This window comes from Bubalus bubalis, chromosome 6 (assembly GCF_019923935.1).
Source record: "Bubalus bubalis isolate 160015118507 breed Murrah chromosome 6, NDDB_SH_1, whole genome shotgun sequence".
Taxonomy (NCBI): domain Eukaryota; kingdom Metazoa; phylum Chordata; class Mammalia; order Artiodactyla; family Bovidae; genus Bubalus; species Bubalus bubalis.
The window spans coordinates 34,089,713-34,333,798 of NC_059162.1; the positions used below are offsets into that span (position 1 = coordinate 34,089,713).

At 46.7% G+C, this 244,086-nt stretch overlaps 9 protein-coding genes, 1 long non-coding RNA gene and 1 pseudogene across 35 annotated transcripts; 6 read left to right on the top strand and 5 right to left on the bottom strand.

Annotated features, from left to right (window-relative positions):
• Nucleotides 1-23,577: 23,577 nt before the first annotated feature.
• Nucleotides 23,578-31,965, top strand: AMIGO1 (adhesion molecule with Ig like domain 1). 3 transcript variants are annotated; one of them, XM_044944597.2, is made up of 3 exons: nt 23,578-23,717; nt 24,195-25,779; nt 30,697-31,965. In XM_044944597.2, the coding sequence occupies exon 2, from the start codon at nt 24,260-24,262 to the stop codon at nt 25,739-25,741; it is 1,482 nt and encodes a 493-aa protein (XP_044800532.1). In that variant the 5' UTR covers nt 23,578-23,717; nt 24,195-24,259; the 3' UTR covers nt 25,742-25,779; nt 30,697-31,965. The 3 variants fall into 3 exon arrangements, with proteins under 3 accessions (XP_044800532.1, XP_006052251.1, XP_025143931.1); XM_006052189.4 differs by lacking the exon at nt 30,697-31,965 and adding an exon at nt 26,923-28,928; XM_025288146.3 differs by lacking the exon at nt 30,697-31,965 and having other exon boundaries at nt 24,195-28,928.
• On the bottom strand, nt 29,213-39,442 carry LOC102405586 (probable transmembrane reductase CYB561D1). Of its 6 annotated transcripts, XR_003110078.3 has the most exons (5): nt 37,993-39,442; nt 37,417-37,454; nt 36,338-36,837; nt 31,108-31,317; nt 29,213-30,574 (listed from the first exon to the last, which is right to left on the bottom strand). XR_003110078.3 is itself a non-coding variant. In XM_006052178.4 (4 exons), exons 1-4 carry the CDS (start codon nt 38,138-38,140, stop codon nt 30,565-30,567), a joined length of 696 nt encoding a protein of 231 aa, XP_006052240.1. In that variant the 5' UTR covers nt 38,141-39,442; the 3' UTR covers nt 29,213-30,564. The 6 variants fall into 6 exon arrangements, 3 of the variants coding, with proteins under 3 accessions (XP_006052240.1, XP_006052238.1, XP_025143932.1); XM_006052178.4 differs by lacking the exon at nt 31,108-31,317; XM_006052176.4 differs by having other exon boundaries at nt 29,213-31,317.
• Nucleotides 39,443-39,586: 144 nt separating this feature from the next.
• Nucleotides 39,587-50,268, bottom strand: ATXN7L2 (ataxin 7 like 2). 9 transcript variants are annotated; one of them, XM_044944593.2, is made up of 13 exons: nt 48,174-48,307; nt 47,198-47,480; nt 46,211-46,276; nt 45,724-45,828; nt 45,097-45,307; nt 44,516-44,802; nt 43,801-43,883; nt 43,265-43,518; nt 42,245-42,443; nt 41,988-42,109; nt 40,716-41,511; nt 40,337-40,437; nt 39,587-39,707 (listed from the first exon to the last, which is right to left on the bottom strand). In XM_044944593.2, the coding sequence occupies exons 3-12, from the start codon at nt 46,227-46,229 to the stop codon at nt 40,345-40,347; spliced, it is 2,169 nt and encodes a 722-aa protein (XP_044800528.1). In that variant the 5' UTR covers nt 46,230-46,276; nt 47,198-47,480; nt 48,174-48,307; the 3' UTR covers nt 39,587-39,707; nt 40,337-40,344. The 9 variants fall into 9 exon arrangements, with proteins under 9 accessions (XP_044800528.1, XP_044800525.1, XP_044800523.1 ...); XM_044944590.2 differs by lacking the exon at nt 47,198-47,480 and having other exon boundaries at nt 44,516-44,706; nt 48,174-50,268; XM_044944588.2 differs by lacking the exon at nt 47,198-47,480 and having other exon boundaries at nt 40,337-40,401; nt 48,174-50,268.
• A 1,946-nt stretch (nt 50,269-52,214) lies between these two features.
• SYPL2 (synaptophysin like 2) lies at nt 52,215-64,827 on the bottom strand. Its single transcript, XM_006052175.4, has 6 exons — nt 64,512-64,827; nt 64,272-64,346; nt 56,978-57,102; nt 55,440-55,641; nt 54,317-54,508; nt 52,215-52,777 (listed from the first exon to the last, which is right to left on the bottom strand). Exons 1-6 carry the CDS (start codon nt 64,563-64,565, stop codon nt 52,631-52,633), a joined length of 795 nt encoding a protein of 264 aa, XP_006052237.1. The 5' UTR covers nt 64,566-64,827; the 3' UTR covers nt 52,215-52,630.
• Nucleotides 64,828-84,559: 19,732 nt separating this feature from the next.
• On the top strand, nt 84,560-85,026 carry LOC112585605 (annotated as a pseudogene).
• Nucleotides 85,027-85,240: 214 nt separating this feature from the next.
• Nucleotides 85,241-95,781, bottom strand: LOC123334032. Its single transcript, XR_006551770.2, has 2 exons — nt 95,414-95,781; nt 85,241-86,475 (listed from the first exon to the last, which is right to left on the bottom strand). It is a non-coding gene; the product is annotated as an uncharacterized LOC123334032 (long non-coding RNA).
• Nucleotides 95,782-95,918: 137 nt separating this feature from the next.
• On the top strand, nt 95,919-117,487 carry PSMA5 (proteasome 20S subunit alpha 5). Its single transcript, XM_006052174.3, has 9 exons — nt 95,919-96,075; nt 101,297-101,363; nt 105,613-105,739; nt 107,951-108,018; nt 108,917-109,024; nt 109,166-109,224; nt 109,816-109,918; nt 110,928-111,014; nt 117,247-117,487. Exons 1-9 carry the CDS (start codon nt 96,047-96,049, stop codon nt 117,322-117,324), a joined length of 726 nt encoding a protein of 241 aa, XP_006052236.1. The 5' UTR covers nt 95,919-96,046; the 3' UTR covers nt 117,325-117,487.
• A 3,634-nt stretch (nt 117,488-121,121) lies between these two features.
• Nucleotides 121,122-188,974, top strand: SORT1 (sortilin 1). 5 transcript variants are annotated; one of them, XM_025288149.3, is made up of 21 exons: nt 121,122-121,494; nt 143,581-143,640; nt 145,052-145,125; nt 154,960-155,062; nt 155,599-155,763; nt 158,780-158,853; nt 162,021-162,070; nt 162,949-163,079; nt 166,083-166,227; nt 167,289-167,444; nt 168,993-169,099; nt 172,569-172,671; nt 173,018-173,186; nt 173,778-173,968; nt 177,316-177,505; nt 181,552-181,668; nt 182,242-182,350; nt 183,145-183,243; nt 183,773-183,879; nt 184,138-184,261; nt 184,490-188,974. In XM_025288149.3, exons 1-21 carry the CDS (start codon nt 121,186-121,188, stop codon nt 184,502-184,504), a joined length of 2,598 nt encoding a protein of 865 aa, XP_025143934.1. In that variant the 5' UTR covers nt 121,122-121,185; the 3' UTR covers nt 184,505-188,974. The 5 variants fall into 5 exon arrangements, with proteins under 5 accessions (XP_025143934.1, XP_044800533.1, XP_025143936.1 ...); XM_044944598.2 differs by having other exon boundaries at nt 162,952-163,079; XM_025288151.3 differs by having other exon boundaries at nt 121,123-121,353.
• Nucleotides 188,975-190,742: 1,768 nt separating this feature from the next.
• Nucleotides 190,743-209,910, top strand: MYBPHL (myosin binding protein H like). Of its 4 annotated transcripts, XM_006052172.4 has the most exons (9): nt 190,743-191,985; nt 200,504-200,592; nt 201,366-201,561; nt 201,763-201,902; nt 202,043-202,202; nt 202,294-202,430; nt 202,881-203,067; nt 204,133-204,178; nt 206,564-209,910. In XM_006052172.4, the coding sequence occupies exons 1-8, from the start codon at nt 191,841-191,843 to the stop codon at nt 204,141-204,143; spliced, it is 1,065 nt and encodes a 354-aa protein (XP_006052234.3). In that variant the 5' UTR covers nt 190,743-191,840; the 3' UTR covers nt 204,144-204,178; nt 206,564-209,910. The 4 variants fall into 4 exon arrangements, 3 of the variants coding, with proteins under 3 accessions (XP_006052234.3, XP_044800537.2, XP_025143942.3); XM_044944602.2 differs by lacking the exons at nt 204,133-204,178; nt 206,564-209,910 and adding an exon at nt 203,118-203,637 and having other exon boundaries at nt 202,881-202,974; XR_003110081.3 differs by lacking the exons at nt 204,133-204,178; nt 206,564-209,910 and adding an exon at nt 203,118-203,219 and having other exon boundaries at nt 202,307-202,430; nt 202,881-202,974.
• Nucleotides 209,911-210,066: 156 nt separating this feature from the next.
• PSRC1 (proline and serine rich coiled-coil 1) lies at nt 210,067-213,189 on the top strand. Of its 2 annotated transcripts, XM_006052164.3 has the most exons (8): nt 210,067-210,148; nt 210,532-210,589; nt 210,681-210,738; nt 211,166-211,607; nt 211,952-212,066; nt 212,163-212,411; nt 212,730-212,823; nt 213,047-213,189. In XM_006052164.3, the coding sequence occupies exons 2-8, from the start codon at nt 210,571-210,573 to the stop codon at nt 213,048-213,050; spliced, it is 981 nt and encodes a 326-aa protein (XP_006052226.1). In that variant the 5' UTR covers nt 210,067-210,148; nt 210,532-210,570; the 3' UTR covers nt 213,051-213,189. The 2 variants fall into 2 exon arrangements, with proteins under 2 accessions (XP_006052226.1, XP_025143949.1); XM_025288164.2 differs by lacking the exon at nt 213,047-213,189 and having other exon boundaries at nt 212,730-212,827.
• A 2,766-nt stretch (nt 213,190-215,955) lies between these two features.
• On the bottom strand, nt 215,956-241,958 carry CELSR2 (cadherin EGF LAG seven-pass G-type receptor 2). Of its 3 annotated transcripts, none has more exons than XM_044944600.2 (34): nt 238,147-241,958; nt 232,128-232,775; nt 229,992-230,214; nt 229,461-229,576; nt 229,206-229,294; nt 228,651-228,808; nt 228,144-228,307; nt 227,869-227,994; nt 227,334-227,500; nt 226,780-227,067; nt 226,520-226,694; nt 226,132-226,273; nt 225,861-225,981; nt 225,297-225,480; nt 225,019-225,120; nt 224,245-224,339; nt 223,792-224,001; nt 223,129-223,312; nt 222,907-223,035; nt 222,640-222,820; nt 222,088-222,255; nt 221,861-221,987; nt 221,559-221,759; nt 221,067-221,241; nt 220,625-220,737; nt 220,394-220,473; nt 220,181-220,307; nt 219,948-220,070; nt 219,234-219,361; nt 218,918-218,991; nt 218,611-218,805; nt 218,306-218,476; nt 217,957-218,191; nt 215,956-217,272 (listed from the first exon to the last, which is right to left on the bottom strand). In XM_044944600.2, the coding sequence occupies exons 1-34, from the start codon at nt 241,445-241,447 to the stop codon at nt 216,951-216,953; spliced, it is 9,042 nt and encodes a 3,013-aa protein (XP_044800535.2). In that variant the 5' UTR covers nt 241,448-241,958; the 3' UTR covers nt 215,956-216,950. The 3 variants fall into 3 exon arrangements, with proteins under 3 accessions (XP_044800535.2, XP_044800536.2, XP_006052222.3); XM_044944601.2 differs by having other exon boundaries at nt 217,162-217,538; XM_006052160.4 differs by having other exon boundaries at nt 217,162-217,681.
• Between the last annotated feature and the right edge of the window lie 2,128 nt (nt 241,959-244,086).

Sequence of the window (244,086 nt, forward strand, 5' to 3'; positions counted from 1 at the left end):
TCCTACTCCTAGGAGGTGGGTAGGAAGAAGTAGGCAGGCTAGCATCCTGGAAGGAGCACTGATTTCAGAGTTCACAGGCTGCACCCGCGTGAGTGAACAGTGCACTCGTGGCTACTCTCCCCACTTCTCTGAGCCCCAGCTCCAAATGAGGGTTGGACTAGACCTGTAGGTGCTCTCTAAGGTCCTTTGCAGCTCTAGATTTTGAGTCTGAGTCTTAGCTGCTGTCGTCAAGTGGCTTCTCTCTCCAGGGCCCTGGCAGCTTGAGAGAATCAGGGCCTGGAGGTAAGGGAGTGGATGCAGGAAATAGCAGTGGGCACTTCTACTCTCCACCAACCAGGTCATTCCTCTGGGAATTACAGCTGGAAAGAGATTCAGTCCTAAGACTGAGAAGGGACCCAGGAAGGGATGAATGGCATCAGCCAGGCCCCAGAAAGACTCCTCTAAAGGATTCGATTGGATTGGTTTTTATATGATGGTGTGAATGGTAGGAGGGCTGGAGGCTGGCTGAGCAGTGTCTCCTCCCAGGCCCAGGCTACCCAGAAAGCCACAGGGCCAGATTCGACAGACCCAAAATGGAGGCTACAGGAAGCCTACACCCCTTCCCTTGGCCTTTGCTCTCCAAATCCCCTAACAGTCACCTTGTCCCCTTCTCCCCACATTGCTCTGACCCCTGCCCTGCTTCCAGCCCACACCCTCATCCCCAGAAAGCTAAGTTCACAGCCTCGATTCTAGGGGAGGGTCCCTGCCTGACCAACCCATCTCTGTGAGCAGGGACTCCCTGCCCACCCGGCATCCCTCCAGACCAGCTCTGTTCCCTGTGCCGCTTTGTCGGCACAAAACAGTGTCTCCTGACTCCAGCCATTCCACACCAGGCCCCTGGACACACTCTGCCCAGCACCTCAGCTTCCCTGGTGGCCATCTGATCCGACACCTGGGGCCTGACCTTACCCAGTACAGGGTGTGTTCTGCTTCTTGCATCCTGTCTTCTCTTTCTTCCCTGCTGGCCTCATTTCTCACTGTTTTGTCTCTTATTTGGCTTCCCTCCTTCAATCTCTCTCCTGTGCCCTCCCTAGCCTGTTCTCAGAACTCTCTAAGTCTCAGAGCCTCTTTGCCCTGGGCCTTTGCTCCCCCGTCTCTGTTTCTTTGCCTCAGCGTACACCTTTCCTTTCTATCTCTCTCCTCCCTCACTTCCTCCTCTGCAGTGAATACATTGAGAATTCGATCCATTCCTCCCTGGACTGAAGGTATAAATAGCAGAGGGAGGCTGGGCTAGGAGCCAGACTTGCTACCAGCCTCTTCCTTGCAGCCCCAGGCTTGGGCATTCGGGACCAGTGGTGGGAAGGGTCCAGGGCAGAGAGTTAGAGGATTGGGATTGAAAGCCCCTGTACAGGGTGGCAGACCCGGGCAGAGAGAGGATGTGACAGGAATCTGGGGGGGTGGATCTTCGGGTCCTCCCCACCAGCCTATCCACCTGCACTAACATGGTTGCAGAGTTCCTTCTTTGCTGCTGGAGAAGGAGCTCTGGGTCAGAAGACTCCCCAGGGCCACTCAAAGGCCTTGCTACCTCCTGGCCACAGATGCATGGGCCCAGGTGGCAGCCAGCAGACAGCAGCTGGGGACTAGAGTGGAAGTGGTGGCCTCAGGAAACAGGCCACAGTCTCACCCCAGCCAGCTCCCCGGCCTAATTAGAGACCGGAACAGGCATTGATCGTCCCTGAGCTCATTATGTCACAGCTGGGGAACAGCTGGCCAGTTTTTTCCAGGCCATTAGCTGCGCCATGAAGTGGAGAGAGGGAGGGGGCGTGCGAGCAGGATCAATACCCTGTCTGTCTGTGGGGGAAGCGCCTCGTGGCTGCCTCCTTCTGCACTCAGGGCCAGCCTTCTCCTCTCTGGAGCGGCCTGCCTGTGTGCTGAGCTCCTTGGAATTCACACACCAGGCTCAGCTCCTTCCAGCCTGGAGGCAGGAGAGACAAACTCTGACCTGATCCGATCCACGGGGACCCCCTGAGTATTCTCTCTCTGGGGATGAGAAGGGCAGGAAAGAGTTTCAGGTTACCCACGCTGGGCTCAGAGGGGACCTTTAAAGTCCAGCTTCTCTCCACCCCCTAGGCAAGATGACACCTATGGCAGCTGTTTCTGCTGGCCCACGCCCACCTCTCTGTGCCCCCGGCCTGAGCCAGGCTTGGTTTCCAGGGAACGGGGGCGGGGGGAGATGGGTGAGGACGCTCCAAACCTTGGGGAATGGCAGGTGGTAGAGGAGGGAGGCAAGCAGGTCAGCTGAGCGGGACCCAAGACAGGAGCAAACTGCCCACATGGCCTCACCCCCAGGAGGCCCGCTGTCAGAGGGGAGTTCAGCTTTATTCAATGAACTGGCTTTTTACTTACAGAGTTAGAAGGTGTCAAGACCTCTAAAATCCCCCAAACGATACTTCTCAGTTTACAGAGAGAAAAAGCAAACTCTGCTGCTGCTAAGTCGCCTCAGTCATGTCTGACTCTTTGTGACCCTATGGGCCGGAACCCCCCAGGCTCCTCTGTCTATGCAATTCTCCAGGCAAGAATACTGGAGTGGGTTGCCATGCCCTCCTTCAGGGGATTGAACCCTCATCTCATGTCTCCTGCATTGGCAGGCAGGTTCTTTACCACTAGCGCTACTCGGGAAGCCCAAGCAACCACTAACATGCCTTAGGCTCTCTATGCTTGGCCAAATACTCTCAGCATTTTGCTTTAGTTCTCTCTGTCCTTTCCTACTGCTTCTATATGAGTTCTAATGGAGCCCTGGGGACTTTCAGTCACATGTCCTTAGGCTACCAGTAGAGTTGTGGGAACCACCGGGTTCCCCTCCATCCTGCCTCCACCCCACCCCACCCTGAGCACCACCCTGGGTCCAGCTGCTGCTTACTGGGCAGTTCCCCTATCCCATGAACAGAGGCCAGGATGAGCCACGCCCTCTGCTCCCCAGACGTCCCACCCTCGCCTCTGTTTCCAGAATCAGCAATGAATTGAGCCTGGGAGTCAGAAGGCCTGAACTCCAGACTTGAGTTCCTGCTAGGCTCGGCTCCAGTCATGCAGAGATGGTGGACTGGTTTGACTAGATGAGCACAGAGGACAGAGGACCCTTAGAATGCATTCCTTGTGTTATGGATGAGGAACCTGTGTCCCAGTGAGCAGAAGCTGTTTGCCCAGCTGGTTAGAGCAGATCTGAGACTGAGTTTGCCAGCTCCCAGCTGGTCAGCGTTGGTTCTATTCCACCACAAAGCCTTGGCTCTAAGTTCCCAAAGCCACAGATCAAAGTCTAGTGGATCCCCCTTGACCCATCCACTGTGCCTGTGTGTTCAGTTGTTAAGTCATGTCCAACTTTTTGTGACCCCATGGGCTGTAACTCTGTCCATGGGTCCAGGCTCCTCTCTCCATGGAATTCTCCAGGCAAGAATACTGGAGTAGTTGCCATTTCCTCCGCCAAGGGATCTTCCTGACACAGGGATCGAACTCATGTTTCCTACGTATCTTACATTGCAGGTGGATTCTTTACTGCTTGAGCCATCGGGGAAGCCCCTGACTGATCCAGCACATCCTGACAAATCCAACAAATTGATTCCTAACAAGCCCAGAGTGCACCCTCTTCCTCAGGCCTCTGAGAACCAAGCAGAATGCAGGTTGGTTGCCGCTGCTGACAGAAACAGCTTCTCCTCCTGGAGTCTCTATCCAGTCAGGAGCAGCTGCTACCAAGGGAGCTGATGGAGCAGAGACCAGCTGGGCACGGCAGTGTCTGATGTTCATCCATCTGTCTGTCTGGGTGCAGGAGGTGCCGAGAGCAGAGGGAGTCGGGTGGTAACCTGGCCTTGCTGAACTTCCTCCTGCCTGATTCACAGAGATAGAGCGAATTGGAAGAAATTAAGTATTGCTCCTTCTGCTGGCGTCGTGAGGAAAGAAATGTCTATGTGGACTTGAAGATGACACAGCAACTGGCCTCAGAATCAGGAAGAACACAGGAATGAGCTCTAGAGGCCAGCTTCCCGGGGCCATCAGCAGGATGGCCTCATCCTCGTTGTCTTCTCCTTTGACTCCAGAAGAAAGACTGACAGCCTTAAGCAGGAGGGGCTAAGATGCTGAACCCCATGGTTCTAGTCAGAACGTAGGGGGGCAGGGGTGGTCGGACAGCCTAGTGAGGGAACCCTAGCATAGGGTGCCTCAGATGGGGATCTTGTGGCACAAGAGCTCTGAGAAGCCAGGGGCACAGGAATCAAACCCCCTGAGCCTGGAAAGGGACAGAAAGGCACCAGCGCTAAACCCTCTCCCATCAGAGTGTCCGTCAGAATGTCCATGATGAGGAGAGCCCTTGTCCTGGCTGGGCATCCCGCAAGGGCCATTTATTAGCCCTGTGGGCTGGGGCAAGGCCTGGTCTCTCTGACCGTCAGACTTTCCTGATCTGTGACAAGATGCAGAGAGCAATGTTTGCCTCACAGGTTGCTGCAGCTTTAAGGCTCACGGCGGGAATGTCTGTGAGAGGCTTCAGAAAACAGGAATGATGATTTTCATTACCCTAGTGCCTGTGTGGTGTGTGGTGCTAGGACTCCGGTGCCCAAGTTGCCAGCAGTGGTTTGTATCACAACATTGTGTACACAAGGACTCGGTCAGGAGGGACAGAAGCAAAGGGCCTTTCCTCCAGGAAGGGACTACCCCGGCCCCACCAGCAGATGTTTATGAATCTATAACAGCACTCATCAGTCCCCCCAGGGTCCATCTGCTCACAGAGAAGAGGCCTAAGATTGAAGCAGCCAGGATGTGAGTGCGTACACACACAGGCACACACAGGAACACAGGCACACTCATCACAGCAATCCATGGCTCTGCCATCAATTGTCCTTCCTCCCTAGGTGCTGGGCCTTCTCAGCTCACAGTCCATTAAAGGATCAGTCTCTCTGGGTATAACATGTTGTGATGGTAACTGGTTGAAGAATTAAGAGAAATGTCAGGACTGAAGGGACAATTTTGCATTTATTAGTTTTAGTTTTCCGGGAAAAAGGTACTATTAATGATTTATATTTGGTATCATATTTAATGACTTAAAAAAGAGTGTCACATACATTTCTATTTAAGCCACATGGCACTCTTAGGAGATGCATACTATTATCCGAGGCTCGGAGAGTTGAAGGGCTTTTCCTTGTCTTCACAGTTCATGACCTTGATATTTTCAAACACTACTGTCCAATTATTTTGTAGAATGTCCCTCAGTTTGGGTTTGGCTGATGTTCCTAATGAGCAGAGATTCAGGTTAAGCATTTTTATCAGGAATGCTACAGCAATGATGCTGTATTGTCAATTCATCTCCAAAAAGACACAAATGTTGACTTGTTCTGTTTCCGTCATGCTAACTTTTTTTTATTTTTTATTTTTGGCTGCACACTAGCTTTTCTCTAGTTGAGGCACCTATGGGCTTCTCTTGTTGAGACCCACGGGATTCTCACTGCTATTCACGCGCTTCTCCAGTTGCAGTGTGCACGGGCTTAGTTGCCCCATGGCATTTGGAGTCTTAGTTCCCCAACCAGGGATCAAACCCATGTCCCCTGCATTGGAAGGCAGATTCCTAACCACTGGACCACGGTTCCCATGGCCAGGGAAGTCCCCAGGCATGCTAACTTCTATCAGTTGGTTAGGATCATGTCAGCCAAATTTCTCTACTGTAAATACAGTTATAAGTACTCTGGTTATAGATTAATAAGCATTTGTGGGGAGGTATGCTGAAATTGTGTAAATATCAGGTTCCTCATCAAATTTTCACCCACAGGTTTTAGCAGCCATGTTCTTACCTAAGTAAGTCCTTTATTATGATGATGGTGACCAAATGGTGATTTTCTAATTTCCTCTCTTTTCTGTCTTTATCATTGGCATTCCAGTGTAAGTCAGTGCCTTCCCTTCTCACCATGTATTTATTTGTATCTGTGTTAACTCATCCTTTCCTATTTTAATCAGTGGGTTACTATACTGCATACTAATACTAACATTAGTTACTTTGATGCCTAAATTGTCCCAGACTTGGCCTGCATGTATCCTTTCAATCTGGATTATGTATCCTTTTGTTTCCATCATTCTTTGAGCACTTCCATACTTTCTTAGCACAAGGAGATGCTCTAGGTTCAACTATAAATTTTTAGGCTGATCAGTCTTGGTTCTTTTTAGTGGAAAATGGTCTTTGGAAATAAAGACCTGAGTGATTGGTGTGTTCACTGCTATTTGGGTATCATTGCTTATAGGACCTCTCAGCAGACAGAAACAGAAATATGTATGTACACACGCATACACCCCTACATCTATGTATCTATGTTTAAAACATGGGTTCAAACTAATTATGCCCATTCTGATGGCTTATTTCCTTTTTATAAATGTAACTCCTTTCACTAAGAAGCCATGAGAAATATGGCTCCCATTATCCTCAACATATTTTCTCAGGTCCTCTACTTGCAATCAATCTCCTAACTATACGGGCCATATTCTCTGCCCCAGCCTCACCAAACATTCTGGTTGCACTGGCCAAATTTTGACCCTCGTCTCACTGACCACATCAGCTATGCTGGCTGAATCCTCCATCTATATCGAAGGGAAATAGGAGAGGAAGGGCACATTTTGTCATTTTTTTTAAGGATTGGACTTATTGAAGTTCGTCCTCATCACATAGTGAAATCAGTTACAGTCATTCAGACACATCACATAACCTAAAGATATTTGTTCCAGTAACAGAGCACTTTTAATGTTTCTAATAGAGCCAGTATTTATGAAATTATTTCTAGATGAATCTGAAAAACAGACTATAATATGTATGTATTCTTCATTCTATATTTTTAAAACTCTCATAATCTGTTTTCTTATTTTATATCGATTCTAACTTTGTAAAGATGACAAAGAAGAGAATCTTTGTTCTACTGGTAAGTTCAGGAACAAACTTTTTAAAAAGGTATGTCAGAGACTAGTTGTTTACCAAACCATTTCTTTTGCCTCCTGGGTGCAAGCTGGACTACATTTCTGTCTCCCTTGCAATCAGGTGTGGTCATATGACTAAGTTCTAGCCAGTGGAATGTGGGCAGAAGTAATGAAAGCCACTTCTAGACTCATAAAACCTTCCACACAGTTCTGCAAGCTCTCAGCCTCTACTCCATCGGCTGACTGAATACAGAGGATTCAGTAGAGGATTCCAACGCCTAAAACAGTTAGCAGAGCCACAAGACGGATAATTCTAGGTTCTTGAATCACCCTGTGGGAGGCCATCAACTGAACATCTGCATTCAACCCTTATGTGAATGTGATGTCCATTTGTATTGTGATAAGCCGCTGAGACTTCAGGGTTATTAGTCAGGTCAGTTAGCTCACCCTAAGTAATACAGAAAGTAAACAAATTGCCCATGTTTACCCTTTAGAAGTGGTAAAGTATCATGTGGAACGTGACCTTCTGATCCCTACTTGAGGGTTCTTTCTATCAGATTGTGCATGTGTGTGTGTGTGTCTGTGGGTGTGTGTGCTCACATGCTCTTTGCGACCCCATGGACTGTAGCCCACCAGGCTTCTCTGGAGTTTTCCAGGCAAGAATACTGGAGTGGGTTGCCATTTCTTCCTCCAGGGAATCTTTCTGACCTAAGGATCAGACACAAGTTTCCTGCATCTCCTGCATTGGCAGGTGGATTCTTTACCACTGAGCCACCTGGAAAGCCCCTTCCTATCCATCAGACCAAGTCAAAAGTAACATTTTCCTTTTGGCCCAAGCATGACACTAGCCCCCCTTTTAGCCCTTCCCCTTTCCCAAGGGAACCATGGCCCACATTTGCTGTTTCATGGATTCATCTTCACCAAATGAAGGCACCTCACTTGCCTAACACCTGACCTCTGACAGGAGACTTACTCACCCTGTAGAGGTCTCTGATGAAAGGTGACTGCCCTTTCCTGCAAGCAGACTCTGTGGTTGGTGTGGCAGTGGTAACACAGCCCAAAGTTTGGATGGTCCAAAGGGCTTGGGGGACAAGCTGATTCCCTCCTCTGACACAGGAGGTCAGCAGGGGTTCCTGGTCAGTCCTACACCCTGGCTTATTCATAGGCTGATAGCTACTGGTTCAGCGTGTCGGCACAGTCCAGGCTGCTAAAACATATATCTTCTTGAACAGGATGTTCCTCACCTTCCTCTCTCCAGACAAGACAAGTTTTAGAGACTAAGAGAGCTAAAGAGATCAGGTCAAGTGGGTGGGGAGGGTGGGAAACAATGCAATAATACAGGGGAAAGGAAACCTCTGACTGGAGATGTGGCCATGAAAGGCCTTGGGAGTTTTCTCAGTATCACAGTCTAAATTTTATAGTAATTCACAAACTCATATTTCCAGAGTTGGGCAAAACTCCAAGGTTTGCCTAGCCTTCATTTCATAGAGAAAAGCCTAACTGTCACTTCATAGAGAGGGAATTGATGACCTGAGTGATTAAGGAGCATGTTTAACGTCACAGAGATAGTCAAGGCTAGGACTAGACCCCAGAACAGTGCTCTTAGCGCTTTTCTGCTTTGCTTGCAGGTCTGATGGGAGCCACTCAGTTCAAGCAGTTGTAGCAGCAGATGTAATTAGGATACTAAGTGCTGGAGAGTGTGGTCCCTGAGGACACATCTGTCCATGACCTTGGCCAACCTCCAAGCCTCCCTGAAAGCCTTTCCCTGCTTATATGAGAAGCCAGCACCCATCACCCACCAGGGTCTGACACAAACATGTCTGGGGTGAGTCGCTCAATTCCAAGGTGAAGCAAGAGTGGGAACATCTCCAAGCTAAAACTCCAGAGCATCTGGGAGGGGAAAGAGTCTCCAGACTGGAAAGGCATGGAAATTTCCCTGAACCCAGAAGCATGTTTGGAATAGTACCGCTGCATCACCACTCCAGCCCGGCCTTGTTAGTGAGGCAAGCCGCAATCAGGAGATAATTAGCTTGCTGTTATTTATTCCCTGCTCTAATCAGCAGCCCACTGCTTGCACAGTAGAGAGGGCTCCCACCCCCAGAGCAGTGGGGGTTCTCAGGGACCTTTAGTTACCAGCCAGGAAACAAGTGGCAAAAGACAAAAGGCTGGGGAGACAAAAAGAGGGAGGGAGAGCCTTGACCACAGGACCCAGGCGCTGCTGGGCTCTGCACAGCAAACAAATCCCTGGGCAGAGGCAGCTGGGAATCACCAGGAGCCCCGGGCAGCTTTACACTCTGCTTCATTTTGTTCCTGGAGTTGGGCTTTGGTCGATAAAGGGCGGCTGGCGTTCAGCTCCCTGTTCTGCCTCACTGCAGTCAAATTGCCTTTTTCCAAGGCGACTTTCAGAAAAAAAAGATGACATTTATCAAAGTCTGCTGAGTGGTGACCTTGGTGGGAGGGAGAGAGGGCGGGTGTACTGTCTGTGGAAGCAGGCAAAGAAAATGAGGAAAACCTAGAGGGAAGGAAATGCTTTCAAGCCTCAAAGTTGTTGGAACAAACACAGAGAGATGACTCAGGGTTGGAGGATGTGCTCAACCACGCTCCCTCCTGGCCCCTTCCTCATCCTCAGTAGCTCGTTCTCACCGGCAATACCTGCCTTTCCAGCCCAATAGTAGACTGAGGATGCTCCATCAAACAACAACCTCTGGAAAGGGATCAGGCTTATGACTTGATAACTGCAAGATACACAACCTTAGAATCAGTAGCAGTTTCAGAATTTCTGCATAGGGCAGGCTATGAGGCTGCTTTTTGATTGGAGCGGCAGGAAGTGAGGGAACCAGAAAACTTGTACTTTGCGTAGCAAAGACATTGGTGGTTTTTTTTTTTCTTTTCCTACATAGGTCATACATCTGTAGGGCATGGAGGGCATGCATAAAGCCCACCCAAACCACTTATTGGCCCCACTGCTACATTTGTTGTTGTTTGTCAGTTGCTCAGTCATGTCCGACTCTTTGTGACCCCACGGACTGCAGCATGCCAGGCTTCCCTGTCCTTCAACCAACTCCTGGAGCTTGCTCAATCTCATGTCCTTTGAACTGGTGATGCCATCCAACCATCTCATCCTCTGTCATCCCCTTCTCCTCCTGCCTTCGATCTTTCCCAGCATCAGGATCTTTTCCAATAAGTCAGTTCTTCACATCAGGTGGCCAAAGTATTGGAGCTTCAGCTTCAGCGTCGGTCCTTCCAATGAATATTCAGGACTGATCTCCTTGCAGTCCAAGGGACTCTCTAGTCCCAAATACTACATAGGATCCCAGAACTGGAAGAGAACTTAGGAGTCATCTGTAGGAGCTTGGGTCCTACACAGGATTCCGCTGTAAGTCTTCTCCCTTCTCCTCTCTGGCCTCGTAAGCCCTTTACACACAGGCTTTTATAGCACCTGCCACCATGCATTGTGAACATCGATATCTCAGTTTCCTTAGCCAGTGATCCTTGAGAACAGACAAGGCTTCTTGTGCCTTCACCTTTGTATTTCACTTTTCCATTCCTGAACACTCACAGGAGTTCTTGCTATATGTGAATCGGGGTATGTGTGATAGAATGAATGAAAAAACAAATGAAGGGACATCTGAGCAAAACAGTCATCCAGCCCCTGCTTTAACACTTCCTGTGAGGAGGAGTTCATTACCTCAAGATGGGAAAGATCCATTACGGGACAGGTGAAATGTTAGAAGATGTTTCTGCATGTGGAATGTAAATCTGCTCTTATGACACTTCTATAGAACAGTTCTTCCCTTTAGAGGCCCAGAAGCACAGAGGTCCTCAATCTAGGATACCACATATAAGTCTTATGAGATCACTCCCCCCAAGAAATATGTGTAAAATTCTGTGTGTCTGCCCATGTACTTAGGGGTAGGGGATCCATGGCTCCACAAAGGAGTCCTATTGCCACATTTTATTTATTTAAGTATTTATTTATTTATTTGGCTGCACCTGGTCTTTGTTGTAGCATGCAGGAATCTTTAGTTGTGACATGTGGGATCTAGTTCCCTCACCAGGGATCCAACCCAGGCCCCCTGCATTGGGAACACGAAGTCTTAAGCCACTGGATCACCAGGGAAATCCCTGTATTTCCAAATTTTAGAGCCACACTTCATTTGTTTACTCCCCCATGAAATGTATACTAGACAAATCAAGAGTCCTCAAAAATGCTTACTGTTTTATATTTTTTCCCTCCTACTTTTCCAAAGAAAGCAGCCTCCCAGGTTGTTATGTATCTTGAGCAAAACTAGCTCTGCTACTCTAACCACGGATGATTAGACAGGGATTAACTCACATACTGAAGTTAACCATGAGTGGGTGGGGCACACAGGAAGCTGAAGGAAAGAGTTTGATAGGAATTGTGATCAAAAGGGCGCACCATGTTGGATGGCAGCAATTTGACTCATTCAGAGGCTCTTCATGGGGAAATAAATATCTTTGGTGATACTCACAGAAAGTGGGTGACTTTGGAGTTGCAAGCCTCTTTTTGCCAATTCAAATCACTTTTTCAATTCTCCAAATCTTGGAAGCACTGGGCTCATAGTGACTACAGCTAATAAGGCAACTCCCCAGTTACAATAAACCTCTGCTGGGTCCTGCAATAAACCTGTCTTCCTGAAGCCTATTAGGTGTGACTCTTCTTTGCAGTTTCAAAGATTCTGACTAATACACAACCCTCCAACTTTCACAAGTGGTTATTATGACTTCCTTCTAAAGTATAAGATCCTCATTGCTAAGCTATCCTTCATATATGAGCTACCAAAATAAGTATTCACACACATTCTCATTAAATCCTTATAAAATCCTACAGTAGTCATTCTCAACTTGGGTAGGGTACAAAGAACCACCTGACTCCACCTTAAATATAGATTCCCAAGCCCCCATCTCCACCACTTCTAAGTAAGTCTGGGGTGGGCCTTGATATTCATTTTTTAAACAAGTTACTTGGAGATTCTGATGTTGGTAGTCTAAATCCCTCACAAGAAGAACACTGCCCTGGGAGTTTTTCCCAACTGCCTTGATGATCAAAATGCCTCTCAGGCTCTGCCCATAGAAGTTCTGATTTAGTGGATAAGGGGCTCTGGAATTTTAATAGGGTAGGCATCTTGATGTTCAAGACTTCCCAGGTGGCATAGTGGTAAAGAATCCTCCTGCCAATGCAGGAGACCCAAGAGGCACGGGTTCGATCCCTGGGTCAGGAGGATCCCCTAGAGGAGGAAATGACAACCCACTCCAGTATCCTTGCCTGGAAAATTCCATGGACAGAGGACTCTGGTGGGCCACAGTCCATGGGATTGCAAAGAATTGGACACAACTGAACATGCACCAAGCATAATGTCCATTTTATCTGTGAGAAAACTGAGCCCCAGAGTAACTTATCCACAGTCATATAGATAGTTGACAACAGGGGTGAGATTAGAATCCAGCTCTCTTGACACTCAGTCCCACACTCTTTCTGCTGGGTTACAAAGGCCACACCACCTGTATAGAGGCCTGGACATAATAAGCAATGGATAGAGGTTTGTTAAATAGAATCCACGCAGGTTCTAGAGGGAAGAAACTATTTCTATAAAGCATATTTGCATCTTGTTCCACCCAGCCTCACCCCAAGGCACGTAATACAGTGGTCTGCCCTAGGGGCTCAACAGATGTTTGTGAGAGAACGCATTATTGTATGATTACTGGACTCTGTGCTGCTCTATCTCCTTCCTCTGGCTGTGCTCCAGATTGTAAATGAGCTGCCCAGAACTGAGCTTGATACACGAGTGGTGGTCTGACCCAAACTGAGGATGGCAGGGTCTCCTTTGCCCATGTTTTTATAGGAACTCCTGTCTGTTCTGGGGAACAGGACCTTGTCCTTCCTGCCAGTCTGGGGTGTGCCCTCATGAAACCAAGAGGAGCTGGCAGCTCTATTACTGGTCCTGGGCCTCCTCCCTCCTTCAGCCTCCACTGTGGCTTCCTAATTCTAGCTTCCCATTCATCGACACTTAGAACTCTGCTATACCCATAACCTTGACAGCTTTCCCCCAGTAGTTCTTTGCACTACTCCTAGAAAAGAACCCTAAACAAGGATGATGGGCACCAGACCATTCTTACCTCCCCACATTTACAGAATGCATATCACACGTTACATACTCCATAGGAGCATGCATGCTAAATTACTTTAGTTGTATCCGACTCTGTGTGACCCCTATGGACTGTAGCCTGCCAGGCTCCTCTGTTCATGGGATTCTCCAGGCAAGAATCCTGGAGTGGGTTGCCAGGCCCTTCTCCAGGGAATCTTCCCAACCCAGGGATCAAACACCCCCGTCTCTTATGTCTCCTGCATTGGCAGGCGTGTTCTTTACCACTAACACCACCTAGGAAGCCCTCTATTAGGCACATGAGCCTATTAAATACACAACATCATTAGGTAGATACTTTATGCCCTTTTTACAGGTTAAGTAATTGGTTCAGGTCATCCAGTGAGTGGCAGAGCCAAGATTTGATCCTGAGGAGCCTCACTCCAAACATTGTGGTCTTAACCACAAAGTTATACTCTCTTTCAAGGTTAACTCAGTTCTGCCTTGACCCAGCTTGTGAACTTGACTGCTAAGGCATCTTCCAGCACTGGTAGTCTAAACTTCTCTCATCTCATAAATTAGTACCAGCCCAGGTGCAGTGGGATTAGCCTGAGAACAGGCTAAGAACAGTAGAATGTAAGTGGTCAAAGAGTATAAATTTCAGGCACAAATGAATAGGTAAAGACTCAAAAAGTATGATTACAGGGAAACACTTTATTAATTCAAAGAGTTAGCCCAATGGCCTTAGACAAGAGGAAAAAAAAAATCCTTAACTGCAAGTTTATCATTTAGTTTAACTATAATCCTTTACCAAATCATAAAAATACCAGCTTCCTACACTGGAATACTAACTCCACATATAATAAAAACGAATCAAAGATTCATACAATGTGAACTAGCTTAGAAGTCTCGTGTTAGTTAAATTTTAATTTTAAATGTAAAGCCTTTCAAAATCAAAAGAGAGTGTTGCATGTGCAGGAAGAGAAAATATTTTCAGACTAACAAAACTTCTTTTAACTTCTTAAAACTTGTTAAAAAAAAAAAAAAAAAAAGAAAACCCAAATTCCTTTCGGAGGACCTCCTGGTTATCCAGACTTCCAGGGAGGAGCTCCAGAGTAGTCTTATTTGTCACAATGCCTTGGAACAAAAGTCTTTCATTTCTGAGATATATGGTCAGCTGCAGGCTGACTGAGGTAGGCGAACCCCACTGCTAAAGGCTAAAATATTATTCTGAACCATGAATTTATCTGTCAGCAATATTTCAAAGACACATCTATCTGATGACCTGTTGCAGAACTACTTTGAGAGGTCCATATGTGGATGTCAAAAGTCAAGAAAGTGTGTATGATTTAGCCATCAGGAATGATCATCTCTATAGAAGCAGAACAACCCTGACCATGAGCAAGTGCTACAGACTGAACAAGATGACTTTAGAATTATTAGACAATACATATGTGCAATGGAATATTACTCAGTCATCATAAAAAATGGAATAATGCAATTTACATGGATGGACCTGCTGCTGCTGCTAAGTCGCTTCAGTCGTGTCCAACTCTGTGCGACCCCATAGACGGCAGCCCACCAGGCCTAGAGATTATCATACTGAGTGAAGTAAGCCAGACAGAGATGCTGAAACATCATATGACATCCCTTATATACGGAATCTAAAAAGACATGATACAAATGAACTTATTTACATAACAGAAACAGACTCACAGACTTAAAGAATGAACTTATGGTTGCAGGGAATTGGTGGGAGAATGCAGGGGAAGGGATAGTTAGGGAGTTTGGGATGGACATGTACCCACTGCTATATTTAAAATGGATAACCAACAAGGTCCTACTGTATAGCACAGGGAACTCTGTTCAATGTTATGTGGCAGCCAGGATGGAAGGGGAGTTTGGGGGAGAATAGATACATGTATATGGATGGCTGAGTCCCTTTATCTCCACCTGAAACTATCACAACATTACTAACTGGCTACAGATCAGATCAGTCGCTCAGTCGTGTCCAACTCTTTGCGACCCCATGAATTGAAGCACGCCAGGCCTCCCTGTCCATCACCAACTCCCGGAGTTCACTCAGATTCACGTCCATCGAGTCAGTGATGCCATCCAGCCATCTCATCCTCTGTCATCCCCTTCTCCTCCTGCCCCCAATCCCTCCCAGCATCAGAGTCTTTTCCAATGAGTCAACTCTTTGCATGAGGTGGCCAAAGTACCGGAGTTTCAGCTTTAGCATCATTCCTTCCAAAGAAATCCCAGGGCTGATCTCCTTCAGAATGGACTGGTTGGATCTCCTTGCAGTCCAAGGGACTCTCAAGAGTCTTCTCCAACACCACAGTTCAAAAGCATCAATTCTTCGGCGCTCAGCCTTCTTCACAGTCCAACTCTCACATCCATACATGACCACTGGAAAAACCATAGCCTTGACTAGCCGGACCTTTGTTGGCAAAGTAATGTCTCTGCTTTTGAATATGCTATCTAGGTTGGTCATAACTTTCCTTCCAAGGAGTAAGCGCCTTTTAATTTCATGGTTGCAGTCACCATCTGTAGTGATTTTGGAGCCCAGAAAAATAAAGTGTGACACTGTTTCCACTGTTTCCCCATCTATTTCCCATGAAGTGGTGGGACCGGATGCCATGATCTTCTTTTCTGAATGTTGAGCTTTAAGCCAACTTTTTCACTCTCCACTTTCACTTTCATCAAGAGGCTTTTGAGTTCCTCTTCACTTTCTGCCATAAGGGTGGTGTCATCTGCATATCTGAGGTTATTGATATTTCTCCTGGCAATCTTGATTCCAGCTTGTGTTTCTTCCAGTCCAGCATTTCTCATAATGTACTCTGCATATAAGTTAAATAAGCAGGGTGACAATATACAGCCTTGACAAACTCCTTTTCCTATTTGGAACCAGTCTGTTGTTCCATGTCCACTTCTAACTGTTGCTTCCTGACCTGCATACAAATTTCTCAAGAGACAGATCAGGTGGTCTGGTATTCCCATCTCTTTCAGAATTTTCCACAGTTTATTGTGATCCACACAGTCAAAGGCTTTGGCATAGTCAATAAAGCAGAAATAGATGTTTTTCTGGAACTCTCTTGCTTTTTCCATGATCCAGCGGATGTTGGCAATTTCATCTCTGGTTCCTCTGCCTTTTCTAAAATCAGCTTGAACATCAGGAAGTTCATGGTTCACATATTGCTGAAGCCTGGCTTGGAGAATTTTGAGCATTACTTTACTAGCGTGTGAGATGAGTGCAATTGTGTGGTAGTTTGAGCATTCTTTGGCATTGCCTTTCTTTGGGACTGGAATGAAAACTGACCTTTTCCAGTCCTGTGGCCACTGCTGAATTTTCCAAATTTGCTGGCATATTGAGTGCAGCACTTTCACAGCATCATCTTTCAGGATTTGGAATAGCTCAACTGGAATTCCATCACCTCCACTAGCTTTGTTCGTAGTGATGCTTTCTAAGGCCCACTTGACTTCACATTCCAGGATGTCTGGCTCTAGGTCAGTGATCACACCATCATGATTATCTTGGTCGTGAAGATCTTTTTTGTACAGTTCTTCTGTGTATTCTCAGAGAAGGCAATGGCAACCCACTCCAGTACTCTTGCCTGGAAAATCCCATGGACAGAGGAGCCTGATAGGCTACAGTCCGTGGGGTCGCTAAGAGTCGGACATGACTGAGCAACTTCACTTTCACTTTTCACTTTCATGCATTGGAGAAGGAAATGGCAACCCACTCCAGTGTTCTTGCCTGGAGAATCCCAGGGACGGGGAAGCCTGGTGGGCTGCCGTCTATGGGGTCGCACAGAGTCAGACACGACTGAAGCGACTTAGCAGCAGCAGCAGCAGCTGTGTATTCTTGCCATCTCTTCTTAATATCTTCTGCTTCTGTTAGGTCCATACCATTTCTGTCCTTTATCGAGCCCATCTTTGCATGAAATGTTCCTTTGGTATCTCTGATTTTCTTGAAGAGATCCCTAGTCTTTCCCATTCTGTTGTTTTCCTCTATTTCTTTGCATCGCTGAAGAAGGCTTTCTTATCTCTTCTTGCTATTCTTTGGAACTCTGCATTCAGATGTTTATATCTTTCCTTTTCTCCTTTGCTTTTCGCTTCTCTTCTTTTCATAGCTATTTGTAAGGCCTCCCCAGACAGCCATTTTGGTTTTTTGCATTTCTTTTCTATGGGAATGGTCTTGATCCCTGTCTCCTGTACAATGTCACGAACCTCATTCCATAGTTCATCAGGCACTCTATCTATCAGATCTAGGCCCTTAAATCTATTTCTCACTTCCACTGTATAATCATAAGGGATTTGATTTAGGTCATACCTGAGTGGTCTAGTGGTTTTCCCTACTTTCTTCAATTTAAGTCTGAATTTGGCAATAAGGGGTTCACTTCAATACAAAATAAAAAGTTTAATAAAAAAAGAATTATTTGACAAAACTGAAGATATCAAGACACTGAAAGATGTCTATGGCACCCTTCTACCCACACCAATGATTCCTCTTCTGCCCCTGGTCAGTATTCACATCCTTGCAGAGTTTCCAGAAAGTGTGCAGGGTGGAGGCGGAAAAGAGTAAGGAGTAGCAAAAAGAAAAGAATAAGGAGTAGCAAAAAGGGAGTTGGATGTCAGATGTCCAAAAAGACATTAAACAAAAAGACAGTAAACAATGGGTGAGCATGCTAAAAGGCAAGTTAAAAGAATCAGAGAAATGAATGGCAGTTTAGGACTGAAGATGGGAGGAACAGGAATCCTCCAGATTGAGTGCCTTCGGGGACAAACTAGAAACGGAAACATTGGTCAATTGCTAGATATGAAATGGCTCAACTCAAATGGGAAAGGCTTAAATTTCAACCCTTTAAGCAATACTTAGCCAAGCACTCACCTTTATTGCTAACCCTCCCAGAAATGGCTTCATCCCGGTGCCCCAGCTTTTTGGAGATAACTCTAAGAATGACAAAACTCATCTTGACAGCAGCAATACCACTGAGGTTCTCCACAAAATGAATATTTTTAAAACTAAATTTTCAAGTTTAAATTTATAAATATTTTTAAATTGAAAAGATAGCCCAGAGAGTGAGAGCTTAAAAATATGAGTGAATGCTCTAAACAGGCAAAACCCTAGAACGTGGGAACAAGGCAGACAGATGTGCAAGGTGATCTGTACATTTTGGGGGGAGGGGGTTGGGTTTTTTACTTTTGTTTATTTATTTATCTTTGATGTTTTGATATGTATATATGTTTACATCAAGACCAGGGGATCTCCTAACTTTCATGGAGAGAATTAGGTTTTTAAAAAGATAATACTTATAAATAATAAAACACATTCACAACTATTAGCTCATTTGATCTCCCAAACAATCCTATGAAATAAGCTCAGGTGCTATTATTGTTCCCAAGTTATAGATAATGGAATGAGATTCAGTAAAAATAAACTGAAATACCGAAGGTCACAGAGCCAGTATACAGCTGACTTCTCCAAGACCAAATATTATGCTTCACCCTTACCTATTGTATGGTCAGGCCATTCAACATGAGTGTGGGGTTCCTCTTTCCTTTCTTTCTGGCTGTGCTGGGTCTTCATTGCCCTACGAATTGTGGGATCTTAGTTCCCTGACCAAGGATTGAACCCAAGTTCCCGGTATTGAGAAAGTGAATTTTTAGCCACTGGACCATGGGGAAGTTCCCCAAAGTGGCTGTTCTCTTGCTCTCTTTATATAAACCAGTCCCTGCTTCACTCACATGACTATCCAATCTTAATTATAGCACTTAAACGGTAAATGCCTATGTGTTTGCCCCTGACCCAGCCTCGAGTTTCCTTAGTAACTGATGAGCCAAACTGATGTCAATTCCCCCTATAAATGGTAGCCTCCTGAGCAGCCTACCCTGAGTAGCGAAGATAGATGCCATGTCCTGCCTGCCGCCTGCCATACACAGTGGGGGTGTAGCTCCAAGATATTTTGTTTCAGGTGTGTAAGACTCCCCTATCTAATAAACCATTGATGTCTCTGTCTCTGGGTTGTTTCTTCAGTCTCAAGGCTGGGCAATTACAAGGCTTGAAGCCCAACAGCCCTACACTAGGCATTGAGATTAACATATAATGAATGTGCTAATTTAATGCAATTATTAATTAATGAATTAATTCAACAAACATGTTTTAATGCCTATTAGGAGCCAGACCAAGGGTAAATCCCTGCTCCCAAGGAGCTTACAGTCTAATGGGAAAGCAGATATGTAAATAGAATTGTAAGTGAAAAGTTTTATAAGAATATATGTATGTGTGCTCACTAAGTGGCTTAAGTCATGTTCGAGTCTGTGACCCTATGGATTGTAGCCTGCCAGGCTATTCTGTCCATGGGATTCTCCAGGCAAGAATCCTGGAGTGGGTTGCCATGCCCTCCTCCAGGGGATCTTCCCGACCCAGGGATCAAACCCATGTCTCTTACATCTCCTGCACTGGCATGTGGGTTCTTTACCACTACACCTGGGAATCCCATAAGGACATATATATAAGAAAAAAACAACTAAGTGTGCCCAGCAAATTAGACTATGTTGTCCTAAAACAAGAGTGGCCAGCTGCCTGGAGTCTTTAGAAAGAAGTCAAAAGGTAACTTCCTAACAAGGTGTCTTTCACCACCTCTGACTGAAGTGCCCAGTGCTGGTTATTGAAAAAGAAAAAAGAAAAAAAAAAACACTTCTAGTACAGAGAAAAGCAATTCATCCAGTTTCATAACCTGGTAGACATATCCAACCTTTTTTGCTCAAATGCTGAGCTGACCAAACAACCTTTCAAATTTTACTTAGGAACACTGGGTTGACGCACTCCAGCAAGAGGAAATAAACACCCACTATAAATAACCTGTTGCTATTTATCCTGCCAAAGTCCTCTTTTTGTTGTGAATTAATAGACGGTTGTTCTGGTCTAAAAAGCACCTGTGGCAGACCTATCATGAGTTAATTTTTATACCAGTGCCATCCAGTGGAACTTTCCATGATTATGTTCAAAAGGGTAGCTAGTCAAATGTAGCCATTAAGTGCTTAATAAGGGGCAACTAAGGAAATTATTTATCATGTTATTTAATTTTAATTAATTTAAATAGCCACGTGTAGCTAGTGGCTACTGTCTTGGACGTCATAGCTCCAGATCCTTGGTACTCAAAATGTGCCCTGTGGATCAGCAGTGTCTGCATCACAAAAATTATTAGCTTCTTAGAAACACAGAATCTCAGGCCCCACCCCCTACCTAGGATTCAGAATCTACATGTTAACAATATCCCCAGGTGATCTGTATGCACATTAAAATTTGAAAATGGTAAGGTTACTTCTGAATGATCTAAAAAAAATTTTTTTAAGGGATTGACCACCATATCTGTGGTGACCTCTTCAAATTGCAGACACCCACCTCTGAGGCCAGTGTCCAGCATAAAAGACCTTCTTTGTATCTGTCTCTCATCCATCCATAAACGTAGTGAACAGGAAAAGGAGAAAGCCTGGTACACTGGGTTTTAGGAAAGTTAATACAGGATATGGGAATGGGATGGAAAGAACAAGAGTTTCTCAGGGATACCTCTGCAAAATAAAATGATGAAATTTCCTTGATGATTATTAAATATGGATGATGGGTATATGGGCATTCACAGGACTCTTTTCTTTGGTGTATGTTTGAAATTTTTCAAAATTGAAAAATAGACGTGATTTTTAGAGATGATGAATGTGATATTCAGCCTTCAAGAATGGCCTCCAAAATCATCTCCTCCTGTATTCATACCTTTGTGTAGTCTCCTGCAAAAATGAATTAGGACTGATCCTTGTGACCAAAGTGGAGGTGACAGGTGTGACCTCAGGAAGCTAAGTCATGGTGACTTCTGCCTTGTTCTCCCTTGGATCTCTTGCTCTGAGGGAAATTAGCTACTGTGCTGTGAGGAAACTCAGTCTCATAGAGAAGCCTTTATGGACAGGACTCAAGCCCTCTGGCCAAGAGCCAGCCCATCCTACAAGTGAGCCATAGAACTGAGCCTCTGCAGAAGTTGATTCTCCAGCCCCAGTCAAGCCTTCCATTGACTGTAGCTCCATTTGACTGCAACGACCAAGTCAGAACTGCCTTTCAAGCCGCTCCTGAATCTCTGACCGACAGAAACTGTGAAAGGCAATAAATGTATATTCTTATATTAAAACAGTGAGTTTGGGGGTAATTTTTATGCTGCAATAAAGAACTAATACAATGTGACTTCAAAATTTCCCACCCCCTCAATACCTTCCCTATCTTATCACTGATGCCTGAAATAAATAGGAAAGACCTTTTCATACTGTGCATAGGGTTAACATGCTAATACCCCTTGAAGGCTGGGAGCCGAGAAATTGATGCTTTCAAATCGTGGCACTGGAGAAGACTCTCGAGAGTCCCTTGGATTGTAAGGAAATCAAACCAGTCAACACTAAAGGAAATCAGCCCGGAATATCCATTGGAAGGACTGATGCTGAAACTGAAGCTCCAATACTTTGACACAAAAAGCCCAGTCACTGGAAAAGACCCTGATACTGGGAAAGATTGAAAGCAAAAGGAGAAGGGAGCAGCAGAGGATTAGAGGGTTAGATAGCATCACCAACTCAATGGACATGAATTTGAGCAAACTCTGGGAGGTAGTGGAGGACAGAGGAACCTCGTGTGCTGCAGTCCATGTGATCACAAAGTTGGACACGACTTAGCAACTTAACAACATAACCCCTTGAAGAGATAATACATTCCCTTAAATTTATGGTAAAATTTGTGACAGATATATATTCTTTCCTTTTAAAACTCTTAGCAGGCTAATGTATTGAGACATTAATTTCAGTCTTGCTCTTGCTGTTGTAAGAGACTAGAAAGAATAGAAAGGTAAATTCTCCCTTAGGTTCTAGCATCTGAAGAACAGCTAAAGTTTTAATTATAAGATCTAGACTGTGCTTATATGCCCTTCTTCCCATGCCCAACCCTAAAACCCACACTGGTTAACAGCTTCTTGGTGTTTCAGGGATTACCCTAAAGATGACAAGCCTCCCACCCCCTTCATTTTGAGGATTAGGTAACAGAGAAACTATGCTGGAATTGCCCCATGAAGGAAGTGGAAAGAAATTATACTGGTTTAGGAAGACAGCAAGTGGCCAGGCCTAAGGGAGGAATGAGTTCCCCCAGGCTGGGGAAAGATTTTTGAGCTTCCAGAAATGGAAACTTGTCCCTGGCTTGCATGAAATCGGGTTGTGTGTGTGTGTGTACGTGTGTGTGTGTGTGTGTTTGACAGAGAACGAGAGATTGCTTCACAGGGTGTACCCCTACTCCTGCCCATCCAGCTTGTAGGTTGTAGAGCTGTACCCTTTAAGTGGTACCCCATAGATCGTGGCATCGAGTCTTAAGAAAAAGGCCCTTCTCCAAATCTTTCCCCAAAATGTTGGTGAAGAAGGAATTCATAGGGCCTGGATTCCATCTTAGGCCTGTTCATGCTGATCATGCTCAGCCACCTTTCCAATGGACTCTGAACTCTGTGTTTAGTGCCTATGAAAACAACAAAAGGATAAGACCCTCTCCAGACAGGAGAACCTTGAAGATCGTACCTAGGTTACTCATCACCTAAGAAAAAACATACAATAATCACCCCTTTCTCCAGACAGGCCATAAATTTTTCTGTATCTATTGGAGTGTAACCTTGGGTTTATTGATTATTGGCTAATTGTTTGACTGTTTGAGCACATAGCACGTGAATGATGGGGTTATTGGGATTGTATTTTCCTTGGTTTATGTAAGTCTCAAGGAATTTGGGGTGGTGGGTTCGGACACGTACACATGGGGTATAAAAGATTTTCACATATGCTGGTCGGGGGCCTTGGCTAAGAGGAGACTACCTTGGGCCCGCAGGTGTAATAAACTGCACTCCACTATCTGCATTGTCCTTCTGAGTGAGTTTGTTTCCCAGACCGCGTGGCTACAACATTGGAACTTCACAACCCTAGCGAGAGGGGAGGGAGGACCTCGGAAGGTGACTAATGAATTTCCCACCAACATTGACAGCTGGGAGCTGAGCCAGATTTTTCTAATTTGTAAAATTAGAAGACATGTGACGCCTCTTGGCCTGGAGTCAACCGCAGCGAATTCACTTCAGTTAGACCTACTTTTCCTGAGAGCGGTTTTGGTAAGTAGAAGGGTGGGGAGTTGGGGGATGAAGGGAATGGAAAAAAGTGGAAGAAGTAATAGGAAAACTAAGGGGCCAGTTTCCTTCTCCAGGTCAGGACCTGTTCTAACACAGAATGAGCAGCGCGCGGCCGCCCATCCACCTCCGACACAAACACACGCACGTGCGCCCCGCCCCCGCCGCGCGCACGCGCCCCGAGCCTCGGCGGCGGCGACGGGCGCGCGCGCGCGGTGCTCGCTGCCCCCACGCCGCTCCCTGCGTTCTGATCGCTGCGTCTCCAGCTCCCCGCACCGCTGCGCGCCTGCCCCGCGGATCCGGAGACTGCGGCCGTGATCTGGGGGCTCCGACCCTGCGGCGCTGGGGGAGCGGAGCGGAGCCCGGCGCGTCCCGGGGAGGCGATGTGATCGGTAGCGGGCCCCTGCGTAAGGCGGGCGCCGCGGCAGACCAGCCGGTGAGGCGCTGCTGGGGGAGGCCGCGACGGAGCTCCCGGACCCGCCATGGGCTGAGACACGTCCTCGCCGAGCAGGTGCAGTGATCAGAGGTCCCGGGTGGGGGGGCGGGGGAGGCCCGCCTCAACAGGCCCCTTCAGCCAGGTTAGGACTCGCCCTGCCCAGCCTGTGCGGTGTCGACCTTCCCTCAGCTCCTCCCCAAAGGCTCTGCTGACCCCGCCTCCAGATTTGGGCCCTGCAACCCCTGTGACCCCAACAGCCCCTGACATTCTGGGAGATCCCGGCCCTCCACTCCTGTTAACCCAGCCTGGTAGGCCCTTGTGCTCACCTCCTCCTCGGTCCCAGTATTTTGAGCCCACCGCCCGCACGGTACCTGGGAACAACTCAATATCGCTTCCTTTCTCTTCTAGCCCTACGAGGGGTGGTGCGGGGTTGGTTGGGGGAGGAGAGTGGAAGGAGGGAGACTGGGTCCTTCCCTCCAGAGACCCTGATGACCACAAACCTATACTCTCTCTTAAGCCTGTAGTGAAAGTGACCCTTCCTTACCCCACCAGAACATGCCCGGGTGATTTCCTCCCAGATCTTCCTTGTGGCCTTCCTCGTCCTCCGCAGTGACACTATGCAACCCCAAGGAGACCTGCGAGGCCTCTGGCTCCTGCTGCTGTCCCTGTTCCTGCTCCTCTTTGAGGTGGCCAGAGCTGGCCGGCCAGTGGTGAGCTGTCCTGCCTCCTGCCTGTGCGCCAGCAACATCCTCAGCTGCTCCAAGCAGCAGCTGCCCAACGTGCCCCACTCCCTGCCCAGCTACACCGCCCTCCTGGACCTCAGCCACAACAACCTGAGCCGCCTGAGGGCCGAGTGGACCCCCACGCGCCTGACCCACCTGCACTCCCTGCTGCTGAGCCACAACCACCTGAATTTCATATCCTCTGAGGCCTTTTCCCCAGTTCCCAACCTGCGCTACCTGGACCTCTCCTCCAACCAGCTGCGGACGCTGGATGAGTTCCTGTTCAGTGAACTGCAGGTCCTGGAGGTGCTGCTGCTCTACAATAACCACATTATGGCAGTGGACCGCTGCGCCTTCGATGACATGACCCAGCTGCAGAAACTCTACTTGAGTCAGAACCAGATCTCCCGCTTCCCTCTGGAACTGGTCAAGGAAGGAGCCAAGCTCCCCAAACTAACGCTCCTGGACCTTTCCTCCAACAAGCTGAAGAACTTACCATTGCCTGACCTGCAGAAGCTGCCCGCCTGGATCAAGAATGGGCTGTACCTACACAACAACCCCCTGCACTGCGACTGTGAGCTCTACCAGCTCTTTTCCCACTGGCAGTACCGGCAGCTGAGCTCCGTCATGGACTTTCAGGAGGACCTGTACTGCATGAGCTCCAAGAAACTGCACAATGTCTTCAACCTGAGTTTCCTCAATTGCAGCGAGTACAAGGAGCGTGCCTGGGAGGCCCACCTGGGTGACTCCTTGACCATCAAGTGTGACACCAAGCAGCAGGGGATGACCAAGGTGTGGGTGACACCCAGCAATGAACGGGTGCTGGATGAGGTGGCCAACAGCACGGTGACCGTGTCCAAGGATGGCAGTCTTCATTTCCAGCAGGTGCAGATTGAGCATGGGGGTGTGTATACCTGCTATGCCATGGGGGAGGCTTTCAATGAGACCCTGTCTGTGGAGTTGAAAGTGTACAATTTCACCTTGCACGGACACCACGACACCCTCAACACAGCCTATACCACCCTTGTGGGCTGTATCCTCAGTGTAGTCCTGGTCCTCATATACCTGTACCTCACCCCATGCCGCTGCTGGTGCCGGGGTGTCGAGAAACCTTCCAGCCATCAGGCAGACAGCCTCAGTTCTTCCATGCTTAGTACCACACCCAACCACGACCCTATGGCTGGTGGGGACAAGGATGATGGTTTTGACAGGCGGGTGGCCTTTCTGGAACCTGCTGGACCTGCACAGGGTCAAAACGGCAAGCTCAAGCCGGGCAACACCCTGCCAGTGCCAGAGGCGACAGGCAAGGGCCAGCGGAGGATGTCGGATCCGGAATCGGTCAGCTCGGTCTTCTCTGATACGCCCATTGTGGTGTGAGCAGAATGGGTTGGTGGGGAGATTCTGCCCCAGGAGAGGTAATGCGCCCTTGAAGGATGTGAGGGGGTGGAAGAGAGGGCTAGCTGCCCAAGGGAGTGGGTTCCCCTCGAACTCAAGGGAATTGGCCACAGGTACAACAGCAGGCAAGACCCCAAGCAGGGTGTGGCTGCCATGATTTTCAAATGTGGATATACTAATCCTCAGGCAAATACGACACCCCTTCCCAGAGCCCTGACAGTTCTCAAGGTGGTGGAAGAAGAGGGTGTCTGCTGGTGGGAATGAGGAAAGGGGTGAAAGAGCAGATCCCCTAAACCTTTTTGAGGTCATCTCTAGCTCCTTCAGAGAAAATCATTCAGGAAAAAGAGTCACTTTTTTCCTTTCTCGGCCCACCCACACCTGTGATGTTGTGTGTACTGGGGGGAGCTTCCACAGGAGCCACGTTGGGGAAGAGCTAGATTGTCTTCCTTGGCCAGGAAGTCACATCACGCGTCACAGCTGAGGAAATGGGAAACCTCTGGGAAAAGAAGTCAGGAAAAGGCTGGGACCTCAATAACATTCCCCATAGCTGTTGTAAGACTTCCCAGGAACACCTTCCTCTTTCCAGAGGAGCCCTGGGTGCATGGGTCTTTTGCAGGAGCTTGGCCTGTTGCCTGTCAGATATGGCAACAATATGAGATGCGGTATCTGTGTCTTGTCATGGGACCAGTGGCACAGAGGGGTACAGCATGAACCAAGGGGTCCCTGTGACAGTATAGATGCCAGCACAAAACCTGTAGATGGGGGATAAACTCCAGATTGGAACCAGTTGGTGAAACCCTTGGTTAGCATCTGATTCCCAGCACCCGTGTGTCGGGTCAAGGTGTGGGGTGCTGGAAGCAGAGTGTCTGTGGATGCCTGCCACAGACGTGGGATGAGGGCCTCTTTGCATGAGGAGGTGGACGGTAAACCAGCCACTGCTACGTAGCATCCAGCGGGATCTACCTGATTTTCTGTGTATGCCATCTCTTCATTTGTTCTCCTGATAGGCTCAGGTAGAATTCTGAGTGTTCCCTAATATGCTGCTCTGCAAAAGAAGGAATCCAAGAAGTCTGGCCCCAGCTGGGTTAGCTTGGGCTCAGGGGTGGAGGGGACCAGGCAGACATCTCCATTGTGCTGACAAAGCCGCCTTGCTCCTCTCTTAGAGATCTCACCCCTGCTGCAGAGCTGGAGCATGGGATTCATCATCTGCGGAGCTGGAATCAAGTGGTCCCTGCCACAGAGGAATGGCGGTTCGGAGGGTGGCTTAGAGTTCTGCCCTCTCCGCAAGGTTCCAGGCAGTCTTGTAACAGAGACAGTCAGTGGCACTAAACTTTCAGGAGGAGACCCTCTCAGCCAGAGGTGTGCACAGTTGTCAGGCCAGAGGAACTTAAGGACAGGCCCAACATTGCATTCCATCAAAGTGGCAGAATACTTTGGGCATAGAGGTGGCCACTTCCTTTGACTCTACTGCAGGCCCTGGGGGTTGGTGACTCTGAGCTTTGGCAAGGGGACATGAAGGGCAAAGGTGAAAATGTTCTCTGACAGTCTTTTCAGTCTGTCCCCTCTCTCCCACCAAGTCCCCTGTCCTTGGAAGTTCTCCAACTCTTCCAGTTTTCCAATCTGCTGTTTAGGTTCCAAGAAGTGCCATTTACCTGTGGGTGAAGGCTGCTTGCTAGGAGGTCCTAACTCCCACTGCCTGTTAAGATCCGAGGTGGAGACTAGAACTCAACATCTTCCCCTTGTCTGTTGCTGGGATGTCAAGACCGCTGTCCATCCTTTATTAGTAACCTAGCTTTGTCGAGAGAGGTGCAGCGTTTCCCTCAAGTACTTGCATGCTCATAGGGATGCATGCTTATAGGTCTGCATGCACCCCAGCACCTTGACTTCCATCAGGATGATTCTTCAGTCCCCACTAATGTCCACTTCCAGAGTGGTTTCTACTTACGTGCACAACTTCATGCACACAATTTTCTTGCCCTGTAGGAGACTGTGACCATGCCAGGCTCTGCAGATACAAACTTTTGTACTTTTGATTTCTGAACTGCCTAAATCTTCACCCACATCTCTGTGGCACTCCGTAAAGCCCAGAGTTAGGACAGCTGCAGGTTGAAGACCTTGAGAGAAGGGTTGATGAGGAGCAAGCTGGCTCTTCAGACTCCTCAGAAACCTTCCTTAGAGTAATGGTATGTCAGAAATAAATGTAAAACTAGGTCAGTGACAGATCCAGAAGAACACTGGCAAGGGACCAAGCAGCTGTAAGTTGCTCTTCCTATGTTAACTGCCCTAGTAAGCCAGAGGCAGGAGGGAAAAATTGTGTGGTCATATTCCAGAGACTTTTAAAGATTCTGACACTGAAGCTATAGGAACCAAGATCCCTTCCTCAGACTTATCAGAGAAAATCTCACCTCCAGGCAGCAGCTTCCCCTCTAGGCATCATCTAGGGCTGTGAAAATCTTTCAAGTGGATATCAGATGAAGTAGGTCCTCTGGACATCCTGAGTTCCCAAGGACTAGGAAGGCCATCTTCCTCCTAACTCCTACCCAGTTCAGGGCATGAGGCTCTTAGTCTCCCCACTGTATCCACTAGGTTAGCCAGGACCTACCAGTTTGAGAGCCTGGTAGGTGTGCCTGGCTTCCCCACCAAGAGACTGAACTGATTGGCCTCTTCCCATGGTTTCAGTGACTAGAACCCAAAGGTAGCTTTCTACTTGAGGGATTGGGTACTCAGCAGATGTAAGCTCACTGGAACCCTGTGTAGGAAACTGCCAGGAAACTGGTTATAAGAAAAGGTCAAGTGATCACCCCCACCCCCATCAGTCAACCAGACATGTCTCCCAGGAAGCAGGTGTCCCTGGAGACAGAGTATGTCAGGGCTGTACAATCTGTCTGTGTGATTGTTTGTGATCTTTCTTTCCCTGTATTTATGAGGCTCCTAAGAAGGAGCTGGGAGTGGGGAGACCCCAGCTGGGGAGAGTGAAGGCGACTGATTCCAGTTTTCCGTGTGTCCTTACCTCTGTACTTCCTTTTAGCCCTGCTGGCGAAGTGAGCAGGCCTCCCCACATCCAGGATCCTAGTACTTCCACTTGTGTGCTCCCAGGCTGGCAAACCTTGGAGCCTCTGGGCTCTGAAAACTAGACAATGATCATTAAAACCTGGCTTGAGTCTCTGTTCTGGCGTAGTCTGTGACTGGTTTATCTTTTCAGCCAGTGGGGAGGGTTCACAGCACCTCAGAAGGGTGCAACCTGTCTAGGGGGAGAATAGTTAAATGCTGTTGCGAGGGCATGGGTAGAGTCCACATCCAGGCGTGAAGACAGACAAGGGGTCAGCCAGCCTTTTCTGTGAGGAGCCAGACAGGAAACATGTTAGACTTTGCAGCCCGTATAGTCTCTGTTACAGCTCCTCAGTGGTGCCTTTGTGGCCGGAAGGTGTAGAAAGTACACAGACAGACAGTGGCTCTGTTCCAGTCAACTTTATTTATGGACATTGAAATGTGATTTTCACATCATTGTAACATGTATTTGAGGGTTTTTTTCCAACCATATATAAATGCAAAAACTTACTGGCTCACAGACCACAAAAAACCAGGCAGCAAGTTGGTTTTGGCCAGCGGACAAATTTGCCAACCCAATGTTCTCAAAAGAAATGTCATTGACACTTTAGCAGGAGAGGGTCTAGAAATTCCATGACTTGGGGCTAGAGCAGATAATGAAGACTTTCTGGATCCCTGGGGAAGAGGGTTGTCTCCCTGAAGAGCCCTCTTGAAAGTCTGGATCAAGCCTACAAACTGTACTGTGGTAAATGTTTGAATTGGGTTAAAAGAAATGGCGGTGAGCAGCTTGGGTCCACAGTCTTTTGATTATTACCAATATATGTTCATGTGAGTGGTAACCACCTTAGTTTGGCTTAAAGTATATTAGTCTAATGGACAGGTGGTATTCATTGACAATGTAGTGTGTCCTAGCATGGCATTGAACAGAGAAATGCAGTCCCCGCTTTCTTGGTACAGAAGACAGCCTATCAGAAATTGGCCCAGATTTTACTGAACTCTGAGTAGGCAGTTTCTTTGGCTACTCTCTTGGTATTTCTGGAAGGGGATTGTCATGGTAGATTCCCAAAAGGGAGGGGAAATGGTATAACAAAAAAAGAAATGAAAAGAATCGAAATTGGGGGAATTCCTAGGCTGTCCAGTGGTTAGGACTTGGCATTTTCACTGCCCAGGGCCTGCCTGCGTTCAATCCCTGGGTGGGAAACTAAGATCCCGCAAGCCACGCAGTGCAGCTGAAAAAAATAAAGAATCAGAATTTGAATAATTACCTCATTTATTACACTGCTAAAATCTTGACTGAAGGGCGGTCCTCTTCTGTCTGGAAAGTTGTCTTTTTCTTTTCATGAGGGAACAACTAAAGAGTGAGGGATGGAGACACCTCACAACCAGTCACACCAGACATATCAACCTTGGCAGTCAGTGAAATGACAGATGTTGATGCCAGGGCGCCCCCAGAGTCTACATGTATTTGGTATTTTTTAATTTTTTCAAAGCAGTTTTTGCTATGGCTGAGTTTAGCCAAGAGGACGAGCTGGTAAAGAGAACAGGTCTGGGGAGGAAGACTACTGAAAATCCTCCCTTCTGTTTTGGCCTGTGTCAAGCCCTGTCTCTGCGCCTAGGAAGTTTTGATACTCCTTTTTCCATCATCCCAAGGCTACATCTCTTCAACCCTCCCCATCCCCCTGCCAGTCCCCCAAGAAGTTCCATAAATTCTGGCCAAGATGGTCTGCCATGTCTTGCGGCTCTTCCCCTAGCTCCTCTTAGGTGGCACTGCGGGAGAATAGAAAAGGTTAATATGATGGTTATCTTTTAGAACAGAAAATGAGAGTTCAGTGGATTGGCCAGCCTGGTCTCTCTCCCATCTGATCTCTCAACTCCTTCCCTTTCTGCAGTTGTAACTCTTGGACCCCTTATCTTGTGTCTGAAGCAACCACTGGAGAAGCTTCACTTGCCCCACCCACACTGCAGAAAAGACTCAGGACCACTCAATGGTATGGTCAGCTTGTTTGGTCTGGCTACAGGGAGCCTACGCTGGATGCTTTCTCTCCCCAGGGTTGAGAGAAGAAAGCTAAAGCAGCTGCCACATCAGCCCCCATCATCAGGCGTATAGCCTGTTGTGTGGAAAAGATCAAGTGGTGAAGATACTTAGACCTGCCCTGAGGCCTTCCAGTTGACATCAGCCTGGTTACAGTCCCAGAATCACAGTGGGTGTGGAGAGAACCAACCTTTAGGACATAGATAGGACCCTGCAAGGACTTCTAGGTGCCCTACAGCACTAGCATAGTAAAGTAAGAGTCACTGACCCCAGAGCTGGAGGCTTGTATGCATATGTGTCTGCAAACACACACAGATTAGGGAGCGCCGCAGCTGGATAGAACTTCATGCTGCTTTTCCTTCACCTCCCACTGCTCCTTCCCTTGGCCGTAGTTTGCTTTAGGTGTGGACCTCAGTAGAAAGGTCTAGCCCAGTACTGGGAATCCTTAGAAAGCACTGGGAGAGAACGAGGGATCTGCCTGAAAGACAAGGGTGCCAGGGGGCCTCATGAATACTCAGACAGAGTTGAATCCTCTGGTACCAGAGGATAGAATCACCTGAAGTAGCTACTTAAAATGCTTTCACAAGAGGTTTTACAAAATCTAGGAAATTCTGATAGAAGCAGGTAGATTTAAAACTGGGACTTATTCCCTGCACACTGGCGAGTTAGTCAAGGCTTCTGGGTGAGTGGGTGGGTAGGGAGAAGGTCGTCTTACTGGAGGGAATCTGCCTGCTTTAAGCTGAGCTGGAGACCATCTACGTTAAATCACCCTCCAGAGCAGTCCTGGGGCACTGTCCTGCCTTTCAGCTGTGTCTTCCCTGTGTCTACACTGGTGACCGTTGTTGAGGCCATGACCACAGTGACTAATCAGTGTTTCATTCCTGGATCCCAGGATAGGGGAGGAAAAAACACCCAAGATTAAAAAATAGTGAAGCCTCCATGCTACTATGGTGCCTGCCTCTCTGTGTCCACTCTAGGAAGACTGCTGACTGTTCTCAAACCAATGGAATGGAAAATATCCTCAAGTTAAACATAACTGCTTTCATGGTACATGTGCATGTGTGTGTAATTCCAATAATGTCCTTTGAGGAGGAAAGGACAGTGATCCTACTCCAAGAGCCTGAAACAAGGAGAAACAAATCTGTAAACAAGCCAGGGGCTGTGCCTCACAGCTTCCCACCTCCACCCTGGGTGAGGACCTGAGGCAGCCCGTGGCTCCGGGGGCAACCAGAGAGCTGGTGTGGCAGTGTGGGTCCACTGCTGCTCCTCCCTTCCCTGTCTGTGGCCTGTCTGCTCCACCTTTCCCTTGGAAGAGCAGGATCAGCCAGGAGAAACTTAGACTTGCAACCAGGAGCTCCAGGCTGGACCTGGGGCATAATTGGACTGACTCCAGATCTGCAATCAGCCCCATGACTTGAACACATCAGCTGGCAGCAACTTAGGACAAGCTTCACTAGAGTCATAGCTTCCATAGCACTCCTGGCCTTGCATCTAGGAGGAAATGTCTGTGTTCTCTGACGGTGGCCAGCAACACAACCTCTCTGAGACTTGGATCCCCTAAGCATCATTATCCATAACTATTTATTGCCTCCCTAAAAGAAGCAGAAAACCCAGAGCCAGGCTGAGAAAGAGATAAGGACAGGAACATTAATAAGCCGCCTGTTTACATGTGTTTACTACTTTGAACGTCCCAATGCATGTTACCATGCATTCTGTCATCTAGTGCTCACAACATCCCTGTGAGACAGGTCATGTAGTCAGTGATTTGCCTGTGGCCACACCAGTGTCAGGGGCTGGGTAAACCCAGACTGCAAGTTTCCGAGCTCCCGGATCGATGTTTCACTTCATGATACATAGGGTCTTTATGCCAACCAAACGCAGGGGCAGCGGGAGCACTAAACCAGGAGCCTCCCTGCTCCCTAAGCCTGCAGAGAGTCATCAGAAATGCTGGGGGAGTCAGGGGTGTCCCCTGGAGGCCAAGACAGGTCAACAGACGGCTAGGCAGGAGTGCTCGAGATTCAAGGTCAACAGCCTCCAATGCCACTAGCAGTGTCAGCGAAGCATCCACTGTGCCCTTTGGTCAGGTGAAAAGGTCTGACTGGTCTACTCAGAGGACGCTCAGGGATGCTTCCAGGAGGAAGGCAGGCTCAAAGCATGGCTGGGAGGTAAGACTTCTGACCCCTCCTCCCTCTGCAGCCCAGGAAGAGGGGGACGGTGAGAGCTGGCTGACTCAGTCTGCAAGTGCTTGGAGATCTGGAGCTGAAAGGCCTCAGCCCTGTTCAGCTAATGATTATTATTAACTCTGAGCAGGCCTTGGCATAGCAGCCAGCTGGCTCTGGGAGAATGCCTGGATCTCCGACAGTGAGGTTTTAAAAAAACAAGACCCATGGCAGCCATGCCTGGTGTGGTGGGGGTCGGGGGGAGGACAGGCTAGTGTCAGAGAGTGGGGAGGGGTAGTCTGCCCTGTGAGAGGGTGGGGCCAGGAGGCGGCACAGGCTGGCAAGAGATACCTTTAATGCAGCTGAAAAGTCCAGAAGGTGAGGCTGGGAGACTTCCCCACACAGAGCTCCTGACATTCAACACCACCCCCAGTGGGGGGTGGGCGAGTGGAGTATGGAGGGGAAAGGGTGGCCAAGGGAAAGATGGGGGCTTGGGTGTGGTATCTGAATCCAGAATGGTAATCCTATTACCATCCTGGATTTGGATACAAAAACCATCTATATTTCTAATGTCCTAAAGATTGAGTTTGAATGTAATCGTATTTGGAATCAGGACTCAGTGAGCCTGATATGCAAATTTGTGCAAACGACACGGAAATTTAAAAAGGTCTCGAGCACCCTGGCTTTTATTTTTAAAGGCTAAAGAGGCTGGCTACTAGCTGCCTCTAGTCAGACAAGGGCAAAAGGGCAGCCATTTGTTTCTCCTTCAAGACCTCTGCCTCATTTCTGAGGAGCCCAGATAATACCCCAGATGGGGAGACACTGGATGGTGGTGGGGGGAAAGAGGGTGCAGGGGGAGGAAACAAGCAGGAGGCATATGCAGCCACCAGCCACCAAGATCCCAGCTGGAGGAAGAGTGCCCTGGCACTGTGGTCTAATGGCTGTCCAGCTGCTGCCCTGGGATGGGAGGGCAGGTGGTGATGGAAGGAGCAAGGAGAGGAGGGGAGGGAAGTCCCTCCACAATCTGGCCAGCTGGGAAGAAGGGCTCCTCCTGGTGACCTCCTCCCAATACTGCAATCAGACTGGCTAAGCAAGCAGAGACCACCTGTGCCCCCCTCTCTGCCCTGTGTCCCTGCCCACCACCAGCCAGGGCCTACTGGTCAGAGAAGTGACAGCTGGGACCCCTTCCTCCTGCAGAATATAAATGACTTCCCCCTTCCTCCCAGGGCTGGGAATAGACATCAGCTGGCACTGCCCACGCAAACTGCCGGCTGTCAGCCCGCCTGCCCGCCCACCATCCCCCGCACCACCTGGGAGGAGGCAACACCTCAGGCAGGCTCGGGCTCTCTGGTGTTGCCTGCTTGGCTCCCCGAGCAAGCTCACCCGGCCTTCCTACCCTGCTGGAGACAGAGTGAGACTCCCAGCACTGACTGTACAGGCCATCAGAGAGGGACTCCCTGGCCAGAATGACCCGAGGTGACAATCTCCTCCATGCAGCCCCAGTAGCCATCTCTCCCAAGGTCAGACCACAGTGGAGAACTGGAAAGCGGGAAAAGGGCAATGAAAGAGACAGGAATAACCAGCAGGGGCCCCCTTGAGATGCTCAGGGTCTGGGGCGCTCCTAGGAGATGCCATCTGACCAGCACAGTCTGCTCTGAGGACCCTTCTGCCCCTGCCATTCTCATGCCTGTCCTGTTGAATCATACTGACCTCCCTGCTGTTGAGTCACCCAGGGAGGAGGTCTGGAATCTTCTAAAGGCCTGGGATAGACAGACTATTGCTATCTGGGAACACCTCTCCCTGCTCCTGGGACCTCAAATCCTAGGTCCTACTCCACAGGTCTCCCAGAGTCCCCACTGAGCTCTCTCTACCTGCCTCAACGCTGCTTTCCAGGCTCGGCCATTCTCAGTTTTCGCCATGATCTATGGAGGTCCCAATCCAATGGACAGAGGAGTCTGGCAGCATACAGTCCATGGGGTCACAAGAGTCAGACACGACTTAGCAACTAAACCACCATCAACCACCACAATGGAGGTCCCAACTCCTCGATGAGCCAGACCACAGTTAACCAATGTAACATCCAGCTCTCACCAACGAGGGATGAGGGCAGTCTGTGGAACTACTTTCAGTCTGGAACGAGGATGGGTCTTTGCAGGGAACAGAGCCCAGCCCTCATTTGCCAGCTGGCACCAAATTCAGCCCACTCCTGGGCCAAAGAGCTGGCAAGAGATGACACTGAAGGGAAGCTAAGCTGATGAGGAGAGAAGGAGAACCAGGGAGACTGTTTTCTCTAGATCAGAAGTGCCCTGCCTCGTTTCCTTGGTTCTTACTTTGTTCTAAAAGCTTTGGAATAGCTCCAGGAAGCTATGTGCTAAGGCAAGGACCCAAGCCCTAAGAAGGGCAAAACACGAGATGATCAGGATTGCTCTGCCACTGAGAATGGACGTCTTGCGGCCCCAAGCCCAGATGCCAAGATTAGCTGAAGGAAGTTCTTAGCTGGGCTAAGACACCCAGCCAGGAGCCAAGGCCTGGTTAAGCCAATGCCTTTCTGCTCCTCCAAAAGTTTAAGGTGTCTTTAGTGCCCTTAATGTCTTGGCAAGTAGGAGCTGGAAACCTTCACCTGGGCCCCTTCTCTCCACAGCCCCTGATGCTTTGTTCCCTGGTGCAGGGGCCAAATCAGCACAGGTTCTTGGAAAGCCAGGAGACCATATTGGTCCCTCTAGAGGGATAAGGAGACAATGAATGTAAGAATTACACCCTGAGTCTGATGAGTGGTCCAGCCATAGTTCAGAGCTGGGAAGATGCTCTGTGACATCAACTTGACAGACACTGAATGGTAGGAGAGATTGTTTAGAAACAATCACCCATTACACAGATGAGGAAACTGAGTCCCTGAGACACTGGACTCACATAAGGTTGCACAACAGAGCCTATAAGGACCATACCCATTAAAAAAATGTACATTGGCTCTCTCCACTACACTGCTTTCTCAAAGTGACCCAAAGAGCTGCTGCCACTGATAAGTTACAGGAATCCAATTTTTCATTAGGCATGCAAGAAGAGATGACTGCCAGTACCACCCAACACTTCTCCCCCATCAAGAGTGGAGGCTTCAGGATCAAGCTCCCCAGCACCTGTCACTTATGCCCCATCCACTTCCCCGTTTTGGCCCACTGAGTCATCTGTCGGCAACGGCAGCTTGGGTTTCTGCAGCCTCCACCCCAGCTAAGACATACAAAAACCCTACCCCTTCTGAAGTGGATCCCTGAAGGTCACTAAAGGAGCCAGTGAAGTCCAAGTCAAGTGTCCCATTTCGATTCCAAGTTTGGAGGAACTCACATTTCCATTTTCTTCCTTGGCAAGTAGGAGCTGGAGATCTGGTGCATTATCACCAGGGCTGGATAGAGGGGCAGCACCAGGCACAGGTACCAGGCTGCACCTTTGATCTGAGCCTGGAACCACACTGAGTGCATGCCCAGAAGCACTGTTACTGTAGCCATCAGGTAGACCACCAGTCCACATGTCAGATGGTAGAGCTTGAGACGAGCCACCCTTGAGACCCTGGCTGCCCGGGGACACAGGAGGCAAAGTCCACACAGTGCCTGGCCGATAGTGGCCAGCAACGTCAGAGCCCCTACCCAGCTGTGCCAGGACGCCAGGTGGGGCAGCTCACTGCGGGTCCTGCTGGAGATGATGAAGCCCAGGCCCAGGGCTGCACAGAGGATGGCTAGGGTCTGCCCTGCCCAGTGGAGTCGGATCCGGGCCTTTCGGGAGCAGAAGAAGAACAGGGAGTGCTCGGGTGAGAAGAGCAGGATGGCCTCAGCCATGCAGAGGCAGAACTGTGAACACAGGAGAGGGCCAGTGAACCTCAGGCCCGGCTCAGAGGCCTGCAAAAGGGGAGGTGCCCTCATACATCCAAACAAGGAAGACAAAGGGTAGGGGCTAAAGGACTCCCACCAGGACCACCTGCCTCACAGGTAGGCATTTGTGGGTAGAATTAGGAACCCACGCTTGAGTGGGAGTGTCATCATTCAGGCTGACATCCATGCCCTACTACCCCCCACCCCCCCGCCCCACATCCTCAATAGCAAGGACTCTCATTTCTTGACCAATGGAAACAGCAAAAGTTAAACTTTCTCCTGAACTCTGGGGGTGGGGAGCAACTGGATAACGCCCCTTCCACTTCCTCTTTTCAGGCCCAGAGTGGAGAAAATGATGGTATCTTCCATGCCCTCCCACCGCGTTATACCACCTGATTACCTATAGCCCAGCCCTCCATGTTTCCTGATCTCAGTGGTTGCAAGGAAAGATGGGGCCCTGGGTATTTCCCCCCACCTCTCTGAGCCAAAGAAAGGTTAAGCCTTCTAAAGGCTAGATGCTTCCTTAGGGGCATATCCAAACCAATCACCCAAACTCACCGCCAAGGCCATGAATACAGGGTGCCAGGAGAAAAGACCTAAGAATCAAAGAGAACAGACTGATGGCGGGGCACCATTGGTTCTGCCCCTGTGGCTGGCTGGAGCCCAAAGAATCTGGCTGGAGGGGAAAGGTCAGTGTAGTGTCTTCAACCCTAATCAGTATCAGGACCTCCAGGCAAAGTGGTGCAGCCAAAGGGCCTTAGGCTGAGCAACCAAGAGGGCAAACATACCAGTTTGGCCTGGACTCCCCATTCAACACTTTGCAGCTACTAGCCCAGTCCTAAAATAGACCTTGGCCTCTCTCCTTTATTTGTTGCATCCGTGAGGGGCTCTGCTGGTGACGAACTAGCGAGTTCAGTTAGTTCGCTTCAGGCTTCTCCTCTCCTCCCAGCACCCAAAGCCCCACCCTTCCAGGACCCACCCCCAGGACCACGCCCCACCACGCCCTTACTACACCTCGGCAGTCGCCCATCTACTGCGAGTCCCCACTCCACGCCTCTATGCGCTCCAAGCGCAGCCCCTCAAACACCTCGGCTCCGCCCCCTTGCCTGGCCCCGCCCCTCCCGGCACACTCACTGGTTCCTGGCCGGGACAGCACAGTCAGGAAGATGGTGAAGCCCACAGCGACCAGATGCGCCAAGATCCCACTGCCTCTCCGCAGCCAGCGGGTCAGTCTCGGCTCCCTCGGCGGAGCGAGAACCAGACCTACCTCCAGAGACTGCATGGCGGCACCCGGCAGCCGCACACTCCCAGCTGCCAGGGCAAGTCTTCCGGGTTTGCGATCGCGGAGGCGGCCGCGGAGGCGGGAGAGGCTCCTCCCCGGGACGCCGCCGACAATGCGGCGGCTCGCCCACAGCGCCCTCTGCAGACTGGGGGAAAGAGCCTAGGTCCTGGAGAGCCCCGAGGGCAGAAAGTGAGTGGACAGCTGCGGGCCCACCTTGTTTCTTCAGCCAACCTCATTGGTATCTTTATGTCTACACGGGCTTATGAGGCTTACGTCTCAAATAGCCTGTGAAAATTACTTTCATGACAACTGATTTTACCCAAGTCACAAATCTGATATACAGAACCAAGAGTGTGAAACCAGTTTTGAGCAGTTTTCCAAAAATACTGGATTTCCCTAGTTGCCCACTCTCTCCCGCCACCCCTCCTTCCGTCTTGTTAAGGGAGTTAGAGTCCCCTCTGCCTAAAAGCAAGGAGATTGAAAAGGAACGGATAAAGCTAAAAACTAGTGCCCCGTGCCTGGTGAATTAGGGTTTGAGGACCAAAGGAGAGACACGCAACAGTCATGTCCCCTATCTGAACAGTAGCTCTTGTCCCCAGTGAGACAAATGGAAAATCTAGGGCACTCCCAGCCCTTGCCGCCTGCACACCATCTGCTCAGCCCTGGGGAGCCAGGTGATCCTGAGGGACTAGGACCTCCCACATGCTGGCTGCCTCCCACACCAAGGGGAGTTCTGTAAGTGGTCTTACCTTTTCCCTTTCTGCCTCCAGAAAAGGTGTGCTTCCGCTTAAGGAGGCCTACCTGGGAGAGGCTGCACCCCTTCCTTAAGGGTAAACCCACAGGCCATGGGGGGAGAGACCAAAACAGGCAGTCCCACAGGAATCAGGGACATCCTGAGAGCAATTACAAACTCCACTTCAGCTCCAGTGGTTGAGAAAATGAGGCTACTAGTACGAGGCAGGGGGAGCTGAAGAAACTGAGGCAGTAATTCAGAGACAGGATGCAGGTGCCGGGTTGCTGGAAGACCAGAAGAGGGCCACAGGCTGATTCTCCTAGACCTTCAAGGCGAAGATCCAAGAGTAGACCCGGAGGTGTGGCTCCCCTCCCCCATCAAGTTTCCTTCCCCAAAAGGACTGTAGTCCCCTTGCTCACTAGGAGCCACATGCCTCCTCATCCCAAGACTCCCCCAGTGACACAACCCCTAGCCATTTCAGGAGACTAAAAGTACAAAAACATATGAGCATAATAGATTCTTTTGCAGGCAAGTGATAGGAGCTGGAGGCTGGCTGCCTATCAGGTCAGCCTCCTGGGGTGTAGCTGGGGACAGTAAGGACACTCATTTTATTACACTTCTTTCCTTCCTATGTTTCTGTTTTTATATTTTCTTAGCAGCAACAGAACAGGAAGACAGTCTTGAGGTATTTTAAAGAGGTTTTTTTTTTTTTCTTAAAAAAAATAATATAAAGTTATAAAAAGCGGCAGCAGCCTGGGGCCCGGATCTGGAGGGGAGGAGGTGCTGGCGGCTCCATTGCAGTGGGCAGGCACTTTCTCGTTAATGGGCTTTTGACTGCAGGAAGACAAGAGGCAAGAGACAGGGTCAGGCTAGGGGGTCTACCTGTCCTCCTATCCAGTGAACTATGTGGGCCATAAAAGCTAAGGTTCCACTTCCTCCTGCTGGTCTGTTGAGTAAAGCTAGGCACGGGGGAGGATAAATGCCTGCCCAGCAGAGGCAGTCTGGAGATCACCCATGCAAGCGGGGGACACAAACACACTCAAACCCTGGGCAACTGTCAACTTATTATTACTCTCATATGGGTGCCAAATGTGTTGGGATGCATCTGGTCAGTGCCTAAACCAGGAGGGCATCCCCTCTTCCCACCCAATTCATCCCTCCTGGCTAAGATCATATGTAAAGCTCAGAGCATGCTACTTCAGGGCTCCCATCAGAAGAGGCAAATAAATCTGGCTGCTGGCTTTACTGGAAACCCTGGAGAGTTTGCCTGACACCTGAAAACCTGGCAGTGGATACATGTGCAAGGTGGGCAGTCATGCATATGGGGACCTTGGGTGGTGTCCCTGTCCTTTCAGGCCCTAATGCCCGAACACAAAACCAACGAACAAGACCAGCCCACCCACCCTGTGCCCAGTGTGTTAGGCCACAGCTCTGGGACCCCAGCTCAACCCCACTGCCCAAACCTTTCTTATCAGAGCTCATGGAGTCCAACTTCCTTTCCTTCAGGGAACAGAGGTAGCTCCAGTTCCTGGAGTGAGGGCCACAGCCAATTCAGAAAGTGGCCCTTTAATTAAAGCAAAAGTTGGGGAAGGGGGAGAGGCAGAGGCAACATCTCCTTAGCCCAAGAGACAGGGCTGGGGAAGGGGAAGGCCCATCAAGCAAGAGCTGGGGTCACCTCTCCCTAGAGAAGATGGCCCAGGAGCTCTCAACTTCCCCAGTCTTCCCCTCCCTGCACAAATTTTTTACCTAGGCACCTCTTTCTGTCAGGTTCCTGCTGGGCACGCCAACCTCATCCATCCTGACCCTTCCCCGCCCCCGATCTTCAGGGAGCCGGGCTGGTACCTGCAGTGTAGAACACTTCTCCTCAAAGGCCAGGGCCGGACCCGGCTTCTTGCGGCGCACAGAGCAGGCCGCGTCAGCAGGGGCACCGGCCTGGCAGTGCTTGGCCTTCACTGGCCGGCAGTAAGTGGCCAGGTTTTTCCGCTTCTTGGCTACCTCCTCCTCAGAGAGGCAGTTGGTCGGCAGGGCCTTGGCCGCGTGTCCAGCCACCCCCTGGCTGTCCAGCTGAGAGGCCTTGACTGGCGTGGGGGGCTGATGAGGGGAACCCCGACAGTCTAGAGGCCCTGCCCTCTTCACTCTTGGCCCCACAGTCCCATTAAGCCCCAGGCCCAGAGCAGGTTTAGTCTTGGCTGCGAGGCCCCGGCATCCAGAGGGCTTGCCTTTTCCAGTGGGCTCCAGGATGCAAGTCCGTTTGAAAGTGGTGGGGCCGGGCGATAACTTTCGCTTTCGAGAAGGAGCCTCTACCTCAAGCCTGTCCTTGCCTTTGGATGACTTGCTGGCCTTGGAAGGTGGGAGCTTGCTGAACGACGGGGACGGCGTGTTGGCAGGCAGTGGTGAGGTGATGGCCTGGCTCCCGCCCATGCACTCCGCCTGACTACAGGCGGCTGCCACATTGGGGGAGCCTGCAGGGTAGCTGGGGACAAGGCTGTCCTTGGTGGGGGGCGTGGAGGCAGGGCAGGTGGGTCTTGGGGGTGGGCCTGGAAGGCGAGGGCTGCTGCCCGTAGGGGAGGGACTTAGGGGAGCAGATGGGAGGGAGCTGACAAGGTGGGATGGAGGCTCAGCCGCCGGTGGGATCTTCCTGTGGCAAAAAGAGAGCCCCACTGTGATGCCAAACAAGCCAGAGGGCATCCCTACCAATATACAACAGCCTTTCCGCCCCATGGAGAAATGACCCTGGTGGTGCTGCCATCTTCTGGGAGATGCTGGAACTGAGGAACACGGAGAAGGCCCAGGGACAGACAGAGATGGAACTAATATATAGATGCTTTAAGAATCGCACTGTAAATCTCAGGTTAGCCATCCCCTATCCCTACTTACCTAAAAGGTACTGGAAGTGACAGGTAAGAGTTGAGATCCACCCCCAGACGACCCATTCATGCCCGACCTTAGCCTAGCTCCAGGCCGCCAAGTTTCCCCACTTCCTCTTCATCCTACTTGGGGGTTTCCTGGCCAATAGCCAAGCCACGTCTCTAGGTATGTGTGAAGAATTAGGGCTTCTGAAGCCCATGAGTGCCTGGGACCCAGGGAGGGAAGTTCTGGGGCCGAGAGACTCACTTCCACATGTGGGAGCTGAGGTGCCGTTCCAGCATGGAGCTCAGGGCCGAGCAGAACCGGTCCAGCCGGCGGCTAAACACATAGCATCCTGGACTCACCAGCCGGCTCCCAAAGGTGCAGAACTGGAGGCAGAAGGAAGGTACATGGTTACCAGTGCCTGAAATACAGGGAGGGTATCTTCACACAGAATCGGACCTCCTTCCCACACTCTGGGCCAGGAGGGCTGCCCCCTCACCCCCACCCCCCTGGGTCCTTACCGCCTGTGGCCGAGGAGGCCGGTTTGCATAATGGCAGTCAGTGGGGAGGTGGAGTTCATCAGATGTCCCCTCCTCCTCACTCTCCTCACTGGAGGCCTGGGCCCCACCCCGGGGCAGGGGGAAGGGGAACAGGCCTGGATCCCCATCACCACCACAAGGGCCTTCATCATCCAACTCACTCTCAGAGGAAGCCCGGGACCTGGAAGGGCCAAAGGGGATGTGAGAGCAATGTGATAGACGTGGGTCAGGGGCAGGGGTGGGTTGTCTCTGAACCCGCCAAGCTCAAAAAGCCAGGGCAGACACCCTGTGGGCCATCAGACAAAGAGGAAGGGGGCCAGGGAGGGAGGGGACAGCAGAGCTCACGGAGTCATGAGCCGGAAAGATCAGGGGCCACAACTCCCAAGGGATTCTCTCCCCAGCCCCTTCACTTCCCAGGCCCTGCCTCCTCAGGGGGAAAATCTGCTCCAGATTCGCCTCCTCCAGAAAATCTTCTGAGTGTAACTGCACTCAGCTCGGGTCAACCCAGTCAATTTTCTCAACCCCCTTCTTGCATCACATATTCCTGTGAGCCTCTCTGTGAGCTGAGCCTGTGTTTCGTGTCTGCCCCTCGTGTTACAGGCAGAGATGGGTGTGTGTCTCCTTCGGCAAGGCAGGCTCTCCCCCGGGTCCAGCGCAGCCTCTGCACACGAAGGGGCCAGTGAATAAATACACGGAAGGACTGCCTCACCCAGGACCCTGACCCTTCTGGCTCCCCGATGATGACTTTTCGCCTGGTGGGAGCAGCTGGGAGAGTGTTTTTATCCTGGGTGTTGGATCGCTACAGAGAGGCAGGGGTATTGCAGTATGCCAGGTTAGCAGTGGGGGAATCACCTGCTTCCACACCACTGCCAGGTCTCCTCCCCCACATCAGGGTGGAGTGAGCAGCATCTTCCAGGACACCCCCGGGCCTATCTCCAGGGGTCCCTGACGGTGTGGGGCCAAGCGTCCCCAGGTCAGATGGGTGCTGGCTCCTGGACCTACCTGGGCAGTGCACAGTAGGGGTAGGTCGGCTTGGCACGAGCAGAGAAGGTGCCGCTGGGAGCAGCTGCTGCTGCCACAAGTTGGACTGAGGCGGGGGGCTCCTGGGAGGGGCGCTCGAGAGCTGCCTCCTTGCGCCCTGGGCTCTTCTCCTTGGGAGACTCCCCTTTGCGGGAATTGGCCTTCAGCTCTGCCACCAGCACGTCAAAGTCCTTGGCTCGGCCCTGGACCTCCCGGCGCTGGTGCACCGAGTGGATCTAGAATACAGCAGGGTGGAGGGTGGGGAGGGGGTGTGAGCTGAGCAGGGGAAGGGGAAGCAGTGTGTTCTGGCTTAGGCAAGCAGAGAGATTAGGCGGGGATCTGGGAGCCACCCCCCTGCCTGCTGTCCCTACCTTGGGCCCACTGGGGCAGCCCCTTCTCCCCATCCCTGGTCTGGGCTTAATCCCCATCCCTTGAGTTGGACCTTGGATAAGATCGCACTTCCTCTCCCTTCCCAGGGTCCATGTTCTCCCTCACCAAGCAGAGGGAGTAGAGCTTACCTTGCAGGTGAGAAGGCGGGTACAGATCTTTTTGGTCTCTGGATTTATTACCCCACACTGCCTGTTGAGGTCGCACTCCTTCCCTGTGGGGAAAGCAGGTCCCATGAACCCCACAGCCACTTAGAGGAGACCCAGGGGAAGGTCTGGCATCTTCATGCCAAAGGCCTGGGAAGAGCTGGGCCTAAGGCAGGAAAGCCTCTGGCTCTCAAGTCTGTGGCTGTAGCCTTCCAGACAAACTCCTCTGGGCATCAGCAGCATTCTGCTGGGCGTAAGAACCATCCCGTCCCCATTACCAGCCCAAGAATCCTTTGAAGGGCTCCAAGCCCCCAAAAGAGCAACATATACCAAGAAACAGGAGCAGCCACAGGCATCTGGAATGCCAGGGAAACCAGCTATGGGAGGTTTCTGGTGCCCTGGATCTAGGTGAGAAAAAAGACAAAGGTCCATAGCCCAGGGTGAGGAACAGTACCTTCACCCTTGGGCACAGGCTCCCATAGCCTTAATCAGGACAGCTGGACTGAAGAGAATCTTCCAAGAAAGCAAGCAGGTCGAGTGAGTGCCCACATCAAGGGATGACCAGGGGTCCCTGTACCCCAGCAATCTGTGATGGCCAAGCCCCCTCTTCACTGACCCCCTCTCCATCAGACCCAAGGACAAAGTTGTCCAAAGGAGTCCCCACTCTACCTTCCTGACCCCCAAGACCATGACTACTCACGAGCCATCTTGCGGTGGGCTTTAGGGGGCAGCTTGGCCCCACCAGGCTCCTTTTCAGAAGGGCTGCTTTCAGTCCGGTGACTGGGACCCTCGCTGGGGGATATCTCGATGCTCTCTCTGCCAGGAAGTTCTTTAGAAGGGGATGCCATGGGATTTTTTCCAGGGGAGTCCTTGGTGAGGCCACCTGGCTGGCTGAGGAAAGCAGAGGGCGGTGCCACCCTGATTCCATGTCCATCGGGCTTCGGAAGACTGGACATCTTCTCCAGATTCACCACAGGCACGAAAAGGCTATACGTGGAGAGATGGTGTAGGCTGGGAGGTAGGGAGGTTGGGTCTGGGCCCCAGATTCTAGCCCAGGACCATCTCCTTTCCCAGAATTTGGGTGGGCTCCTGCAGGGGTGCAGAACTCGGGACAAGGGAATCCCATATTCCCTGGAGCAAGCGGAAGGGAGCTGCAGAGAGAGCTGGCTCCCTCCCACCATGAGCAGTGCCCATCGCCCCATGGCTGCTTCCATTTGTGTCAACCCCTCCTTGGGCTGTGTGGTCAGGGCTTGTTTCAGGGAGTCTCCAGCCTTTCCTTACCAGAGGTTGTCCTTCTGGGTCTTCTCAGGAGGCTGGTGGCCACGGCTGCGAGACCCCTGGCCCTTCTCCCTGGAGGAGGTTTTGGTAGAACCTGGGCCCCTACAAGCAGGGCCCTGCCCATTCACTACATGGCATTTCTGAGAGCTGGCAGGGGCTGGAGGTGGAGGTGGGGCCCGGGTGTAGAGCTTGCTGAGGGGCCCATGTCTTCTTTCTGTCGCAGGAGGAGGAGAGAGCAATCGAGGTGAGTGCTATTAACTGCCTCCTGCCTCATCCTCCTAACCCTGCTCACAGATTTATGATAGAGAATCTGCAGTTTCCAAATGTTAGGTTTTAGATTTGCTTCCTTCCCCTTTGAATCTGCACCTTCAAGACTGAAAATTCTAGGACTCTGCTTCCTGAACCTCTTAGCTCTTCCCAGATGCTAGAACTTTACTCCACCAGATGCTAGAAGTTTGCTTCAACAATAATCCCAACCAACCACAATGTCTGAAGCTCCACCCCACCCCACCTTCCTATTCACAAAGCCTCCCTCCATTACCCACGTGACCTCCCAACTGGCCCTGTCCTCAGAGTTCCAAGTTCCACCTTCCCCTGTTCCCTCTATCTCCTCCCTAGGGCTCCCCTCACCGCAGTGCTTCTGGAAAGCTTGAGGCTTCACCACTTGGCTGCAATGGTTACATACAACCAAATAGAAGTCGTCATGGGCAGGGCAGTGCCCGAAGATGGACATGTCTGCAACGACAGAAGCCCTTATCACTGGGGCTGGGGATGCCAGTGTTTCCCTGTAAGATCAGAGAAGAGACCCACCCACCACTCAGATGACACTTCCCCTCCCAGCTGATATAACAGGCTTTATGATGGATACTTCCAGAGTTCAATCTAACCAATCCCTAAGAATGCAAGCTTTCAGGTGAGAGAGCACCAAACACCAATGATTAGGATCTCCCTCAGTAAGTCACAGGAGCCAGAGGAAGAGGCTGACTCAGACCTATCAAAATGAGAATACCCAGACTGGCTGCTTCACCAGCTGCAGCCACCTCCTGGGTGGTGGTGGAAAAAGGAAAGGTGGTCCTGTCTGCCCTGAGCCCCAGCCCTAATGTGTGCCGACTCCCACCTTCTTTAATGAGGGTCATGGCATCCAACTTCTTCGGGTTTTTGTTACTCTCCTCCAACTCAGCCCCTGAAGGAGAAACACAGCTCAGAAGGACCACTCCCATCCCAGACGCCCACCTCCAACCCGACTAGGTGCTGTGGCCAAGCAGGAGGAAGCCCCTGCCTCTTGACAAGCACCCGGTGCTCAGGACCACCCAGAGAACCATTCAGTGGATCTTTCTCAAGTGGTCATTCTTCCTTCACCTGCTGCCTCTGGAATAAGCTGGCTCCACCTCGAGGATCCTTTCGTGTGGCTCCTTCACTCCAAGGTGCAGTTCAGGATCCCATCGCTGACTAGTTGGGTGACTGTGGGTACTTATCTCTTTTCTGGGCCTGCTTCCCCATGTAAAGGGGGAACAGTCCTTCACTTATTTTACTACAGATCCCTGAGGCCCTTCTTGACATTTCTCAGATGTGTTCTTTCTGCTTTTTTGTGGCATCCCAAACAGATACTCTCCCAGGTCCCCAACCTCAATTTTGTTTCACTTGGGTTGCCATGCCATTGTGAAAGTTACACCCAGTTGCTCAGGTCCTGCACTGACACGATAGCCATACAGCAAAGAAACTGCTATCTTGGGGCCCTTCAGCATCTTCAAAGTCCCCTTGGTCAGCTACACAAACCCTCTTCCTCTTAAGGGGGTTTGGGCAAGGGTTGCCCTTGTACCTCAGTTTCTGGGTTGATGACAAAAACATCTTAGCTATGCAAAGCAGCTCTTTCCCCATCCCCCTACCTTACTGCTCTCCCCTCCCTCCTCTACGCCCCCTCCCTGTCCCTTGGAAAAAAAAAAAATCAATTCTGAGTCACCAAACCCGTCTGATTCCATTTCCGGTTCTCAATGCACCCAGACCCTGACAATGGCCCCATCCTTGCCCACCCAGCATGGGGCAGTTCTAGGGTGGCCTCAGGCTCCCACTTAGGTCTGCTTCTGACACCTACTAACAGACTTACCCCTTTCTAGAATGAGAATACTGAGAGTCTTATATAATCTCCAGCTGTGAGGGTGGGGGGGGGGGGGGTTAGGTATGCAAGAGACAAGGGGCAGCCCCCACTCTGAAGTCGGTTAAAATGCAGTAATGGACAGAACTGAGCTGGGAGTTGGATGTCTCAGAGGAGAACGAGTGTCATCAGAGACGGCTCCATGTGGTCTCCTCCTCCACCTCTTCTCACTTGCAAACTTCTTCAGGGGCGTGATGCCTGCTGTCACCCCAAAGGCCACGAGGCCAGATGCCCCCTGGGGCCCAGGAGACAAAGATCAGGAAAGGGGCTGTCAGCCTGCTCCACCAAAAGCACTCAGGGGCCTAGAGAAGGTGGGTGTCAGGGGAGAGAGCCCGGGAGGTAGGGCAAGAGGCCCGGGAAAGGACGAGGGGTTGGAGGCATGGATGGATGGACAGAAGGAGGGAGGAAGGGAGGATGGATAGATGGATGGACCGATGAACTAATGCGGAGGAGGCGGGGGTCCAGTGGCACTGCAGTCGACAGGCAAACGCCGAAAAGGAGCAGAAGGTGTGGGGCAGAAGGCGACGGAACAAGGGGGGTTGGGAGGGGGGCACAGAAGTGGGGTGCGTGGGAAACACGTGGAGGGGACTGTTGCGGATGGGGAAAGCCCGAGGCAGGTGCAGGAGGGGCGGAAGCTGGAGGACAGCAGGCAAGAAGAAACATAAAGGAAAGCAGATGTAGGGGCAGGTATTGGGCGACGGCAGACAGAGGTGGGCAGGGTGGGCTGCTGGCGGGGAGCCGGCGCTAGGACCCGGAGGCGCGAAGGTGGCGGAGAAGGCGGGCACTAGGACCCGGCGGGTCCTTTGTTTGGGGGGCCGGGGAGCCGGACGGCGGCTCCCGTCGGCAGCTCCCCTCTGCTGGCGGGGGCCCGGAGCGGGGGAGGGGAGACAGGGATGGGGTCTTCAGACTCTAGGGGAGCTTCACTCACCATCGGCCGCGGGCAGATCGGCCCGCTCCACCCACGAGCTCCAGCTCTGTCCCGCGAAGTCATCGAGACTCGGCACCCGCCGCTCCAGAGCGGCCATTGCTGCCGCCGCGCGTTCACGCACCGCCATCACCGCCGCGGACGCGCGCCCGCCCAGGCGCCGCCGCCGCGCGGCCCCCTCCCCTCATCCCCGCCGCGGGCACGCCTCCCCTCTCCCTCCCACCTTTCCAGCTCAGTTGCGCAAGTGCAGCACTGTTCGTCTGGCTCTCAGTCTCTCGCCCACATAGCTTTCTGGGAAATGTAGTCGGCTAGGTGGTGCTGTTGCCTACTGAACTTGCCGCGAGAGCCCCTCCAAAATGCATGATTGCGGGGGGAGAAAGAGACCAAAGCCTCAGGACCTCCTCTCTTAACCCTTGTGAACACATTCTTTCTGCTACCAGCCCCTCTCTTAAACTCACTGCACACAGACCCCAGTCCCAAACCTCTCTGCCCAAGATGCCCCTTTAAGCCGTGCCTCCGCCAGCTGGCTGGCTCCCTTTCTCGGCTGGCGGCCACGATCGACTTCGCTTCCCTGTAGATCGAATAGGGTAGGTGCAGGGAGGTGGGCGCTATGAATCAGAAGGGCAAAGGGAGGGGGTCTGTAGGATGTGCTGAAGGACACAGGGGTTGGAGTGGGGGAGAATCCTCAACTCTGGTGTTGTGTCTTTGTGGGAAACCCACGCTGCCCTGATGTAGAGCAGAGGGTTGGAATAGCGTTTTCTGGATTTGGTAGGACCTAGCTGAGCTGACCACGATCACCTGTCAGGATGACAGAAGGCTATCTGTGAGCCAGAGCCAGCCCCGGAACTGGGGTAGCCTCGAGGCTGCTGGTGTTTGCAGCATCTCTGGTGATGCGTCTCTCCCCTTCTGATAACTGCAATCGATGATCGATACCCTGTATTGCCTCTTCCCAAATCCTGGTTGGACCCTGACTCCATCCATCACTTTGGCTTCTTTTTCTAACGAATATTTTCTGTGCTGGCAGGGCTGCTACCAGAGCTTCATCATAAGGTGATTTCTCATCAGATATGTTATTTTCCTTGCTAAGGCCTAGAAAATATTGATACCTTAATCATCCACATCTTTCTCCTCAGCTGATAACGTTCTTTCTCACCTTCATACACTCAAGACACAAAAGCCTGTCCCCTACCCCATCACATCGGAAAAGAGATCCTAATTCTCTTTTCCCTTACACCTCACCCCGTATTCATTCTTTCATCTCAGGGGAAACCAAACTGGAGGCAAAGAAGTCAAGGTCTGTGACTTCAAGACCTCTGAGCGTCTTCTCATTTTCACCCAAGGAATGTTAAAGTACTTCAAGGATGATCTCTGATGGTAGAGCTTCTTAACCTGAAAGCCATAGATGATTCCTAGGAGACTGGCAAATCTGGTGACATTGAGCATAATTTTGTGCCCAAGTGTATTTTTCAAGGGAATATAAATGAAGCCTATGACTGTCTGTCAGAAGGGGCATAGAGGTGCAAGTTTGTAAGGTTAAGAGGGCAATGCATAAGGCCCTCAACTCCTGACAGGAAGCTAGATTAGGTCTCAAATGGTAGGAGAGCACAAATGGAAACAGCATTGTGGAAGCCACTATCTCCTGCCTTTTGAGTTTGCTCTAAATTTATTAATGAATTTCAGTTACTTTGGATTGAGGAGATGTCACCAGGCTGGGGTCTGCCAGGAACAACTCAGCCTTCAGACTCTTATCGCTGGGAGTGCAGAGTGGAGAGGAGTAGAATGATGTTTTGGTTGAAAATGCTGATATTTGTCCAAGAACTTAAAGCAAGGGGAGGAGGAAAAAAAATCCCCATAAGGGCTACATTCTTGGCTCCTTCATGGCAAATGCTTGAAGCACTGTTTATTCATATGTATAATGACAAGCACCAGAAAACAACATGCAACATTCTCCCCCCACCCCTGATCTGCAATCCCAGAAGAAGGACATCTATGACCATAATAGTGGAGGGAACTCGTGTTCAGAAAAGGTCCAAGGTGGGCATCCTGGCAGGGTCAGAATTTACTAGGGCAAAGGCAAGTGCCCCGCCAGCTGGCTTCCTCCCGGCAGCTGGAGAAACCAGACACCATGTCCTATCTCAGGCCCCACTAGGCAAAGTGGTGATGCCAGCCCTGGTTGGAGGGAACATGAGTCCTCTGAGGACAGTCCAGCCCTCTAAAAGTAATGAGGTGAAGCAGCCTTTCCTTTTAGGATGGCCATGAAGAGAGAGGCCATAGCCTAGATCAAGGCTCTTCTGGCTGAGAACAAGCCAGCCACTTGAAGAGGATAAAAGAGCCTTCTTGGCCCAAGGGAGAGTTCTGGGCTAGGAGTCCTTGGTAGGAGTGTATACCTACCCACCCCCTTTCCCTAGCTGAAGGGCCAATTAGTAACTTAGGCCCCCCAAATGAGAACACTTTATCCATCACATTTCAGATGAATTATAAATACGTACACAGAATGAAACATAGTTCCAGTAGAAGCTGCGCACAGACCCTCACAGGGGCCAACCTGAAGAACCATGAAGGAACCCCTTTGTTCTCTGAGGCTCTGGAGCTGCAGGCAAAGCTGTCCCACCTTGTCCTTGAGTAATCACAGGGACAGCTCAGGACAGAGAGAGGTTCAGACTTAGAAACACCCTCATCCCCATCTCCCAGCTTCCCCCTCAAATCCTCTCCCCGAAAGCTAAAAAAACAAAATACCTAATTTTTCACTGAAGGACTCTGGGGCATTTGAAGATATAAATCTCACACTCCCCCATCAAGCGGGGAAACTCTGACCCAAAAGATTGGCCCAAAGTCAAAGGTCCTGCCACCCGGGTTCCCCGGTAATGCACATGCACTCTGGAGGGTGCTGAGGAAGGTGAGGAGGTTGGAGGGGTTGACTCAGTCCTGAGGAGAAACTGGCACAGGACACACCCACCTTTGGGATGACAAATGGGCTAACTGGCACTGGTTTGGAAAATGGCTGGATTCTGCCTTTGTCATTCTTCCCTGGGCAGCTCTATGGCCAGGGCAGACTGAAATGTTTTGAGTGGCATGGGAGGCAGGTGGCCCTTATCCAGTCAGCAGTGACTCCTGGGCCCTGGGGTCCAGAGAGGGACTGAAGGAGGTGTCAGGAAGAGGAGACACACCAAGGACAAATATGGAACTGGGTCCCGAAGTGAAGAAGCACCAATAGCATCGGCCTGCTCTGGACTGAGGTGGGGGTGAGGGGTGGGGGGATAGAGCCTGGAAAAAAATGAGGAGACAGAGGAGGAATGGAGGACAAAATGAGAGGGCATATTCTTTCATAAAGGTGAGAAGGAGAAATGTGAACCAGCATCCAGAGAAGGAGCAGGGAGGAGAAAAAAAAGAAGAGAGTGAAGGGGAAGTGGGCCCATCCATCCATGTCCCGGGGCTCTGGGGCAGCTTAGACTCGTGATGGTCCTTTTCCCTCCTTCTAGAGCCCCTAGCTGGCCCCACAGGAATGAAAGGAAGGCCTGAACAGACTCAGAAAGGGATCTTGAATGCTTCAGATCCAAGAGGCTGGGGAAAGGAGCTGGACAGAGAGGCAGGAGGTGGGGAGGGCTGAAACAGAGCCTCCTCACCCCCTCATCTTGTATCCCAAGTGTAAGACAAGCCCAAGAAGGAGGACTGGGAGAAAGGTAGAGTTTCTAGGGCAAGTAGGAGTTGAGAGTATTGGTGGAAAGTGCCCCAGCAGGGAGGGGTGGGAGAACTAAAGGAATAGAAAAAACTGATTTCCCAGCAAGTTTCCTGGCTACTGTTTGTTAAAGTTGCAACTCAGTTGCAATTGGGACCCTCTGGAAGGCTGTTTTCTAGGCAAGTCAGCCTCCTGGGTTCAAACATGATGGACTCTGTGGGCAAACAGGGGCCAGAGGAGCGAGTGGGGAACATACTGAGCTCAGACTGATGTCAGGTCAGTGCAGACATGGGGCCTTGATGACAGCCACTGAAGAGAGGTCACTAAACCACTGGTGGGCACTCCATGCAAGAGAGCAGGGAGAAGGCTGCCAACCAATTTCCCCTCCCCCCACATTTATTGAAGCTGGACAGATCGACAGAAGTGGCAGCAAGGAACCAGTCTCAGGTCTCCTGACCCCAGCCCTTGCCTGCAGCAGAGGCTGGTTCTCAGAGGCTGTGAGGGTACATGTAAGACCCCAAGGAAGATGCCTGGGTCCAGGCAGTAGACAAGAAGCACTGAGCTCCTGCCATCTGGGACTCCAGGAAGAGGAGGGATAGGAAGGCACTGGGAGGGCTGCCCAGGTTTCCGACAGCTGGTGCCTGCCCATCAGTGAAGACGTCTCAAAGCCCAGAATGATGGGGGAGGGAAGTTGGAGGAGAAGGAAGAGGGAGGTCCTGGAAGCCGGAGGTGGTTGAAGAGGTGCTGTTCTGTGCTGTTCTGTTCGGGAGTAGCTGGGGGCTGCTTACTGCTTCTCCACCGCTCCCTGCTCAGCTGCGCTCTCCGGGCTGGTGCCCTGACCCTGGTCCTGGCCCTGCCCATGCCACGGGGTCTCCTTGAACACAAACCAACAGTTCCCGGCCCACAGGAAGAAGTTGATAAAGCCGAAGAGCTGCAAAGACATGGTAGGGGGAGGAGGGAGGTCATGAGAATAGGAAGGAAGGCATTGTGGGAACAGGGAGGAGGGATGCCTGCATGAGGTTGAGGGAGGGAAGCACAGAGGGTTAGAAAGACTGAAAGACAGAGGACTGGGTGTAGGAGCACGGTTTAGGGCCATCACCCATTAAGGAGCTCTCTGATGAAGGTATCTAACTCTGTCTGCAGCATGCACCCAAATTGTGGCTTGGTCGCTGGGAGAATGTGATTCCTGGAGTGGAGCATCATGCAAAGCAGAGCAAAGAGCAAGGGCTCTCATGGTGCCTCGCCCAGCATCCTTGGGGCCTCCTGGGGTGGGCGGGGCCAGAGCTGTCCAAGGTGCTTCTTTCCTAGGGCAGCCACCCAGCTGGCTCTATCCAAATATTTACTCAAAATACTTAAAAAACTATCAGCAGGAAGTATTTAGGGGAGGTGTACAGATGTCTGCAATTAACTTTGAAATGCATTAACAATAAGATGGATTGATAGATGAACAGAGGCAGATAGATATGTGATAAAGCAAGTCTAGTAAAATGTTAATGGTACAGTCTAGTTGATTAGTGTGTGGGTGTTCATTGTAAAAATTCTTTCAACTTCACTGTACGTGAACATTTTTACAGTACAGTCTTGGGGGGGGGGGGGCAGGGAGGTGGAACCTATCATCAAAATTCCAGCAAGGTCTAGAAAGCTCCCTGGTGTACCAGCCATTAAACCTTTCAGTTACTGGGCTTTGGGGATGTTTTGACCATTTTCAGGGAGAGATTTCCCTAAGTAAAAGTCTCTCAGTCGTGTCCAACTCTGCGACCCCATAGATATACAGTCCATGGAATTCTCCAGGCCAGAATACTGGAGTAGGTAGCCTTTCCCTTCTCCAGGGGATCTTCCCAACCCAGGGATCGAACCCAGGTCTCTATCTGGGGATGTTTAAGCCAAAGCTTTCCAGGGAAGGGCTGAGGTGGCTGGGATGACAGGGGTACATTTGCAAAACTCAAGGCCTTAGCTATTTACTAACTGATATAGAGATATTTTGATGTTCTAGCTAAGGTGGCCAATACATGCATATCAGCTGGACCCACCACTGCCCAAAACTCTTGTCCAGCCTGGAGCTCCTTCTCATGCACTCTGGGTCAGCTCCCAGCTTTGAGCCCCACCACAGCCCTAGGCGCCCTCTTCATGTGCTCGTCTGTGTATACACACATACACATAAAGAGACAGGAGGAGTGGGAGGTGGTCTCAACAAGCATGCCAGGAGGTGGGGAGAACGGAGGGAAATGGGAGGCAGAGGGCAGAAGAGGGAAGAAACGGGCGGTTGAGTGGCCCTTCCCAAATGTCCCTTGGGGTCAGCCAGAGGCCAGCAGCCAGCGTGAAGCAGAGGGGATGTGCTGGCTGCAGGTGCTGGGGATACCAGCTGTGAGGACACCCTCCCTGTTCTTCTCAGCCCCTACTGCTGTGACTGGCCTGGGCATCAGGGACAGTGCTGCCTCCCCCAGACCCCATCAGTGGCCACAACTCTCACCACGGAGATGTTGGCCAGTCCCATGGAGGGTGTGGCCCCGGCACTGCACACCGCTTCCTCTCCATGGCACACAGACATGGCGGCAGTCAGGCTGGATGGCCGTGTGGCCCCCTTGACATCAGTCAGGCCCTTGCCCCAGGCAGCTGCAGCTACCAGCCAAAAAAAGGTGAAGGAGACAGTCACACAGAAGTCCTGGGAGGAGCAGAGGGACAGGAAATACAGTCAGAAAGGAATCCATGATTCTGCACTTCTTTTCCTTTTGCCCTAATGCACTGTGATCCTGGGGTCCCAGGACAGCTGCCTCTTTTCATCCTACCCGACACCTGGAGGCTCAGGGAGCCTAGATCATTCTGGGGAATCTGCCATCAAGAGAATCCTGCCAGCCAGGGCTACCCTTGCCCATGCCCTCAGAACTGAGGTCAGGGAACAAGTCATCTATTGGTCAGTGTCATCCCCAAGCCCAAGCAGCCTAAACGCACCACGTTCCCCTGCCCCAGCCTTTGCTTTGATCACCATTGCTCAGTTACACCTGGTGGTAGAGTTAGGGCAGACTACAGGAGATAAGTTGGGATCCCCTAAGGCACCCTTTCCACCTTGCATGCCTAGGATAAGGAGAAAGCAAAGGGGAAATAGTATTAATAATAGCTAGCACTTATGGAGGCTAACTATATACTAGATGTTTTTATACCAGATATTTTATCCTTCCAAAACAGTGAGATAGTTATTGTTTTCTTTCCATTTTCTAGTCAAGGAAACTGACATTTAGAGAGGTTAAATAACTTGTCAAGAGCATATGGCTAGTAAGGGACAGTGCTGGGGTTTGAACCCAAGCAAATCTGACTCCAGAGCCTGCTTCCTGAAGCTGTTGTGCCTCCTGTGAGCAGAGCAAGTGATGGGAAGTCGGTAGACACAGAGCCCTGAGACATGGGCCTTCTACAGGCCCAAGGACCTGGCAGCCCCAGCACCCAAAGGGACCAACAGCAAAGAGCTGGCAGGGAGATCGAGGAGGTTCACCTGCGAGGGTCAGGGACCCAGGAAAGCTGCCATGCTTGTCCTCAGCCCAGGATGTACACTTCCTCAGTATCCCCTCCCCACCCCATCCCTCCTGGCTGTGCCCACTCACCACCAGTGGGAAGCGCCTATTTTCTGTATAGAGTTTGTGGAAACGCAGGTAGATGACGAGCGCAGCGATGGTGTAGAAGAAGGAAAAGATGCCCAGGGTCACGAAGAACTCAGCGGGGGCAGAGAAGTCTCCCATGAGGTGCATGGTCTTGGAGGTGGATTCATCGTCACAGAGGGGCATCTCATACTGGACCCGGTTCAACCTGCAGGTGGCATGAAGCCAACCCTGAGCTCAGGGTGATCCTCTCCCTGTGCAAGCAGCAGGCCCTCCCTGGCCCAGGGGTAGTCCTGCTCCAGTTCTCGCCCAAGGACTCTTGCAGAGCCGAGAAAGGGGCATGTAGGGAGGAAAGTTTGTGGAGGGAAACTTGGAGTCAAGACAGGAATTTCCCTGGAATTCTGGCCAAACTCTACCTCCCGCTCGGCCACCACCCCACATTCATCTACCCTGCCCAGACACGGTGACCCTGTATTCCCAAGTATCTCCAGGACCCTTTAAGTCATAACCACAATATATATAGTTCATCTATTTCTGTCAGCCAAACCATCAGGGGAATCAGCTTCATTCTGCCCCTGGGAAAGCACTGTGCCCAAGTTAAGATTGGAATTACCCGTTCTCAGACTTTAAGTCCCCCAGTGAGACTACATTAGACCAAAAACAAACACACTATTATGTGCAAGAGACAGCTGATCTAACTTGGATGCTGCTACTAGAAATTTCTGAAGAGGTGAGCCCTGTCCCTATTCTCCTCTGAACACTTGGGCTCCCCCCTCTCTAAGCTCCTAGATACCCAGGAAAGAGTATTCCCTTCTACCTCCTGGTCAAGGTGTGCCTCCTTGTATTCTGGTGGTACAGGTGAGTGTCCCCCTTCAGCTCTTTAGGATCTGAGTACTGAAAGGCTTCCTTACCTTCAAGGCAGGGAGGAGGCTATGGAGGGTAGAAGAGACTTGCCCAACTAGCCCAGACTCCTATAAGTCTCCACCCCACACAGTGGGGTTCTTTCTGTAGGAGCTGTCATTACCTGCTATTGGTTATTCATAGACTGGAACATTATTAAAACAAGGGTTTATCTGAGTTTCCCTTATATTTTTCTCTGGCTGCTGCTGCTGCTGCTAAGTCGCTTCAGTCGTGTCCAACTCTGTGTGACCCAGAGATGGCAGCCCACCAGGCTCCCTCGTCCCTGGGATTCTCCAGGCAAGAACATTGGAGTGGGTTGCCATTTCCTTCTCCAATGCATGAAAGAGAAAAGTGAAAGTGAAGTCGCTCAGTGGTGTCCGACTCATAGCAACCCCATGGACTGCAGCCCACCAGGATTCTCCGTCCGTGGGATTTTCCAGGCAAGAGTGCTGGAGTAGGGTGCCATTGCCTTCTCCTGTCTGAAATTCCTAAAGGGCAGGAAGGGCCTGTGCCTTGTAATTCTATTTGAAACTGGAGTGGCACACAACAAAAGGTCTTTAGGTTTCTGGAGGAGGAAAAGACCATGCAGGTCCTACCAATCCAATGAGAGAGGATGTGCTGGGTCAGAATCAGCTCATGCTCACCTGAAGGGATAGCCGAATGAAACAATGATGGCGCTCACATCCTTGGCTTCGTTGTTGCAGCGAACCGTTGCTCCTGTCTCCCCGCTGTAGGAGCCGCAGGACCCGAAGGCGAAAATAGCAAAGAGCTGAGAGAGAGTGAAGCCCGATTGAGAGTCAGAAGGTCTCAACTGGCCAAGATCTATCCCTCTGAACCACCCTCTCACTCCTAGCAGGTGCAGATATGGGATGGGGCCAAGTGAAAGTGAAAATGAAAGTCACTCAGTCATGTCTGACTCTTTGCGACCCCACAGACTATAGTCCACTAGGGTCCTCTGTCCATGGAATCTCCAGGCAAGAATACTGGAGTGGGTAGCCATTCCCAGGAGTCCCTTTAATCAAGTCCCTTCTGGCCAGGGACCCATGGCTTCTGCTGGTCTCCCAGCCTCAGGGTGCTCTGTTCACTGCACAGGATGCTGGACCAAATCACCAAATGCATAGGGTTGACTTTGACTGGTACCTGGGAGGGAAATGAAGAGGGAGAAATGGGCAGTTTCTAGGTCTCCCCACTGGATGTGACATTGGAGACCACAGATAGCCTCCTTAAGATGATGACTAACACAAAGCAATTTAGGCTTTGGAAACTTCTATCTCAAAGGTGCACTTGAATTTCCTCCCCAAGGGAGAGGCATTCTAGAAATTCCCCTGTGCCAACTGAGATCAGGCATGCATGGAATTCTTTCCATTTCTCCTTTGAAGGCATCATTCAATCTTGTCATTACCTTCTTGCTAACTTACAGTGACTTCCTGCCTCAGTGGAGATATAGCTGGAGGGGACCACTTCTGCCAAGCCTTCAGAGGGACCAAGGGGGCAGGGGCTGGGCTGCTGTCCCACGGTACCACCAGCTAACTTCTCTTCCCCTAAAGGCACCTTTCCTTCAGCAACAGTCCTGGCTGGGTTGCCGGCAGTCCTGGCTCAAACCCAGAGAAAAGTATCCTCCACTTGCCTTATCAGCCTTTGCTATTTCCCCAGTGGTGTTTCACTTTATAATCTGTTGATGCTGCCATTTCTCGGTGTTGAGAACCAAAGGCATTTCAGATTACTTGAATTGTTTTCCTCTTCACCTTTCATCACATGTTACTAAACCTCCTATCTTGAATGAAATGGAATTTCCTCATCCTACAATTTTCTAATTTCTTCCTGGGGACACACACTTTGGTTAGAAAAGAAGGTGAGAAATTGGAATTTCTTATTCTCCCACATCATCTGTTGAGGCCCCATTTCCTGTGTTCTTACCACTGGCTTGTGCATGATATAATCCTTTGTGTTAAGCAGTGAGCTTACTCTGTTAATTGTTCACTTTTTGTATGTTTCTTTGTGATTCAGTATCTCAGACATGAATTACCTAGAAGACAGCTAATTCACATCCCAACCCTGCATCCAGAGTTGATAGAATAGTGTTGTGTGCATGGTATCTTGCTAATGCTCGATAGTGTTGTGGAAGGAAAAGAGAACTGGGTTAGGAGTCTGGAAATCTGGGTCCTAGTCCTGGTCCTGTCACTAATGAGCCAGTAACCTCTAACAAGCCATTCTGGTCTCTGCATCTCAGTTTCCTCATCTGTAAAACGAGAGGTTTGGAGCAGGCCATCCCAAGGCCTTTCCAGCTCTGTGGTTCTCTCACCCTGAGGGTAGCTCTCTCCATGTGTTCTTGGCTGGGTTTGCCAGCAGCTGCGCTCTGGCCCTGGGTGGTGTCCGGTGCCACTGCCCCATCTTGCATCGCCTGGCCTGGCAGATCTTCTCCAGGCTGGAGCCACTGACCCCTCTCTAAAGGTCATAATGGGTACCTCTCTGTTTCTAGGAGGTTTAATTCGAACAAACAAGAATTGTCTCCATCTTAACACTCCTCCAGGAAAGGAGATAGTATAATCTCTCTCCAGTGCCTGAATAACCTCCTGATCTGACTTAAACTACAGAGGCCACAGTAGAACCCTGTTTGCTCATCTTCTTGACAGAACTGAAGAGAAGTCACTCAAAACCTCTGCATCATTACCTTTACATACTCCAAGTTGCCTCCCTGGCATAACCGTGGCACTCTTCTAGCTCATCCTCATAAGGATTCTCTAATCTTTTGTCAGCTCTGTGGTTCTGAGTCCTCATGGAAGTTTCTTTGTTCCTCTTAGCTTCTGGTGTCCAGAACTGGACACAATTAGGATGTACCATTCTAGGAAGGGCAGACAGTTGGATATATTTTTACTGTTGGCAGTTAGTGAGTGGCTCTGTATAGGTCCCCCCTAAAAGTTGGCACTTCTCACCTAGGGCAATGAACAGTTAGTTATAGAGCTTCTGTTTTACCAGCACTCTCTTGACTGGCACTCCTGACCAGCTACAGAAAGATGTCATTTATTGAGCATCTATTATGTCCCAGGCATTGTTCTAGGCAATATGACTTATTAGTAAACAAAAAAGAAAAACAAAATCTGTCTTCATGGAGCTTGTACCCTAGAGCTTCACTATCCACTATGGTAGCAATTAGCCAAATGTGGCTATTTACATTTAAATTAATTAAAATTAAATAACATTTAAGATTCAGTGGCTCGGTCACACTATCCACATTTCAAGTGCTCACTAGCCACATGTGACTAGCAGGTTCCATACTGAACCACACAGATTATAGAACTTTTCCATCATTGCAGAAAGTTCTGCTATGTCCAGAAGACAGGCTTGAGGTTCTAAAAATCCTGAACCCTGCTTTATGATTCCTCCATGGGCAAAATACACCCATAGTAACATTAGTATTAACTGTATTCTCTTCTATTCTGATTCTTTGAAAGTCAGGAGTCTCTAAACAACTTATATAATTTTATTAACCAGAATATATGGTTAAATCAGAACAACACAGTCAGAAGGTGTCAGATAACAGATGACAGTTTGCTATTAAGTGAACGGACAGTGGAATCTCAGGAAAATCTCTCAGGTTCACAGAACAGCAGAGCAAAAAGGATCTCAGAGATTATCAAGCGCAACAGTCTCATTTCATAGAGGTGGAAACTGAAGTCCCAAAAGATTAAGTGACTTTCCCAAGGTCACATTTAGCCAATGTGAGAGCCAAGCTTAGAATTCACAACTCCTGACTGCCAGTTCACTGCTCTTTCTATGTCATCCATTCATTAATCAACAAAGAGTTATCGAGTATCTACTTTGTGCCAGACGCTGCAGAATCCAAGATGAATAAGACCAGTACCTGCTCTCAAGAGTTTGCATCCAGAAAGGAGTCATGCTCAAATAACAGCCAAAACATAACCCAGGATCACAGAATTATGAAGGCTGAAAAAAGAGATCTCCACTCTGTGCAGGGAGGATTGCAAAGAGGGAGGAAGTAGCTGTGCACCTTGGGATGCAGGAGCAGAGAAAGATGCTTTCCCAGCTCCTTCCACCTTTCTGCACCAGATATGCTTTTTTCCTGAACTGTGTCAGGGGACTGAGCCACAGGGAAGAGTGCAGAAGACCAGTAATCACCCCTGTTACTAGGCACCAAGCTGGTCATGAAGAACAGAAGCCAAGGAAAGATGGAGACCCTGAGACAAGGGGCATCTCCGGGGCTCTGATACCAACTAGCCTTCTTCCTCATGGACCTGCATTGCTGGGAACAGCAGTGGCCATACTCTCCTCCTCCTCCTCTTCCTCTTTCTCCTGCCTCTGCATCTCTTTTGGAAAGATGTAAGAATAACCTTGCTAGTTTAAGGATGAGGCTCCACTTTGGTGCTGACTTGCTTTTTGGTGATAACCTTTGTCAGTCCTGAGAACACTAACATTTCCACTTAGCGCAGAGCACAAGGAAGACAAGTTCTCCCCCAAAGCCTATTCCCACAGTCATCTCATTGGTTGTTACAGACTCTGATGGTGTGCTTTTGAATTCTCCATATTTATTGAAATACCTTATTTTCACTACCGAGACCCCAGAGCCAAATAAGTGACTTTGGTACCTCAAAGGTGAGTTACTGATCAAGGGCATGCCCAGTTAAAAATAATACGACATTATCGGAACAGTGGGCTTCCCTTGTAAGAATCCGCTTGCAAAGCAGGAGACCTGGGTTCGATCCCTGGGTGGGAAGATCCCCTGGAGAAGGGAAAGGTTACCAACTCCAGTATTCTGGCCTAGAGAATTCCATGGACTATACCCATGGGGTTGCAAAGAGTTGGACATGACTGAGCAACTTTCACTTTCATTTTCATTGGAACACTGACTGAATAATCCAAGCGATTCATACCTTACCCTCAGAGGGGGCTAAAGAGGAGAAGGAGGATAAGGAGAAAAAGGGGGCAACAGAGGTAGAGATGGTTGGATTGCATCACTGATTCAATGGACATGAGTTTGAGCAAACTCCAGGAGATGGTGAAGGACAGGGAAGCCTGGCTTGATACAGTCCATGGGATCACAAAGAGTTGGACACAACTTAGCTAATGAACAAGAACAGAGTAGGGATTTGGCAGTAACATCTAAATGATCTTACCAAAGGACAAGTCTAGCTGACAGTCTGTATAAGGGGGAAAGTCAGGGAGAATGAGAGGTCTGGGAACCAATACTTATTGAATACCTCTTGGATTGCCAGGCTCACCATGGTCTTCTCAGATGCTCCAATGCTTTACAGATATTGCTTTCTGTAATCTTTCCAGAGAGCTCATGAGATGTATCTTACCCTCATTTACAGATAAGAAACTTAGACCCACGAAGATTTCATCACTTACCCCAGCTTCCATAGCTAGAAAGCTGAGAAAAACTAGTTCTCTAATAATTGGTATATGCCCATGTTCTTTGCCTAGCTTACTGTAGACTCAGTGAGACCCCAGAACTGAAATTGAGGTGAGATTAGTTCATGTTAAAAATTTTTAAATATACGCTAATAGAAGAATAACATTACTTTATCTCACCAGGATTCCAGTAAAAGCTTTGCTTTTTTGGTAATAGTGACAACAGAGTTTTCAGTTATCATTACAATAACTGCAAGCTTTGTCTGTGGTGTTTTTTTCCCTTTGTCGAGACAGGACTATTTGATCCCTCCAAGCAGGAAATATGCAAAAAGTCCCAAATGATATTTTCACTGTCATTTTGGTGCTGGTTCCTGGGGCCAGTTCCTGTGTTCACCTGGAGAGACTCAGGGCAAGTGAAACTCACTTTGAATTCAGGTTACCAGGTTGGCAGTAAAAGAAAAGCATATCTCTTTATGAGGCTACCCTTTGAATGAAAGCTGAGTTCAGAGCCTAGCCATGGACTCCTGGATTGAGTATTATGAGAGAAAAGCATAACTTCCTCTCTAAGAAACTGAGGATCTTAAAAGTCAAACAGGTTTTAACTCTTAGGGATCAGAGCTGACTGTGGACGAGACCAGGCATTGCTTTGTGCAGCCTTAAAGAAATGTTATGGGTGTTGGCTGGGGGAGGTTTGGGAAAAGGATAGAAAGGTTGAAGAAAGAAGCCTTTCAGAATCCGCCCCCCATGGAGGATGATTCCGTGGTCTAATAACCTCATTGTTTTCCTCATCCCTTGACAGTCTTTCTCAAATTTCCCTTAGATCCAATTGTCTAGTTTAATGATAAAACCATACTGTTTTATTTCCGGTTCTGCTCCTCTGGATTGCTCATAATGGCTTCCCAGCTCTGGATAGCAGACACATAGAGCCTTAAGATCACTCTTCCATGGCCCCCTCAGATACTCAAGGGGTGCGTCAGAGCAGGGAAGTGAGGAGAGGTGAAAGAGCTCAGTCAGCAGTCATTCCAAATGCTCTTGAGGCAGTAGGGAGAGTGGAAAGTCCCCACTAGGTCCCAGAGTTTGCACTTGGGAGCTCCCCAGGCTGGCCTGTAGCCCCAGTCAGGGTCTCAGATATGGGAAGATAACCCCAAATGCACTATTGCTTACAAATTCCAGATCTGATGATTCTCATCCAAAGGACGATTTACGAATCAGTGACACAGTGTTAACTCCTGTCTCCAGCGAGTTAAAAGCCCTTTAGAACTCAATCCTCCTCAGTATTAATGGTAACTTATTCCCCAGCTGAATTTTGTGCTGAAAGCATATTAATTAAGTTATTCACACACCATTTGGTGTGCGGATTGTCTAACAAATCTCTTCTGTGATAGTGCGCTAAATGCTCCCGACAGGTCTTTATAATTTGAAAGAGTGACTGCACCTGTCCAGGATCCTAATTTATACACTGGGACAGACAGAGAACATGCTAAGGTCTCAAAGTACCAGTCAGGCAGGAGAAGATGGTGTTTCCCCTATACCACTACAGGGAAACTGAGGCCCTGGGCAAATGATTTCTTCAAGGCCACAGAATAAGTCTAATCAGGGTAATGTTCTGGCATGCCAACCCATTTAGAGCAGAAAGGGACTCTAGGGACGGTCTGATCAACATTTGATTAATACTGGAAACTGAAGCCCAAAGAAGAGATTTTTGCCAAGGTCAAGTAGATAGAAAAAGCAGGTCCAGGTCTGTATCCTAAGGCCCCAGCTTTCCAGCTCAATGTTCTATCTTAGTCTGTTGCTGCTACTGCTGCTATGTCACTTCAGTCGTGTCTGACTCTGTGAGACCCCATAGACGGCAGCCCACCAGGCTCCACCGTCCCTGGGATTCTCCAGGCAAGAGTACTGGAGTGGGTTGCCATTGCCTTCTTCATATCTTAGTCTACAAGGCACGTTTTGGCTGACTTTTATTGTCTTATTTTTCTTTTCTTTATTTCATCCTAGGGTCATGAAATCCATTCATTCATTCACGCACTTGCTCCCGCAGTTACAGCAACGCAGATTACTCGTGATATCAACAGAGCAGGCCTGCCAGCCAGGACCCTGTCCCTTGAGTCCACCTCCAGGATCAGTAAGGCCCTGGCAGGTCTGGGGACAGGATGGTACCCGTCGCCTGCCTCCTTCCCTCCTCTGCCCTCCGCAGCTTTCCTCGTCCCCCTTGTCCTCTTCCCCCCTCCCGCCACCCAGGAGTGGTATGTGCAGGATCAGAGTTCTGGAAAGGTTACACCCGGGTCCTCTCGCCCGGGTGAAATGTGAGCGCCCTGGGCAAAAGCTCCTTGCACATAGAAGGACTGAATCCGGGACTCCGCATGCCTCATTCCTCACCCTCCTGCCACCAAGTGCTGGAGAAGCAACCCCAGCCCACCCCTCCCCCGCCCACCTGTCGCCGCCCCCCACCCTTCCGCCCGGCCAGCCGCAGCACCTCCCCACCCTACCCCCCAACTCCGGCCACATTGCTTAGGGTCAGCGTCACAGCCCAGGCTCCCGAAATAGCCCTCGGCTGGGGCTGCAACTCACCCACTGGAGAACTTTGATGAAGCCCAGCGGCTCCTCCAGCCGCCGCCAGCGCAGCCCCACGAGCAGGCGGTCCACCTGCAGAGACACAGCCCGCCCGGGGTCAGGGCGGTGGAGGACCAGCGAGGGCGCTGCCCTCTTTCTCCCACTCACATGCAGGAGAAGGGGCGGAATAAGGGTCGGCCCGACACCCGGGTAGAGGACGAGAGGCGAGAGGGAGCCTCAGGGGCGTGAGGGGAGTACCTGCTGGCGCGGCGACTTGTCCGCGGTGCGGCTGGAGCTCTCCGTCGAGGACATGCTGGCGCAGCGGGGCCGGGGCGCGGCGCGGGGGCTGCGGGGGCTGCGGGGACTGTGGTGGGGCTGAGGGCTGCTGACCCGCGGCGCGGGAAGCGGGCGGTACCGGAGCTGGAGCGGCCGTCGGCCGCCCGGGATCCAGGCTGGCTGGGTGAGTCGCGGGGGGCGCTGCTGCTCGCGCTCTCCGAGGCCGCGGCCGCCGCTGTGCCCGGCCGGCTGCAGAAAGCCCCCGAGTCCAATTCAAACTTCTGTCAAACTCGCGAACCAACTTGGCAGCCGAGTCACGTGGCGCCCGCTCGCGAGCCGTCCTCCCGCCCCCTTAACTCCCGGGTCCCTGCCCGCGGGACGCCTTAAAGGGACCTGTGGCCTCTGCGGGCAGTTCGGCCGCGAGGGGGCTCCGGTTCTTTGCCAGAACCTCCAGGGGTCAGCGAGACACCGCGGCCACCCCGACCCACAACCCAAGTGGGGAACTGGCCCGGGGCGCTGGCAGTCACCGGCTCCCAAGTTTATCTTTCCCAGCTTTCCTGGATTTGGAGCTTCTCAGTGCCTTTCTTCTTCCTCAACATGTAGAACCTAAAGCATTCTCATCAAAGCATTATTATCAGTGCTGAAATAAAGTTCTAAAACTTCTGGTTAGCAAACTGCTTTCTCCCAAAATCTTCAAAGCCAGAACAGACGAAAAGGGCAATAGAAGATACCCAGTTTTTGCTGTCTAGTTAGGCGTTGCTTTAATTTTTTCACAGCAAAAACCATTTTTACCTTAGTGATTTAAAAGTTATGGATCATTGAAAAGTATAAACTCAGCCTCCTTTAAAATAGCCACTGCCATTTAAATGAGAGTGAAAAATAGTCTTTGAGGAATGGAGAGGGCTCAGAAGATGTACTTTGTGTTGAAAATTTGACGTTATTACTTAGGATCCACCATAAATCGGTCCCTAATTTTCAAATTGGGTTCTGCACGAGCCGGAATAAGTAATGATGCATATTACACGTTTGGTTTACAGGAGTGTAAATGTTAAGTACTGAGAGGTTAAGTGATTTGTCCAAAGTCACTGAGCGAGCCAGTGGGGATGGGGGTGGGGCATAGTCAAAGAAACTGCCTTCACTGTCTAAAAATTGGCTGTAAATGTGTATCCATCGCCTGAGTATCATTCCTGGAAGTCCCTTCTGGTACTTCAGAATGACTTCTGAGGGAACATTTAGCTATTATTAATGCGATTTGTCCCCTAAGTAAGTGCCTTCCAAGCTTGGAGGTGGTCAATGAGGGGGGTCAAGTCACCTGGGCTTGAAGGGAATTTCTCCAGTGGATTTGCATGCAAATCTAGGCTAAGCAAGGAACTGCTGAGTCCCCAATCCATGAGTGCCTACATGCTCAGTTGTGACCAACTCTGTGGCCCTATGGACTGTAGCCTGCCAGGCTCTTGTGTCCATGGGGTATCTCAGGCAAGAATACTGTAGTAGGTTGCCATTTCCTTCTCCAGGGGGTCTTGCAGACCCAGGGATTGAACCTGTATCTCTTGCATCTCCTGCACTGGCAAGTAGATTCTTCACTACAGTGCCCCCTGGGAAGCCCCCCTCCTCAATCCAGCTGTTAATAAATTATCCTGCAGTCTCAGAGATTCCTTTTCTATGGAATAGAGATAATAATTTCTGTCGTTATTTCATAAGGTGATCAGCAGCTTAAGTGGTATAAGGTATGTAAATACCCACACTACACACATGAAATAATACACTCATTAGCAATGTCAACAACAATATGCATGTGGAATACAATGCAATCAGAGAAGAATCAGAATAACACAGCAAAATTCCATATACCCACCAATCAGCCTTGTGAAATTTTAACACTCTTCCTCATTTGTCTCAAATCTATTCTTTAAAAACAAAATTAAAATTGCATGTAAAATTGAACCCCTGGGTGTACCCTCATATCATTCTCTCCCTTTTTCCTTGCTGTAAGTAACAACTATCCCATCCTGCATTTGTTTTTACTTAGCCTCATGTACATTTTAGTGCTTTTTCTCTCTCTATATATAACTATATACATGACTGTATGACTGTATCTAGAAATAATACACATTCACCATAGTATTGTTTTTCGGATTGTTTTAAACTTTATATAAACAATATCATACGTTAGGTATCCTTCCTCTGTTTTTTTTTTCTTTTTAAACATAATGTTGTAAGAGTCATCTAGCCTGATGCACGTACATTTAGTTCATTCCTTTTAGCTATAAGGAATTCCACTACATACATATACCATATGTACTCACTTATTCTCATATTGATGGACATTGAGGTTATTTTCAAACATCTATTCTCACAAACATTCCTGCATCACATGTGTACATATGTCCTTCTCCATCTGTGCCTAGGTTGCTTCACAGCAAAACATTTCCAAACTTTTCTTTAATACAAATGCTGGTAAGAAATACATTTTTATGTCATGATCCATGATATAAATGGAAACAAAAGTTTCACAAAAAGCTTTCATATTTTCTATTCCATTTCATTTTTTTAAAAAGTTTGATCCAGAAGCAGATCCAGGTTTTGTGGGGACTAAAGTTTATACAATTTGGGCACTCTCTTTAGAAAAAGAATAGAAAATTATGAATAAAAATATATCAGCCAGGTATTGGAAGAAGCTTTGCAAGTGAGAGGTCCTGAAGCTGAAGCTTCATTAGTTTTAGGGTCCCTCTGAGTAGACATACTAAATTAATTTAATGATTCACTCATAATGATGGATCTCTACCAGCAGTTTGAGAAACATCACTCTATACCTAAAAGTGAGCTAGCTGGGTCATGAGATGTGAACACTGCAACTCTGAGTTTTGATAAATGTTTATACCCATGTAACCACCACCACGATCAAGATAACAAAAGCTTCCATCATTCCCAAGTGCTTCTTCCTGCATTTTGCTGTCAATCCCCAGTCAGCCACTGATCCGCTTTGTCATTATAAATCTGCTTTGCTTTTTCTAGAATTTCAGATTGGTGGAATTATACAGTATGTATTCTTTTGTGTTTGGCTTCTTTCATGCTGCATAATGTTTTTGAGATTTATCCATATTATTGCTGTATTTATCAATAGTTTGCTCCTTTTTTGTTCCTGAGTTCCATCCCATCATTGTTTATTCACCTGCCAAAATTCATTTGGGTTATTTCCACTTTATTTTTTAATATTATGAGTAGAGCTGCTAAAAAACATTTTTGTGCAGGTTTTTGAATGAACGTAAGTCTTTATTTCTAGGGTAAATACCCAGGAATGGGATTTCTAGATTATATAACTTTATATAAAACTACCAAACTGTTTTCTAGAGTGGGCTTACCATTTTGCTTTCTCACCAACAATGTATTCCAGATGCTCTGCATCTTCTCCAGAACTTGGTATTGTTAGAGGTTTTTTTCTTAGCCATTGTTTTTTTCTTAATCAGTGGTACCTTATTGCTGTTTTAATTTGCATTTCCCCAATAGTTAATGATGTTGAATATGATTTATGTGCTTATTTGCCATCTGTGTATCTTTGGCAAAGTGTCTGTTCAAGTTCCTTGCCCGTTTTTTAGTTGGGTTGTTTGTTTCTTACAATTAAGTTCTGAGAATTCTTTATATATTCTAAATGCAAGTCCTTTGTTGGATATGTGATTTGGTAATATTTTCTCCCAGTCTGTAGTTTGTCTTTTCATTCCCTTAACAGTGTCTTTTCCAGAGCAAAAGTTTTACATTTTGGTGAAGTCTAATTTATCTTTTTTAAAAAATGGATCATGATTTTGGCATCCTATCTGAAAACTCTTTGCCTAACCCTAGGTCACATATATTTTCTCCTATGTTTTATCTTAATGTTTATAGTTATATACTTTCCATTTGGATTTTTTTGAGCTTTTTTTTTTCTTTTGTATAAAGTATGTAATTTAGATCAAGGTTCTTTCTTCCTTCCTTCTTTCCTTCCTCCTTCTCCTCTCCATCCACCCTTTCTAGGCATGTAGATATTCAGTCGTTCTAACATCATTTTTTGAAAAGACTATTCTTTCTCCATTTAATTGCTTCTGTGCTTTTGTGAAAAAAAATCAGTTGGTCATATTTGTGTGAGTCTATTTCTGGACTGTCTGTCTAATCTGCGTCTCTATGCCCTTGCCAACACCACACTGTGTTGGATACTGTAGCTTTAAAGTAAATCTTAAAATAGAGTGATACAATTCCTCCAACTTTAGTGGTCTTCTTCAAAATTGTTTTAGCTATTCTAGTTCCTTTGCCTTTCAAAATAAATGTGAAGATCAGCTTGTCCATATCTTAAAAAAATCCTGCTAGAATTTTTATTAGAATCACGTTAAATCTACCTGCCTAGATCAATTTAGGCAAAATTGACATGAATTTTATGTTGCATTTTTCAATCTATAAACATGACATGCTTCTCCATTTATTTAGGGCTTCAATTTCTTTCATCAGCATTTGCAGTTTTCAACATACAGATCATGTATATGTTTTGGTAGATTTATTCTCAACTATTTGATTTGTGAGAAAACCCATTATAAATTATATTATTTTATTTTTTTAAATATAATTTTAAGTTTCCTTTTGACAATTGTTAGTATATAGAAACATGATTGATTTTGTTTCTGTTGACGTATCCTGTGACTTTTCTAAACTCACGTTTTAGTTCCACGAGTTCTTTGTAGGTTCCTTGGGATTTTCTATGTAAACAATTATATCGTCTGCAAATAGAGAAAGTTTTATTTCTTCCTTTATGAATTGTATGCCTTTTATTTATTTTCCTTGTCCTACTGTACTGGCTAGGACTTTCAGTATGATGTTAAATAGGACTGGTGACAATGGACATCATTGCCTTGTTCCTAACCATAGGACAAAGTATCCAGCTTTTCACGATTTCGTGTGATGTTAACTCTATGTTTTTTATAAATGCCCTTATCAGCTTGTGTCAGTTTTTTTCTATTTCGAGTTTGCTGAGAGTTTTTAATCATGGATGGATGTTGAATTTTGTCACATGCTTTTTCTGTATCAATTGATAATGATCATATATTTTTCCTTCTTTGGACAATTATGACAAGTAGGTAGATTACACTGATAAATTTTTTAGAATTTTTTTTGGCTACACTGGGTCTTTGTTGCTGCACACAGCCTTTCTCTAGTTGTGACAAACCAGGGCTAGTCTCTAGTTTTGGTGCATGGGCTTCTCACTGTGGTGGCTTCTCTTGCTGCAGAGCACAGGCTCTAGGGTGTGCAGGCTTCAGTAGTGGCATGTGGGCTTGGTAGTTGCGGCTCATGGGCTCTAAAGCATGGGCTCAGTAGTTGCAGCATGGAGGCTTAGTTGCCCTGTGGCATGTGGAATCTTCCCAGACCAGGGATCAAACCTGTGTCTCCCGCATTACAAAGCAGATTTTAAATCACTGGACCACCAGGGAAGTCCTACTTTTTAGAATTTTAAAAGGATATGTAAATATATGTCTATATAAAATTATATAGAAATATATATATCATTTTAAAATAAAGTATTAATACAATACATGTATACACACGTACATATGTGTGTGTGTGTATATATATATGCATACATACATTTTATTTTTAGAGCAGTTTTAGGTGTACTGTAAAATTTGGCAAAATGTGCACAGAATTCCCACCTCCCTACCCCGTCCTTGCACACAGCCTCTCCAATCATCAACAACCCGAATCAGTATGGTACATTTATTTGTAACAATCAATGAGCCAACATTGACACATCATTATCAACCAAAGTCCATAGTTTACATTAGGGTTTACTCTTTGTATATTATATAGTCTATGGATTTTGACAAATGCATAATGACATGTATTCACTCTTATAATGTTATGCAGAATAATTTCACTACCCTAAAAATATCTCAAGCTTTACCTGTTCATCCCTGCCTTCCCACCACCCCATATCAACCAACTACTTATCTTCCTGCCTCCCTACTTTTGTTTTATCCAGAATATCACACAGTTGGAATCATTAAATATGTAGCCTTTACAGATTGACTTCTTTCACTGAGTAATATAAGTTTTTGTTTCAGTTCAGTTGCTCAGTCGTGTCTGAATCTTTGCGACCCCATGGACTGCAGCACGCCAGGCTTCCCTGTCCATCACCAACTCCCAGAGCTTGCTTAATGTCCATGTCCATTGAGTCGGTGATGCCATCCAACCATCTCATCCTCTGTCGTCCCCTTCTCCTCCTGCCTTCAATCTTTCCCAGCATCAGGGTCTTTTCCAATGAGTCAGTTCTTCCCATCAGGTGGCCAAGGTATTGGAGCTTCAGCTTCAGCATCAGTTCTTCCAATGAATATTCAGGACTGATTTCCTTTAGGATGGACTGATTGGATCTCCTTGTAGTCCAAGTGACTCTCAAGAGTCTTCTCCAACACCACAGTTCAAAAGCTGTGGTCCTCAGCTTTTTTTATAGTCCAACTGTCACATCCATACATGACTACTGAAAAAACCATAGTTTTGACTAGACGGACCTTTGTTGGCAAAGTAATGTCTCTGCTTTTGAATATGCTATCTAGGTTGGTCATAGCTTTTCTTCCAAGGAGCAAGTGTCTTTTAATTTCATGGCTGCAGTCACCATCTGCGGTGATTTTGGAGCCCAAGAAAATAAAGTCTGTCACTGTTTCCATTGTTTCCCCATCTATTTGCCAGGAAGTGATGGGACCGGATGCCATGATCTTAGTTTTCTGAATGTTGAGTTTTAAGACAGCATTTTCACTCTCCTCTTTCACTTTCATCAAGAGGCTCTTTAGTTCCTCTTCATTTTCTGCCATAAGGGTGGTGTCATCTGCATATCTGAGGTTATTGATATTTCTCACAGCAATCATGATTCCAGCTTGCACTTCCTCCAGCCCAGCATTTCACGTGATGCACTCTGCATATAAGTTAAAAAAGCAAGGTGACAATATACAGCCTTGATGTACCCCTTTCCCAATTTGGAACCAGTCCATTGTTTCATGTCTGGTTCTAACTATTGCTTCTTGACCTGCATACAGGTTTCTCAGGAGGCAGGTAAAGTGGTCTGGTATTCCCATCTCTTTCAGAATTTTCCACAGTTTGCTGTGATGCACACAGTCAAAGGCTTTAGCGTAGTCAATGAAGCAGAAATTTTTCTGGCATTCTCTTGCTCTTTTTTTAATCATGATGTGTTATTCTTTATATGTTGTCTATTATATATGCATATAATATATATATATATATTCAGTAATATATAATATATATTACTGAATTCAATTTTTAAATATTTGTTGAGGTTTTTTTTTTTTTTTTGGTTGTGCTACTGCTTGGCAGGCAAAATCCTAGTTCCCTGACCAGGGATCAATCCCTATGCAGCAGAAGTGTGGAGTCCTAACCACCGGACCACCAGGAATTCCCCAGCTGGGGATTTTCTTCACCTATGTTCATGAGGAGTGTTGGTTTGTAGTTTTCTTTTTTGGACTCCCTTTCTTTGGTTTTGTTATCAAGGTAATGGTAGCCTCCTAAAATGAGTTAGAAAATGTTACTTTCTCTTTATGTTTTCTGGAGAGCTTTTTAAAAAGCTGAAGCTGTATTGTAGCCAAATCAACTGACCATTCAACGTAACATAACTCAGCATTTTTTAATCCATTAAATTATTCCACAGCAGATATTTTATTTTTTAAAAAATTATGCCTGTTGGAAGGAGAGGCACCCTACAAAAGGAGACTGATTACTGCCAAATTTCTGTCCTGAATAGTTTTTTGTTTTGTAATTTTAGACAATCTTGGATTATCTAAATTTTAGATAATCTTTAGGGGAGACCCTAAAGACTTGTTGGACTTTTGGTAAAATGACTTCTACTATTTGGAATCCTAATTCTGTTTGATTTGGATTTTTAAACAATTTATAAAGGCCGAATATGTTTCAAAACCACTTAATATTTGTACATTCTTCAGAACAGTTCATTTTAAGGGAAGAAATATACATGTGTGTATATATTTGTATACATGTAAAAATCAATTTTTATATATATAAAAATAAAAACCATGACAATTATTGTGTGAAACAATGATTTAAATATTTCTATTTTTTTCTGGAACCAGTGACACATTGAAAACATTCTTACATAAACAAAGGCATGGAAGTGTGAATTGCTGAGGGATATTGGTGTTCAGCAAATGCTTTTATTTGCCCTGAAAATCAGATGTATGAAGGGGCATAGTAGGAAATAAAATTGGAATGGCAGTTGAAAGTAAGGGTCTTAAGTGATAAGCCCTTAGACTTTACCGACTGCTCACTCAGATTCTGAACAGAAGAAGTGATAAAGAATAGTGGTTAAGGACCAAAGTCAAGTGAGAGAGATCTGAGTTCCAAACCTAGTTCTGCCATTTAGTAGCTATATTTCCTTTCCGAGAGACTTATTTTTCCTAAGCTTCCATTTTCCTATCTACAGAATGGGGTTAATGATGTTACCTACTTTGAGGGGTTGTTATGAAGACTAAATAAGATAATATAGAGAGAGCGTGGTGCCTGCCACATAGCAAATATTCAGTAAATATTAGTGACTACCTGATAAGAGCTGTGCTTCAGGAATATTAATCTGGCAGCAATGTGTATAAATTATGTAAGTACACGGCTTTCCTTCTTAAAACAGAACCAGAGCCTTCCAAGGTTTGTGCCAAGAATATTTCAGAAAGTTGAATCTCCAGGTGGAATGGCATGTCTCTGCAATTGAATTACCAAGATTTAGAGGCTACTCTGAAGGTCAGAGAAGAGGGAGTCACGACTGCATTACTGTTTTATATATTTCAGTGTTCCCATACACTGTGCTATTTTTAAGCACTGAAATTCAAATATTTTTGTTGGTGTAATACCATTATCCTAGACATTTGTTGACAACTTTATTTACTCTCTTTAGGTCCTCTTCAAACCCTCTTTCCTTCTGCTCTAACCCCCGCCTGATCACTACCACCATAAACTCTCCCATCCCCTCCTTACCACCCAGTTCCAGTAACTCCCTACCTCTGCTAACTTCTTCATCCTCCACTATGCTCTCTCAGCCAAAATACTTAGTGAGGATTAGATAGAAGGAGCCTCTGAAGTAGGAAATCTCCCCACAGGAGATGAAGAAAAGTCAGATTCAGCTAGAGCTCACAGGAGAGAAATCATTTTCAATCAGAGGAAGTAGCCCTGAAAACTCTATGGGTTGCTAAATTGAGCAGGAAAGTTTAGAAGCTCTTCCATACCAGCAACAACAGAGATGATGTATGTGTGTGGATGTGTGGGGAGGTATAGATGGAAGAGCAGTAAAGCTGCAAAAAGCAGCAGAGCCAGTAGTGGCTAGAAGGGTATTTTGTCATTTAAAAAATATATTAAATAATACTTAGTTACATTAATCGGAGAAGGCAATGGCACCCTACTCCAGTACTCTTGCCTGGAAAATCCCATGGACAGAGGAGCCGGGTAGGCTGCAGTCCATGGGGTCGCTAAGAGTCGGACACGACTGAGCAACTTCACTTTCACTTTTCACTTTCATGCATTGGAGAGGGAAATGGCAACGCACTCCAGTGTTCTTGCCTGGAGAATCCCAGGGACGGGGGTGCCTGGTGGGATGCCGTCTATGGGGTCTCACAGAGTCGGACATGACTGAAGTGACTTAGCAGCAGCAGCAGCAGCAGTTACATTAATATTTTTTAAACTTTGTAAATTCTGCTGCTGCTGCTGCTAAGTCGCTTCAGTCATGTCCGACTCTGTGAGACCCCATAGACGGCAGCCCACCAGGCTTCCCCATCCCTGGGATTCTCCAGGCAAGAACACTGGAGTGGGTTGCCATTTTCTTCTCCAATGCATGAAAGTGAAAAGTCCACACCAAGTACCAAAATATTGGATTTTATTTCATCACGTGTTCAGAATTCATAACATTTTTTTTTGAAAATTAGTGAAACTGCTGCTAATTCACATTGTTGTTGTTTAGTTGCTGAGTTGTGTCTGATTCTTTGAGACCCCATAGACTGTAGCCCACCAGTCTCCTCTGTCAATGGGATTTCCCAGGCAAGAATACTGGAGTGGGTTGTCATTTCCTTCTCCAGGGGATCTTCCGGACCCCAGGGATAGAACCCACGTTTCCGGTATTGGCAGGTGATTCTTTACCACTGAGCCACCTGGGAAGCCCTTCTCAGCTCAATAAACTTGTCTAAAAAAATAATAATAGATAGTGAAGAAGCAAAAGCAAAAGGTGATCGCTATATCCACATAACAAATCTGTTAGAACTGCACCTAGAATCAAGGCCAGTTGGCTCTCAGTGAGAATCGAACATTTCCAATAAATGAAGTCCATGAACGCAGGTATATAAACTTCGTGCCCTCTACTTTGGTAGCTCCAGGTGGTTTTTCAGAGCTGAGGGCATAGAGATATTCTTCTGCAGAATCATCTTCTTCGGTAAGCTCTTTAAGTGTGGGCACCTCTTAGGGTTTTATTCTCTGAATAATTGAGTTGTCACATAAATTATCTCTAGAAGATGAGTTGTACCATAATCTAACAAGGGGTATTTCTCTCTTCCAGGATTGCACCAGCAAATCATTAGGTTGCAAAGAGAACCTCACAGGATATTTAAGCCACCTGGAGTACAGACAATAACCGTTAAGTGTAGAATTTAAGAGCTAAAGGAATCTGGGACTGCTTTGCAGAATGCAGCTAATTCTCAAAATGAGGAGTCAATTAAATAAATATCAATTGAACACTATCCTGTGATTGCTTCCAACATATTCATTTCCCCATTTTTCCAACAGTGGTACCCAGATTTTGCTTAAGGCACACCATTTATGGCCACATGGTTTAAGTAAAATAAATGATACTTCTGGTTTTAGAAGTAGGTTCTGATTGACCTATGGCAATGTTTCTGGGCATAATAATTCATTCAAGGATGGGAATATAACCCAGTTTAGGCCAATTACACTCAATTCTTAAACATCTATTTGAATGAATAAGAATCCCTCTCTTAATTGCATACAAATCCATATACACCTAGATTCAGGCAGCTATCCTGAACCAGGAAGGGAGAGCTTGCTGAGGATGAAGCCAGTCTCAAGAAAAACTGGAAGAGAAAAACCAGGTCCTGGTCACATTTTTTTAGTTGTTGGATCAAGCCACACCTGAAGCCATATACTTGTGGACATTTTGGTAATGTGCACTAATAAATTCCCTTTACTTTTCAAAGTCAGTGTGAGTAGGATTCTGTTTGTTACTTGTTGGTCTAACACAAACCCCAGCTGAATACAATTCTGATGCTAACCACCTGCAGTTGGTGCAAGACTACACAAATTTAAGGGCACAGTTCTCAGCAAGACTGCCCTTACATCAGATGCCAGCCACACTCTGAGGGTCCCCAGGTCACCCACACTTCCGACCAACTGGCAAAAATTCAGGGATTCCTATGATCCCCTCAGGTTCAGTAAGTCTCAAGAATAACTCACAGAACTTAATGACTCAGGAATGCACAGTTTAGTCAGTTCAGTTGTGCCTGACTCTTTGCGATCCCGTAGACTGCAGCATGCCAGGCTTCCCTGTCCTTCACCAGCTCCTGGAGTTTACTCAAACTCATGTCCATTGAGTCCGTGATGCCATCCAACCATCTCATACTCTATTGTCCCCTTTTCCTCCCACCTTCAATCTTTCCCAACATGAGGGTCTTTTCAAATGAGTCAGTTCTTCCCATCAGGTGGCCAAAGTATTGGAGTTTCATCAGTCCTTCTGATGAATATTCAGGACTGATTTCCTTTAGGATAGACTGGTTGGATCTCCTTGCTGTCCAAGGGACCCTCGAGAGTCTTCTCCAACACCACAGTTCAAACGCATCAATTCTTCAGCACTCAGCTTTCTTTATAGTTCAACTGTCACATCCACACATGATTACTGGAAAAACCATAGCTTTGACTAGACAGACCTTTGTTGGCAAAGTAATGTTTCTGCTTTTGAATATGCTGTCTAGGTTGGACATAGCTTTTCTTTCAAGGAGCAAGCATCTTTTAATTTCATGGTTGCAATCACCATCTGCAGTGATTTTGGATTCCCGAAATATAGTCTCTCACTGTTTTCATTGTTTCCCTATCTATTTGCCATGAAGTGATGGGACGGGATGCCATGATCTTTGGTTTTTGAATGGTGAGTTTTAAGCCAGCTTTTTTACTCTCTTTTTTCACTTTCGTCAAGAGGCTCTTTAGTTCCTCTTCATTTTCTGCCTTAAGGGTGATGTCATCTGCATATCTGAGGTTATTGATATTTCTCCTGGAAATCTTGATTCCAGCTTGTGCTTCCTCCAGCCCAGTGTTTCTCATGATGTACTCTGAATAAAAGTTAAATAAGCAAGGTGACAATATACAGCCTTGACGTACTCCTTTTCCGATTTGGAACCATCTGTTGTTCCACGTCCAGTTCTAACTGTTGCTTCTTGACCTGCATACAGATTTCTAAGGGGGCAGGTCAGGTGGTCTGGTATACCCATCTCTTGAAGAATTCCCATCTCTTGAAGAATTAAGTGCAGGAATGCACTGCACTTAGCAATTTATTTTATTTAAAGGATACAACCAGGGCCAGCCAAATGAAGGGCAGGGTGAGACCTGGGAGGGTTATGAACACGAAGCTTCCATATCTTCTGCCTGGGGAGCCAAGACGTGTCACCTTCCCAGCACACCTGTATTTACCAACCAGGAATTCCTCTGAGCCTCAGCATCCAGAAACATTATTGGGATTTCATTAGGGAGGCCTGATGCATTGGGTCATTACCCACATGATTGGACTCAATCTTCAGCTGTGTTAGAGATGTTTGTTCAGGTTCCCCTCCTTGTTGTCCCCCCTGCCTCTGCATGAATTCAATCCCTCACCACTTCTCACCTGAACCCTTAGTATAGCTTCTTGGTTCCCATTCTTATTCCATGTCAGTTTCTCACTGGTTGGGCCTCCTTATTCTAGCAGTTTCTCTGCCTTGATGAAGCCCCAGGAGATAGGCTTAGTCTGGAATAGTACAGGTGGGAGTTCTTCATCCCTAGTTAACCTGCAAAGTCCAAAGACAATCTTGAAGATCCTTGTTACCTGAAACAGAGAATATAATTAACGGGAAATTTAGGATGTTTCTCACGATTCTCTCATCTTCTTGTCAAATCTGTCTCTTTGAGGTCCATGTCATCCATCCATTCATCTTTTATCCCTTCTGAATGCAATGATCTGCCAGATGCTTGGCCATTTTCCTCACCTGACTCATGGCTTTCCTGTTCCTTTCCTGGGCAATTATAAAGTCCATGTGGCCTCTCTTATCTCCAATCCAATGAATTTCTTCTTAACTCCATGTCATCCACAATCCTCTTTAATTCTTATGGCTTTAGACACAGTCTGTGTACTCATGACTCCTAGTTACTCTTCCAGTTCAGGCTTCTCTTCTGAAATTCATACCTCCATATTCAGTTGCCTGTTTAGCCTATCCCTTACATGACTCACACTCAGGCATCTCAAACTCAACTTCTCAAAATTTATATATTGCTTCTTTGAACTTCCTTTGGCAAATCTGCTACATTTCAGCAAATGATACCATCAGCCATTCAAGTGTGCAATCTACCTTTCTCATCCCTTCATTTATTCTATCAAGTCCTATTCATTTTACCTCCAAGATATATCCTGAATCTGTTTACTCCTCAACATCCCCAGTGCTGCCAACCCAAGCCAATGTATCATCCCTTTTAGCCTGGGTGATTGTAGGAGTGTCCATCAGGCCTCTCTTTGTTCTTGTATTCTTTCAACCCATTCTATACATAGAGAACATGTATGTAAGTTGTTGGGGTTTTATGTACACATTTTATCTTTATTCTCCTCCTTAAAATATTTTAGAGGCTTTCTGTTTTCTCGGAGGATGTTGTTCAAGATCTTTTGCATGTTCAACAAGGGCCTTGCATGATCTGGTTCCCTCAGTCTTCCTGGCTTGCCTCCTGCCACTCTCCCCTTTGTTCACTGGGCCTGTCACACAGGCCTTGCTCTTTTCTGAAGATACCAAGCTCCCTCATGCCTCAGAGTTTATACATACAGTCCCATCTACTTTGAACATTCTCAACACCCTTCTCCCATCTCCATCTACCCCTTAGAATGTGACAGAAGACACAACAAAATAAAATACAACTCTCTTTCCTTAAGAGCTCATGGTTTAATAAGAGACTTGTGCTGTGCTGTGCTTAGTTGCTGTCATGTCCAACTCTTTGTGACTCCATGGACTGTAGCCTGTCAGGCTCCTCTGTCCATGGGGATTCTCCAGGCAAGAATACTGGAATGGGTTGCCATCCCCTCTTCCAAGGGATCATCATCCCAAACCAGGGATCGAACCCAGGTCTCCCACATTGCAGGCTGATTCTTTACCATCTGAGCCACCAGGGTAGCCTAAGAATACTGGAGTGCATAGCCTATCCCTTCCTCAGGGGATCTTCCTGACCCAGGAATTGAACCAGAGTCTTCTGCATTGCAGGTGGATTCTTTACCAGCTGAGCTATCAGGGAAGTCCAATAAGAGACCTACATGTAAGCAAAATAATTAAATAAACAAAAATTCCACTGCAGTATATAAATGCAACAGAAGTATGGCTAAAGGAAGAAATATTTATCTATCTCTAAAAGTCAGGAAAGGACATTTAAGTAGAAGAACCATACGTCCCCAAGGACAAGGCAAGGACTCGAGGTGATATAAGCAGTTTGGCGTTGTTGGAGAGTAAAGGCAAGGGGGTTGTGGAAGATGACTTGGATGCTGTGTTGATGGTTTTATCCAGTACGCAAAGAGGGTGTCCTCTATAAAGGATTCTATGTAGGAAGAATATGAATACATATCAACTACAGTGCTATCAAATTGGTAGTGATGAGAGAGAAGGGCCTCAATAGAAGAAGGTGAAGGCAGGAAGTCAAGTAGGAGAATGCTATGATAGTCTTGGCAAGTGGGGATGGCAACTGAATTAAGGCAAAGGTAGTGAAAATGGAAAAGGAGATGGGCAGAAGATATTTTAAGGGGGAGAATTTGATAGGACTTGAGGACTGAACAAAACATGAATTCTTGCCTTTATGGAGTTTGCATTCTACTGTAGAGGGCAGATAATATATCCAATAAACAAACACATACATGACACAATCCTTGTCATGCTACAAGCTATGAAAGAAAATAGAGCAGAGTAAAATCCCAGCAAATGAAGGAGAGAGTTATTTTAGATGAAGTGGTCCCTGTGAGGGGGTGACACCTGAACAGAGAAATGAGCCATGTGAATATCTGGGGAAAGAGTATTTTAGGTAAAGTGAACAGCAAGTACAAAGGTCCAGAGATGAGAATGTTCTTGTCATATGTCTGAGGAAAAACAATGAAACTAGTGTGATTGAAGCACAAAAAAAAAGGAAGGGGAGAATCGAAGAAGATAAGGTCAGAATATAGCAAGAAGCACGTAGATCATGGAAAAACCTTGGGTTTTAAGTGTGATGTGAATCACTGGAGGGTTTTGGAATAGGGAGTGGCATATCCTAACTTATACTGTAAAAAAAATCACACCCAGAAGACTACAGTGGGACAAGTGTGGAAGCTGGGTAGCCAGTTAGAAGGAAGGGATCTGGGTGAGAGATGATGGCAGTTTGGACTAGAAAAATAGTGATCAAGTTGGTGATAACTAATCAGTTTGGTTTATATTTTGAAGGCAGAGCTGATGCAATGTGTTGATGGATTAAATGAGGTTAGCAGGAAAAGAAAGGAGTCAACAGCGACCCCAATGTTTCTGACATGAACAACAGGCTGAATCACTGAGCCATTTACTGAGATGGAAAAGATTGATAGACAGGAAGTCAAGAATTTGATTTTTAGACATGTTTAGTTTGGAATACTATTAGACTCCCAAGTAGAGTAGCTATTGGAGATATGATTAAGATATATAGTTTTGGATACATTGGCATATAAATGATATTTAAGATGATAGAATTGGTTAAAATGAGTATAAGCAAAAGCTGAGAAGAAGTCCAAGGATGGAACAATAGAATACTCTAGGGCTTAAAGGTTGAGAAAAGAAGGAAGATCTAAAAAAGAGACCAAGAAGGAGTGTCCAGTCAGGTGAGAAGAAAATCAGTAAAGAATAGAAGCCAGGTAAAGGTAGTCTTTCAAGAAAGAGGAAATAATCAACTGCTTAAATGCTTCTATTAGGTCAAGTAGTTTGAGAATTGGATTTGGCAACATGAAGGTTATTGGTGACCTTGATAAGAGAAGTCTCAGAGAAGTAACAGGGATAAAAGGTTTTAAGTATCATAAAAGGTTAATATACAGTAGATAAAAAGAAAGTGAGAGGATTCTCTACATCAAGAGGAGCAGAAAAGTAGTGCAGTAGCTGAAGAGACATATGCCGTCTGAGGAGGGTTTCTTCAAGAAGAGAGGAAAGACTGGTGATGCAGGAGAAAGAGGAGCATAGGTGAAGAAGTAAAGTTCTCGAGTAGGTGAGTTCTCTGGATATTTGAATATATAGGCCTGGAGCTCAAGAGAGAGGTAAAGGCTAGAGATACAGATTTTGGAATGATTAAACTATATATGAAAGGGGCAGATGTGAGACTGAAAGAAATTGGGACGAATGAAAAGCAGAAGCCAGGGAATAGCCACAGGTATCAAAAATTAGAGGAAATAAGGGGAGTAGATCCAGTAAGGAAGATTGAGAAAGAATATCCCCTATTTTTCAGCTATTTTTATGCTCACAGCACATGGCATATTGTTTCACTTCTCATGCCTGTAAAGCATTTCCTTCCCTGGATTCATACCCATCTTTCATAGTACTTTATAAAAATCTTCATTAGCACTTATTTCACTGCATTTACATTATATGTCTGCTTCTTCCACCAACCTGAAAGCTCCCTCTGCCAAAAACTTTATTCATCTTCTTATCTACAACTCTTAACATAATGCATAGAAGGTGCTAAATGAATGAGGCATGGAGCAGGGGGAAGTTAATCCACAAATAGAGTGTGTGATATATAAGCATAAGAAAGTGTGAATATGCCTTTTATGCCTTTCTGAAAGAAATAGACATGTTGGAAAGAATTCACCAGAGAAGCCATCTGGCATATTTTTTGTAGAAAGGTTTTGAATTATGAATTCAATTCCCTTAATATAGAAAATATAGAATTTTCTCTTCATTATTGTTTCAGTTTTATAAGTTTTATTTTTCAATACAAATTTCCACTTCATATGAATTGCCAAATTTATTGGTATAAAGTTGTATTTTCTTACATTTTTAATGTCTATAGGACCTGTGGTAATGCCCCTTTTTTATTGTTGATATTGGTAATGTATTCTCTTAAATTCTTCTTTGATTAGTCTTTCTAGAGTTGATTAACTTTTTTAGTCTTTTTGAAGCTTAGTAAGTTTTGCCTTGTTGATTTTCTCTCGTTTTTTTGCTTTCTATTTCTGATTTTATCTTTATTTCCTTTTTAAACTGTCTTTGCATAAATTGCCTTTTTCTAAATTTCCATCCGTGCTCTAAATTCTGACAGTAGTTCTCTAGCTAAAGTGGCCTACTGGAGAAGTCTCAAGTCTGGAAGGAGTGGGCTTGCATTATTACTCCACCATGCTCAGTCATTAGCTAGGAGGAGGTTGTGGGAAGTGTGGCCTCAGTTGTGAACACACTGGCGGATCTACATCAATATCTGAGGTCATCAATTAACTGTGTACCACAGCAGGAAATCCAGTGGCCCATTTTCAGAAACACCACAATCCACTCCTTTCCCCACAGATCTACTTCTTGCTGGTTTGGGGGAAAGCTCTTCCATGGACCTCTCTTTCTGAAGAGAAACTTGGAAGATGGTTAGTGGAATGAACTACAGAAACTGGTCTGGAGGCCATGATTGATACTCATTCTCTCCCTTTTCCACTACCTACTCTAAATTCTTCTCACCTTCAGTTACCAACTTAGCAGGTCTTGGTGGCTTATGTGGTGGTGTGGTTCAAACTTCTATTTCTGTGGAGACTGAGCTCCTAGTAACCACATCCTTCTGAGGCCAGAGTTGCTGCATGTGTTCACAGTTACAGTGAGGCAAGGGAGCATCAGGAGATGCCCAAGTGGATCACATGGAATCTGTAAAAAGCAGTGATACCTTCTACTGATCAGGGTCAGTTTTACCTGTCATGATGGTGACTTCTCTTTTCATCTACTGGTCCCTTGAATAATGAATTCAAAGTGCCCTGGTGCAGTCATAGCTCATAGTTCAACAGAACCTTTGTTATGACCCTTGACAGGAGTGTAATCCCTTTGGGGACCAGTACCTCCAACCCTACATATTCCAGATTTGTGGGTATAGGAACAAAAAATCCTCTAGTGGGTCACTGGTAGTAAAGGTAAGCGGAGCTATTTCTGCATCCACTCTTTGGTTAGTGGACCCATGTATTTTTCCTACCAGGTTCATAAAGGCCAGGATTTAATGTGTATAACATATCCTAGATGATGGCATCTTGCTTTTTCAGAGTTGCCAGTGACTGGCATTTCACTTGAACCTTTAGAAATGTCATTCTAACTCTTTATCAGGTCAGTTTGTTCTGATTGGTGTGGTACTGATGAGGTCATAGGTCCACTCTTGAACTTTTTTTTATCATGAAACAGTTGCCCTGTTTGGATGCTACATTATGCAGGATTCTGTGCCTGTGGATTGGACATTCCACAAACCCCAATACAGTTATCATGAAAATGAACTACTGGCCCCTCCAGAATGGAAGGAACCCAATGTAGTCAACTTGTCACCAAATAGCTAAGTGTCTCCCTGAGTAACAGATCCAAACTGGGTGCTCAGTATTGGTCTCTATTGCTGATATGTTGGGCATTTAGGCATCAGCAGCTAGACTGGCCTTAAAAACTTGGAGTCCAAGCTTCATGGGCCCACAGCTAGCTTCTGTCTTCCATGGTGGCTCACTTGGTAAAGAGTCTGCCTGTAATGTGGGTGACCCAGGTTCAATACCTGGGTGGGGAAGATCCCCTGGAGAAGGAAATGGCAACCCACTTCAGGAGCTAGCTTCTGTCTCTACGTGGGCACACCATTTGTGTGCCTGCATTAGCTTCTTAGGGCCGTGTTACCAAAGAGATTTAAACAACAGAAATGTATTTTTAAACAATTTTTAAAATTATCTATTCATTTATTTATTTTTGGCTGCACTGGGTCTTCAGCAGTTGTAGTGCATGCGCTTAGTTGCTCCAGGGCACGTGGACTCTTCCTGGATCAGGGATTAAATCCGTGTTCCCTGCATTGACAGGTGGATTCTTACCCACTGTACCACCAAGGAAGTCCTAAACAATAGAAATATATTGTCTCACATTCTGGAGGCTACAAGTCTGAGATCAAGGTGTCAGAAGGCTTGAGTCCTTCTAAGAGTTGTGAGGGAAAACCTGTTCCATGTTCTCTTCCCTAGCTTCTAGTGGTTTGCTGGCAATCTTTGGCATTCCTTGGTTTCTACTGCATCACCCTCATCTCTTTTTATCTTCATGTGGCATTTCCTCTCTGTGTCTGTCTTCATATGGCCTTCTGCTTATAAGGATACTGATGCTGCTGCTGCTAAATCACTTCAGTCGTGTCCAACTCTGTGTGACCCCTTAGACGGCAGCCCACCAGGCTCCCCCATCCCTGGGATTCTCCAGGCAAGAACACTGGAGTGGGTTGCCATTTCCTTCTCCAATGCATGAAGGTGAAAAGTGAAAATGAAGTGACTCAGTTGTGTCTGACTCTTAGAGACCCCATGGACTGCAGCCCACCAGTCTCCTCCGTCCATGGGATTTTCCAGGCAAGAGTACTGGAGTGGGGTGCCATTGCCTTCTCCTTATAAGGATACTAGTCACATTGAATTAGGGCCCATCCTACTGCAGTTATGATGTCATTTTAACTAATTACATCTGTAAGAACCCTATTTCCAGATGTCACATTTTGAGGTATGGGGGATTAGAACTTAACGTATAAATTGGAGGGAGGAGGCAGGCGCGGAGCGTGTCCCAGAAGAAACCATGGCGTTGCTCAGCTGTGGTACCGCCGTCTGCGTTATTTGGAGAAGCCCAAATACGGCTGCCCCGCCGGCTTTGTGCCCTACTGCTCCTTGCCCTGCTTCTGGAAGCACAAAGAGCAGTGCAAGCCTGCAACTGGTCTTGTTGAGAAAAAAATAAGACCAGCTCTTACTGCAAAAACTAAAAAGTCTGTGGAAAATGAAGATGATGATGATGACTCTGTGGCTGATTTTCTCAATAGTGATGAGGAAGAGGATAGAGTGTCTTTGCAGAATTTAAAGAATTTAGGGGAGTCTGCAGCGCTGAGGAGCTTACTGCTCAAGCCACACCTCAGACAGTTGATGGTTGGCCTCAATCAGGCGGACGACAAGGCCAAGCTTATGCGGGCCTGCATGCAGGAACCCTTGTTTGTGGAGTTTGAGGACTGCTGCTTGAGTATCGTGGAGCCGTCTTAGAACAAGGATCCTTAAGGTGGATGACTGTGCTGTCTGCTCCTCCTGGGAGGCCATCATGTGTGGGCCCTGCCCAGGGCGGCGCTTCCAGGACTCAGCGGCCGAGGTCAGGTGGGCCGCCCCCGCCCCCTCTCCAGCACTGCAGGCTGGGGCACAGGCAGGTGGAGGTACTCAGGGTGGCAGACCCATGTGGAGAGAGAACTTGACATTCAAATGGTTGTTTTTAAGTGTTTTATTTTTGGTATAATTAAGACAAATATTCACTGAGTTTCCACACCCATTTGAGTAAAAACTTGCTAAGTGTTTCTAAATAAAATTATGGTGTGATGGTTCAAAAAAAAAAAAAATGGGGGGGAGGATACAATATAACCCACAATAGTTCCCATCAGACTGGTTCCAAGGTAGCCAATGATTAAGGTTGGTAATGACAATTGGATGAGTTATTCTACTTCATTGTTTAGTACCTTTTCCCTGGCAAGTGCAAAATGTGTTACAAAAGTCTTCACAATTCATGCCCTCTCCTGTATATCCACCCACAAGACTCTACCCTAGACATTCTTGTCTTTGATTTTTCAGGCCTTTTTCTTCCCAGCCCCCCACCAGCGAGCCAGGCCACTGACATATGCCCAAGCATCTCTATATATTTACTTCAGTCTGCTTCTCCTAATATACAAACCAAATGACCAGGGACAATGCTTTAACTCTACCCATTAGGAAGATTTTTCCTCTTCTCTATTTTTCAAAGCCTATCAAGTATGTGGCTATAAAGGAGCCACTATCTAATTTTGGTTTACACCCCCATACTAAGCTGACTCATCCATTAAACCAAATTTAGCCTTTATCCCTCCTCCTTCAGCCGATCAGCTGTTGGTGCAGCTATGGTGGGTGACATGGGAGTCTGGATTACTTGGTCCTGCAGCTTACAAGTATCTCAATTGTGCTTGAGCTCCATTTCAGATGTACTATTTCCATCTTATAATAAATGCTACTGGGTCCATCTGAACACCAAAAGAACCCAGACCATAACGGGCAGTTCTGGGCACAGGGTCACTTGGAGTCCCATGGTTAAGTGTTTGGTTTCTACCAAGGTGCAGTATCACACTAGGAGCTGTTTCTTAAAACTTAGGTAATTTTCTGCTACAGATAGAATGGCCCCGCTCAAGTCCCAGGGACTACACTTTGATTTTTCCACTGAGGCTTACCTAAGTTCTGTCTTAATTCAGTTTGGGCTGTTATAATGGAATACCCTAGACTGGGTGGTTTAAACAGCAGAAATTTGTTTTTTGACAGTTTTGGAGGCTGGAAGTCTGAGATCATGGTGCCAGCATCTTCAGGTTCTGATGTGATTCCCTCTTCCTGCTTTGGAGACAGTCACCTTCTCATTCTCACTCTGCCCTCATGGGGGGTGGGGGCAGCCAGGGAGAGCTATCTGGTGTCTCTTCTTCACCATCACGTTGGGAGTTAAGGCTTCAACATATGAATGGGGATGGGAACAAATTCAGTCCATAACATTCCACCCCTGGCCCCCTAAAATTCATGTCATTCTTGCATGCAAAACACATTCACTCCATCCCAACAGCCCCCAAAGTCTTAACTCATTCTAGCATCAACCGAAAAGCCTCCTCTAAATATTATCTAAATCAGATATAGTGAAACTCAAGGTATGATTCATCCTGCGGCAAAACTCCTCTCCAGCTGTGAATCCGTAAAATCAGACAAGTTATGTGCTTCCAAAATACAATGTGGGGGAGGGGGCAGGCATATAGGATAGACATTCCCATTCTAAAAGAAACAGGAAAGAAGGAAGGAGTGATGGGTCCTAAGAAAGTTCAGAATTTAGTGAGAAAAATCCCATTAGAGCTTAAGGTTTGAGAGTAATTCTCTGGCTCAGTGCTCTGCTGTCCAGGTCCTACGGGGTGGCAGCATCACTCCCAAGGCTTTGCTGTCTAGCCCCACTCCCAAGGCTTCAGGTAGAAGCCACCTGCCTGTCAAAACTGAGGCAGCGGCCCTGACGACCATCTCTTATTCTGTCCTGTCCAATGCAATAAATCCAACAGCCGTCCCTTATTTTTTCCCATCTCTGTCCTCTTCAGTTCAAATTGGCAGTGTTTCTGCTCATGTAATCCCATATACTCCTTTTCAAGTAATAATCTAGTAACGCTGTTGGTTTTTTCATTCAAACACGTTTTCTCATTTTTTGCAACATGGGTAGGCTGAGAGTCTTCTAAGTCATCAAGTTCTAGTTTCTCTTTGCTTTTTAATTCACCTCTCTCCTTTCATGTTTTACTCTAAGTAATAAGGTGAGACCAAGCCCTTCCTTCAGTACTTGGCTTAGAAATCTCCTCAGCTGAATATTCAGTTTTATCACTCAAATTCTACCTCCACAAAACACTAAGACACAATTCAGCCAAGTTCTTTACCATTTTATAACAGGAATCACCTGTCCTTCAGGTTCCAGTAACATGTTCCTCATTTCCATCTGAGATCTCACTAGATTTTCCCTTAATGTCCATATTTCTAGCATGTAACTTAAAATTATTCCAGCCTTTACCCCTTATCCAGTTCCAAAGCTGCTTCTGCATTTTAGTTACTTATTACAGCTGTACTCCACTGCTCATATCTGTATTAGTCAGGGTCCTTCAGAGAAACAGAACAGGAGTTAGATAGAGATGTAAATTTATTATAAGGAACTGGCTCATGTGATTACAGAGGCTGAGAAGTCCCAAGATTTGCAATCAGCAAGCTGATGACCTAAGAGAGCCAATGTGCATGTCCAGTCTGAGTTCAAAGGCTTGAGAACCAGAACACCTCTGGTGTAAGTTCCAGTCTGAAAGTTGGCAAGCTCAAGATCCAAGAAGAGACAAGGTTTCTGTCCAAGTCTGAAGGCTAGAAAAGACCAGTGTCCTAGCTATACAGTCGGGCAGTTGTAATTCCCTTTTACTCAGTTTTGTTGGGTTCTATTCAGGTCTTAAATTGATAGGCTGTGGCCCACCCACATTAGACAGGGCAATCTGCTTTACTCATTCTACCAATCCTATGTTAATCTCATCCAGAAACAAACCCCCACTCCACCTCAGACACACCCAGATGTTTGACCAAATTATTTGGGTACTCAATGGCCCAGTCAAGTTGACACAAAATTAACCACCACAAGCTCCAAACTGCATCTTTTCCCACTCTTGACCCCTCTAATACAAGAGTCTACTGGAATAGTGACAGAGATACTTGTATAGGAGACCGGACCATCTGAAGAGCCCTTCTGTTCTGGGTCTCAAAGCTGGAAATCTTCTGTTACCTAGTATATAAGCTGGAGAAGTATTCCTAGATACGGAATATGCCCCAGAAGATGAACAGAGATACCAAGCCCTGTTACCAAGATACCAGAGATACCAAGCATTCTTTGTGGCAGGGGATGCAAGATGCAACATTTTTTACGTGTAAGGATGGACCCTTAAAAACTTCACTGAAGTGACAAATCCTTGAATCTTTGCAGCATTTTTCTACTTTCTGGAGCATGGTCTTACCAATGCCTCCAGCATACTAGCCACCTCTTGCTTGCACTTGTCTGCCCAGCATAATATCATCTATGTAATGGGTCAATGTGATATTCTATGAATTGTCCAGGTGGTCCAGATGTCTTTTGACTATGACAGAGGACAGAGTTAACTTATCCTTGAGGCAAAACTGTACGTAAATATTATTATTTATCCCACATGTATGTGAACCTTTTCTGATATCTTCTCTAATTAGAATGGAAAATAATTCATTCAACAAATCACTGGCCATACACCATATCTTGATGCCTTATTAATCTGCTCTTGCTAAGTTGCTTCAGTCATGTCCGACTCTGTGCGACCCCATAGATGGCAGCCCACCAGGCTCCCCCGTCCCTGGGATTCTCCAGGCAAGAACTCTAGCAACAATATTATGCCCAGCACAGCAGGTGTGATTAGAGCTGTTACTTGCTAAAGCCTGCAATAGTCTACAGTCATTCTTCAGGATCCATCCAGTTAGTTTCTGCAGGGGCCAGACTGGCTAATTAAATGGAGACATGACAGGGACTGGGTTTCCCAGGTGGTGCTAGTGGTAAAGAATCTGCCTGCCCATGCAGGAGACACAAGAGATGCAGGTTTGATCCCTGGGTCAGGAAGATCCCCTTGAGGAGGAAATGATAACCCACTCCAGTATTCTTGGAGAATTCCATGGACAGAGGAGCCTGGCAGACTACAGTCCATGCGTTCATGAAGAAGTTGGACATGACTTAGAGACTAAACAACAACAGCAGCAACAAATTACAAGGTTGGTGCCAAAGTAATTGTGGTTTTGGACTGTTGACATCTGCCATTCGATACTGGAATATATTCTTAAATGTGGTTACGTTATTCATCATTTTAATACACATTTCTTGCTATATGTTTTTTGCTAATGAATTATTACTTGCTATGTATTTTATATATATTTTAAACTATGGAAATCATGTTAGACAAAAAAAGCAAATTCAAGCGATTTTCTTATGCAAGTTCAAAATGGGTCATAAAGCAGCACAATTTGCAAGGTCAACAACACATTTCTCCCAGGAACTGCTAATATACAATGCAGTGGTGGTTGAAAAAGTTTTGCAAAGCAGACAGGAGCCTCGAATATGAGGGGTGTGGTGACCTGCCATCTAAAGTTGACAATGACCAATTGAATCATCAAAGCTGATCCTCTTACAACTACATGGGAAGTTGCCCAAGAACTCAACACTGACCATTCTATGGTTATTAGGCATTTGAAGCAGACTGGAAAAGTGAAAAAGTTCAATAAGTGGGTGCCTTATGAGCTGATCGCAAATCAAAAAGAACTGTCATTTTGAAGTGTCATCTTCTCTTATTCTGTGCAACAACAATGAGCCATTTCTCAGATTGTAACATGCAATGAAAAGTGGATTTTATATGACAACTAGTGATGATCAGCTTAGGGGTTGGACCAAGAAGCTCCAAAGCACTTTCCAAAGCCAAACTTGTACCAAAAAAAAAAGGGTCATGGTCATTGTTTGATGGTCTGCTGCTGGTCTGACCCACTACAGCTTTCTGAATCCCAGCAAAACCATTACACCTGGGAAGCATGCTCAGCCAACTGATGAGATGCACTGAAAACTGCAGCCAGCACTGGTCAACAGAAAGGGTCCATGACAATGCCCGACCACACATCACATAACCAATGCTTCAAAAGTTGGATGAATTGGGCTACAAAGTTTTGCCTCATCCACCATATTCACCTGACCTCTTGCCAACCGACTACCACTTCTTCAAGCATCCTGACAACTTTTTGCAGGAAAAATGCTCCCACAAGCAGCAGGATGCAGAAAATGCTTTCCAAGGGTTTGCCTAATCCTGAAGCACAGATTTTTACATGACAGGGATAAATAAATTTATTTCTTGTTGGCAAAAATGTGTTGACTGTAATGGTTCCTATTTTGATTAATAAAGATGTTTGAGCCTAGTTACAAAGATTTAAGATTCAGGGTCCAAAACTGTAATTGCTTTTGCACCTAACTGTCAAATAGATCAATTCCAATTACATACACAGGAACTGAAGAAATGATCATTGGGTGGGCCCACAGACACCATGGACCCGCTGTTACTGACTTTAGCAAGGACCTCATTTACTACAAGGCCCTCATAAGTGTCCAGTCTAACAGGGGGCCATGACAATGCTTGGGTCTCAGGGTACTGATTTCCATTTTTTGAGTCAATTTTCTGGTTATCCCTCTTCCACATTGTATACAGTCACTATAGTAAATGGCCACAGGTCTCTTTGGGGAAGGACTGGAGAATCATTACATGTATAACTTGCTGAAGTGCTGCAGGATCTGCCATCTCTTAGTCAATGGATTTTGGATCTGAAAAGTGGCCCAAATCCAGACATTGAACAAGGGATAATGAGTTTTTGGCTAGGGTTGGGGGTGAGGGGGACCATCTTCAGTCTCCTATTTTTCCATCTTGGCCTATTTTTGGTTGTAGATGTTAACTTTACCTCTAGAGATGCTAGGCTCTATATCCATCTTCATAATTCCCTGTCAAGGCCCTTGGCTGCCAATCTTGTCAGAAGTGGCTCATCTTTTTAATATTTGTGGCCTCCTGGTGATTAAGTGCCACCATCTGGCCTGTATTACTTGGGGAAGGGGGATATCATTTCCATAGTTATTAATCAATCCCAGCTCTGTTCCAACCCCAGACTGTTCCTATGTCAGCCCAGACTTCTTGGTGATGCTCTTGCCCCTCACCAGAGGATTTCTGACGGCCTCAGTGAATGGTGTGTTTCCTGAGCCTTCCTGTGGAACATAATCCTCTGATGGGTCCTCTGGCCTCACATCTATTCCTGCATGCCCACTTCCTTGTCTTTTTATTCATTCTTCTACCACATGCCAGGGTAACTGAGACATTTCTACTTTACTCAGCATTGGCCATCCCTTTCTCTAGGTTCCTAAAAGCCCCCCTGCAGTTTGTTTCATCCCCAAGGGTTTTTGCTACGGTGCTAAATCCTGTACCTCCAGAAAGTGCTCCTAATTCAATGAATTCCTGATTATACAGTCTTATATTCCAGCCCCTTTGATCAAGCAACCTCAAAATTCAACTGCAGGATACTCTCCTGGCTTCTGTCTGTATATGCTAGCTAGTTCTTACAGCTCTTTGTATATAATCTCTTTCCTTCTGTATCAGGCCAAGTATGTTCTCAGCTGGGCTTCCCTAGGATTTAACTCTAGTTACTGCCCTGGCAGCCAGTAGAAGAGGTAGGGACAACTTCTATGTTGCCTTATGGGGCAGTGGCTCTGCAGTGTCTTTCAGCATGAAGGGAGTAAGAAGAAGAGGTAAACCACCTCTGCAAATTTTGAGAGTTCATGTGGGGCTTGCAGAACTAACATCCTTACAGATGTCCATTCAGATGCACTATCTCTTGTTTCAGGTTTTCTCAACCAGGGCCCTGACCTGTTGCCTCTTTGAAGTCCTGAGTCAGTGGCTTAACTGTCAGCTCTTCCACTATAGGAGATAAAAGCCTCTTTGAAAGCTACTAAAGAGGCCCACTGTCTCTCATACTTAACCATTAACCAGGGGAGAACCCTTGCTTTCTCCTTATTCCTTTCCAGAGTGTCACTACAACTTGGCAGTAACCAGTAAACTCCACTGCCCTTACAGGCATGTTTCTCCCCCAACCACCATGTATTTCACATGCCTGAAATTGTACCTGCAAGGGCTTTCTCCTCCACTGGGATGTTTTCCCAAATTGTTCTTAGTCGCTCAGTCGTGTCCAACTCTTTGCGACCCCATGGACTGTAGCTCACCAAGCTCCTCTGTCCATGGGGATTCTCCAGACAAGAATACTAGAGTGGGTTGCCATGTCCTCTGTCTGGGGATCTTCCCAACCCAGGGATCGAATCCTGGTCTCCCGCATTGCAGGCAGATTCTTTACCATCTGAGTTACCAGGGTAGCCAGGTTACTAATGATCAAACCTTTAGCAGCTAGATCACCAACTGTGTTAGTAACTACCCATGCCCCTACACTACTCGGGAAAGCATCATCTTTGTTTACAAGGTAGTGAGTGAGCCATCACACTTTCTCAACTTTCTATGTTTTCTTGGACCTCTCCTGGTACCACCTGTGCTAGTTTGGGCCCTCTAAGAGGCAGTTGCCAAAGTGTGATTTGACATGTACATTAGCTAGGGCTAGGTGGCTTAAACAATAGAAATTTATTTCTCACTCTTTTGGAGGCTAGAGGTCCAAGATCAAGATGTCAACAGGTTTGGTTTCTTTTGGGGCCTCCATCCTTGGCTTGCAGATGGCCACTTTTGCAGCATGGCCCTTCCTCTGTACACATACCCCAAGTGTCTCCTTACGCGTCCAAATTTCCTCTGCTTTTAAGAAATCAGCCAAACTGGGTTAGGGTTCACCTTAACAGGTTCATTTTAACTTAATTGTGTCTTTCAAAGACTCACCTCCAAATACAGTCACATTCTGAGGTACTGTGGGTTTAGAGTTTCAACATATGGATCCTTCAACATATGGATCCTTCAACATATGGATCTTGGGGAAATCACAATTCAACCCATAACAACATGCAAGATATTTATTAGGGGAGCTATCTGTCAAAGATAAAAGGGAAAGGAGAAGGGCAGGTGTGAGAGTCTGCAAACTGTGACTATCAAGTCACATACCTGACATCTATGCAGAGAAAAAAGAAATGATTGAGTAGGCAGGTCTTAGACTGCAGCACAAATTAAAGAAACTCTATGTTAGGCTGATGGGTCCTCCAGTCAAAGCTGCCCAGCAGAGGAGTCCCAAACGTTACAGCAATGAAGCACATTAGCAGCCTTGTGCAGTCACTTATAAGTTAGAAAACTACAGGCACATAAAGAATTCCATTTAGGGACCAGTTCTTACTGGTTTCTTTGCGTAGTGTTTCCAGTACACTCTGGCTATTATTCTGCCACACTTTATTTTGCTCCAGGACCCATGTGCCTAGCTCTCCAAGATGTTTTTATATCTTTCTTATTTTTTGAGTCCAGCTCATTCTCTCATGTTTACTTCATTCCTTTCCTTTCTGTCTTCTATGGCTTCCTTATTATTTTTTTTCAGAGGATATCCAGTCCAACTTTCAATGAAACATTTATTGAACAGGATTGATTATGGGCAATAAATACAGTAGGTGCTGGATTTTTATGCCCTAATGGTCCACTTTCTTGGGAGAAAACAAGATTTCCCTTCTTATCCACAATCAGTGCTACCTGCAGCTTCCTTTCACTTATGATATCTAGGGCACAAGCACATTTACCCTGAGAATTCTACATTCAAGTAATTTTTTGACACATTCACCATACTATCTGATAGTAATAAGGGCTGCAGAGCACCCTGCATCCCTGGGTGTTCAGGACATATTATTACGCCTGAAGTGAGCTTCCCTGGTGGCTCAGCGGTAAAGAACCCGCCTGCAATGCAGTTTGATCCCTGGGTCTGGAAGATCCCCTGGAGAAGGAAATGGCAAACCACTGCAGTATCCTTGCCTGGGAAATCCCATGGACAGAGGAGCTTAGTGGGCTGTAGCTGTAGTTCATGGCATCACAAGAGTCAGACAGGACTTAGTGACTGAAAAACAACAACAACCTATTTAGGTACATAGGTAATATTTATGTAGATATGTATAAATAGTTACTATATATTAATTTCAAAAGAACTTCAGAAGAGAAAGCATAATGAACTTAACTAAGCATAATGAAGCTTACCTATGGCCTTTGTAATAGAAAGGCCATATTAAGCTGACCAGAAACCTGAGGGATAAATCTAAAAGATGTCTGAGGACTGCTCTTGGAATTTCTCCTCAGTTTTATCAGTGTCAAACTTCTTATTGGCTAGGGGCCACAAAAACAAAATTCCAGTTGAACTCATGAGGGAAGGACATAAAGGACGGGGAAAACAGATATCAATACTCAGAAGGCTTGTTTCTACATTTCCTTAACACTGAATTGCCTTGGTCATTTACAAACCTAATCTGAGGCCAGGTCAGGAACTTGAGAGAAACAGGTCTGGAGAGGTTGAGGCCTTGACCAGTGGTGTATGATTAACCAAAAATGGAACACTGGCATTTCTCTTTCAGTCATACACCACCCACTAAATGACTTCCTAACTGGCTATCTTTCTTGAACATATCATTTACAGTCTTTCTATGAAGCCGTGAGTGTGCTCTCCTACCCTTAAGGGAAGGTAAGTTAGAAAAACAAACAAGACACTGCTGTCCGTTAATTCATGGATAATAGAAAAAACAGTGAACAATTTGAATCCCAGATCCAGAGCTCTGGGTCACTAGGTTGAAAGCCTGTGGTACTAGTGGCTGGGGGGTAAGAATGGAAGTCCCCTACACATGAATGAGTTCCCTTCCAAGAGCCTGTTAGTAAGTCCAATAAAGTTAGCCTAAGTACCCAACTAACACAATCAGCTATATAGTACTGTACTGTAATAGGTTTATAATACTCTTCACAGTAATATATAAAAAACAAACAAACACAAAAAAATAAAGAAAACACTTTTAATCTTATGGTACAGTACCTTGAAAAGTACAGTAGTAACCAGCTACATCACCACTGCTTTAGCTCACTTCAGGATATCTTGGGCTTGAAATAAAGATACTATACTACTGTACTCTATATAGTACTGTAAAGTACACAAAAGCAAAACCACTTGTAAAGGACGCACACATATGACAGTGTATGCCAGACATGTGAACTAACTTAGGTAACTGGACATGCGAAGGTACTTCCCACCTTTGAAAGTTTGCAACTTTCAACTTTGAAATTTCCTATGTAGGAGACTTACTGTAAAATTACCCTGGCCATGGGGAAACTTCAAGACTTTCCTACCAACTAAAACTCACCAACTTTTCTCAACAAACGAGCCATGGGAGGGGTGGACTGAAGTGAATGGACTCGCTCACAGCACCGGTACAGACGCATCCCATTATTTCCCAAGTTCAGTCCTGGAGGCAGTCACAGCACCTGGAGGAAGTCTGCGCCGGAGCCGGAAGAGCTGGGTATACAGCCAACAGCCGGGCGGGTGGAAAGCGAGGACAGCCTGGGACAAACGCTCTCTGATAGGGGCCCATCAAACCAGGGTTCAAACAGTCTGGCTCGCCATAAAATTACCCAGTTGACAATCTTGGGACAGGTTCACAACAACTCTAAAAAAGTGAACTATGACCACACACCTTCAGTTCCGAGCGCCCCTGGCAACCACTAGCGATTTAAAACGGAAGAGCGACCTTTGTCCCGCCCACCCTGGGCCGCCGGAGGCCCGGCGGGTTAGCTCGTTGGCCCAATCACCTCGGCGGGAACTCCGATCAACCAATAAGAGACAGGTACGGGAAGGCGGGCTGAAGGAGTGGCGAGCGCACGCGCAGCTGGGAGAGTGGCCCTGGTAGTGTGGCGGTGTGGGTGAGTTAGTTGCAGGTGGACTCGTGTTGGCTCTAAGAATCCCGGAGTAGCCACTGCCGCTTTCTCCTGCCCTTACCATGTTTCTCACCCGGTCTGAGTACGACAGGTCTGTATGGCTGGGGGGAGGATGGGGTCAGGTAACGGGTGGGCGGACTCGGGGCCCGGTCTGGGCCTGGGTTCTGCCGTGTCATCGGGGCACCCCACGAACCCGAATTCTGGCCCAGCCGGGGGGTCTCCTCCCTTCCCCAGGCGTCCGCTGTGTTCTCCAAGGCTAGATTTGCGCCCATCGGCCTCAGTTGTCCTACCGCTGAGTCACTGCTGGGTCCCAAGTCGGTGCGGAAGCGTGAAGCTCTGCTTTGTGCTTCGTAAAAGAAGGCTGATGGGGCCGGAACTCTGACCTTTAACCCGGGGAAGGCCAGGAGTCACCCTCTCTCCCCTTCTTTTTGTGCTGAGTGTGACTGCCTTTTAAAAGATTTAAACGCGCTACCTGGAAGGAAAAGCAATTAAGGATCACTTAATGGGTTTGGTCGGAGAAGGCAATGGCACCCCACTCCAGTACTCTTGCCTGGAAAATCCCATGGATGGAGGAGCCTGGTAGGCTGCAGTCCATGGAGTCGCTAAGAGTCGGATACGACTGAGCAACTTCACTTTAACTTTTCACTTTCATGCATTGGAGAAGGAAATGGCAACCCACTCCATTGTTCTTGCCTGGAGAATCCCAGGGACGGGGGAGCCTGGTGGGCTGCCGTCTGTGGGGTCGCACAGAGTCGGACACGACTGAGCGACTGAACTGACTGACTGACTAATGGGTTTGATGATTTCAGCTCCTTTTTCTTTCTAGGAGGACAGCCTCGTTTTCCTTTTCTTAGTTGTAGGAATAAAGCTGCTATTCCTTTGATTGAGTTGTAGTAGGGCGTCCTGGGATGTTTAGTTTCTGCAGAGGAGCGAAGGAAATCTCAGCTTTGCAAAGATACAGTGTCTGGAGTCAGATTTTGTGGGAACTGGAATTTAGAGTGATTCTCAAGAGTGTTGTCATCATGCTGATTCAAATAGCCTTTTTGACTTTTTAAAAAGTTTAAGGGAAGTTGCTTTAAGTGTGTCGAAAACCAAACCTGTTTTTGAAATCAAAGCTGTGAGTTTGTTGTATCTATTTAAAAGAAAAAACTTTCAGAGCTTGGGAATGTTAATATTAAATTGTATCTACTTATGCTGCAGACATTTTTGCTTTCAGTTTCTGTTTTGATCAGTTATGATTCACTTAGCTATTAAGTTGCTTAAATATTTGAGGCCAGGAAAAGCAGATGTTTTTTCTTTATTAGATGGGTTTGAGAAGCTCCATTTCTTCTCAAGTATATGTTGATCGTGTTGAAAGTTTTATCACTTAGAACTGCTACTTCTAAAAAAAACTGTTTACTGACTCAGAAGATGTATGCTGCTGCTGCTAAGTCACTTCAGTCGTGTCCGACTCTGTGCGACCCCATAGACGGCAGCCCACCAGGCTCCCCAGTCCCTGGGATTCTCCAGGCAAGAACAATGGAGTGGGTTGCCATTTCCTTCTCCAATGCATGAAAGTGAAAAGTGAAAGTGAAGTTGCTCAGTCGTGTCCAACTCTTAGCAACCCCATGAACTGCAGCCTACTAGGCTCCTCCATCCATGGGATTTTCCAGGCAAGAGTACTGGAGTGGGGTGCCATTGCCTTCTCCATGTGAGGCTTTAAAACTGACTTTTTTCTACCGTCCTATAAAATATCTTTGTTGGTCGATATTTATTTCTAGAACATTGAAGAGAATCGTCTTTGTGTGATACAATTTTGAGTAAGGGTGTGTATGATGGAAATTGTTGTCCTTATCAGAAAACCTTTATTAAGGTTTTTGTGATCATTTACTTAACAGCTTTATTAACTGCTTTGTGTTACTCATTTTTGTATCTTCCTGCGTTTGTGCTGAGTCGCTTCACTCATGTCTGACTCTTTGCGACCTCATGGACTGTAGCCCACCAGGCTCTTCTGTCCAGGGGATTCTCCAGGCAAGAATACTGGAGTGGGTTGCCATTTCCTTCTTCATTGTATCTTCATAAGAATGCCTAAAATATAGTCTGCTTAGCTAATATACTTAAATGCTTGCTGTGTACAAGGCACTGTTATAGTTGCTGATCATACAGCAGTGAACAAAAATCAAGATCCATGTTCTCATATGGGAGACTGTCCTTTAAAAACTACTTAACAGGAAAATTATCTGGTGGTCCAGTGGTTAGAATTCTGGGCTTTCACTGTTGAGGGCACAGGTTGGATCCCTGGTTGGGGAACAGATCCTGCAGGCTATGAGGTATGGCCAAAAAAAAAAAAAATACACCACTATTTACAAAAGTAACTACAGTATAAGTCAGAAATGTATTCGTGTCATTAGAGAAGCTGAAATCAACACGATGGGAGTTTTAATGACAGAGGTTGCATTTGATATTATAAGGGGATTATGGAAAACTTTAGAAGGAGTTGATATTTAAACTGAGTTCAGGAGTAAGAATTTAATAAATATGCACAGTAAGAGTCAATAGTTTTGAGGCAGAGAATATAAGATGAACAGAGGAGGGGCCATGGGAAAGCCACAGTTCATGTTTGGGAAAACTCTAGGCTTCTGGCACATATGATACATATATGGGAATAGGGGGAGTTCAGAGAAAAACACTGGTGCTAGGTATTGGGTAGTTTTTAATTTGAAGTTGAAGGGTTTGGGTCTTATTTTGTGCCATTAATTATCATTTTAAGTTACATAGTCATAATTTTATTTTATAGAAATTAATTGACTGGATTAGAGGAAAGAGTCAATACCGGTTAGATGGCTGTTACAGTTAGGTGAAAGGTAATGAGGGTATTGAGCAATGGAGGGGAGAGTTGAGTTACTGTGGGGGAGGAACTGATTTAAATTAATATGACTTGGCATATGGTTAATATGGGCAAGGGCTTCCCAGGTGGCTCAGCGGTAAAGAATTTGCCTGCCCATGCAGGAGCTGGAGGTTCATCCCTTGGTCGGGAAGATCCCCTGGAGGAGGAAATGGCAACCCACTCCAGTATTATTGCCTGGAAAATCCTGCAGACAGAGAGGAGCCTGTTGGGCTACAGTCTGTGGGGTCGCAGAGTCCAACACGACTGAAGAGACTGAGCAATCATGCACTATATGGGAAAAGGGAAGGATTAAGTCAGACCATTCAGAACTTTCTAGCTTGGGAAACTGGGAGGTGGGAGGTGTTTTAAAGTAAAAAATGAAGTAGGAATGGCAGCAGGTGGAGCTGATTTCGAAAGGATGACTGGATTTAAGATATATCAGATTGGAAAGTGTTAAGTGTTTGGTATTAATGGGATATCCATGTGGAAACACTCATAAGACATTCAGATTAACAAGGAAAGAGGTCAAACTGGCAATAGAGATTTGGAAGTACTTTTGCCTGGAAAATCCCATGGACGGAGGAGCCTGGTTGGCTGCAGTCCATGGGGTCGCTAAGAGTCGGACACAACTGAGCGACTTCACTTTCACTTTTCACTTTCATGCATTGGAGAAGGAAATGGCAACCCACTCCAGTGTTCTTGCCTGGAGAATCCCAGGGACGGGGAACCTGGTGGGCTGCTGTCATTGGGGTTGCAGAGTTGGACACGACTGAAGCGACTTAGCAGCAGCAGCGGCAGTGCTTAGCATAGATGAAATAACCCAGGGAAAGTTTGAAAAGAGGGCCAAGAGCAGAGCCCATATTAGAGAAGATATGGGAATACTTCACCAGGATGAAGTTCCTGAATTAGAGCGAAAATACTGTATTCATATTCACAGAGTAATTTGGTGGCTCAGACTGCAAAGCATTTGCCTATGATGTGGGAGATCCCTGGGTCAAGAAGATCCTCTGGAGAAGGAAATGGCAACCCACTCCAGTACTCTTGCCTGGAAAATCCCGTGGACGAAGGAGCCTGATAGGCTACAGTCCATGGGGTCGCAAAGAGTCGGACACGACTGAGCTACTAAACTTTCACTTTCATAATCTGTGCCATTCAATACCAATTGTATTGTGACAGAGCAGGATGGGTTTTTTTTTTTGCATTTGAGAGAAGAAAAGTTAGTAGGTGACACAACTAGAATTTAATCCCAGATCTTCTGCCCTGACTTCCCTCTCAGTGATTTTTAAAAAACTGTTCTTTAGTGTCATAAATGTTGTTTTAAATGACCTTAAGGAAAGCACCTCTGGGGAAAATGAGAGGCTAGAATGGTGAGATTCTCCTTTGAGTCCTGATAGAAGCTTGTCTCTGTAGTCAGATTGCCTAAATTCTCATTCCAGCTCTGGTTCTTATATGCTGAGTGACTTTGAGCAAATTACTCAATCTCTTTGTATCTCAGTTTCCCCTTCTCTAAAATAGTATCTGCTTTAGTTTACTTCATGGGATTGTTTGAAGATTAAGTGTGTTGTCATTTCTAGGATTATAACAGTGCTAGGCATATAGTAGACGTGCAGTAAACATCAACCTTTATTATCTGTTTTATGTTTGGGAGTTATACACACACACATATTTCTTTGGGGGAAAAAAAGTTTTTGATAAAACAAATTTGAAAACACTGCTCTTTATCATGATAGTTACATGTTATAAACTCCAGATTCCATAAACCAAGGAACACAACTATTTGCTTTTATTTGTTCAAATATTCTTCATGTCCATCACGTGCTGGAAGCTTGTATAGCCAATACTATGCTGCCTCGTCTCCAAAGGAATTTCTAACAGACTGGAGCAAGGAAAGGTTGGTAATTGTTTAAGGGAGAAGAGCATTCTGGCATGTAATTAGTATAATATACTGAGTGAATTAATCAGGTTAGGTTTTAGGAACCACACAGATCTGTCTGTTGTTCCGATAACAATACTAATTCATACTTATAAACAGAGAAGTGTCCCAGTGGCTGATTTCTACTAAAAAGAAATGTCAAATGCACATAATGGAAAGAGGATAAGAATAAATGCACATTTTATTAAGAATTACCTGATAGTTTGGGGGCATGAATTTACTAAAGGGATTCCAAATTGATTCAGGCTTGAGGCAGAAAGTCACCTACTCTCATTTGATCAGTTTGAAGATACTCTGGGAGTGGGACAGAGGTGTTCTGTGTATAGGTTCCATTCTCTTGAAAAACTGTTAATGTACCTAAAAAACAGAAGATTGTTGTGGTTAAAAGAGAATAATGACAATATGCACATCTGAGCTAGATGTCAGGGAACTTGAGTTTAATGTCTCTACGTTTTTGTTTTTGTTTTTTCTTTTCTCTGAAAATTTTAATACCTTTTTTTTTTTTAATTATAGGGGTGTGAATACTTTTTCTCCTGAAGGAAGATTATTTCAAGTTGAATATGCCATTGAGGCTATCAAGGTATAGTATCAAGTGGGATGGGTTTTGAAAGTTCATGTTTAATGCTTTGCTGGCAGAGCATTTGGAGTAAATGTATTTAAATAATTTCTTTTGAAAATGTTCTTTATCTCCCTTTGATCAATCACAGTTAACCATAAAAATATTTTAACTGAAGTATAGTTGATTTACAGTGTTGGGCACAATTAACCATTTTTATATAACAGATTCAGTCCCAACTATTTGAAAGCTTTTTAAACAAATAACTGCTTCACAGTTATGTAAGTAGCTTTTTCTTAGTGGGGTTGGAAGGACATATTTGTGTTTGTAATGTTCTTAACTATAAAAAGCTGCTGCTGCTGCTAAGTTGCTTTAGTCGTGTCTGACTCTGTGTGACTCCATAGACGGCAGCCCACCAGGCTCCCCCGTCCCTGGGATTCTCCAGGTAAGAACACTGGAGTGGGTTGCCATTTCCTTCTCCAATGCATGAAAGTGAAGAGTGAAAGTGAAGTCACTCAGTCGTGTCCGACTCTTAGCAGCCCCGTGAACTGCAGCCTACCCGGCTCCTCTGTCCATGGGATTTTCCAGGCAAGAGTACTGGAGTGGGATGAGGGGTATAGAATTCCCGAGTTAGCACCTGCGAGATATTTTGTAATCTTGAACAAATTATTTAACTGATCACCTGTATTCTTGTTGGTAAATTTGTCAATTTGTACTAGATACTTTTGGGACTGAATAAGAGATGTATTCTGTAATCTAACAACAAAATTGAATAGTTCAAACCAGTTTTCAAAAAATTAGTTAGAAAGTAAACTGTATACTGAAATTTAGTTTTGTGGAATCTTCTTTTTGTTGGATTGTGGATAGTCTAAATTCTGATTTAAATCTAAATTAGGTCTAGGAGAATTAGGCCCAGGCATCAGTATTTTAAGGACTCCCTCAGTGATTCTAGTGCCTAGCAAGGGTTGAGAATTACTGATCTAGTCCAGCTCTTCACTGTTTCAATCACCTCTATATACCCAAACAGGTTCTGTTTTTGTAGTTCTAGTGACAGGATATTTTCTCACTAGATAGCTCATTCTGTTTGAAAATAGGTCATAATGGTTTAGAAATGTATCCTGTATTGAATCAAGAGTCTAGCTTCATGAAATTTTTTTCAGTTGGCGCTAGTTTTACCCTTGAACCATACAGGATGTTTAAACCTCTTCCATAAGACAATTGCTCACGTATTTGAAGAGGACTGTTGTGTTTCCCTCTAAATTACCTCTTCTAAAAAGTGTATATTGGGGGAAATGGTTGTATGATAGTCTGGAAAAGGGCAAAGCAGATTCTTAGTTGAAGATGTAGAAGTGAAGTTGGAAGCATTGTAATAGATAGTGAGCAGAAAATGATGGACCAGCTACCTGAGCTGTTTTTCTGTTTCCTCACAGTATTGTTTTCCTGGGAGTTAATAATTCTTTTTCAAAAATTTGCCTGATTTAGTATGTAAATATCAATAATTCATCCCCAAGGTCTCCAAGTTATGTATATCCTTTCAAAACACCCAGGCATATTAAGTATCCCGTTAAAGATTCTTAAAGAAATCTTTGAGCCTCTGACCTGCTCCAACCTGACTGATTCTCTGGGCCTGCGGCATAGCTATACATTTAGGATCTTCTGTTGGTATCTTCCTTTAACTCTCTCTTGCATTGTTTTATTATTTTATCCTTAAAATGATATGATATAAATCAGGTTGCTTCTGGACTTTCTTTACTTAGCTTAGGATTTGGATTTCTCATGTCTGCTTTATTAAAGAATTAAGAACCCTTTAATTCTTCAAGGATTAAAAAAATTTTTTTTCTTTAGATTTTTTTTTTCCCCCATTTTTTTGAACTGCAGATCTTGAATTAGTGAGCATTGGGTCAGTTTAGCAGGTAGTAGGAGCATCTCTCTTTTTAAGTGGAATGGAGCAATGGATTTCAGGCCCATAGTGTTGTTGATTTCTTCTCTTTTTTTCATGAAACTTTGTTTCTATTATATTTGTTTCTTTGTATCTATTTGTACATTTTGGTCATGTTGTAGAATATATTTCTTAATGTAGATTTGGATCAGAAAATTTGAAAACTCTGTAGAGAAAACCCCCTCTTCTCATATCATGCCCGAAGGGTATTTTTGGCTACTCACTTCTGAGAGCAGTGTAGGGGAAAAAGGCTGGGATTTGTAACATTAAGCTTGTCAATTTTTACTTAATCCCTTTGTTTTGACAGTAGTACTCCTGCCTTTGAATGTGCTTGGTGTCCTCCAATGTAGACACCCTCATTTTATGCTTTCCAGAGTCGTCTGCGAGAGTGGGAGTAGGGAGCACACTCTAGCTTTAAGTGTGGAGTAAGGGATCTGGAAATCTGTTTCTTAAGCACACACTGTACTAATCTTGTAATTTTTAGCTGTTCCACTTCTATTCCCAGAGGTCCTTGTTGCCATCATTCCCTTTTTGAGCACCTGTAGTGGGGTGGTCCTGTGATATAAATCAGGTTGCTTTTGTACTTTGTTTACTTAGCTGAGGATTTGGGTTTCTTGTGTCTGCTAAGTAAATTATCACTTCCTCACCTTCTTTCTTGAAAATTGTGTTGTTTCTGTGGCTTTGCCTTTCTCTTTGTCCTAGTATATTTATCCTACTCATGCTTAAGCCCTTTAATCTCCTATCCTCAGGCTTGGGGAAGGAGTGGAGCTAATGTACATATTCAGTCTACACCTTTACTCAGAAGTAAGAGCATTCATTTTTTATATAAAATTCTTTAGCAGTTCATTTCCTGCAGTTATGCATGTACCATGGATTAAGAAAATGTACAATGAAAAGCAGGTATATACATTTAGTAACGCTTCTAAATAATGTAATGGCAACCCACTCTAGTATTCTTGCCTGGACAACCCCATGGAGCCTGGCATGCTACCATCCACAGGGTCACAAAAAGTTGGACACGACTTAGTGACTCAACAACAACAAAAAATAAGGTCATAACTTTGTGCGTTTGAAAAATATTACAGATATGTATGAGCTATGATTATTCAGTCTGCATATGTGTTGAAAGCATGTTATGCACAATGATTCATGAAATTCGTTCAAATACTTTGCGATAACAGACTCCAGGAATCTGATGCTCACACTGACAGTCATTGCTTTGTAGAACTAAGTGAAAAAAAATGATTATTTAGAGGAGCAAGCACATATAGTCCTGGGAGACATTTTGAATGATGGGGTGGGATTTGGATTGGAAAAGGGAAGAGTATATTCCAGGGGTGACGGCATGGCAGAGGTGCAGATGCGGGGGATGACATGGCATGAGAAAATGGATTTGGCTGCAAATGGGGGGATCTGGTTAGAGGATAATGCGTAATAAAGTTGGAAGAGAAAAGTATGATTAGGTTTTGAGAACTCTGGAGGCTTGCTTGGATTTTATGTGTAGGCAGTATAGGGAGACATTGGTTCTTCACAGAAGAAGTATAATGAGAAGAGCATATTATTGTATCAGTTAGGCTATCCCATGAACAATGCATTGGGAGAGAGATTAAAGATGGGGAGACTAAGTAGGAGGATGTTGAAGTCATCTTGGCACATAAAGCAGCTAACATCTGTTACTCGTTTATTATGTGCAAGTTGCCATTTTAAGTATTTTATGTATTAGTGTGTTTACCCTTCTTGATGTATAGATATTGTTATTATTATCCCCATTTTGCAGATGTGAGATAAAGGGTGGGTGACCAGGATGGTGTTGTGCAGCTGGAGGGATGAAATCAAGCTATATTGTAGACTGCTAGTGACCTTGAGAGAGATTTTTATGTTGTTGGTGATTTTTCTTTCGTTCCTTTTTTAAAAATTTTTTTAAGTAAAATTTTTTTTCTGGAGGTCACATAGATTTGAGGGATATCACCTTTTGGGATAATTCAAGGTAGCAGAGGTAAAAAGATACCAAGTCCAAAAGAAACATTAGTTGTATTATTTCTCATCCACTATGTTTAGGACTTTAGAACCTGCCCCTCTCCAAAAAATTGGCACTAGAGTTGATTGTTTTCCAGACATTTTGAAGACCTATTGAACTTCCCCTTTACAAGCACAGAATTCTGTAAATCAATGGTCTTGCCACTGACAGGAATATTAGGGGACTCCTGTTCTCTCCGTGTACTAGATATGGCTGATTGAAGCTTCTATCCTGTGAAGATATACAGAGAGATTTCTGGTGAGTAGATGAGACTATTCTTTGACTTCTCCATGATAACATAACCTGTTTTTCTTTAGCTTGGTTCCACAGCCATCGGGATCCAGACATCAGAGGGTGTATGCCTAGCTGTGGAGAAGAGAATTACCTCTCCACTCATGGAGCCCAGCAGCATTGAGAAAATTGTAGAGATTGATGCTCACATAGGTAAGAAGTAGGGGAAGATTGTTCTGTAGGATGTTGCTGAGTTCATCAGTCTTCTTTGATGTTCCAAGGGAGGTTCATTAGGTGAACATCTTATTCCCTTGTTAGCTGTTGCTTTCCAGGCCATTGTGCATAACATCGGTAGCAGGAAGCAGTTGTAGGATTCACCTACTCCCAGAAGTTCTTCTCCCTCAAATTTAGACTTTGCAAATGTGATGGTTATTGAAATATGTAAAAGTTGAATCATAGGCCAGTTCCCTATGATGGCTGGGTCTTCATGGATGTATAACATTAGGAGGCCACCTGGAGCAGAATTATCGTGTGGGAAGCTAGGGGTGTCCACTGAGAAAAGAGAAATTCTTAAAGATCTTCAGAGTGACTAAGGTGCAGAGAGTATAAAGATAATAGACTGACCCAGATCGCTACTCTTCCTTCGTTTTCAGATTTATCATTTTATTCTATCTCCCCCTGCCTTCCCTTCCCCCCCTTTTGGGTCTCTGATAAATTCCCGTCCTGTAGCTTCTGGCATCATTGTAACATAAGGAGTAGTTCTACTTATTTATAGCATGGCATTTTAGTTGACTGCCCATATTTTCTTAACCTATCTATTCATCTAATTAATGAAACATTGATAAAATAATTGCGTGAAGACATCAGAACCAAATGCCATGGTGACGAAGGAAGCTTGACACTATCTCTTTCGTAGATACAGAAACTGAGATTTAGTCTTTAAGGATTAGAACATTGTGTCTATCTCAAGCCATCTCGTATACCTTTTGGAGGTAGGTCAGGGTCACTTCATTCAACAAACTGACAATCTACTATGTGTCAGACTTTGTGCTAAACACCCGGGACACAGAAAAGAGACATAGACATAGTCCTTTGTGTTCTAGGAGCATGCAGTTTAATCACAGAGATAAACATGTAAATAAGTCAATGTAATTAAGTGATGTAGATATTAAGAAAGACTGTGGCATATGCTTAGTCTTTCTGAGGGGAAATACTTAGTTTTGCCTGGGGCCTGTGGTAGTGAGGCTTTCAGAACATAATTCCATAAAGGTGAGGCTTGAGCCGAGCTGAATTCTAAAGGATAAGGAGATGTTTACCAAGCAAGTAAGTGTCTGGGTGTAGCAGGGGAGAGCTTTGTGATCAGAGGGTATAGAAAAGAGCAAACCTGTGATGGTGTAAAATATAAAATACCCTGGCACCGGCAATTTGGGATGACTGGGAGGTATAACATGGTAAGAAATGAGTCTGGGATCAAAGAGTGTCCTTTTTACCATATGAAAGAGCTTAAACTTGATCCTTTTGCATTGACATCAAAGATTGTATGCACTGAGGTGATATGATCAGATTAGGATTTTAGAAAAACCATTCTGACAGTAGTGTTGAAGGTAGAGTGAACGGGACTGAAACTGAAGGCGGGGAGACCAGGTCAAAAAATTTTTTCACAGTCTGAATAAAGAGATGAGGAAGGCTTTAGCCAAGGAAGTGGCCGGACATCGGCGAGGTAAGGATTAATACCAGACAGGCTAATCAGATAGTGATCGATAGAATTTGGGATTTTTGATTGGTTATGAGGGCCAGGGAAGAAGATGGAGTCAAGTAGGGGAATGAGTTGAATCTGTGGTCTCTCCATGCAGATATATTAAGGGAGTCATTTGGCTTTATAGGTCTGAACTGTGGGAGTGAGACCTAGGCTGGAAATTTGGATTTGAGTCATGACATGTTAAGTAATAGCCATAATCTTGGCTTCCTGGGCCATCTCTACTGTAACTAGTTGGTGTTTGGCCAGGAAATGAGATTTTTTATTTTACTTTAGGGTGTTCCACTGTAGCTCATAGTGAGATAGTTATTTAACATTTTTTTTCCCTTATTTTTCCTATTGGAGTGTTAGTGCTTGCATGGGCTACCAAGAGTGCTAAAGGAATGTTTGAGTATGTAAATATGACAATTCATGTTTGATTAGCTGTCCTTCTCTGTCTCCTCTCTTAATAGCTGGACTTCTGTGTCACTGTGGATGGTTTTTGTTAGTGATATAACTATACTTGTGTTCAGTGCAGATACTTGCTCATTTAATCTTGTGGGTATAGTGCTGTGGGATTGCTGCCTGGCTGCCGTGGTTTCACTCCAAAATTTCAGTTATTTCCTGAGTGGATGAAAGAGTTCTACAAGGATTTGGCTTACTGGGTCACTGTTGCTTTTACATTGCAGGTTGTGCCATGAGTGGGCTAATTGCTGATGCTAAGACTTTAATTGATAAAGCCAGAGTGGAGACACAGGTAAAATCAGCATCAACTCTCCTTTTTACCATGATGCTTGGGTTCCTTGTTTAGTGATGATACAACTGCCTGGGCTGTACTGCCGCTATCTGTGTTAAAATCTGATGTCGCTCTTGGGAGTGATTTTGAGCAGAACCGCTGGTTGTAACTTTCTGAGGCCTGCGGCTCTAAGGAAGCCCTGGTAAATAGTGCTGACAGTCTCTTGCTTTTTCTTGATTTGCCTTATGTAAAGTAGGCGCTGCACTGCTTTCTGTTCCCTAATTGACTTTCTGTGGGAGCACCATAGCAGGAGTAGAGGTAGCTAAAGGAGTTTTGCCCCACCTGCCCTTTGCTGCTAGGCTTGCAAATGACAGCTCTCCTGTGGTGAGTAATGATATGTGCCAGGTGATAATAGGAATACTAATTTTTTTTTTTTGTTAACTGAGCTCTTGCTGCCTGCAGAGTAGACTGGTCAAAAAAAAAAAAAAAAAAACCTGATTGGTAAAAATTCTTTGTGCTTATTTGCAAGTTTGCTGTCGGTACTTACGTAAGAATAAGTCATTCAGTTTAAAATCCAGCAGAATAATAAAATAGAATCTTTGAGGGAAAGTGGCACTCAGCTATTAACTTTTACTTTGTGAAGAGACTAAATTTGGTTCTTTGAGGGGTTAGCGGTTTTTCAAGGGAGCTATCCTCTAGCCATCATTGCCCAGAGTCCTTTTGGTATAACTTTATTTCCAGAGCTATTCCTCTTTCTCTCATGCAGTCCCAAACATTTGAGTTTAGTGTTAAGGAAAACACACCCGAGCTTGAGCCTTCAGTTTTTAACCACAGTTCAAAGGGATGTGTGTAGTGAGATGGTGGGCTACTTTTAATGCCCTTCTTGTGAAAGGCAGACCATGCATTGCTCTTCTTTTAGAACCATTGGTTCACCTACAATGAGACCATGACTGTGGAGAGTGTGACTCAGGCTGTGTCGAATCTGGCGCTCCAGTTTGGAGAAGAAGACGCAGACCCAGGTGCCATGGTGAGTGTGGTGATTGTGCCAAGCTGTCTTGCTGTCCTGTGGGACTTAGGGTGTCTGTCCTCGGAGCATGTCTTTCCCTGGTCTTCTTGCCCTCTTACTTCACTGCTGTTCACCTTAGTATCTTCTGATTTGTGGTTCTAGTCCCGTCCCTTTGGAGTAGCACTGTTATTTGGAGGAGTTGATGAAAAAGGACCCCAACTGTAAGTACCGTTTTGCCATTTTTCTCCTGATTCCTTTTCGGGAGACTTTTTTATCATTTGGGATGGGATTGGTTGTTTATCAACTGAGAAAGATTATTATAGAGTTGTAAAAATGAAGGCCTTCTAATTCTATAAAGTCAAGTGATTCTGGGCTGCTTACACAAAGACAAATTTGGGGATTTTATGAAGAGCACCCCTATTGGAACCAGTGCTACTTCTGGAAAGAAAGGAGAAGTAACTTTGTTACTGTAGTCAAGATATGTTTTAGAGCCTTGCTTTCGAATATTGATTTGATCCTTATCCTCAAATGGTATTTGGATAGTCATACATAAGTGTCATATTTATATATACTGTATGTATAGAGTATATTTATATGTACTTCTCTAAATCCCAGAGGAAATTATTATTTGTTTTCTTAAACACTTTTTAAAAGATCTGATTTCTCCAGCCATGGAACGTCTTTTGGACGTATGCCTTGGTATTTCCTGGCTGCAGGGCCAAGCATTTATATTTTTTTAGAGAGATGTTTGTAATGGGAAATATCACCATTTCTTAAGCATTTTTATCCTCTTCTTTTTGGTGGTGTTGCAGGTTTCACATGGACCCATCTGGAACCTTTGTACAGTGTGATGCTCGAGCAATTGGCTCTGCTTCAGAGGGTGCCCAGAGCTCCTTGCAAGAAGTTTACCACAAGGTAATTAAGCATTCTCATGCCTTCATTATTATTTTTAAAATCAGGGTAGAATTTACATACAATAAAATGTACAGACCTGAGAGTTCATATCTGTGAATTTTGATGATTGTATATACCCTGGTAATCACCACTTAAAATATAGAACACTTCCATCATCCCATCCCCAAATGCTTGCCTCCTCTCCGGTCAGTCTCTCCCTCCCTTTCAGCCGCATTTGCCATTGTAGATTAGTTTTGTCTGGCCTTTTTATAAATACAGCCGTACAGTTTGTATTTTTGTGTCTGCATTTTGTTCAACATACTGTTTTTGAGATATGTTCATGTTCTTGAACATTTCAATAGTTTCTTTTTATTGATGAGTGATACACCACGGTATAGATATACCACAATTTGCTTATCCTTTATTTTTATAGCTTTACTTAGCATTTTATATTGACTAGTCTGGCTCTTCAAGCAAGTGGGCTTTTTACCTTTGTGGGATGGGAAGGTTTGGTTTTGGGTGACTCATTGTAGTGGCTGAAGACTGCTATGCTTGTCATTCAGGTGGTTCACACAGGGATGTCTGCTTGTAACAACCCTTCATAGCATTGCTTTTACATGTGCAGGAAATTAAGTATAAAATGGGGTAAGAGCAGATTTTGTAAACCATTGGGCTACCTTCTAGATCATTTGGGAATTATTCATAGGATATCACCATTATTTTCTTGTTTTTAAATTAAAAGACAAGGACTGGAGAAGTTTAACTCTGTCCTTCAAAGATCACTTACTGTATTAAAGTTGGGGACTTTATTCTGGTTCAAAATAAGGCTTTTTTTCTCTGAATAAATGTACTCTACTTATATACCACTTACTTGAATTCTACAGATAATGCACTGTACTTACTAAGATGTTTGATTTATTAATATTTGCTGAATTATTTTTTCAGAAAGATGAGGGTTACAAGGGGGATCTGTGTAGGAAAGAAGTTATGTACGATTAACAGCCACTCTTCTTACCCTCTTTGTTTCAAGTCTATGACACTGAAAGAAGCCATCAAGTCTTCACTCATAATCCTCAAACAAGTAATGGAGGAGAAGCTGAATGCAACTAACATAGAGGTACTTTTCTGTTTTATTGATTTTTATTCAGATGTCATAGCTCTCATTGCTAAAGATTAAATAGGTCAAGACAGTCACATTTTTATATGCTCAGTTCTTAAGAAATTATTGGTTTCCTTTGAGTAAGCAATTCTAGTAAAGTAGTAATGGCAGCAGCCAAAGTGTGATGAGTTAAAGAAGAAAAGGGAGTGATGGAGTGGACGAAAGAAGAATATGCTGCCTTCTCAAGAAGACATTAATGTCAGCAGCAGCAGGCAGCATTAAAGAAAAGGATTTTTGTCTTTTTAAGGATACGGAAAGACAAAAAGTACTTTTATAGTCTGAAAAGAAGCAAGAGAATAGGAAAAATGTTAAAAGAATTTAAAGCAGAAGTTAGTGATGGGAAATTTCTCGAGAGAGAAGACATGGTACAAATGAAGGAGTTCATTTTGGAAAGTAGAATTGATTCAGCATTATATAGAATACCAGATGCCAGGGATACAGACACAAAGTCCAGTTCCAATTTAAGTGTTACTAGTATACTGTGTGGTATAGAGGACATACAGATAATTACAGCTTGGGTTGATACTTGGGTAATAGCAATAAGAATGGATTGACACGGGAACATATAACTTACACTGGGACATTAGGAAAGGCTACTGGAAGAAGTGATGTTTGGAAAAGGGAGAAGAGAATGGTATTCTGGAAGAGGAGATAGCACATGTAAACCATCATCGGGCATCAAAGGGAACCTTGAGGATTTTGTCTTATTGTTGGAATGTGAGATGTATGTAAGATGGGGAGATGATAAGAGATGACACTGGAGAGACATGGACTGGATTCGGAATGCCCTAATTTAACATCCCAAGAAGTAGACAGGAAGAAAGGAAGTAATGATAAGATAAGGTAAGTTCGGAAATGAATTGGGAGAGAGGGATTATATTTCCCTGGTGATTGTTGGATCACCTTCTGAGGGTGGGTCAATGCAACAGTGAAATTAAGAAGAATGGGAAATATTTGGAAAAGTGTTTTCAATAGGGAAGAGAGAAGACAGGGATGAGTAAAATGATTGCTGAATCACATTAAAATACTGGCTAAGGCTGGAATCACAAATTGTTGTAAAAAGTCAGGATAGTGGTTACCCTTGGAGGCATGGTGTGTACGTATGTTTTAATTCAGAAAAACTTTTAAAAGACCAACTGAGGCTGGAATCACAAATAAGTAATTAAACTAGTCAGCACTTAACCAGGATACTTCTCAGCTGTACTTTTTATGGACTGAGAAAATGTATATTTGAATTAAACCTCTGAAGGAGGACTGACGGGTTGTGGGCAGAGGAATGGAGAGTATTGTTATCAATCTGTCACCAGTAGAGCCAGCTTCTGTGGCTGCAGGGAAAGGGGCAAAATTGGATGCCAGGACAAGGGGCTGGCTTAAAGGTGGGACGATCTGAGAAGAGTTGGGATGTGGGTGTTGGGGGGCATTTGGCTTGCTTGGATTCTTTACCATTGAGCCACCTGGGAAGCCCCTTATTTTCTCTAGAGAAATGTCTGTTCAAGTCCTTTGCCCATTTTTAATGTGGGTCATTTGGCTTTTTATTGTTGAGTTATAGGCTCAGTGGGACATTCTTGATTCTGAAATGCATAATGCAGTTAATAATAATTTATAAAAGTTCCTCCCAGCTTAAATTTGGATTGACATTCCCTTGAAAACGTTATCTTGGTTATTCCATTGTCTTTCTCTTCCCATCACCAATTTTCAACCAAACCTATTAGAACAGGTATTTGTCCTCAGTTTCTCAATTATGTTTATAACTTGTTGTTGAGTCATTAAGCCATGTCTAACTCTTTGTGGACTGTAGCATGCCAGGCTTCCCTGTCCATTACTACCTCCAGAGTTTGCTCAGACTCATGTTCATTGAGACGGTGATGCTATCCAACCATCTCATCCTCTGTTACTCCCTTCTTCTCCTGCCCTCAATCTTTCCCAGCATCAGGGTCTTTTCCAATGAATCTTTCTCTAGAAAAATAAAAAAATTAAACTTAGCTTTGTCAGCCTCTCTCTCTACCTAGTATCCTTTTTGAAAGATCAACTTTGTTGAGGTATAATGTACATGCTATAATGGACACTTATTTTAAGTTTACAGTTCAGTGAATTTTGACAAGTGAATTACCCTTGTGTCTACCACCACAATCAAAATACAGAACATTTCTGTCATCCCCAAAAGTTCCCTTAATGCCCCTTTTTAGTTACTGACCTGCTTTTTGTCACTATCGGTTTGCTGTGCATCTTCTAGAATTTCTTATAAGTGGATCTACAGTGTGTTTTCTTTTTGTGTCTCACTGCTTTCACTTAGCTTCATAATTTTGAGATTCAAGAGCCTGTTACATTTTATTGCTATTAATTGTCTTTTTTAACCTTTAATTGCTAGACGATGAATCTGTATTCATCGTCCTCACTGCCTCACCTCTCATTTATTCCTCAATCCCTGCCATTGGTTTCTGTTATTTTCGAGACTGTCTCTTGCTAACATACTCCTCTTATCAGATTCATGGTCATTTTTAAGACTTACTATATGACTTTTTCTGAAGCAGACACCTCAAATTTTCGACACTTCTAAAACTTGTCGTTTTTCCTGAAAACCATTTCCTCTTCTCATATTTCTAATCCTGAAAAATGACAAGATGACACCTTTAGTGTACCTGTCATTCACAGCAGAAACCTTGAAGACATTGACCTCCCTTTGTCTTCACTGATTTGTGCCTTTGCCTCCTTAAATAACTCTCACATCAGTGCCTCTTCTTCATCCCTTCTCCCAGGGCCTTCTCTTGTTCAGTCTCTCGTTTTTCTGCTGCCTTGTATATTCTCAGAGATTTCCTAACTGGTCTTCCTGCTTCTAGCCTTGCCCTCCTCGTTTTCATTCCATTTCCCCTGCTACTTCATTGTGCTACTGAAGTGGATTTTCTGAATTGTGTAGCTAATCTTGATTGTTCTTCACTTTAAAAAAGTCTTTTCTAGGGGGATTCCCAGGTGGCTTAGTGGTAAAGAATCCATCTGCCAATATGGGAGATGCAGAAGACACTGGTTCAATCCCTCGCTTGGGAAGATACCCTGGAGGAGAAAATGGCAACTCAATCCAATATTCTTGCCTGAAAAATCTCATGGAGCCTGAGGGCTACAGTCCATAGGGTCACAAAAGAGTTGGATATGACTGAGTACAGCACACACATATGGGCAGCCAGCTGCTAAAAAAGTCTTTTTGTGACTCTTATTGTCTGCAAGATAAATTCCAAACTTCTTTTCCTGTCACAATAATTCACTACCTCTTAAGGTATATGTTTAACCTGTTAGGTTAATTTTACCTGAAATTATCATTACATCAATTAAAAATTGCTAATCTTACAAGCAAGAGATGCAAGAGGCACAGGTTCAATCCTTGGGTCAGGAAGATCCCCTGGAAAAGGGAATGGCAACCCTCTCCAGTATGCTTGCCTGGAAGTTTCCATGGATAGAGGAGCCTGGCAGGTGGGAGTCCATGGGGTCACAAAGAATGGGATGCAACTGAGCATACGTCGGAAGGTTAAATAGCAAGTGTGCTGGTTCCAGGGCTTCCTCGGTGGTAAAGAATCTGCATGCCAATACAGGAGATGCAGTTCAATCCCTGGGTCAGGAAGATCCTCTGGAGGAGGAAATGGATACCCACTCTGTTATTCATGCTGCGATAATCCCATGGACAGAGGAGCCTGGTGGGCTAAGCCCATGGGATTGCAAAGAGTCAGACATGACTGAGTACCCATGCACAAGCAAAGAAAAAAAAAAAAACAATTTTACATGCAATTATCTTTAAATCCTCACAGTAGCCCTATGGGATAGGTGTTCCTATTTCCATTTTACAGAGGAAGAAACTTAGTCTTTGAGAAGGTAGGACCTTGCCCAGAGTAATAGCATTGGTAAATGGTGGGATCAGGGTTTGAACTGCCTCATCTCTCATTTATTCCTCAATCACTGCTGTTGGTTTCTGTTATTTTCGAGACTGTCCCTTGTTAACATACTCCTCTTATCAGATTTCATGGTCATTTTTAGGACTTACTATATGACTTTTTCTGAAGCAGACACTTCAAATTTTCAACACTTCTAAAACTTGTCATTTTGGGGCCTTATTTGGGGATGTGTGCTTTTAACCACTTTAATATACTGTGTCTCTGAGCTCTCATTCCTAGTACTCTCCATTTTGTCTCATCTCATATGCAACCTCTGCTCTAGCCATTCAGAATTATTTTCAATAATTCTGTTTTTTTTGCAAATACATCATCTTGTTTCATGCTTTTATGTATTTGCATATTCAGCCTGCCCTCTGCTACTTAAGATTGCTGTCCTTGAAGCCTTCCTGGACTCTCTAGATTACTCCTTTGTCCCTTTCTCTGTGTGCCAGGCTCTGTTACAACCCTTATCTGACATTAAAAGCATTTGGCCTCTATAACCCTTAGTGACAGACTTTATCTTTGGATCTGTAGTGCCTTGTACAACCATAACTTGTACACAGGTGCTTAGCAGTTAATTATTGATCACATCAGGAAAAGAAAATAACTCTTTTATCTACCTCACAGAGGTTTTTTGAAAGTGAGGTGAATAGAAAAGTAGCTTTCATATTCATTATGCAAATAAATGTATCATTATGTAAATGCAAGGGATTATTTTTGCTCATCTACTGATGAGTACCTTTCTGAAAGCAGTATTTGGTTTAAGTCCTATTAGTATTGATTTGCAGCCTGGTTTTACGAGACTATTCTAATTCAGGATTACCCAGTTTCTGGTTTTTAGCCCTTGTAATGGTTTAGGAGGACTAGCTTGTGAGCCATTGGTGACTTGACAAAAACTCTAGCCCCTCACTCTTCCTCTGGTTTATTGACTTTGTATCTCTCTGTCCTCATGTCCTTAAGGGAAGTGTTTATATATTTTAATTTCCTTGAAATAGAACTTATGGTCTATATGGACATCAATAAATTATTTGACATATATTTTACAAATGTGTTTGGGACTCTTCTGACATTTCAGGTACTTGGATAGATCTTTTAGGAGAATCTAGTGGAGACTGCAGGGTTTTTTTAGTTTGTCCCTAGATTAGATCTTCAGGTGTTTTGAGATGTGCAGTCATAGTCTTTTTCTAAATTTTACCTGTAGTTGAGGCAGAGTTTCATGTTCATATCATGGAACTGGATGGGCTGATTTTGGCAGTTTTCAAATTATACTAAATACTAGTAGAGAATATTACTCAAAAAATGCCCTACTATGTTTAATTTTAAAGTTAAAAAATAAAATATAAGGAAATGACATCTCAAACAAACACAAAAGCTGAAGGCAAAAATGAAGTTGCCCCTACTCCTCGGTATTGCCCTAAAACATGGGACTGTGTTGTCAGTAGAGATGATGGGAAACCTGGGGATTTGGTTAAATTTGAAACTAACCATCTTCTGCCCCTAGTCTTATATTGCTTAAATATGTTGTAACCTTGACTGCTGGATTTTACAAATACCTTGAGTCACAGCTGATTTCCTATTGTCAGTGTTAATGGGATCTTTTCATAGCCAGTCCTTTCAAAGAACAAAACAAACCTTTTTCTTACTAAGTTAGCATATAGACAATTTTATAGAAAATAGTACCCAACAATAATAGTTAGGTGTTGCTTATTATAATGTTTTAAGCACTGTTCTAAGCATTTTACATGGATTGACACATAGTCGGACACGACTTGGCAACTGAACAACAGCAGCAATCATATCAGTTAGGTGCTATTCTTATTATTATCTCCATTATCCCAATATAAATTGAGGCACAGGGTGTCCAAGTATCCCAGGGTCATACACAAGCTCAACTTGCAAGTGTGTGAATATGCTTGTCTATTTCAGAATCTAACCTGTCCAAAGAAATCTTCAACAGAAAAACTTTCTGACCCCAATTTACTGCTGCTTTTGTGATCCTTGTTGAAGTAATCTCAAGAAGTGACAATGACACCAGGCATTTGGTTAACTGTTATATGGTTGGTTAACCTCAAAATAGAAAATTTAGTCAATAAGAGTTTTTATTTTGGAGTCAGAGAGCTATTTTAGGGACCTGCTGCTGGAAAGGCTATCCCTGGGACAGCAGATCCCTTAGTTCCTAATGGACAGCTGCATCACCAACAACTCCTGACCATGCGAGGACTAAAGCAGGTAATCGAGCCCAGTTTATTAACCCTTCTCTGTTTTCTTTCCAGCTAGCCACAGTGCAGCCTGGCCAGAATTTCCACATGTTCACAAAGGAAGAACTTGAAGAGGTTATCAAGGACATTTAAGGAAGTGTGATCCATAGAATTTCTTGGGGACAATTTCAGTTCTTCTAGTTGCCCTTGACTTTTATTTCCAGCTCCAGTTCCTTGGGAAATCTCCAGTGTATGTGCATTTTTTTATGATGTCTGTACATAAAGGCAGTTCTGAAATAAAGAAGAATTTAAAATATTTGTTAATAGACTATTCTCTTCTAATGCAGTCTTGTGTATAAAATGCTTATATTAGGGGCAAAGAGGATGGTGGTATTAACAGCCCTATCCTACCAGAATATTCTAAAATTGTTTTAGTGGCTCTCTACAACAGAATCAACTTATTATCAATTCCTTGGTGTTGACAGATGAACTTCCAACTGGTCCAACTCCTTCTCATGTGTAATAGATATTAATACTACTGTGAACCCATTTCACTTCTGTAGTTTTTCTTGAGTAAATGGGTATTTTTGCTGCTTTCCTTATATGAAGAAGATGCTACTAACTGACCATAAAAAAGAACATGTTTTGAGCTCCTCCCCCAAACACTGATGGCTTGGAATAAGCCAGCTACAATGTTGTACTAGTTCTTGTGCCTTAATAGATAATTTGGAATGAGATTTTTTTTTATGAAGTCAATCACTATAAAAGAAATGAATTCATGATCTTGGTTTCGCTGGCAATCAAAAGTGGATTAAATTCATAAGTAGTTTTCATTAGACTTTGAAATATACTATGAATTTCCCCCATTAGAGCTGCCATTATATGACTGGTTGAGATTATTTAAAATATCAATCTGTTGGAGCCTAAAAAATGGCCATATGAAGTAGGTATCTTTACTTATAACATCATACTTAACAGATGAAGAATCTAAGGAGATGTGACCATAGACACAAAAAATTAAGCTCTTAGGACTTGAACACAGATTTTTCTGGTTTTAAATTATCAGCTCTTAATTTTTAAAGTGTCAGGTATGAGAGGCCTAGATACCTACTGAGTAAGAGGGAAACCTCAATGAGATTTGAGAATATACTATCCACAACATGACTAATCCATATGTGAATAATGCATAATTGATTGTGTATTATTTTCATTAATATTTCTAGGAAATTTTACTCTATTAAAATTCTGATTTGAATACGCTGAATTCATATTAAATTCATACCTTTTCCCAGCAAAAAATGTGTCCTTATATACATTTGGAAACTGCAATGATGGGAAACATGTGGGAAAAAAGCTTTGCTTGAGACACACACACATAAAGAAAATAGGGAACTAAAGGTATATTGTCACCAGTGTTCTGGAGACAGTTCTAGTGATATATTAAATATAGCATAATCATGAGATTAGTTTCTCTCACATTCACTTCTTAAATCCTAATAGGAAATGCCATTGAAAAATCATCTCAACTAATATTTATTCAGATTTAGCAAATTTGAATACTAAAAATATAGTAAGGTTTTAGGCATTGGAGATAGAGCTGTGGTGTAGGTATGGTCTGTGCTCCAGTGAAGCTTCTAGTAGGGAGAACTAGACAATAAATACCTATTTTAACTCAGTGTAGATGAATGCAGCAATGGACTAAACATGCTTTAAGGAGAGGTGAAGTTGTGTCTTGGAATCATGTATATTATGTAGGGAAGAAAAAAATACTAAGGAATAAAGTAGCTCTCAGCCTCAGCTTACACTGTACAGGTGAAACAAAATTAATTCCCTTTGTAATCCCAATTACAGAATTATTGGAAGAGATCGACTGCAGTTTTCTGCAGAATTTTAAAATTTCCTTTAAGGTTTTTTTGTGTCTGTTTAAATAGAAGAGACATAATCTTACTGACAAAAACAATGGTTGTGTGATGTGTACCTGCTTTCAATTCATCTTTCTGCTTTAGGATTTATCTTGGAGAATAGTATGGTTTTAGTAATAGGATAAATTTACATATTTTAGTCTTGCAAGTAAGGTAAGATCTTAGCTGTGGTATTTCACAAAGGAGGTCTGACAGTGCAACTTTTATATTTAGTGCCTGTGTCATTAGACGAAAGTGAAATACTGAAATAATTCATTCACTTGAACACTGAGTGCCATATGCCAGGTACTGTGTCCTCAGCAGCTAGTACAGTTCAAAGAAGGCAACATATTCTGTAAGCATATAATGAAAACTGAAAGCAATATATTAAATAACTGCAATGATATAATGAGTTTAAATAGTGGGGTATTTAGTAATTTCTCCAGGAGATGGCACTGTTGAGTTGGCTTTTTTCTTTTCAGGCAGTGAGACAATAGACCATTCACGTATTGGCCCAAACAAAGAAATATTCCTGTATAGCCTGTCTTCTCTCTCCAGCTAATCACATGCTAGTGGAACTGACTGTCTTGTGATCTACTCCCCAGTTGGCATAGATTAAAAAATAATCTGTATTTTAAAAATCTGACACATTGTAGTTAATGGAAAAGAACAAATTGTTCACCAGTTTTCATGGAGCTTTATCTTGTCAGTTCAGTAGCTGAGAACTTGGAAGACTATTCCAGTGATTTTACCTTTCAAAATTATGTTTTCACTTGTCACACCTTACTATGGTTGTTCTGGCAAAATGTAAATTTGTAAACATTAAAGTAGTAAATTTTTGTTTGCAAATTAACATGACTAGAGGATTTTAATGTAACACTTGGGTTGGGGGCACTGCACCATTCATTTTGCTCTACAATAAATATCATTTGGGTTTACCTGCAGTAATTGTTAAAAGTAATTTTTAATGACTTTATTTGGGTGTAATGTTTTGTATATTTTGTGTCTGTTCCCTATTTTACAGAATAACTTCTGGCATTCTGAAGGGCTGGAGTCAGTAAGGAGAAAATCCAGAACTGGTTTTACCTGCATTACATGTTCCAGAATAGTTATGTGTGCAGTTTCTGCGATAAAGGCAACAGCTTAGGGATTTTGTTTTATTTATTGGAGGCAGGATGCTAAATTAGGGGATATCATATATTGAAAATCAAACTTGTGCCGTGCACTCACTGCAGGGTTAAAGTACTTTGATAAAGATAAATGTGCATTTACGCAATAATGTCTAAAGTAGGCACTGGGCAATTATATTGCACCCTTTTACCTGCATTGCACCCTTTTACCTGCCCCTAACATCTACTTCTAACTCCAGGAAAACCAATAAGCAATTCCTGTTTTGGCCTAACTCCCTGCCTAAATGGAAGATGAGTGAGAAGAGATTTCACCAGGCTTGCGTGAGTCACGGATGTCCTGATGTCTATGTGCCTCACAAGACTCAGCCCACACAGTTCGCATTCACTTTTGTCAGCAAGGCGGCTGCTGCAGTAGACAATGGGCGCTCCAAAGTGCGGGGGTTAAAAACCAGAAGCACCGGTTCATGAAGGAGCCCCCTTTTCCAGATAAGCGAGGTCAGGGATTCCCTGAGAAAATTTTCCAGGCGCTGCCGCAACCCAGAGGGATTTTAGGGGTGTCTCTGGGGGAGAAGAGGGGACCAACCCAGCCCCAACTTGAGGGTGCCAGAGAGAGTAGTGGGGGGTCGGGACGCCACGGAGCGGGGGGGATTCTTGCGAAGGAAGGAAGCTCCTCTTAACTCTGGAAGCCCGGCCTTGGAGACGCGGGGCGAGCGGGGGATGACCTCAACCGTCTCTGCCACGTTCCAGCCAATCAGTCCCGCATCTTGGCATCCGAATCCAGGACCCCCGAAGCCGGAGGCGACGCGAGCCAATGAGCAGTGGGCCGGGGAAGAAGGACAAGCGGCCAGCCTATGGGGGCGGAGAGGCCCGGCTCCGCGTATCCAAGGAGCGCCGGGCTCGGGCTCGGGGGTGTGGCGCGGCGCCTGCGGGGGTGGGCGGGAGCGCCCGGCTGCAGGTGTCCGCGGCGTAGGCATTCGGCGGCGATGGAGCGGCCCGGGGGAGCAGCGGACAGCCTCTCGCACTGGCCCCACGGCCTCGGCCTTCTCCTCTTCCTCCTCCAGCTGCTGCCGCCGGCGACACTCGGCCAGGACCGGCTGGACGCGCCGCCGCCGCCCGCTGCGCCGCTGTCGCGCTGGTCCGGCCCCGTCGGGGTAAGCTGGGGGCTGCGCGCGGCCGCGCCCGGGGGCCCGGCTCCCCGCGGCGGCCGTTGGCGCCGCAGCGCGCCCGGCGAGGACGAAGACTGCGGCGGGGTCCAGGACTTCGTTAGCAGGCTGGCTAACAACACACACCAGGTGAGCGGGCGCCAGGTCCGGCCACCTCCCGGACTGCGAGGTACCGACCCTCGTACCCCGAGAGGCCCGCCCGCCAGGCCCGCGCAACCGGCGCTCTTTCTCCGTCCGCGCGCCTCGCGTCCCCGATGAAGAGACCCCGGCCGCGCGGCGCCCGCGCTCACCCGGCCGCGGCCCCGAAACTGCGGCTGCAGGAGGGCCGAGTCGGGCAGAGGGAGCGACCCCTCGGTTGTGGCGGCCCAGGAGGCGGCTGTGTTTCGTCACAGGGGAGGCCGGCTTAGACTTTCACAGCATTCTTTTTTTTTTTTTTTTTCTAAGTTGTCAAAATCTATCGAGTGTTGTTGTTTTCCGTCTGTATGAATAATTAGGATCGAGTAACGCTATCCCCCACGAGGAAGCTGCAGGAGTTAATTACCTCTTAAGTGGTTGGAGAAGTTGGGGCTGCGCAGAAGCAAAGGTGTGCCTTCATGGGGTCAGTACTTCCAGGGTCGGTCACTGGTGTTCAGAAGTACCAAAGCAGTTATTAGGTTCCTATGTGTGTTTTAATAGCTAAAGGAACAAGGTTGTCTGTGGGATTACAGTGTGTGATCTGTTTTAGGCCTTCAATTTGGTCTTCTGTCTTGGTATTGGACTCTAACCAGGATGTCTTGACACTGTTTTAACAATGGTTTTCGACGGTGAAGAAACACTGCAGAGATTCTCCTTTGAGCCAGGTCTTAGACGAAAACTTTAGAAATTGTGGCAGTTCTGTCTCTGGGGATAAGCATCTCAACCTTTGCACACTACTGGATTGACAGTAGTCAGTGTCCTGGCTACTTGCTCTAGTGCAACCTGGGCATCTTCCTCGTATTTTTTCTAGAACTAACAATTTATTTGTTGCATAATGTCTTTTCAGTTCAGTGCATTTTCTCCGTTATATCTCTTCCTCTTTCAGAGAGAGTTGCAGTGAGGGGACAGAGGTGAGTGGCTGACTGCACTTGTCTTTGTAGAACCACATTCTGTACCAGCCCAACTTCAGTCTCCCCTTGATCTTTCTTCCTCTGCCTGGACTAGTAATCTGTGCAGAATTCTTTGTTCTGGGGACCCAGGGCAATTGCAGCCAAAGCACAAGCAGTCAGGGAAAACTCTTGCTAAATGCAGTCCAAACAACAGCTGTAAAAAGGTGGCCAAGCTAATGCTGACCTGTGGGACAGGTTGGATGCACATAGGGCAGGATGAGAACTGGGAAGTCTTCCTGTTTGACAAGGAAAAGAAAAATGTTATAGACTTCCATCTCACAGTGGGGAGTGGAGAAAGGCTTTACAACACCAGTGCCTAATTTATAACGGGACCACTTCCTTCCTTGAGCCAGCCAGACACAACATTCTTACTCCAGACACAGCATTCTTACTCCATATTTGGCTTCTTCTCTTGCTGATTGACCTACCTTTAGGACCTGCTGCTGCTCCTGGATTTATTCCTTTCGTCAGAGTCTTCCCTGGTTGGTTTGAATTGATATGTCATTTGTAATATATTGGTTTCTAAAGCAAGAGGTTGAAAAAAAAAAACTGGCTCAGGAGGTGCTTAGGCCAGATCTATCAAGAGCAGATCTGAAATCTCATTCTTTGAGGTCTCTGTCTCTGTCTCTGTCTCTCTCTCTCTATATATATATATATTTTTTATTCCCCCTTTCTTTCATTTTATTTAGTTACTCTTTCCAGTGATGTTTTTAAAAAATTTGCTTTTTAAGTCTTCTTTCAGTGACCTTCTTTAAGAGAACTATTTGTGCATTTCTTAATTGTCTAGTTTCTTCAGAGATCCCATCTTTTTTATAGCATGTATATATAAGTGGAGCCACTGTTAATAATAATCACCTTAGAAACAGTTGAATAAAGCAGTTCTTAGCAGTGCACCCACCTTAACCAAGAGTTGTTATGTAGTGGTTTCTTCTGCTTTGCAATTCTGTATTTTTAAAAGTCATAATGAATCATCTTGAAACTCTGTTGAAGAGCTCGTGTTGTGAGAGCCTTTATAGACAGTGTGAAATAAATGTATCAGCATGACTGAACAACTTTCTAACTTTCTATTAGAAATATTGTATACTTTGTACAACTGGGAAAGTGCCATTTAGAGTAGTTTTTCGTAAGATAACAGGGTTCAGTTCCTAAGAAGAATCAAAAGTTCCTGGTTCTCTTCTTACTTGTTATAGGGATAACCTGCTGTTCATGTCAAGCCTCCTTCATGTAATCAATGTAGGTGAATATCTTCCACTGTCCAGGATGTGTTAGATATTGGAGGTGCCAAGATACAAAGAGAGAGAATTCCAACTGGAGAACGAAAAGCCTCAAAGCTTTTAGCATATCTCCTAGACCTGTTCCTGTGGCCTATTTAGCTTTGTGAGACTATGCTGGGGTTTAATCTTTAGAAAGCAAGGCAGAACTAAAGCATGAGAGTGCTTTTATATTCTTCAAGTTTTAGAAGACCTTGTGCTGTAATGACCTATATAGACTTGGTCTCTTCAGTCATGAAATCCAGCAACTAAGTGTGTGTGTGTATTTATAAATGCTTTTCTTCTTAGACTCAATAAATAACCTTCCTTTTGCCTTTAACCCCAAACTCTTTTCATGACACACTTTTAACTGATTCTTTCCTTTAAATGCTTAGAGTGTTCATGACATGTATAACCTTTGTGCAAGAGAGAAGTTGAGCAAGCCTAGATGATTTTATTAATGTTGGTTGCTAAGTTGGATTGCTTCAAAACATTCCTTCTATAAGCACCCCTTTGAGGTTAGGCCTGAAACTGTGTCTTAAAGAAATAGATGAAATGCCTTGGCCAGAGTTATGGCGGTGGCTGACATAATTTCCTTACTTCTCGTTCCTGAGTTCAGACCATTTGACAATTTCCTTAAAACTTTTAACACTTAGGGTTAATAAAGCCAGGAACTGTGGTTCATTCTCTGTCCTTCTGTTTCTGTCATTAACTGTTTCTTTACATGTAACTTCACAACTTCTACCCCAACATCAAAGCGTCTGGTTTCTTAAATAAAACAGGCCCTGTGGTGAGGCCCTGTTGTATGGGGTGTCAGTTCTGAGAAGAATGTGTGTGTTTGTTTGCTGGTGCTGGCAGGACTCAGTCCAGGCTGACAGGACTGAATGTGCCTGTTGGAGGCTTTACGGAGCGACTGCTCGTAGCCTGTTGCGGATCTTTGTCACACCCAGAAATCTGAAGGTCAGTGCCTTTAACTGCCCTGAAACTTTCTAACTGCCTCTTTTATTGCAGTACCCAGCCTCTCTTTATACTGCCTTCCCCAGCACTCCCACCTTCAGCCTCTAGTTAATCTTCTCTTGAGCCCTGTTTCATCCATTCGTTTTGAGGTCAAGGAATAGGAATTCTCTAGGCTCTCCTCCTTCCTGGTCCTGATTGAGCAGAATGAGCAAAATCCTGTTGAGGACTCTGCACCCATACAGTGTATCCATCAGACCTGTAACCCCTAGGAGATGTTCAAATGACTTCTGTGTCTGGGATTTCAGTTAGCAGTGTCAGCCAAGTTGATGAAGTATACTTATCTGGGGAAGGGTTAGTTATCATCTGAGGTTTGGTTAAGGTGAGGGTAGAGAGCTAGCCACGTAGAATAAATGGCTCAAAGGGGATACAGGGTAACAATTAGGTAAGTTCTCTGCTGACTCAAATATTTGGCTCTGCTCATAGTGATTTTTAATTAGAAAATTAAAAACACTGGTCAGTTTCTACTGGCAATTTTCTTTTTGTAATGGTGATAATAATAGGCTCCTCATCCTGCTGTTTTGATCAGATATTTTGTGTTAGGTTCACAGAAGCAGTTAACAGCCTCTTTTGCACTCTGTTGATTTCAAATCAACTCTTGCCAGTAAACGCTGGGTTCTCAGTGAGTGACTACAGAGACCGTGCCCCACAACTTTGCCCTAGTTGGCCTGTTACTCTCTTGTGATCCTCAAAGAAAGGGCAGTGCTTAATACTGAGTTGTAGAGATCAGATCAGGAGAGTCACATTTCTTCTTCCTCCTCCCTTCCTACTCCTCAAAGTTCTCTCCTCAGAAAGTGGACTGTGCCTTGAGACTGGAGAAATGAAGTACAGATGCTTTATACAATTAGAAGCTAAGTTAGACCAGAAGTTAAGGTAGACCAGATATCAAATTTGACATGTAACTAAAAATACAGCCTTTTTAGCAAAAGGCTGTGTGTCAGTGGCTCAAAAAATATTATAAAACAGATACCGCATTTGTAAATTTCTAAAAAAAAAAAAAAAATTTTTTTTAAAATTATCTCTGTTTTTTTCTAACCAGTGTTTCTATTGTATCTTATACTCTTTTTTAAACACTTAGTGAAAAACTTGTTCTTCCCACTGTCTTTCTGGCTTCACTGATCTGTATGTAGGTGGTTCTGAGGAGTAATGGGGCTTGGGGAACAAATTGGTCAATTTCAGTCTGTTCTGGGCAGGTGTTTTTTCATTCTGACACTGTAATGGTGACTATAGTCAAGGCTGGGTTAATAGTATGTGGCTTTGAGCTAGCTGGCTTGGATGAGTCTTCATGATAGACTCTTCATACTTGTAGAGGCTGTTAGGTGAATGCTGGACATATGGGGGCGTTTTGGTTGTTTTTTCTTTCTTTTTTTTAAGATTGGAGCTATTTTTCCTTCTCTGTTCTCAACCCCAGTCTCAGGAAACCATAGCAAAGACAGAATCTTCCATTCAGAGCCTGTGGTGTTTTGCTGAGAAAGTTTTCTATGAATGTAATTTATTTTCTGTTTGGCATTTCAATATCTGGCCCTCAACTTCTCATCTACAACATGAGAAGTTTTGGACTAGATTGAAAATGTCTAATAAATTCTGTGATTCATATAGAAGAAGAGGAGGCCAGAGGTTGTGATCACAAATGTTTATTGGTTGATTCCAAGTTTAGAAGCAAATTGTGGCTGTTCTGCTTCCCAGTTGAACTTGAACATGGCCTGGATTTCACATCTAGGGTAATTTGTTACCACTTCCAGAGCTTGCTTCAGTGAAATACGAGTGTTCTTAAAGATAATGGGTGTATTTTTGTCCATATATTTATGAGAAATTTAACTCTTATTTGGGCAAAAATATTTTATTGTTCCTTGTTGATTGGAAAAAATCTAATGTTAATCAAAGCTGCTAGCTTGGATAGTCCAAAAGAAAACCAAATAGATACCTAACAGTAAATTTGTTTTCCTTTTCCTTCCCTATAATACTCTACCAAAAATGAGGCTTTTTTTTTCTTTTTGTCATGGCTGCTTGTGTGTTTGAAAATAGATGGTCAGCCTCCCATAAATATACTCAGCCCTGTGCTAGTTAGAAACTTAATGTGTGATTAATTGACTTGATTTAGATTTCTTCTTCATTAGAAGAAAATGTATGTTTTTTTCATTCTAGGGCTTATGTATCTCTCATGGTTGCTTTTGTTAAGAGTTTTGCTCTTTTTACCTGAATGTTCTAAAAAACTAAGTTCTAATGTTGTAGTTGAGCCTATTTGCAAATCTAGTTCAACAGTAAGATCACCCTGAAGTACCAAGAGAAATTGAACTGGGAAGGAAATTTTTAACTGACTTTAGTACTTCTCAGCGGAGAAGGCAATGGCACCCCACTCCAGTACTCTTGCCTGGAAAATCCCATGGACAGAGGAGCCTGGTGGGCTGCACTCCATCGGGTCGCTAAGAGTCGGACACAACTGTGCGACTTCACTTTCACTTTTCACTTTCACACATTGGAGAAGGAAATGGCAACGCACTCCAGTGTTCTTGCCTTGAGAATCCCAGGGACGGGGGAGCCTGGTGGGCGGCCGTCTATGGGGTCGCACAGAGTCGGACACGACTGAAGCGACTTAGCAGCAGCAGCAGCAGTACTTCTCAGATAATTCAGATCAAATGTTTATCTGGTACCTGCTGTTTGTCAAAGGTATTCCCGTCATAAGCCTGTTATATACAAAAATCAAAAAAGAAATCTTAATACCCAGACTTCCCTCGTGGCTCAGACAGTAAAGAATCTGCCTGCAATGTGGGAGACCTGGGTTCAGTCCCTGAGTCGGGAAGATCCCCTGGAGGAGGGCATGGCAACCCATTCCAGTATTCTTGCCTGGAGAATGAATCCCCATGGACAGAGGAGCCTGGAAGGCTACAGTCCATGGGGTCACAGACAGTCAGACATGACTAAGTGACTAAGTACAATACTGGATTTGAATCCTGACTCTGCTGTTTCATAGCTGTATTGTACGATTTTAGATAATCACTTAACTTCTCTGACCTTTATAGTTTTGTTGTTGTTTGTTCGTTTTACTAGAGAGTCAGCTTTACGATTATTTGGAGAGTCAAATGAGAAGTTTTATCAAAATGTTTGTTAAAAGTAAAGTATTGTGTAGGTATCCTTCACTTAAACACTTTTGGAGTTCTGGCCTGTGCAGAAGAAAAGTTAAACATTAAAAAAATCTGTATTGTTGTCATCTTAAGGATTTAGCTGTTCAGTGATGGTTTGCTGAGAGTCTGAAAGAATTTTAGAAGAAGTCATAATGACTGCAATGCAATAGTCTGGAAAGGCCTCATGGATGAAGAGAGAATCAAGGTGTGGAGGAAATTCTTAGGGAGACCTGTAAAGGCTTGGAGATAGGGAAGTCCACGATACGCTCAAGGGATGATCAGCAGAGACTTTCTTCTGGGAAGAAGTAGTTGATGAGTATGAATAAGGTTTCCAGAAAAACCTAGTTAAAAAGATAGCTCATTGTAGGGGAAAGAAAGAAACCGCAAGTACAGGGAGGGAGTCTGCTAATGGTACTTACTGGGGAAAGTGTTTTAACAGTTAGTGGTTGACAGGAGGCTGCTGCTGCTGCTGTGTCGCTTCAGTCGTGTCCGACTCTGTGCGACCCCATAGACGGCAGCCCACCAGGCTTCCCGTCCCTGGGATTCTCCAGGCAAGAACACTGGAGTGGGTTGCCATTTCCTTCTCCAATGCAGGAAAGTGAAAATGAAGTCGCTCTTTCGTGTCCCATTCTAGTGACCCCATGGACTGCAGCCTACCAGGCTCCTCCGTCCATGGGATTTTCTAGGCAAAAGTACTGGAGTCGGGTGCCATTGCCTTCTCTGTGACAGGAGGCTAGAGCTAGATAAACCAGAGGTGGAAGTGGAGAGCCAAGAAGAGTTATACTTTTCGAGGTCGACCATCCTCTGTGGTCTTGGAAGAGTATGTCCAGCCTGGAGCAGGACAGAGGGCAAGGCAGACCGTCTTTTGTCCATGAAGTGCTCAAGGTTTCAAGGAACACTTCAGAACTCCTGGACCTTATTGAAGGGGGAAGTGAGCCCAGGGATGAGAAGTTCAGGAGCTAGAAGACAATGAAGCCTGTGAACAGATTTTTCTGAACATCTGTCAACAAGGATAAAATTGAACTCTTGCTGATAATGTGCTTAACAGTTTGAATCATAGATTGTTAGGCTGATTAGCCGGTCAGCTCTCTTACCAACGAGGCTAAATAACTTGCTTACAGGCCAAGAGCTGGGTGTAGAACATGTATGTCCTGTGGCGCTGCATTTGGAAGGTTGCATAGAGATATTTTAAGTCAATTCATTTGCTTTAGAGGTAAGGCAAGATTATAGACTCTGGCTGTAAGTCATGTAGTTATGAATTCCTCTCTGCTCCTTAAGGTCATAGTTCCCTTAACAGAGCTCAATTAGCCTTTCTAAGCCTCAACTCCCCATCATGTAAAATGGGAGTATTATCATAAGACTTTGAAGAGAAAACATTTTGAAAACCTTGAATCCTACCATGTATGTAGGATTTATATCATTTCTTAGTAATCTGTTGATCTGTTTTCTGTGTCCATAGAGCCCAATCGTCAGCCAAATGATGCTGGTAAATACCAGCTCCCGAGGAACATGTGCATAAAAGGAGACAGATGCGGCATAAATGTATTTGATTTCATCACTTGGCAGGGTTGAGTGACAGCCTTGGGCGGGGGTGGCAAGAATGAGAGTGAGTCAAGATTGGCAGAAGTGTAAGAAGCATATGTGTTCTTTTTTTTTTTAACCTTCATGATTACAGCAAAATTTAACTTGTTAATATGAGTGATACTAACAAGTAATATTAATTTGAGTCCACTCCAGTGTTCTTGCCTGGAGAATCATAGGGACGGGAGAGCCTGGTGGGCCGCCGTCTATGGGGTCACACAGAGTTGGACACGACTGAAGTGACTTAGCAGCAGCAGCAGCAGGTGGTGATTAGGAAGGAATGTGACCTCAGGTTAGACCTGGATTCAAAGTTTAGTGGTGACCAGGGAGAGATGAATCTTAATGAACCTTAGATTTTTCATCTATAAAATGGATATACTAATACCTACCTCCTTAAGGTCCTCGTGAAGATTAAATACCTACCTCTTAAGATTCTTGTGAAGATTAATTAGGATTTGGTGTGTATTCATCCTTTATTAAAGGTATTTTATGATGATTATCTTCACACAGCTTCTAATGGATTACTAGTTAGATGCTCAAATATTTGTGTATGCACTTAAAATTTTTTTTCATAGCTGAAATATTCCAGGAGAATGAGTATGGTTACTCACAAGAACCAAATCTGGATTAAGGAGTACATTCTACTTATGTTCTTGGACTTGGAGTTTAAAAAAAAACTGGGTCTGATAAGGGAAAGACTGTCTATCCAAAGTGTCTGTTTTTTAAATTTTATTTATTTTTAATTGGAGGATAATTGCTTTACAGTGTTGTGTTGGCTTCTGCCATACACCAGCATGAATCAGCCATAGGTGTAAAACTGCATAATAAACCTAAAGCTTGGGGCTTCCCTGGTGGCTCAGTGGTGAAAAATCTGCCTGCCTGCCAATGCAGGAAACATGGGTTCAATCTCTGGTCCAGAAGGAGCCCACATGCCTCAGAGCAGCTAAGTCCGTGTGCCTCAACCATTGAACCTGTCCCCTAGAGCCTGGGAGCCACCGCTGCTGAGCCCAGGTGTCACAGGTACTGAAGCCCGCGTGCCCTAGAGCCTGTGCCCTGCAATAAGAGAAGCCACACGTTGAAAAGCCCATGCACCACAACCAGGGTAGTCCCTGCTCGCCAAGACTAGAGAAAGCCCATACAGCAACGAAGACCCAGCACAGCAAAAATAAATGTTTTTAAAAACCTAAAGCGTAGTGAAGGAGAAGAGAAATATTACTGAATGATTTTTTATTACGTGCATATCTCTTTAAAGTAGCATTGCCCCACTTCCTGGCCTACATTAACTCTCCGCTCTGGTTGAAGTTGCCTTCTCACCAGTCGCTGTAGCTTGCCCTGTGCTCCGTTGCTTCTCGTCTTTGTTCTCATGGCATTCCTCCTGTCTGCCTTTCTAGCTCTGCTTGGTGTTTTCTGTTCTCTCCTATGGCACTTAACAACGCTATGTAATCGAGCACTTTACTATAGCATTCAATTTTGTTTTTACTTTCATTTATCCCATTGGTATTCTCCAGATTATAGACTTCTTAAAGATAGTACAAGCATGCCCCTTAACTTCACCCTTTGCCTCACACAGTGCTAGAGAAAGAGTAGTCAGCAAATGCTTAGTCTGGACTCAGACAGACACTTGCATTCTTGCTCTGCCCCTTGTCAGGTGTGTAGCTTTGAGCAAATTACTTAGCCTCTCTGATCTTCCTTCATCTATAAAGTAGCAGTGATGCTTTATGTATCATGAGTGCTCAATAAGGGTCAATATTACTATTATTCTTTAATTCAGCCATTTTTTATTGAGCACCTACCACATGTTAGGCCTTGTACTGGGTCCTGGGAACTGATATAGAGCACAACAGACAAGATCCCTGCCTTTATGGACCAGGAGACAAAATAGACATTAAACAAATACGTAGTTATAAATACAGTAAGTACCAAGAAGGAAAAAAGCAAATGATAGAGCTCCTGAGAAATTATTTAAGCTGGTGCTTAAAGATGAATAGAATTTTTCCTGTAGGAGTGTCCCAGGCAGAGAGAACAACATGCTCATAGATGTGGGGCTAAAAAGAGCATAATGCCTCCAAAAATCTGGAGGAAGGCCTGTGTGGTTGTTGCAGAGAGAGTCAGGGGCTGGCCTCCACACCCTGTCGGGAGCCATGAGCTTTTATGGTTCAGTTAGCTGGCAACTGGTGCAGACCCTTTCATCACTTTCTTTTCTTTGAAATGAGACTAAGATGTAAAAATTAAATCCTAAGAGTTTTGAAATTTAACTGATTTATTAGGCATGAATAGAAATAAATTATCCCATGAAAATGAATTTTTCAATAACTGTGCCTACCCTTTTAAGTGCCAAAGTTTTTGTTGTTTGTTTTTTAATGGATATCTTTCTAAAATAATTCTCTGCTTCCTTAGTTAACAGTATGATCTTGGATCATTAAGGAGATTAAATTATGCTGTACCACGACTCACATTATTTTAAGGTGGTGTGGCATTAATACCCTCAAGGTCTGTTGAGATTTGCGGGGCTATTTTCACCCATTTCAAATGGCCCAGATTTATAAGCTTAGTGAAATGGTCTGCCTTGCTGAAGTTTACTCTTTTTTTTCCTATAAAAATGATGGTCCCCTTTCAAGATCCTGTTCCTTCTCACTGTTGTTCCTATCTCTAGAAACACTGTCCCCCAAATTTAACTTCTATAAACTAAAAAATTTTACTTAGCTTAATTTTACTTCTGTAAGATGCTTCTGTAAACTAAGAAAACAGATTACTAATTTTAGACAGTCTAAGAGGTTTAGCAAGCTGATTTAGCATGATGGTCTGCAGGCTTCTCTTAGTGGTCAAGTCTGCAGGTTTTTACTGCATGGACAGTGGCGTCAGAGATCTCTCTCCCTTGGTTCCTTTCAGTGGGTGCCCAGGTTGTTGAGTTTTCTAGATATGGGATTATTGTTGCCCTTTCTTGTTGACACTAGACTATTGTGGAACAAGGAGCTGATTTTTTTTTTTCCCAAACGAAGACAGAGCAGTGGAAAAGCAGACTGAGTTGTGAAATTATCGATGAGTCATAGAATATTAAAGCTTACAAGAACTAGAAATGTTGTTGGTCCAGCTTCGTCACCTTGGTGGTGAAGTGAGGTTGCACTGCTCAGATTCACAGAGCTATTGGCAGAGGCAGAAATCAAATTCCAGTTGACCAGGTATTAAGCCAGTGCTCTCTCTGTATCATCCAGCCTCACAGGAAACTGAATAATTGAATAGATTTGCAAGCTTGTATGCTGTTTTATGTTCAGCTCTTTTATTTCTAAGGATAGTCTCCAGGAGAACTGGAACATTTGTGATCTTATTTTTGGCTCATGTTGTGTGATCCTAGCAGTGCCTTATTTAATAGAGCTGTATTCTGTTAAGGTTTTCTTCCTGCCCGCAGGAGCTTTGCCCAGTTTGTCCCAGACCTCTCTTACACATCACTATGTCCTGTCTGTCCCTGTGTTTCCTGGTTGGGTTTGGAAGCCTGAACCTTCAACTCTCAGCCTTTATGGAGTCACCGGTGCCTTGTTACTTCATTTGACTCTCATTATTCCAGTGAGTGAAGGAGCATAATACAGTTTTATTCCTGAGGAAATATAATAGATTCCCAAGAGAGAAAAGGATCTGTGCCTGCCTTCCCAACCAGCTAGTTACTAGACCAGGTTTTAACACTCTTTTGCAGTTTTATTTTCAGTGACAGGTTGTCTTCTGTAGGTTGAATGTCTTGCATGTGCAGTCTTCATTTTTAGACTTCTGTTAAGTGTGTTCACAGAGTACAAACTTTACGAGCACAGAGTGTGTGTTATCACTTCTGTGTCCCCAGTGCCTGAAAAAGGGTCTGGCACATGGTAGGCAAGCAGATTTTTTGTGGAAAGAAGGCATGTGAAGGGTGACATCATTCACTCCCTGTTTATTTGCCAGAGAGGCTGTTCCTGATGGCCCGTCGGGTCATCTGCAAGTGGCTTTTAAACTGGGTCCCCCCATGTGAAACTGACCCAGGCTCAGTTGTGTTGGTGTGAGTTCTTTGAGTATTTTACTTTCGATTGGGTGTATAACTAAAGATAGACAGAGATTTCTCATTACCAAGTTTTTTTTTCCCAAACTACAGTGACTCTTGGGACCAACTGTGAGTTCTCCTAGCCATAGCAACAGTAATTTAATTAGGCTTCTAGTTTAATTAGATGTGAAGACAAAGTTATTTCTGTGAAGAATGTTGTGTTTTGTGGCCTTTATTTTTTTCCAGATGAAACTGAAAAAAAATTTTTTTTAAATTTTAGTCACTCAGTCCTGTCCGACTCTTTGCGACCCCATGGACTGTAGCCCGCCAGGCTCCTCTGTCCATGGGGATTCTCCAGGCAAGAATACTGGAGTGGGTTGCTGTGCCCTCCTCCAGGAGATCTTCCCAACCCAGGGATTGAACCCAGGTCTCCTGCATTGCAGGCAGATTCTTTACCACTGAGCCACCAGGGAAGACCAAGATGGAACTAGGGATGAGCCAGATGAGCGTAGAAATGGACATTTGTGTTCATTCATGGTCTCTTAAATGTGTGAACCTCAAGCTTTTAAATGGTGGGCATTAAATGTGTGTATGAGTCTTGCATTAGCCAATGTCAAGGTGAATGTATTTCAGAAAGCTGTCACCAACTTTCTGACATAATGAGTCCCTGGAAGCCCACTTGGTTGTAAACGCCCATCAGTGACTCCCTGTACCCAGAGCTCCCCTGCTGGGGTCAGTATGTGGCTGTCAGTACCACCCGGGACACTATCCATGACAGTCCCCTCAACAGATGATGTGGTGGGGAGCCATCCAGTCACTCCGCAAAAACTTTAAGGAAGAAACATCACCATAAATTCTACCAACAAAAGGTGCTTTCTGTTAGTATTTAGAAGAAGCTGCTTTTAACCATAAACATAAACACACAGTTTTACCTGCTATTCTGTAAATCTGCTTTTTACTCAACATGTTTTGAACCTTTCAAAGTCGGTAAACACCTGAACATTTTCAGTGACACCTGGTATATACTGTTTTATTGCCTGAGATAACTTACTTAACAGAGCGTCAGTTCTTCATCTAGAATATACAGATATAGTAATACGGGGTTGTTACGTGGATTAAATGATACTGTGTGTAAGGCTTGAACACAGTAGATGGCCTGCAGGATGTACTGAACATGTAGGTGTGTAACGTCCTCTCTGAAGATGTGTAATTATCCCCTGGTGGTAAATTCCTGAGTGGGATTGCTTGAGTCATGTGGTTGGGACATTTTCAGTTGATTCATATCACCAAATAGCTCTCCAGAAAAGTTAACAGCAGTTTATATACTCCACTCCCACCCACGGCGCACACAGGCGCACTCTGGTCTCCACCTCTCCCTGGATGCCTGTTGTCAAGCTTTTCCAAAAGGTGGAAAATGTTATCACATTCTTTTTCTCTGATTACTAGTGAGATTGAATAACTTTTCAAACGTTATTGGTCATTTCTGTGTCCATTTGTGAATTGCTTGTTTGTGTCTTTTACCTATTTTCTTTTGAGGCCTTTGTCTTTCTCTTATTGACCTGAATACTTTGTATATTAACCCTTTGTCGTGTTGCAGATAGTTTTTCCAGTTTTGTTCCAACTTTATGTTCAATATTTTGCTATTAATTTTTTATATAGTCAAAGTAATTGATATATTAAGGGTTCTGGCTTTTGTATCATTTTTGAAATGGCCTTCTCGTTCTAAGTTTGTAAAAATATTCACTCATACTTCTAGGATTTTTGTGGCTTAACTTTTTGTGTTTCAATCTTTGGTCTATGTGGAATTTAGTTTGGAGTGGGGAGCGGTGGTAGGAAGGAAGTTAGGAATCCAGCTTTTTTTTTTTCCAAATAGCTAGCTTTACCAACTCTCTTTTACCAGTGATTTGAAATGCCTGCTTTATCATACATTAAAAGAAACTTTGTCTAGTCCTGACCTTTGTTTTGTTCTATTGATCTGTCTTGTCTATTCCTGTGCCAGTAACTGTGCTATGAGATTAATAAATCTCTCACTGGATGTGGCCAAGTTTCATGCTCATCTGCTCCTGATTGGATCAAGCTGACATTTTACATAACTAGTCTTAAATTTCTTGGTTTCTGAGCTTTCTTATGATAGGGTGTGATTATGTAATCTGAACTACTGTATTTACTCTGTGGTCCCTCTGGATGCTGGTTTTGGATCGCTAATCACACAAACAGCATGTTTACGTGGTTTCCCTTAACTCTGACTTGCTTCTAGAGCCTACATTTGGCTGGCTGTTTAGTAATATGTAGTGGCCAGATCGTGTTGTCTTTCTGCTAAATAAGCTACCTCTTAGGCATACTACACTGGGGCAACACAGCTATTGTTTATCAGAAACGAAACAGGCCTCAACTCTGCTACCTTTTCCATTTCAGTTGTCATGTATGCAGCTAATACATAACATCTTTTTTTGTAACAGCGCTTGAGGTAGATTCTCTCCCTGCTGTTGGCTGGACTCCTCAACTCCTGAATGTTGTTGTGTATTTATTATTTTCATATTGTAGGATGTTCATTGGAAATACTGTGTCGGAGGTTTGGGGTTTTCTGTTCCTAAAGGGCTTATTCTGCCTTGTGGTTCTTTCTATCCACAGAACTTTGTCCTCTGCTCTTATTTCTCTTATTCATCTTACTTTGCCTTGATTAGAGCAGTTGAACCATAACTTATTAGCTGGTTATGTTCTGCTGTATATACCGCTGGAAACCTTCCTTGTGTGAGTAGGTGATCCTGTGGTGGCGTGTCAGTTTTCTTTGGGTGTTTCAAGAAGTGATTTTCTTTTCACACACATTTCCTTTTCTCTGTTTTCATTATCCTTTCATTCCCACCATAACTGTGTTTATCCTGATCTTGAAGTTCTTATTTAACAAGTACTTGATATACTGTATACTCAGCACTTTACTAGTTGGTGAAATCAGTATGTTTTATAATATGTTTTATCAGTGTTACCCTTTGAATTTTTTCAAAATACTTGCCTATATCTTCGTGTTTGTTCTGCCTGCACAACCCCCTCTGCCATATACACTATTATTTATATCTGTTCCCACCTCCGTAAGCTCTGTTTAAATCTCAGTGGACAGACTGTTATTTCTTCATAGTCAAATATTTGAATTTCTCTTCTGTATAGTCTGAGCCACCAGACTATACAGAGGTGGCTTAGATAGTAAAGCGTCTGTCTGCAATGCGGGAGACCCGGGTTCGATCCCTGGGTCGGGAAGATCCCCTGGAGAAGGAAATGGCACCCCACTCCAGTACTCTTGCCTAGAAAAATCCATGGATGGAGGAGCCTGGTGGGCTACAGTCCATGGGGTCGCAAAGAGTCGGACACGACTAAGCGACTTCACTCACTCTGTATAATCTACTCCTGGCCATTGCCTCTAAACACTTTGATGTGTTTGGGGGAACTTCACCAATTTTTGACTATATGGAGTTGATGGTAACTACAGTGGAAGGAGAGGAATAAGATCACTATTGTACATGTGAACACTCAAGAATACACACTAGTGTTTAATAATGTTTTGGCTGGCAGTAAGGGCATGGGAAGAAACCCTATTTAGCCATTATTTACCGTAATGGTGGAAACCACATTAGAGGGGGGGTTACACACAGGTCTATTTTGGTAGCAGGGGTTTGTGAATAGACTTTTATGGAGTTATTCATGGGATACTTAATATCTTGTAAGATCTTGTGCTAGGCCTGACAGGTAATACCAAATCATACTATTTACCATCTAAGAAGTCCCAGCATAATTTGAGAGTACAAGCAACAGTACTTGGAGAGTTCTGTACAATTTACAGTACAAGCAGCATCCATAAGCACTGTGCAAAGTAATGCCTAAGAAGAGATCATTCAAGCTCTGATAACTAGGAACTAGAATGGTTGGTTTTACATGGAAAAATGGGATTTCAGCTGTCTTTCAGATCTTTTGCACTGGTGTAGTCCCTCTCTTGTGGCTGTCAAAAAGAAACACCTACAATATGGGGTGCAGCCGCTATGAAAACAGTATGGAGGTTCCTTAGAAAACTAAAAATGGAATTGTCATATGATCCAGCATTCTCACTCCTGGGTATATACCAGACAGAACTATGATTTGAAAAGATTCATGCACCCCTGTGTTCATAAGCAGCACTATTTACAATAGCCAAGACATGAAAACAGCCTAAATGTCCATCAGCAGATGCATGGATAAAGAAAATGTATGTGTGCAATGGAATATTGTGTATATGTGTGTGCTTAGTCACTCAGTTGTGTCTGACTCTTTGCAACCCATGGACTGTAGCCTGCCAGACTCCTCTGTCCATGGGATATTCCAGGCAAGAATACTGGAGCATGTTGCCATTTCCTCTTCCACAGGCTCTTCCTGACCAAGGGATTGAACCTGTGTCTCCTGCATTGGCAGGCAGATGCTTTACCACTGTGCCACCTAGGAAGCCCTAATGAAATATTACTCAGCCATTAAAAATAATAAAATAATGTCATTTGCAACAACATGGATGGATCTAGAGATTATCATACTAAGAGAAGTAAGTCAGAAAGAGAAAGACAAATACCATGATATCAATTACATGTGAAATCTAAAATGGGACACAAACGAATATGTCTACAAAACAAAAACACACTCACAGATATGGAAAACTGACATGTGGTTGCCCAGGGACTGCAGGGGAGGGAGGTTGGGAGTTTGAGATTAGCAAATGCAAACTATTGTAGAAGAATGGATAAACAACAAGATTCTACTTTGTATAACGCAGGGAACTGTATTCAATATCCTGTGGATAAACCCTTATGAAAAAGAATATATACATGTTTAACTGAGTCACTTTGATGTACAGCAGAAATTAAACTCAACATTGTAAATCAACTATACTTCAATAAAATAAACTTAAAAAAAAAATCCTGCCATATAATGGTGAGGACCAATGGAAAAGTTCAGAACAGAACCCTTCTTTAAAACCTGACCTTTTAAAAGGTATTCTCCCTGGGTATAGATTTCTGTCTTTACAGTTTTTCCCCAGTTCTTTAAAGACTTTGATACACTGATTTGCATTGTTTCTGAAGAGAGATCTTCTATGATTCTTTATTCCTCTGTATGTAATATCATTTTTTCTTCTGGATACTTGTAAGATTTTTATCTATCACCAATTTTAAACAATTGGAACATGATTTGCCCTGGTATAGTTTTCACTGTGCTTCTTAAGCTTGGGGTTTGTGAGGTTCTTGGATCTCTGGGTTTATATTTTTCATTAAATTTGGGGAATCTTTTGTTACAATTTCTTCAATTTTTTCTATTCACACCCTCCACATCTTCCAGACTTCAATTATATATATATATATATATATGTGTGTGTGTGTGTGTGTGTGTGTGTGTGTGTGCATTTATTGGTTTATATATAGTTGCTTGAAGTTCTTTAGCTCAGTGATTCTTTGTTAATATTTATATTTTTGGCCTTTTTTTTGCTGTGTTACTCTTTGGATAGTTTCCACTAGGTATGGCTTCCAGTTTATTAATCTTCTCTTCTGCAATGTCTGATTTCCTGTTAATCCTATTCATTGTAATTTTCATCTAGGGTATATATTTCTCATCTCTAGAAGTCCAATTTGAGTTTTTTAAAATACTCTTCCATATCTTTAATGCTCATCTTTGCTCGGTCTATTCTCTAGCTTCTTGAGTGAACATCTGGAGTATTATTATAACTTTTAATGTCCTTAATGTTATTATTTGTGTTATTTCTGGGTCAGTTTGATTGATTTTCTCCTCATTATAGGTCCTGTTTTCTTCTTTGCATGTCTGGATTTTTGTTGTTGTTGTTAACTGTTGGACATGGTGAATTTTATCTGCTTGAGTGCTATATATTTTAATATTCCTATAAGTATCCTTGAACTTTGTTCTGGGTCATGGTTAGGTTACTTGACAATAGTTTGATCCTTTTTGGTCTTGTTTTTAAGTTTTTTAGGCAAAACTAGAATAGCGTTTGGGTTAACTTTTCTTCATTACCAAGGTAAAACTTTTCTGAGTATTCTATCCAGTTCCTTGTGAAATACGAGGTTTTCTGTATGGTTGTTGGAAACAGGAATTGTTTCTGGGCCTGAGTAAGGCCCTGATATTGTTTCTTTCCATTTTTGCCCTGGCCTCTAGTAGATTCCTAGCATTCATGTGATGATTAGTACTCAGATGAAAACTTGGCAGGGTGGTTAGGGAGCCCACATCTGTAGATGTCCACTGTTCTCATTCTGTATAGCTCTCTCCTCTGTCACATACTTCACTATGAACTCCAGCCTCTTTGGCCTCCCCAGACTGTCAGCTCATCTCTTCAAGGGAGAAAGACCTCTGGACTCTGCCTTGTCTCCCCTTCCCTGTACCATGGCCTGAAAATTATTTCAGGACAGTACACTAGGGCAGATGTAGGCCATCATTTGCTGCTTCTCTTTCAGGGATCATTGTCCTTCATTGCCAAAGGCCATCATTTGCTGCTTCTCTTTCAGGGATCATTGTCCTTCATTGCCAAAAGTCCAGTGTCTTGAAAACTACTGTTTGATGTATTCTGTGTTGGTTTTTATTTTATTTTATTTTTAGTTGTTTCATGTGGAAGGTAAATCTGATCCATGTTACTCCATCTTGGCTGGAAACAGAAGTCCTCTCAGAATAGAACTTTGACATTGCATACTCATTTCTGTCTTGAGGAAATTAAGTGGATCTGGCCATATCTTTTCACTCCATATCCTCCCTTTCAGAGCTCTGAAAGTAGTTCTTCTAAGAAATGAATTTAATCTTCATTGTCTTCCATGTGCTATGCTGTTTGTGCTGCACTCAGTCGCTCCATTATGTCCAACTCTTTTTAGCCCACCAGACTCCTCTGTCCATGGAATTCTCCAGGCAGGAATACTGGAGTGGGTTGCCATGCTCTCCTCCAGGGCATCTTCCCAACTCAGGGATCGAACCCACGTCTCCTGTGTCTCCTGCATTAGCAGATGGATTCTTTACCACTGTGCCAGCAATAAGGAATCTGCCTGCCAATGCAGGAGACGTGGGTTCAATCCCTGGATCAAGAAGATTCCCTGGAGGAAGAAATGGCAACCCATTCCAGTATTCTTGCCTGGAAAATCCCATGAACAGAGGAGTCTGTAGGCTACAGTCCATGGGGTCGCAAACAGTCAGATACGACTTAGCAGCTGAGCACACTATGCTGTGTATTAGTTGCTAAAATGAACAGGCCTGGTCCCTGTTCATCTGGTCCCTGAATCAGATGGGCTTCAGATCTAATGAGGCAGTCAGGCATGATTCTTGTTGCTATAATTAGAAGTAATACATGTTTTGAAATGTCTATGATGCTACCACAGTGTAGAATGACATGTACATTTTGTTAAACATGATAAATAAGCAGTAGAATTAATGGCCTTTTGCTGACATTTGTAAATTCTGTCTCCTAACCATGACCAGATTGTCCACACTTCTCCTGGACATCTGTAGTCTTCCTGTTAAAGGGCTAGGATTGAATCTGTGGTCTTGGTTCCCCGATTCTCCTGGATTTGTTTCCTTTCCATATGACCTTTTCTTTCTATCTGAGCTTTGGTCTGTTGATAGATCTGATTTCATTATTTTCTTTTATTTACAGCACTATAAGAGTGGTAAAGACTGAAATATAAAAAATTAATTGCATTTTCTCTAGGTGGATGAGTTTTCTCAGTAAGTTTATGCATTTTCAAAAGTAAAATGTAATTGGTTGCTGGGAAGGGAAGACTAAGGGTAGCAGAAGGCCACTATTACAGTTAATGAATTTCACTTCCATTTTCCCAAAGGAACTCTGGATGGTGAATGAGGTCAACTATACTTTGATTTGTTTGGGTTAAGTTGAGGGTTGCTGGTGTCATCTAATAGTCCTCCTCTTTCTGTGACTGAGCAATAGAAGATATGAGTAATGCCAGTGTGTCTGCTGACTGCGTCAGGTGTGTAGAACATTGCCTGAAAAGTGAAAGCTTGATCAAGCTAGCAAGAGCTCCAGTGATGGAATTTTTCTTTTATCCTAATCAGCTTTTGTGCCCAGAGCCTGTCTTGGAAAGATAGCCTTTGTTTAGATAACTGTTAGCCCATGCAGTCTGTCTGGTATTTGTGAAAACTCTGGATATCCCTGTTTCTCCTCAAGGAGCTCATTGATGTCATTTCAGACACTGTATCCTCACTCAAGAGAACATGCTGTCTTGCCCTGTGTGGTATCTTAGAAGACGCGCTGCTGTGTCAGTTTTTAAGCTTCTGGTTCCAGATGTCTCTAGCAGCAGACCTACTTTTTCCAGATGCTTGGCCAGCTTACATGTATGAATAGCCTTTCTGTCCTGCAGTGGCTATGAGAAGCTCTGAGCATTTGAGAGTTAACTAGCGTTTACTGAGCAAGCCATCTGTGTGGCACTGAGTGTACTATTTACAGAGATTGTACAAGAGATTCCATCGACCTCAAAGCTACTTACAGTACAGGGGAAAGTAGCATAAGTGAATTTAGCGACCCATCTAGTAGGACCACCAAAGAAAATTAGAAGATAAGCCAAACAGTTAATGTGTGAGTTCTGTTTCTTCAGACATCTCTGTTGCGATTGGTGGCTTGAGTGACCATGCAGCTGGAATCCCACCATTTATAGACATGCTGTATTTTGAATCAACTTTGTGGTTTGGGAAGGATGTATAATTCAACAGATGCTTATTGAGCATGCAAAGTATCATGGTAGGCACAGGGCATACTATAAAAATGACTATAGAAATTATATCCTCGGCTCCTAAGGAACTGCTCATATTTGGAAAGGCAAGGCATATTTAAGACTCTTAAAATCTTTGTAATATTTTTAAGTCTTCATAAAAGAAAAGCATAGTCATCAACAAACTACTAACTCCTCTGGGTGGTGGGGCTGTGGTGAGGTTGTGGTGGGGAAGAGGAAGGATCTTCACTTCTTACTGTATACATTTCTAATATTAATATATGTAGTAAGAAGTTTTTACCAAGTGCCAGTGTGGCCTTTTTGGTATTATTTCTTTATCGGTTAAAAAAGTGATAGAGACTAGTAGATTATACACATAATGTTAACTTTGAGTATCTCTGTGTGATAAGATTTATATTTTCTTTGTTGTCTCTCTCTATTATTGTCTGGGCTTCCCAGGTGGCTCAGTGGTAAAGAATCCACCTGCCAAGCAGGAGACATGGGTTCGATCCCTGGCTTGGGAAGATCCCCTGGAGAAGGAAACGGCAATCCATTCCAGTATTCTTGCCTGGAGAATCCCATGAACAGAGGAGCCTGACAGGCTCCAGTCCATGGGGTCGCAAGAGTCAAACAGGACTTAGCAACTAAACAACATTATCATCTACTTTTTTCTATAATGGATATATATTATTTTATGAATAGAGAAGAAAGTATTGGAAAACCAAAACTCAAAAGAACCTACAATAATTATTATAATGAATTTTAATATGATTACCATATTTTGGATACAGTATACCAGCTTTCCCTTTTCTGTCTCCTCACTTTCACCACAACTTTATTAAGGTGGTTCTATTATTAATATTATTACTTTTGTAGTTGTTATTATTAAATAAAAAGGTGAAACAAGGGCATTTACTCTTGCTTCTTTCCCTTGTCATTTGGGTATATTAGCCTAGAAACAAAAAGAATCCAGCTATTAGCTATTTGGCTGTACTGTGAAGGCTCCTTAGAAAAATTTAAATTATGCTGATTGCATTACAATTATATCTGTCATTGTGGGCTGTGATCTCTTGTTTTAAAATATCCTAAGAATACTTTCTGTATCTTTATATTTAGTTCTGTTGGAGAAAGCAAATAGATTATCCCATCTCCCCATCTGGTACAGTGAAGAGAACTCATCTGCTTGGCTTACTTTGTGTGAGAGAGAATTAAAATTTCCAAGTTATTTGTGATTCAGGTTAAGTAGTTAAATGTTGTCTCTTCCAAATTTTGTTCCAGAAATCCATATCCCCTTTTAATTGTAAAGATAATTACTTTGAAAGTAATAGTGGTCTGTGTTATTTAAAGAAGTCAAACATTGAAGAGGAAATGTCATTTCTAAATGTTTTTTTTTCCCCCTTATAGCATGTATTCGATGATCTCAGTGGCTCAGTATCCTTGTCCTGGGTTGGAGACAGCACTGGGGTAAGTAATGTTTTGACTTTGTTGATTCAGCCTAGCAAGAAGATGGTGTAGATTTGGAGGAGTTTAAGTGCTAAATGTTTTACCCTCTGAAATTGTCTCCAACTTCAGCTGTAGGAAATGCGTTTGTAGGACAGACTTCCAGAAGGCTGTGGTTGGTTTGGTTTTGCTTTTAGAACTAGGAACATCTTGTGACCACCTTCTTCCATAATAGAAAGCTAGACACCTTTTTGGTCTTTGGTGGCTGCTTGATATCAAGATGAGCAAGAAGAAGAAAAGAGAAGAGTGCTGTGTGAAAAGGGAGTCTTACAATTCTTGGGAAAACTTCTGTGTGGAAGTAGAAAATGGCACATTACACATGTTGGCATTTTTCCTCCAAATCGTATTGTTCCTGTATCCTTTCTCATAGTTAGTGTTAAAGGACTGTGGCAGCCATGGGCTTATCACTGTTCAGCTCCATCTGTTGTCCTTCCCCCAACCACAAAGGAGGTAGGTACTGCCAGGATTGGGGGAATGAGACAGTCAGTAAGCTTCTCCTTAATCCTCCTAGCATGTAACCTGACTCCCAGTAGGAGGTTTGCTGAGGATTCATTGGCCTCAGGTCTTGAACAGGGCTTGACATTACCTGCTCTGTTATTATCCTGCCTGAGCAAGGGCAGGGACCACAGCTCATGCACTCCAGTATTCTAGTAATGTATGTATCAGAGCATTGAGGCACGGGAGGCTATATCAGAAGCCGAAAGAAATACAATTTTTATACTAAAGAGCAAGTTATTAATTTTTAAATTGCTGGTAGAATTTCTTTAAGCCTGTCTCATTTGCTTCTAAAATTTGAGTTGTTCACTATTTCCCATGATTTATCACTTTATCTAAGATAGTTGGTATCTCCAAGATTTCTTGTTAAATGGCTGTATGAGACTCCCTAGCCTCTTATTCCAATCTATCACAATCATATCTTCATGCATGTTTTCTCTAGAAAAATACTTATTTAAAAAATTGATTTCATGGAGAACTAATAGCAGGGAGAAGAAAAAAAGGACAGATGTGACATAGCAACCTCTATTAGAGCATTTACCCTATTCTAGCCTTGTAATCGGAAAGAGATGATTCTTGACTGAGAATATCTTAGAATAATGTGGATACAAAACAGTTAAATTTTTCCTTTACTGTTATTTGGAGTTGATTAGCTCTGTTTCACACTGCATCAGGTGTAGGCATTGGGACCATCTCAACAAAATAAGCTGATAATTTGAATCATTGTAAGCCATAATCACTTGGTCCTTCCTGGTTTTCAGATGTATTACAATATAGGCTACTGTGAAGTAGAATTATTGGCAATCTTTCTGATACTCAGATGTTGCAAACATATAATTGGATTATGTTTCTTATTGACCACATGCTTTTGTCTCTCCAGATCATTCTAGTCTTAACCACCTTCCATGTACCACTGGTAATTATGACTTTTGGACAGTCCAAGCTATATCGAAGGTGAGATGCCTAGCATATGATTGGGGAATTTGATTGAGTAACATATTGTGACTATAAGTTCTCTGCTTTTCTAGGCATGATGGGATCTAACAGTTGATTTAAAAAATCTTCTGGCCATCTTAAATTTTGACCAGATTGTCGCCCTCAGCACATTTTGTAATATCTAATTAGCAACTTAAAGCAGCATAAAAAGGAATCTAATTCCAAGGAAATAAGGTTGACCTGACTGAGTGGCAGAACAGTAAAAGAAGATAAAGGAAGAGTGTATAGGAGTGTGTGTATGTTAATTTAAATGGATGTTTATTTGTGGGGAGGTAGCATAGAATAGAAATGGCAACCCACTCCAGTGTTCTTGCCTGGAGAATCCCAGGGACGGGGGAGCATGGTGGGCTGCTGTCTCTGGGGTCGCACAGAGTCAGACACGACTGAAGCGACGCAGCAGCAGCAGCATAGAGTTTAACCATCTTTCTACTTATTATGAGGACAAAATGGTTTTATACTCCTGAAGTAACAATCCTTACTGTACCTTCCAAGTGATTTTTCTTTTTTGGCCCCACCATGTGGCTTGAGAAATCTTAGTTTCCTGATAAGATATTGAACCCAAGCCCTGGCAGTGAAAGTGTGGAGTCCTAACCACTAGACTGCCATGGAAGTTAGATACCTAATATCTAAAATATTAGACAATATTTTTCATCTAACGTTATGAGCCCCAAACATTGTTTTTAGGTCCGAAGGAGGTTCTCAGGTCAGGCCTACCAAAGTGCCTGGTAATGATGATGGTAATATATGTTCTGGGACTATAGTCTATACTGTGACATTCACAAAGTTTGAGAGTTGTCTTTTCAAAGGTCCAGCTTGGTTAAAGGGTAGGATTCTTTTCCTTACCTGTAAGATTCAAAGCCAGCTAACTCCCAGAAGTTGCTGATTGTCTTCTCAATCATGTGTGTCTATCCCATTTTCTGCCTAGGGACCTAAAGAAATTTGACATTTCAGCAGATAATATAGAAATCACCCTCTGGGCCAAAGGATCTCCCAGGAGACACCATACTTTCTCAGGGTTCTTTGCTTGATTGTTGACGTTGGCCAAGGTGGGAGCGAACCCATGTTGAAACTCTAATATATATCAGTCCAGCCTCCTTTTCCCAATAGGTGACCCTTGACTGCTGCTCCTGAGTCTGGAGCCAGTGCTTTCTGCCCTTCAACACAAAGACTTTAATTTAAAAAGAGGTCAAGAAAGAATTGCCATCTTGAAATTGTTGTACACTGCATGAAGGCAGGTTCTTGACTAACTTGGGGTTCTCCAGCAACTAGCTAAATGACTGACACATAACAGACAGGCAGTACATATTAATTGAATGAAGGAATGTCTTGCCTTCTTTAATAATTCTTAGGCTAATAGTATTTTTATTTGTTTGATAAGGATTGACAAGGTATTACAGAATCCTAATTCTAGAAGGGACTGTAATTTATAGGTGATTTTGTTTATTAAGTTAGAAAACTAGTTGAACCATTTCAGGTAGATGTAAAGTATCCTGTTTGGAAAGGAAAAAAATGCATTAAAATTTTTGTAACTTTAGTAAACTCTTTCCATTTTTTAAGAAACTTTGCTGTTGTAAAAGTCTTTATGATACAGTTTTCCTTACCAACTCACCTTCCATTAAAAAAGCAATGCAACCATATTATAAAACATTGGAAATTTTAAATGAAAAAAAATTCACCTTAAAGTCAAGTAATCTTATTTACAGTTTATTATCTTGACGTTTCCCCTTTAATGTTATACCATATAATTCTATAGTCTTAGGAAGCAACATGGTACAGTGTAAAGTTACCTCTTGGCATATAGGCCTGGGGTTGAATCTCAGCATTATTTGTGAGCAGAATGAACTTGGGTAAGTCATTTAACCTCCCTGAGTCTTTTTGTCATCTGTAAAAGAAATATGATAACAACAGCCACCTTAGAGCCATTGAGAGTTGTGCTTTGCAGCACCTATCATGGAATAAGAACTTGGTACCGTTAGCTGTTGCCTTGCCAGTGGCCAGATACGGCATGTAACCAGCATGTACTGGCACTGTGGTACTATTAGTAGTTTTTTTAATGAATTGAAAGCCTTCCATACCAGTTAATAAAAGGTGATTTCCTGCCTGCCCCCAGATGCCTCCATAGCTTCTACAAGTACACCCCCTCCCCAGCCAACATGGAAGTGTTACCAACACCTGATGTTATGAACTATAACCATTCTGATTAGTCACTGCTCATACCATATTTGTCAAATTCTTATCATTTTTGTTAGATTGAAAGAATTTACTTAATCATTATTCTCTTGGACACTTAAGTTGTAGTTTTTTCACTATTGTTAATGCTACTATGATAAATATCACACATGTATGTCATCAGTTCAGTTCAGTCGTGTCCGACTCTTTGCGACCCCATGAATCGCAGCATGCCAGGCCTCCCTGTCCATCACCAACTCCCGGAGTTCACGCAAACTCATGTCCATCAGGTCGGTGATGCCATCCAGCCATCTCATCCTCTGTCGTCCCCTTCTCCTCCTGCCTCCAATCCCTCCCAGCATCAGAGTCTTTTCCAATGAGTCAACTCTTTGTATGAGGTGGCCAAAGTATTGGAGTTTCAGTTTTAGCATCAGTCCTTCCAGTGAACACCCAGGACTGATCTCCATTGGACCTTGCTTCTATCACCAGTCACATCCACAACTGGCTATTGTTTTTGCTTTGGCTCCATCCCTTCATTCTTTCTGGAGTTATTTCTCCACTGATCTCCAGTAGTATATTGGGCACCTACCAACTTGGGGAGTTCCCCTTTCAGTATCCTATCATTTCGCCTTTTCATACTATTCATGGGGTTCTCAAGGCAAGAATACTGAAGTGGTTTGCCATTCCCTTCTCCAGTGGACCACATTCTGTCAGACCTTTCCACCATGACCCGCCCGTCTTGGGTGGCCCCACACAGCATGGCTTAGTTTCATTGAGTTAGACAAGGCTGTGATCCGTGTGATCAGATTGACTAGTTTTCTGTAATTATGGTTTCAGTGTGTCTGCCCTCTGATGCCCTATCGCAACACCTACCGTCTTACTTGGGGTTCTCTTAAGAAGATGCCTATTTCCAGTTTATATTATGGTAGCAAATGAAAACCTCGTCTCTGATCTCTGCACGTTTTGAATCCTTTACTAAATTCCTTCTCTTGGTTGAATTATGTTCTAAACCTGTTGCTTCAGCCGCTTTTTTGTTTGCTTTCTGAATTCACATGTTAGCCTCTATAGTGCTCTTCAATCACGTGGCTAGAACTGGACCAACCTGACAGACCAGAGTCATACCCACGGGGAGTGAAGTGTTTTCACGACTGCTTTTCCTGTCCTTTTGCTTTTCAGCGTTGTGCTTACTTTGAGACAACCCCAAACAAAACAAAACAGTATCGCTGTGTTCTGCTTAAATACCTACCACCCTCTGACTCAGCCTTTTTCCATCCTATATTTGTCTAGTCTTGTGAGAAACCACTAATATACACTTTACTAGAGAGTAAAGCGAGTTGTTTCTGGTATAGTATGTTACTAAGGTTCTTTTTCTTCATTTTGCACACCAGCTTTGTTTGTTGGGTTTGTTTGGTTTTTCCAAGGTCATTTTGAATATTAATTACTTCCTCCCTGCTGTGAAATGAAAACTCTTCCAAAATTTGGGTGGAGACTGTAAATATGCCTTGTTGCCTCCCCAGCTAGGCTGGCCTGGCCTAGTCTGAAGTGACTCATGTTGTTGGACACACCAGCCAAGAGGCACGTGTTGCTTCAGAAATGGGAAAGGGAGGGAGCAATTTGAGCAAAACGAGTCCTGAATATGCTGAGCTTGTGCAACTGAGAAATCAAATAAAAGCCTGTTGAATCTGCTCTGAAGACTCTTCTGTTTTTCGCAGCTTTAATGATTGTATTATTTATTGGATTGTCTTTCTCTCTCAAATCTTATGTGGTCAAAGGTTCATTTGGGATTCAAGTAGGAGGCAGCTAATCAGATGCCACCTGCCATAAGCAGTGCCGCATGGAGGTATGCGTGAGGAGAAGGAAGTTAGTTGTTTCTGTTACCTGTGTCGAGTTAGAGGGAGCACACTTCAGAAAGAGGTTTGTTAACAGATTTGGGAAATAAAATCCCTGGGCATTAATGATTGGATAGAATTGAATAACATACTAATATCTTCAATTAAAAGGAATCATATTTGAATAGTATAAATTTTGATTCCCTCTTCAGGAATGTTACCTCTCAGTTACAAATATGAAATTAAAAAGGAAATAACTAGCTATAGTTACGGAGAAGGCAGTGGCACCCCACTCCAGTACTCTTGCCTGGAAAATCCCATGGACGGAGGAGCCTGGTAGGCTGCAGTCCGTGGGGTCGCTGAGGGTCGGACTCAACTGAGCGACTTCACTTTCACTTTTCACTTTCATGCATTGGAGAAGGAAATGGCAACCCACTCCAGTGTTCTTGCCTGGAGAATCCCAGGGACAGGGGAGCCTGGTGGGCTGCCATCTATGGGGTCGCACAGAGTCGGACACAACTGAAGCGACTTAGCAGCAGCAGCTGTAGTTAAGATGACAATTTGATTTTCAGCAACAAATGTTGTGTGCCTTTTTGTTTTATGGCCCTTTGAGTCTAACCTTTCATTGTAAGATTAACTTAGTGAAGCACATTATGTACAGCAAAATTCTATACCAAGTTAACAGAAAACTGCTGGACTGTTTTACTTGTGATTTCTATTTCCTATTGAAAGTTGTTCAAATTCTGGAAATTGGTAAGGGAATCTCTAAGAGATTTCACATTAAAGTTTATACTGTAGTCAATGTAAGTTTTTCAGGATGTTACCTGAGGTTTAATAAAAAGGATAATTTAAATATATGCAACAGAAACTTCTCTGACAGTTTAGTGGCTAAGACTCCATGCTTCTACCACAGGAAATGCAAGTTTGATCCCTGGTCAGGGTACTAAGAACCCACATGGTCAATAAATAAATAAACAATAAAGATATGCAGCAGATACTAAAGCAGAGTTCAGTAAACCAGGTTCTCCAAGGCATCTCATTATGACAACCTTTTTAATGATATGCTTGGCTCAGTTTTCACCTTAGTAGATTATTAGCAATGACTGCATATTTCTAATTACAAGGTTAGCATAAATTCTGTTTGCAGAATATATTTTTCTGCTTTTTGTTTCTTAAAGTTTATTGAAATGTATGATGATGGCATTTTACTGCACCTTCATTTTTACAAACTTAGGGCATATAAAAATCATGAAGCTAGGTGGTTTTTGTCACTTAAATATTCCCATGATTTTCATGGGAATGAAAATCCTGTTCTTAGGATTGTCTTATTGTCAATCAGAGCAAAATAAGGACCTCAGATACATACTCATGTTCCTTCTGATAAAAAATTGTGTGATTTTATTTATAATATTTCACCCTCTTTATTTTCCTACTTGTATTTTCAAAACTTCTGTAGAAAACATGTATCCTTTTCAAATAAGGATAAAACACAATGAAAATTAAATTTAAAACACATAAGGTAGCATCAGAGACAGTTGGGGTTAAAACAAAGAAACTGAAGTATTGGGAATTCAGTTTAATGTAGATTCAGATTCTGCCCATCTCACCCGGCAGTGGTTTCAGGTCTGTAAGTCTTGGAACATTTTAATAAGCTACAGTCTCCTTATTGATCTTTTAACTGGAAATCTCAATCCAGTTAGTTCTCATTCACAATAATTATGTTCTCCAGTCTCCATGAATACTGAATTAGTGAATACTGAGCCATTGCTTCTAGGGGAAATACAGAATTAGGTTCCTGCAAACTTCTGGCCACAGCATTCATTTTCATCAGTTGATCAGTCTATTAACCTTGTTTTATGTGTGTTTCTGTTTAAAGATACCTTGTGTGTATTATTGATTCATTGAGCTCACAACCAACTGTTGCAGAAAGAAGTTTATCTAACTCACATATTTTCTCCAGAAACACCAAACAGCACTTCATAACTGTGCTTGGGGACTATTTAAATAGCAAAGCACCAACAGAAGGCACAAAAATGCAAAATGCAGAGCAGTAAACAGACTGTAAGGAAGATACTCATGCACAGTATAAGAGCTGAAACAAGAAGGCAGGCCAGCCGCTTGTTGGACTGCAGAAGGGAACGTGAGCCCCAAGTGACACATTTTTCGCTGCTCTATGCGTATCTGCCAGTGACTAGAAAAGTGTCATGAGTATTGATTTGGGGTTACAAATCTGAGTAGGCAAATTTATAAATATGGAATCTGTAAATAATGAGGATTAACTGTATAAGCTTTCTCAATTAGTGAAAACTAGAAAACTAATTTTTTTGGAGTTTGTTGTCTTTCTTTTTGCTTTTATTGTAATAATTTATAGTGACTTAATCATGGCAAAAATGAATTAAAGGAGTAAAGAAGTGGTTAGGCCTGAAAATCAACCAAACAAAGATATTTATGCTTGTTTGATTGTTGAAAAAAGTAAAATGTAAGATTCTGTGAGATATTTATTGTAGGATTCTTTTATTGTTACTTTTCATTGAATATCTGCAGGTCAAATGCCCATTGTCACAGTTCCTCTGTATTATAAATGAAAAGTGGTCAAAACCGGAGGTGTGATTCTTCGTTATTGGCATTTGGGTTGAATGTCAGTCAACATGTTAGTCTTCTGGAAAAATACCCTCCTGAGTCCTTCATCTTAGGAGGAATTTTAATGCTATGTCTTATCAGAACTCCATGTGATGATTACTTTTTTTAAATAATGTCTAGATTTTTCATGTTCTTTGGTGGTATTAGGCTCTATCCTCCCAAAAACGTTTGTACTCCAGTACTATTTTTTATTGTTACAAATGTACATATTCTTATACATGTTTACACCACAGATATAGCAAAAGTGATCATTTGTTTTTGCTAACCAGAAAGAGCTTTGTTAGGTTTGATGTATAGAATTGTTATTAAAAAGACTTACTTCTAAAGCAGATGGTTTCACAGGGCTTTGTTAATGTTTCCTGTTCATAACTCTTAATTATCATATGGAATTTGAAAAGTGATTTCTTTTTCAATGTGTTTCATTGATTTCCTCTCCATGATATATGATGTATGCCAATATATATGCTGATAAAAGATAAAGCCACTTTAAAGCAAAGTGCCATATTAAAATATATTCTGATCTTCTGGACTTCCTGACTGGCAATATGAGTCGGGAAAGTACCTTGCTTGAAGCAAACGAGAACCTGAGATGGGCAGAAGAGATGCTTTTAAGAATCCTTTCAGGAATGAAAGAGAAAAGATGTCCATTTCTGCTACTAAAGAATTTTTTTTCTGAACTTTAAAAATAATACCAGTTCATTGTTAAAAAGTCTGTAAAAGGTAATAGAAACTTACTATGAAAATAAAAATAACAGGTTATCCTAAAAAAAAAAAATATATATATATATATATATATATATATATATATATATTTTCCTGGGCCCTACATGGCCTTGACAAAACACTACTTAAATCCCAGCAGGTTGACACTGGTCTCTCATGCTCCATTTGTTTATCTGGCAAAAGTGCCAGAGTGTTGTAGCAGATGATTTTTTGTTTCCCTCGTGTTGCTTTCTTTTTCTGAAGGGCAGGGATGTGTTTGTTGTGCCAAGTTCTTGAAAAGCAAGTGCACTTGCCAGCAGGTTTGTGGAGGTTCCCTGGGATGTCACGAAGGAGGGGTGATTTGTGAACTGGTGATAATCTAGCTGCTGCAGACTCTTTAGGACATGGTCTGAGCTATTGATGATGTATGCACTGTAGAACTAGGACTTGAAGATGCATATCTCTTGGCCTGCTGTCTAGAAGATAAGAACTTTTCTTGTACTCAGAAGTCAAAGGAAGGGTAACAGGAATCTGTTGGGTGGTTTCTAATCCCTATTTTATTTAGTTTTTTCTGTGTGTGTTCTAAGAGATGGAAAGACAACTTAAAAGTCCCATGTAGTTTGCTTTAGCATAGTGAAGGGACCTCTACCTTCTCTCAGAGATACTTCCCTCCTGTCTCTCTTCAGTTTCCTCTAAGCGGACCTTTCCTGACAGGCCACAAGCCCTGGCAAGAAAGAGCAGGACCACTGGTTGCAAAGGAAGAATTCCTTACACATAATTAAAAGTTGTCTCAAGTTTGGGGCTGAGCGTTAAGAGAATTAGATTGTAGTTTCAGTTTTGCCCTTAATTGACTGGTTGACTTTTGATTAATTGCTTCCCCTTGAACCTCCTCCTCTGTGAAATAAGGGAGTTGGACAAGATGTTCTCTTCAGTTCCTTGCCTGTCTCATGGTCTGTGGTTCTGTGATTCTTTTTCTGTTGAGGCTAATAGCAAAACTGTACCACCCCTTAAGTCATATCAGTGAAGACCACTGTACATTGCATTTATCATGGGCAACTGACTTGCAGTGCTCTGTGGTCATCACTTATGATACTGAAATTTAATTAATATTAAGATCTAGCATTATATATCATGTTAGAGCTGTGCATAGTATTAAATACTCCTGACTTTTTTTTGTCTTACTTTTTGAAATCTAAAAATTGACTTTAATACTTCTCAAAGATATTGTTGAAATGAACTTTTGGGAAAAGCTCTAAACAACCTGGGAGTTGCGATTAAGTTTATCTGTCTTCTTTAGCTGTGTGCTGCATGCATTAAGAGATTTGTGCCTAAGGATGGTAACTTTGGGGGAGGAGGTACTCAAGATCCTGCTACTTAACTTACAAGCTTTATCACGAGTACAATACAATGCATTGATAAATTAATTAGAAGGCCTTTGGCTACATTTAGCAGAGAGCCCAACTCAAACTTTTAATATAATAGCTTAAGTAATAAGGGAATTGGGACTTCTCTGGCAGTCCAGTGGTTAAGACTTCACCTTCCAATGCTAGGGGTGTGGTTTCGATCCCTGCTAGGGGAACTAAGATCCCACATGCCTCAGGACTGAAAAACCAAAATAAAAAACAGAAGCATATTGTGACAATTCAATAAAGACTTTAAAAATGGTCCACATCAAAAAATCTTTAAAAAATAATAATAAGGGAATTCACAGAGGAAGGATGGGTCGATTCAGTGCAGCGTCACAGGCTACCTCTCCGGAATCCCAGAACTATTTCAGCAGTACTGGTCACTTATGTTGGCTTCTACTTCAAGTTTGGCTCTCACTGTATCAGAATGCCTGTAGCATTTTTTTATTCTGTTTTGTATTCACATAGTACAACATGGGAGTTTCTCAACGTTGATGCTATTGGCATTTGGGGCCAGATGCCCCTTTGATGCCAGATGCTTGTGGCCCTCTCTTTTTTTGGGAGACTGTCCCATGTATTGTAGGATGTTTGGCCGCACCCCTGACTTCTACCTACTATGATGCCAATACAATGCCAGTAGCACCCAACCCTGAGTTGTGATAATGAACAATGCCTCCAGACATTACCAAATGTTTGCTTGGTGGGGTGGGGGCATGGGGCAAAAATACCCTGGTTAAGAACCACTGATCCTTAAGGAAGACAGATCATTTCATTAAGTGATTGTCTTAAGTGTGTTTCCTAATTGATCCCAGTTCTCCCACTTTTTTCTTACTGGCTCAGTCTAGGTCCTTGCCTCATTCCTGACTCTGTCACCCATGAGGGATTGGAACTTCCTTCCACTAATTAGGCCCACCACCGCGGGTAGGGGTAGAATCAGGAGGGTGAGTGCCTCGATAAAGTTGCCGGAGAGTGAGGGAAGCTAGGTACAAACCCAACAGTGCCCATGACCTCTGCATTCTAAATTTGTCCTTTTTTTTCCCTCTCAGTGAGGACTATGGAAAGAACTTTAAGGATATCACAAATCTCATCAATAACACATTCATTCGGACTGAATTTGGCATGGCTATTGGTCCTGAGAACTCTGGGAAGGTGAGACTATATCATACGTGTACAAAACTGTGCATAGTACCATATACAAGGCTGTCAGATGTTGATATTTGAATGGTCTAGTGATACACAGCAATATATTTAGTTTACTATTACAATATTTACAATATAATAAAATGAAACAATTTAATACTGATTACGAAAGAATGGCGTTTTGCACACAAGTTGTTTTTTTTGGACCTTGTCTAAGATGCATCAAAACTCTTCATAATTATGTGGTGGTTGTTTAGCGTTACAAGGTATACGTCTAAAGACAACATTCTAGTCTTTGGGGAAACTGGCTAATCTCAGACTGATCAAGCTTATCTTCATAGATACAATGCAGTGTCTCAGGACAGTATTTTTTTTTTGTAAGACTAATACTTCAGGAAGAGAGTGTATCAACTAATCTGTTTTTATAACTCTTCTTACTTTTGGAACTAAAATTTTTGAACAAATGTCTGGTGAAAATGGTGGAGGAACTTCATGTACTTTTATAGTATTATACCCTGGTTCTGAACTTCCTTCTCCCTGACCAGGTGATTTTAACAGCAGAGGTATCTGGAGGAAGTCATGGAGGAAGAATATTCAGATCATCAGATTTTGCAAAGAACTTTGTCCAGACCAATCTCCCTTTTCATCCTCTGACTCAGATGATGTATAGCCCGCAAAATTCTGATTATCTTTTAGCTCTCAGCACTGAAGTAAGTCTAGTTGAAGAACTTGTCTTGCCTTTGGGGTTTTTATAGTCTCAAAATGCACTGTCTTAAGAGGGCCGTGTAGGTGACGCTTTTTATGTTGGACTGTCTTCTAGTGACTGCTTATGGTGTGAAGTGTGGGTTTGTGGTTTGTGTGTGTGTGTTTTCCTATATGGTAAAGGACACAATTTTCATATGCTGTCTATACCAGATAGGTATGTGTCTAGTTATCATTACAATTTTTTTTAAGTGAACAGATACTTACTACTAGAGTAATGAACTAGGAAACAGTTTAATCATTCATGTTCTGCAAGAGACAGGCCATAAATTGTTAAACTTTTAAGATTGTTATTGTGTCTTTCCTATGGCCAAACTACACCTTTATAATTTTTTCTTGTTCACAGTCCTTAGTATAAAAACCTGTTGATGTCTGTCTTTGACGCCCATGTGTTAAATATCCAGAGTCCTAATTCCCTGCACCCCCATCCCATTCCTGTACTCTTCCCAGAAACCACGGGTGGCCCTCCCACCTTTGTTCGGAAAGTTTCCTGAGGAGCAGCTCAGCTTTACCATTCCTGGAGGACCAGTCTGTTTTATCATGGATGTTAAGGGCCCAGAGTGGCTGAGTTGCCAGACTATGATAGTAGTCATAATTAACACTCTGTGTTTATATGGCTCTCTCGCATCATTTGCTTAGAGTGTGGTCTGCTGACCTGCAGGATCAGATAAAAATCCCTGGGAGCTGGTTTAAGATGCAGATTTCTTGGCCCCGATCCGGATATAGTGTGTCAGTGAGGTGGCTAGTGTTTTTAACAAGCTTGCCAGCCAAGCCTGCACACTAAAATCTGAGAGCCATTGCTGTGATGGCCATTCTGGGAATAGAAATAGGATTATCAAATATAGACAAGTTGGGCTGAGCAACAGGATGGCATAGGGAGGATGAGAAGGACACTTGGAAGAGAGGTCTGGGTTCTGGGTCTTCTGGGGGCAGAACTTTCAGCTGAGGTCAGGCTGGGAGGCTCAAGGAAGGTCAGAGTTAAACTCAGCCAGAGGAGGAAAACTAGCCTACAGGATAGGCTTCACGTCTGAAAGCAACAATTCCTGGGAATTGGCCTTCAGCAGCTTGAGTCAGACACGACTGAAGTGACTTAGCAGCAGCAGCTTGAGCTGAAGGCCCTTCAAGGGAACAAAGAGACCCCTGTTGGAATGGACAGAACCATTGATATGCCTTTGAAAACCCCATCACCCTTACCAAGTATCTTAAGTTTATTAAAACAGCTATCCTAGGGAGAGGCAAGCACAATATGCTTTTAGACCTGAAATTTCTTCCCATTAAGGGTGAGTTTGAAGTACAAATAATCAGGGTGGAGAGATGGACCAATTTGTACTAAAGTGTAAATAGGTGATATCAGACCCTCCCCTATTTCTAAGTAGGATTAGGTTAATTAGAAATGCTGGGAGGTGAATGTTACTAGAGGAGGAAGAGTTAAAGAAGAATGATGGGTGAAAGTGGAGGACCGCTGAAGTTATTTCTGCCTAAACCATCACCATTTCATTTGAGCTGCTCCAGGACATTTCAGTCCCACCTCCAGTGGGTCTGAGCTCACTAGACTCCTATTGCCAATGTCACTGAAATTGTCAGTTTTTATCTTATGAAGTCTCTGCTGCACTTGAAAGCATTGACCTCCTTTTGGGAATTCTACTTGCTTGGCTTCTGTGGCAGTCCCTTTGGTTCTTTCCCACCTTCTAACCATTGCTTCTTAGTCTCTTTTTTAAACTCCTTTCAACCTCCCCTTAAATCCCCATTGCTCATTTTACTCTGAGTAGTCTCTTCCACTCTTTACCATGTTGCTACCACTGTGAAATATAAGATTCTCAAATGCCTACCTCTGGTCCTGGCTTCTTCCTGGGGCTTCAGATGCCTTTCTTGCTGTCTGCTGGGTATCTGTAGCTAGATGTCCCACAGGTCCCTCAAACTTAACCTTTCTCAGCAACATTGTTCTTCCATTCATCCTTATGCTGGCTAAAGATTCCACAACACTGCTTTCCCCTCACCGAGAATCTCAGAGTGTTCAACTTTCACACACACACACACACACACAGACATGCACTCCATCCTGCCCTACAGGAAAATGTCCAGTTCTACTGAATCTAGAGTCTATATTATTTCTGAGCCTTTTCCTCACAGCTGTGGCTTCAGGTCTTACTAACTCTTAATGCAACAATTAGTCACTCCTTTCCCTGCTTCTATTAATAGTTTGAACCCTCTGAAATCCATCTTTCCCACTGTCATCCAAGTATTCCTCTTAAAAAAAGTAAAACTGGTCATGTCATTCCCCTACTTCAAGTATCCCATATAAAATAAGGACCGGATTCCTCAGTCTGGCACAGAAGGAGGGCTCTGCACGAGCTGCCGCCCCCTCCCCAGCACTGGCTCCTCTCTTCACCTTGGAATGTTGCTCCATCTGTGTCTGAAGGCTTCAGCTCCCTGCACACACTGAGATGTTTCATCACCTCTCTGTCTCTGCTTGTACTAATCTCTTTGTGCATTGACATCTCATCTCCCATTTGCCTTCTTTTGGTTACACTGCTCATCATTTAAGACTCAGTTTGGCTGTCTTCTTCACAAGTCAGCTCTGATGCTTTGTCTCTCCTTTCCCTGCTCTTACCCCAGAGACCATGTTTCCATAACACTTACCGTGTGTATTGAACTTTCTTATGTGTACCCTTGTTAAACTATGAGCTCCTTGAGAGCAGGGAGTGTGTCTTATTCATCTTTGTATCACCAGTGCAGCGTCTGGTACACTTGGCACATAGTAGGCACTTCATAAGCATTTGTTATTCTGATCCAAGACCCTAGGGGGGCCCCATAATCTGTGTGTCTGTGAGCTCGGCAGCTTGGCTGGAATTTCAGTGTGTGTTTTTACTGCCCTGAATGATTGGATATGAATTATTAAAAGGTCATACAAGCAGCTGCACATGATAAAACTGGAATTTTGATAAGTCATTTATAATCTTTCAGAATGGCCTGTGGGTGTCCAAGAATTTTGGGGGAAAGTGGGAAGAAATCCACAAAGCAGTCTGTTTGGCCAAATGGTGAGTAACAGAAGATTCCATCCGTGCAGAGCCCTAAACCTTTCCTGATGATGCTGCCAGAAGTCACACGAATCAGTGTTAAGCACTTAATAGGTGCCAAGTGCTCTTCAGGGTGCCATAAGGGATGTGAGAGAGGGGTGCAGCATAGACCTTGACCTGGAGGAACTTCTAATTCTGCTGGGAAAGAAGACTTGTCTCACTAAATGTTAAAATATAAAACAAGGCACGTCACCGAGTAGGTACTGCCTGCAAAAGGTTTATTCTGTGTACACGGTGACATCAATTGCAATAGCATAAAATACTGCTTTGACTGGGGGGCTTACATGCTTCTCTGCGTGCACATTTATGCTCCCTCATCTAGAGATCCATGTCAGTTAGGTGGAATGTAGTGAGGAATCAGGAAGAAAGCTCAGAGAGCTTCCAGGCTGCCAGAGTCACGCTACCCATGCACCACAATTCGTTCACTTCTCTTGATTGCCCACCCCGTCTGCTTACAGAGGATTCAGTGGAGGAGGCTCTTACTCAGGAGTCAGGTCACCTTTGTTCTAACCTTTGTTCCTCTTAAAAAAAGGCTGCTAGTCAGTGGCTTGACTTCTCTGGGATTTAGCTTGTTCCTTCTATGAAAGGAGATTTATTTGGGGAGTTTGGGGGATGATTGAGCAAGAATTAAGAGCCATGATACCTCCAAACTCTGATTAGGCTCAGATTCTTGTTTAGAGCCTCTTTCTTCTTTCTCTTTGACTAATTTTAGCAAGTTCATTGATCTAGTTTCCCAGTTGATAGCAGGTTGCTGCCAGAAGTGGGGTATGTGAGTGTAAACAGCAAGCACAGACCAGCCTGAGAGTCTGCTGCCTGGGAGCCGCACGGAAGCAGGAAGAGCTCTAAGAACAGGCAGAGACAGAGAACAAGACAGAGAAACAGACAGGATGGAGGGATTTAGTGCTGTGTCAGGAGCTCAGATGGTAAAGCGTCTGCTTACAATTCGGGATACCTGGCTTCAATCCCTGGGCTGGGAAGATCCCCTGGAGAAGGAAATGGCAACCCACTCCAGTATTCTTGCCTGGAAAATCTCATGGACAAGGAGCCTAGTAGGCTACAGTCCATGGGGTAGCAAAGAGGCGGACACGACTGAGCGACTTCACTTTCACTTTCAGGAGAACACAAAGCCTCAGTAAGTTCTAATGGGAACATTGCATTACAGTTTCATACAGTTGGTGTTCATGACAGTGATCCATAATCCCAAGGAAGAGTTTGCTACTTATTGTTCTTTGCTTGGAGAGGTAGGAAAATATAGATATAGACATTGATATAGACAAGGTGTGATATAGACATTGCCAAATATGTCCATTGAAATTAACTAAAACATTTAAAAAATGATGCTTAAGCAAGCATCCTTTTTTAGGAAATGCTAGTTAAATGAGGTTTTTATAGCACTACTGTGGTACACATCGCGTGTCTGCTTTCGTTTTATGTATTTTAATTAATTGTGTTTATATCTTATATGATCTTATCAGGAAGGAATTTTTAAAGTAACAAAGTTAACAAATTATTTTGCTCCTGATAGACCTAAAATATGTAGTGTGTGTTCAAATAAGACTATAATAATTTTGGTCATTAAAGCTCACCTTTACATCCATATATCAGATCACCACAATGTACATTTTAGATGTCTTACAATTTTAGTTGTCAGTTATACCTCAGTAAAGCTAAAGGAAACAACAGAAAACTCATCTTTAAAACTAAAGAGTTATTTTAAAATGGTATTTTGTTTTGTATCTTATACAAGAATTTTTACTTTTGTTAACTTGCTTCATTGAATAGTGTCTAAATATACGATTTGGGCTCCTGCTAACTGTTTACTCACCTTTTAGATCTTTGGTTTCTAGAAATTTACAGTCTAAAGCTCTGAAAGAACATGCTCAGACCCAGCACTTTTTTGTTTTATTGAGGAACAGTTGATTTGTAATATTATAATCATTTTAGGTGTATAACATAGTGATTCAAAAATTTTATAGGTTATACTCCATTTATAGTTATAAAACATTGGCTTTGTTCTTTGCACTGTACAATGTATCCTTGTAGCTTATTTACTTTATACATAGTAGTCTCCACCTCTTAATCTCCCACCCCTTTCTCACCTCTCCCCTACTTCCTCTCCCCAGTGGAAACCCCTAGTTTGTTCTCTATATCTGATAGCCAGCACCTTTTGCTGGTGCTAATCTATCAGTCCTATCAAGGTCTGAATCTAGTTCCTTGGAACTCCCTTTCCAAGTTAGAGTTTAAATAATTCAACTTCTGACCTAGTTGTCTATTTCAGATGAAAGAACTAAATTATTTAGTTCATGCAAAGCACTGAACTAGGTTCTAAGGGGAAACAACAAAACTTAGTACCTGCTGTGAAGAACTCAGTGGTGGAGTAGGAGAGGTAAGGCACACAGAATGCAATTGAAATAGCCAAATAGGAGACAAAGGAATGGCCAGGCGGCTGACACAGAGCTGCACGGGAGAGCTGCACGGGAGAGCTGCACGGGCTCTCGAGCAGCACTCCTCAACCTAAGCACTAATGGCGTTTGGACTGGATAGTTCTTTGTTGTGGGGGACAAGCCTGTGCATTGCAGGATATTTAGCAGCATCCTTGGTCTCTCCCCACGTAAGAGTTGTAACATCTCCCCTCCCCCACTGGTGACAGCCAAGACTGTCCCCTGGGGAGCGATATTGGCCCTGGTCGAGAACCACTGCTCTAGAAGTTTGCAGCAAAGGAGTCTTCAAGTTAGAGTGACAGGAAACTTCATGGGAGAGCTAGATTTTAACCTGGAGCCTAAAGATTGTGAGGGTAAGATTTAGTCACGTAAGAAAAAAACATTTTAAGAAGGAAACAATCTGAACCAACACAGGAGGCAGGCTTGGAGAGTGTAACGAGACCAGTTTGACTGGCTGGAAGAGTTCACATAAAGAAGTAGTGGAGTGTGGAGAATGCCTGGGAGCAGACTGGGGGGACCTAGATATGCTGCTGCAGAAGAATCAGGTGTACAGCATCCGAGAAAGCTGTTTTGGCTAGTACCCATGGGTGACGCTTATTAGACCTGCCTGGAGCTGAGTGATTAAGGTTAATGCAGTCTGTTAGCAGTCTTGAACCGTGTCTTTTCCCTGTCTTTGCCTCATTGTAGGGGATCAGAAAACATCATCTTCTTTACCACCTATGTGAATGGCTCCTGCAGTAAGTATATTTTAGTCCCAGAAAAGAGTGTCCTGGTGTCCATTCATGGTAGAATATTCTGAGTTGTAATAGGTAGAAGCATCAAAGATCCTTCCATTCTCTCGTAATTTTAATAGCTAAAGATAACTAGCTGTTAGTGATTTTTAAAATCTTGGACGCACAAACAACCAAGTACTATACTGTGCCTTGATCAAATAAAAAATGCAGGCTATACACAGAGACACTATAACTTAATTTTAGCAATGTACATCAAGTAAATATTAGGCTACAACCAATAACAAAATGAAATGTATAGAGATTTCTGCCAAAGAGCATGGGCTGTGTTTGTGTTGGTGGAAGCCACTGGCTTTCCAGTCAGTGGCACAAAGCTGAAAGCATAATCTTTCATTTATTCATTCAGCAGATTCATTTCATTTATTCATTCATTCGAACACCTGCAGTAGTATGTTAAACACTCTTCTCAGGATGGTGAGAACAAAACACCTAAGGCCAGCTCTCATGGAGCTTAAATTCGTGTAGACATGTTGGATGATCAGCCAGAAAATCAAAACTCAAATGATACAACTTAAAATACAATAAGATAGTTTCAAACTGTGTCATGAAGAAAGTAAAACAGGATGCTGTGGTGTTCTAATGCAACACTGTACTGAAATTAATCCTCTCTTCCTGTCCAATATAAAACTTCACATGTATAAAGATAAAACCAAAGTGTGAATTTCCTGTGTCAATTCCTATATCATTTTATATTGTTATCTGATTAACATGCATAGCATTGAAAATTCTGTTGCTATAAAACTAAGAGTAGTTCTAAAACAATTGTTTTGAACTAGAGGCTCACCAGTAAGTGAAATTTTAATTAATATTTTGTCTTGTTTAAGAAGCTGACCTTGGGGCACTGGAATTACGGAGAACTTCAGACTTGGGGAAAAGCTTCAAAACCATTGGTGTGAAAATCTACTCATTTGGTCTTGGGGGACGTTTCCTTTTTGCCTCTGTGATGGCTGATAAGGTGGGTGTTTGCCTCTTTTCTTTGGGTTCTGATATTTCTGAACCTCAAAATATGCCTCAAACAGATAGCTTCAGTAGATGTACTGATGGAGTTTCTTGCCTTTTGTAGTATTTAGTGTCACTGTTAGATTTGGAAGTGTTTCTTTTTATCGGGGCTGATTGATTCTTCTGGACTTCTCTCCACTTTGGCCTGTGTCACCAACTGAATTCTGGTGTCTGCTTAGGATATATCAACCCAGTGTTTGGGCTTTTCTCACACATGGATTCTGAAAAAAGCAATCTCCTTGCTCATTATCCAATGAAAATAATGGAAACGTAACATTTTTTGAGTACCTACTGTATACTAGGTACTGTTCTGGGTTCTGGGAATATAGCAGTGAACAAATGAGATAAATGTCTTGCTCTCAGAGTTTCTATTCAAGTAGGGAGCTAGATACTAAACTAACAAATATGATATAATATCAGGTAATGATTAAAACTATGAAGAAACCTAAAACAGAGTAAATACATAAAAAGTGGCAGGAATTGGAGCAGCGCTGTTCCAGATAGGGTGGCTTGGAAGGGCTCTCTGAGACCCAACTGAAGTGAGAGGATAGCTGCGTGGATATCTAGGCTGAGTGAGCGCAAAGAGCCGCGGGCTGGCGCGTGCTTGGAATGCTGAAGGTAAGTGAGAAGGGCAGCGTGGCTGCAGCACGGGAAAGGGCGGTCCAAAGAGGGCAGCCGGTGGCCAGATCACACAGGGCCTCTGCAGGTTGTGAGGAAGACCTTGGCTTCCATTCTTCATGTGTTGGGAAGCTGTGAAAAGGGTGCAGGCAGGGGAGTGGTTTAACTGGCTGTTTCTTTTGATGGAATAGGTGTGCATAGTGTCACCTGAGGGTCAGGAATGGAAGTAGCAGCAGCAGCAGCGAGAGAGACAGTAGGTTGGACCAGGCTGCTAACAGTGGATGAGGGGAGACGTAGTAAGATCACGGACGTATTTTTAAATGCATCACCAGTAGTGTTTGCTGGTAGATTAGACGCAGATTGTGAGAGAATAAGATGAACCAAGGATAATTTTAGTCTTTGGCCTGAGCAACTGCGTGAATGGTGGTGCCATTTACTGAGATGGAAAGGACTACAGGAGAAGCAAGTTTGTGGGAAGAAAATCAAGAATTCAGTTTTGGATATGAGATGTGTATAAGATATATAGGTGAAAATGTCAGGTAAGCATTTAGGTATATGAATCCCCCAAAATTATATAGTATAATTATATGGAATGGTCTCGTCTAGCTGTGTGACTAGATAGTATCTTGTGGGGGAATGAGTAGGTCGAGAAGAGGTGGGAGGGCTGAGCACTGGGTGCCCTGGTGCCCCTCACGGAATGGTGGGAAGAGACTGAACAAGCTAGCAGAGGACTGAGAGGGAGGGACTAGTGAGGTGGGAGAAGACGAGCTTTCATAACAGTTACCCAGTGAGGAAATGGATAATGAGATGTGTAATTATTAATAAGAGTGTGTCTGTTAATGTCACTGCACATGGTGATATCTTGAAAGCCAAGTGAAAAAAAGGTTTCAGTGAGGAGGAAATGGTCAGCTGCATCAAATTCAGCTGAGATGTGGAGTTAGATGAGTTCTGAGAATTATCCACTGGAATTGGCAAAGTATAGGTTGTTGGTGACCTTGATGAAAGCAGTTTCTTTGGAGTACTGTGGTTAAGAGACTGATTGGAGTGGGTTCAGAGAGAATTAGAGATAAGAAAAGTAGACAAGGTAACTATACATCACGCCCTTGAGCAGTTTTGTAATAATCCTCCCAACAGCCCTATAGTTCATACTGTTATCTCAGTTTAGGAAATTGAGTAACTTGTCTAGGTGGAACTCTGGTGGAAATCAGACTGTGTAATTCCAGAGATAGCTGCCTATACACTGCTGCTGTCCACAAAATTAAAATTCCACTATGTGCTTTTGAACTCCAGTTTTTACCTGTTAATATAACAGCGAGTATAAGATTCAAGGTAAACATCTAAGATGTAAGTTAGAAAAGTAAGTTAAATGGACTCATCACTGAACTTTAAAAAGACTAATTCTCGTGCCCTGGCTGAACTGTGTCTAGAAGCTATTTTAAACTATTTATCAGATAGTACATGTTAACGGCCTCAACCTGTGCATACATGCTAAGTTGCTTCAGTAGTGTCCAACTCTTTTCGACCCTATGGACTGTTGCCTCCACGCTCCTCTGTCCATAGGATTCTCCAGGCAAGAATACTGGAGTAGGTTGCCATTGCCTTCTCCAGGGGATCTTTCTGACCCAGGAATCAAACCTAAGTCTCCTGCACTACAAGCAGATTCTTTACCATTGAGCCATGAGGGAGACCCCTTTTAACAGCTAAATATTCCCTGATCAGCTTCCTTATGTTAATTTCTGACTCTCCTTGCCCTCTTTCCAGCCTGGCCTGTTCCCTCCATAATGGCTGTTCTGAGAGCCTTCCTTAAAGAGGAGACGTGTCACGTTTTTATTTACTTCATGATCTTCCAAACCTGGGTTTCATCTCCATTTTTCAGACCCATTATCTAATTCTTTTGATGATGCCAGAGCTGTCTAAATGGAACCAAACTTCTATGCAGCAGCCATCATTTTAAGAATTATCTGAGCAAACATGGCAAATGGCTGCAGAGCCAAGCTCATAATGGTCCCAACAAACGCTTATCTCTGTTGAAGGAAATTGGCATGTCAGAGGTTAGGAGGAAATATTGGTATCTTAGAGGGCCACACAAGAATGAAGAAGCCAAAGAGAAAGCCAGGATAACCTTACTTAAAATAGAATGGATTGTTCTAGTGCCTGGATCTTTGCAAAAGGTTAGAAAAAGCTTGGATAATTGGTACTAGGACCTTTCATTTATAATAGATGTACCTAGTGAGGAAATAGGTAATGAGTATAATTATTAAATAATAATGTGCCTATTAATGTTACTGCATATGGCATCTTGGTGGAATATTTAAAAGATAAGTATCGGCATTTGTTCCAGGATACAACAAGAAGGATTCATGTGTCAACAGATCAAGGAGACACATGGAGCATGGCCCAGCTCCCATCTGTGGGGCAGGAACAGTTCTACTCTATTCTAGCTGCTAATGACGACATGGTGTTCATGCACGTAGATGAACCTGGAGGTAAGAGCTTTGCAAATGGTTCACCCTTGACTGCATAGAGACTTCAACTCCGAACCCTATTTTAGTAGCTTTCCTTCTCAGTGTGCATGCTGCATCATTTTTGACTCTTTGCGACCCTGTGGACTATAGCCTGCCAGGCTCCTCTGTTCATGGGATTCTCTAGACAAGAATGCTGAAATGGGTTGCCATGCCCTCCTCCAGGGAATCTTCCCAACCCAGGGATCGAACCCACATCTCTTATGTCTCCTGCATTGGCAGGAGGGTTCTTTGGTTTTTCTTTTCACCCCCGGGAATTTATTAGTGGCCTACTTGTTATAGAGATGATATGTAGCCTCTGTTAAAAAGGCCACTTTCTTTGACTCTCTAACATGGTTTGTAGGTACGTCCAGGTGTTCTGGAGCAGTGCTGCTCAAAGAATGGTCAGAACGAGTACTGATTTGCAAGTTCTTTATTACCAAATAAGTGCAGAAAGCAGCATCAAGCATTTAGAAACTCTTACAGCTCTTTGACAAAGAAATTTTGTATCTGTTGACTCTAATAATACAAAAATTTGAAGATTGTAATTTTTTCTTTCTTTTGTATTTCATTTTTCTAGTGATAAATTTTTTGTTATATTTACAAAAGCATCAGTTTGTGACATAATTAAAATTTTAAAATTGATCCTTCATCACAGAGAGTTTGAGAAGCATTCGTTTAGAGTAAAAAGATTTAAAAATGTGTAAGATATGAAGCTAAATGCAATGCCTCTGCTACCAAAATATAACTGATTATACCAAAATATAAGAGCTTTTCTGTAACATCTGAGTAATTTATTAAACAAATTCATCATCTGCTATATTCAGGCACTAAGCTGGGTACTGGAATTAAAGATGGCCACGAAGTTCTTAACTATCAATCCTTGATTAGCTCTCAGGTCTGCATCCGCATCATGAAGAGAGACAGTTGGCTGATGCGTGCATATGTATGTGTCATGTGTATGATTAGACTGTTGTTTTTTCTCTGTTCCCTCCCAAGACTTGGTGGGTTTTTTGTTTGTTTGTGTGTTTGTTTGCCTGTTTCAGACACTGGATTTGGTACCATATTTACCTCGGACGATCGAGGCATTGTCTATTCCAAATCCTTGGACCGACATCTCTATACCACTACGGGTGGCGAGACGGACTTCACCAATGTGACCTCCCTTCGTGGGGTCTATATGACAAGTGTGCTCTCAGAAGGTGGGTCCTTCAGCTGAATCTGTTCAGAGCGGAGGCTTTGGGGGACATGGTCCTGTCCCCTCAGTAATGGTGCTTGCCTGGCCAACAAGCCTGTCTGTGAATTCTGGCTCTCTGTTTTAAGTACGTTATGGTGATTAGAACTAAGAAAGAACAAAGCAACAGCAGGCATAAAGAAAGATTTGAGGTTATTTTGTTTATGAAAAAAGTCTTATGTATTGGGAAGTTCAGGCCTGTGGGAAGGAGTTTGAACCACTTTGCTTTTCTGATTGTCAAGGATGGAGCAATAGCCAGCTCAGATTTTTCCTGTGTTCTCTTCACTGGCTCTGCAGAGCCCAGTTGAACAAATAAACACGTTACTCTGAAGTACAAAGGTTTTTAAGGTTTTATTTATTTATGTATTTACTTTTTAGGTAGGAGGTGGGGGGTGTTTGTTTTAATTTTGTAAACACCTTGCAGTTTTCTACAGGATCTAAGTGATTCTGGCCTCTAGTTCCTCCCAGACATCACTTCCAGCTCCTCGCTCCTTTGCTTACTCTTGCAGTCACTCCAGTCCTCTGCCAGTCCTTAAACACATCAGGTTCACACACTCTTGGGTGAGAGATTTGCAGTGACCTCTTTCCCCAGATGTCTACGTGGCCCACACTTTCGTCCTCCCAGCCATTGGTCATGTTACTTTCTGATGAGACCTGCCCTGACTATCCTGTTTTAAATGTCAGTCTGCCTCCCTGCTACACATGCAGTCTCTCATTCCCAGTTATCTGTACAAGATTTTTCCAAAGCATGCATTTTCTAACACGCTATGTAATTTACCTATTTACAGTGTCTAGTGTTTGTCTGTCTCACCCTACTAGAATATATATTCCACAGAGTTTTTTTTTTTTTTTCTAATTTGTTCACAGGTATATTCCCAAAGCCTTACAGCAATTTTCATATAGTGGATAGGCAATAAAACATTTATTGGGTAAATGAAATTTATTAGCTTTCATTTTTAAATTTTCCTTAAGAAAACTCAAAGCGCTTCTTTTAATTTAAATATGCAACAGTTTATGTATCATTAGCAATAGAGAATAGGGAAGACACATGAAGAAAAAAAAATGTGTAAGAGAAGTAGGATATGGCGTGGTAAAGAGACAAAAGCTAGGAATTATTCATTGAGACTTAATGCAGATAATTCAAATCTTGAGATTTCCTAAAATAAGCCTGGTATCATGGCCTTAGTCCAAATTAGAGTGCCTTCCCATTGTAGATTTTCCTCCAGGGCAAGCAAGCAAGGAAGAATAGAATTGTGTTGATAAGGAGATAAATGGTATCTTTTTTCAAGAGTATCAGTCTAGATGATTTCTGGAATTAGTAGAATCCTGTTCAGGTGGGAAGCCTCTTTCAAGTATTGTACTCACCAGTATTGACCCATTTCACTGGATGTCAACATCTTGTGGGACTCTTGATATTACATAATCTCTGTTAGAGAGTTATGCAATGATAAACTGAATTGATTAGGGTGCTTCCTAATCAATATATCAAGATTAATGTCATCCTTTTCCTATTCAGATAATTCTATCCAGACTATGATCACTTTTGACCAAGGAGGAAGGTGGAAGCACCTGAGGAAGCCTGAGAACAGTGAATGCGATGCTACTGCAAAAAATAAGAACGAGGTTTGTTTTATTCCTACTGTCATATGTATTTGGAGCAAAGCAACCATTCTGTTCTGCTCTTATTAGTGCCAGGCTTTTGAATAATGAAGTTTTGTACTTGCTGAGGGTCCACAGCTAACAGTGGAAAATTGGGAAATGAGAGGTTGAAATTAACTAGGATGTAAGAAATTTGAACTGTGAAGAAAGACCAAAATATTACACTTTATTTGTCTTTAAAGAAAACCAAAACTGAAGGCTAACAATTTCAGTCGGTTTAGTTCAGTTGTTCAGTCGTGTCCGACTCTTTGTGACCCCATGGACTGCAGCACACCAGGTTTCCCTGTCCATCAACAGCTCCCAGAGCTTACTCAAACTCATGTCCATCGAGTCAGTGATGCCATCCAACCATCTCATCCTCTGTCATCCCCTTCTCCTGCCTTCAATCTTTCCCAGCATCAGGGTCTTTTCCAGTGAGTCAGTTCTTTGCATCAGGTGGCTAAATTATTGGAGTTTGAGCTTCACCATCAGTCCTTCCAATGTATATTCAGGACTGATTTCCTTTAGGATTGACTGGTTGGATCTCCTTGCAATCCAAAGGACTCTCAAGAGTCTTCTCCAACACCACAGTTCAGAAGCATCAGTTCTTTGGCACTCAGCTTTCTTTACAATCCAACTCTTACATCCATAATCACATCCATACATGACTACTGGAAAAACCATAGCTTTGACTAGACAGACCTTTGTTGGCAAAGTAATGTTTCTGCTTTTTAATATGCTGTCCAGGTTGGTCATAGCTTTTCTTCCAAGGAGCAAGCGTCTTCATGGTTGCAGTCACCATCTGCAGTGATTTTGGAGCCCCCCAAAATAAAGTCTCTCACCGTTTCCATTGTTTCCCCACCTATTTGCCATGAAGTGATGGGACTGGATGCCATGATCTTCGTTTTCTGAATGTTGAGTTTTAAGCCAGCTTTTTCACTCTCTTCTTTCACCTTCATCAAGAGGCTCTTTAGTTCTTCTTCCCTTTCTGCCGTAAGGGTGGTATCATCTGCATATCTGAGGTTATTGATAGTTCTCCCAGCAATCTGGATTTCAGCTTGTGTTTCATCCAGCCCAGCATTTTGCATGATGTACTCTGCATTTAAGTTAAATAAGCAGGGTGACAATATACAGTTTTGACATACTCCTTTCCTGATTTGGAACCAGTCTGTTGTTCCATGTCCAGTTCTAACTGTTGCCTCTTGACCTGCAATTTGTGCTAACAGTTTGTGTTATGCTAAATTGCTGAATGAAAACAGAGTGGTCAGATGGGCCAGTGATTAGCTAGGAGTCGCGAGGGCAGCTATGACACTCCAGCAACTCTACAGAAAGCTGTCGGCCAGCCACGCATGCGCAGTGCAGAGCCGTATTGGCCAGAAACAAATGGAGGAGAACTTGGCCTCTCTTCCCATCTGCCAGGGTTCCACGTGGCCTGTGGATGTAGGTGGTGACCTGGTCTAACATGTGGATTCAAGAGCTGAGCCCTCTGAGGAAAGGCCACAAACTAGAGATTCAAAAGCATTGCTGCAGGAGAGCCAGGTTCCATGAGTGACAGGTCTTGAGAGGAAAGGAAAAAAACAAGCTTTGTGTCTGACTCTTTTAAAGAATCTGAGAGGAGCTTAGCAGAACCCTGGGAGTTTCCTTCAGGAGTGGCAGCACTGGTAATTCCAGGCTCTCTTCTGAGTACCTACCTACGGCTGGTATGCACTCTGCGTCCTGACTGGGCTTTCTGTTTTAAGAGACTCAACCAGTGGGAGATAAATGTACCCACACCATTCCCATCACACCCTCTCCCTTCTGTGTCTTCATGACTACTGTGGAGTCTCTCCCCTCCTGCTCCCCTTCCCACCCCTCCACCCTAGCCTTGCTCTGCTCCTGCCCTCTCCACCTCAGGCACAGGCACAGGTGCAGTGGCCTCCCTACTTACCTTGCCACCCTCATGCTGCTGTGCCTGTCCCTCCCGAGCACTCTTCATGGCTCTCTTGCCCATGATCTGGTGAATGAAGGCCCTCTCCTCCCCTGGCAGGTTCTCTTCTGCCTTTTCATTGCTGTTGCCCATTTCATTGTCGTTGTCACCGACATACCCCTTCTTGTAACTATGCTGCTCCCTGAACACCCTGCTGTGCCTCTAGCCCGTGTTATTCCTGGGGAGGTTGTCCCTGTCTCCCCTCCCCCAAGTTCATTAAGGTTAGTGGAAATCCTGACCATCCTTCACTTCAATTCAGTTCAGTCGCTCAGTTGCGTCCGACTTTTTGTGACCCCATGGACTGCAGCACCCCAGGCCTCCCTGTCCATCACCAACTCCCAGAGTTCACCCAAATTCATGTCCATTGAGTTGGTGATTCCATCCAACCATCTCATCTTCTGTCGTCCCCTTCTTCTCCCGCCTTCAATCTTTCGCAGCATCAGGGTCTTTTCAAATGAGCCAGCTCTTCTCATCAGGTAGCCAAAGTATTGGAGTTTCAGTTTCAACATCAGTCCTTCCAATGAACACTCAGGACTGATCTCCTTTAGGATGGACTGGTTAGTTAGAACTAATCATTGTTCTTCATTTCATTAGCAGTTTACATGAAGCTTTTTATAACTGCAATAAAATTATACATGGCATAAAATTAACATTTTAACCAATTTGAACCTCTTTGTTTACTTGTTTATTTTTTGTAATTTTTTTGGCAACACCCTGTGGCATGTGGGACCTTAGTTCCTGTACCTTAGTTCCCTGACTAGGGATCAGACCCTTCCTCCCTGCATTGGAAGGTAGGGTCTTAACCACTGGACCACCAGGGAAGTCTCCTGAACCTCTTTTAAAGCATCCTTTAAAGGATTACCATCCTGCTTTATAACTCAACTAATTTCTAACAAATGTTTCTTAAAGACAGGACTGGGTCTTATGTCAAATCACCACCACATCTTGTTCAGTATCTGAAATACGGCAGGCGGTCATCAAGTTGGGAAGCCTCTTGTTTTCTTTAGAGAAATGTCTTTTCAAGTCCTTTGCCCATTTTTAATGTGGGTTATTTGGTTTTTTGTTGTTGAATTATAGGCTCAGTGGGATATTCTTGCTTCTTAAATGCATAATGCATTTAATAATAATTTAATAATCACATTTACAGAGAAAGAAAATAGAATGGTGTCAGGGTCTGGGAATGCCAGGGTCTGGGAAACGGGGAATAGGCAGTTATGGTTTAATGGACACAGAAGTTTCAGTTTTGCAAGATGTGGAAGTCCCAGAGATGACATGGTTGCACAACAGTGTGAATGTCCTTAACACTACTGAATTGCACCCTTTAAAATGTAAATTTTACGGTATGTTATTTTAACCACAATTTTTTAAAAGAGTATCCCACTGAAGTCTGGGTTAATAAGTTAAAAAACCTTATTATTAGAAGACTCTGAGATGAATAAAAAAAATCACACCTTTGGTTTTAATCTAAGCTTTGGTGTCTTTCCACAGTGCAGCCTTCATATCCACGCTTCCTATAGCATCTCTCAGAAACTAAATGTTCCGATGGCCCCGCTGTCAGAGCCTAATGCTGTTGGCATAGTCATTGCCCATGGTAAGCAGCCCGCCCTCACCTCTGTGGGAAGAGCTAGTTGAGCACATTGAAGCTCAGTCATAGCATTGAACCCTGTGAGCAAACCACCATCCGTGGCTTTTACCACCCTTTGCAGAATTTCTTGCAAGATCAAGATACTGTGGGTTTTTCATGGACTCCCATCAGAGAGCAGCAACATGCCTCTTCCTTTACCAAATTGTCGTGGCCTTTTTTTTTTTTTTTTTTTATTCCAAGAGGCCTGATGGGAAATAATCAGAATAAACTCATTCAGAATTCTTCTCATGACAGTGACTCCTCTCTGTTTCTCTGCTGACGCGTGCTGATGAGATGGTGGGCTGTGTTGTAGGTAGCGTGGGGGATGCCATCTCCGTGATGGTCCCAGATGTGTACATCTCAGATGACGGGGGTTACTCCTGGATGAAGATGCTGGAAGGACCCCACTATTACACCATCCTGGATTCTGGAGGCATCATCGTAGCCATTGAGCACAGCAGCCATCCGATCAATGTGATTAAGTATGCATGAGCTCAGCTCCACCCACACTGTCTGCCCAGAGGGCTACCGCGGGATGTTTTTCAGTTTGAGGGGAAGTTCTGGATCCTGATTCAGATTTAGGCATTCTGCAGAGCTGCAGGGGAGGTGCTTGAAGGGGTTGCATTCAGAGCAACTCAAATTAAATGGCTTTGTGTTTTTCCTCTGACTCTGCTAGCTAACATTTTTTATCACTTAAAAGAAAAAATGTTCTTCTCTCTTCCCACAAGAATATTATGGATGCATTGAAGCACTCTGGATGGGAAATGACTCCTTAAGTACAAGTTCTTATTGTATAATTTCTGTTTATTGACTCAGAAGCCCATTCTTATATGGGTCACTATTCTTCCTTTCCCTTGGAAGAATTTTTATAAATGCATTTTCTTCCATACTATTTGAGTGAATCCCATTTCCCTGTTAACTGCAGGCATTAGAAATTAATATAATTGTCAGTCAGTAAGCCATCACCTAAATATGAGAGTTCTCTGACTTGGGATGAAAACAGCTGGAGTGGTTTCCTGATATTCCAGTAAACGTTGATCCTCTGTCACGATCTTCTCTAACTGTGGTTTCAGGTTCTCCACAGACGAGGGTCAGTGCTGGCAAACCTACACATTTACCAGGGAGCCTATCTACTTTACGGGCCTGGCTTCAGAACCCGGAGCTAGGTCCATGAACATCAGCATCTGGGGCTTCACAGAATCTTTCCTGGCTCGCCAGTGGGTCTCCTACACCATCGATTTTAAAGATATCCTTGAAAGGAACTGTGAGTGTCTCCTTTGACCTTTTCTATCGAAACTTGTAAGCCCATTTTCCTAAATAACCCATCCAGTTCAGTTTCTTCTAACTGGAATAAGAAAATCATGTATATGAAAGAGGATTGAAGGATGTTCCACGTGGGTGAGCAGGCAGTGAAATGGTACCAGAAAAGCACTTCCCTGTTTGGATTAGCACTGTCCAAGAGAAATAGCATGAGAGCAACATATATAATTTAAATTATTCTGTCAGCTAGCTACATTATACAAGTAAGAGGCAAAATTCATTTTAATAATATAGTTATTTCAGTATGTCTAAAATATTATCACTTTAACATGTAAAACAATATTTGATAATTATTAGTGAAATACTTTACACTCTTCCTTTTTAAAGATTTTTTAAAAAAAATATTAGAGTATAGTTGATTTATAATGTTGTATTAGTTTCACTATACAACATAGTGAATCACTTATACATATACATATACCCACTCTCCTTTAGACTCTTTTCCTGTATAAACTGAGTGTTGAGTAGAGTTCCCTGTGTGCTACAGTAGGTCCTTATTAGTTATCTATTTTATATACAGTTAAGTGTGTACATGTCAATCCCAGTCTCCCAAGTCATCACTCTCCCCACTTTCTCCCTGTAACCATAAGTTTCTTTTCTGTGTATGTGGATATTTTATTTGTAAATAAGTTCACTGTACCTTTTTTTAGATTCCACATATAAGTGATATCATATGATGTTTATCTTTGTCTGACTTACTTCACTCAGTATGACAATCTCTAAGCCCATCCATGTCACTGCAGATGGCATTATTTCATTCTTTTTTATGGCTGAGTAATGCTCCATAGTTTATTTGCACCACATCTTTTATTTATGTGTGATGTACCATATCTTACATATGTACTGTGTACAGCATAGTATATATGTACCACATCATCTATCCATTCCTCTGTTGATGCTTTTATTTTTATGTCCCGGCTATTATAAACAGTGCTGTAGTATGAACTGCAATATGCCCCTATGAGCATAGGGGTACATGTATTCTTTTAGATTATGGTTTTCTCTGGTTATATGCCCAGGAATGAAATTGCGGAATCATGGTAGTTCTATTTGTAGTCTTTTAAGGAACCTCCATACCATTCTCCATAGTGGCTATACCAATTTACATTCCCACCAACAGTGTAGGAGGGTTTTCTTTTCTCAGCACCTTCTCCAGTATTTATTGTTTGTAGATTTTTTGATGATGGCCATTCTGACTGGTATGAAGTGATACCTCATTGTAGTTTTGATTCTCTGATAATTAATGATGTTGAGCAGCTTTTCATGTACTTTTTGGCCATCTGTTATATTCTTTTTCTTCTGAGTCCTCAAAATCTGATGCATATTTCACACTCACCCTTACTGTAAATCTCAATTCACACCAGCCGCATGTGGATATTTAGAAGAGTTTAGTTTTGCACTTTAGATCTCTGAAGCATTTTCTGAAAGTTTTTTTCTGCTTGTAAGGATAGTGCATGTTTATGTTCGTCTAAAATTACTTCATAAGACTTCAGGGTTTTTCACCGCTGGTTACAGCAGAACTATAAAGAGGAAACTTTAGAGGAAAATGTGTTACATCTAATTGATTATGTCATTTATTTAAATGTTGAAGTAAGGAAGTTTTCATGCAGAGTTTGGCTTGAATATCAGTCACAGCTGAGACTCTAGACTGGCTCCTGAGCAGGCAGGAAGCCCACACTGACCATTTCTGAATGCTGTGACTTCAAACTGGAAGACATGTTAAAGACCCAGAAAAATGGCTTCAGAGAAGGAGTTAAAATATTCATTTCATGGTATTCCTAAAGAATCACAAGCAAACCCAGACCCCCAGTACTAAAGATGCTGACACTGTATTGAAAATAAGAAGGATAAAAGAAAAACTGGACAAAAAGTGACCATCTGTGACCCGTGATTGCTTGACATAATATGAAAGAAGATACAAAGTTTCAAGATGCTTGGGTTAAATTTTGGTCCTGACTTTTTTAGACTGTGTTAGGGGCCCATTTCCTTAGCATGTTAATTTAGTGACTCCTGCAGGAAGTAGAAGCACTTGGTTTGGACCTTTTCTACAAGATGTTTCAGTGATTTAAAACCAGCGAGTCATTATAATCTAAATTCGTTAAATAGACTGTAAAAGAGCTGGCTTATGAGTTTTCCCCTCTGCAGATGCAGGCAGCTTCTACAGTTATCCCTGAAGTTTAACATCATTAAAAGATTGGTTAAGCACTGCTCTTTAACAGGCTGGGTGCTAGTCTTCATATCCTGAATGATAAAAGCCTAATCCACAGTCTTTAGGCCACAGCCTTTGAGTCATTTTTCCAGGAGTGGATGATATGACACACTGAGCCAGGTTGACTGTCATCAGCAGTCTTCATTTGAAAGCCAGTCAACAGGCAATGGCACCCCACTCCAGTACTCTTGCCTGGAGAATCCCATGGACAGAGGAGCCTGGTAGGCTGCAGTCCATGGGGTCGCTAGGAGTCGGACATGACTGAGCGACTTCACTTTCACTTTTCACTTTCATGCATTGGAGAAGGAAATGGCACCCCACTCCAGTACTCTTGCCTGGAAAATCCCATGGACAGAGGAGCCTGGTAGGCTGCAGTCCATGGGGTCGCTAGGAGTCGGACATGACTGAGCGACTTCACTTTCACTTTTCACTTTCATGCATTGGAAAAGGAAATGGCAACCCACTCCAGTGTTCTTGCCTGGAGAATCCCAGGGACGGAGGAGCCTGGTGGGCTGCTGTCTCTGGGGTCGCACAGAGTCGGGCACAACTGAAGCGACTTAGCAGCAGCAGCAGCAACAAGCGTTAAAAGACTAGAGAATGTTTGTGCTCGCTTCATCAGCACAAATACTAGAAAGAGAATATTTCTCCCACCTTTCGAAGCATACTCACCCTTGGTACAATTAAACCCTTGCTTTTGGTTAATTGGCATCTTGCCCTAAAGGCAAACATCTGGTTGCTTACCTCTGACAGCCCCTGACCAAGAACACAAGTGTACAAGACTTAAAGACAGCAGCTTCTCAGTCTGGAAGTAACTTTAGAGATTCTCCATCCACCTTTCTGCTGCACAAGGTTTTTCCTAGAACTCAAATGGGCTGTGAACTGCAAAGACTCCTCCCTTGGCTTGAGGAAAGGCCAATCACTAGTAGGCTCCCACTAATGCAACTTTCTTTTGCAATTCTAAAGCGAAGCAATAGGTTAAGTCAGACATCTGTACTTTTCGTCTCTTCTTTCTTTCTATTGCCTGGCAGCTGTCTCACATGGTGGATTCATGTAGTTTCCTGAAGAGCCTGTCTTTCTTTTAGGTGAAGAGAAGGACTATACCATCTGGCTGGCTCACTCTACAGACCCTGGAGATTATGGAGATGGCTGCATTTTAGGCTATAAAGAACAATACCTCCGGCTACGCAAGTCATCTGTCTGTCAGAATGGTCGAAACTATGTTGTGACCAAGCAGCCGTCCATCTGTCCCTGCTCCCTGGAGGACTTCCTCTGGTATCCGCACCCCTCAGATCCCTGTCAGCTACTTCCTGTGCTGGAGGAGGCAACAGACAGTTGAAAATTATTTCAGTCCTTTTTTCCCCTTTTTTCCTCAAGAGTGGAAAACTGTTGCTTCTTCTTTCCTCAAGGAAATTGAGGCACAGAGGAAGGGAAGCAGAATTGTTAGTAATTGGACAAATAACATTATTGTATCAGACCATTAATTATTGTGCAGAACCAGCAACAACCCCCGAAATCCTGACTTACCCGTGTGAGGAGGGAGAGGAGTGTAGAATGAGGATGCGAGTAAGAAAGCAGAGAGAGAAGGCGATAGGACAGAAGCACCACGCAAAGTGGGGCAGGAGCTGAGATCTCAGGGGAAACTGGGCTTTAGCAAACAGCCTGAGTGCCTGGGTTCAACAGGTGGGGCTAGCTTTGGGGTTGTCTGCAGGACTGCAGGCAGAGAGTGGCCCTGTCCTGAGAGAGGAGATGCCATCAGAATGTTTGGTCTCTATATCCCGTCAAGGCTCAGGAGCCATCATGGTGGACCCCTAGAGTTCAGAACCATCCAGGCTTAAGGATTAGTTTCGTGGCTGGCACAGGGTTAGTTGATTGTACAGGGGCGAGGGAGTCCCTTGGTAGTCTAGTTTAGGGTGAATAAGAGGAACTGCTTCACATCACAGGTACTAATCTTATGGAACTTGTTAGCTGCAGAAGAAGCTGTCAGGGAGGTAGAAGTGGATTTGGAAAAGAAGACAGGAAGATAGCAGTCCTACCCTCCTACAGTCTATTCTCCTGAACTATAGGTGACAGAGTATGGGACTGAACAAACCCCCGTCTGACCGTGTGTTTCCTCCTGTGTTGTTCACATCTGTGTGTGGAATGGCCAGGGGCCCTCCCTTCTCTATTTCTACAAGGGAAAATGGCACTCAGGTCACTTGGATGTTATAATAGGGCTGGAGTTTGTGGATACTGTCAGACTCTGAAGGGCTCTCTCACCCTTAATGGCACACAGGCTGACTCTCGGTCACCTGAACTACTTCTGTTTTCCAAACATGCTCTGCGGCTTCAGAGCTCCATGCCACTGTGCGTGCTGCTGCTCCTGCCTGGAAGGTCTTTCCACATTTGCTGCTTGACCTCCCCAAGCCTGGTGAATTCCTCTTTGGCCTTGAATACTTTAGCTCAGATGTTGCCTCCTAAAGCCTTCCCCAGTTTTTCCTCATCTAGGCTCCCACTGCACTTACTATATTTTTACAGCACTCACTATATTTTAATTCTTGCATATAGATTAGATTCCACCATTAAAATCTAAACCCCCTGAGCACATATTGTATTTGATAATCACATAGCCATAATGATAGCAGTCATAATGACGTTTTTAAACATTGCCTCTGTGCCAGACACTGTCCTAAGCAACTTACACTTCTCTTCAGCAGCCGCATGAGATAGGTACTATGGTTATTTACATTTCACAAAGGGAGAAACAAAGGTAGAGAGGGGTCATGACTAACTTGCTGTTACGTGGCAGAGCTGGGATGTGAACCCGGCAGTTAGTTCTGCCCCAGAGCCTGCACACACACCCCACATGCCTGAGGAATGTATACTTTGTGAGTGGGGAGGGTGTGGTCCCTGGAATTTTGGATTGAACACACAAAAATCTTTGCCAGAAATTTCTCCTTGCTATTGGAGGCATGATGTCTTCTCTTGTTCTTCCTACCCTCTCCCTTCAGTATTTGTCAGAAAACCTTGAAGTCCAAGCAGCATCTATATATTTACCAAATATTCATTGAATATTTGTTAGGCACAGGGCAGTGCAAAAGTGATAATAGAAATTTTATTATAGACTCTTCTGGTAAGAGTCACATGATTATGTTTGAAAAGAGAAACTGTTAAGTACCTAATGGATTTAGAGAAGGGAGAGATTCTTCCATCCAGACTAAAAGGAGTTGGATCAGGGAGGCTTTATAGAGGCAGTGGCATCTGAGCTGAGCCCTGATGAGCTGTAAGATTTGATGTGTACATCTGGAAAGAAGCAGATCATTAAAGCCAGTGGACTGAGTGAGCGTAGGCCCCCAACAGCACGATCAGGAAGGTTGTGCTGGGGCTTCCCTGATGGCTCAGTGGAGAAGAATCCACCTACCAATGCAGGAGCCATGGGTTCAATCCCTGGTCTGGGAAGATCCCACATGCCCCAGAGCAGCTAAGCCTATGCACCACAACTACTGAGCCCACATGCTGCAACTGCTGAAGCCCTTGGCGCCTAGAGCCTGTGCTCCACAACAAGAGAAGCCGCCGCAGTGAGAAGCCGTACCTTACAACAAACAGTAGCCACTGTTTGCCGCAACTAGACAAAGCCCACCTGCAGCAACCAAGATCCGGGGCAGCCCAAAATAAATAAATAAATAATTTTCAAAAAGAAAGAGTATGCCGGAAGATAGGCTGTGAGGGGAAGCCGTGGCTGCCACAGGAAAGAAGTGAGGCCGTCCAGATAGGGGTGCTCAGGAAGATGGTGCCCTGGACAAATGTAAAGAAATGACAGGAGAGGCTAGCACAAAGGAGGAAACATGATACATTTTGAACATTTTTGTTTCTTTGAGGTTCTGTCAACAGATTTATGTGGCAGTGTTCAGCAAGTATTTGGAAATGTAGGATTAGAGCTCAAGAGAGGTAGAACCTGGACGTTTTATTAATTTTTTGAAATTGTTATTTATTTGTATTTTTGTTGCTGTGCACAGGCTTCCTCTAGTTGTGACGAGCAGGGGCTGCTCTCCATTACAGTGTGCGGGCTTCTCACTGAGGTGGCTTATGTTGTTGCGGAGCACAGGCTCAGCAGTTGTGGCTCCCAGACTTAGTTGCTCCGAGGCATGTGGAATCTTCCCAGACAGGGATCAAACCCATGTCCCCTGCGTTGGCAGGTGGATTCTTCTCCACTGGACCACCAGGGAAGTCCAAACCTAGAAGTTTTAGTTGCAGCAAATAGTTAAGCTCATGAAGGGAGAGCAGATACAGAGTAGGAGAATGAATGATAGAATCTTGGGAAACATCTGCACCTACATGTTAGGAAGAGAGCAGAGCCAGCAGTGACCAGAGAAACCTGAGTGCAGCTCTCGGGGCTGCAGTGGGTGGGCCCAGTGGTGTGCCAGGTGGCCAAAGTGAGCAAGACAGAGAAAGGAGAAAGCCCCAAGGTTGGGTGACTGGTGGGCCTGCAGGGGCGCAGACATTCATTTTCAAGGTTGCAGCGGGGGTTTCAAGCCAAGATGCAGAGCATAAAAAGTAAATGAGTAAAACAGAACAAGTAAAAGAGAAAATTGGCCAATAAGGGAGAGAGGGTGGTGAAAGAAGAGGACAGGTGCAAGCTAAGGAGAAGCTGCCGGGTGAGGGGACTGGCGGTCCCTCCAAGCTGTTCATGAAGCAAGCCCCCACCTAGGGGCACGAGGTGCCAAGGCCCTGCATATCCTTACTTTGGGGAAAGCAGAGAAAGGAGAACAGGTCACTATGGAGAGATGGGATGGAATGGAGGGCAGGGATGGGCATTCACATTGGCATCAGGCACCATCTAAGAGGCTGAGAGGGACACAGATGTGGGGAAGGCAGGAAAGGTTGGATATACACTCTCATGGGTATAACATAATGAGTTATTTGGAGATGAAAGAATTGCTGATAATGAGTTATTTGGAGATGAAAGAATTGCTGAGTCCATGCGTTTAGGTCTGTGGCTAATGCACTGTTTCTCTGTGTCTTAGTTGCGTGTATCCCCACCCGCTATAGACTGCGCAATTTCCCTTCCCTGAGCCTGAGCTGTCTGTGTGGAACTCCTAGCTACTGAGTCCTCAGTCCACCAGGCCCAATCCATAAGCCATTCCCCACCCCCCAATTAAGCCCTCTGCGTGTGCTTTTGTTCCTAAAGAGACCTCTTTATATGTCACAGACTTCCTTAGCTGCTTTCTGGCAACCCAAGCCTGGAATATTAACCATCCTCTGCCCCACATAAAGCCTTCACTGCTATTTGCGTCCTGTCTTTCAGCAACTTTGAAAGATACGTTCTTTGCTGATTCTTACAGTGATTTTGGCTACTTCCGTCCAGAAAATGACTCCAAATGTGTGGAACAGCCAGAACTGAAGGGCCACGACCTCGAGTTTTGTTTGTACGGAAGAGAAGAGCACCTGACAACAAACGGGTGAGGCGGCTGCTTCTCCCGCGTCGGGCCTGCATCTCCCCTGTGCAGGGAGAAAGTTCCCTCCACGCTGTTCTGAGTATTTGAGAGAGTCTAGAAAATCACTGTCTGGTAGAACTTTCTGTGGTGGGGGAAATGCTCTATAATCTGCTGCATCTGATACAGTGACCCCTAGCCCTCTGTGGCTATTGACACTAGAGTGAGGAACTGAAGTAATTTTGATTAATTTAAAAGTAAATAGTTACCATAGCAGAGAGTGCCATTCTAGAGGAGCCTGACTGCCTACTCCCCTGATAACTCTCCCCGCCCCTGTGTACTGACGGGCTTTCCCCAGCAGTCTCGTAGGGCAGAAAGTCGGCATGTCATTGCAGCATGGCAAGGGGTGTGTGGACTGTCCAAGGACCGAAACTACACAGGATATCCCCCCAGCACCCCTGTGGATCTCCCCCAAGCCCTGAAAGATGGTGTAAGGACCAGAAGTTTTTCTGCAGCTTTTCAAATCTTGTTTTCAGGAAGTAAGCAAGAACCCAGAAGTGCATCCTTGTATTCTGTCAGCACCTTTTCTCTGCCCCTCAGGTACCGGAAAATTCCAGGAGACAAATGCCAGGGTGGCGTGAATCCAGTTCGAGAAGTGAAAGACTTGAAAAAGAAATGCACAAGCAACTTTTTGAGTCCAGAAAAGCAGGTGTGTTAAAGTAGATCTGGTGTAGATACAAGTGGGGTTTTGAGTTCTGCCAGGAAGGTCAAAGTTACAGTGTGTCGAGAACTTTATCACCTAATACAAGTGGCCAGACCACTTATGTCAGGCTTCCCGTTGCACGGAAACTGTTAGGATGAAGGATGGTCACTTAAGCCAACAATAAGCTCATCTACTGAAAATGGGGGGGGGGAGGGAAAATGGTGCTCAGTATTTATCCAAGTCTTAGAAGCTTAGGGTTGAGAAAATTTCTGAGGCTCAGAGTCACTTAGAAAAAAGACTCAACAAGTCCTGCCATCAAGGGCTGGGGTTTTGCACGTGTGGAAGGGAAGGGCATGGGACCCTGGTTAGTGGGGATCTCTGTGCCGAGTCATGTCAGGTGTGTTCATAAGGAGAACCTGCACTGCCGTAATAAGGGGCTGGTCTTGATTTGGAAGCAAGTTTGAGAGCTGATTCCAGATCTGTAGCATTGAACTGTCTGGCCTGGATATGGGAATCTGGTAAGAGGAACCCTCTTGATAAAGAAGTGCTGGCCCAGCAGTGTGACTGGGAACAGAAGACTGTGGACCCCAGGTTCCTAATCTGGAAACTGAGAGATGGACAGTCTGCAGTCCCTCCTGTCTAACTTTCTCAGGAGTGAGGGCCTGACGGGGTGGAAGAAGGCAGGGGGAGAAGAGTGTGTGGGTGTGTGTACTTGTTGGGGGCAAGCTCCTGCTTCTTTGCATCACTGCCCTGCACTCCTGGCGGCTGTCCTCAGAGTGTTTGTGTGTGTGATTGCACAGGACTCCCGCCCACAGGGACACAGCTTGTCCCAGAATCCAGCTCCGCCTCCTCTGGGATACACTGAAAACACACACTCCCTATCTCCCACCCAGAAGCAGGTAGGTCACACTCAGACAACGATATGACAAAGCTTATTTATAACAACATATGAAAACTTAAGAAATGAATCTTGTGATCATGGGAGGGCCTGCCTGACAGCATTGGCACAGCTCCTTTCCAGGTGATGGCCCTCTGCTAGATTCATTCAGCCCACTTACTGTCATGGTCTCTCGCTCTGCTTCATCCTTAAAAGCTCCAAGACTTATGACCAGTGGTCACGGGGAACAGTCACAATTATATTTGATCTAGGACCATAGCTTCCAGTGTAACTTTGACATTGAAGCCCCTGAGTTTGCACTATTCTGACAGCTTCAAGGCAGCTCAAGTTTTGATTACCCTCTGCCAGCTGTGGTATTCTGGTAGCACTGAGATGGTCATCTTGAGGGGTTTGGGAACATTTCATCATTAGGTGCCTAGAGACTACAGATTGTTGAACAGAGAAATAAGAAATTGAGAAGCCTCTTTGAATTCAGTCCTGGAATATGCACGCCCAAAATTTATTGTGTGTTTGTGTTTTAATTTATCAAGAATTCCAAGTCAAATTCTGTTCCAATTATCCTGGCCACTGTGGGATTGATGCTGGTCACAGTCATAGCAGGAGTGCTCATTGTGAAGAAATACGTCTGTGGTGGAAGGTAAGGAACCGGAGTCCGTCAAACCTACAAGTCAGCCAAGGGCAGAGTCTGCCGCTGGTGAAAACTGACTAGTTGAAGTGATGTTACTGAAACATCAGACCCAAATCTTTCCTTCCATTTTTCATATACCAACTATAGGCTGTGCTTCCTGTATGTGCGGCTCATTCTATGAGTGTGTAAAACTTGGAGAGTCCACAGCCCTATAAGAAATGCATTCTTCCTCACCACGTGAGGGTTGACAGCAGTTTCCGCCCCCAGGTTCCTGGTGCATCGGTACTCGGTGCTCCAGCAGCACGCAGAGGCTAATGGTGTGGATGGTGTGGATGCTTTGGACACGGCCTCCCACACTCACAAAAGCGGTTATCATGATGACTCAGATGAGGTGAGACTGTTTCTTCTTGAGGGGTGGCGCAGAAGTTTTTAAAAAGAGCGATTCTTTTTTTATTTATGACCAAGGTATGTTTGAAGCAACGGAGGGTATAAGCTAGAAGCAGCAACTTAATGACTAAGACTTGGCCAACCCAGAAGCTACGTAATGGCTTTCAAAATAAGGATTAGGGATTTTTTTTTGGTCTGTAAATAATATGGCCCGTGTCTTTTGTTTTTTCAGGACCTTCTGGAATAGCTCCTCAAAAGAGCTGGGACCGAGTACGAAGGATGGACCGCAGTACCTCCTACACTCCCTGTGGCTCCGACCTGGGGAAATAAATTTCCCATTGCGAAGGGCCCAGCTCTGTTTCTGCTGCTTCCATCAAAGCCAAAAGGACCTACACTAAAGAAATAGGGGGGTGGGGACCCGAAACACTCTTGCCAATTGGCTCGGAGAAGAGAGGGGAAACTTTTAATTCTTTAACTTTACGAGTTCTGTGTTTTTGCAAGGTATGGGCCCTTTTTGGTTTTGGTTTTTAAGGGAAATGAAATGGAATTGAAGGGAACTTTTCACTAACCCCACAGTCACATGTTTTGCGTGGCGCCTACCCCAGGGCACCAGCCAGCTTCGTCATCAATTCTCATGAAGCCCTCGGTGCTGTCCCTGGGCTGTGCCATCCCTGGACAGTGCCAGCACCACGAAGCAGCTGCAGAGATGAGCAAAGAGGCTGCAATGACTGGCACAGCCTGGGCAGCCTCTCTCCCTCTGGGGCCAGCCCCACTCCAAGCATAGTGCACACCAGCTCCTCACATAGATCACTGCTTTTTGTTATTTCTTTCAGGAGCCATAGGCCACAGTGATTTTTCTTTTCCCCTGTTTAATTAGGCAATACCCTTGTTAATTGCCCTTTGGCAACTAACTTACATGTGCTTCCAAGACACTAAATCAGGAAAACCTAAAGGGCAATATTTTTAACTTGGGGCAGGAAGAAGGGAACAGCAGAGAATTGACTAGATTTAGCACCTATTAAAGGAGAAATTCTTGCTTCTTCCAAGATCTTTCAAGCCATGCCTTATGTGTGTGCCAGTGGACTTGCTCAAGGATGGGGCTCAAGCTGGGTACCCAGGCTGAGCAGCCTCTTCACTGCAGCGGCTGGTGGCGTGCGCAGCACAGCCTCTGAGGACGATTCGTCCGTGAATCATTAGAATGGCTGCTTATTCGCTTCCTCTTAGGTTGCTGCTCTACATGGAGCCGTAACTAGACATGTTTTCAGTTTTAAGCTTTAAAAAAAAAAAAAAAATTTCAGTTTTGTTACCAAGTTCTCCTCCTTGCCCCTCCACTTCCCCAGCTTTGCCAAGTAATTTGTTGGCTTGAAACTTTGAGCCAAACCAACTGAAAAACATGCTTCTAGTGCAGATTGATGTTGTATGTGATACATTAAGTTCATATTTTAAATTTAATAAAATGTTCCCTTTGACATTTTTAAAAAATGGCATAAATTAGAAAATGTAGCGAGGCGGATTTTTGGGTGGCCAGACAGTGATGGAAAGCTGTCGTCGTTAGTTTTCGTACAGCGTGATTGTTCTCTGTACTCGGACCCAGTAGTGCGTTTCCAGCCTTAGCGCACCCACTGTGCCGGTCACGGTCTCTCCCAACAGTGACGACTGGGGACATTCTGTGGTAACTGCCATTTTGCTGCTGGTTCATTTTATGGCTAGAAAGTCAGGAAAAGGTAAACGTGCCAAATGAACTTTTGTCAGAATGTGTGAGCAGATGGCTGAATTGTCTTCTCACCAGAATGGATTAACAACAGTAGGGAACGCAGGGGAGGGAGTGGATGGAGAATTTTAAAGAAACTTTGAAACTGCAGTAAGATTAACGTAAGTCAGGGAACTATAAAGTTAAGGCAGTTTTTGTAAAGAGAGTTCATATTTGTTAGAGCCAGAGAGCACTAGTTTTTTAGGAAAATCTCATTCCTTTTGTAAGGTTTTTAAATTGAAAGTAATTCCAAAGATACACCAGCTCACAAATAATTAAAAAGTCTCAGCTTTTATCCCATTCACCCTCACCTCCTGCCCCATGTGAATTTGATGCCCAGAGAAGACCTGCGTAGACCATACACCCTTCTCCCCACATGCACCCACCGAAGTAGATGTGCCGACATACGGTAATTCTCTGATTAGTTTTACATGTAAGAGAGTTAATACTCTTCTCTAACCATGTAAGACTCGGGACAGTGATACCTGGGGTTTCTGTAGAACTTGGTAGTTTTCATGGCACTTTTTCACTTGCATTATGTCATTTGAACCTCACAGCATTCTTGTGAGAATAAAAAAAAAAAAACACACAGGGTTTGTAATCCCCATTAGAGATGGAGCTGAGGCACAAAAATGGAGTAAAGATGTCAAGGTCCCTGAGTCATGAGTGGTGACGGTGATTGTCTTCGGATCTCATGCACTTTGATGGATGCTCTTGATGCCAGGTGGGAGCAGGCTGCTTTCTTACAAATGTCTTGCAGTTCTTCAGGGCACGGGTCAGTGGCCTTTCTTTCAGAGCAGCATGTAGAGCTCTTTTGCCAACTTGGTAAACAGGAAGTTTTTCGTGGCTGGAAGCAAAAGTAATGGCAATTTTGAGTATGTGTTTAGAAATCGCCCCTTACCTCATTGAAGGTCACGGTGGTTCAAGAGTGTGGGAATAGAGTCTCCACTGATGAGTCACCCTCTCCATTTCCCTTGTTCCCCACCCATGACTGGCTGGAGAGCTTAGTCAGTTTGAGGACTGCTAGCAAGCCTGGCTGGCTAGCCTTCCGCATCTCACAAGGGTATGTCCCTGGCCCAAGATGAAAACAGCCTAATAGAGCCACGATAGCTCCTAAGAAAAAGAGATTTCTGATTTGTCCTACTGATGTCAGGTTGGAGCATTATCTCTGAAAATAAAGTGTAGTGTCAGGCTTAATAGCACAAGGGACTGTTTCAGTAATAGAAGTTAGCATCATAAGGTAGGTTGGACATAGCAGACTGTCCAGAGTGATCTGAGCTCTGAAATCCAGGTGGTGAACTCACCATCTTTCATGCTCTGTGGACAAGTATCTTGGACTTAAGAGGGCTTTTGGTTTTCAGTGAGACCTGAGACCAGGGATGCATACACCTAAGCTGTTCATCGAATGGGAACGCCACTTAGAAGAGTGAAAGTGTTTGCAGGACTGTGGCAGTTCTAGGCTGGGCTCAGGAGATTCAACAGATTGGATGTAACTAAAGCTTTAGAATTTGTCATCTGCCTCTGAATAGGCTTTCTAGGGTGTCTGTCTCATTCTTAGGTTTACCTCTGGGCCTCTGCATGCCGAAGCTGGCCTTTCATCCCTGGCAGATGGGTAACGTGCTGGCCACCACTGGCTCTGTCAACCACAGCTGGTTCTCCCGTGGCCTTCACCATGGGACAAGGATAGAGGAGTGCAGGGCGATCCCCATGCACTCCACGTGGCAGGACTGGCCTAGCTTCAGTCTTTGTTTTCTAAGCAAGTGATTCCAGTAGAGAGTTTCTTGTTTCCCCTTAGGAGAGCTTTAAAGAGCCCTGCTTCTGTATGCAGTGGCTTTGAGCTCACCCTGCTCACTGTTGGTACTGCCCCCTTGCCCCACATTAACCTGGATACTTGGAACTGCTAAAATAGGAAGAGCTTCTGCTTTTCAACTTTGCTACTCTCTTCTCTCAAGCAGATAAATAAACATGGACTTACATGTCCTTCAAACAAAAACCAAAGTTTTAGATTTCCACATGGTAGTGATAGGGAGGCCAGACTGTTCCATCTGCCACCAGTTTGCCCAGCTCAGGTTGCACCAGGGACACCGTCCTGCCCCAGGAGGGTCAAGGCCTCGCCCTCATGGAGGATGATTGAAATAGCAGGAATATGTTGATTTCTTGGCTACTTTGCATTATAACAAATAAGAATCAGAAGTCTAATTAGAAGTTGTCTTCAGCAACTTACTGTGTGCATTTTTTTTCACACCGGTACATTCTTAAGCATCCTTGTTTATATAGAATAACATAAACTAATCTGTACCTTTCTATATATATATCTGTGTGTGTGTGTGTGTACATATATACATGTATAAACTGTATAGTGTACATGTTAATGATATGCCCAAATCCTTAATGCAGTTCTCATCCTCCGCATGCCCTCAGTTTGTGGTCACGTGACTTGAGTGTTCCTGATGATTCTGCCCACCTCCTGTGTTTGGACGTCTAGGGAGGAGGGTCGGGTTTTGATGGTACCCTCCTCATCCTCGTGCACAGATATGCTCAGGGTCCCCATGTGTGCCTGGTATCCATCCCTCTCTTGTTTCCTGTTCCCTGTCTGAGCATGTGGTCCCTCCTGGTTCTGTACCTTCTCTCCCTCCTCCCCAAGCTGTCAGATAGCCTTTCTACTCAAATCTAAAGCAGTATTAAGATCATTACTGCATGTGCACTAAAACCCCAAGTTTTCTGTTCCCTTGGGGCAGAAAATTGCATGTGAGGTGGAATAATCAAGTTTCAATGACCTATGTCAGTTGCACAACAAAGCCAGACCCCAGAATAAAATTCCATGAAATGGAAATAAAACTCAAATTTCTTTAGCACTGTGTAAATAAATCTGGATGTGTTTAACTTTGTACTGGTAATTTTCTGTATATTTGCAATATTTGGGTTAGAAATAAAACAGACTGGACTTTATTACGTGACCTACTAAAATGACTAAGCTACAGTTTGTTAATATGAAAGTTTCTCCACTTTCCTGGCTTCAAAAATTGAGCCCCAGCAATCAGAGAACATCAATTAATGAGCCAGGACTATGCGTCTGTAAGTCCTACATGAAGGGTATTAGGTAATTTATGGGAAAAACTACTCACTTTTTTCTTCTTCATGCTCTCAAAGATCTACCTACCCATGGGTGTTTATAAGACCAGATTTCTTTTTCTTCCTCCCTAGAAGTATAGCTGACCCACCCTGGTAAAGCTTCTCAGCTTTGATTGCTACATTCTTCCTTCTGGACGCGGCCGCATGTCATTACTGTCTTGAATTACATGATCCTTTAGGAGGTTCGACAGACAACAACACTGAGGAGTTTACCTTCAGCACTTGCCCACTTGCCCCTCTCACATTTCTCCTGCTACTCTTACTCATAGTCCTTCCTAACCCGTTTCATTAAGGACCTTCAAAGAGTTGCATCTTGACTCCAAAATATTTCTTTCAGTGGAGGTTACTGCCCACCCTCATTGAGCCTTTAGCCAAGCCAGACGACTGCTTAGCCTGCTGTCCTGGGCTGGGGGTGGGGGCTGGGGGGTCTTTCCATGTAATGTTTACTCTGGGGCCATGGTCTGAAGATGACCAGGCAGAGACCTTGCTCCTGAGAACCCCATGTCTGCTGGAAGAGTCCTCCCCCCCGGGGAGGTTATCCAGGGTGGTTTATTTTCAAGAATTCTAACGTAGTGTTCTCAGACTTCCTGCAACAGAATTAGTAAGTTGCTTTTTTAAATGCATATCCCACCCAGACCTACTAAATTAGCTTTTCCAGTGGATAAGACCCTAGGAGTTGGCTTTTTCTATTTGATTCTTTCGTACCTTCAATTGCAACAAGGAGCCAATACCAAAGCCTGAACCAATCTCTTCATCAAAGCATGGGGATAAGAGGGGTGTTTGGAGTACCCTGGTATACTGTCTGGACCTGTAAGGGCTCTGGCTGGTTCAGATAAGAGAAATGCATCAGAAAGGCCTTTACACCTGAGAGTCCTGACATTAGCACAGTCTCTCACCACCAACCCCAGAGGTCAAGTTCCATAGTCACCGTCTTCAGCCATCCTGCTGCTGCTGCTAAGTCGTTTCAGTTGTGTCCGACTCTGTGCGACCCCATAGACAGCAGCCCACCAGGCTCCCCCGTCCCTGGGATTCTCCAGGCAAGAGCACTGGAGTGGGTTGCCATTTCCTTCTCCAATGCATGAAAGTGAAAAGTGAAAGTGAAGTCGCTCAGTCGTGTCTGACTCCTAGAGACCCCATGGACTGCAGCTTACCAGGCTCCTCCATCCATGGGATTTTCCAGGCAAGAGTACTGGAGTGGGTTGCCATTGCCTTCTCCCTTCAGCCATCCTAGCTCCTGATAAAACAGTTTCCTGGATCCCAAGTGGGTCTACAAGTTGTCCTGGCCCTCAGTCCCAATACAAGTTGCAAAGATGAGTTCTGGGCTTCTGTCCCACGACCCTAGGTAGTAACACAGACTCCCAGGATCCTATTGGCTGCCCCCAGTTTGAGGGCCAAAGGAGAAAAATGAGTTAAGGAGCTCATTCTTTCAACCATGCTGATTGGTTTCCTTCAAAGAGGGGAAAGGGGGGATGTGGAAACTTGCTACTTTCTACTCAGCTTTGCTATGAACCTAAAACTGCTCTTTTAAAGTCTACTTAAAAAAAAAAAAATATATATATATATATTCACATAAAATATATATGTTCACAGAGGAGATGCCAGCTTCTGGAAATGAGAAAGGGAGAGTACAATAGGAAATCTGATCTATCGGCTGTACTGCATGGAAGGTGTAAGTGATGGTCTAGTGAGCCTAGAAATCACACAGGACCTTTAGTATGTAACTAACACCTACTGTGCGCTGGCCACTTTCATACACTTTTACCATTTTATCCTCAACACGATCTTGGCATCATCATGCCTTGTTTCATAGACCAGGGACCTAAGGTTCAGAGTCCATGATTTTCCTGGGGCCGCCTAGCAGAGGAATAAGTAGCAGAGCCAGGGTCACACTCAAGTCCTCTGACCCCAGGCCCCTGACGCCCCTCTCACAACTGCTGCCTCTCGTTTACTTGTACTTTTATCTCATAGGCAAGGGAGCTTTGAAAGGGTTAAGTGCTGGCCCAACCTAAAAATAGCTTACATTTATGGAGCACTTAGTTGGCTACACACCGCTAAGCACTTTACACAGATTACCTCTTTGAATGCTCACAACAGCCCTAAGACTGTTATCTCCATTTCACAGATGAGGAAACAGATCTAAGAGAGACTGTTGTTACAAGGCACAGCCAATTGGTGATGGAGCCAAAGTGAGTTGGGGGTCTAGCTCCAGGAGTTGGAGGTCTGGCTCCAGGGTGCAGACTTTGCCTTCCACTTCCATAGGGCAGGTGGGTGGGGTGGAAAGGAGAGGATGGGGCCCCTTCCTGTGGACCCAGACACCCTTGGATGAACTGGAGATCAGGAGCCGAGATGTCGCCCAGTCCTCCCCCCAGAAGCCAGAGTTCCCATGTGAATGGTCTGAGCAGGGAGGGGCTGTTTGAAGCTCAAGCGCTCCTCTCCCTCCCCGGTGCTGTGTGAGAGGTGTCATCTCTCTCCCAAGATAACAGGACCACTGGGCCCTCCTCCTGCAGCTATTCCGGGCTGCGATCTGCTCCCCCTCTTCCTCTAGCCCCCGCTTCATCCCTCATGGGAGTCAGTGGGTGGGAACAGGACAGCCCAGTTACATGACCCTGTGGAGGCCAGGCTGGAGAGCAGGTGCTCAGCCCCTCCCTCACCATCAACAGTGAAAATCTTCCCCTGGAGCCCAGCCTCTGGGTGGCCCAGCATGGAGGCAGCCACAGCTCCGGAGGCAGCCTTGAGACCCACACTGAAGGTGAAAGAAGCCAGCCCAGCAGATGCTGACGGACCTCAGGCTTCACCCCAGCGGGGGACTGGCAGCCCCCTTCCCCAGCTCCTGCCCCCCATAGAAGGTGACTGGTGGGGAGGGGGTAGGCGGGGCAATGGGTGTTGTCCGTGGGTTTTGCAGAACTAAATGCTTTCATGGGATGGGGACTTAGGATGGAGGAGCATCCACCGGAACCCCCACCCCCTCTTTGATGGACTCTTGCTGCTCAACTGCCTCTGCTGGGTTTTTGCTTTTTACTGAGAAGCCAGTGAATAGTGTTTGTGATACGCTACAGTAACTAATACTGATAGGCTTATATTTTTACCTTTAAAATGTGTCGGTCACAGGGACTAGGAAGACCTGATACATTACTAACATCAGTCAGGGAGGGAAAGAAGGGTGAGATTGTATCCATCTGGACCAGGAGAAGAGGGAAACGAAAAGCTTGGAGCCATGGGGAGGCTGAGTGATGAACAGATGTGACACTCTGGCCCTCAACAGGGCCAGGAGTCTGAGACCTATCCCAATACCCCCACGGGAAACTCTAGCCTCTCCTAACCCGAGCGCCACAGAACCAGAGACCTTCAAGGAGAAGCATTCTAAGGCTCCTTTTATGTGGTCTCTGTGAGCCTCTCATCAAATAGGTGTTTTTTGATCTAAGAGGTGGTGGGTGCCTCGACCAGCCCTGAAATTCCCTGCAACCCTGCTGCCCACCCCACAACTGGCCTCTGTAGCTAAGAGACTTCACTGGAGTGGCTCCCATTGTTCCTGGCTCAGCCAACCAAGGGAGACTGGTTTTTGCCCTCTCCTGCAAAGAAACACTGAAAAATGTTCCCTGTACAAAGTCCCCACTTGTGGCCCCTTGAAGCCCTAAGTGCAGAAGATGCAAAGACCACAAATGAGACAGCGTGGAATGCCAGGATAGGGAGAAGAAGAAAAGACAGGGTCTAGACTCAATTCCCAGGGCCGCCTCCAGCAGCTCCATGACCTTGGTGAAGTCAATGGACTTCTGGGCTTCAGTTACTCTCTATAAAATGGTGATTATTAGTATCTACCTGGTAAGGTAGTTGAAAGGATTGTTGAGATAATCCAAAGTGCTTTTGAAGAGGCCAAATGAAGATGTGAATAGATAATGTATTATTTCCAAGTCAGGAGTAAAGGCTGAGTTCTACCTGCAAACAGGGTTGTGGTGGGAAAGTCCACAGCCTCTATCATCCTATGGAAGACAATGGGTCTTCAGAAGCTGTTTGAATGTCAATGGCCCAGAGCCAACTGAGTTTAACCCCATTAAAAAACAGATGAAGAGAGCAGAAGTTGTTGGGAACATGTTAGGTTGGAATGGTCTTGAGGCAGAAAGCCAGTTTCGTCCCCCAAAAGACCCAAGGAATAAGCCAGGGTTGGGGAAGGCGAGAGCCAGGACTTCTGACTCCTTGACCACTGGTCTCTACAAAGGCCTGGGAGAGGGTGCTCATCCCCTCATACTTAGCCCTCTGGCCACAGGGTGGATGCTGTGGGCTGTCAGCTCCTGACAGCCCCAGCCCATAAGTGAGGCCTGAAGGACCACATTCTTGTGTGTGGTCTCACCCACGGGGATCCCAGAGGCCCCTGACAGTAAAGCCTCCAGGTGACACTGTGCAAAGTGTTTGAATCTGTTACCCGTTTGGAAAAAGAGTTCAAATGCTAGCTCTGTCCTGTGACCCTAGGCAAGTCAATCCACCCTTTTGGGCTTCCACCTCTCATCTGTAAATTGAGAGGTAGAATTAAACTAGAATTCTGAACCCTTTGCTGGATATGGATCCCTAGGAAAACCTAATGAAAGCTGTGGGCTCTTGCTTCAAGAAAAATACTCAACAAAGCTCAGGGAGTTCACAGAATTACTGAAGTCTATCCAGAGGTCTTTAAGGGGTGCCATGGTGCTGGCCTGGATGGCCCCCAAGTTCCCTATGAGCGCCAAGGACTTCTCCTTCCTCTTAATGCCTCCTCTTTCTCATGGGGGCTTCTATGGGACCTAGAGAGGCACAAAAGTGAGCATGTGAGCACATGTGAAATAGAACAGGCGTCAAAATATTTGCAACATCAAAATAAACTGCAACTGGCCAACACTAAGCTTTTAGTCAAGAAAGTGCTCTCCATGGCTAAGTAAGTAAGTGGAAGTAGGAGGCTGGCACTGGGAAAGCATCCTTTGTCACTCTCAGCACACGCGGAGGCACTGTGTCCTGAAGGCCACACTGGGTAGGGGCCAGAGGAGAGTGTTCATGATAGTGAGAGGCCTGCTTCCCTGGTGGCTCAGTGGTAAAGAATTTGCCTGCCTGCCAATGCAGGAGACATGGTCTGATCCCTGGTCCGGGCAGATCCCCCATGCCGTGGAGCAACTAAGCCCATGCCCCACAGCTATTGAGCCTGTGCTCCAAAACCCCGGGGGCTACAACTACTGAGCTCATGAGCCATAACTACTGAAGCCCGCGTGCCCTAGAGCCCGTGCTCAGCAACAAGAGAAGCCACCGCAATGAGAAGGCCAAGCACTGTCAACTACAGAGTAGTCCCCGCTCTCCGCAACTAGAGAAAAGTCTCTGCAACAACAAAGACCCAGCACAGCCACAAATAAATAAATACATAAAAATTTAAAATAATAATAATAAGAGGCCATGGGACAGGCTGCATCCTGACACGGAGAAGATGGGACCCTGAGCCCCAGAGGGAGGGCCCGTCTGTAGACCTCAGCTTGATCGCTCCCTGCTGACCCTGGGCACTCTTTCAGTCTGGACCGCTCTGTGTCCTCACGCTCAGGAAGCTGCATGCCTAGCCTTGAAGCAACCATCCTCCCTGCCACTCTCCCTTCCTATCCTCTTTCTTCCTTCTACAAATATTTATTTTGTATCTATTATGTGCCAGGCACTGTTAGAAAAATGCACAAAATAGGCAAAAATAATTTCCTTGTAGAGATTACATTCTATGTAAGGAGACAGATAATAAATAAGCAAATAAAATGTATAAATAATGATAAAGTACTGTGCTGAAAAATAAGACAAAGAAGGTAGAAAACGCTGGTATGGGAAGAGTGCTTGCTGGTTTTGGGGGTTTTTTTTTAATAAGTTTGTCTTTTTTTTTTCCATTATTTTTTTAAGATCTATTTCTTTATTTATTTTATTTTTTGGCTGTGGTGGGTCTTAATTGCTGTCCTCGGGTTTTCTCTAGTTACAGTGAGCCGGGGCTACTCTTCATTGCAGAGCTCAGGCTTCTCATTACATTGGCTTCTCTTGGTGCAGAGCATGGGCTCTGGGGCACACGGGCCTCAGTAGTTGCGGCTTGAGGGCTCTAGAGTACTGGCTCAGTCGTTGTGGCACACAGGCTTAGTTGCTTTGGGGCATGTGGGATGTTTCTGGACCTGGGATTGAGCTCGTGTCCCCTGCATTGTCAGGCAGATTCTTATATACTGCGCCACCAGGAAAGTCCACTTGTGGTTTTTAAACAGGATATTTAGTGAAAGCCTTGTTAATAAGGTGATTTGAGCAGCAACTTGAGACGAGAGAGCAATGCATGCAGCTAATTGAGGAGGAGGTTTTCCAAGGCGAGAGAACAGTAAGTGCAAATGCCCTGAGGCAGGACTGCGCCTTATGGACCGGGGCTGCAGTGACAGAAGCAGAGTGAGGGAGAGAACGTCAGGTTTGGAGTCCACAAGGTAGCAGGACCATTGTGAATACCAGTTCCAACTATGAGACAGAGAGGCAGCCAGTGTAGGTTTTAAAACTTTTCTGGCTGCTAAGAATAGGCTGTGTTGTTGTTCAGTCGCTAGGTCATGTCCAGTCCTTTGCAACCGCGTGCACTGCAGCATACCAGGCTTCCCTGTCCTTCACTGTCTCCCAGATAGGCTACAGGCAAGCCTTAGACACTAGCAAGATCATCAATTACAGTGAAGATTTGGGAGAAGGTATGGAAGTTTTAGAAGAGGAGGATGTGCAACAGTCACCTGGGAGAACAGGAGACTGAAGGAATTAGGGAAGTCTGGCAGAAATGCCAGTGTCTATTTAGAGGTAGTGGCCATCCATTTACAATGCTTTTTTTTTTTTTTTTTTTTTTTTTTTATGGCTGCAATGGGTCTTTGTTGCTACACACGGGTTTTCTGTAGTTGTGTTGTGAGGGCTTCTCATTGAGGTGGCTTCTCTTGTTGCGGAGCATGGCTCTAGGCTTCAGTAGTTGTGGCGGGTGGGTGGGCTCAGTAGTTGCGGCTTGCAGCCTTAGTTGCCCTGAAGTTTGTGGAATCTTCCTAGATCAGGGATCAAGGCATTGTCCCCTGCTTTGGTGGGCAGATTCTTAACCACTGGGCCACCAGGAAAGTCCTGGCCATCAATTTAAAGTCAGCACAGTTTTGTAATATTTTCCCCAGCCACGCTGGGCTATATGGATGCAGGCACCAAGGGCATGGTAGTTAACTGGGGCTGGCTGTTATTAGGATGTGGAAAGGATTAGGGATTTGAGTGGGTATGCAAGGAGTGAATCTGATGACAACCGTGGAGTCTAAGCTGGATGAGAAAGAAAATGATAACATTGAGAGGGGTGATGGAGAGTGCAGGGGTGGGAGGATAATGGATCAGAGGTCTCGGTGGGCTGAAGGGTCGCTGCTGGTGAAGCACTAGAGGGAGAGAGTTGGAGGGATAGATAGGTGGTGCTGAGAGTGGGCTGCTTGAAATTCAGATTCTAGAGTGGCTAGACTCTATTCTGGAGAAGGCAATGGCAACCCACTCCAGTACTCTTGCCTGGAAAATCCCATGGATGGAGGAGCCTGGTGGGCTGCGGTCCATGGGGTCACTGTGAGTCAGGCACAACTGAGCGACTTCACTTTGACTTTTCACTTTCCTGCACTGGGGAAGGAAATGGCAACCCACTCCAGTGTCCTTGCCTGGAGAATCCCGGGGACGGGGGAGCCTGGTGGGCTTCTGTCTATGGGGTCGCACAGAGTCGGACATGACTGAAGCGACTTAGCAGCAGCAGACTCTATTCTATTGGCCTAGACAATGACTGAAGGAAGCAAGGGCTGAAGCAGGGGAGGATGAAATCTTTGGAGGAGTGGTAGGCAAGGCTGTGAGGCGGCCCTGCAGGACCTGGAAGGCTGGGTGTTGAGATGTCCAAAAATCTTGACTTCAGCTGTGTTGGAGAGAGTGACACTGAGTCAGTGTTACCGTCATCAGCATGAGAAGAGGGTGAAGAGTCTTCTCCTCAGAGAAGTGTAAGATGCATGTTATATCCTGTGGATCAACTAATATTTCTCTAAGAAATGCTGGTACTTTTTGGGTCCATGGAGATCTTTGGGGTGACTGGAAGCCATAGCTTGCCTTGGGGATTTGCTCCTTCAGTAACCACTTACTCACCCAGGCCTGTGCACACACATGCCCTCACAGTCTTGCACTCACACACACTCACGCTCATGTACACTTCACTCTTTCAGTGTGTCCATCTTGTTCCCTCACTCTCCAGACCATAATTAAGCCCATCATTCTGAACTGCACAGTCCTTAGGGAATCACTGAAGGAAAGTCGTTAGCCATGTGAAACCAAATTGAGGATGTTGACAGTTAATTCCCATGAACAGAGAAGGAAACTTCAGCAGGTTTCGGTAGAATTAGGAGGGATTCTCTTTTTTATTTTTCTTTTCTTTCTTTTTTGTTTTTTTGGCTGAACTGCATGGCATGTGGGACCCTAGTTCCCTGACCAAGGATCAAACTTATGCCCACTGCATTAGAAGCACAGAGTCCTAGCCACTGGATCACCAGGGAAGTCAGAAGGGATTTTCTATTCAAGAGGAGTCAAGATCTTTGGACTTTAAGTAGCTTCCTTCTCCACTAATTTGTGTTTTTTTCCAGTTAATTAATTAATTTGGCTGTATCAGGTCTTAGCTGTGGCACAAGGGATCTTCTGTTGCAGCACGCAGACCCTCTAGTTGCGGCTGTTGGGCTCAGTTGCTCTGTGGCATGTGTGATCTTCCCCAACCAGGGATCAAACCCACGTCCCCCCCATTGCAAGGTGGATTCTTAACTACTGGACTACCAGGGAAGTCCCCTTTCTCCACTAATTTGTAAGACAGTATTCTGTCTGAGAAAAATTCAGTGCTAGGAGCAACACAGCTCAGAAGCCAAGGGCTCTCACAGCACTTTTCAAAATGCCTTTTTCCTAAGACTCGTGAAGGGAGAAAACCACACTGCCACTGTCTCAGAACTGGTCTCAGGAAACCAAGGTCGTGCTTCAGGGCGGTAGTCTTTGGTGCACATCCCTCCTGGCATCTGAGGAGGAGAAAGACCTTGGGTAGCAGGAAAAGCCAGGTTTCTCCAAGGTCAGTACAATTAACACCTCGCCTGACTGTGGATGTGTGAAAAGGCCCCAGATGAGCCCTGCTATTACCATTCTTAGCAAGGGTCAGATTGCTCTCTTTTGCTGGGCAAACCAAATCCTGGGGTGCGCTGGGGAAGGGCTTGCTGCGGCGCAGACACCTGGAGCTGTCATACACTCCTCTGCCACCTCCTGCACTTTGTCAGCAGCTTTAGACTAAAGTCCATCCTCTGCCCTCCCTCCCACTGGAGCCGGGAGACTGCTGAGAGCACAATCTTCGCCTGCTCGTCCTCAGACCTGGAACATTCTTGTCACTTAAGTTTGTCCCCTCTTGATCCATCCTCTTGTGAGGGAACCCCATTTCATTTTTTTTTTTCTCATGTGGACCATTTTAAAAGTCTTTATTGAACTGGTTGCAGTATTGCTACTGGGTTAGGTTTTTGTTTTCTTTTTTATGTTTTGGGTTTTGGGCCCCAAGGCATGTGAGATCTTAGCTCCCTGAGCAGGGATTGAACCCACACCCTCTGCTTTGGAAGGTGAAGTCTTAACCACTCAACCAGGAAAGTCCCAAGGTCCCTCCTAACTCAGAGATTCTATAAGCAGTACAAGGGACATCAGAGCTGGCTTCTCCCTAGCCCTCTGCCCAGCAAGGGTGAGGGGTTCGCTCCCCACCCAGCAGTGGGGAAGCAAGGCCAACAAGATGAGGTTTTGAGCCTCCTTTTCAATTGCCACCCTCTTTTTTCAGAAAACCCTAAAGTCATATCCGCCTGTTCTCAACTCCTTGGTCGCTTGCCAAGATGGCCACAGGAGAGGAACACATCACACAACACTTCTTCTGTTCTTCATGCCCCTCCTCCACCCAAACCGCCAAAGTCGAACAGAGGGCAGCCGAGCGGAGCGGGGTCATTCAGCTGCCCGGGCTCTGAGCTGCCCAGTCCTTGCTGAGGCTCCAGGCCCTGAGCCACGTGGGCGGGACAGCACTCAGAACACGGCCCTGCCCCCAACCTCGCCGTACCACTCAGTCCCTGTGCGTGGGTGCAGAGGGGTGAGGCGCAGCCTAAGACAGCACAAGCCAGGTTGAAATGTAAGCCGCTCGGTGAAAAAGGAAACTAGGCAAATAAAATGGACAGCGTGCACCGAACATTTCTGTCTATATTCATCTACAAAGCCCAAGGAACCTCGTGATGGTGATGGGGGTGGAGTGTGGGAGTGAAGTTCCTGGTCTCTAAGCAAGGCCTGCAAACTGAGGGGTAGGAAGAGCTTTGTAGAACCTTTGTTTTATTTTCAACTCCACCATTCCAATTCTGCATTGTGTAATGTACATTTTAAACAGTTCTATGTATTGGGGTGAATGTTAAGGAATGTATTTACAGGGACATGTATGTTATCATAAAGGCTGGAATCTGCTATCAAGCTGCTATCTGCTGGAGAAAGGAGGAGAAAGGGGAGCTCCAGAAGCCTGGAAAACAGAGTAGATTTCAGTCAGGACCCCAAGGGAACCCATCCTCCAACCTTACTCCTGAGCATCTCCTGTCTTCCTCCTGGAAGCCAATAAACATAATTTAATCTCTCTCTCACTGGAACAGCCTGGAAGATCAAGGGGGTGGGGTGAGCAGTGGACCTAATCTTTCCCAGATTCTGATTGTACAAAGTGATCTTCCACAGACTGGAAGACACTACACAGGTCCCTGAACAGGGTGGCCTCGCAGAGGAAGGGACCCAGGAGCCAGGTCCCCCCTCAGTGATGTCAGCGCTGTCCTGGTGAGTTCAGAGTGTTGACTACCCGCGGAAAATAAAGTTTCCTCCTCTGGGTCTGGCCCCAAACTGGGAAGTGGGGCTGATACTTGGGGGCCAGGATTGACACTGAAAGTGGCCTTGATAAAGGGAGAGTTGTTGAGGACAAATGTAGAAAAGGAGTGGAAAGACAAACCACTCAGGCTAGACTGGTCCCTGCACAAACAAAATATCTCAGTTGACGAAAAGTCAGTGGTGGAAAGTTACAGATTAAAAGAGGTAGGAGTCAGGCTCACCCTTCAGTGCTCTTTCTGCCTATTCTTTAACACTCTCTCTCTCGGATCCTTCAGCTGGTTGCTTATCCCTAAATCTCACTGAGACAACGGTGCCGTCTTCTCATTCCCCGAGGGAGGGCTGAGTTAGCTGAGTGTTGCCTGGGTCACCCGCCTATGGAACACAACTCGATGCAGCATCCACATCCTCTAAACTCTCCTCTTCCCACTACAGGAAGCTCACCTCCCCGCTCTTCTCTCTCTTTCCATCATTCAGAGCACCCCAAGATCTGGCTACCTCGGGCCCTGAGGCAGACCTACATCAGGAAGGCTGGAGATACCGTGAACCTTCTAATCCCATTCCAGGTGCATACCAGGCCCACGTTGAGTCCATGACCAGAGCCAGGCCAGGGTTTTGATTTGGAAACAAAAACCAAGAGTTCTGCTAGTGGTGGGGCAGCCATCCTGGCCTTGAATGGAGGGTGCATGTTCCCCAAAGTTTGAGGTGGCCCTTTCATTGGCAATCCTGAGGGGGGTTGGGATCAGGTCAGGTCAGGCCAGGCCCTCCTAGGGGATGCTGCAAGGCTAATCCACACCCTTCAGTCAGCAGAGATCTGAGAGCTCTCAGCTTGTGGGGCTCTCAGGAGTCTGGCGGGCATCCCAGGTGGCTCAGTGGTAAAGAACCCACCTGCCAATGCAGGAGATGCAGGAGACGTGGGTTCGAAGTCTGCATCAGAAAGATTCCCTGAAAGGGAAAATGGCAACCCACTCCGGTATCCTTGCCTGGAAAATCTCGTGGACAGAGGAGTCTGGCAGGCTGCAGGCTATGGGATCACAAAGAGTCAGACATGACTGAGCGACTGAGCACAAGAGTCTGGGCAGCTATTGTTAGTCCCAGCTCCCCTGAGTGTCCATGACCTAGACTCCCAGAGGGTGGGAGATGCAAAGCCCTTTCTCATGATCCTGAGACTGTTGCCTAGAGATGCAAGTCCCCTGGGACAGTTCATCACACTCTCACTCAAAGAATTTGCAGCTGTGAGTCAAGTCACCATGTGGACCTGGTGGATCTGACCCTTACTGCAGCTGGGAGGGGCGAGGGGCCTTTTGGGGCCACTCACAGTCATCTCCCTATTTCTCAGGGCAAACCCAAACCTCAAGCCATCTGGACGCGTGATGGCTGTGCCTTGGACACCAGTCGTGTGAGTGTGCAGAATGGGGACCGGGACTCTATCCTCTTCATCAGAGAGGCCCAGCGTGCTGACTCGGGTCGCTACCAGCTCAGTGTGCAGCTGGGCGGGCTGGAGGCCACCGCCACCATTGACATCCTGGTGATTGGTACTGTGGGGGCAATGGGAGACTGGGTGGTCCTCGGGGCTCCCGCTCCAGCCTGAATGGGATCTGCACAGAGAGCTGGGGAAGTGGGACTGTGGGGCGCAGTGGAAGGTGGAGGGACGGCTGGCATAGCAGAAGCCGCTCCTCGAGTGATGTCATGGCATGAGCGGTGTGTCAGCCCACAGTCATGCTTGGCCCTTTCAGAGAGGCCGGGCCCTCCTCAGAGCATCAAGTTGGTGGATGTCTGGGGCTCCAGCGCTACCCTGGAGTGGACTCCTCCCCAAGACATGGGCAATGCGGCCCTCCTGGGATACACGGTGCAGAAGGCTGACACCAAATCTGGGGTGAGGCCTGGCTGGGAGAGAGGGAGGGAGGAACACGACCCTCCTGGAATGGGGCTCTGGTGACTCCAGGCGGTTGGCTGGGGATCAGTGAATTCCCTGAACAGGGGTCTCACTCCCGGCGTGTTTCGGGGCACCTGCAGCTGTGCTTCACTGTGCTGGAGCGCTGCCGCCGCGCCAGCTGCACCATCCCCAACCTCGTCGTAGGCAACTCCTACGCATTTCAAGTCTTTGCTGAGAACCAGTGCGGGCTCAGCGAGAACGCCCCCGTCACTGCCGACCTGGCCCACATCCAGAAAGCAGGTAAGGCACCACCAGGACTCAAAGCTGCGAGGAGTTAAGGAGAAAGAGTTGGAGAGGGCTGGGGCCCTCAGGCATTTGTTGGTCCCCTCAGCTACTGTTTACAGGACCGAGGGCTTTGCCCAGCGAGATTTCTCTGAAGCCCCGAAGTTCACCCAGCCCCTGGCAGACTGCACTACAGTCATCGGCTACGACACCCAGCTCTTCTGCTGTGTCCGTGCCTCCCCCAAGGTGAGCAGGGAGGTCTGTGCATGGCTGGCCTGTGTTACTTTCTGCCTGCTGAGGAACATTGTAACCAAAACATTTATTCCTGTCACCTTCACAGCACGTTAGGTAGGAACAGTCAGAGCACTGGGGCTCAAGACAGGCCGATGGGGATAATGTTTCCAGCTTGCCTTTTTAATGTTTGTTCCTCATACATGAAGATGTCACTTAATGTTGCTGCTGCTGGTGCTAAGTCGCTTCAGTCGTGTCCAACTCTGTGCGACCCCGTGGACTGCAGCCTACCAGGCTCCTCCGTCCATGGGATTTTCCAGGCAAGAGTACTAGAGTGGGTTGCCTTCTCTGGTCATTTAATGACCTGCTAGCAACTGGGCACGAGGTTCCAAGCTGTCTCTCTGGCAGGGGCGATGGAGTTGTGCTGGTTTCTTCTTACTCTCCCCCCTCATCTTTATCTTCCAGCCGAAGATCATCTGGCTGAAGAACAAGATGGATATCCAGGGCAACCCCAAGTACAGAGCCCTTACTCACCTGGGAATCTGCTCCCTGGAAATCCGTAAGCCTGGCCCCTTTGATGGAGGCATCTACACCTGCAAAGCGGTTAACCCCCTGGGGGAGGCGTCCGTGGACTGTCGGATAGATGTGAAAGGTAAGGGCAGACCTGTCACCTTAGGGTGCAAGCACCTCCTCTCTCCTTAGGTGGAAAATCTGGAAAATCTGAGAGCAGAGACACAAGCCTAGAAGGAGAAGGGCTTGGGTGGCTTCCCCTTCAGGCCTTCTCATCACTGTCGTCATCAGGATGTATCTGAGGAGCCGTCTTTATTATCCACTCTTTCATTTTTCTCCATCGTAATTCTGTAATTTAGGAAGAATTGCTATTTCCGCTTTGCAAAGGAGAGACCTGAAGCACAGGGAGGTGACTGATCAGTTTACCCTGGATTTCCAGTGTTGGTTAGTTGAGGAGTTGGCACTGTGGTAGAAAGAGGCCAAGTCTCCTGGACCTCACCCAGACTGTTTTCATTAAACTGTACAATCTTCTGACTCAATCCCAGAGAGCTGCAGCTCTTTGTTGGGCATTTAGACAAACCAAAGGACTTTCATCTCCAGTTGTTAAACAGAAATACTGCATAGTCTCTCTACCTCTTTTCAAGCATTCACTTATTTATCCATTCCTGTCACCTTGCTCAGATCGCCATCATTACATTTATTTTTAAATTTATTTTTATTTATTTGGCTGTGCCAGCAGGATCTTCCATCTTCATTGCGGCATGCAGGACATTTAGTTGTGGCATGTGGGATCCAGTTGCCTGACTAGGGGTCAAAACCAAGCAGCATGCATTGGGAGTGTGGAGGCTTAACCACTGGACCACTAGGAAGTCCCCATCATTGCATTTAGAATATTGTTTATAATGATCTATTTACTGATCTGTTTCCCCATAAACTATGAGCACTTTGAGGGCAGACACCATCTTACTGGCCTTTGTCCCCCAGTGTTTAGCCCAGTTTATGACACACAGTGGGCCCTTTCTAAGTGCATGCAGCGTGAATCAGGGCTGAACGGGCCATTACATGTCCTGTTCTTCCCTCTGCATAGATTCCTAATTAGCCCCACAGACTTCTCCCAGACCTGAAAGCATATCCCTTCTTGATGTTCTCAAAGGTTTCCCAGAGATTTCTGAGATGTTAACAATGAGAAATGTCTGAATTCTTGCAGCTCCTAATTGAGGCACCCTAAGCGGAAATGGGAAACCCTGAGGAAGGTAAGGAAAGAGGGACAGGTGGTCTGAATGGAGGATTTTATGTTTATGGTTACTGTTGTTGAATCTGGGACAGATATGTATTCCTGACGTTTCAACCACACACTCACTGGCAACCACTTTTTTTTAAATAGTTTAATGTATTTTAATAGTAAACATAGCCAGAAGGCAGACAACATTAAAAACATGTACTTGCATATAGGACAACTCAGAAAAGTATACCGAACGGATGGAATATACTGTATAATTAAAATGCTATAAACAGCATTTAGCTGAAGTCAATAAGAAATTTGCTTGTTTTAAAAAATCCAAATGCTGGCATTGTCCAGAAAAATTTAACTGGTTTATTTATTTATTCTCTTTCACTTTTATTTTTTGAATTATGGAAGTATGATAACACATTTACAGGAGACTTGGAAAATACAGAACAAAGTTACATATAGTTCACTATGACAGGTTTATTTATTACCGTTATAAAGTTGAACTGCTGAATCTTGTTTACCGAAACAATTTTGACTTGCATTAATGCTTTATGGTCCCACATTTATCTTAAAAATTCACATAGAAATGAAAACGGAGAAACTACCAGTACCTGATTTCTTTCCCCCATTTTTCCACTTGCAAACATATACTTAGGTACCTTTTGACTCAATAGAAAAAAAATAATGTTCAGAACTACCAATAGCAGGAAGAAGAGAATTTCTTTTTTAAAGAATGAAATGTATCCATCACAGTGCATTCTTAAGCAGGTTCTCCACCTTTGTGGTGCTAGCTGGATGTCTTTGGTATAATTGTTACACGTTTGGCAAGAATAACACAAAGGTTGATATTTTCAAAAAGGCCAACCAATAGGCCTAGTTTGCCTCCTGTCAAGCACCGATAGCTGCACTCTAGAGGCTCAGATCTGTTTTGAGGTCCTGGGCAATTTTCTGCACCAGACGCAGAAAGGGAAGCTTGCTCATCTAATGACTTCTGCTGCTGCTGCTGCTGCTAAGTCGCTTCAGTCGCTTCGGACTCTGTGCGACCCCACAGACGGCAGCCCACCAGGCTCCCCGTCCCTGGGATTCTCCTGCTGCTAATGACGTCTAATTTCACGGAGTGCCAATAGTACCAGTCCTGTTAACGATGAGGTTTCTTTACCCCTCCAGTAGAGGGCGCAGCTTTTGTAGCCAGTTGCTTGACCAGCCATGGATTTGAAGGCAGTCTTGAGTCACCCTATAGAGACCTCCTTAATTATTCCCCCTTCTCCTCGGCTGGAGCTCTTTGAGCTAGAGGCAGTGCTAGCATTTGAGAGAGATGGCAGAGCAGCTGCGACTGTGTACACAATTCTTTTCTTTTAACCACTTTTCTTATAAGTGAATAAATACTATCATCCATGTGGAGGAAATTTACTATAGATGAGGTCTGCTTTTGTCTCAACCTCCATCTATCTGTACTCCTCAAGCTGATGTTAGGAATTAAACTTAATGGTCTTCTGAAGAAGAGTGATACCATCTACCTAATTGTAAGGGGGTGCTGGGGGGATCTGTGGGAAGGAGTGAACAGGTGCTGTAAGGAAAGGCATCAAGGAAACAGTCAGGAGTGGAGGATGGTGGAGGTCACGGCCTCCACCTCCTCATGGCAGAAAGAGAGAGAAGAAGATGTTCCTGTCAATAAGTGTTTCTACCAGAGTATGTTAAGCATGATGAAAAACAGATTAGTTTGCTTCTTTTTGCTTTGAAGCTTTGGGATTCCTTCCCTTCCAAGAGAAGAAAACCACTGTTATCCTTATATGTCAATAATAATTGAACATGTGGGTTATGCGGTCCCAAGCAGCACATTATTGACAAAGGGCAACTTAGATTGTCGTGTTGAACTTGACAGCTCCTTCAAGACTCTACATCATTCACAGTAGAAATGTTGTGTACAAGCTGATGAGTGGGGTGGAAAGGAAGCTCATGAGAAAATTAAAGAGAACTGGTTCCCAACGTCTTCTCTGACATGCAGCTCCTGGCTGATGAAACCCTAGAGTGAATTCCATCCCAGAAGCCATTTATTTAAGCCTCTCACTGCTCTATAGCAAATTAAAACCCTGAGGGATGCATTAAAATGCAAACTTCTCAGGAGAGCTCTCTCTGCCAGTTGGCTTGCACAGTCAGTTCTCTCGCCATCCCTCAGTTCCCTCTCTGCGTTAAGGTTGAGGTTAATGACATTGTGTTGGTGTTATCCTTGTTACTGTTAGTGGCCCTTTCCCATCTCTCCCAGTCAGTGCCAGCAACAAAGCAGGGTAAATGGAGAATTCAGAGCACAGGATGCAGAGAATGTGAACCGGTTGCCTCAGCAGCCTCGATGCACTCTGGCTGTTGGCTGTTACGGCCACAACATACCCTCTCTTTTCTGTGCCTCCAGGAAGCCTGTGGCGAGACTGTGTTCTTAAGAAGCTCCAGCACAGTGTCTGTTTGGACTAATCTAAATAAACGTGTGGCTCCTCAGTGCAAAAGTGTCCATCTGTTTGAGGCTTTCTATATAGAAAACCACTGAGAAAACTGCAATCCTTTAGCCAGACTTATGGAATCTCTGGACCCTCAAGCCTCCTCTTTCTCTTCCTACAGCCATGTTCTCTTCCACAGAGATCCCTAACACTGTCCTTTTCTCTAGACAGTCATGACAACGCTATACAGTATCGGGTGCTCAAAGGGATGTTAAAGATGACCTGCCCTCTTCCTCTCTGTGCTTTCCAGTGTAAGTTGGAAAACTGGATGCAATTCTATCATAGAGAAACAGACAACAGGATACATGAATACACGCATAGCTAATTAAAGACAGAGCACTAAAACCTGAGGGCTGGGACACAGTGAAGAAAGTGAAGCAGAGCCTCAATAAGCCCTAGAGAAAGAATAAAGGTGATGTGCTCTTGCTTACATGTTTTCATTTCTATAACAAATAACATACTGAAGGCATTCTGTGGTGGAATCTGCAGAAGATAGCGATAATTCCTCCCATCCTGGTATGGGCATGGTACTCTTCCCATCCAGAATTGGAGTCTGTTTCTTTCCCCTTGAATCTGGCTGACCAGGTGACCTGTTTTGACTAAAAGAACATAGTGGAGGTGATGCTATGCCAGTTGAGAAGTCTACTAGTTTCTGTTTTTGCTTTTGGAAGTCATTGTGTACGTAACTGACTGGCTTCCTAGCCAATCATGTGCACAATTAAAGAACTGTCATGTTCCCAATTAAAGAATCTCATCATAGACTGCTGAATTATGGGAGGCCCATGAAGGACAACCAAGAATCCCAGCTGACAGCCAGCACCAGCGCCCTAGACATGTGGGGCCACCTTGGAGCCTGCAGCTCTAGACAAATCCAATCTACTCCTTGTGTCAAGACAAGCTGTCCTTGAACAGTCCAGCAAAACATGAGCAGATGAATAGCTGCTGTTGTTTCAAACCACTAAATATATATATATTAATACATGATTGAAACAGCCTTCTATGCATGAAGCTCTGAAGGCTTTATCTCTTTTAATCTTCATTTTACAAACGAGTGAGTTGAAGCTTATAAAATGCTCTAAGTTATGCAGCTGGAAAGTAGAAGCTCTAGGATTTGAACCAGGTCTGTTTGACTTCAAGCTTTCCATATTTCTTCTCATCTCTTTCACCCAGGGACCCTAACTGTTTGGGTGGGTCTGGGTTGGAATCATGGGTTTAAGAAAGAAAACATTCCTAGAAGACAGTAAATATAAGGCAAAGTTTTGAGAAAGGAAGGGATCTATTTAGGCCAAGTATGAAGAGCTTTTCTGTTTAGACTAAACACTTACTTTCAGTTGAGACCAAGTATCTATTTCAGCCTTTCTCAACTGCAGTTCTATGAGAATTAAGTTCCAATGTCCCAAGGCATTCCTTGCATGTGATAAATTAACTTCTTCCTATGCATCCAGAATGTCACTAGTTATCTAGCATCCTTGGGACAACTGAGAAAACAGTCACACTAATCATATGTAGGGTCTAATGCACTTGCTGAGAATGTTGGGAGGACCATTAAGGAGCAGGGGCCAGAGTCCAAAGCCAGCCAGTCATGTCCATAATGACCAAGAGGCTTGCCTGCATCCAAGGAGAACTGTACTGGAATCCTAAATTTTTCATTTATGCATTCAACACTATGCTCAAAGTACCTTCTGAACTAAGGCTTACTGTGTGCCTGGGAGGGAGTATGATTTCTTCATTAATTGATCTCTTCATTATTTATCCAAAATCTTTAATACCTATTCATACATATCATTTTGGGGTTGACCTGAGAGGGTCACATATTTCCCAGATTAGAGGTCTTTAATGCTGAGTGAAGAATTCTTGTGCCTGGAATCTACATTTTCTGCTTTCATTGTCATTCTGATGGAAAAGAAAGTAGATCCATTGCTTATTTCTCTACAACAGCTTTCAAAATCATAATTTGGTGATAGAAAATTGGAGATGAGTTTCCTTAAGAGGAATTAACTCCCAACTTTCTAAAACTGCCTCCTTCACTTACCTGAATTTCCTTACTCAGGCTGCTCCTAGGGGAAGAAAGAAGGCAGTTAATTTCCCTCTGATCTCCATTTTGCCACAACCTGCCTGGAGAGAAGGAAGCTACTGGCTTTGGTTTTCTTACCTCCAAAGAGTCTGAACCCTGCAAGCAACTAAAATTCCACCTTCACCAGGAACCCAAGGCAAAAGAGGCAATCCTCTTGTCTCAGCTCTTCCTCACACAGACTTGCAAGTTCTGGGTTTCCCCATCCTTTGCCTTTATCACACTACTAAACTCCAAGGCTCCTTCCTTCCTGTGGTATTTATTACAATAACATCTCACTTTTGCAAACCTTACCACCTCAACTTTACAGCTAAAAACTGAGAAGTAAACAAGAAGCCTATAAATAGCCAAAATAGTGGTCATAAACTCTGGAGACTGAACTTTCAGGCTCTTTGTTAATGCGAGAACTCTTTAACCATCTTTTGGGGACTTTTAATTTCAAAATTTTATATTATTTCTGAGAAGCTCTATTAACGGATGGCCCAGTCTATTCACAGGCAACCCTTGGAAGCAACAAAGAAAATCCCTAACAAGTAGGCTTAAACTTTTCACAACACAGCTTTTAATTTAGAGGAAGCCAGTTACAAATATTACCCTCAAAAGCTCTCAAGGCACACGGTATAAAACTCGATATTCATAATTATTCTCCTAACCATGTACTGTGACGATCACAATCCTCTTAGATAAGCGAGGGGTCAAATATAAGCTCAGAGAGGTCAAATGTACTCAATATTCTTATCAACAGGGGAGCCACGGTTGAATCTGAACCCAAATCTCCCTGTCTGAAAAACCCGTTGTTTTCTTCACACCGTGAATGGCTCAGGATCCGAATGTTTTTGCCCAAAAAGCGCGTGGAGATGCACTTCTTAGAGAACCTCAATATTCTTAAAATATAAATGTTTAGTTGCTTCCGTAAATTTGGAAAAATGTCAACTGAGGGATCGGGCTCACACGGAGCTTCCGAACGGAGTGAGCCTAAGAAAACGAATTTCCCCAAGCGGAGTATTAATTTCACCGCTTAAAAGCTCAGCTCTGAGCCGATGGAGAAGGAGGGGGCGGAGAAGAGAGTGCGACAGGGCTCGAGGCCCTCGCTCATTGGGCCGTTCCCTCGCGCGCCGCCGCGAGGTCCAGGCTGCTGGAGGGAATCCAAGCAAAATTTCCCGGGCACGAGCGCGCGCTCGCGGTCACCCCGCCTTGGCCCTCCGGATGGAGTCTTTCTCAGAACGGCTTTCCTCTCTGCCCCACCTGCAGACTTCCGGCCGACTGCCCCTCCGCCGCCCCGCCTCAGGAGGGCGTGGGGATGCTGGCATCCACCAATCATTGAGCGCGTGTCGTGGGAGTGGGTGGGACCTGAGAGATTCGAAAGGAGCCCCGCCCCCTCGGAGCTGATTCCCGGGACTAGGTTGTGGAAGGAAAGCACCTTCCACCGGAGGTGAGGCGGCTCGGAAACTGAAAACTGAGGGTGGCCTGCAGAAGTGGTGTGGATGCGGTGCTTCGGGGAGTAGAAAGGTGGCTTGGGGAGAGGAAGAACCCGGAGGATGGTGGCGGGGAGGAAGATGGGGCGCATAGACCGCTCCAGCGGTAGGAGGTTGGGTCGCAGAGGGGCGGGGGCCAGTGTGTGGAGGGAGATGGGAGTGCGGGACAATCTGCCCGTACATGCCCGGGTGGTAGCAGAGGTAGTTTACAGGGGCAAGTCCTACTGCGGGAACGCTTGCTTTACCTTCACGATTGTTCCCAACCCTTGGCTTGCACCCGGAGTCTAGCTGGGAGGCCTTGGGCAGGATGGAGACGTGAGGAAAGGTGTTTTCTCTCCAGCTCAGGTGTCTGAGCTGACTCTTTCCTGCTTTCTGGAACATGGAAGATTTAGAAGAAGGTAAGGAAACGCTGGAGGGAAGAATGGGACCCTGTGATTGAGAGCCATGTTGGGGACCCAAAGCTGGCATTCCTTCTTTCCTCCCCTACAGATGTAAAGTTTATAGCGGATGAGACCTTGGACTTTAGGGGGCTGTCACCATCGGACAGGTAGTAGATGCCTTATCCTGTTTACCTTTTTCTCACAATGATTATTTCTAACCCCTCACTGCTGAATTATTGGCCTCAGGTCTGGATTGGTCATTTAGCAAGATTGGGTGCACTGGGGCTTCTGGGTGGCTGGGTGACTAGGGCCCTGTGACATTGCTGGGGATGGGGGGAGTGATAAGCTGGAATGAGATTTCAGGGTGTTAAGAAGAAGGGTAAGTGGATTTGTGGCATCTTCACCCGGCATAATTTCCAATGTCAGTAAGCATGGAAGGCCTCGTAGAACCAGGAGTTTCATCACTTAGATCTCACGGCCAGTATGGGCTTCAGGATTTGCACTTGTGTTCTTGGCTCTGCTGTGGGGGTTTTGCCCAGTCCCCCTTGCAGTCTTCTCCCATGGGCATGATGCCTGCTTTGTTTTCTGTCTCAGTCGAGAGGAAGAAGATGCAGCGGTGTTGGTGACTCCGGAGAAACCCCTCCGACGAGGCCTCTCCCATCGAAGTGACCCAAATGCAGCGGCCCCCACTCCCCAGGGTCTGAGGCTCAGCTTAGGCCCCCTCAGTCCGGAGAAGCTGGAAGAAATCCTCCATGAAGCCAACCGGCTGGCAGCTCAGCTGGAGCAGTGTGCCCTGCAGGAGCGGGAGAACACAGGCGAGGGCTCAGGGCCTCGAAGGGTGAAGCCCAGCCCTCGGCGGGAGACCTTTGTGCTCAAGGACAGTCCTGTCCGAGACCTGCTGCCCACCGTGAGCTCTTTGGCTCGGAGCACCCCCTCTCCAAGCAGCCTGACACCCCGACTCCGGAGCAGCGATAGGAAGGGGTCCGTCAGGGTTCTTCGAACAACATCTGGAAAGAAGCCCTCCAGTGTGAAGAGGGTGAGTTGAGAGGGCTTGGCTTAGATGTGTGCCTCCGACACTGTGCATGACCCAGTACAGGCATTTTTCTTGTTGGTAAGATAGTCAATTTCTACCTTGTAGAATTGTTGGAATTAAACGAGGTGCCATAAGCAAGGCAAGTACCACAGCATCTGTGTATAAGCTCTGTAACGTCTGTAATAAGCTCTCAATAAATGGCGCTGGTGGTGACGCTGCTGTTGCTGGCAGCTAACTTCTGCTCTTCTTGCTGGGATCTAGGAAACTCTCCACCTCTGTCCCTGAGTCAGCCAGCAGAACAGATTCTTTTTCCACTCTAGTCCTTTTTCTCCCTCTGTGTGTTTCAGGAGTCGCCCACATGCAATCTGTTCCCTGCCTCCAAAAGCCCAGCGTCTTCCCCTCTTGCCCGATCAGCTCCTCCGGTCCGGGGAAAAGCTGGGCCCAGTGGGAGAGCGACAGCAAGTGAGAAGACCTGGGCAGTGAAGCTGTGGGTGGGTGGGTGTAGGGAGTGGGGAGGATGTGGTGCGAACCCTGAAATTCCTCTGCTTCTCTCACCAGGCCCACCTACCCCTGTCAGACCAGTCTTGGCCCCACAGCCTTCTGCTGGCAGCTCTCAGCGCCCGTCTCGGCCCCAGGGAGCAGCTGCTAAACCTTCCAGTCGACTGCCTGTTCCCTCGGCCGTTCCCAGGCCTGGCAACAGGATGCCACTCGCCAGCCGGAGTGTCCCATCCAGCAAAGGTGCCCCTCCTTCAGATTCCCTGTCAGCTCGGAAAGGACTTCCAAGACCAAGTGCGGCAGGGCACAGAGGTGAGGAAGAACAGACAAGAATAAGAAATCAGAAGGAATAATATTTGCCCTTGCCCAGCATGCACGCACTCTCCCAGTTGGTCACAGCGACTCTTCCACCCTCATTATAGCTGTGTCTGGAGATGAGGAGACTGAGTTAAGGAGAGGATATGGGCCTGAGCAAAGCGTCCAAGCCTTGGTTTTCGAATACCTTATGTTTTTTACCTTGGGGAAGAAAGACACTATCCCAGACTCAGTCTGCCTTGACTGCACTATTTCTTTTTGAGAAAGTCGCTTGAACTCTCTGTTAACTCATGTCTTTTGTTGACTCCCATCAAGTTCCTGTTCCTCAACGACCAAATCTTCCCATTTCTGGTGCTGGTCGCAGCAATCTGCAGCCTCCTAGGAAAGTTGCTGTCCCAGGATCTACCAGGTAAGACACTGAGATGCTGTCTCTTTCTTCCTTATCATCTGGGCTTCCGAGCTGTTTTGCCCATCAGCCCCAAATCCCATGAGGCAAGATGGGCAGGAGGAGGGAGCCTCGAGGGGCACGGAGTCCCATTGCTTCCTACCCTGAGGAACTTGAATTCAGCTGGTGACAGATGGGCTTGTGAAAGAAGGGCAATTTAAAGCAGTTCCTCCTTCTGTCTCCTTAGGTAAAGAGATCAGGACAGCAAGCAAGAATTCAGTAGCAAACCACTACAGCCACTGCCTGGACTCACCTCTGTTCGGTTTCCCAAGCCTTCTCCTTGGAGGCAGGCCTGATTCTAGCAGATCTGGCCCAGGGATAGAAGAAAGAGCTGCCACCCCAGCTGGTGCTTCAGGACTAGAGACTGTGGGAGATGGGGTGGATTAGGGTTGAGCTGGAGGGGAATCAAACTCTCTGAGTTGAAACTAGCTAGGGAAGAGAGGTTGCCTCCCAGTGGTGGAGTTCACACAGAGAAAATAAGAAATGCTGGAGAGTGTTTGTCCTTATTCACCCCCACTCTTGTATCCTGGTCCAAAGTTTGATTTTCTTCCCGGGCTTCGGTTCACTGGACATTTACATGTGAATGGCCTCTGTGGCCAACCTCCCTGCTCTCCGAGGAGCAGGCCTCCAGAATCACATCCTCTCCTGGACTCAGGCCTGTTTGGAGAGGCAGAGGCAGGCATCTGGTCTCCAGAACTTGTTTCCTGTGGATTCTGTGACTCCTAATGGGCCAGTTTATAATAAGCTTACTCCATCAGTCTGCATTTTTTCCTAAAATAAAATGCATATATTTTTATATTCTGTGTACATGTGGAAGTAAATACTTCTCCAGTTTCTAATAGATTTGGAGTAAACTCCTGTGTAATTTCAATGAGGGAGCCGGGATGGGTTTCCCGGGCTGGGGTCTGAATAGGCCCGAGGGCCTTAAGATTCCAGTTCATCAGGCAATGAGTAGCCCCCTTGCTGGCATTCAGTGGGAACAGGCTGCCTCTTCCCAGGCATTTCCAGGCTTCTTATGTTATTAGTGGGTCCAGATCAACTTAAGTATAGTTTAATTCACAGTATGTGAGCCTGTCAAACCAGGGTCTTGGTAAATTATTTATATCCTAAATGTGGGTGTCTTTTCCTGGTAAGAGAATAGAGCTGCCTTGGAGCTGAGCATCTTGTCTGCTGTACTTCAAGGACGAGGGAGCCCTTGGGTGGGTACTCTGGTGTTCAGGTTTGCTGGTTGCCTCAGGTAGAAGATACTGATCACCTCCTCCTGTTGTGCCTCACAGCTTTAGAATTGTTGGTGTTCTCCTTTTCTTTCCCCTACTAGAAGGCTGGCACCAGGGTTTATAAACTTGTGCTGTGCCTCGTGTCGTGAGTTATACATGGTGGAGGATTTCATTCATTTACTGAAAAAATAATTTGAGTGCAAGATGGGGGTGTTTGTTAAATGAATGACAAAAGGTTTAACAGATTAAACCACGGGTCTCCCTTTTCTCACAGCCGTTGATTCTTGGAACCGGAACTGGCTCAATTCCTTGTGAGTTTTGAGAGGACTTTCGTCCTTGGAGGCCAGGCCCTGACTTAAGGAAGCCTGCAGGCAGCTGGATAAAGGGAGTGCGTTCCGGCTGGTGCCCTGCCCCAGGTTTACACATCCATAGGCCCCTTCTGAGGCACTAACAGGCCCTTCCCCTTGTTCCCAGGGCCACCCACCACGCCCACCCATGGCTTCTTCCTTCTTATGGCTGATCGGCAGGTTCATTCACCTGTATCACCATGATAGCTGTCTACACATCACCTTTCTTGAGCCTCTTGCAGCAACTCCTGCAGCCTCTGGGCTTCTGAACATTGAGTTCAGGGATGGGGTGTGGAGACAGACACTGAGTGTTCAGCTCTGGAGAAATTTGGCAGAGGCAAGAACGTCAGGTGTGCATCCCGACTGCGTCCTGCACTGGTGTCTGACAGAAGCAAGTCCAGGCACACACTGAGGCGTGGCCAGCAGATGGCATGTTTGTGTGGCCTGGGTGTGGGCCAGGTCCTGTGGATCCTGAGGCAAAATAAGCAGCAGACCCGTGTGTTGTTGCCACCTGGTGGCCAAAGAGGATAAGACACGTTCCTTTTGCCCTTTAGGTCAGTCTGGGGTTTGGTTAAAGGTTAACGGCTCTTCCAATCCCGCTGCAAATCTGCTTAAGCAACATTGCAGTGTTAAGGAGGCAGCGTCAGCTGGGGAGGAGCCCCCCCATTCCCCCCAGCAGCTGCCCTTCTCCTTTGCTACCTGCTTACTTCCTTCCCTTTTGGTCAGGCTTTCTGTTTTTTCTCTTTCTGCACTCTACCTCCACCCCAACCCAGTAGCACCAAGGATGGAAGCCAAGGTTTGTTGGCCTCTTACTATGCTCTGTGAACTGTTCAAAGCACTTACATGTGTTAACTCATTTAATTCTCATAAAAGCTCAATTAGGCAGAAGCCATCATCCTCATTTTGCAGGCAGGGAAACTAAGGCTCAGAGAGATTAAGTCATGCAGTCTGGTTCCAGTGTTTGTTCCAAACAGCTCCCGTCTGTGGCCCCCATGTGAAGTCCCTATCTGGTTTGTTGAACAGATCGAAAAAACACAAAACTTGGGAACACAAATGATGTGGAAGAGTGTACAGCTGGCTAGAGTATGAATAGTTGCTTTATTTCTGATGTGGAGAAACACAAGACGGCCCAGAGCAGTGAAGTCAGGAGGTACCTAGTCACTGAGCACCTTTCAATTCCCACCAGCCTCTTAACTCAGCCCTGCCTACCTCCTGAATTCTGCTCCCAGAACAGGACTCAGCTGGAATCCTGCCTGCTCTGTGCAGCCTCTCCAGCCATACAGGTCCCTCCTGTCCTGGTGAAAAGCATCCTTTCCCTGCTATCGGTCACATCTTCCTTGGAAATGCCAGGACATGGGCTCAGTACTGATGAGGCTACTCGGGGGTAGCTCACTGCTGCAAGTGTCGGTAGAGGATGTCTGAGTCCCCTGACCTGGGCCCTCCCAGGGCCCTGCCTGCTCTTGTTTTCCAGAGACCAGGCCTATCCCCTCTGGAAGGACAGGGCCGCACACAGGAGGACACAGTGACGGTGCTCAGCCCGCACAGAACTAGTTTATTCAGTAGTATGGAGAAATGAAAAAACAAAACACAAAATGCTACCATATTTACAGTAACAATCAAACTGTACAATCAGATGGTTAGTGTCAAGTTAGCATCCAGCATCTTTGTATTTTTTAAGTCAAGTCATCAGTAGTAAAAACCAGTTAAGTTTTTAACCTTTTGCATGAATTGCCGAGGGGAGAGGCCAGGGGGGGAGAATCCATGGCAGAAAAACCAGAGACCAGCCTTACAAATGAGAAATAGAAATATTTTCTCTACTCAGAGCCTCTTTTTCTAGCCACCTGCTCCAGAGGAAAGTCGGTGACAAGTCTGGAATACATGTTTAGTGTAAATGGTGACTCCAGTGAATAGCAGCTGGCAAAACCGAGGAGGAAGAGGAGAGGTGGGGAGATGACAGCCTGGAGCAAGGGCAAGGGCCTTAGGCCCCCTTGCCAGGACTGCTGGGTACACACCCAACCTGTGATGGCCATGTCAGACCCCCTGGGACTGGACCCATCCCAACACAACAAGCAAATAAATAAAAAATATATATTAACTCTCTCTTCGCAGGGAGCTGGGTGGTGAGGGGGAGAAAAAGGAACAGGACTTGGTCTTTTGAAGAAGAGAGCCAATTCCAAGAAGGAGATAAAAATAGAACATGTCTCAGAGGCCACAGCAGGTCAGTGGGGTTTGTCTGGTCCCGGAGGAGGGAGAGTGGACACAGGATCCCGGACTCCAGACCTGGGCTGGAGACAGCAGGGGGCGACCCGACTCCTGGCAGTCTTCCTCCTCCCTGTCCCACCCATACAATAGCAAAGAAGCGCAACTTAACTCGTGACTGGCCTTCCCCAGCACGGGGCAGGCAGGGAAATGAAGCACTTTTGGGTCAGCGAACTGAGCAAACACCCGGGCTGCAGCACGCGGCCGGAGTCCAGGAAAAGGAGAGGGGCGGGGTGGCCCGGCCGCCGCCCGGGGGCGCGGGTTCCCCTCAGAATGTGTTCATGCAGCATTTGGGGGTCCGGGGGCTCCGAGTCCTTCTGCCCCCTCTCCGGACAGGGCTTTTGCAGTTCCTGGAGGCGGCAGCACGGGCAGGGTGAGGAGCGCCCTCCGTCCTGCCACCCTTGCCGCGCTGAGGCCCGCCCGGTGCAGCCCGCAGGGCACAATGCCCTGGGCGCATGTGGCTTCGTCCTTTCCTTTTGGTGATGGCAGACGGGGGTGGGGGCAGGCCCCCCGAGAGTCCCTCTCCTCCCAGAGGCACAGCAGATGGGAAACTGAGGAGAGGCTGGGAGAGCATCCTGGGGGGTCCTAGCCTCTTAGGGGAGGGAAAGGGGAGTCAGTTTCCAGCGTATAAAAAAAATTAATCCCTGAAGTCATGAAGAGTGGAGATCCTTTTTTAAATCTTTTTTTTTTTTTTTTCCTCTTTTCTGAAAAACTTTGTCTTGGAGATGTTGGCCCCAGGGGTCCAAAGTGCAGTGAGGGGGATGATGGGGAAGGGAGTTGGCACTAGATGGCCTGGGGTGGGGTGGGTGCCCCTCCCGGCAAGGCCCAGGCTCCTCAGATGGATGTTTCGTCGCTGCTGCAGGCAGGCAGGCGGGGAGCAGGGGCAGGATAAAGCACAAGACAGGAGTGGGGGCATGAGTGCAGCTGGGGAAGGTAAGGGAGCCTCAGGGTGTAGGAACCACGGCCCAGGGTTAATGCAGGAAGTTAAAGAAGAGAAATCTGGAGAGGCAGGAAAGCAAAGTGACAGACAAGGCAGACAGAGGGTTAGTCAGAGCAGAGGAGACAGGGAGAAGCTTTCCCCAAAGAAGGAAGCAGAAAAGCAACCCCAGCTCCCTGCCCTCCCCCACTCAACCCCATGGGGCACTGTGTCTGTGGGCACGTGGCCTGAAGGGCCCCGGACCACAGTCTGCTGCCAACCAGGGCGGCCTGAGGGAGGTCTGGAGGCAGGGCCTCGGCGGGGCTGCACCCTGATCCACCCACCCAGCCACACTCACTCGGAGCCCGACGAGTCCTCATCCACCGTGCCCGCCTTGATGCTCATGGCAATGGGCATGACCCCATTCAGCTGCTCCTGGAGGCTCTGCCGGGGGGGAGGGCGGGGAGGGGGCCCAGCCCGGCTGCCCTCGCTGGCTGAGGAGCCCCGGGAAGACGTGGTGCCTTGCTCGGGGGGTAGCCGGAGGAGGCTGCTCTTCTCACTGATGGTAGGCAGACACTTCTTCTTGAGGATACCTGTGGGCCAGAGGGTGGGCTCCATGTGGGGCAGGTGGAAGGAGCATGCCCACAGGCTGGTGTGAGGTGGGGGGCTGCTAATGGGGAGCATGCAGCTGTGCATACCCCACTCACCTTTGTGAGGCTGGGCAGAAGGGCCTGGAAGGGGGCCCAGGGACCCCTCCCAAGTCAAGGCATCTCCGTTCTCTCGTGGCCGCTCCTCAGAGGCCCCATTGCCACCACCTTCCTTTGCTGTGGTCCCAAAATCTCCTGGCCAGGGGACCTTCCCAGGCCCCAGGCCCCCATCTGGTGGACAGAGGAAGTAGATAAGGCCCAGAGAAGGCAGTCAGGAGAATCACCACCCTAGTCTCACCTCCCAGAAATGCCAGCCCCTCTGCCCTCCCACTGCCCCCAGAGGCCACAGCCCTGCACTGGCCCACCCTTAGGGGTACTGTGCAGGGGCAGTCTCTCGGCCCCAGGCCCCAGCAGGCTGTCCCAGCCCGGTTCTCCAGGGAAGGCTGCCTCCCTCTCCACTTCCTCTTCCTCCTCCTCGCTGTCTGATGAGTGGGTAGATGCATAGGAGCCGCTCTGGTCATCCTCCAGGGACAGGTCACTGTCGGAGTCTGTGTCTGGATCTAGCAGGTGGGGAGAGATCACGGACAGCCCATCCGCCACCACCCACCCTCAGTAAAAGCTGGGTGGCTGGGCCTCCACCCGCCACTGGCCATCAGGAGATTCCGTCCTCACCATGCTGCTGGTTTTGACCTTCCAGGAACAGGCCACCGGGGTCCCCCAGGCCAGGGTTCAGTGTGGACTCCTCCCTAAGAAGACAAGACACACTGGCGGCATCAGCCTGGCTCCTCTCCTGTGTCTCATTCTCTTGTCTGTCCTGGGTTTTCCCATTCCTGTCCCATGTCCCTCACCACTTCTAGGTTCAAGCTGCCACCGTGTCAGCCACGGTGTGTGCTACCCAACTCCTAGCCGCCAGGCCTGGGTCTAGCAGGCCTGGTGCCCTTCCTCTCTCCTCAGCCCGCCACCCTCACCCCGCCTCACCAGGCCTCACCTCAGCAAGAAGGGGATGTAGCTGGGCTGACTCTTGCCCGAGCGGCTGGCACTGTGTAGGGAGCCGGCTGAGTCTCCATAGGGCTGGTACAGCCTTCCATCCCCGTAGGGGCTGGGGCAGTTGTAGGACTAAGTGGGGAACAGATAGGTTAGTACGTTGGGGAGTGGGATGGGGTGGCCCCAGGCTGGGAAGTAGAAGGGCTGAGGGAGCTTGCCCTAAATTCTACCCGCCATGTACCAAGGACTGGAGAGAGAGGCACTACGTCCCTGCTGCCCCCGATTTCAGGGCCTAGTAGTGGTTGTAGCTCTGCTGTAGTTCTATGTATCCCAAATACCCTGGACTTGGCTGTCTAATAGGGGCTTGTTAGCAAAAGATGGCTCTCCTGAGAGCATCCTGGGAGACACAGATTTACCAAGACACACAGGGACTCTCAGGTGTGGGGCGTTTATGACTGATTACCTGTCTTGGCCACTTTCTCCTATGCTCCACTCCCATCTCTCTCAACTCAGCACCCCCCTCCCCAACCCCCAACCATGCCCCTTCTTCCCAGGCCACACATACCATCTCACCACCCCTTCTTCCTTCAGGAAAGGATGTAAGGATGGAGAAAAAGTGGGACAAAAAGCACAGAGAATGGGCTCCTTGGGCCTCCTGCCTCTGCCTGCCTCATACTCCCCATGACCCCTCCACCTCCCAGACCCCTGGCTCCCTCACCGAGGTCAGGGTAGACTTGGTGGTCAGAGCAGGGTCAGGGCTGGGCCTGCGGCTGCAGGCAAACTTGAGTGCTTTCCGGACCTCCTTGCTAAGCACCACGTAGGAGAGGAAGATGAAGGGGCCCTGACAGGCAGGAAGCAGCAACTGTAAGTGCTGATTAAGGTACCTCCTAATCCAGCTCCCCCCATACACAACTCCAGCGGCCTCCCACAGGGCATGGGCCGGGCCAGTACCTGGACACAATTGGAAGCAGCGAAGAGGTAGTGGAAGAGGAGGGTGTCACTGTTGACAGACAGCAGTGCCAGCAGCCACGTGGCGCTCAGCAGCAGCAGGACGGCGAAGGAGGGCCGCAGGCCCGAGCTGGGGGCGGGGGGCCGTGAGTCTGGCTGCGAGGCCTCCCACGCTGGTGCCCGCCCACTGCCCAGGCACCCCCAGCCCATACTCACACAGGGCCTTTCTTCTCAAAGCCCTGCCGCTGGGCAGCACAGGAAGCCCGGGCCGCCAGGATGTACAGGAAGACACTCATCTGGCAGGGGAGGAGGGGGTGTGAGGGGGGATCGTCAGGACACAGACGGCTTCCATCCCACCCCCGGGGACGCCTCCGCCATTCCTCAAGTGGAGCCTGAGGTCACGCTTAGCCTGCTCCGCCCCATCACCAGGCACTCTCTAGCACTTACCGAGACCGCAAAGGCCACGGGGCCAGTGAAACTCCATATGAGTGTGTCGTAGATGGAGAGCCAGCAGAAGTCGGGGTTCCCATAGCCCTCCGGGTCCAGGCCCACAGCTAGACCTGGGAGGGCGGTGACAGCGGTGGGGAGGGGTGGTCAAGGGACTTGGGAATCAGTCAAGCGGTCAAGTGGGCTCTAAGGGCCAGGTGCAGGGGAGGAAGTGTACTGTCCACCCTCTGTCCATGCCAGCCTCTCCAGCCTAGGGGACCCTCTCCCTGGGTGGGGCTCCCAGGCACCGAGTTAAACGAGAGGGACGCTTGTGGAGAACTTGGCCCGGGGCATAGGGATGTGGGGCCTCCGGGCCTGGGATGTACGTGGGAGAAGGTGGCATAAAGGTGCACCGAGGCCCTAGGGATGTAGACCTCAAGACCCGGGCTGGGGGTGGGGGTACCTGTGATGAAGGCGGGCACGCCCCAGCCCAGCATGTAGTAGAATCGCATGGGGCCGGCGTTGACATCGCGCACCTCGGTGAGTGCCCGGTACAGGTGCAAGGCCTCCAGCAGAGCCCAGGCGAAGGCGCAGAGGTACAGGAAGTGCAGCAGGATGGCAATGACTGTGCAGGCAAACTGAGGGCCCAGGCCACGCCCGGTCAGTGCCCAGGCCACACCAGGATGTGGGCTCTGCTCTCACCAGACTGGAGAGGAGGGCCTGGGTGCTGGATGCTGCTCCAGCGGGGAGTCTGGGCCATAGGAAGGTACATCTAGGGTGCGCTGGGGAACCAGGGGGAGCTGGAGCGGCAGAAGCCATGCGCCAGGCCCCAGCTAGCTCTTTACCCCTCATGGCTGCAGAAGCAGGGATTGAGGGGAACACTGGGGAGGACTGACATGGGACCATGAGAGCGGGGGACACTGGGGAAGGTTTCTGGTGAGGAGGAACATCTTACAGGGAGGTCAGCCTGGTTGATTCCCAGGAGGAAGACCAGCTGAGCCAGGCCCAGGGCGGCTGTCAGGTTCCGCCGGATGCCGTGCTGGTTGGAGCGCAGGGCGCGCAGGACAGCAAGGAAGAGGAAAGTGAGCAGGAGGGCGGCCAGGGTGACCCCGAGGGCCACATATGTCAGCGTCTTCAGTGGCAGGATCTCCCCATTCTGCAGGGGGGGTTGCAGAGAGACAGGGGGGTTAGGATGGACAGGGTCTGAGCACCCAGTCCAGAGCCCTGGGCTCCCACCCCCAGCCCTGCGGGCCCAACCTCACGCCGAGACACGTCCATGAGCACGGCGAAGCTCGTCATGTGGTTGCACTGGCAGCTGACGTGGCTCTCGTTGCGGAAGACGACTTCACAGCCTCGGGCTGACCAGCCACCAGTGCCACTGACCCTGTGTGAGGGAGGCAGGGTCAGGAGACAGGAGAGTGGGGTGCACTGGGGCCTGGGGGGCTCTGCCCACAGCCCTGGGGCACAGGGCAGTGCAGGCTCACAGGATTGAGTGGTTCCAGAAAACACAGATGGGTTTGGTGCGCTCCTCGGTCTCCAGCAGCCGGAACTGCACTGTGACTGGCTTGTCCAAAGCACGGGGCAGGAGCTCCTCGTCGTCATGGACGCTGATGCTCACCACGGGTGTGTTGATGACGGGGCGTTTGGGAACTCTGGGCAGGCAGGCACAGTTACCACAGTATTCGCGTGAGTGGCATGCACGCATACTAAGTCGCTTTAGTCATGCCCGACTCTGTACAACGCTATGGACTGCAACCCGCCAGGCTCCTCTGTCCATTGGATTCTCTAGGCAAGACTACTGGAGTGGGTTGCCATGCCCTCCTCCAGGGGATCTTCTCAACCCAGGGATCAAACCCACATCTCTCATGTCTCCTGCATTAGCAGGTGGGTTCTTTACCACTAGCGCCACCTGGGAAGCCCTGCGTGACTGGAGGACCCTTCTTATCACCCTGAGATGCTGCCAACCCCTGGTCCCTCTCTGTGGCTCACCCACTGACTGGCACCCCCACCCACTCCTTGTCTCCCCGGCCGCTCACCTCAGGCTGCGCTTGTCTGGGTCGTAGTTATGGGGCAGCAGCCCGGCCAGGGTGCGGTAGATGATGACGCTGGCCACAGCCTCACCCTGGCTCAGCTCCGGGTGCCGCCGCTGCCGCCGAGCCAGCTCCTCCGGCTCCTGGGGCTCTCCGGGGCCCGCAGGTCTGACCACAGGGGGCGTTTCTGGGATCGGGACATTGTCTACTCAGCTGGGTCCTTCACAGACACCCCAGCCTGGCTCCCTGACCCACCCCTCGGCCCCCACTGACCTCTGAAGACAGACTCAGGCAGGATGACCGTTGTCTCCAGGTCTGGGGGCCGCTCCCCCCGCAGGGCCTCATAGCGGGGCAGCTTGGCCCCAGCGAAGTTCCCCTTGTCCAAGCGAACGACAGAGATGACTAGGGAGAGGGCACAGGTCAGACCCTAGGTGAGGAGGACAGGCCCCGGGCACGGCCCTGCACATACCCTCTCCGGCCCGCCGGCAGCCTCACCAATGTTGGGCGTGACGATGGTGAAGGGGCTCAGGTAGGTGTGCCGCATGTTCTGGGCCAGAGCACTGGCATAGGCCTCATAGTGCTGCAGTAGCCAGGCAGTGCCGCCCTCCGTCTGCTGGATCAGCTCCCAGTGCCGCTTGTTGGCCGCATCCAGGAGGGCGCTGCCCACGCGCAGCAGATTCTAGGGTGGGCACGGTCACAGCAGGCTGTGCCCACAGCCTCACTCCTCGTCCCTACCAGCCTGTCCTGGACCAGCCCTGGCTCACTCCCCACCATGCCCTGCCCACGAATCCTTCCTCCTGTCTCTAACATCTTCCCAGGGCCTGTGCCTATGCCCACACAGATTATTTGATGCGGGTTCCTCCCTGTCCTGGGCCTGTGGGGAGGGCCCCTCCTCTGGTGAGCCTGGTCAGACCAGGTCCTCGTACAAACATTATTCTCTGTGGGTACCCTGCTTTGAGAAGGGTCGGGAAGAGGTGCTCTAAATGACCCATGTGCTGCGCCATGCATCAGAAGTTCTCATGGAAGCCTCATGCCGGCTGGGAGCTCCCTGAAAGCAGAGAGGGGAGTGCCCCCCACTCTGCCCTGAGGTTACCAGGAGCTGGCTCACTCACCATGACCTCCTCCCACCCCACCTTCCCTGCCCACTCTGAGCCCCACCTCTGTGAAGTGCACGTCCTGTGTGGCGGACAGCCCAAAGCCTCGCTGGGCACTCTCGTGGGCCAGCAACCGCGTGGCCAGCTGGTAGGCCACCTTGACATCACTACCAAAATAGCCAGCCGTGTGTTGGGTAGCATTGCGCAGGAGCAGGGCCAGCCGCTGGGAGCGCCCCGAGTCCAGGCCTGACTCGTTTCTCTGAAGCCGCTCAGCCTGGGACCAAGACAGGCAGGGGGGTCAGCACAGGAAGGGGACAGTGAGGTTCCCAGAGGGCAGAACTGGAAGTCCAGAGTAAAAAGACTCGGGAAGGGGAGAGACAGCCTCTGGGCAGGGGCCCCTGGAGGCAGGAGCTGGAGTTGTCGGAGTCCCCTTTCTCAAAACTGGGGAGGCGGGCAAGTCATCCTGGGTGAAGACGGGGTGAGGGGCAAGGAGAAGGAGAGGAGACGGTTCACTTACAAATCCCTTCAGCTCTGAGAAGGTTACCGATGTGCAGTTGAAGAGGTTTGGGGGAAGCCACCCTCTGTGCTCATCACAGTGGCGCACAGCAGTCCCTGGGGGAAGGCAGCCAGAAGCGCAGGCCTCAGGGAGAGACCTCGCTGAGTTCTGCCGGGGGCCAGCCTCCATGGACCGGAGACAGGGGACTAGCAGACAAGGGCCCTGCTGTCCGGTACCCCAGCGTGTGTGGAACACCAGAGCCAAAACCTCTGCAAGATCAACCCACAGGAGGGCCACAGGAATGGCCTCCCTGAGCCCCGGACTCGGCTGCCCTACTCCGGCCACCACCTTGAACTTTCTGCCACACACTCTCTGTTCTGATCTCTGCTCATGGTCAGTCCAAGGGCCAGCACCAGCCTGCATCCTGCAGCTCCCCTGGGACAGCACCTCGTGTCCCCTGCTCCCCAGGCCATCTCTCTAGTGGCATAACTCCAGTACGAGGTGGTGAGTTGAAGATAGCAACCTGTGTGACTCATCTTTGAACCTCTAGTACCCAGCCCCGTGCCAGGCACGCTGCAGGTTTTCAGCACTTTTGTTACAAGTCCAAAATGTAGACACCTTTCATCTAGGCAAACTTGGGAGCAGGGGGGCATTGAGCCACGGAAGCATGGGACATGGAATCCCCCAGACCTGGAGGCCAGAAGTTGGGGGGGTCTGCAGCCAGGGGCTCCCCACCCTCACTCTACTGATAAAGGCCAAGTCCTCTGTTTCATGTTCTGGGCCTCCAGCACCTACCGAAGGAGCCTTTGGGACAGGGGGCAGCAGCAGGCAGCCCAAAGCGGGTACGGGGCCACCAGATCCCAGCCTCGATGGCCCTCGGGCAGCTGTCGTAATTCACTGCAAGGAAGTGCACCATCACTCAGGAGCAGTTGTCCCCCTACAGCGATGGCTGGGCTCCCCAGCCCTCCCAAGGCAGCCTCAGGTCTGCAACCCATCCCAGCTCCTGGCCTCCCTGGGACACTGGGGCCTGGCACACAGCAGGGAGGGCCACCCACCCATCTCGAGAGCCCTACCTTCACAGCCGTTGGTGGTGACCTCAGCAAAAGGGTTGTCACAGCGATCACACTGGCGCCCAATGACGCCTGGCTTGCACGGACACTGGCCCTCCTCAGGGTCACAGACTCGGGACAGAGAGCCCGTGGGGTAGCAGTCACAAAGGAGGCAGGCAGGGCTGCCAGGGGGCCGGTAGTGGTTCTCCTGAGAGGGAGAAGGGACACGGGGTCGCTGGCTCAAGCTGTCTTCCCTGGGTGCTCACGGATCCTCTCACTTTGGCCCCTCTGGAGAGAGGTTCCCTGACCCCCAAGAATGGTACATTCAAAGTATTTATTAACTGGTCGTGATTCGGAATTGAACCCACCAGTGAGACACCAATCAATTAGAATGGGCTGCAAACAACCAGTACAGCTGGCCCGGGCACACAAGGACAAATAACCACTGGCCCGCCCCAGTGGATCAAAGGCACGTAGCCCTCAGCGCTCTGTGGGGAGGCTTCTTCCACCGCCCACCCCGCAAGGGCCCAGGAAGTACAGGACAGCGGCCGAGGCAGTCGCCCTGCAGGCTTGGCTCGGGGCAGTCACCTTGCAGTGGCACTCGCCGCTTGTCTTGTTGCAGTCTGGATCGAAGCCTTTGCTGACATCGCAGTTGCACGGGCCGCATGTGGGGTGTCCCCACCAGCCTCGGGGACAAGGTTGGTCAATCCTGCGGAGAAGGGACCAGGGAGGAATGAGCTCCTTCAGCTACCCTGTAGCCACGAGTGGCCCTTCTGACCCCAGCCATGGCCCAGCCAGGCTCTGAGGGACACAGCGGACATCGGCAGTGGCCCCAGCTGCCTGCATGGATCCGCATTACCTGGTCTCACAGTATGGCCCAAGGTAGCTGGGGGGACACTCGCAGGTATAGCCACGGGGAGCACTGGGCTTTCGGGTACACATGGACTGATGCTCGCACGGGTTCAGGTCACACACGTCGGTGCAGTTCTCACCATAGTAACCTGGGACCAACCAGCAAGACGAGAGACACTCAGTCCCCACCTTCCCCTGGCATTTTCTTCAAACCTGCCCTCATTCACCTCCTTCTATTCTGAGCAGCTATACCAGCTGGCTGTAGCTCTGCAGTGCAGGATGAGAGGCTCAGAGGGGTGAGGTGACTAGCCCCAGGTCACATGGCAAAGCCAGAGTGAGCCCCACCCCGCCCCACACCTGCTGACCCGTCCCGCTCCCCTGGACCCCTGGCCTGCCTGGATCACAGCTGCAGGAGTAGCTGTCCCAGTCGTCACTGCAGTAGCTGTTGGCAGGACATGGGTTCGAGTCACAGGGGTCTGGCAGGCTGCAACCTGGCTCCACGTTGATGCTCTCCCCACGGCTGGGATCCAGACTGCTGACGCCCTCAGGCGTCTCGCTGACCCGAATACCCTGGGAGGGAGAGGGCAGTGGTGTTGGCTCTTTGTGGAATGGGCTTCTCCATGTTGGCAGTGAGAAGGCAGAGCAGGAGGCTTACCTGCAAACAGCCCCGGAAGCCTCGGGCCACACCACTGGCCGGCCCTGGAACACCCCCGACGGTAATGTTGCTCAGGTGTAGCCCGTGCAGCCGGGGGCCCAGGTTGCCCTCTGCCCGCTGCTGCCCGTAGTCAAAGGACAGGATGGCATGGCCAGGGCCTCCACTGGCTCCCAGCGCCAGCTGTGCATGGTGCCAGTCACCATCATTGGCCCGGCCTGGCTCCAACTGGAGAGATGAGGCCTGGAGCCCCGTGCCCTCCACGCTCAGCACCACGCGGCCCTCCCGAAGCTGGCACCAGAAGAAAAGAGGGTCAGCAGACTGCCTCGATCAGCTCATCTTCCTGCCCACCGTCCTACCTGAGCCACCAAACCCATCCTGCTGCCCTGCTGAGGCCAGGGAGGAAAAGGCATTATTTCCTGTGGGCCCGAGAGATGGCAGCAGTGATCCACCAAAGGAACCCAGCTGCCTTTTCTCTCCTGGGAAAGACCCCGCCCAGCCAGCTCTGACCAATAACCCGTGCCAGGGCCCGCCGGCCTCACCCCTCCCTGCATCACCTGCAGAGTGATGGTGCTGCGCCCCCTGGTGACAGCCTGGAGCAGGACGCCGTCGGCCTGGCGTGTGCGGAACATGAGACTGAGGTGCCAGGGCTGGGAGATGGGCAGTGAGAGGCCATGCCAGGCCAGCAGGCTGCTGCCCAGGAAGCGCTGCGGGTTGGCCATCTCTGGGCAGGCAGACAGAGGCAGACTCTGAGGGGCGGAGTGGCCGAGTGCCCCAGGGGGCATGATGTTCAGTGGGGGCAGCTCCGTGGGAGGCAGGGTACTGCCCCTCCTAGTGCCCAGGCTCCCCAGCTGCCCCGCCCTCCAGAGCATCTACCTGCTCCAGGTCCACCCCACTCTGTGCCCAGGCCTGCCTCTGACTGGGCCTTTTGTCTCCCGTGCTAACCCTTTCAGGGCGCTGCCCAGACACGCTTTTCCACCCACAGCCAAGCTCAGCCGGGCCCTGCCCAGGGCCTGGTCCAACCCTGCTGGGGTTCCCAGCACTGTTGACAGCTCCCAGGCCCCAACCTCTGACAGCTGCCCCCATACCTACCCTGGGCACAACTCTTGCCCCCGAAGCCCAGAGGGCACTCGCAGCTGAACGCGTCCCACTGGTTCACACAGGTGCCCCCGTTGTGGCAAGCGTTGCTGTCACACACGTTCTTCTTGGCAGGGCACCCTAGAATGAAGAGAAGGGTGCTCAGGCAGAGGCTCCTGACAGAAAACCTGTGGCAGTGGCTACAGGGGCTCTGAGCCCCCCACTTCCAAGGGCCCCCACACCAGCCACATCCCACCGCTCTGCATTCAGCCTGACCCCGCCTCCCATACCAGGCATGGTGCCGTTGTTGGCAATGAAGTCGGCCATGTCAACGTGGCGGCTGTCCACCTGCAGGTTCCTTATGCAGCCCACGAACTGCCGGGTGCGGACAGGGAAGCTCTCGGGCAGGTCAGGCACCCCACCCAGCAGCAGGGGCCCTGTCAGGTCCAGAGACCTGGCAGGCGGGGTGGGGGGGTGGGGAAACGGCCGAGACGTAAGGGTGAGTGGGGTGCTTCTAGTTCCTTCTCCTAGGGGCCCTGCAGAGCAGCCAGGGGAAGGGGAGCCCCACCCTGGAGCTGCTCTATCAGACTGCTGCCCAAGGCTAGCTCGAATCCCCCAGACTTGCCGGTTGTGCCCCCACCCAGCCCCCGTGCAGAGGGCTGAGCAGGGGCAAAGGGTGGCCAGATAAGAGAAAGGAATTGGTTACCATTTCAGGGCTCCCAAAGTCCCCCCTTACAACCCTCCCTCCCTGTGTGGCCCCACACCTCGCTGCACCCCCAGCCCTCTCCCCTCCTTACTTCTTGCTGCCACCCTGAGTGCCCTGGGCAGCGCAGGAGTAGTTGCCCAGCATAGCTCCAAAGCGCAGGGCTACCCCTGTATCACAGCCATCCACGGTCACCACAGCCACCTTCTGCTCGGATGGGCCCTGCGGGAGCCCCGTCTGACCCAAGAGTGGCTGCGGACAGGGAAGGGCAGAGAGGGGAAAGAGTGGGCCAGGGCCACTCATGGGCCAGCAGGCAGGAAAACACCAGCACATACACACTCCCTTTGTGTACTGCTACACACGCATACATGTGTGGTATACACACGTACACATGCACACAGATGTGTGCTCACATGACCATTTACCTTCCTTAAGGTCCACTTGTGTTTGTACCTAGCGGAATAGGAAGTGTCTGTACCACCTAGCAGGATAGGAATGCCTGGCGAGGCAGCAAGTTCCCCCCCTCCCTTCCTCCCCGTTCAGCCAGACAGACCATGACCAGCCCCCAGCAAGGCAGTGCCACCCAGGTCTGGGAGAGCATCTGAGCCCAGGACAGGGCCCTCTCCCCCGGGACCCCTCCCACACCCACCTTATTGTAGTACTTCAGCTGCACCGTGTGCCACTGGCCGTCACTGACCCCTCCGGGCACGAACGGGGACACAGTGGTGGTCGACTCCCCTGAGGAAAGGACCCAAGTGAGCTGAGACACCAGCTGAGGGCTGGGAATGGGGACAGGGCACTTGCGGTTGGGCTGTGCCCAGGTTTGGCTGGGAGAGTGTGTGACTCGGGGTCAAGGGCGGAGAGGCACAGGGACTCGGGCGAGGACGCGGGGCTGCGGGATCACCTGCAGAGAAGGTGAGCTGGACCTGCTCCTGGATCACCTCGAGGGCCACGAAGTCATGCTTCTCATTGAAGCGCCCGTTGTACAGCAGCAGCCCATCGCGCTCCTTGGTGGCAAACCTGAGTGGGAGTGGGGGAGGGGGCAGGGAATGGGGCACCCACCTGGATGCCAGCACCCCAGCCACCTAACCAGCCCTGGTCCTACTCAGAAATCTCCCGAGGGCTGACTCCTGGGCGGAGGCTGTGGGCCACATGGCTAGAGCGTGGAAGATGAGCACAAACCAGGACTGGCGGCACGACCCTGGCATCCTGGCTCCCACCCTTGAGGGTGGGTTGGGAGGAGTGTAGGTGGCCCTGGTGGGTGAGGGGCCTGCCAGCCAAGGGTACAGGGCAACTCCAAGTACAGGCCTGGCTCTGCCAACACCTCCCTCCCCACCTGCCACACAGCATCACCGCCTGACGTCCCACCTCGTCCACCGAACAGGAGGCCCCCCAGGCTGTCCCTGGCCCCTATTCCAAGTGCCCAGGCACTCACGAGAGGGCCAGGGTGAAGTGGAAGCGCTGGCGCAGGCCCCGGAAGGTGATGAAGGAGCGGGCAGGGAAGCTGCGCGTGGTCACCTGGCAGAAGGGCTTCTCGAAGTCTCCGGATGGGCAGTCGCACTTGAAGCCGCCCACCAGCAGGTTGACACAGGTGCCCCCGTTCTTGCAGACTCCTGGGGTGCAGCGGCCTGAGCGGGCACTCACTTCGCAGTGCTCACCTGGACAAGAAGTCAGGCAGGTGAGCACCAGGTGCCTGGGGGACTGGGACTCCTTCGCGCCCAGTGATCCCTCTGTGATCTCCCATGACTCCTATGACACTCTGAATCCCTCCAGCATCCCCACCTCCTCTCATGTGCTCATCCCTCTGAGCTCTGTGAAACCCTGGCTCCTTTGATGCCCTGCTTGGCTCACTGGGCATCCTCACCACAGTCCCATGTATCGCTGTCCTGCAAGTTCCCAGAGGCTCCCAGTCCCTCCCATGCCCTTGTCTGGGCCTTAAGAGCACAGGCCCGTGAAGTCCCTGATCACAAGGTCCGAGTCCTAGTGCCCTTTGGTGTGAGGGCTACCCAGCAAGCATGGGGGTGTTCTGGCCCCATTAGGGGGCATGCCTGTGGATGAGAGGGCCTGCAGGACAGCACAAGGGCTGCTACCAACCCCCGCCCCACACTGGTGCTTTTGTCCCTCACAGGCACCAAGATCAGCTTCCCTCCCTGGGGATGAGACCAGGCTTCCACTTGGATTTGTCGGAGTTATGGGATGGTGTGGGCAGGAAGCTGGGGACTCTCCAGAAACGGGGCAAGGAACTCCCACCCTGAGCCCTGGTGTTCAGACTGAGGACCTCTGTGCACTTGAGAGATGCTGAGACAGTAGGGAACTGAGCCCTGGGAGCTGAAACGGAGGAGCTGAAAATTCCAACATCAGATGGAAAAATCCACCCTTTTCTCTCCCTCCCCATTCCCAGATTCTAGAGATAGGTTCTCAGCTCCAGTGCCTAGTGACTGGCTCTAGTTTCCATGGAAACTGTTGTTCGCCTACTCTAAGCACCCCCCTACCCCATCCTCTTGGACAAAGACTTCCCTCCCCTCCCCCCAGCCCACCCCTCTGCTCCCCCCTACCCACAGCAGCAGCTGAGAGGAGTCAAGTCTGGCAAGTTCTGGGCAGGAAGATGCAGCAGGGGAGGCAGCAAGGCTGGCCTACCACGGCTGGCGAAGTGTGTGGGCATGGCTCTGGGGGAGAGGGAGCAAGGCCTATGGCCCCTGGGAAGGAAAGGCATGGAGAGCAGGGGATGTCCTGAGGGAAAGCAGGAGGCTGCAGGGAGGGGTCCGGAGCCGAAGCAGAGGCAGCGAGATCCCAGGGAGAGTCTGGGGACAGGATATGTAAAGACCCCTGGAGATAGGCCAACAGGCCTCTTGGTCAGGCCCTGCTTTACACACCTGGGCAAGGGTGGAGCTCCACGTCACACAGGTGCGATGATCTGAAAGTCCCCATCCCCACACCTGAACCCCACCAGTCTCCCCAGCTCTTCTGTGCCTCCCCTCAACACCTGGGGAGAAAAGCACCCACTGCGGCTCTGAAAGGCAACTCACTCATCAATTGGGAGGGTGCATGTACTGGCCCAGCCTCACGTCAAATCCAGGTGAGACCTGGGGCAAGTCACCTGATCTCACTCAGTATTTCCTTAAATCACAGCCAGCACTTCCCACAGGCCAGCTCTTACCCGTATTAAATTCAATTAATCCTCACAACCACCTTGTCACAGGAGTAGATTCATCACCCATTTAAAAATTCTACCCCACAGAGCGGTTAAGTAACTTGCCCAAGGTCACCCAGCTGCTCTTGTCAAAGCTGGGATACAAATGCAAGCAGACTGGCCCCAGGGCCAGCGCTGACCTCAGTTACACCACCTGGGGGTGGGGGCGGGTTGGGGACAGAGAAACAAGGCTCCCCTCTTCCTTCCTCAAAGGTGATTGTGAAAGAGCAAGTAGGACTTGTGAATGGCCAGTGTACCCTGTACATTCCCTCAGGAGAAGGAGGTTACCCGGTTCTCAGCTTGATTGTGCTGGCGCTGCGGCCTTAACCCCCACCAGGGCCGCCCCCAGGCCTTCCCCTCCCTCCCTCCGCGAGGGCTCACCGGTGTAGCCCTCACGGCAGAGGCAGGTGTAGCCGCCCTCGCGGCTGCGGCAGTGTCCGTGGGGGCCGCAGGGCCGTGAGTAGCAGAGGTCCACCTCGGTCTCGCAGTAGTCGCCGGTGAAGCCCGGCGGGCAGCGGCAGCGCAGTCCCCCGACGGGGTGGATGGGCCGGAAGAGCACGGAGGAGGAGGCGATGAAGGGCGCGGAGGAGTCAAAGCGGAGAACGGACACGCAGCGCATGTAGTTCTCGCAGGGCTCACGCAGGCAGATATTGTCGTCGAAGGGCAGTACGCGCTGTGCCGAGATGGCCGTGAGCAGGCTGCGGTTGAGATACAGGCGCTCCTGCAGGTCCTCGGAGGGCAGGAAGGGTGGCCCGCCCCCGGGCCCCGGCGGCTGGCCCACCGACAGGCTCACGTTGAGGATGTGGCTGCCTGGGGCATCGGTGTCCCGCTGCACGTTGAAGATTACCACGTGGTCTGGGGGTGTGGCCAGCGTGGCGGCCACAGCCTGGATGAAGAGACCCAGTAGGGGCGACAGGAAGCGCTCGGGCGACATGTCTTCCAGGCGCAACGTGATGCTGTGCGTGAGCATCTCGTCGGTGATGATGGTGACGCGTAGGGAGCACTGAGCCGTCACGCTGTGCACGCCGTCTGTGGGGAGGCCAGACGGTCAGCACCCAGGGAGGGCAGGGGTCCCAAGCCACAGATCTGGCTCCGGGTAGGAGCACCCGGAGGAGGGCATGAGTGTGGGCGGGAACCCTGCTCGCACACTCCTGCACTGCCCAGTTGCCAAGAAAGGCTCTCCTTTTTTAACTGGCATAAAGGAGCCCTTAGGACAATGTATGCCTCACCTGAGGAGAATCACTCCAGGAGGGCTCAGCCCCCAGCAGCACTCAGGGGGATTGATTTCCAGAAGTTCTCTTTGCATACTTTCCAGAACCCTCTGTTGCAAAGCATGTGTGTGTGTGTGTGTGTGTGTGTTAATTACTGGGTCCTGTTAACTCTTTGCAACCCCATAGACTGTAGCCCACTAGGCTCCCCTGTCTGTGGGATTTCCTAGGCAAGAATACTGGAGTGGGTTGCCATTGTCTTCTCCAGGGGATCTTCCCCACCCAGGGATCGAACCCAGGTCTACTGCATTGCAGGTGGATTCTTGGTGGTCTGAGCCACCAGGGAAGCCCGTTGGAAAGCACGGACACATCTTTTAATGTTTGTGTATCTTTCCCTGCCCCAAGCCACTGACAGGTCTGGTCTCTTATATCAATACCAGACCAGGTGCTTCCCTGCACAAGGATCTTATTTTGCCTTTTTATTACCTCCCTAGAGGGCCCAGAGCACCATGCTACTGCTAAGTCACTTCAGTCGTGTCCGACTCTGTGCGAACCCATAGACGGCAGCCCACCAGGCTCCCCTGTCCCTGGGATTCTCCAGGCAAGAACACTGGAGTGGGTTGCCATTTCCTTCTCCAATGCATTAAAGTGAAAAGTGAAAGTGAAGTCACTCAGTCGTGTCTGACTCTTAGTGACCCTATGGACTGCAGCCCATCAGGCTCCTCCGTCCATGGGATTTTCCAGGCAAGAGTACTGGAGTGGGGTGCCATTGCCTTCTCCGTAGAGCACCATGAGACACCCACAAATATAATCCTCCTGCCCCCTTAGCCTCTATGTTGCTGCTGCTGCTGCTAAGTCGCTTCAGTCGTGTCCGACTCTGTGCGACCCCATAGACGGCAGCCCACCAGGCTCCCCTGTCCCTGGGATTCTCTAGGCAAGAACACTGGAGTGGGTTGCCATTTCCTTCTCTAATGCATGAAAGTGAAAAGTGAAAGTGAAGTCGCTCAGTCGTGTCCGACTCTTGGCGACCCCATGGACTGCAGCCTACTAGGCTCCTCCGTCCATGGGATTTTCCAGGCAAGAGTACTGGAGTGGAGTGCCATTGCCTTCTCATCTCAACACTATTACAACCCTGACCCTGGCTGTGTTCCCCCTCCCTCATTGCAGTAGAGAATGGACGGTGAACTGGGTCAGTGGGCCACCCAGTTCCCCTCCCACTAAGCCCGGTGGCTGCTTGGGCGCAGGCCCGCTATCCCCATGGCAACTCCCCACACAAAGCATTCTTCCCGCCCAACTCTCTGAGTTGCTGAGGGTAGCCCAGGGGGCCCTACCCCAGGAAATCTAGCTGAGCCACCTTACCAGTGGCAGCACCACCCACTGCCCTGATGTTGTGGGGTTCTGGGGGCCAGAGATGGAAAGGCCTGGGTAGCTCTCCACCCTGAGCCCCAGACAGAGTCCCACTTAGTTGACATCTCCTTTGGGCCTAGACTTCCAGCTACTCATCACCCACTTGGCTCATGGCATTAAATCCAGTGCCTGCCACATCCCCAGGCCACACACTCACTTATAAACAGCTAAGTACTAACACTCTGGTGTCTCACCCCACCCACACACACTAAGCCCAGAAATACCGGGCACACCTGAATGCACAAATACGTGGCAATGGATTTTATTCATCTCAAAATGAAAGCTGGAGGCCAAGTGGTGAGGGAAATGGCTTGGTTGGGCTATAAGCGATATTCTTATTGTTTATTTACTACAATGTTCTACGCATAGTAAGTGTTCAGTTAGATGTTCATGAGAATCTATTTGATCTCCATAATGAAGAAATGGTCTTTGAAACACAGCAGGGAAGCCCAAGTAGTTATTTAAAAGGACATCCTAGCAGGAATGGGGCAGGAGTTAGTGTTTCTCAGGTGGGACAGAGGTAGGAAAGGGCTTCCATGGTGGCTCAGTTGGTAAAGAATCCACCTGTAATGTACAAAATGAGGGTTTGATCCCTGGGTTGGGAAGATCCTCTGGAGAAGAGCATGTCAACCCACTCCAGGATTCTTGCCTGGAGAATCCCATGGACAGAGGAGCCTGGCAGGCTACAGTCCATAGGGTCAAAAAGATGTGGACACGATTAGCAACTACGCACACACGCGCACACTCACAGGTGTAGGAAAGGGATCTGGGAATAGATTCTTCTGCTTCTGTGTCATAGCACCTTTAGGTGGCTGACTGCGCCGGCAGCTAGGAAGGCTGAAGCCAGACACACATCTGAGCCGTGTCCTCGGCCCCCTGCCCACCTGCCCTCCAGCCTCACTGCTTGAGAATGTGCGGCCCGCTTGCTCTCACCAGCAAGCCTGTTGTCATCACTCACCTCTGCTCCTCCTTTTCTTGACTGCTGCTGAACAAGCTGTTCCTTCCTACCTGGACTATCCAGCCGCCAGTCCACACTCCCCCTAGTTTCCTAGCCTGCCCTAAACTCACCTTTTCCAGGGAGCCTGCCCAGATTTATGACCTCAGGCTCGACTTTCCTCCCTCTTTCAGAGCCCCCTGCACTCAGTTCTGGAGCCAGCCCAGGGCCCTTGTGTACCTGGTGCCCAGTGATTCCTTGGTGTGAGAGTCCCTCTGGGCAGGAAGGAGCCCAGAGTCCACACAGAGTCCTCCTAACTGGCCAGGGAGGGGCGGGGCAGGCAAGAGAAACCTCTCCACCGTCAGCCCTGGGAACGCGCGCCCCTCCCCATGTTGCCCCTCCGCCGGCCCAGGCCCCGCCTGCACCCCTCACCCAGTGTGTCTGTTGCTTCCCATCTGGCCCACCATCTGTGGCCACCTGCCCCCTCTGCTACTGTCCCCATCCCAGCAGTCAATGGACCGCTCTCTCCTTCCTCTTTGTTCCTTTCTCCTGCCTTGACCTGGGTCACCCTTCAGGTGCAAAGGCAACGGTGGGAACCGGGGTTGGGGATGCATAGCCTGAGCCATCCTCCTGGGCAGAAGAGGGTGGGGATGGGCCCTGACCTCAGGAAACACCCTCTGTGACGAGAACCTCGCCTGCCACACCTGGAAAAGTGCCAAGTCCCAGACTGGGGCAGAATTAGACGCCAAGCCTCCCTTCCCCTGGCAGATGCACTAGTGGGAGTTGTAGGCCATGGATGGGCACTCCTGTGTGTCCAAGCAGAGTTCAGAAGAAGCAGAGTTAGGAGAATTCGGGCCTCAGGAGAGCCACCCGGCCCATGCTGGGGCAGCTGAAGTCCCAGCGAACAAGAGAGGGGGAAATCGGAGAGGCAAAAACACAGAGACCAAACAGGGGAAGACAAAGGCCCAGGAAAAGAGCCAGCAGTGGAGAAACTGGGAAAGGAGGAGAGTCACACAGGAGATGGGGAGAGGACCACGGAGGAGACAGTGCAGAAAGGCCCCCAAGGGCAGACGCGGGAAAGAAAGAAGAGACAAAGAGCAAGAGAGGGAAACAAAGGGCAGCAGGAGCTGATCCCCCTCGCCCCAGCCCCCCGGACTTTGGGGTTGCCGTGGTGACTGCCTCCAAGGGTCAGGGCCGAGGGGAAAGGGTGGGGCTGGGCTGGAGGGCCAGCCGAGGCCTCCCCCTCTATCCTAGGGGAACCGAGGTCTGGGGGTCTGCATGGGTAGGAGCGCGAAGGCTGGGTGGGGCCTCCTCTGCCCACGTCCCTTGGTCACCTAGGGTGGACTGGGGGAGGCAGGAGGGAGAGGCCCTTCCCTTCCGGCCCTCCCCACTGCTTCCCAGCACAGAGAAGGACACGAGATAGCAGAGCTCCAGCCCCCACCTCCTCCCACTAAGGAGGAACTGAAGCTTCCAGAGGCACTGAGCCTGTCCATGACCTCTAAAAGCTCACGTGCCCTGGCTCCAGTGGCCACCTGAGGATTGGGGAGAGGAGTTATCTGTCCCAAAAGGACTATGAATGGGGAGGAGGCTGAAGCCACGCCCTGTGTCTTGCACGCCTCACTCCTCTTCTGGCCCGGACTCCTTGGGGTGGAAGTGAGGCTCGCCAGGCGGCTCTTTCTCCCCTCTCTGATGTGTCCGAGTGAGGGTGCCCTGACCCACCCATCCCCAGGCACAGCTAACAGTCACTCCTCACAAGGGCCCCAGCTGTTCCCAGGCTCAGGGAAGGGGCTCAGCTCCTTGCTGCCACTGTTGTCCACTCCCTGCTCCCGACAGGAGAGACAGAAAGTTGCCCACCGCCCAGCCCCGACTCTCCTCCCCCAGCCCTTCTGTCCAGGAGTCTGCAGGCTGAGCGCTTGGCCAAGCAGCTGGAATGCCCGGCCTGGGTCCCGGCCAGGCTCCCACGCCCCAGGGTTCTGTTCTCTTGCCACTGGATCCAGGGGCTCTGCCCTCAGAGGCCACTAGCACCCTGGCTCACCATGGTCCCCACAGCCCATCCCCTGAGCCCAGGCTCTCACGGGCCATGGGAAGGCCTGGCATCTAAGAAGAGCCAGGCCGCGGGGAGGCAGGGGGCCTAGGAGAGCCGTGGCCTGCCCCTGGCTCCGCTGCAGCCCCTCCCCCAAGCCGGACCCCGAACCACCACCTCTGACAGTGGGGTCTGTTTGGACAGAGACAATGAGCTCCAGCCTCACTTCCTGTGGGAGCTCTGAAGGGGAAAGCCAGGCCAGGCTCTTTCTGCCTGGAGGGAAAAGAATGTACTAGACAAAGTCCCCCTCAGCTGGTCTGTGGCTCAGCCGGGAGCCAGAAGGGGCCCAACCGCAGGGTCCTGACCCCGTGGGGGCAACCCTGTGCCCCCACAGTCTCGGCTCTGTCCGAGGCTGTGTGAGATCACAGGGACGTGCCGGCAGGCGGGCGGCAGGCAGGCGTGAAGGGGTGGCTCGCTGCTCTGGGCCACAGTCCCCTCCATCCTGCCCCAGCTCTCTTGGACCCCAGAGCCTTTTTCCATAATTCTCAGCAACCACAGAGAAGACAGCCTCACGACACTTCCCCCACCACGTCACAGGCTGGTAGGCAGGGGGCAGCCGACCGAAGCAGCCCGGCCCCGCCTGGGGTGGCAGGCAGGGCCCACACAGCTGCCAGGATTCCTCGGGTTCTGTCCCCAGCTGCTTTGCATCCCTCAAATGCTGGGCCAGTCCCAGGTAGAGAGATAGGTCAGCAGCTCCTCCTCAGAAGGCCGCCCAGGCCCTCTCCCGAGGGCCAACTCCACCCCAGTGTCGCCTGGGCCCCTCCTTACCTGACACCAGCACGCTCATGACAGCCTCCAGAGGTCGGTTGTTGTCCAGCGCCCGACTCAGCCTCAGCTCGCCCGTGGACGCGTTGAGGAGGACCAGGCTGAGTTCATTCCCCCGCTCGAAGCTGTAAGTCAGGCTGTCTGAGATGTCAGGGTCGTGGGCAGGCACCCGGCCAATGGCACCCCCTGGGAAGCTGCTTGATCGGTTGGTGACATAGTTGTTGAAAAGGATCTCGAAGTTGCCCAGCACTGGTGGGTTGTCGTTGCGGTCAAGCAGGCGGACGTGCACTGTAGCTCGGCTCACCAGTGGAGCCGACGTGGCCTGGATGACCAGGACATATTCAGGCCGGTCCTCGTAGTCCAAGTCCACCAGAGCGGTCAACTCTCCGGAGAAGATGTCCAGTTGGAAGACCTCAGGGATGTTGCCCTCCACGATCTGGTACATGATCTGAGCATTGGTGCCTTCGTCAGGGTCAGTGGCTGTGACCCGGGCCACCGCCAGCCCAATGGGACTGTTCTCTTCCACAAACACATCAAACTCATCCTGCTCAAAAACAGGTGGGTTATCATTTACATCCAACACTGTGACTGTCACGTCCATGGGCGTGCGGGCTGGAGGCATCCCCTTGTCCACTGCGTATGCCCGCAAGACGTACTGGGCCACATTCTCACGGTCCAGCCTCCTCAGTGTACGCACAATGCCTGATGTGGACTCTACGATAAAGTCCCCATCTCCATCATCGCCCCCTTGGAAGGTGTAGAAGACCCTGCCATTAAGGCCAGAGTCACGATCAGTGGCTGAGATCTGCAGAACGCTGGTGAAGGGGGGCACGTCCTCGTAGACACTGCCCTGGTAGGAGTCCCGCAGAAACTGAGGGGCATTGTCATTCACGTCATTCACCAGGATCTCCAGGTAGGTGGTGTCGGACTTCTGGGGAATGCCATTGTCCCGGGCAGTGATGGCCAGGGTGTAGGACACCTGGTCCTCATAGTCCAGCTCAGCCTGGGTGGTGACAGCCCCTGTGTCTGCATCAATGCGGAACTGGGGGATGCTGTCCTCCATAAAGTAGGTGATGCGGGCATTCTCACCCGTGTCCTCATCTGTGGCACTGATGAGCACCACTGTGGTGCCTGCTGGCCGGTCCTCATTAATATTCACTGTGTAGTGGGAGCTCTGAAAGACAGGGCGGTGGGTATTGGCATCGGTGACGTTCACCACCACTTGTGCCGTGTCCTGCCTCGTGCCATCGGAGGCAGTAACAGCCAGCACATACTGCCGCTCAAGTTTGTAGTCCAATGGCAGGGCGAGGGACACCAGCCCCCCACCACTCTGGCTGGTGATGGAGAAGCGGTTTCGGGTGTTGCCGCTGGTGATCTGGTAGGTGATGACGCTGTGGGCATCTCGGTCCACGGCCGACACCGTCACCACGCTGGTGCCCACAGCTGCATCCTCATTGAGCCGGACCGTGTACTCGGGTTGGGTGAAGGTTGGGTTGTTGTCATTGACATCCAGGATGGTCACACTGACACTGGCCGAGGCAGTGAGTGCTGGGGTGCCATGGTCGCGGGCTTCTACTCCAAAGCTGTAGAAATCAACCTCTTCCCGGTCCAGTTCAGCTGCCACAGAGATCCAGCCTGTGCCATTGTTGATGGTGAAGGGAAAGTCGTGTCCAACCCCTGCAAGGCGGTATTCTAGGCGGGCATTGTCACCCGCATCAGCATCAATGGCCTGGACATGGAGGACCAGGTAGCCTAAGGGGACACTCTCCAGAACAGTAGCCTGGAAGGGGGTGCTGACAAAGATGGGAGCATTGTCATTGATATCCAAGACCTGCACTGTCACCAAGCCGGAGACGTTGGAGAGAGGGGGGCGGCCACCGTCCTGTGCCCGAACCCGTAGGGTGTATTCCTTGGTCGTCTCATAGTCAAGAGGGCTCACCACGTCCAGAGCCCCAGTCTGGGCATCTAAGTAAAACTGTCCCCGAGCGTTGCCACTCATGATGCTGTAGTGCACCAGAGCATTGCTGCCCTTGTCTCTATCTGAGGCTGTGACCCGGAGGACCGGGGCTCCTGGGGCCACATCCTCCCGCACCTGGACCACGTAGCGCTTCTCACTAAACTGGGGGGCATTGTCATTATCATCTTCCACCGACAGGAAAATGGCAGCTGTGGCAGTGCGTGGACCGGGGTCCCGACCCTGGTCACTCGCTTCCACCGTCAACTGGTAGGATTCCACCTCTTCCCGATCCACGGGGCCTCGGGTTCGGATGACCCCAGAGCGAGGGTCAATCTCAAAGACTTCAGAGGGGCTGTCCCCAGACCCCTCCAGCAGGCGGTATAGAATATTGGCATTGGGAGGGGCATCACCATCTGTGGCTCTAACGGTAAGCACCTCATAGCCGACTTCCAGGTTTTCCCTGAGGCTCTCCTTGTACTCCTGCTGCTCAAACACAGGGTCATGATCATTGGTGTCAGTCACCAAGATGGTGAGCGTGGCCAGGGCACTGCGTCGGGGCATGCCATGGTCCTGCGCCGTGACCCTGAAGACGTGCGTGCTCTTGGTCTCACGATCCAGCTCCTCGGCTGTGGTGACCGCACCAGTGATCGGGTCCAGGGAGAAGAAGTGGTTGGAGCGGCTATCGAAGAGGGCATCCATAGTGTACTCCAGTCGACCTGCCTCACCCTCATCTGGGTCGATGGCCCGCAGAGATGCCACAGGAGTACCTGCTGGCTGGTTCTCGGGCACTGTGGCCTGGTAGCTGGGGGGCTGAAACTGGGGGGCGGTATTCACGTTCCTCTTCCGACGTCCACCCATGGACTCTTCTGCTAAGCTGTCCCCTGCCCTGAAACCTGGGGCCTGCACCAGCTTACAGGACTGGCATCTCAGCCGTGGGGCCTTTAAGCACAAGTGCTCATGGGGCAGGGTGAGCTTGCCCTGTGGGGAAAGGTGGCCTCCTATGCCCAGAAGACGACAGCTCCAGGGGCAGCCTTCGGGCGCTGGTGGCAGGGGGATGTGGGCCCCGGATTCTGGACACCAGACCCTCAGACCATCATGGTGAGGCACCAGGTGGCCAGTCAGTTCCGTCCCCGCATCCCTGCAGCGGCTGGTGTAGAGCCAGAGGTTCGAGGATGAAGCTGGACAGAGCCAGCCCACGGGAGCGCAGGCCCCCGAGGAGCCGCGTCCGCCAGGCCCCAGGGAGCGACAGGGCCCCACTTGGTCTCCCAATAGTGGCGGCAGCAGCAGCAGTAGCAGCAGCGGCGGCAGCGGTGTTGGAAGTGGGGCACGGGCCGCCGGGCTCCGCATCTCTCCCCCTTCCCGGCCGGCCGGGTCAACGGCGGCCGCCGCTCGTCCTCCCGCTCTTGCGGACCCCGCCGCGCCTCATGCCCGGGCCGGGGCGCCAGTCCCCGGGGGCTACTTTTGCGCCCCGCGGGGCCTGCTCCTTGATGCCTCACCGGAGCCCGGCGCTGCCCGCTCCCACGCGCCGGCTCCCACCGATCCCCAAGCCGGGCCCACGCTGGGTCACCCAGACCACCACGGGCTGGCGCCGCGCTTCCACTAGCACACCCGGCTCTCGCCACCTGAGCCCGCGGCGCCCGCGGGGCCCGCGCGCCCTTGGCCCTGCCGCCCGGAGATCCTCTGAGTGCTCCTCGCCCCCGCGGGATAGCCCACCTGCTCCCCCGGAGCTGCGCACCCGGACCCCGGCCCGGCCCCGGGCGCCTCCGACGGCCCCCCGCCGGCCGCTCGTGCCCCGCGTCCCCGCCGCCGCTGTTGCTAGCGCCGCGGCCCCGAGCCCAGCCCCACGCTCCCTCGCCTCCCGGGCGGGCGGGCGAGCTCTGCAGAGCGGCCGCGGCGGCGGCGCCTCATTACCATAGACCTGCTCGCGCCGCCACCGCCTTAAAGTGGCGACGCCAGCCGCACCGAAGGAGGTGGGCCCCACCTAGCGCCCTCCTCCGTACCAGTGATATAGAATTCGCGCGTTACTACTGACCTTCTTCCCCTATCCCAATCCGACGCCAGGCCTGCCCCTGGGCCAGATTCCTACGACAGTCCACAAAGGAATTAATAATCAGAAGCCAGACAGCAAATGATAATAATAGTGGCAAACCCTAAGAATGTTTAGAGGTTTTCAAAACCTTTTGAAGGACTTTCAGAGGGCAAGTGCCCACCCTGACGCACCCCCCTCCAAAAAGCTGGATGCTGTTAAGAGTCCTTGTTGCTTCCCCTCCACTGGTCTGGGTCAGACTGAGCTAAAACGGCCCTGCTCAATAGTATAAATCCTCCCCCTTGAGCCAGAGAGACACCCCATTTCCTCAGGAACACACAGTGACCATCCTGAGCCCCCACCCCCGTACCCCTCAGCAAAGCTGTAGTCTAATCAGGTTGCCCCTCGGAGTCCAGCTGCAGAATGCAGTGCAGAATGACCCCAACCTCCACCTGGATGCCACCCGGGCTTGTTGGGGGAGGTAGGCTGGGAATGTCAGAGCAAATGCCAGTGGGTATAAACATGCTAATATTAGCAGGTTCTGAGCCCAGAGAGGGTGAAACTTGTACAGGGTCACAAGGCTGGAGAGGGGTGGGACCAAGTTTTAATTCAAGCTTCCTGGGTCCTAGACCACTGGTTTTCACTGCCCCATAGGGCCTCTTGTCCAGAGAGATGACCTCTTGCCCCCTCTCCACTTCCCCATCCACTCCAGCTGCCACTCCCCTCCTTCCACCCTCAGCTTTGTGACAGCAAACAATCCTGCCCAGGGCACAGGGCTCTGGAACCTCTCCACTCGTAGGCTTTAGACTGGACCTGCCACTTGAAGGGGCGTGGGAGATTCCAGGACTCCTGGCCAGGCATGGAAGCAGGACCTTGAAGTAGAGCCAGGCATTGGGAGGTGGAGGGTGATCCAAAGGGACTTCCCTCTCTCATACCCCGTCCAGAGGCCCAGGGCCAACTGTGTGAGCAGCGAGGGGCTGGGGCCAGTGGTATGAAGGCTGGCCTGGGGAGGAGGTCCAGCCCACCACTGTCTAGCCGTGTGACTTTGGTCAAATGCTTGTACCAATTTCCTTTTGTAAAACGATGGGATAGAATAAGCTCAATAACTTCAAATTTTTATTTAACAGTAGAATCCCTTTTTCACTGAAATATAAAGTAGAAGCCCAGATGATAAGCAAGATAAAAGTAGTCCTGCTACTATTTACAATAGCTAGGACATGGAAGAACCTAGATGACAGATGAACGGATAAAGAAGTTGTGGTACATATATAAAATGGAATATTACTCAGCCATAAAAAGGAACACATTTGAGTCAGTTCTAGTGAAGTAGATGAACCTAGAGCCTGTTATACAGAGTGAAGTAAGTCAGAAAGAGAAAAACAAATACCGTATATTAACACATATATATATGGACTCTAGAAAGATGGTACTGATGAACCTTTTTCCAGGGCCAGAATAGAGATTCAGACATAGGGAACAGACTTATGGACACAGTAAGAGAAGGGGGGTGCTGAAAAACAGAGAAAGGAGCATAGACATATATCACTGAAAAACTGAGAAAGTAGCATAGACATATATTACATATATCCATGTGTAAAATGGATAGCTGGCAGGAAATAGATGCATAGCACAGAACTCAGCTTTATGCCCTGTGATGACCTAGAGGGTGGAATGGCAGTGCTGGGAAGGAGGGTCACGATGGAGGAGATATGTGCACACTTATAGCTGATTCACATGGTTGTACAGCAACACAACACTGTAAAGCAATTATCCTCCAACTAAGAATAAATTTTAAAAATAGTAATCTGGAAAAAAATATGTGCTGTGGGGTTGAAGTAGGACTCAGGGTCTTGCCCATTCCCACTGGGCCCCCTGTGGAGCTTGAAGGTCTGGAGGAACCCCGTTGAAAAGCACTGGGTCAGATGCTCACTGTTTTCCAACAAGGACTCTGCTCATATCA

Bases quoted from the DNA above. Each gene is read 5' to 3' on its own strand.
- PSMA5 (XM_006052174.3), top strand. From the start codon at position 96,047: ATGTTTCTCACCCGGTCTGAGTACGACAG. The intron at 96,076-101,296 runs GTCTGTATGGCT...TTTTAATTATAG, and splicing joins ACCCGGTCTGAGTACGACAG to GGGTGTGAATACTTTTTCTC. The intron at 109,919-110,927 runs GTAATTAAGCAT...CTTTGTTTCAAG, and splicing joins TGCAAGAAGTTTACCACAAG to TCTATGACACTGAAAGAAGC.
- PSRC1 (XM_006052164.3), top strand. The intron at 211,608-211,951 runs GTGAGTTGAGAG...TGTGTGTTTCAG, and splicing joins AGCCCTCCAGTGTGAAGAGG to GAGTCGCCCACATGCAATCT. The intron at 212,412-212,729 runs GTGAGGAAGAAC...ACTCCCATCAAG, and splicing joins AAGTGCGGCAGGGCACAGAG to TTCCTGTTCCTCAACGACCA.
- LOC102405586 (XM_006052176.4), bottom strand. From the start codon at position 38,140: ATGCAGTCTCTGGAGGTAGGTCTGGTTCTCGCTCCGCCGAGGGAGCCG. The intron at 36,838-37,416 runs GTGAGTTTGGGT...CTGTGTTCACAG, and splicing joins CTGTATTCATGGCCTTGGCG to TTCTGCCTCTGCATGGCTGA. The intron at 31,318-36,337 runs GTGAGTTCCTCC...CTTGTCTTTCAG, and splicing joins CCAAGGAAGAAAATGGAAAT to GCAGATCCCTCGTTCTCTCC.
- SYPL2 (XM_006052175.4), bottom strand. From the start codon at position 64,565: ATGTCCTCGACGGAGAGCTCCAGCCGCACCGCGGACAAGTCGCCGCGC. The intron at 64,347-64,511 runs GTACTCCCCTCA...GTGTCTCTGCAG, and splicing joins ACAAGTCGCCGCGCCAGCAG to GTGGACCGCCTGCTCGTGGG. The intron at 52,778-54,316 runs GTGAGAGTTGTG...ATGTCTTTGCAG, and splicing joins GACTGGCCAACATCTCCGTG to CTCTTCGGCTTTATCAACTT.
- AMIGO1 (XM_044944597.2), top strand. From the start codon at position 24,260: ATGCAACCCCAAGGAGACCTGCGAGGCCTCTGGCTCCTGCTGCTGTCC.
- CELSR2 (XM_044944600.2), bottom strand. From the start codon at position 241,447: ATGCGGAGCCCGGCGGCCCGTGCCCCACTTCCAACACCGCTGCCGCCG. The intron at 221,988-222,087 runs GTGAGCCTGCAC...TCCCTCACACAG, and splicing joins TTCTGGAACCACTCAATCCT to GGTCAGTGGCACTGGTGGCT. The intron at 217,273-217,956 runs GTGAGTGTGGCT...CTCCCCTAAGAG, and splicing joins GAGGACTCGTCGGGCTCCGA to GCTAGGACCCCCCAGGATGC.
- MYBPHL (XM_044944602.2), top strand. From the start codon at position 191,841: ATGGAGGCAGCCACAGCTCCGGAGGCAGCCTTGAGACCCACACTGAAG. The intron at 200,593-201,365 runs GTGCATACCAGG...CCTATTTCTCAG, and splicing joins ACCTTCTAATCCCATTCCAG to GGCAAACCCAAACCTCAAGC. The intron at 202,203-202,293 runs GTAAGGCACCAC...TGGTCCCCTCAG, and splicing joins GGCCCACATCCAGAAAGCAG to CTACTGTTTACAGGACCGAG.
- SORT1 (XM_025288149.3), top strand. From the start codon at position 121,186: ATGGAGCGGCCCGGGGGAGCAGCGGACAGCCTCTCGCACTGGCCCCAC. The intron at 158,854-162,020 runs GTGAGTAACAGA...GCCTCATTGTAG, and splicing joins GCAGTCTGTTTGGCCAAATG to GGGATCAGAAAACATCATCT. The intron at 167,445-168,992 runs GTGGGTCCTTCA...TTTCCTATTCAG, and splicing joins GACAAGTGTGCTCTCAGAAG to ATAATTCTATCCAGACTATG.
- ATXN7L2 (XM_044944587.2), bottom strand. From the start codon at position 48,300: ATGGCGGTGCGTGAACGCGCGGCGGCAGCAATGGCCGCTCTGGAGCGG. The intron at 42,110-42,244 runs GTAAGGACCCAG...TTCTGCCTCCAG, and splicing joins GGCCTCCTCGGCCACAGGCG to TTCTGCACCTTTGGGAGCCG. The intron at 41,512-41,987 runs GTGAGTCTCTCG...TTTTTGCCACAG, and splicing joins CTCAGCTCCCACATGTGGAA to GAAGATCCCACCGGCGGCTG.